General features: G+C 38.0%; 2 protein-coding genes and 1 pseudogene across 5 annotated transcripts; 1 reads left to right on the forward strand and 2 right to left on the reverse strand.

Moving 5' to 3' along the window:
- Nucleotides 1-78,396: 78,396 nt before the first annotated feature.
- On the reverse strand, nt 78,397-103,152 carry MRPL39 (mitochondrial ribosomal protein L39). 2 transcript variants are annotated; one of them, XM_043998865.1, is made up of 10 exons: nt 103,023-103,152; nt 102,238-102,444; nt 100,329-100,468; nt 95,970-96,069; nt 93,785-93,852; nt 91,977-92,089; nt 87,057-87,122; nt 82,549-82,702; nt 80,239-80,286; nt 78,397-78,491 (listed from the first exon to the last, which is right to left on the reverse strand). In XM_043998865.1, exons 1-10 carry the CDS (start codon nt 103,075-103,077, stop codon nt 78,444-78,446), a joined length of 999 nt encoding a protein of 332 aa, XP_043854800.1. In that variant the 5' UTR covers nt 103,078-103,152; the 3' UTR covers nt 78,397-78,443. The 2 variants fall into 2 exon arrangements, with proteins under 2 accessions (XP_043854800.1, XP_043854801.1); XM_043998866.1 differs by lacking the exon at nt 87,057-87,122.
- Nucleotides 103,153-115,789: 12,637 nt separating this feature from the next.
- On the forward strand, nt 115,790-241,965 carry JAM2 (junctional adhesion molecule 2). Of its 3 annotated transcripts, none has more exons than XM_043996972.1 (10): nt 115,790-116,291; nt 142,339-142,404; nt 189,664-189,768; nt 196,652-196,804; nt 197,585-197,787; nt 205,845-205,944; nt 222,615-222,722; nt 224,666-224,681; nt 225,776-225,818; nt 238,783-241,965. In XM_043996972.1, the coding sequence occupies exons 1-10, from the start codon at nt 116,225-116,227 to the stop codon at nt 238,813-238,815; spliced, it is 894 nt and encodes a 297-aa protein (XP_043852907.1). In that variant the 5' UTR covers nt 115,790-116,224; the 3' UTR covers nt 238,816-241,965. The 3 variants fall into 3 exon arrangements, with proteins under 3 accessions (XP_043852907.1, XP_043852908.1, XP_043852906.1); XM_043996971.1 differs by having other exon boundaries at nt 115,795-116,291; nt 189,661-189,768; nt 238,783-241,964; XM_043996973.1 differs by lacking the exons at nt 222,615-222,722; nt 224,666-224,681; nt 225,776-225,818; nt 238,783-241,965 and adding an exon at nt 218,040-218,134 and having other exon boundaries at nt 115,792-116,291; nt 189,661-189,768.
- LOC122746049 lies at nt 207,911-208,835 on the reverse strand (annotated as a pseudogene).
- Nucleotides 241,966-243,793: the final 1,828 nt, after the last annotated feature.

A 243,793-nucleotide genomic window follows, 5' to 3' on the forward strand; every position in this document is an offset into this window, starting at 1 on the left:
TCATAGATCATTGTATTTCTGAGACTAGCTAAGTCATTCACAGTTGATCATCATACAATATCACTGCTACTGTGGAATATGTTCTGGTTCTGTTCACTTTGCTTTGCATCAATTCATGTAAGTCTTTCCAGGTTTTTCTGAAAGCATCCTGTTTGTCATTTCTTACAGCACAATAAGTATTCTATCACAATCATATGCCACGACTTGTTCAGACATTCCCCAATTGATAGGTATCCCCTCAAATATCAATTATTTGACACTACAAAAAAGCTGCTATAAATATTGTTGTAAATAGAGGCCCTTTTCCTTTTTTTAATCTCTTTGAGATATAGACCTATCAGTGCTGTTTCTGGGTCAAAGGATATGCACTGTTTTGTCATTTGGGCATAGTTCCAAATTGTTCTCCAGAATGGTTGGATCAGTTCACAACTCCCCTAAGAGTGTATTAGTGTCCCAATTTTCCCACATCCCCTCTAGCATTTGTCATTTTCCTTCTCTGTCATATTAGGTAATATGATAGGTCTGAAGTGGTAAATCAGAGGTGTTTTAATTTGCATTTCTCTAATCAATAGTGATTTTGAGCATTTTGTCATATGACTATAGATAGCTTTGATTTCTTTTTCTGAAAATTGCCTATTCCTATCCTTTGACCATTTATCTACTGTGGAATGACCTTAGGAGATATAATCTTAACCAACAAGAGATAAAGACAATTAGAAAAAAAAGAGATAATTTTGATTATTATTTGAAATTGGAAAGCTTCTTCATAGATAACATTAATGTATCTAGGATAAGAAGGAAAGTGGTGGAATGGAAAAATTGTATTAAATTTCTCTGATAAGGGTTTGATATCCAAGATACATAAACAATTAAAAAACATATAGCTAATAGCCATTCCCCAATAGATAAATGTCCAAAGGATATGAACAAATAGTTCTTTAAAAAGAACTACAAAAGATTCACAATCGGGGAAGCTAAGTGGCAAAGTGGATAGAGCACCGGCCCTGGATTCAGGAGGACCTGAGTTCAAATCCAGCCTCAGACACTTAACACTTACTAGCTGTGTGACCCTGGGCAAGTCACTTAACCCCAATTGTCCCGTAAAAAATTAAAAAAATAAAAAAATAAAAAGATTTGCAATCACATGAAAAAATGCTTCAAATCATTAGTAAAGGGAAAGATGAAAATCAAAACAACATGGAGGTTTCAGCTCACTTCCTAAAAATTGGCAAAAATGACTTTTTTTTAATTGCAATAATCAAGGTTGCAGGAATTGTGAAAATATAGGAACACTAACACATTTTTGTTGGAGCTTTGAAATGGTATGACAATTTGGGGAAATGATTTGGAATTATGCAAATAAAATTAGTAAACTGTCTGTTTACTTTGAACCAAATACTCAAGTATTGGGTTTAACACCCCAAGAAAGGCATAAATAAGAAAAAAGTTCCCATACACATCAAAATATTTATAGTAGCATGTTTTATGATAGCTTTTAGCTATATTAGCTATATATATTATATATATTAGCTATATATTAGAAACAATGCAAGTAATCATCAATTGGGGAATAACTAAACAAATTGTGGTACATGAATGCAATGTACTATTACTGTGCTGCAAGAAACATGTGTGATGAATACAGAAAAACATGGAAAGATCTATATAAATTGATGCAATGTATAGTAAGCAGAGCCAAGAAAAAAATACACAGTAATTATAGCTATGTAAATGGACAGAATGACACAACAAAAAATCAGAAGTAAATATAACAAAATTATAAAGGTCAAACAGTACTAGTATGTAGAGAGATATGAGAAGACACCCCTAACCTATCCTTTTGTAAATGTGGGAGGTCCATGGGTATTACATATCATACATGTTTTTGGATTTTTTCAATGTGTCAATAAGTTGTGTCAACTTTTTTTCCATCAATAAAAAAATACTTTTAGTCATATTGGATGGCTCTCTGAGAGTGGGAGGGATACATGGGATACTATAGTGGCATAAGAAATAGAAAATATCAATAAAAATGTATTTAAAAAATAAAAATAGAAAATCAACTTAAATTTTAGCATAGGAGAAAGAGCATTGGACTAGTCAGTTCTAACCTCTCCCTACTGCCATCTAAATCTGGGTTTCACTTTAACTTTCTTAGCCAGTTTACTCACCTGTAAAATGAGAAGGTTGAACTAGATAATCTCTAGATAAGTTTTATTCTTGGTTTTTACTTCATACTAAGGTATAACTGATAAAATCAGTTCCTAAAAACAGTTTTCAATTGGAGATCGGAGACTGGGGGGAAAGAAGCATTGAGTCCTTGAAAAGGGGGTTAAGGAGTTTTCTACAAGAGATTGTAAGGAATTGAGGATGGACATCCTGAGAATGGAAGCTTTTTCTGAGCATAAAGTATGTTATATTGTCTATTTTATCATAGAAACAAAGGAAAGAGTTTCTTAGGGCCTATTTTCTAATGTTTATCAATGTCTCTTGTCAAAACATATGTAGTCAACACACTCTCCACAGGAAAGATTGTACCAGAGTGTAAAGATGAACTATGAGTCACAAGCAATGACCTTGGTGATTGTTTTTTTAATCTGTAAGAAATGTAATCATAATGTACTTTGCTTCTTCCACAGTATCAAATAGTTACTATTTGTCAGATGATTGATTAGAGGAATTTTCCACTGAAGCAGACAGTAGAGCCCTTCATAAAAATCTAAAAACCTAGTTGACTAGAAAATCAACAAATGCATATATCCCAAACCACCAAACTAATCCTCTTAAAGCATAGTTCTGATTGCCCCTCCCTTGCTTTCCATGACTACCTCATGAAAACACCTATAGAATAATGTCTAAGCTATGTAGCCTGGCATTCAAAGTATCCTTGATGTCATTTGACACCACTTTATAAATCTGAAAGGTGATGTGGATGGAAAGAGTATTATTATGGAATCAGGAAAGATTTGGGTTCAAATCCCACCTCCGAAACTTAATTGTGTAAGAGTAGGCAAGTAAGTCACTTGCCTACTCTTCTTTGCAAAATGACGATTGTTGCAAAATTTAAAAGGGCTAATGTAGGCGAAAGAATTTGCGAACTTTAAAGTACCATGTAAATGTCAGTAAATATACCATGACTACTTTCTGATTAATACATGTTTGATGAAATTAAATTATTAGAAAAAAAGATGAAATATTTAGAAATGATAAAAATATGATGACAAAAAAGAGAGAAAGGTAGTGAGATGTAGTAGATAGTTAGAATCAGAAAGGCTTGAGTTGAAGTTTCATTTCTGACACATATTGGCTGTGTGACCCAGGCAAAGTAACTTACCCTCTCTGCTCAGTGACGCCATAAACTCAACCTCTGAGCCTTTGAGCTGCAGAGATGGTGCTGATCTTCATTAGCTCTTCACCAGGAGCTCCTTACATATATGAAATTACAAGTCTGCTTTAAAAAAAAATAAAAGAAATGTCTATTCACTCCACCAATGATCATGTGTTACAGTAGTCAGAGGTTCCAGATTAAAATCTCAACTCTGCTGTACACTTGTGTCACCTTGGACAATGAAGGAAGGAAGAAAAGAAACAAGCATTTATTAAGGGTTTAGCATAGGACCTGGCATACAGTTGGCACTAGGAAATGCTAGCTTTTATTACCATTATTGTTTCATTTTATCCTTACTACAACCCTGAGAAGTAGGTGCTATTATTTCCATTGAACAGTTGAGGAAACTGAGGCAGGTAGTGATTAAATGACTCACCCATGGTCACATAGCCAGTAAATGTCTGACTCCCACCACACCTGAGCCACCTGCCCAGGGAAAAGCCAGACCTCCCCTGCTTCCTTCACTACAACCTAATGAGGTAGGTGGTATAATTATTATTGTAATTTTACAGATGAGGAAACTGGGGCTTAGTGAGCCAACTTGTCCTAAGGTAATAAAGTATTTGAGCCAAAATATAAACCAAGGTTTCTTGGCTCCAAGCCTAATTATTTCAGTTATATCATATTTCATAGATGAGCTTAATATTTAGGTTCAGGACATGAAGCGCAATGGAGCATTTGTTGAACAAAACACTACACTGAATAAAATAATTTTTGATAGTGTGTACAAGATATCTTGGAGAGAGGAGAAAGCAGGAGATAAGAATGATGCCAAAGAGCCTATTTGAGTAGTTCAAACATGTAAGTGTCTAAGGCTTGGAATGGATAAAAATAAGAAAAAGAAACTAATAAGTTAAAATTTCACAAATACAGAAAAAGATAGCAAATAAGAGGGCAGGTTTGAGGATAAATGTAAAAGAGCCATTGCAAATAGGTTTCCACTAAAATCGATTAAGCTAAAATAACTAAAATAACTGAAGAAACATAGTACTATGTTTATAGAGGAAGAAGGGCGAAATCTAATTTCAAAACATATATACATATATACATGTGTATGTATATATATACATGTGTGTATGTATACATATATTTACACACATACACATATCTTAAATAAGTGGGGGGAAATATAAACCTAACTTTCATAACTTCAAATGCAAATGTATTCTTAAAATCTAATAAAATGAAAAAACGAAAGATTGGACAAGAAAATAAAACCCCACAATCTGATACATACAAGAAACGCAATCAAAAACCAAAACATATAGAGAATAAAAATCAGGACCTGGAAAAAATTACTATATATTAGATGAATCCCAGAAATGCATCCTTTGTAGACCATAATGCAACAAAAATAGTAATCAGTTCATGGAGCAGAAACAAAAGACAGATCCAAATTTAGACTTAACAATGAACTCTTTTTTTTTTTTTTAGTGAGGCAATTGGGGTTAAGTGACTTGCCCAGGGTCACACAGCTAGTAAGTGTTAAGCGTCTAAGGCTGGATTTGAACTCAGGTACTCCTGACTCCAGGGCCAGTGCTCTATCCACTGAACCACCTAGCTGCCCCTTAAATTTTATTTATTTATTTATTTTAGTAAGGCAATTGGGGTTAAGTGACTTGCCCAGGGTCACACAGCCAGTAAGTGTTAAGTGTCTGAGGCCGGATTTGAACTCAGGTCCTCCTGACTCCAGGGCCGGTATTCTATCCACTGCGCCAACAATGAACTCTTAAATAATGAGCGAATCAAAAAAAAATCATAGAAACAATTGACAATGAAACAACAAACCAAAATTTCTGGGGGAAATTATATCCCTACAAACATAATGCAAACATGAAATAAGGATTAATGAGCTGAATATGCTTTTAAATATTAGAAAGTCAGCAAATAAACAAACTTCAAATAAGTACAAAAGAGGAGACAGTAAAAATTATAAGATAAACTGTAAAAAATAACTAGAAAAATTATCAAATTGAAAGCTAGTTCTTAAAAAGACTATCAGAATTGGGGCAGCTAGGTGGCATAGTGGATTGAGCACCAGCCCTGGAGTCAGGAGGAACTGAGTTCAAATGTGACCTCAGACACCTGACACTTACTAGCTGTGTGACCCTGGGCAAGCCACTTAACCCCAATTGCCTCACTAAATAAACAAACAAATAAATAAATAGATAGATAGATAGATAGATAGATAGATAGATAGATAGATAGATAGATAGATAGATAGATAGATAGATAGATGGATGGATGGATAGATAAATGGATAAATGAATGAATGAATGAATGGATGAATGGATGGATGAATAGATGGATGGATAGATAGATAGATAGATAGATAGATAGATAGATAGATAGATAGATAGATAGATAGATAGATAGATAGATAGATGGATGGATGGATGGATGGATGGATGGATGGATGGATGGATGGATGGATGGATAGATAGATAAATCAATCAATAAATAAATCAATCAATCAATTTTTAAAAGACTATCAAAATTGGGGCAGCTAGGTGACGCAGTGGATAGAGCACCAGCCCTGGAGTCAGGAGGACCTGAGTTCAAATCTGGCCTCAGACACTTACTACTTACTAGCTGTGTGACCCTGGGCAAGTCACTTAACCCCAATTGCCTCACCCCAAAAAATAAAATTAAATTAAAAAAAAGACTATCAAAATTGATAAACCTTTAGCCAATTTTTTTAAAAAGATGAGGGGAAGAAAGCTGTTGTGAATAGGTTTGCCTTAAAATAAATTAAGCTAAAATAACTGAATAAATATAGTACTATGTTTACAACTAAAAGCATGGGGGCTTCAAGAATTTGCTTCAACAGTTTTTCTTTCTACAAATTCAGGAGACAATTAAAAGGAAAAACAAAAGAAATTTTAAACTGCAACAGCCACTACAAAGGACAGAAAGTGCTGAGGCATTTGATAATTCTACCTACAAGAACCTTCCACATCATAACTACAAAACTTACACCTTCTTATATTTTAACTTTGATCTTTTGAAACTTAAGTTGCTACATTTTCTTCTCCAAAAATAAAGTCAATTCAACAGTTAAAAAAAAAAAGAATCAGGGGGCAACTAGGTGGCACAGTGGATAATGCACTGGCCCTGGATTCAGGAGGACCTGAGTTCAAATCCGGCCTCAGACACTTGACACTTACTAGCTGTGTGACCCTGGGTAAGTCACTTAACCCTCATTGTCCCGCCAAAAAAACAAAAAAGAATCATCAGCACCAACACTATACAAATTACCATCAAAAATTTTTAAAGGAAAGTACCCTACCATATTCCTTTTATGAGACAAATACCATCCCAATACCTAAACCAGAGAAGAAAATACAAAACTAATATCAAGTAATATTGATTCAAAAATAAAATCCTGTGAAACAGACTTCAGCAATTCATCTAAGAAATCATTCATTATGAGCAAGTTTGGCTTATGCCAGGGATGTAAATATGGTTTAAGCATGAGCGAAATATTGATATAAGTAAGCATATTAAAAACAAGAACATCTAAAACTACATGATAATCTCAGTAGATTTAGAAGAAAACAAAAATTTGACAAAGTATGACTCAGGGGGCAGTCAGGTGGTACAGTGGATAAAGCACCAGCCCTGAATTCAATAGGACCTGAGTTCAAATCTAGCCTCAGATTTTAGTTGAATAATGAGGTCAGAAGCCAAACAGCAGAGAATTAGGAATTGAGTGAAAGTAAAGGAAATGGGGGCATCTAGGTGATGTGGTGAATAAAACACCAGTCCTGGATTCAGGAGGACTTGAGTTCAAATCCGGCCTCAGACACTTGACACTTACTAGCTATGTGACTCTGGGCAAGTCACTAAATCTTCATTGCCCCCACAAAAACAAACAAACAAAATATATATATATATATATGGAGAGAGAGAGAGAGAGAGAGAAAGTAAAGGAAGTAGAGGCATATAGATGATTTTCTTTGGGAGTTTAGCCACAAAAGGTAAGAGGAGACATATGGAATGGATGGGTCAAGTGAAGACTTTTTGAGGATAGAAGAGACATAGACATGTTTGTAGGCAGTACAAAGGGAACGATTTAAGATAAATGAAAGAGTGGGAATTATAAAGTGGGCTATCTGTTGGAGAAGATGGAATGGAATGGATCACTTGGCCTTGTAGAGGGGTGAACTTTGACAAGGAGAAGGATCATCTCTTCATAGGAGATAGGGGTGAAAAAGGAGGTAGTGGCAGAAGGCATTTGAATGACATGTTAGGAGGAGGAAGGGAGAAAAAGCTCCCAGGGAATGGATTTTCTTTTTTTAGTAAAATATTAGTCAGGGGCAGCTAGGTGGCACAGTAGATAAAGCACTGGCCTTGGATTCAGGAGAACCTAAGTTCAAATCCAGCCTCAGCCACTTGACACTTGCTAGCTATGTGACCCTGGGCAAGTCATTTAACCCTCATGGCCCTGCCAATATATATCTATTTCATTTGGTGATATGCATATATATACACATATACATACATACACATACATACATATACATATCTACATACATATAATGAGTCAAGGTTCTCAGCTGAGAGAGTAGGAAGAAGAGGAGCTGTGGGACATTTGAGGAGGAATGAACAAATTTAGAAAATAAACCGTCATAGGTGGGTCAGTGAGTTAATTAAGGGAGGAGGACACAGGTGGAGATGTAGGCAATCAATAAAAATGTTTTTAAAAAAAGAAACTCAAGAAATATTTTATTAGAATGAATGCTGTCCCTAAGAACAATGATGAAAAGAACTTACTTGCCTGTACTTGTGCTTTTTCCCACAATGTTCCAATCACAACTCAAAAATTTTATCCCACTCACCTTACCTTTAACAGTCTCCCAACTTTGTACTTCCTTGCTGTAGCATTAATCTTTTATCTGCACCACCCTGAATTTATTCCTTGTCTACTCAACCTAATTAAAGTGATAAATTAACAAGCTAAACTTCACTTCAGGAGAGAAAAGGGCTCTAAGACATGTTTGAGCATACATGGTCTTATTCTCTTCTTGTTTACGCAAGCGTCACACCCCCATCTTGGCTTGCCCAACTGGTACTGACAGGTTATGGCCCCAGAGAAGTGACATAACTAACTCAGGTTATATCATTAACTCTGTGATTTACTACGCCTGACAATGAAGGTCACAAATCCCCAGGGATATGCTTCCCCAGGAAGAATTAGCCAGTCAGTAGACTCAGCAGTTAGAAACCAGTATTTGTTCAAATGGAATTGCAAGAAGAGTCATTACAAAGCACTTCCCCCCAAAACAGTAGACCACACTTTCCCACAAAGACACACGGATTCTTAAAGGTTTGCCTATAGGAAATATATGTGGCCAATACACAGAAGAGTAAGGTGCTGTTCACTTGAAGATGGGTGACAGGAACTGAGCTGGGTAAGAGAAAAGGCTAGCTTCCCCCCTCTCCCCATTTTAGGTCCTGTGCCCCTGAGAAACAGATTGGGGGGTTGGTTTTGTTTCCCTTTTTCATTTCTAAGTTCAAGCAGTGGAATCTCCATCAGATACATACTCAAGTCATGGAGACCTTGGAGGCTAGGATTCCAGGGTGGATGTTTCAGCTGGCATAGTGAGACAGCCCTCAGAGGCTAGGATGCCTGGGACTCGAACTCGGGGGGCTGGGGAGGGGTGTGGCCTTGGAACTTGATAGAACTGTGCTATATAGGAACTGCTATATAGCTGTGGACCTAATCCCCTTCCCTTCCCAAGACGCTGAGATGGTGGGGGGAGGGGGGGTGGAATTGATGCTTCTCCCAGGTGTTTGGGAGGGGATGGGTTTGTCTGTTCTTGCTATTCCTTTGAAGTAAATAGGTCTTTGTAAAAATCTAACTTCATTGTTAAATCGTTAAATGGAACTGGGTTTCTAGGGACCCCTAAAATCAAGGAAACACAATTGGTTGGGACTGGAGCCAATAGCAGGGAACCCCTGTAAGGGTACTGGAGAACCCTGGGGGAGGGGTAAAATGTACCATAAGCTAAGGAAGGTAACTGCATGGCCCAGAACTCAGGCAAAGGCAATCCTTACCGACCTCAGTGCCCCGTCCTTTTGGACAATTGTCTTAATGCAGCCTGATGTGAAGTGAGGTTCAAAATCCCAAAGAGCAATACAGGGAAGCACAGAAATACAAGAAGGAAGAACCAGCAGAGGAAAAAGTCAAGCAAGCTAGCTTTATTGAGAGGAAATATAGTAAGACAGGATGACGGAAACAGGTCAGCTGGAAGCTCCAGTTAGAATTTACCAAAACTGGTAAAGTCCAGTGGGTTTTTGTAGGATTTCTATGAGTCAAGAAGGACCAGACATGGGGGGGGGGGAGGGAGCAAAGTGATTCATGCTGGGGGTGGGGGTAGGAAGAGAGACATCTGGGGATTGGGTTCCGCAGTAGCTGGAAAAGAGGTATTACTGTAGGCCTTGTTTTTGCAGGGCAACACAGGGGATCTGAGCTTCTCTGGAAACTTCTTCATTTAGTAAGGCAGCAAAGCTACAGAAGTCCTTACAGAGTCAGCCCCCTCATCTTCAAATAGAAACGCATCTGGTTAGCAGGGCAGGGTGTGATGAATTGCCTGGTGATCTGACATCCACTAAATTGGAAGAATGCCAACCCCAAGAAGCCACATCAACACAGAGATCCCCGGGGGAACCCTGGTGGACATTGATCCTATCATACCAGGTTCTAGTCCTTTTTATGTGTTCTTGGGGAAGTCACGTTGCATACCTAGTCCTCAGTTTTCTCATCTGTAAAGTGAGAGTGCAAGAGCAGATGATCCTTAACTTCTTTTCCAGGACTGAAAAAGTTCTATGATTATATGCCTGAGAGGGGGGACATGCGGGGCTCTATTTCCAGCTCTGCTGCCCCTAACTCATAGTGTAACTTTAGGCACATGATTTAGCTTCTCCTTGTAAGTAAAATGGCAAGAATGACTCATGGAATATCTACCTTATTGACAAGCATTTATTAAGCATCTATTATGTTCCAAAAACTATGCTGGGGGCTCACATTACAATGACTCATATTTACATTATATTGTCCCTACAAAAACAATATAAGGCAGGTAGTATTAATGTCATTATCCCCATTTTATAGATGAGGACACAGGCTCAGAGAAGTTAGGTAACTCGTTCAATGTCACACAATTAATGTATCTGAGCCTAGGTTCCAAATCTTCTGATTTCAAGTATAGTGCTTTTTTTATACTACTCCATTCAGTTCTTTTCTATTAGAAGCTAGAGTTATTGTGAAGATAAAAATATACAGATTGCTAATGATAACCTTTTGCACTGAGGAGTAGTGTCACACAGGTAGACTATATTAAGACTGTATTAAGTTATCATTCCCACTTTAGCTACGTCTAACTTTCCAATCTACTATTCGTTAGAAATAAAAATGACTTGGCAAGTTTCAGAACAACTTTATTTGCAGTACTACCCTATTTGGAAGTATGCCTGACCAAGCACCTCAAGCTCTTTTTACAAAGCAAGAACTTGATTATATTTATTACTTTTGACTATAAATTACCATCTTCAAACATTTCTAAAAGATAACCTGGAGGATGAGCATGATTCCTACTATAATAGCTATATGAGATTCAGGGTGACTCATTTTTCAGACCACAAATAGAGCATTAAAAAAAATCTTTGACAATTCTCTGTAATAACCCATAGGATGCTATTATGGGTTGAATGAACATTATTAATTAATGCTTCAGCAAAGGGGAAACATATATATGCATATTATATATATATACATATGCATATATGTATGTGTATATATATGGTCTTGCAAGCACATAGTTTTAAAGGAGAATTTTTATTTAAATAAGAATATGAAAATTTATCCAGAATACCTCCTATGAGTTGAAAATTTCATCCTAAATAAGAAACCAGGAGCTACATACACAAAAACACTAAATTTTTTTATCAGCACTTCTTCTGGGGGCAGCTAGGTGGCACAGTGGATAAAGCACCAGCCCTGGATTCAGGATGACCTGAGTTCAAATTTGGCCTCAGACACTTGACACTTACTAGCTGTGTGACCCTGGGCAAGTCACTTAATCCTCATTGCCCCGCAAAAAACAAAAAAACAAAAAAAAACCCACCACTTCTTCTAAAAACTCCATTTCTGTGTTCTGAAAAAAAAATTGGAAGGGTAATCTAACTGAACTGAAGAGAAGAAAGGGGAAGCAGAGGAAAAAAGAGAGGAATGGCAAGAAGAAAGGCAAGGCAAGGAAGAAGGGAGGGGAAGAAAGGGAAGGGAAGGGAAGGAAAAAGGAGAAAGGCCAAGAAAGACAAGGCAAAGAGAGAAGGAAGGAAAGACAAGGCAAAAAAAGAGAGAGGGAGGGAGGAAAATTGGCTAGCTGCAAAACAACTTCATAACTGACAGAAAGTCTACCTACATACTGCTACTCTCAAGTGTAAATGGTTATCATCTATAATAACTTGTTTCTAAAGCAATTCATAAGTTTGGTTCAGGTACATTGTCTCTTTAAGATTCTTTTCATACGTAGCAGTTAATGATGAAAAGGGCAGCAAAAAGTATTTTGTACAAAAGAAGATATTTATTATAATTGTTTAAAATGTAAGATATTAGGGGCAGCTAGGTGGCGCAGTGGATAGAGCACTGGCCCTGGAGTCAGGAGGACCTGAGTTCAAATCTGGCCTCAGACACTTAACACTTACTAGCTGTGTGACCCTGAGCAAGTCACTTAACCCCAATTGCCTCACTAAAAATAAAAAATAAATAAAATGTAAGATATTGCCACAGTTGTGGATAGACATCTTAATATTTAATATGAATAGAAAAAAACATTGTTTTGATATCAAAACACTTAAAAAAGTTTTTAATGGTCTTCAGATGGGATTGATTTGGTTAGCCTTGAAGAGAAAATGATCTGTGGTATAGATTTGAGGACTTGGAGCTCTTTGTCAATGATATAAAGTGATGCCTCCCTTGTGTAGAAAAATGTTAAATTTATACGTAGGCAGAGTAATATTTATTTTATTAAAAATTAGAGAAATATGATTGTAAAGAAAAATTTCAAGAACACCAAAGAAATAGAATTCCACGTTAGACACTTCAGACACCTTCAGATTACCTCATATAATTCGCTATGACTAAAAAAGTGTGAAGTTATATAATCATTTGGAAAGTGAGGTATGTTTAAGAAACATAGAATAGGAGAAATCTGGGGACTCATAACTTTTTAAGTTAAAACATATCATTGAGAGTCAAGAGGTTCTCGGTTAAAGCTATTGAAGGCTTAGCAGCAGCAACTAGAAAAAAAGAGGAACCTTTGAAAAAGAGTAGACACAGGAGGAGGAACTGAAAAGTTTCTCTGAATAAGCTATGGCAGTAAGAAAGGATAGGCTGAGAGAAGACCAGCTGAGCAATTCTTGATTGATCAAAGAAAAATTCTACCTCATTTGCCAAGAGCTCCAGGGATGGCTATCACATTCAGCATCATCTAGAGTCGGAGAGAGGTAAAGTTTTTAATAAGGGCTTGTTACTCTATGATACCACCTCTTTCTTGAGAAGGAAAAGCAGAGGGGGATTTCAACTGTTTCATTTGGAGAGGGGGGCAGTGAGACAATTGGGGTTAAGTGACTTGCTCAGGATCACACAGCTAGTAAGTGTCAAGGGTCTGAGGCCAGATTTGAACTCAGGTCCTCCTGAATCCAGGGCCGGTGCTCTAGCCACTATGCCGCCTAGCTGCCCCTGTTTCATTTTTTCTTTTTTTGGTAATAGCAGATATGTGTGAGCTTGGTTCTGATTGGATAGTACACCATCTAGGTGAATGAATAACTGGCTAGTCTGATTTGTGAAGCCCAAAGATAGGCAGTTTGATGACCTTCGCAGTTCTCTAATTTAAAAAGAACAATTATTTACAAGGTTATTGTGGAGTCACTGTAGTCCTGTCTGACTCTTCCTGACCTCATTTGGAGTTCTCTTAGCAAAGATATTGGAGTGGTTTTCCATTTCCTTCTCCAGTTCTTTTTATAGATGAGGAAACTGAGGCAAATAGGGTTAGATGACTTGTCCATAGTGACATAACTAGTAAGTGTCTGAGGCCACATTTGAACTCAAGTCTTCCTGACTCCAGGACCAGCACTCTATCCACTGTGCCACTTAGATGCCCTTTTAATACTGTAGTAGTATCTATATTGTTTCTTTTGTCTTATTCTTAAGTAAATGGTTGTGTTTAGGGACTATAAGTGCTCAAGAGCTAGAGAGGTAAAAAGGAAAAATGCATTGCCCCTCAGTGAGGTGACAGCCAGGATTGAGAGAATTTTAATGTAACTGTGTGGTGAATAATCATTTGGTAACTTAAACCTGCTGGTAGGAGAGCTGTCTGGGTGAGTGATCCAAATTCAGAAAGAAACTGAATCTCTTATGGGGTTAGTTTGAAAACCAATCAGATGAAACCCTGTGTGACATGTGGACATCCACATCAAGTAATGAGACCATGCTATTTTCTGGGAAGGAAAGAAGGAAGGAAACTGTAACTCTATTATGCACAATTTGATATTCTTTTAAAATATGTAATAAAGTTATCATGTATATTTCTTTTTTCTTTATTTCTTCACTCCCCACCCCCACCTCCTGCTGCCCTAGAGATGGCTACCATTAGACACAAGTGTGTGTGTGTGTGTGTGTGTGTTGTGTGTGTAAAATCATTCTATACATACTTATTTATCAGTTCTTTCTCTGGATACTTACAGCATCTTCCTTCATAGGTCCTTTGTAGTGAATTTGGGTATTTATAATAATCAAAATGACTTAGTTACTCAAAGTTGTTCTTAAAACAATATTGCTGGGAGTAGCTAGATGGCACAGTGGATAGAGCACCAGCCCTGGATTCAGGAGGACCTGAGTTCAAATCCGACCTCAGACACTTGACACTTACTAGCTGTGTGACCCTGGGCAAGTCACTTAACCCCAATTGCCTCACCAAAAAACAAAACAAAACAAAAAAACAATCAATATTGCTATTACTGTATACATTGTTTTTTTGGTTCCGTTCATTTTGCTCTTCATTATTTCCTGCAAGTCTTTCCATGCTTTTCTAAGATCATCAAGCTTATCATTTCTTATAGCATAGTAGTATTCCATCATATTCATATAACACAACTTGTTCAGTCATTCCCCAGTTGATGGATATCCCTGCAATTGCCAATTCTTTGCCACCACAAAGAGAACTGCTATAAATATTTTGGTTGAGTCTAGTATCTTTATACCACCAAGTTATCTTTCAAGGATGTCTAGTTTGCCATCCAAAAATTCTGGGCCTCTATCTTGCGGATGAATACTTCTTAGTCATAGGGAAGGAGAGGGTCATTGCTAATTCCTCATTACCAAACTTCCAACCAAGCATAGTGTTCCCTGTGTCTCAGTTATACAACCAATCATGTTGTCCTGAGTGCCATTATGTCTGTCACTACCCTGTTCTGTTCTTTGTTCTGTTCACTCCAGAACCTATAAAATAAAATTGTCCCCCTCATTCAGATTCTCAGCTTATTGAGGAAGCTGAGACCCTATTTAGTGGTACATTCACACTTTACCAATAAATCGATCATGATCAGAACTTTGTGCTTCAGTTTATTTTTAACTGAAGGAGAAAAGGAGGGAGGAAGAGAAAGAAGGGAGGGAAGGAGAGGGAGGGAAGGAAGAAAGAAAGAAAGAAAGAAAGAAAGAAAGAAAGAAAGAAAGTAGGGAGAAATGGAAGGAAGGAAGGAAGGAGAGACAGGAGAGACAGAAGGGAAGGAAGGAAGGAAGGAAGGAAAAGAGAAGGAAGAAAAAGAAATTGGTAAAACAAAAGAAAGTGGATGTGTCTACCAATATGCTAACAAAGTGAGTGTAAACAAGCTGAGAAGAGTGAGCTAAAGACCTTTCCCCATCCCCGTGGGAATTTTGCCAAAGAAGTTCTAATTTTTCCAGCAGTTTTTGTCAAATAGTATGTCCTTATTTGAGTAGCTAAGGTTTTTGTGTTTATCAAATTCTAGAATATTCAATTCATTCAATATATTTTGTCTACCTGTTCCACTGGATTAATATCTCTAGTTCTTAAACAGTACCAAATTATTTAAATAATAACTCTTCTGTAGTATAGTTTGAAATCTGGCACTACTAGTTTTCTTTTCATAATTTCTCTTGAGATTCTTGACCTTTTTCTCCTCCAAATCTGTTCTTTCAAAGGTCACCAGTGATCTCTTAGTTGCTAAATTCAATAGCCTTTTTGCAGTTTATTTTTCTTCATCTTTCAACACTGTTAACCACCCACTGTTCCTGAACAATCTCTCTTTCCTTGTCTTTGATGACACTGTTCTCACCTTGTTCTCCTCCCACCTATCTGATGACTCTTCTTTGCTGTTTCTTTATTATTTCATCCTCCTCCTACTCCTTAAATATAGGTCTTATTTTCACTTTGCTCTACACTTCCTTCCTTTGATGATCTTGCCTAATGAGCTACTTACACTGGTTAAATTATCACCTCTATGCAGATGATTGCCAAATATCTCTATATATCCTTAATCTCTCCCCTGAATACAAAGAACACATTTCCAACTCCTTGTTATGCATGTCCATCTAGACTGGTGTCTCAAATTCAACAAGTCCAAAACTAAAGTCAATATCTTTACCCCTAAACTGACTCCTCCACTTAACTTTCCCATTCCTCTGAAAGACATCACCACCTTCACAGAATTTGAGAGTTAAAGGGAACCTATTGGTCTTACAATTCAACCCATACACCAGAGGAATCCTCACTATAATATATCTGATAAATGGTCATATAACTTTGGCTTAGAGACTTGTAAAGTGAGGGAACTCACCACCTTTCAAGGTAAACTTTTGAACAGCTCTAATTGTTGAATAGTTTTCTTTTCCTGACATCATGTTTAAGCAAAATAATAAAATCTAGTTTTTTTTCTTACCTCTATAATTTCTACATTGTGATAGATCAATTTCAGCAGCAGTTACCTACCATATTAACTCAAGGAGAAGAAATTTTCCCCATAACAGTAGAAATAGACACTTTTTGTATAGACCCTAGTTGGTTGGCCTTATGTACTGAATGAATCATGGGAAGACTTTCCACCCAATACAGTTTTCTCATTTGAGATAAGAACAATGCCAAGTTATCCCCAGACCCCAAATCCCATGTAGCTCCACATAGCTTGAAAAGTTCAATGTAGACCAGATTTCTATTCAAAATGAAAGCCAGTTTTCTTTCTCTTTGGTCTTTCTTTTGCTTGGTGTGAGTAGGGAGAGGCTGAAAAGAGTGTGGCTGAAAGGGAGAAATGACTCAGTGTTGTCAGTTTTAAAGACCCAGGCAACCAATCAAAGAAGGACACCCCACCCACATTGTAGGGAATGCAATGAGCTTCATGTCAAGCAAAAAAGCATGCTCAAAAAGCCCCTCAAGGGCACCCCCATACTAAAACTGGACATGCCCAGCAGCCCAGGCTACATACAATAATAAACTAAGTCTGGACCCCATAAAGTAACTTGCTTACATGAAAAAAAATGTTATAATACTAAACAGAGACATTAACTCTGATGTGTTTCACTCTAAGATGTCTGTACTTCTTGGGTCTTACCTCATCCTCTCCCCACACCAAAATTATGACTGGACCAAAGGTAGACCAATGTATGCCTGTAAAAATAGGTCATGTAGATGTGGAAATACCCAAGAGAGGAAATATAACTGTGAAGACCATACCCAAAACAGTTGGGAACACAGATTGGATAGCCCCAAGAGGTGAGAAAACGTATAATCTGTGTGCAAAAGTTCAAATGAAGGCAACATTCTCAGATGGAACTGGCTATCGCAAACATGGCTCAAATATTTCTGTGGCTGATGACAGAGCTTATTGGTTTGTAGTATATAGTACAAGCCAAAGCCAAAAGCCAAGCCTTTGCATAAGGAAGTGGCTAATTTTCTTTGCCTGTTTCGCATTACATAATGTCTTTTGGGTAAATGCTTCTTTTATGATTTGTAGCAACATTGCATCAGCACAGCACACTGACTTGATGAGTGAATGAATGAATGAAAAAGCACTAATAGATGCTTTAATAAGCAGTTACTATGTACAAAGCAATGTGTTTTGATATGGGAGGGACAAGGGAAGTAGATTGTTGGAGTGGTTTCTGTTTAAACATCAGGGGACTTTATTATCCTATAGCACAAAAAATGTGTGATCTTCATCTTCAAGGTCACTTGTATTTGGTACAAACCATATCTAATGAACTAGAAAGGGAAGGGAGAAAAGAAAAGGGAAGAAGATTTTTAAATTTTAGAACTGGTATCCCAGTGGCTTTGGTAAGCTGTTCTAATACAAACCTTTGAGGTTTACCCTACTGACATCTGGGAGAAAGCAGAGGGATTCAGAAATCATAAGGTCATAGATTCATAGACTTAAAACTAAAAGGGAATTGAAAACCTATCTCATTCAACCTCTTCATTTTATAAATGAGGAGATTGAGGCCCAGAGAGTTTAAGTAAGTTAGCCAAGGTCACACAGGTAGCAAGTGGAAGAGCCAGTCTTTGAATCCAAGTCTTCTAACCTTAAATCCAGCTTTCTTCCTACTACACATTACCTCCAGAATACAATATCACAATAATAGTGCTCTCTCAAATTACCCCACAATTTGATCTTAAGGTGATATAATGATTTAGTCACTGAAAAATTACACTAGACATTGGTAGTGTTACTAGTGTATAAGAGCCAACAAAACCATAAAATGTATGTTTCCCACACTGCCTGAATACAACCTACTTGAAATGTGGAAGGTCCACAGGATTCATCATGACCAGTTGACAATACTTCTCAAGTAAACATTAATTTTTTTTTAAAAGGAGTACACTTGGGCTATAAAATTGTGCATATCCTTTGATCCAGCAATATCACTACTAGGTTTATATCATAAAAACATCAAAGGAAAAGGAAAAGAACCTATATGTACAAAAATATTTATAGCAGCTCTTTTTGTGTTGGCAAAGAATTAGAAATTGAGGGATGGCTAAACAAATTGTGGTATATAATTAATATGGAATTCTATTGTGACAAAGGGGCTGGTTTCAGAAAAACTTGGGCAGACCTATATAAACTAATGCAGAGTGAAGTGAGCAGAACCAGGAAATCAGTGTATGCATTAATAGCAATATTATAATGGTGATCAACTATGAAAAACAGTTACTCTGAGCAATACAATGATACAAGACAATTCTGAAGGAGTCGTGATGAAAAAGATTATCTGCTTCCAGAGAGAGAGCTAATGAACTGTGAGTACAAATTGAAATATAATTTCTTCACTTTATTTTTCTTGCTTTCTTACAACATGGCTAATATGGAAATATGTTTAGCATGATTTCACATGTATAATTGATATCATACCATTTGCCTTCTCAATGGAGAAGGGAGAAACTAAAGGAAGGAAGAGACTTTGGAACTCCAAAAATTTTTAATGTTAAAAATAGGGAATGAAATGTTTAAAATATAAAAATAAAAAGAAGTGAACTCCTACATCTCATATCACCCACGGAAAATCGGTGACATTATTTTAGGAGGGATAATAGCTAGAACTAGCAAATATGGTGAATACCTCTGACAAATTCTCACAAACATTGAAAATTTCTTAATTCTTCAGGTTATGGGAATCATTGATCACGGGCTTAAGGACCAACACACAGTGAACAATGCTGAATATAACACTGGATAAATCAAATGGTCTAGAGGAAGCCAGGATATCCTAAAATATGTATTACCAAAGGCTATAATTATGGCAGCTGCTTTTATACGAGGAGTATAATAAACGTAAAGGCATGCTCCAAGGTGCCTCAGGGAGAGAATAGTTATGCATATGCTTTGAGATATAGCTATTAATGCTCCAAAAGTACACGTAATGCAACAGCATTACACATAGTACCAAATTTAAGTTTACTATAAACTACCACACTCTGGTCCAAGATGCACATATTTCCCCAATTGTCCAGAGACCAATAGTGTCTATTCACTTTTTTTTTTTTTTTGGTGAGGCAATTGGGGTTAAATGACTTGCCCAGGATCACACAGCTAGTAATTGTTAAATGTCTGAAGCCAGATTTGAACTCAGGTCCTCCTGAATCCAGGGCCAGTGCTCTATCCACTGCACTACCTAGCTGCCCTGTCTATTCACTTCAAAGGGTTCTGACTTCTACAACCACACAGATGACTGTGTAGCATGTGAGTAGGGTGGGTCTGACAAAACTTGAATTATTTACACAAGCCATATACTTATCACCATGACCTAAGCCATCCCAGGTGAGACCACTGGTAGATTCAGGAAACTCTACCATATAATCTCTGTAATTTTTTTAACCACATTGAGTCCTCTGGAACACCTATACCCTAACATTGTTTCCAGTCTAGGGGGGATGCCACCAGATGGCAGTAGTTACCAAGCTTTACGCTGAGAGTGTTCCCTTCATTAATGTCACCTATGAAATATCCTGTATTAACTTGCCTATTTTGCAGGGAATGTCCCTTTAAATAGCTAGAACAACTTCTGACTGGGCAGAGTGAAATTACCAGCCAGCTTCAGAATCCAGCTCGCACTACAGTCTGAGTGAGTTACTGATAGCAACCCAACACAGAGAGCTCCTATAAATCACCCAAGAATACCATTTGACTATATATCACTAGTGAGACATTTTCAAAAGAATGTTCCTTAAGGCCATTCCTATCCTGTATCTTATGTTACATGCTGCTGCTTTTCCCCTTATTTGTGTGTTTTTACTATTTGAATATTATCTTTATAGATACATAGCTTCTTGGGTTTTAGCTTCTACAGTCAAATAATGGCAATACATCAAGTATAATAATAGTCATATAATAATATAGTATAATGTATGTAATAGTATGACAATATAGTATAATATATATAATAGTATAATAATGATGGTAATAATGGTAAGAACATCTTGGCCTATTTGTAACAATTGGAACAATGCCACCTGCTGGAGACTTATTGTAGGAAAGCCCCTCCATGAGGAGAAGGCCTCTGAGGGCAAGACCATGAGGCTTTTCTTCGGCGTCAAGAAGTGACATTTGCTTGTGGGAAGAAGAGGAGGCGAGGCTGGCGCTGTCACTCTCTCTTTTGTCAGGACTCTGGTGGAGAGTGGAGCTAGGAATGCTCTCTCCCTTTAACAGATAGATGAATCTAGGCCTTTCTCTCTCTCTTCACCAAATTCGTATTCTCCTTAGTAAATGCTTAAAAGTCTAACTCTTGCTAAAGCTTATAATTTATTGGTGACCACTCATTAGATATTTTAGACAGACTAGCTAGAATTTTAGCCCCTTACACATTAATCCTGCAATACCCATCATTCTCACTCCACAGACCATAAGCTATACATATTGGCACAGCCCTAGAAGCTGCATGTGAATGATCCTGAAAGCCATCTCTATATATAGTTCCTTTGGCCTGCCCAAAATGTTATGCAGATAAATGAACACCAGGAATCATTCTAGCTTCCCCAGTTGCTCATCCACTGGAAACATGTACTTCATTAAATTCAGGGTGTTGAAATACCATGGATTGTTAAAACAAACAAAAATAAACAACAACAACGAAAACCACCTAGACCATCAAGATCATGGAACAAGTTGGGAGAGGCCTAAATCCTCAGCCAAATGGGTAAGGTTGAGCCAATTTCCCTTTTGCCTTTGTAATAGGTCAGGAATTAGTCTTTTTTTTTTAATTTAAACATTTATTTTTTATTTTCCACTTACATGTAAGGGTAGTTTTCAACATTCATTTTCATAAGATTTAGAGTTCTAAATTTTTCTCCCTCCCTCCTCCCTTTCCCACCCCCTCCACAAGATCGCAATCAGGTTATATATGTACAATCCACAAGTGTTATTTTTTATCAGTTCTTTCTATAGGGGTGCATAGTAAGCTTCCTCATTAGTTCCTTGGGATTGTCTTGGATCAGTGCACTGCTGAGAGCAGTTAAGTCATTCACAATTACTCACCGAACAACACTGCTGCCACTATGCACAATGTCCTCCCAGCTCTGCTCACTTCACTATACATTGATGTTCATTAGTCTTTTTAGGTTTTTCAGGGATCATCCTGTTTGTCATTTCCTGTAGCATAAGTCCATTCCACTACAATCATATAACACAGCTTTTTCCATCATTCCTCAATTGATGGACATTCCCTTGATTCTCAATTCTTAGCCTCCACCAAGAGTTGCTATAAATATTTTTTGTACAATTTCCCCCCTTTTCTCTTTTTCATGATTACTATTGTTAACTGTTTCCCTTCCATCCTATTCCCTTCCCCATGATATTTATTCTTTATTATTATCCATCTTCTTTCATCCTATCACTCTTCAAAAGGGATTTGCTTCTGTCTGTCCCCTCCCCCACTCTGCCATTCCTTCTTTTGCCCCTCTTTATCCCCTTCCCTTCCTATTTTCCTGCAGGGTTAAAGAGATTACTCCAGCCAATTGAGTGTGTACATTATTCCCTCCTTGAGCCAATTCTAATGAGATCGAGGTCTTTGAGCCAATTTTGATGAGTGTTAGGCTCATTTACTGCCCAGATTAAATAGATTACTCTACCCAGTTGGGTGTGTCTATTAGTTCCTCCTGATGAGTTTAAGATCTTTGAGCCTTTTCTGATGAGTGTAAAATTCATCTACTGCCCTGCTCCTCTTCCATCTCTTCCCCCACTCCATAAGCCTTTTCCTGTTACTTTCATGTAGGATTTCGCTTCTGCCCTTCCCCTTCCCCCAATGAATTCCCTTCACCCCTCAATTTAACCCTAAAGATGTTATCATCTAGCTAAGTGTCACAGTGGACAAATCATCACCCCTGGACCCAGGGGGATCCCAGTCAAAACCCGGCCTCAGACACAAGACAGTCGCCCACTGTACGATCCCAGGTATGTCCCCCACCTCCAATTTTTTTTTTATGATTCTCTAGGGTCTTGTATTTGAAAGTCAAATTTGCCATTCAGTTCAGGTCTTTTCATCACAAATATCTGAAAGTCTTCTTTCTCATTAAAGTCCCATTTTTTCCACTGAAAGATAATGCTGAGTTCTGCTGGGTGGGTGATTCTTGGTTGTAATCCCATTTCCTTTGCCCTTTGGAATATCATATTCCATGCCCTCTGATCCTTTAATGTAGAAGCTGCTAGATCTTGTGCTATCCTGACTGGGGCTCCACAGTACTTGAATTCTTTCTTTTTGACAGCTTGCAATATTTTCTCCTTGACCTGAGAGCTCTGGAATTTGGCTATAATCTTCCTAGGAGTTTTCTTTTGGGGATCTCTTTCTGGAGGTGATCGGTGGATTCTTTCAATTTCTATTTTAGCTTCTTCTTCTAGAATTTCAGGGCAATTTTCCCTGAGAATATCTTGGAAGATGGTGTCTAAGCTCTTTCCTTGATCATGGCTTTCAGGTAGACCAATAATTTTCAAATGATCTCTCCTGGACCTATTTTCCAGGTTGGCAGTTTTCCCCAGAAGATATTTCACATTGCCCTCTATTTTTTTATTCATTTGGATTTGCTTTATTGTGTCTTGGTTTCTCATAAAGTCACTGGCTTCCATTTGTTCAATCCTAATTCTTAGGCAATTATTTTCATCAGCGAGCTTTTGTACCTCCTTTTCCATTTGACTTTTCAAGCTGTTGACTTTTTCTCATGTCTTTCCTGCATCACCCTTATTTCTCTTTCTATTTTTTCCTATACTTCTCTAATTTTATGTTCAAAGTCCTTTTTGAGTACCTGTATGGCCTGAGACCAATTCGTATTTTTCTTGGAAGCTTTAGATATAGGGGCCCTGATGTTGACATCTTCCTCTGAGGGTGCCCCTTGGTCTTCCTTGTTATTGAAGAAATTTTCTATGGTCCTTACCTTTTTCTGTCGGCTCATCTTGCTTTTCTTTTACTAGACTTTTAGCTCCTTAAAGTGGGGCACCATTTCCAGGCTGCAGTATCCCAAGCTTAAGAAGTCCCAGGTAAGGGGCAGCTAGGTGGCGCAGTGGATAGAGCACCGGCCCTGGAGTCAGGAGTACCCGAGTTCAAATCCGACCTCAGACATCCGACACTTACCAGCTGTGTGACCCTGGGCAAGTCACTTAATCCCAATTGCCTCACCAAAAAAAAAAAGTCCCAGGTGGTATGATTTAAGGAGAATCAGGTTCTTCACTCACCCGGCCTGTTCCCTGGTCTGTAGATGACCCCAGACCAACTTGCCAATCAACCTCCTGTGAGGTTGATGAGCCTGTGCCCCTCCCCCACCTGGGCCACTGTTACTGGAGCCTACCTCCTGGTTCTCAGCAGGGGTGTAAAATCCAAGTTCTGCCTTAGCACCAGCATAGACCCCTGTAGTCTCTCCCCTGCCCAGGGCTCAGCCCACTCACCAGACTGTGAGCTTAGTTCCAGACAACACTGGCGCTTTAGCTGATTCAGAGCCTCTGGGGATCTGCTTCTCTGGTGAGGCCTTCCTGGGACTGGATCTGTGTCAGGGTGACTGTGGGGTTGGGCCCGACTCCTGTCTCAGCACAGCAGCTCCCTCCTTCTGACCTTACAAGCCATTCTTGGTTAGAAGATGATTTCAGCACATTCTTCTGTGAGTTTTGCTGCCCCGGGCATTTTCCTATGACCTTATTTGGAATGTTTTGGAGCGATCGTGTCATGAGTTCGGGAGCTCACTGCCTTTACTCCTCCATCTTGGCTCCGCCCCCGAAGTATGTCAGAAATTAGTCTTTAGAATATGTCCAATATACACTGCCTGGTTAAAATCTAACTAGAGGCTTAGTGAGACTAGTTCCAGGCATGAATAAGAGAAAGGCTTCCCTTGCTACCCATTTAGAACACATGTAGTACTACATCAGGACATCCAAAATGTTCAAGCAGACCATCTCTTACTCCTTCTCATGGCATATTCTAAATGAGAAGAAAGAATTGCTATGAGTCCCAATGTAAAAGGGAGGGTGTGGCAGTAGCAGTAGTAACTGTGACTGCTTTATCTCCCCACATAGCTTTCATACAACTATGAACACCTTCCTCTCTTCCTTTTGTCTCTTGTGTTTATACTTTCCTGATCTTCAGTGCATCAGTATACAGAGATGGAATGGACCAAACAACAACACAACCTCATGAGCTTCAAAAGGTTTGAAGCCATAAAAGGTTCAGCAATTGGAGTCAGTAGCAGAGACTTTCTTTCAGTTGCCAAAGCAGCGGTTCAGTGAGGAGCCAGCCCCAGGGAGCAATCGTCTTCCAGCAGTGAATCTGCAGGAAGAAGAAGCAGAGACATTGTGTCCTACAAGTGAGGGAATGATTCATCCATTGGCTATACCACACACAGGAGTAAACTTGGTAGAGACTCCTCAAAAAGAGTAAGGGAATAAAGGCCTCCTAAACACAGGAAGTATGTCACTGCCAAATTGGAGGGAGGGAAAAAGACGGTTGTGCACCAACCATTTTATTTTATCTATTTATATATATATATATATATATATATATATATATATATATATATATATATATATATATATATATATATATATATATATATATATATATATATATATATATATTTTTTGCAGGACAATGAGGGTTAAGTGACTTGCCTGGGATCACACAGCTAGTAAATGTGAAGTGTCTGAATATGGATTTGAACTCAGGTTTTCCTGAATCCGAGGCCAGTGCTTTATCCACTGTGCCACCTAGCTGCCCTGCACCAACCACTTTAAATCTGAACCCACTCTCCTCAGAGACCAAGTAGGGGAGACTATACCCAAATTAGGGGAGAGGGGATGTTTTTGTACTTTGCTGTTCCTTCTCAGTAAATATCCCTTTGTAAAAGCTAATTGATATCAACTGGCTAATTGATACTAAGGAACACATTAGATGGGGGGTTGTAAGTCATAATATTTTCCCAATTCCTCAGGGTCACCTGCCTAGAATTTGAAGTGAGAAGTAAAAAGCCCTCTTGGAACTCACCCTGTGTGTGAGAGTGGGAGTTGGGTAGATGAGCCCATAGGGGATGTTAAACACAGGGGCTTCATCTGAGATAGATATTTAACCCTTCACATTTTCAGGAACCCAGTGGAAAAATTCTCCAACTGTACTTCTCATTGGATATCCTAGTTTTCAAAAATTAGACAAAGATTAGCATCTTCCCCTGGTGTTTAATTGAATATAATTGCACAGTAGTCAAGTCTCCAGTATGTTCTCTTATAGTCAAATCATTGTTACAGTGAAAACTTTTGCCTATTTGAACAGTTATGCACCAATATCGTATTACTGTACTCTATGAGTACTACAGCTCAGTGACATATTGGATGGCTAGGGCCTAAAGACAGGAAGACCTGAGTTCAAATCTGGACTCATAATCCTACTAATTATGTGACCCTGGTTAAGTCACTCAATCTCCCTCTGCCTCAGTTTCCTCAACTATAAATTGGGAAAACAATAAGATCTACCTCCCAAAGTCATGAGGATCAAATGAAATAATATTTGTCAAGCGATCAGAACAATGCTTAATAAAGTGCTTAATAAAAGCTTATTCCCTTCTCTTTTCCCATTTTAACAAGTATGGATTTTGAATCCCTCATTTTTTTTCTTTTTGTTTTTGAATAGACCTAAATTGCTTATGACCTTCAGATCCATAGCAGAAGATTTTCCTGCTGATCTAGAAATGTCAAGTAATAATTCCAGGGGCTTAATCATGATTTGGGGGGGGTCCCATACATGTTCAGAGATTACCTAATCCTGTTTTCTTTCTTTTTAAATTTGAGCTTACTTAATCTATTATTGGATGAGTTTTGAATGTCATTTGGATTGCCTTTGCAGATCTGAGGATCCATTAGGGAAACTTTGGTACCCTTGTTATATAAAGACTCAGAGGAATTTAGCTTGAATCTCTTATCTATGGTACAGGGACCCCTGAAGAAGTTTTATCCAGATCCTAGTTGGATAACCCTGTATTTTAAGAGAAACATGGAAGGGTTTTTACCCAAGGTGGTTTGGTTTCTCAAATAAGGATGAGAACTGACTTTCAGTCAACCCAAATCCCTAATCATTGTATAGAGAACCTCACATACTCAGCTTTGTAGGGACCAGGCATTTCCTGTGAGAAGGGAGGCTTGATTTTCTTTTTCCTTTGCTTTGCTTTTAGATTGTGGAAGCCCTTTGCAAGCAACCAAACAAGCGATAACCTATGAGAACTTTACAAAATGATATCTGCTTATTAAGTTGTATCACAACCTGTTAGAAATATAGAAGAATACTAATTTCTGGGTTTATATATGAACCATTCTTGAGATTCTCTAGTACAAAGCTCAGAAAAAAAATGTTTCAACCTTCCCAAAGAAGCTAATTAATCAATTTGGGAAGGAATGAAGTACCTTGAGCCATTAGATAAAATCACATGGTGAAATATATTGGAGTTTGTTGAAAGAACTATACACCCCTTTGAGCCTATGCAAGTATCAGGAAATTTCTACAAAGTAGAGGAGATGTACCCTCATACATAAAGGAGTACCACATTCTTCCTTCCCCATATCTTTCTGTCCTCATAGAAACTGGAACAGTGACAAATAATACATTCAGCAGGAATCTATGAGAAGAACGACCAGATACCCTGAGGAAAAAGAAGCTTCAGGGAGCATAACCTCTTCAGGACAGAGAGAAATGAAGCTTCAGGATTGGGGGGGGTGGGGCGGGTTGCATCTGACTCTAGTCTCAGCACAAAAGCACAAAAGTACACATTCCTCAGTAAGTCTGCATGACTGGAAGTCAAATAAGGTGAGTAGCCAAACTGAAAGGAAAAGAAATTAAGTAGCATGCTATATGATAACTGCTCTCTCAGTTGGAAATTCGGGTTCCAAAGATTTGGTTTTGATAGCTTCTTCAATCATCAGCAGCCTGGGGGCAGCTTGGTGGTGCAGTGGATAAAGCACCGGCCCTGGATTCAGAAGGAACTGAGTTCAAATCTGGCCTCAGACACTTGACATTTACTAGCTGTATGACCTTGTGCAAGTCACTTAACCCTCATTGTCCCACAAAAAAAAAGAAAAGAAAAAGAAAGATGCAACTGAAAACAGTTGTAGGGGACTTCTGCATCCTATAACCAATAAAAAGAGGACTAGACATCAGTAGCCAGGGCATTTGAGTGGACTAATAGTATATAGTCTGTCCTTATAGGATAGTTAGTCTGAAAAGTCCCTAGGTGCTTTCTGGGTGCAGTGCAGGTCATGTGCAGTGTTGGGTGTAATATTTGAGAGATCTTCTGCAGCTAAAGACTGCTGCATGAAGTGATGGGGGAGGGGCCTCCAACCTAAACTGGGTGGAGGAAGTTGAGTCACATCTTATTAATCAGTCTACTACAGAATGGAAAAATTCAATCAAGGTTAGTGTATTTAGTCAGGAGCAGAACTGGGGTGGAGAGGAACTTGATAAGGGACATTTTAACATTATGAAAAGCAGAATGGGAGAAATACTTTTGGTCAGAAGGGTCATCCCTAAACATAAAATTCTGAGACCTAATCCTGAAATGCCTTTTGGAGAAAAATAATCCTAGGGTTAGCAAGATAAATAAGCCTATATTGCTTTGCTAGACTTATTTTCAGAGAAAATAGCTTTGATACCATATACAATTCCTAAACAATTCTTAGCCTAAATATCACATTATTCTTATTAATTTTTATAAATATGAAAACAAATTCATTTTCTAGAAAACAGACCTATACCTAATTATGGAATTTCTTTTTTTTTTTAGATGGTAGTTTATTCTTTTCTTTTCTTTTGTGGGGCCATGGGGGTTAAGTGACTTGCCCAGGGTCACACAGCTAGTAAGTGTAAAGTGTCTAAGGCTGGATTTGAACTCAGGTACTCCTGAATCCAGGGCCAGTGCTTTATCCACTGTGCCACCTAGCTGCCCCCTATGGAATTTCTTAAGAGAAAATTTGCTTATAAAATTTATAACACTTCATCCTAGCATATTCTTTTTCTGGGTCTGCAGCAAGCAAAAAAAATGCAAAAATATTTCAAAGTTAAGGAATGTAAATGAAAGAGTTTGGATCTAAAATCAGGTAAGGAATTTTTTTTACATACAATACCTTTGGCAATGTAAACGTGGTTTATTCATAAAAATCAATTTGACATTTTTAGAATTGTTTAATTCAATAGGATATGTTCTTTACATATTTTGAACTTTCAAAAAGACAAATACAAGCATATTTTGAACTTTTTAAAAGACAAATTCAAAAAGCCTGAGCTAATATCCCTAGACAAAAAAAATATAATTCTAGAACCAAAAGTCAGGTGGGTAAGTTCAATAATTTGGGGGTTCTAGATTTATAAGGAATTTTTTTTTTTACAATTTTCTTGGAGATTGACCCTTTTGAAACATGACATCAAACATTAGTTGTTCTCTGGTGTGTAAATAATTGGTCACTGAGACAGTTTCATTTTCACTTTTTCAGAATGACAGTATAAAAGAGAAGTGAAAGTCTGAATAATAATATAAATGAGAATCACGATGAAATGGTAATTTTTACTTCAAGAAGCCACAGGGTATTTCCAAGCTGATGTCATTCGTAGAAAGAATGTCATCTGTTGATATGAGGTCAAGAAAATTTACCCTAAATCAAATGGGAAATTTAGAGTGCATATGGGTTATTCCCAGCTAATGAAGTTTAGTTTTATAAACCAAAGCATATTACAAAAATTAATCTGGATGTCAGATAGTTCTCTTGATATTAATTTTAGCAGATACTAAAACCACATTCCTGGATTATGTTTCTTAATTCTTTTCACCAAGGGTGACATTATACATAGTATGGTGTTAAACTTTAGGCTAACTTCATATGAAGAAATGTTAGAGAATCATGTAGAGTTGTTTTATTTAAAATATTCTAATACAGGGGAAATATGTATTTTCATGTAGCCATTTTTCACTTTTCACCTTTGGAAATAACATTTTATGACAAAAATTGAAATGTATGGTCAAAATTCCAACTGGCTATATTAAGTCTCCCCCAAATCCATTCTATTTTTGCCTTTGAGTTTTTCCATGTTGGGGGGGGGCGGTCCTTTTTATATTTCCTTCTAAAAATGTAATAGAATTTTTATCCTATACTTGTTATTTTAGGTCCCTGTCCCCAAACACTTTAAGAACTCAAGGAAAATCCTAGAGCCATATAAACAAATGTTGACATAAGAAACAAATATGTCTTTAAAGATGCTTTCTCTGGGAGCTAGGAATTACCTTATAAGTTGCTGTTGCCTAACCCCTTCATTTGGCCAGGGAAATTAAGTGATTTGGGCAAGTGCCCAGGCTGATCTTTTAACTCCACATCACCTTCTTATTCATTTTACTTTTTGTTGTTGTTGTTGTTGTTTTATTCAGTTTCCCATAACTCTACCCTCTTCTCAACGGGTTAAGTAAACACAATCCATGATACATAACCAGTAAATGGTTCTACCAATGCAAATGCAATGACTAAGTTAGATTTGCCTAGCCTTCTTGACCTAGCCTCTCATTTTTTCTCTTTTCTGGGCCAACTAACACCTAGTAAGCTCAAAGTTATTTTCTCCCTTTATTCCATAAATCCTGGTATTTAGTTAGTATTTATTATAAGGTAGAAGAAAGGTCAACACAAATCCATACTCTGAGTCTTCTCCTTACTGTATCATTTCCTAACTGATCAGTGACTCCAGTCTCTAAGGTGCTATTGCAAGTTAGGAACTTGTTTGTGAACTTGACTTATTGATTGGTGATTAACTGAAAAAACATTTTATTGATCCATCAGAAGTGTCTGATAGCTCCCAAGACCTAAGCAGAACAGGCTGGAATTAAAGAAGAAATGTAGAGATGACATACAACATCTCTTTGACTACATAGAATGGTAAAGATTTTCCAATCCAATTTTTCTCCTCTGTTCTCTCTCTTCTCTCTCTTCCCTTTTCTTCTCTCTCTTCTCTTCTCTTCCCCCATATTCATCCTTTCTAAGGTTGATCCCTCTATTTGTATACTTGATCTGATCTCTTCCCACCTCCTTTGAACATCGTACCATCAAAGAGCCTTTCTTTCAGTCAACAAGCCACAGCATTTATTAAATTATATTTATTCTGTGCTAAGAGCTGAGAATGTAAATTCAAGCCCCCATCATCCCTCCCTCCCCCCAATAAAGTCCTTGTCCTAAAGGAACTCACTATAATGAAAAACAACACATAAAAAGGAGCTGAAAAACAGAAGGGAGCATAGCAGCAAAATCTGAGGGTCATGGTAGAAAAGTCCAGAGAATGAATCAAAACTGATCTGGACTCTACCTCAAAATGGAAGCTCTAGAAAGAATGGTACTGCTCTCTCCTGATTTTCTTCCTATCTATTGGACCTCTCTACTCAGTCTCCTTTGCTGGATCTCCATTCGGGTCACTCCTGTTAACCCCAGGTGTCCCCCAAAGCTCTATCCTGTACCCTCTTCTTTTCTCCTACATTATTTCACTTGGTGATCCCATCAGTTCCCATGGATTAAGCTATCCCCTCTGTGCAGATGATTCTCAGATTTATTTGTCCCACCCTAACTTCCCTCCTGACTTCCAGTTTCATAACTCCAAATGTCTATTGAACAGCTCAAATTGGATATCTAAGGGATATCTTAGACCGAATATATCCCAAACTAAATTCATTATCTTTCACCAAAACCTTCCCTCCCCTCTTCATCATTTCTCTGTCACTTTATGTGGTACCATCATCTTCTCAGTTAATGAAGCTCACAATCTAGGTATCATCCTAAACTCCTTCCTCTCTATCATCCCCCATAACTAATCCATTCCTAACTCTTGTTGTTCCTACCTTCATATCTTTCCTATATCCCTCTTTTCACCACTGCCACTACCCTGGTGCAGACCCTCATTGCCTCATGCCTACCCCTCTGCAATAGCTTGCTAGTGTGGTCTCCCTGCACCAAGTCTCTTTCCCACTACAATCCATCCTCCACTCAGTTTTCAAATTGATCTTCTTAAGATATAAATTTCACCATGTGACAACACTGCCCACCCAATTCAATCAACCTAGTTAAAACAATCAACAGCTTCTGTAGAATTGCAGGATGTAAAATAAACGCACACAAATTATTAGAATTTCTATGTATTACCAACAAAATTCAGCAGGAAAAGATAGAAAGAGAAATTCTATTTGAAATAACTACAGATAGTATAAAATAAATGGGAGTCTACCTACCAAGACACTCACAGGAACTATATAAACACAATTACAAGATAAAGACAGATCTAAATTATTGGAGAAATAATAATTGCTCATGGGTGGGCAGAACCATTATAATAAAAATTATAAACTATCTAAATTAATTTACTGATTCAGTGCCATGCCAATCAAACGACCAAAGAATTACTTTATAGACCTAAAAATAAATAACAAAATTCATCTGGAGGAACAAAAGGTGAAGAATGTCAAAGCAATCAATGAAAAAAAAAAACCAAGAAGGAAGGTGGCCAACAGTACCATATCTCAAAGTATACTAAAAAGCTGTTATTATCAGAACAATTTGGTACTGGATAAGAAACAGTATTGATCAGCGTACCAGATTAGGTATACAATACACAGAAGCAAATGAGCACATTAACCTAGTATTTGATATGCCCAAAGATCTAAGCTATTGGGGCATGAATTCACTTATTGACAAAAAAAAAAAAATTCTGGGAAAATTGGAAAGCAATCTGGTAGAAACTGGACATAGACCAGTATTTCACACCATATACCAAGGATAAGCCCAAAGTGGATATATGACTTAGACATAAAGGGTAATATCATAAGCAAATTAGTGGAATATGAAATAACCTGTCAAATCTATACATGAGGGAAGGGTTCTTGACCAAACAAGTGATAGAGAGGTTCACAGGAGGTAAAAGAGATAATTTTGATCACATCAAATTTAGAAGTTTTTGCACAACAAAATAACTGCCTCTAAAAGCAATAAGGTGGGGGAAATCATTATAGCAATTTCCTCTGAGTCAAGTTTGCAAGAATAAGAGCAATTCTCCAATTGATAGTCAAAGAATGTGAAAAGCTGGTCTTCAATAGAAGAAATCTAAAGCTATCCATAGCCATGTTTTTATATAAAAAAAAGCTCTAAATCATTAATAGAGATATTCCAATTAAAACAAATCTGAGGTGCCACTTCATATTCATCAAATAACCTAAGATGACAGAAAACTATCAGGCGGCTAATAGAACAGTCCATATAGGATGATACAGGCTTGAAATAGTGTAGTGGCCATGTACATCTGGAAAAGGGGAAGTATGAGAGACATATTGTGGAGGGAGAATTGAGACGACTTGACAGCTGATTGAATATGGGCAATGAGTGAGAGGAAAAAGTCAAGGATTACTCTTAAATTGAAAACCTGCAAGAATGGTGATGCCCTAACATATGGAATATAATCTGATACAGGCATAAGGGGCAGCACGCACAAAGGCATGGATACAAGAGATGTTGGGATGAAATCAGAGTACACAATAGGAAGTATCATGCAGCAAAGAACTGGAAAATAAATTCAATGCAAAAATTATTGGGATTATTAGATAAGAGAAGGCTGAAAAGGCTAATTTAATCAATTAATCAGTTGACAAAATGTTTAAAGCACCTTCTGAACAAAGGACATGGACATATCGGTTCTCAAAATTATAGTATTCTGTCAATTACAGTACTCTGAATGATGTTTCTGTCCTGATTGAGGCTGTGTGACCCATCATTTACTGGAAAAAGATAGCCTTCTGGCTGACACAAAACTCAAGGTCAAACCATGCTGGCATCTAAATGAGGTTCCGCAGTTCATATCAAGAAAAAGAAGTAATAGTTCTGTGGAAAGAATGTTGAATCTGGGGTCAAAGAACCTGAATTTCAAACCCGGATCTACTTCTTACAACTTGTGTGATCTTGGATTTCATTTAGCCTCTCTGGACCTTAGTTTTCTTGCCTGTAAAATGAAGAAGTTGAATCAGGTGATTTCTAAAATCCCCTGCAGTTCTTAATCTAGAAAATTCAGAGATGAAAATTTGACTGGAATTTAAGGGTACAAGGCCCATGTTGTATCAGTTTACATTAGGAGGAGCATCATCAGGAGTGGAGTCCACAGTGTCATGGAGGGAATTTTTGTTTTGTTTTGTGATAGCTAGTGAAAATTGAATTGTGTAAGTCCACAGGATATTTGTCTCACCAAAATATGCTAAGACTCAGATATTTCTGACAGCTTTACTGAAGAGAATAAGAGCAAGTGGAACTAAATTGCAAACCAGATTTTCTCTGCTGGCTGGAGACACGTAAGACTGGGAAAGAAATTGAGAGCAATTGAGAGATACAAGTAGATTCTGAAGAGAAATTTGAGGTATAAAATAATGTGAGCAGTAAAAAAAATCAGAATTAATTGGGATCTGAAAATAGTAACTCAACATTAACAACTTAATAAAATCAGCAGTAAGTCTGCTAGCTTATTCTTCTCTGGGAGAAAGATTCGAAGTAGAGGATAGGATTTGAAAGAGTAATTCTATTCAAATTAACTATCATAATATTAGTGTTGGTGAATGATATTAAGAAAGGTCATCTATTGGGAAAAGACAATGGAAAGGTAAATTCTCCTTCATTTCTCTGGCCAAAAGATGTTAAAAAGCATGACTCTGACAAACTACTATGCCATTTACAAAGGCAGTACAAGTGTGAGAATGTGATTTCAGCCACAGGTTTCCAAGTTATAACAACCACTGAAAGGAAGAAAAAGTAAGCTGGGAAGGGCGGGGGGAGTCCTCTGATGCTTTCCTTTTAAAAATGTTTTAAACAAAAATGTTTAATGTCTGAAAATTCTTTGGAAACAAGAGTCAACCCCAGGAACTAATTTTAGTAGCAACTTTAATGAAGTCCAAAAAAACCTATTTTCAATCCTCTTCTTCCCACAGGATAATGAAAACCTGGTTTATGGAATTATTATTCCCAAAGTTATTGAAAGTACTGTCATCAATATGGGGTGCCACATTTCAGAAAAGACTTTGATAAACTGGAAATCCATTAATCAATCAGCAAGCATACAGAAGACATCCAGGCTAGTAAAGAGCCTTTACATAACAACAAAAAAAAAACAGGAGCAAATCAAGAAATCAGGGGTGTTTTTCCTGGAGAATCAAAGGAGGGATATAATAATTCACTTGAAGGGTGGTTATGTGGAAAAGGGATTAGATATTCTATATAAGCCCAAGAGGACAAGACTCAGACCAATAAGTAAATGTTTCCAAGAGACTAATGTAGACTTGATATAAGAAAAAAAAAACCTCACTAACAAATAGAGCTATGTCAAAGTAGAAAAGGCTACCACAGCAAGTAGGGAGTCTTCCCGCAATCATTGAGCAAAAGCTGGATGGCTAACACCTTCTATGTAACGGTGCACGAAGGATTCTCATTCAGTAATGGTCTGGACTAGACGGTCTCTGAATTTCTAACTCTGATTTTCCTGATGATCTTATATGTAAACAGTGAGTTCAACAATAAGTAATATGCCTACCACTATATTAACTGAGAAGCAGCAATGGGCTAGAAGGCCAACATTGAAGCCAGGAAAGTTGAAGTTTAAGTCCTGCCTTAAACAAATACTGGATGTGGGACAAATTCTCAGTGCTCTAAAGCAATCTGGTACTAACTAGCAAAGGGAGCTTCCTCATCTAGAAATTCCTCAAATCAGCAAAATTGTAGGACTAATCTTTTTTTTTTTTTTTTTGGTGAGGCAATTGGGGTTTAAGTGACTTGCCTAGGGTCACACAGCTAGTAACTGTTAAGTGTCTGAGGCTGAATTTGAACTCAGGTCCTCCTGAATCCAGGGCTGGTGCTCTATCCACTGCGCCACCTAGCTGCCCTGTGTATGTCTAGTCTTTATGTGGATTAATCTAGGCAATCCTGATGTGAACTGGAGAAAACTGGTTTGACCGGTAGTGTGGTCCTAGTCCCCTTGGATGTATGTATGCCAAGGGTGGTGAAATCAGAGACTGGACTTTGCTCACTCCCCACTTTTTGCTGGATAGACACAGACAGAGGTCAATTCTCTTCATCCCTGGTCCTCATTCCTCACTTCTTATTAGGCAATTTTTAAAAGACCTTCATTTCACTTAGTACCAATTATACTATTATCTTCCCCTATGGAGAATTCTCCTATTCTATATGATTATCTTTCCCCATGGGAACAAGGTGTTCTATTAGTGTCAGCCAGCTTTGTCTAAAATTCCATAGACGTTTGAGCCCTAAAGGGCTCCAGAAGCCATCCCACTGTGCACTGCCCTTGGCCAGAGGAAATGGGGGCTTAACACTGAAACTATTCCCTGTTGACATGTGTCCTCCTCCTTCCTTGAGAATAGTATTGGGGGGGGGGGCAGTTAGGTGGCACAGTGGATAGAGCACCGGCCCTGGATTCAGGAGGACCTGAGTTCAAATCTGGTCTCAGACACTTGATGCTTACTAGCTGTGTGACCCTGAACAAGTCACTTAACCCCAATTGTCTCACACACACACAAAAAGGAATAGTAATAAAGTTTTGTTAATTACTACCCATATGGCTCTGTTGCTCTTCATCTAAATTCTGTTTTACCATATCCCACCCCCAGCAGCTAGATGAAGACTGTAGTTAGTCAGCTTTCTGGAGGGAGGAAACCTTGGGGTGGGGTGGGGTGGGGGAGAGGGAGAAGTGAAGCAGGATATGGGAATCTTCACCAAGGAGTGGGGTACCTAGGTGTTGAGGAGTTGAGGGTGTATCTTGGATCCCTATGAGTAATTTGAGTGATCAATTGTTTAGGAAAAAGAAATGAACCCCTTAGGAAAGGAAATTTTCCCCTGTGGCTGCTGTTCTTGAGTCATGTCCAAGTCTTCATGACCCTATATGGGGTTTTCTTACCAAAGATACTGGAGTGGTTTGCCATTCCCTTCTCCAATTTATTTTAGAGACAAGGAAACTGAGGCAAACAAGGTTAAATGATTTGCACAGGATCCCACAACTATTAAGTGCCCGAGGTCAGATCTGAACTCAGGAATATGAATCTTCCTGCCTACGGATTCTGTAATCTCCACTGCAACACTTAGCTGTCCCTCACTGGGCAGCCAGTAAACTTAGATTACAAGGGTATCAGTGGTTGAGAGGGTCTCGGGACCACTTGGGATTCCTAGCTATATGGGTTGGGAGTTGAGGAGTCTATGCCTTGGCTTCCCCTCAAGTGAAGAACTAATGCTAATTGTTGGGAAATCAGGAAGAAGGAAAGACCTCGTTTCCCACTCCCACTCCCTCTCCCCAAACTCCCCTTTGTTTGGCAGTCTAGAAATAGGCAGAAATAATGTGACAAACCAGAAGATAATGATGAAGAGGATTCAAGGAAGGGGAAGCAAATCACCTTTAGAACAGATTGCAGTAGAATCCCCAAATGCTTCTGAAGAGGAGGAGGAGAAGCTAGCTTAGGTTTGTGTTCTGCTAAATTGAAAACTTCCAACCCCCAATCTTGTCATTTCCCCCCTTCTTCCAAGGTAGGGGAAGAAGGTACTCTATAAATCCACCTTCTATCCTGACCTCATCCCCTTAAAATCAAGCAAAAAAAGAAAGGAAGAGGAGCTTGGTTCCTGAGCTGGCTATATGCCCAAGTGACTATCTAATAGCCAAATAAGGGAACAAGATTTTTTTTAGTTTTCTTGATACTGGAACAAAAAATGACTGTAGTACCAGGATGCCCACATGCAAGAGGCAAGGGGATTCCCCTCCAAAGCTGCAGCTCAGGTCCCACCTTGTGGGGAACACAAGTGACTGTCAGAACTGTAGTGGTTCTGTTCCAGATTATCAAATATACTGTAACAGCAACTCCCACTAAAGAGAGTCAAACAAATTGGAAAGTCAAGTCTAATCCACCATGGGGATTCCCCTACAGGCCTACATAGCAGCCAAACTGAAAAGCTTATGGCAGTACAGTACAGTAGGTGTGTAGGGAGACAGCTTGTACCAGCTTGGGAGCTGATTGTTAAGTTTTCTGTGTGATTATTTATTTACACCTTGGAAACAAGCAAATGCTACAAATCAGGTTTGATTTCTTGTTTTGTTGATTGTCGACTTAATAAAGTGTTGGAGAAAATGTTATAATGCAGATAAAACTTAGAAGTGTGTCATATACAGCAACACTGTTTGATGAAGAATTGTGAATGACTTGACTATTCTCAACAATATAATGATCCAAGACAATCCCAGAGAACTATTGATGAAATGTACTATCCACTTGCAAAGAAAGAACTGATATTGATGGAACAGACTGAAGCATGCTATTTTCCACTTTCTTTTGTTTTTTCTTTTAATCAAGTTTTCTGGTACAAAATGACAAATATAGGGGCAGCTAGGTGGTGCAGTGGATAGAGCACCAACCCTCTAGTTAGGAGTACCTGAGTTCAAATCCGGTCTCAGACACTTAACACTTACTAGCTGTGTGACCCTCAGCAAGTCACTTAACCCCAATTGCCTCACTAAAAAAAAAAATGACAAATATGGTAATGTTTTATATAATCAAACATGTATAACCCATATCTGATTGCATATCACCTCAGGAAGAGGGGAGGGGAGGAAGAGAAGGAGGGATAAAAATTGGAACCCAAAACTATAAATAAAAATGTTTATTACATTAAAAAAAGAAGTGTTCATGATGAAAAGACCTGAACTGAATGGCAAATTTGACTTTCAAATACAAGACCCTAGAGAACCATAAAAAATTGGAGTTGGAGACATACCTAGGGTGGGTGACTGTCTTGTGTCTGAGGCGAGTTTTGGCTGGGATCCCCCTGGGTCCAGGGTGGATGCTTTGTCCACTGTGTCACTTAACTGACCCATGATAACATCTTTAGGGTTACATTGAGGGGTGAGGGGAATGCACTGGGGGAGGGGGGAAGGGCAGAGGTGAGATCCTACATGAAAGAAACAGGAAAAGGCTTATAGAGTGGGAGAAGATATGGGGGAGGAGCAGGGCAGTAAATGAATTTTACATTCATCAGAAAAGGCTAAAAGACCTTAAACTCATCAGAGTTGCCTCTAGGAGGGATTAACACACACACCCAACTGGAGTAATCTATTTAATCAGGTCAGTAAATGAACCTAACACTCCTCAGAATTGGCTCAAAAAGGGAATAACATACACACTCAATTGGGTGGAGTAATCTCTCTAACCCAGTAGGAAAATCGGAGGGGAAGGGGATAAAGAGAGAAGGGCAAAAGAAGGAAGGGCAGAGTAGGGGAGGGGACAGACAGAAGCAAATCCCTTTTGAAGAGGGATAGGATGAAAGAAGATGGATAATAGAATAAATATCATGGGGAAGGGAATAGGATGGAAAGGAAACAGTTAACAATAGTAATCATGAAAAAGAGAAAAGGGGGAAAATTGTACAAAAAATATTTATAGCAAATCTTTGTGGTGGCTAAAAATTGAGAACCAAGGGAATGTTTATCAATTGAGGAATGATGGAAGAGGCTGTGGTATATGATTGTGGTGGAATGGTCTTGTGCTATAGGAAATGACAAACAGGATGATCCCAGAAAAACCTGGAAAGACTCATGAATTGATATATAGTGAAGTGAACAGAACTGGGAGGACATTGTGCACAGTGACAGCAGTATTGTTCAGTGAGGAATGGTAAATGACTTAACTACTCTCAGCAATGCAATGATCCAAGACAATCCCAAAGGACTAATGACAAAGCTTACTATCCACCCCCATAGAAAGAACTGATAAAAAGAGCACTTGTGGATTGTACATATATAACTTGGTTGCTGTCTTGTGGAGGGGGGAGGAAAGGGAGGGAGGGAGGGAGAAAAATTTGGAACTCTAAATCTTATGAAAATGAATGTTGAAAACTACCCTTACATGTAACTGGAAAAAATAAAATAAATGTTTGTTGCAAAGTGGGAAAAAAAAGTGCGTCATATATATTTTTTGGGGGGAAAGCCAGTTGTTAGACATTTCCCAGTAGGCCCTTGTCTATTCATGACTCTTATAACCTCCTAGAAGGTTGTCCTTCCCTGAGGAATCCAAATGGAATGATATGGCTGATAAAGCCTGCACCTGACAAATACTTTCAGAAGCACAATGGAGCTATGCCTGAACCAGTCAAGGAAAGGAATAAACTGTGCCAGACTGAGCCTAACTGAGAGAACACTACCTTACCCAAAAAGGAATCAGAGAAGTGAGGGTAAGAGTACTTTCTACCAACTCCACTGCCACATGGAAAAGGGACCACTGGGGAAGATTCTCTGAAAAGGAGGCAGTTATGACTGGCTAGATCTTGGCAAGTGGATTATGTAGGCCCACTTCCATGATCCCAGGACTTATAGTCACAAAAAGTGTAAGAAAGGTGGGAAGAACAATCTAACAGAAATCAGCAGGTGGTGATAACTAGTTCCCAGCTAAGATAGTGGTCTGGGGTACTGGAGAAACATTCTAGCACCTGTCTGCCAAACACTCCACCCATAAGCTAGTGAGACAGCAACCAGATCCAAAAGAAAAGATACTGGGAAAGAGAACCCTAGACCCTGGCCTGCATCTCTGCTTTATTTTCACAGCACCAGACATTCTCAACACCACCCTGCCCCACCCCTGGGACTCCTCCCTCCCTCTGATTGGAGAGGGGGGAGGATGGACATCAAAGAGCTCCTCCCAGATCCTTCACTATTTAAGGATGGCACCCAGGGAATTCTTATCATTGCCCACCTGGCTACTTTCCTGGACTTTCATCATTTCCAGAAACATAATTTTGCAAGATAAAATCAACCCATAAACTCACATTTCCCAAGAACTTGCTGTCCCTGGGGGTCTCTCCCTCCCTCTTTCCCTCTGGTTGGAAAGGGTAAAAAGTGCATGTCTGGGAGCTCCTCCCTGGTCCTCCTCCATTTAAAGGTGACACCCAGGGAATCCTCATCTTCATTTCCAACCCCAGCTGCATGGCTTCATTAAGGCCCCTTTGCTACCAACCTCTCCTACCTCCTCTGATTTTTCAGCCTCTTTTTATGTGCTGTTTCCTCCATTATATTGTGAACTCCTTGAGAGCAGGGACTGTCAGATGTCTTTCTTTGCATCCCCAGCACTTAGCACAGTGCCTAGCATACATCAGGTGATTAATAAATGCTGACTGACTCTGACATTGGATGGGAACTGATGGATAATATTTGTAACTACCTCCAAGGGTTGTTGTGAGAATCAAATGAGATAATGCATATTAAGTATTTTATATTTCTTATCTTGACCTAGAAAGTATTGATATGTTGGAAATATATCATTATTCTTTTATTCTAGATTTTCAAGGGTCTAGGGAAAAACTTTGTAGGATAGCCCCTTACTGAAGCTCAACAATATTCTGTGGTTTCCTGAGTTCTATAAAACTTCTCTGAACTTCTCTTAAATAGTACTTTCCTAATCAAAGACCAGTTGTACTAGTTGTCACAGCCCATTTGAAGCAGGATGAAACATAGGAGGCTCTCAAAGGATATTGGTCATAGTATCTTTATTTTAGTGAATATCAAAGCTATGAGAGGAGACTGAACTGACTTTAATCTTCAAATCCAAGGCCTTCACAACATATCCTCTGATTTCTTTACAGTATTTGCAACTGTGGACTCTTCTTGATACTTTCTAATCCCTTGTCTTAAACACCTCACTGTCCTAGTTTTTTAACTGCTTTCTCTCTTCTCAGTGCCTTAAAATAGATATTCCCCAAAGTTTTACTCTTAGCTGACTTTTAGGATACACTGGTAGAATAGAGCCCTTGTCTTGAAGTTCAAATATTTTTTATTTATTTTATTTTTAATTTATGAAATTAAATGAGCTTTTCCATAACAGTAGAATTTTTTAAAAGATGATTGCACATGAAACTGCAAATCTATTATATACAACTTGCTATTCCTTTTAAATATATGATAAAGTTATTATGTAATTCATTTTCCCTTCTTTTTCTTCCCTCTCCACCCCCTACCCCCATGCTAGAGATGGCTACCATATGACACAAATATGTGTGTATATGCATACATACATACATATATAATATATATACAATCATTCTATACATACTTCTAATTAGCAATTCTTTCTCTGGATGCAGATAGCATCTTCCTTCATAGGTCTTTTGTAGTTAATTTGGGTATTTATAATAGTCAAAATGACTGTACTGCTCAGTTGTTCTTATAACAATAGTGTTGTTACTGTATACAATATTCTCTTGGTTCTGCTCATTTTGCTCTTCATTATTTCAACCAAGTCTACCCATGTTTTTTTTTTAAATCAATAAGCTGGGGCAGCTAGGTGGCGCAGTGGATAGAGCACCGGCCCTGGATTCAGGAGTACCTGAGTTCAAATCCGGTCTCAGACACTTAACACTTACTAGCTGTGTGACCCTGGGCAAATCACTTGACCCCAATTGCCTCACCAAAAAAAAAAAAAATCCTTAAAATCAATGAGCTCATCATTTCTTTTAGCGTAGTAGTATTCCATCACAATCATATGATATACCACAGCTTGTTCAGACACTAGCTACATGATAATGGATACATCACTTGATTTCTTATAATCTCAGTTATCCAAACCCAAAAAGGTCTAAAGGAATATATCTATCTCATATATAGATTGAGTTGATAATATTTTATCTACCTTGTTATAAGGAAAGCACTTTGTAAACTTAATTGTCTATATGAATGTGAGTTAGTATTATTCTCTCTCTTGGCAATCTGATTAACTTCCAAAGCCTCAGTTATTACTTCCATATTGATGACTCTTAAATCTATATGTCTAGCCTTGGTGATTCTCCATATTTCCATATCCACATCTTCCACATCCACATGTGTGTGCATGTATGTATATATGTATATGTGTATATATCACAGGCATCTCTAATTCAACATTTCAGGAACAAAGATTATCTGTAGCACCCCCAAAAAGTCTCCCCACCATTTCTCATTTTTGCCTCACCATTTTTGTCAGTTGTACCAATTACACAGTCTCCCATGGTCTAGGTCATAGTGTTACTTCAACTCTTTTTCTTTCTCCCTCACCTCATAGGATCATAAGCTTGAGAGATGAAAAAGAATTGTGAGATCAGCTATGTGAATGCTCCCATTTTGCAGGTCAAGAAACAGAAGCCTAAAGAAAAGTGACTTACACAAGGTCATAGAGATAGTAAGAAGCAGAGTAACCCAGGTCCTTTGATTCCAAATTTGATACTTTTTTAACTGTTTTGAGCAGAGATGGTACGAGACTAAGTCTATGCATAAAGCATAGTCTAGCATTGGTGTGAAGGATGGATCGAAAGTGACAGGAAGAGTGGAAAAAAAGTTGTCAGATTATTATCTAGTTGTTAGTCTCATTCTACAAAGATAGAATAAGACTAACAACTAGATAATATTCTATTCTATGACCTATTCTATGGTTATCTGTGGATTTTGCACAATAAATTTATTCTTTCTTGGATCTAGTTGTTCAGGTCCATCCAATAACTTTCTCCAACCTTGTTTTATATCTCTCTATTGCTGGCCACATACAGGCGGGAATAAAGGTTTATATTAACTTGGTAATGATATTGGGAATAGAAAATAGGATAGAAATGGCATCATGAAGATATAATCAAAACTGGACTTGATAACTAATTAGACAGCATGGTGCAGTGGAAAAAAATACCAAATATACAATCAAAGGTTGCTCTGCTTCTTTCTTATCTTTATGACCAGAGTATTGAAGTGGACTAGCATCTCTGGTATAAGGGATTGTTGATCCCTTTTCAGAGATGCTCATCCACCTCTGGCATCCACCTGATTCACCCGACTCTCACCTGTGCCTCCAAGAAGCTGGAGCACACATAGCAGCCCACACCACAGTAAACTGTCTCAGCAGAGAGGCTAAACCAAGGTGAGGGTAACTGACATGCCTCAAACCCTTTGTTGAAGTAGGGAGACATCTATCCCAAGCATGTGAAGACTTTCCCCAGGGGAATGGGCAGATGAGAACGATTTGTTCCAATAGCCATCAAAGTGGCTGAAACAGGCGATGTGGAGCGCTTATAGCTTGGTCAGGCGTTGAAGATGGTCATCCACTGCATCCCAAGTCATGGTTAGTCATCTTGACTTTTGTCTGGCCACTGGACTTCAATGACTCAGGAAGAGAAAGTGAGACTGATTACTTTGAGCAACTCTGCCTAACTTAAATTCAATTCACATGCAATCACCTGTGATACCATCGGTGCTCTTCAAAAATGAAGGACAGGGCAGCTAGGTGGCACAGTGGATAGAGCACCGGCCCTGGATTCAGGAGTACCTGAGTTCAAATCCAGCCTCAGGCACTTAACACTTACTAGCTGTGTGACCCTGGGCAAGTCACTTAACCCCAATTGCCTCACTAAAAAAAAAAAAAATGAAGGACAAATATGACCTTGTATCATTCACTTTTCTCCAAGTTTCTGTTTCTTGGTGTTAGGGGCAAACATACCTGGACTGGATTACATTTGCTAAGGTTCTCCTATTGGTTTTTCTAACTGGATATCCCCTATCTCAATGAAATCACCAGTCCAATTCAATCAATCTATCAATCAATCAATAAATCAGTTAATCCGGGCAGCTAGGTGGCACAGTGGATTTATCGCTGAATCTTGGATTCAGTCCTAGATTGATTAACTGATTTATTTATTTTTCTTTTTTTTTAGTGAGGCAATTGGGGTTAAGTGACTTGCCCAGGGTCACACAGCTAGTAAGTGTTAAGTGTCTAAGGTCGGATTTGAACTCAGGTACTCCTGACTCCAGGGCCAGTGCTCTATCCACTGAGCCACCTAGCCGCCCCCTAAAGTTGTGTTAAGATCAACACTCACTAGCTGGGCAAGTCACTTAATCCCCATTGCCTCACTAAAAAAAAAGAAAAATAAATAAATCAGTTAATCAATCTAGGACTGAATCCAAGATTCAGCGATAAATCCAAAGTTGTAATCATACTGGTACACCTTGAGACACAGTCTCATTTGCCTTTCCTGACCTTGTTATAGTCTGGGGAGGAAAAAGAGGGGAAGTCTTTGTGCTGCCTAAAATCATGGAATTTCCAGGCAAAATGATGCCTTACAGATAACCTAGTCCAACTCTGTCAGTTTACAAGAAAGGAAACTAAGACCAGAGAGAGATTTGTTCAATATTCACTTTGCAAGGTAGCGTCCTAACACCCTGGCAGTCTTTGTACGTTTTAGGTAGGAGGTGATTCTTTCAGCTATTAGCATTCTGTTCAGTAATCCTGAAGTGATTTCTCCTCTCTACTCATGCAGATTCATACCATCTACAGCCACCTTGTTCACTAAAGGTCCCCACGCCAGACCTAAAGGAGCTTCATTCCTATAGCCCAGGTGTTATACGGTAGAGTTTTTCAGGAACGTGGCTGCCTTCTCAGCTCATAACAAAGCCCACTTCCCCTGTAGCTGAGTTGAATGCTTCACTAACTTATCTGAGTCTGAAATACATTTGCCTGTATGTCCTTTTAATTAAAAGACAAAAGTGAGAAAGGAGGCCTCTTATCCACATAGAGCAGGAAAGTACAGAGTGTTCATTAAAGAAAAGAGAAAATGTGTATTTGGAAAGAGGGGGAAACACCAGTTCCCAAGACCCTGGGCTTTTTCTACATTTCCTTTAAAAAATATTTCCCCCTCCCCCCCAAGCTTTGTTACGAGAAAAACAGACAGGAAGGGGGAAAAGCAGTGGGGTTCACAGAAAAGGCGAACCGTTGGTTATGAGTCACCTTCAGCTGGCTTATAAAAAGGGCCTTAAATTAGTTGGAACTGGCTTCCCGAGCCCAGCGTGGGTTGCCATGCTGCTGGCTAGAGAGATTGACCTGCTCGCAGCAGTGACGACGGGTAATTGCTGTCCCTTTGATTTACTTTTAGGTTTCTTCAGAACACACACACACACACACACACACACACACACACACCACGCGTGCATGTGAGCCAAACAGAGGAAGTCTGTGGCCTCTCTAAGAAGCACTAGGTTTTTGCCCGACTCGTTGAGAAGGAAGAAACCTTGCTTGGTGAAGCAGGTAGGTTTTTTAATCTTTCTTTCCCTCTTTCTTTCTTTCTTTCTTTTTTTCTCTTCTTTCCTCTTTCCCATTAGTGAAAATATGCAATACAGAAAAGAAAGATAAAGACTGAGGAAGAGGGGATTGGTTGGACATGAACTTAAAGGTTCAAGTAGGGATTTAGTGGCCCTGAAATGTATAGAGATGTGGAGAGCTATCTCCCTGATTGCCCTCCAAGTGGCTGTTTATGAATCCAGTCCCAAAGAGAAAGGACTCTTGTATTTCAGCCCCTATACTAGGGCCAGACCCTCCTCTTCCAACAGCAATTCCCCCCACTTGCACTGTCAGGCAGACTCAAAGTGGAGTCGACAACCTAAACTTGAAGTCCATGTGGTAAAAGTGTTAAGTACGTCTCCTCTCCAGGTGAAACAAAGAGGGAAGGAATCATTTTAAACACACGTCTGCTGCTGCCTCCTCCCTTCATGTGTGTATGGAACATTGCAGATATTGTCAGATTGTCTGTGTATTGATTAGTTTTACTGAACTAATTATTTTCCTTTTAAAATGTGTTGGGAGAGAGGAATGTCCTGAAAAATGCAGAGACAGAAAAAATATAAAAATTAATTTTTTAAAAAGTCCTCTACTGGAAGCAGTACTTTAAGAAAGGCAAAGTTGTATAGAAAATTGTTTTGGGAGGTTTCTTGATGAGGGAGAGAGGAGGGAAGGATGGGTGTTAAAGACCATGTATATTAAGGGGCTTTGCTTTAGCTGAATTTATACGGGGTGGTCCAAAAGTCACGATGTTTTAATAACTTTTTGAAAAATTTTTTCTTTATTTTTTGCCGTTTATGAGATTTGATTTTTAATATATAATGTAAGTTCATTTCCTAAATATCCTGTATGTGATGCTATGGTTTTATGTAATGAAAAGCAAAAAATAAAGGAGTTCTTAAATATCAAAAGCCCTTCGTGACTTTTGGCCCACCCTGATTTAACTTATTAAGGATAGAATACATGGAAAAACTTATGCACAAGCAAAAACACCAGATTCTGGTTGTTATCTTTATGGACGATGAAGCTGCACCGCTTAGTGAAAAAAGGGGATATTCTCAGAGTCAGAAAGTCCTAGGTTCAAGGTATGTCTTTGCCACATGCTAGCTGTATGACCCTAAGCAAGTTACTTCATTTCTTAGTGTTCCAAGCAACTCTATGACCAGAAGTTGCTAATACACTGCTGGTAGAGATTTCTCCATTGGATTTAACCAATTCCAGTGAAATCACAGCTATAGTCCAAAGCCAAATTAGTCCAGACAAATAAGAGAACTTTACAAATATAGTTTGGAGACAAGTGGACTCAATGTGGATTCCTTAAAAAATAAAGCAATGTGAGGCCCTAGAAATGACACCGAATTTGGTTCCAGGTGACTTGGGTGCAAATGTAAGCCTGCTGTTCACTCGCTACATTTGTGACTTTGGGCAAGATTTAACTTCCCTGGGTCTCAGTTTCAATTGTTAAAAAAAAGTCTCACCTCTTTAATAAATTATCAACTGGACGATCTGAAAGAACTTTAAAAGTTTTAGCATATTAGAGCTAGAGAAGACTTAGAGATTATCCATTGTGACCTCCCTCCCCATTTAACTAATGAAGAGCCTGAAGCACAGAAAGTAAAAAATATGAACACGTGCATTTGAGTATCAGATTTGATGTTTATTATGTATTGATACTTCATGTAAACATAATGTAATGGAAAGCGCACTATAAGTTCAATTCCTGTCATCAGTACCCATGGGGCTTTAATCTTGAGCAAATCACATAAAATTCTCTGAACCCCTATTTCCATATCTGTAAAATAAACATACCTACCTTGCTTATAATAAACAAATGAGAATACATATGAAAACTCTTTGAAAACTATTAAATGCTATACATATGTAAGGTAGATAAATGCAGTAATTTGTATATTTTAGGATTGACCAGGAACAAACTTTAACTTATAATTTAGAGATGATCTAGTAAAGCCTCATTTTACAGAGGTCCAAAATAGTGAGTAATTTCTCCGGTATCACATAGCTGGGTTGTAACAGGTCTCCCAAATTCCAGAACCTAACCCTCTTTGAAATGTTCTAATATGTTTTAGGGATGCTAACAACTTGGTAAATATTACCCCTGAATGATATAATTATTGTCTAGTATCAAATAAAAAATTGTGGGGTGGTTATACTTTTGAGTTTGTTAGACAATTATTTAAAAATCAAATACTAATAACATACATTTATATAGCAATTCAATGTTTGCAAAATGCATTTCTTACAAGAATCCTATAAGAAAGTTAGCTTAAATATTACAAAGAGGAGATTTGGGGGGGTGGGGTCAGAAAGATTATACAACTAATATCAGGAGCTACATCTTGAACTTAAGTATTCTGTCCTAACTAATATTCTTTGCATCACCACTACATTGCCTCTCCACTGACTCAGTTTCATGTACCCTTTAAATATCACATGCCATTTGTATCAATCAAATTAATAAGCATTTATTAAACTCCTACTATGTGCCAGGAGATAAAGATCAAATGACAAAAATAAAAATCCCTAGTCTTAATAAGCTTACAATCTAGTAAGAGGAGACAGCATGTGCATATAGGTAGATACAAGATCATTTAGGGGTGAGGGATGAGTAGCTGAGTGAGGAAGAGGGTCAAAAAAAAGTTTCATATAGAAGGTGATGTTTAAGCAGAACCTTGATGTAAGCTAGGTATATTCTAGGAGGAGGAATTAAGGTAGGAGTATATTTCATGCATTGAAGATAGCTAGTACAAAAGATGAGAAAGAGTATCATGTGTGAGGAACAAATAGTAGGAAGGAGAGTTTGGCTGGAGGGGAATTATGTAGATAGGATGAAGCCAAGATGTAAAGAGCTTTAAATGCCAAACATATTGTATGATATGTGTGTGTGTGTCTGTGTGTGTGTGTTCACTAAGACCTCAAAACTTTGAATAATCATAAACCTGATTCAAACAACTTATCTGTGTGAACATTACCAAATTTACCTTTTTATCAAGTAAACCATCTGAAGTATGGTGGGGCACAGGGCATGGCAGATAATACTACAACAAACCAACTGATGTTGGGGTCAGAGGGGTCCAAAGTGGCAGGGAAAATAAAGGATGAGGACTGAGAAAAAGTCATTGGATTTAACAGGTAAAAAAGCATCGGTAACTTTGGAGATAGAGGTTTCAGTCAAGTGCTGTGGTCATTACAAAGGATGAAAAAGTAAGTAGGAGGTTAGGAATTGGGCAGCTACAGACAACCTTTGCTCAGGCTATGGCTATGAAAGGGAGAGGAGACATAGGATGGTAGCTTAAAAGAATGATAGGGTTATATGAAAGGGGCTTTGTCTGGTTTTTGTTTATGTGTATATGTATGTGTATCTTTTCATATAATATATGTATGAATATATACACGTATGTCTATATAGTATTTGCTTACTTATGTACATGTTGTATTCATTCTAGGGATGGACTGCCATTTTGTCTTTGTACCTCAGGTGTCTAGTTTGTTCATTTGAATTTAATTGCATAGACAGCCATAATTTAAGGTATATAATTCTAATTGTTATAATATATTGTAGTGATTAGAATGTATTATAACTTTCACTATTTTACTTTTCTACACATAAATACAAAAAAATTTTAAGTGCTCTCATCAGTATCCTAAAAAGAAAATGATAGAATAAAAATATCTATAATCTCAAACCATCATTTTGCAGATGAGGACACAAAGGTCCTGAAAATAAAGTGACTTGCCCCAGATGACACATGTCAAATTAATGGAAAGGCCAGGAATAGGACCTCAGTGTTCTGATTCCTAGTTTAGGGCTTTTCCTATTATAGTTCAATCACTGGTCCACACAAAAAATCATATTTTAACATTTATAAGGTTACAAGGTGGAGTTCTTTTTTATTTTTATTTTGTTTTCATTTCTTTTTAAAATTCTATTTCGTTTAATTTTCAATTCCAAATTCTCTCCCTCCCTTCTCCCTCTTAGCCATTTCCAAAAGACAAAAAAAAAAAAAGGAAAAGGAATTTTTTTTAAAAAAAGAAAGAAAATATGCTTAAATCTGCACTCCAAATCCATCAACTCTATTTGAAGGTAGATAGTTTAGGATCATGAGTTCTCTGGAATTGTGGTTGGTCATTGTGTTGATCATAGTTACTAAGTCTTTCAAAGTTAGTTATCTTTACAATGGTGTTCTTATTATATAAATTGTTCTCCTGCTCCTTCTCACTTCACTTTGCATCAGTTCATTTGTCTCCTTAGGTTTTCCTGAATAATAGTAGCTATAATAGCTAACATGTTTGTAGTGCTTAGTATGTGCTAGGCACTGCTTAAGTGCTTTAGGATTATTACTTCATTTGATCCTCACAACAACCCTGAGAGGTAGGTGCTATTACTATCCCCCTTATACAGATAAGGAAACTGAGGCAGAGGTTGACTTACCCTGAATCACACAGCTAGTAAGTGCCTGACGTTAGATTTGAATGCACATCTTCTTGATTGTAGACCTGGTACTCTCTCCACCGAGCAAAAATCTCCCTCGTTTCTTACAGCACAATAGAATTCCATCACATTCATGTACCATAACTTACTTGTTCAGCCATTCCCCAGTTCATGTCTCCCTCTCAGTTTCTAATTCTATGCCACCATAAAAGTTGCTATAAATATTTTTGTACATATGTATCCTTTTCCTTTTTCTTATATCACCAGGTCAAAGGATCACAGTAGGTAGATCACAGTTTAATAGCCTTTTGGTCATAGATCCAATATGCTTTCCAGAGTGGTGAGACCAATTTGCAATTTCACCATCAGTACATTAAAGCAATGGTGTCAAAGAGAAACAGGGGCTGCTGATCCATACATAAGGTTCTTTGCAGACAGCATAAAGATTTAGTTTTGCGGGTTTTTTAAAATAATGTTTCATTGTATCTTTATTATTTTGTCAAATATTTCTCAACTATATTTTATTTTGGTTTGGACTGCACTTGGGAATGTTATGGGGCCAGCTATTTGCTACGTCTGTTTTCCCATGTGAGCTTTTCTTTTTTAAAAGTGCTCTTGCCTCATCTTGGGATAAGGATGTCCCTGCACGAAGGGAATTGGACTCTTCAAATCCATCCCAAAATAGCACAAATTCTGGTAGATCCCACTAAGCTGGCAAAACTTCAGGTACTGTTGTTGAATCTAACCAACTTAAGAGAGGCTTATCACCAAGATGGCTCTGGAGCAATTAACTTTTTTTAGATGTAGCAACTAAGCAAGTTAGAAGGGTTGTGATTTATATTAGGAAGATCTGGGTTTAAGTCCTACTTCTGATCATAACAGAAGAGTTGAACCCCATGGAACATGCACTGGACACTTTCAGCAAAACATATACTTAACTGTGAAGAACTTGTCAATTCGGGATGACACAGTAAACCTGATGTTATGGCTTCCCTATTCCAGGGAGCCTGAAGGAATAGGAACGAGTAGGAAACAGTATTTCCAAGCTGTATCAGATTATAATAGGATCATAATTTGAGAGATGGAAGGGACCTTAGAGGCCATTTAGTCCATTCCTTTAATTCTATAAATAGGATAAGGATAAACAGGATAAGGAAACTGAGGCTCAGAAGAATTAAATGACCGTCCAAGTCACACAGAACAGTGTCATAGTCAAGATTTAAATCCAGGTCCTACTACTCCAATTCCAGTAATCTTTCCATTGTATCATTCAATAGCTCTGTGAGCATAAGCAAGTCATTTAACATCTCTGCACCTCAGTTTACTAATTTGTAAAATGAGTATAATGCTGTTAAGATCATTTATTAAAGTGTTTTGCAGGGCAGCTAAGTGGTGCAGTGGATAAAACACTGGCCCTGGATTCAGGAGGACCTGAATTCAAATCCAGCCTCAGACACTTGATACTTACTAGCTGTGTGACCCTGGGCAAGTCACTTAACCCTCATTGCCCTGCCCCCCCAAAAAAGTATCAGTATTTTTCTTTAATTGTATAGTATACATATTTTATTTAATAAAGTGCTACATATTTTAAAGAAGTCTAGTTATCTATAGTTTTATAATGTCTTTTAAATATTAATGTTACTGTTCCCTCCCCCAAAGGTACATTTGTCATAAAATTAGTTCATCTTATGTTTTAGCAATCATAAGAAGATAGATTATTTCTTGATTACCCAAAGCCATATTTGTAGGCTGAAAAAAGTGAGTGCTTTGGACCAGTAACTGTGTTTTCTTAAGCCATTTACCAACTGCCAGAAAGATAATGAACTTAAGATACAGAAAGAGGCATTATTTGCAGACATGGACAATATGGGTATTTGTTTTACCAGACTATAGAAGTATGTATTTAGGGCTTTATTTTGGGGGGAGGAAAAAATTAAAAACAAAGAATAAGAGGTTCTCTGAAAAAAAGGAAGGGAAGGGAAGGAAGGAAGGAAGGAAGGAAGGAAGGAAGGAAGGAAGGAAGGAAGGAAGGAAGGAAGGAAGGAAGGAAGGAAGGAAGGAAGGAAGGAAGGAAGGAAGGAAGGAAGGAAGGAAAGCTTCTCTTAAGAAAATTTTACTATAAATAGTTTCTTCAGTTTTCAAATACTAAACAAGCAAGTTCTACACACAAAGGATTGGAAAATAATTCAAGAGTCAAGGAGATGTAAAAGAGTGGAAGATGTAACCAGTCAATCATCACATTAAAACAAGTAAGTAGTGACAGCTCTGGGGAATAAGCTATTATTCAGGTTTAACTTATATGGAATTCCAGTGAAGAAATAAATTGAAAGGAAAAAACTTTAAACCACATACAAAAATATCACTAGATAACCTTTAAGATCCCCTCCACAGAGAAATTCTATCTGGTAAATCATATATAGTATATTTTAAAAGAATTACCTAACTCCTACACACAATTTAAAATACATCACCAGAAGTGCTACTCCTATATGATGAAAAATTTAAAGAAATCACATTACAGAGAAATATTGATATGGTAATACTATTCATCCTCTTCATCTGATAAGATTTCCACACAAGGTTGCAAAGAACTGGCTTGGCACTTTCTCTAAAATATATTCAAATGGATTTATGATCTCAATGATTTGGGAGTTAATTCCAATGATGTAAATCTCAACCCATTCATACCTGTCCATTACATGACTCTTGTTTCTTGTTTATGGTGTCCCAGAGTTTGCCCTAGGTATGTGGGTGAGGGGGAAATCTCCTCAACAGGCTGGAGGTTTTCCATGCTTTCTCCTAACATGAAGAAGGGACCAGTAGAGCACACTGGCTACCTACCTGTCATCATTTCATTCTTGCCACATGACTAGCCTATCTTTGCCTCCTGTCATACAGTTCCTTGGTGATGTCCTTTATTCTTGGTCTTCAGAGTTCCTTGTTGATTACTTATGCTTGGCATTCTAATTCTAGAAAACTATGGAAGTAGGGGAGTAGGGGAGAACAGATGTGTGATTTCATTACAATGGGGTACTCCCAGTGTGGAAACTCCCTCCATTGCTTCAGATCAGCAACTCGATTGAAATTTCCAATCTCAGAGAGATGCCTGAGATGCTTAGTGATTTGCCCACAGAGGTCAAACTCTCCCAGACTTTAGGTCCTATGGATAACTTCTATCTATTATACTATGTTGCATCACAATGATAGAAATAAGAGGATAAAAAAATCTAGAATGTATTCAATGACCTATTATTACTCAATAGAATAATTTACCTTCTATTGAGAAACTAGATCAGCAGTTACAGAGATGTAACAGAGGGAAGATACATTTGACTTTTTATCAAATGGCATTTTATATTGTAGACCTACAAAAATGTTCAAAGGACTGAAGATGTTAGAAACTTAAAATTGTTATACTTTTCTAATTATGTTTTGTTCTAGGTATATTTATTTTATTTGATAATACAATACAATCTAACAAGCGCTGAGGTGCCTACAATGTGTAAGGCACTGTGTTAAGCACTGAGGATAAAAGGAAAAACTAAAAGTTCTTGTTTGTAGGGGCTCCAATTGTTTACAATTCTATAACAATCCCTCTTTTAGCTTCATTGACTATATCCCCCATTCCATCCACATGGTGGTATTATCAGTCCATTGCTATCATTTCCACCATTTCTTTCATGTCCAGTAACATACAGCTACATGATTGGCATTTTGTCATTTCTTCTGCCCATGTTGTCTACAATTGACATATTTACAGATATCTTCATTACTTTTGAACATACTGTAAAAAAAACAGAGTAAAAAGTGAATACATGTAGCATGCAGATAGTAGCCATGACCTGTTAAACATACAAAATTCCACTTGATCTATTTTTAAATACTTCAAAGATTAAGTAATTGTATCCTAGCAGCTATTATCACCACCACTGATGCAGCACTTAGGCACTGATGGCAATCCTTCTGTAATCAAGCAATCAACAAGCACTAGTAAGCACTATATCCTGGGCACTATGCAAGATGTTGGGAATATAAATAATGAAGGAGTCCCTACTCTGAAGCAGCTTGCATTCTAATGGGGGAAATAAGTACATACTTGAGTATATGTAGAATAAGAATAGAAATTATAATTATAATTAAGATAAAATACAAGGTAAATAGGGAAGAAGGGCCCTAGAAGTCGGGGGGGGGGGGGGGGGGGGGGGTACAGGAAAGAATAAAAGAAAGACTTTACATAAAAACACAAGCTATTCCTTGACAAGAATGGGGGATTCTGTGCAACAGAAATGAGAAGGGAGGAGTACATTGCATAGGCACAGAGGCAGAAGATGAAGTGTTATATGTGACAAACAGAGAGAAAGCCAGTTTGTCTAGAACACATAGCGGAAGAGAGGAAGTAATGGGCAATGAAACAGGAAAGACAGATTTGGGCAAAGTTACAAAGAGCTTCAAATGCTAAACAGGATTTTGTGCTTTAGTCTAGGGGAAATAGGGAATCACGAGAGTTGATTGAGTCAGGGAGTCATATGGTCAGATGTGCTTAAGGAAGATCAATTTGGCATCTGTGTGGAAAATGAATTGTTGTAGAAAGAGACATAAAGCAGGTATAAAAATTAAAGAGCCTTACAGTAACTAAATTGAGAGGTGATGAGGACCTGAACTAAGGTGGTAGCTTTATGAGTAGAAAGAAGCAAGATATGTGAGATGTTGTGGGAGTAGAAATAGCAAGTTCTGGCAAATATTTGCATGTCTGGGATGAGAGAGATGGAGGAGTTAAGAATGAGCTCAAAATTATAGCTGAGTCTGCAAAAATGGTGGTCCCTTCCACAGAAATAGGAAAGCTTAGAAGAAAGGAGGATTTGGTGAAAAATATGAGTTCTGTTTTGGCCCATTGAGTTAGAAATAGATGTTTTAAAAATAGAGAAATCTAGTTTGAAATGTCCAATAGGCAATAGGCAAAATTGGGCAGATATTGGGGCAGGATATAATGACCAGCTTAATAGTTGGACTTTGAGAGTTGTTGTGACCAAAAAATTCATCAGACTGAGTCCAATCTGGTTATAGGCCTCTGAACTTAACTAGGTTGGCTTTTGGACAAAAAAAAAAACTAGGCACAATCCATCACTCAGCCTATACTCAGTCTTTCCAGCTTAGTAGTTTGTGCTCCAATGTCATGGCTCTCTTGAAACTCAGGACCAGCAATAGACCAGGAGGTGACAAGTTGGGATTTTGATAGAGTTTAAAAACACTATCTTGGTAAATTAATTAACATTTTCCATGAAATGTTTATCATCTACCAAGAAGACTAGACTTTTTTTTTTCCAATTTCATACTGTGGAAAAATGTTTGAAAAAAATGCTAATTCCTTAGAATTTTAAGAATTCAAGATGCCTGTAAAGAAAATCTTCCTGGTCTTTCTGAAGGTCAATCAATAAACATGTGTTAAGCACCTACTCTGTGCCAGGTACTGTGTTAAGCCATAGGGATACAAAAAAGAGACAAAAGACAGTCTGGGAGAGACAACATGCAAATAAATACACACCAAACAAGCTAAATACAGGATAAACAGGAAACAATTAACAGACCAAAGGCACTGAAATTAAAAGGAATTAGGGAAGATTTCCTGAAGAAGGCAGTTTAGTCAAAATATAAAGGAAGAGGTGCAGCTAGGTGGTGCAGTGGATAAAGCACTGGCCCTGGATTCAGGAGGACCTGAGTTCAAATCCGACCTCAGACACTTGACACTTACTAACTGTGTGACTCTGGGCAAGTCACTTAACCCCAATCGCCTCACCCCCCCAAAAAAAAAAGAATATAAAGGAAGCAGGGGAAACTAGAGAAAGGACAGCATTGCAGACATGGGGAACAGTCAGAGAGAATGCCCAGAGCCAAGAGATGTTGTGTCACAGTTGTGCAATAGCGAGGGGGCCAGGGTCACTGGATTGAAGTGCATTTATTAGGGAATAAGGTGTAAGGTGACTGGAAAGGTAGGAGCGGGGTATATTATGAAGGGTTTTCAATGCCAAACAGAGCATTTGTTCCTGGAGGCAATAGGAAGCCACTGGAGTTTACTGAATGGGAAAAGTTGGGGGAGGGAGGAAAGGAGACATAATCAGACCTGTGTTTTAGGAAAATCATTTTGTAGTTGAATGGAGGATGGATTGGAGTAGGGAGGAAGGAGGCAGGCAGACTCACCAGGATGACTTCTAGGTTGCGAGACTGAGGAACTGAAAGGTTTTTATTGCTCTATACAAGTAATAGGGAAAGTAGGAGTTGGGGAGGGTTTAGAGGGAAAGATGAGTTCGTCTTGGACATATTGAGTTTCAGATTTTAATGTACATATACTTCGAGATATCCGAAAGGTAGGTGGATAAATATTAGCAAAAGACATTTCTGTTGAGGGCAGCTTGGTGGTGCAGTGGACAAAGCACCAGCCCTGGATTCAGGAGAACCTGGGTTCAAATCCAGCCTCAGACAATTGACACTTACTAATTGTGTGACTTGCCCAGGCAAGTCACTTAACCCTCATTGCCCCACAAAAAAAAAAAAAAGATAAAAAAATTTTAAAAAGACATTTATGTGAAACTTTTTGGTCCTAAAATAGCTTTGGTGTTTGAACTAAAAAGTAATGAATGCTGTCAAAATAATTAATAGAGTTTACAAATGTCAATTATAAATGCAAAAAGGTGTAAACAACCTTCTCATCTATGTATATAATATGTAATAAAATTCTGAAAATGAGTTAATCACTTAAATTACTTATCTTTTTTATTCTAAGTACTTTAACAAATTCATCTCAGATAACCAAAAGACTAAAAAGTATCATTGAAAATAATATATTTTCCTTGGTTTGGAAATTTCCAAACCAAGATAGTTTCTGCCCTGTCAAAATCTACAAAATATAAAAATCCCCCCAGTAAATTCATTTCTTTAGTAGTGAATCACATTTCCATCTAGCTAGTTTCATTATGAAGTGAAAGAAAGAAAATTTCCCTCTTTTTGCTAAATGAGTCATATACTAAAATGACATTCTAACTTCTAGGTTTTACTATAGTAGCACTGAAACCTGAGCTTGTGAAAGCAATGTCACTCAGCATAAAAGGGTATCCTCTGACTCCCTGACAGGAAGTATCAAACATCTTTTTAAAAATAATTCCTTCAGAAAGACACTAATTTATAAGCCAAATGAAACTAGGTTTGGACAGGACTCAATTCAACAAATTTAACAAACATTTATTAAGTACCTATATTATCTGCTAGAGTCTGGTATTTTCTTTATATAGATGAGCACCATTGAAGAAGAATGGCTGTCCTCAAGATGGTAAAATAAGTACCCCCATTTACTAAATTATATTTCCAGGGAACTGTAAGGATGAAAATAAATTAAATTTACTATACAAATGAAATCTGACCAGAATTTTACCTTTGCAAAACATAGTAATTCAAAGTCTTTAGATTTTTTTTTACTTTTATTTACCAACCCTTAAATAGGATTAAAGAAAGAAAAAGATATATTTTGTTGGAACATCATTGAAAATGCTCTTACGATTTTGCTATTTGGAGGAGTTTATCAGCAATGACTTTCAACAACATAATCACTAAGTATTATAAATGATCATATGAATTAATGGTATCAAATTGGTCTATAAACTTAACTCTATAATACTAAAGTGTTAAAACTATGGTATAAATGACAATTTAGCTAGCTTTTAAGCAATGTATTGACCAGAAAAATGTTTTCCTTTTTTAAAAATAAAAATTTTGCATTAAGACCTTTGCTAAATTCAATTCTTCCATCTTCATAACCACATATCTATATACCACCATTTTTTTTTCTTTTTTACAGGAGGTACAAACATCAAGAAAGAAAAAAAAATCAGTGATTTGAATTTCTTATTCTTCATACTGAAAATTAGCTGTAGGTTTATATGTTGTTAATGCTAATCGTGATAGGGGTTTTTCTTTTTTATTTCTGACTGACTCCTACATGTTAGCATTAACAGTATATGACCTATTACCAACATTCACATGAAACAAGTTCCCACTGTGGAAGGATGATAGAAGAATATGAGTCACCCTACCAGAGAAACACAACTAATGTAATGTTTGTATTTGTATTTTTAACCATAGTTTGTTCACTGAGATATGCTAGTTTGAAGTTACTTTGCAAAATTGTCATTTTTTAAGTATTTAATCATGATTATCAGGATGTTATATTTTTATCAATAAGAAAAATAGAATAAAGTAAAAATCAAGGTTTCTGTATCATTTATAATAATATAATAACCTCTAATAATTTTTAGTGGATACTATTACAATTTAGCTAAAAGATGGATAATTAAAACCTGTAAATTTACCTTTCATTTAAGGACTTAGAAGTGCTAATTGCCTCCAGGTCAAGCATGGACAGATACCTGGTTCTAAGTATGTGTTATGACTTTTCTGCCAACATTTTTTAAAAGTTCAAAATTTTGTTTTCCCCCTTTATTTCCTAACTTTATATTCTAATTTTTTAAAAATCGAAAGTGACAATCTTTCAGTTGGTCAACCAGATCTAAAAGACCAGAGAATGTTAAAGTTAAATATTTAGTATAATTATTTCAGGTTAAATAAGAGGTACCTTTAAAGGCACAAAGACAGAGCCAGAGGTAATGAGTAAATGAGCTAGGTAATGAGTGAAAGTAATGAGCAAAAAAAAAAAAAAAAGCTTTCCAAATTAATCATCTAGTTGTAGGCCATTAGATCTGGTCCCACTATAACCCCTTTGCCTCTCATTCTAGCCCCTTTGTTTTAAACTAGCTTTTAAAAGAATATGGGGGGGGGCAGTTAAGTGGTGCAGTGGTTAAAGCACCAGCCCTGGATTCAGGAGGACCTGAGTTCAATTCCGGCCTCAGACACTTGACATTTACTAGCTGTGTGACCTTGGGCAAGTCACTTAACCCTCATTGCCCTGCCCCCAAAAAAGAAGAAGTAGTTGTGAGTGGTCCCTACATATTCTTAAGACTGTTAGAAAGAAAGCTACTTACTCTTCCTCAATAAGGGCCCAGATAGGTATATTTATTGAGCTATGTTAACTTTGAGGAATAAAAACTGCTCACACATGTTATTCACAGGTTAGGAGCTTTTTTTCTTTTCCCAATGCCTGTTAACAGTGCAAGAGAAAGCCATGTCCTCTCCCTTCTTGTCCACAGCAAAAGAAAAAACAAAAATAAAAACAAAACAAAGCCTGAAAATCCCCATGAATACATAATTTGTTTTGTTGAAGAGAGGTTTTACTTTGTTTTCTATTAAACTAATATAAAGCCAAAACATGAGGAAAGAAAATGTAATGACTTATACTGAGAGACATTTTTTAATAGTTGTTACTGGAAGATAAATATATTCCCAGTCAAACACTGCAACAATTTTCTTGTCTACCTCTTGTATGCTTTCTCATTTGTATGAATTTTACTAAGGAAACCCTTATATTGACTACAGATGTACATACACACACACTATTTATTACTATTGTTTTCTAATGTTTTAACAGGAATAAGTGGTCTATCTCATCAAAAGCCTTTTCTGAATCTCAATATCATCACATGATTTTTGTTGTTCTTGTTATTAATATAGTCAATTGTTTATACTTTTCCTAATATTAAAGCAGTCCTGCATTTCTGGTATAAATTCAACCTATTTGTGGTATATGGTATGTTCCTGTACTCTTCTTGCTAATATTTTATTTAAAATTTGGGGGGGGGGCGCCTAGGTGGTGCAGTGGATAGAACACTGGCCCTGGATTCAGGAGGACCTGAGTTCAAATCTGGCCTCAGACACTTGACACTTACTAGCTGTGTGACCTTGGGCAAGTCACGTAACCCCAATTGCCTCACCCCCCCCAAAAAAAAATTCGCATCAATATTCATTAGGGATATTGTTTTATGGTTTTCTTTCTCTATCTTGACTCTCCCTGGTTTAGGTATCAAGACCATATTTGTATCATAGAAGAAAAGCATTAGACTTCTTGTCTTTTTTTAAAAACAGTTTATTTAATATTGGAATTAATTGTTCTGTAAATATTTATTAGAATTTGCTTATAAATTATTCTGTTACTGGGGTTTCCTCTTTAGGAGTTCATTTATTGCTTGTTTTATTTCCTTTTCTAAACTAGAGCTATTTATGGACTCTATTTTCTATTCTGTTAAGCTGGAAAATTTACATTTTTGTTATATTCATCCATTTTATTTAGATTGTCAATTTTATTGGCATAAATTAGGTGAAATAGCTCCTAATAATTTTTCTTATTCTACCTTCATTGGTTGAAAATTCACCTTTTTTATTTTTTATACTGGTAATTTGGTTTTCTTTTTTTTAATCAAATGAGGTAATGGTTTATCTTTGTAAAAACAAAACAAAACAAAAAAGGACCATAACTCCTAGTTTTATTTGTTAATTCAATGAGGTTTTTTGCTTTCAATTTTGTTCATCTCTCCTTTGATTTTCAGGATTCTTAATTTGTTGTTTTAATAGGTGGTTTTTAATTTGTTGGTTTCCTAAGTTTTTTCAGTTGTATGTCTAATGCATTGATCAGTTCTTTCTCTCTTTTATTAATTAAAAAAGGTTTGGAGATGTAAAATTTCTCCTAAGTACTCCTCTGGCTACTACCCACAAATTTGTGTATGTTTTATCATTGTTGTCATTATGTTAATAAAATTATTAATTGCTTCTATGATTTGTTTGTTGATCCTTCCATTCTTTAGTATGAAGTTATTTGGTTTCCAATTAATTTTTAATCTTTATTTCAAAGGTCTTTTCTTGAATGTGTTAAAGGCTAAAATTCTAGCTAAACTGTCTAAAATATCTAATGAGTGGTTGCCAATAAATTATAAGCTTTAGCAAGAGTTAGACTTTTAAGCATTTATTAAGGAGAATAAGAATTTGGTAAAGAGAGAAAGGCCTACATTCATCTATCTATTAAACAGAGAGCGCATTTCTAGCTCCTTTCTCCACCTGAGTCCTCAGGAAAGAGCCCCTGTCAGAGCGCCAGGCTCCCCCCTTCTTCCTCCCACAAGCAGATATCACTTCCTGACACCAAAGAAAAGACTCCTGGTCTTGCCCTCAAAGACCTTCCCTTCATGGCGGAGCTTTTCTACAGTAAGTCTCCAGCAGGTGGTGTCATTCCAATCGTTACAAATGTAATTTTCTTACATTATAGTCAGTAAAAGTTGATTTAATATTTCTACTTTTCTACATTTATTTATGCAATTTAAAAGCTATAACATATAGTCAATTTTTGTGAAGTTGCCATGCACAGCTGAGATATAAATATATTCTTTTCTATTCCTAGTCAATATTCTCCCAAGGTCCATCATATCTAACTTTAATAAAATTCTATTCATCTCCTTAACTTCTTTTGTTTTTATTTAAATTTGTCTAAGTCTGAAGGGGGTAAATCGAGGTTCCCCCACTATTATACTTTCACTATCTAATTCTACCACCCTCCTCACTTAATCTACCTTTCCTCTCACTCTTCTTTCCTTTAACCCCTTTCTCTCTGTTTTCCCTGTTGGGTGAAATGCATTTCTGTACCCAGTTGTGTTTACATATATTCTTCCCTCCTTTGAGTAGTTCAGATGAGATGAAGGTTCAAGTGCTGCCAGCTGCCCCTCACACTCTCCTCCTAATTGTATAGACTTCTCGTGAACTCATGGACTCTGTTTATGTGAGATAATTTTATCCATTTTTTCTCTCCCTTTCCCCCCCTTCCTCACTCTATTCTTTTTCATGATCATTAAAACTTAAGTCTTGGGGGCAGCTAGGTGGCACAGTGGATAAAGCACCGACCCTGGATTCAGGAGTACCTGAGTTCAAATCCGGCCTTACTAGCTGTGTGACCCTGGGCAAGTCACTTAACCCCCATTGCCCCGCAAAAAAAGAACCAAAACAAAACAAAAGAAACCAAAACAAAAAAACCTTAAGTCTTTCCCAGGCCCTCTGTCTAGTCTCCCTTTATAACCTCTGAAGTCGATAGAGTTTTGAGGGATATATTTATCATCTCCCCATATAAGAATATAAACAGATTAACCTTACTTAGTCACTTATTCTTATTTGTTCGTGTTTATCAAAGCCTCTGTTTGTATGTCAAATTTTCTACTTAGCTCTGGTCTTTTCATCAGGAATACTTGAATGTTCTTAGGAACTGGTACAAGCTGACTCCAGAGTGTTCCTGGTAGTATTCCTCTCCACAATATCTCCTCTTTGATGGTTATGGGATCTGAGTTGAAATGAGATCTGATGGTTTGGAGCACAGGGCAATTCCCAAGGCTTTGGGGCTCAAGGTCCTGTGTTGTCTCTATCAGGGTCTGAGGGGAGATAGTGGTCAACATGGTTTGACTTGCTGGGCACATGCTGCCTCCTTTCTCTTCTTCGGGGTGCCCCAATATGTAGTCATTTTTTGTAGAGGTGCCATGTACAGCCAACATACATGTGTGTGTGTGTGTGTGTGTGTGTGTGTGTGTGTGTATAAATTTACCCTGTTAAAAACTGTCCAGGAGGGGACAACTAGGTGGCTCAGTGGATAGAACACCCTTAATATTTAAAGTCATTTGAAGCTTATTTTGGTAAATGATTTGACATGTTAGTCTATACTTAAATTTCTGTGAATTTGCCTTCCAGTTTTTCCCAGTTTTTGTTGAATTCTGATTTTGTTGTTGTTGAATCTACTCTGTTCTAGGCCTAGCATTCTAAGCTATCTAATTATCCTAACTAAGATCCTCTACTTTATCAAACACTTAACTACTAGTTTTATTTTCTTTTGTATATTGTGTTTATAATCTGCTCCTGTTTTGACATGTCTATTTCTTTGGTAGTTTGGTATGGCATTGAAAAAAAGTAAATTAATCTAAGTAGCATTATCATTTTTATTATATTGGTTCAATCCACCTGTGAGTGCTTATTTTCACCTAAACTGCTTTCTCCAAAGTTACTAATGAGCTCTTATTTGCCAAATACAATGGACTTTTCTCAATCCCCATTCTCTTTGACCTCTTTGTAGCCTTTGACACCGTTTATCGCTCTCTCTTCCTTGATAATCTCTTTAGGTTTTCAGAACACCACTTTCTCTTGGTTCTACCTATTTAACCTCCTTTTCTGTCTTCTTTGATGGATCCTCATCCAAATAATACCCTCTAACCAAATCATGGGCCTCATCTCTTCTTCCTCTATATTACTTAATTTGGCAATCTCATCAACTCCTGCAGATTTAATTACCGTCTGTATGCTGATGACTCTCAAATCTACCATTCCTGCCCGTCTCTCTGCTTACCTCCAATCTTTCCTCTCCAATTGCCTTTCATACATCTTAAATTGGATGTGCAGTAGACATCTGAAACTCAGTATGTACAAAGCAGAACTTACTATCTTTCCCCTAAAACCTTCCTCGCTTTCCTATTACTATAGAGGGCAACAGCATCCTCTAGTTCCTCGGGCTCACAACCTAGAAGTCATCCTGGATTCCTATCTCTCACTCCCGTGCCCTCATCACCTCATGGCTAGAATACTTCCAGGGCTTGCTTGTGGGTCTGCCTGCTTCTTCTTTCCCTACTCCAATACAACCTTCATTCAGCCACTAAAGTGATTTTCCTAAAATGAAGGTATGATCATGTCACTCCAGTGGCTTCCTATTGCCTCCAGTAGCAAATACAAAATTCTGTGTTTGGCATTCAAAACCCTTCTTAACCTACCCCCCCTCCTATTTAACCTGTATATAACTTGTTTGTTCCTATTTGTTTGCTTATTGTCTTATCCATTCAATTATGAGCTCCTTGAGGTCAGGGATGATCTTTTGCCTCTTTTTGTATTCCCAGAACTTTAGCACAGTGCCTGGCATTTATTGACTGATACAAATTATATATTATAATAGACAGCTAGATGGCTCATTAGATAGAATGCTGGGCTTAAAGTCAGGAAGATCTAAATTCAAATCCGGCCTTAGACACTTATTAGCTGTGACTTTGGGCAAGTCACTTAATCTCTATTTGCCTTAATCCGCTAGGGAAGGAAATGGCAAACTACTTCAGTATGTTTGCCAAGAAAACCCCATGAACGGTATGGTTCATGGGGTCACAAATTGTCAGACATGACTGAACAACAATAATTACATATTACACATTATATTATTGTCATATAATCTAGGTATTTTATTTACATAATATGCTGGTTCTTGGATACACCTATCCAAGAGCCAGCGTGCGCGCGCGCGCACACACACACACACACACACACACACACACACACACACGATACGCAAGAGCCAACATATATAAAAACATATATATAAAATAACATTTTCTCTATAATTTATAAAATATATAACAAAGAACCAGCATATTATAGAAATTACATATATATTCTATATATTTATATATATATATATACTTGTTCTTGGTTACATATTATATAATATTGTATATTTTATTCTATTATATGTAATATAAGATAGTTACCATTTATGCTATTATACATCAATTATATTAATATTATATTTTATTGTATAGTCAGATATGATGTTTATATAAGTATATTTATATATACTGGCTCTTGGATTTATACACACACACACACACACACATACATATGTGTGTGTGTGTGTGTGTGTATATAAATTTACCCTGTTAAAAACTGTCCAGGAGGGGACAACTAGGTGGCTCAGTGGATAGAACACCGGCCCTGGATTCAGGAGGACCTGAGTTCAAATCTGGCTTCAGACACTTAACACTTACTAGCTGTGTGACCCTGGGCAAGTCACTTAACCCTCATTGCCCCACAAAAACAAAAACTGTCCATTTATTCGTTTTCCATTGTTGTGGGTTTGTTTGGGTTTTTTTACAGAAATGGTGGTCTGTTAAAAGCTTTATTTGTATCTGATATATTTTTGTTGTTCTTTTTATACACGATATATATATGTATATACACACACACATATACATATATATAAAATCCTGGTCATAGTATATAATCTTTGAAATTACTATAGCCTTTTGCTAATATTTTATTTAAAATGTTTTTATCAATGTTCATTAGGGATATTGATGTATCTAGTTTATTCTTTTCTCTCCTTGTTTTAGGTATCAATATATTTGTATCATAAGAGGAATTTTATAGGGTCTCTTCCTATTTTTGCAAACATTTTGTGTAATATTGGAATTACTTGTGCTTTGAATACATTCCACTTGTAAAGCCACCTGATTTCTTTTTAAGTTCATTTTTGGGGTAGCTAGGTGGTACAGTGGATAGAGCACCAGCCCTGGATTCAGGAGGATCTGAGTTCAAATCCAGCCTCAAACACTTAACACTAGCTGTGTGACCCTGGGCAAATCACTTAACCCTCATTGCCCCACCCCACCTCCAAAAATACATTTTGGCTTAAAAAAAATTTAATTCTCTATTTATTCTATTAATTTGAGCATTTTCTTTTTATTTCATTTGTCAGTTTTATTGGAATACAGTTGAAGAAAGTAGTTTCTAATAATATCCTTTATTTCTTCATTTGTTGTGAATTGTTTTATTTTTGACACTGATTATTTGTTCAAATGCTAACTTTTAAAATCAAATATTAAATCATGGTCTAACAACTTCATTGTGCCTTGGGTATCCCTTGAATCATAATAGCTCTTATCTTTTTTCATTTACTCATTCTTCCAGTCAAAATTACCACATTGAGACTTTGTATTAGGGTGAGACTCTGTGTGCACATCTGGAAGAGCTGTCATAACCTTGCATCACGCTGGCTTGGCTTATTTACCTGGGGATCCACCACGATGTTCTTCCCTCACTCAGTGATTTGCTCTTCACAGGGCATAGGAGTGAGTTGGCCAGCACTCTGCATACTTTCAATGGGCCACAGTACCCAGATCTAAGGCATGCTCTGATCACTGCCCTTCAGGGCTTTCCAGCTGCAGACTCGTCTCTGGTTGGTGCTTTTGTGGACCATAGTTGGCCCCTGTCAATTCAGAGCACTGGGGACTGAGTGCTCATTCCAGTCCACATAGGTAGGAGATCCTATGTTGTTTGCTGGGCCTGTGATAGGCTCTATATGACTTGTGCCGCTGGCCTAGCCATTCCTGGCCTGGGGCTAAGCCCTCAATATATACTATGGATGATCCTGTCCCTCTGCCACTTCACAACCCTGGGGGTTTAGTCCATGATCTCATCCCCAATGGGAGGCCCCTTTGCTACTACCCCAGGACTGAGCATAATCCCAGCCCAGCCATGTACTGGTTACTGCCCTGTTCATTTGTCTGTGTATCAGATTTGTGATCTTGGGCAGTGTTAAGGGCTAAAATTCTAGCTAGTCTGTCTAAAATATCTAATGAGTGGTCGCCAATAAATTATAAGCTTTAGCAAGAGTTAGACTTTTAAGCATTTATTAAGGAGAATAAGAATTTGGTAAAGAGAGAAGAAAAGGGCCTAGATTTCTATCTATTAAAGGGAGAGAGCATTTCTAGCTCTACTCTCCACCAGCGTCCTCAGGAAAGAGCGCGAGACCGAGCGCCAGTCTCTTCCTTCCTCCTCCCACTAGTCCGTGTCACTTCCTGATGCCAAAGAAAAGACTCCTGGTCTTGCCCTCAAAGACCTTCGCTTCATGGGCAGAACTCTTCTACAGTAAGTCTCCAGCAGGTGGCTTTATTCCAATCGTTACAGTCCCCCCTGTTGTTCCTCAAGAAACAAAATGTTTCCTTGATGGAACAGTAAAAAGAATATAATAACTATTGCTAACTAATAATATGTGAACAACAATATAGAAAAGGAAGAGAGGAAAGTTTTGTCCAGAGGGGTGATTTTTGTCCTCATGAACTGACGCTTTGACATTGGTCTTGCAAAGGGAGGGCCTCTGCAGAGAATACATATTACAGATGGTGTATATTATAACAGAAAAAGAAAAGAGAAAAAAACAAAACAAAACTGTTCATTTAAAGTCTCTGAAAGTCTTTTCTCAGATGTCCTCTAGGTGTAGTCATGGAATGGAAGTCTTTTCAGGGGTTGATGTGTGGATACTGGTAATCAGCCAGGAAATTTCCTACAAAATTGAGCTTAACACAACTTTAAAATAGCTTTGTCAATAATCAAATCAAACAATGAAAGTTCTCAAAAACATGTCTAAGGGAATACAGAATCTTAGTTGTTAACACGTGAAACATACAATAAAACAAAAATTGAACCATTCTTTAAAATTATATTATTATTATAGTCCCCCCTTATGGAGAGTAATTGAGAAGACAATTGCTGCGATATTAATTTTTTTAAATAATTTTTATCTTTGTTTCATCACTTTTTGCATCATCTGCCTAATTATCCTCATGCCATTATGAGAAATTAGAAAATCTAATATAATTGGTAACAGGTGTCAAGGCCAAATTCAACACTGTTATTTATCATGACACCTGAGATAATTATGGGGGTTACCATAAAAGAACAGAGAAATGATGGGATATGAGCATTCCCACACTTGAGCAATATGTACTGTCCATGCAGCATGCCAGGCTTAAAATAGGTGGATGGAATATATGTCCATGCCACCGAACATATTGGAGGAAACTGAGTCAGACTTAATCAGATGCATGGGATTGAGATGTCCATGGCATCAGGCATATAGGAGGGAGCATAGAAGCCAGGTGTAGAAGTGAGATGGGTGGGATGAATACTTCTAGCCATCTGTACAATATTGTGGGGAAAAATAAAATAAAATATTAAACCAAGAGAATGCAACCTCAACATTAGTCAAAAGCCATTCCCTCGGCCATACCTTGACTTCATGCATGTCTCCCCTCATGTGACAGTTCAGTGTCTGCTCTTGCATGTATTCCTCTTGTGATTGGATGGCATCTTGGCCAACTGGCATCTGATAACTCAGAATAAAGGCAATTAGTGTCTTAAATGATAAGTTCCCATAATCCAAGTCTCATATGGATTTAAAAATTGAGGATAATAAATGATTGCAAAAAATGTGAATACATCTTGACTTGACTTGACACAATATATATTTATGCAACAATTTCAAATAATACCCCTTTTTTTACTTAGTATACAATCACTTTTGTGAAAAATCAGAACATATTTAAATATAAGTTAAAGCACAACAGAATCTCAGAGAAAACTTTTTTTTTGAAAAAAGAAAACTTACAAATGTTCCCCTCTTTTTTTTTTTTTTTTGGAATATGCTTATCAAAAATAATACTTCTAGAATCAATTTACACTTGCCATGGCAACCAATTTGCCAGGGAAATGCTTTAAAGAGTTTGATCAAATAATCAGTTGAGAAAAAATAACAAAAACAAACAACTCAGAATATGGGAGCACAATACTCCTAGAATTAACATTGTATTATGAAATCAAAACCATCTTGTAATGTTTCAAAATTAGAGAGATGAATAAATAGAAAAAAATACACATGGAACAATAAAAGACAATGAAATTCAAACTAGGGAAATCTAAATGAATGTGAACTTAATATTAATAAGAGTATTATAAAATATAAACTTGATCACATGACTATAAAAAGCTTTTACAAATATTCTCCTTGTTTTAGAAACTAAGTATAAGACACAATCTCAAAAGCATGAAAATAAACCCATACCATTAATTTCAAAATGTATATGTAATAGCATAGAAATCCTATGTAACCTCTGAACTGACATTAATACTCTGAGTGAATTCAGAACACTTTTGATTCCGGTATCTAAAATCCCCAATACTCATATCAATACCTTGCTGCTTACTTCTACATTTCTGTAAAATATATATCCTTCCATGGCAAAAGAAGCAGTCTTGAACTATGTTGATGATTGTCATTCTTATTCAGCTTAAGTTTTTCTTCTTTAACCCCTCTATATTGTCTGTCAGTCTTTTCACCATACAAATGCTTTATAAGATTACTAATTAAAGACAAAAGCAGGTTAGCAAAATTATGAACAAAACGAGCATATCTGGAATTTAAAGGGTTTTCTAAGATTGTCTCAGAAGCACAGCCAGGCTGGGGAAGGGCTGAGCCTGAAGCTGCAAATGTAGTTAGAGAAAGTTGTGCATGAGCATTAGATCTCTGGACTTCCCAGGCAGGGGAAGCAATGGGCTTGGCCATGGGAGGAGTAAAGGGTGGGGTCTGGAGAGGAGGGGAGGGACCAGCACAATTTGAATCAGACTTGATTTTGAACTCAGGCCCTACCCCCACTCCTAGGGGATAAAAAGCTTCTAGAGGTTGGGTCATTGCCTCTAGGCATGCAAAATTAGAGAATCTCTCAGCATTAGAATTTGAAAAAAATACCGGAGTGCAAGGGTTCTCTGAAAAAGCATGGCTGGGAGAGGGGGCGATATTTATATTCCCTTATGTAAGTACCTTGCTGGCTCCTCCAACAAAAATAAAAAGAAAAATAGAAAATCCACAAAAACAAAGCATTAACATGATCTTATCCCCCATTTGTCTGGTTAAACAGACTAAAATCAAAAATAGGGTAATTAAGGAGTTTAAAAGGTCCATTTGAAATAATTTAAAGGGAAAACACTGGGCAATTCAGCAGTACTTCGGATTTAAAGGGTTAGGGTAGGGGAAATTTCTTACCCAACCGAAAGCTCAGAAGTGAGGTTCAGCTTTCCTCTTCGTGGTCAGCCATCTGTTAAGGGCTAAAATTCTAGCTAGTCTGTCTAAAATATCTAATGAGTGGTCGCCAATAAATTATAAGCTTTAGCAAGAGTTAGACTTTTAAGCATTTATTAAGGAGAATAAGAATTTGGTAAAGAGAGAAGAAAAGGGCCTAGATTTCTATCTATTAAAGGGAGAGAGCATTTCTAGCTCTACTCTCCACCAGCGTCCTCAGGAAAGAGCGCGAGACCGAGCGCCAGTCTCTTCCTTCCTCCTCCCACTAGTCCGCGTCACTTCCTGATGCCAAAGAAAAGACTCCTGGTCTTGCCCTCAAAGACCTTCGCTTCATGGGCAGAACTCTTCTACAGTAAGTCTCCAGCAGGTGGCGTTATTCCAATCGTTACAGCAGGAAGGTGCCCACACCACTATGGTTTCTCTTTCAGCTTCCCTATGGCTGCTTCGAGTTGCATTCACCTTTAGCATTTTGTTTAAGTAGGTGTCTGAGGGACTGTGCTGTAGTAACTCCTCCTGCACCATCCTGGCTGATCTCCTGTGTATACTCCATTGCCACTAATGAACTCTTGACAGAATTGGTCCAGCCAATCTATAAAGCAATTTGGAACTATGCACCAAAAGTCACTAAACTGTGCATACCCTTTGACCCCTCAGGGATAATTCAATTAACCTGTGACAGATCTAGTGTTTCTCTGATACAGCTTTTTTCCTCCTATTCACAACATAGGAAGGCTCCCTAAAAGACAAAGTTGCCCAGGAAGAGCTGAATGGCCTAAGAAATTAATTTAGCTTCCTTCCCCATCCCTCTCCCCAGCCACCTCTTAGACAACATGAGACAGGGCTAGAATAAAGCTTCCCATGGGACTTAATTGACCCTGCCTTCCCTAATGCACCATCTTGGTCATCTAAGGGCATTAAGTTCTAAGAGGGTACTACTGGTAATAGAGCCATACCTCTGACATGCCTTATGTGATTTGGATACAATGGAATATTATAAGTCACAAGAAATAACAAAATGAATGGTTTCAGAGGAAACTGGAAACATCTCCATGAAATAATGCAATGAAGTGAGCAGAATCAATACAATTTATACAATGACAAAAGCATTATATAGAAAAACAGCTTTGAAAGACTTGATAATTGTTTAACATAATGACAAATTACAATGGCATAAGGCACAAAGAGAAATCTACTTACCTCCTGACAGAGTGGTGGTGATACAGAAGGATCTATCCATTTTTAGATATAGTAAATGAGGGAATTTGCCTTACTTGCCTATGCTTGTTACGAGGGTTTTATTTTTCTATTTTGTTATTGTTATTCAATTGGAGAAGGGGAACAAGAGGGAAAGAAATAAATGCATATTAATTGGAAAAAAACTAAAACTAGATTAGAGAAAGAAAATTTCCACTGTCACAAATTTCTGCATATAAGGGAGGGAGGGCTCCTCTCCAGCTCTCTTTATTATTTATAAGCAGCTGATAGGACAGAACTTCAAAGAGACTAATATATGGTAGAAGCTTTAGAGAGAAAGCCACAGGCTGCATTTAAGCTATTATTCCAGAGAGAAAAAGAAACCAATTGGAATTCCCTCCAGTAACTGCCCAGCACCAAATCCTCACCACTGGTGGGCCATGAGCCATGTGGCATATGGAAGATATCCCGGTGCTGTTCCTGGTGGGGATCCAGGTCCTCCTGATGGAGGTACAGGTTGGAATGGTGTGAGGCCAAGACCGGTCTTCTTGGACCCAGTTGCTTGGAAATGCAGCCCACAGTGGGTGGTAAACTCCATCTAAAGCTAAATACTGGTACTAGATTGAAGGTCTACAAGTGACAAGAGAAAGCTGAAAGGGAACTGTGAAGAGTCAAGATGCTGTGAAGCAAGTGACAGGTAAGTGGATCGAGTTCCTTCTCCCTACCCCATTCTACCCTGAAAGAAATTAGGGGTGGGCTGTCTCTCTGATTCTATGACTTTTACAGAAGAGGAGAAAGATGATTATTTTCCATTTGGGCTGAACAGACCAAAGGGGAAAAAACCATTCTATCCAGATAAACAATCCCAAAATACAAACACCCTTGTCTGTCAATAAGCACTTATTAAACACCACTGCCCACTGCTAAGCAGCGGGGATACAAAGGCAAAGGTCAGTCACTGCCCTCAAGAAGCTCGCAATCTAATGGTGGAGACAGTAAGTAAACAAATATATACCATCAAGCTATATACTGGACAAATAGGAAAAAAATTAAGGAGGGAAGGCATTAAGAATTAAGAGGGAAGAAGAAAGGCTTCTTGTAGAAGATGAGATAATTAAATCCAGAGGAGCTGATGAGATTACCAAGTCTGGTAAAGAGTAGGGAGAGGCCTGCAAGACATAGTTGGAGCACTGTATCCTGATGAGGATGCAGCAAAGGAGACTGAGGAGAGGGCTGATAGAGAACGGTGTCTGGAAAAATCTAGAGGAAAAAAGAGCATCGAGGAGAAAAGAATGATCAATACTATCCAAAACTGCAGAGAGGTCAAGAATGAGGACTGTGAAAAGGCCATTAGATTTGAAAAATGAAGATCATTAGTGACTTTGGAGAGAGCAGTTTTGGTGGAATAATGATTGGAAAACAGATTGTAAGGGACATTGACTGTAAACAACCTTCTCAAGAATTTTTGTCACAAAAGGTCACAAAGCCTAACCAAGCTTACTTATAAGAGGATAAATAAGGTCTATTAAGGATTTTTTAAGGACATCACTATTGATGCTACTAACAACCTAAGTGGGACATGCATTTTATGGTTTCTAAGAATCTCACTTCCTTATCCAGCTCCAGAACTAGCTCAATTTTGTAAAACAGCTTGGTAGGCTATGAAAAGAGGTAGTTCAGACTTGAAAGTGGGTTTAAACAAGCTAATCAACCACACAACTGCTTTCTCTTCTTCTAAATAAGAGATTTTTAAACTATTTTTTGTCAAAGACCCCTCTGATAGTCTGATGAAACCTACGTGCCCCTCCTAAGAATGTTTTTTCCTAATGGAAATAAAGGCTAAATTTCAGTTGGTCAGTCACTTCGGTTGTGTCCAACTCTTCATGATCCTATTCTGGGGAGGGAGGTATACATGTCTGCCTCTGGCTACTCAATAAAATAGGACAAACATTTCAAAGACCTACAGTAGCAAGAAGAAACAATATAGATAACTGCATCTTTTCTAGTCTGCTTCTGCTGGCTAAATACACCAAGTCTTATCCCATAAATGTGGTAAAAGTCTAGCATTAAGCAAAGTGAAACGAAGTTTTTGGAATTCAAGAAGGTAAAAGTGCAACAGGTACATCTCATATTTATACCTTGAGTCTCAATATCAAAAATAAATTGTAACAGCAGTTTGTCACTATTGATAGTGAGATCTGAAAACTACTTCTGGAAATTTTTTAGAATTTATTAAGATGGCGGAGGAAAGGCAGTGAGCTCCCGAACTTATGACACGATCACTCCAAAAAACATCCAAATAACGCCATAGGAAAATACCTGGAGCAGCAAAACTCACAGAAAAATGTGCTGAAATCATCTTCTAACCAAGAACAGCTTGGAAGGTCAGAAGCAGGGAGCTGCTGTGCTGATACAGGAGTCAAGCCCAACCCCACAGTCACCCTGACACAGATCCAGTCCCAGGAAGGCCTCACCAGAGAAGCAGATCCCCAGAGGCTCTGAATCAGCTGAAGCACCAGTGTCTTCTGGAGCTAAGCTCACAGTCTGGTGAGTGGGCTGAGCCCTGGGCAGGGGGGAGACTACAGGGGTCTATGCTGGTGCTAAGACAGAACTTGGATTTTACACCCCTGCTGAGAACCAGGAGGTAGGCTCCAGTAGCAGTGGCCCAGGTCAGGGAGGGGCACAGACTCGTTGGAGCTAACAACCACAACACACAAAGCTGGTTGATTAGCAAGTTGGTCTGGGGTCATCTAGGACCAGGAAACAGGCCAGGTGAGTGAAGAACCTGATTCTCCTTAAATCATACCACCTGGGACTTCTTAAGCTTGGGATACTGCAGCCTGGAAACAGTGCCCCACTTTAAGGAGCTAAAAATCAAGTAAAAGAAAGGCAAGATGAGCAGACAGAGAAAGGGAAGGACCATAGAAAGTTTCTTCAGTAACAACGAAGACCAAGGGGCACCCTCAGAGGAAGATGTCAACATCAGGGCCCCTACATCTAAAGCTTCCAAGAAAAATACAAATTGGTCTCAGGCCATAGAGGTGCTCAAAAAGGACTTTGAAGATAAAGTTAGAGAGATAGAGGAAAAAATGGAAAGAGAAATGAGAGTCATGCAGGAAAGACATGAGAAAAATGTCAACATGTGAGATTCAAAATTGGATACTAGAGCATTAACCTCCCCTTTTTAACCTTCCCTTCTTTATCTCCCAGACTAGTAAATGGAAGAAGCCTCTGGTCTCTAGTTAGAGCTTTTATTGTTTGGAAAATACAAGGTGACGTTGATTAGAGGGATAGGAAAGTAGAAATACAAAACAAATAGTCTTAAGTCTAAGCTTAGTCTATATTCCGTATAAAACTCACTAAAAACCCAAGGCCACCTTTGAGGGGGAGAGCCATGTCAAGCATGTGCTGCTAGGGCGAGCCGGGCTGAGTCCAACCTCCGTCAGTGTCTCTGTGTGCAGCGCCAGTCATCGGACCAGGAGAGCAGGCAAAAGACCTCACTTCCGTTCTCTCCTTGCCTTTTAAGCTCGCACCCCAGAAGTGGAGTGCCTAACAGGCATAGGTGGAGTACACAGCACGGTCTCCTCCCCAAAAGGGTGGTCCCTCAAAAACTGGCGTCTTTCTGTCACTAACCGACTGTTAAAAACTTTTTACCACAAACAGCTTGGAAAGTCAAATTGGCCAAATGGAAAAGGTTTTGGTTTTTTTTGGTGAGGCTCTCTGATGAAATTAATTGCCTAAGAATTAGGATTGAACAAATGGAAGCCAGTGACTTTATGAGAAACCAAGACACAATAAAGCAAATCCAAATGAATAAAATAGAGGGCAATGTGAAATATCTTCTGGGGAAAACTGCCAACCTGGAAAATAGCTCCAGGAGAGATCATTTGAAAATTATTGGTTCTACCTGAAAACCATGATCAAGGAAAGAGCTTAGATACCATCTTCCAAGATATTCTCAGGGAAAATTGCCCTGAAATTCTAGAAGAAGAAGCTAAAATAGACATTGAAAGAATCCACCAATCACCTCCAGAAAGAGATCCTAAAAGGAAAACTCCTAGGAATATTATAGCCAAGTTCCAGAGCTCTCAAGTCAAGGAGAAAATATTGCAAGCTGCCAAAAAGAAAGAATTCAAGTACTGTGGAGCCCCAGTCAGGATAGCACAAGATCTAGCAGCTTCTACATTCTAGGACCAGAGGGCATGGAATATGATATTCCAAAGGGCAAAGGAAATGGGATTACAACCAAGAATCAGCTACCCAGCAAAACTCAGCATTATCTTTCAGCAGAAAAAATGGGACTTTAATGAAAAAGAAAACTTTCGGATATTTGTGATGAAAAGACCTGAACTGAATGGCAAATGTGACTTTCAAATAGAATATATTAAGAAAATAATTTGTAAGCATAAAAAGGAAGCAGGGATTACTAAAAGCCAACACAACTTAATCAAGAACAGGCCATGCAGACTAACTTCATTTCCTTTTTCCCCTACTAAGTAAGTAACAATTATAGATCAGGAAAATGTTATCAAAATAGTATGGAGTTCAGTAAATGTGGCCTAGTTGACTAGAACTAGTGACCTAGAAGACGGTAGTTAGGTGAGAATGGAAATGGTAGAATGACTAGACCCAAAGAATGCCAACCTGGAGATAGGTATCTAGTAATGAACTCCAGGGTCCTGTCCTTGTCCCTATGCTATTTAACATGCTTAACAGCAACATGGATGAAGTCATAGATTTTTCTGTCAAATGTGAAAAAAACACAAAGCTTCTTCAAATCCAGAAAGATTTTGACAATCAATAATGACAAATAAATTATTACATCTAAGTAGGTTGAAATATAATAGGGGAAAAAATAAGCTAAACAAGTTTACAATTACATAATTACACAACAGTTTTTTGTTTTTTCAGAAAAAGGTCTGAGGAGGCTAGTGAACATACAAACTCAATATGAGTCAACAATGTTACATGGTAGTCCATCAAGCAAAAGAGGTACAGAACACAAAAATATGTCTCCTGATTAGGTAACATCTGGAATAATAATATGCCACATTCTTAAAAAGACATAGACAAGGAGAAGGGTAATCAACACAGTGAGAGAAGAGAACTGAAAAACAAAGATAGTTGTAAGGTACTGGAAATGTTTATTAGCCTGCAGATAATCTAATGAAACTATGATAGACTTCTTCAATTATTTTAAGGGTATTCATGGGGAATAGAGATTACATTTTTGCTCTTTGGTGTAAGAATGCTAACCCTGGATCAAAGAGTTGAAGTTGCAAGGAGTATATTTTTATTTGATATAAGACAAAACATCCTAACAGTTAGAACTACTCAAAAATAGAATGGACAGCTCCAAAAGGTAATGGGTACTTCCCTCATTAGAGGTTTTTTTTGTGTGTGTGAGGCAATTGGTGTTAAGTGACTTATTCAGGATCACACAGCTAGTAAGTGTTAAGTGTTTGAGGCCAGATTTGAACTCAGGTCATCCTGAATCCAGGGCCGGTGCTCTATCCACTGCACCACCTAGCTGCCCCTCATTAGAGGTTTTTTAACAGAGACTGAACAACCTTTTCAACTCTGGGTTGCAATAAATGGCCTCTCAGGCCTCTTCCTGCTCTTATATTGTTAACAGCTCTCCACACACACACACACACACACACACATACACACACACGTGTATAACATATCATATACATATGTACACATGGATATACATTAAAATGTTTCATTGATACTCAAAAATCAGGGCTACTAATATTGATTAAAAATCAACTAATTGGGGGCAGCTAGGTGGTGCAGTGGATAGAGCACCGGCCCTGGATTCAGGAGGACCTGAGTTCAAATCCAGCCTCAGACACTTAACACTTACTAGCTGTGTGACCTGGGCAAGTCACTTAACCCCAACTGCCTCACCAAAAAAAAAAAAAAAAATATATATATATATATATATATATATATATATATATATATATATATATATATATCAACTAATTGGGGCAGCTAGGTGGCACAATGGATAGAGCACCAGTCCTGGATTCTGGAGGACCTGAGTTCAAACCCAGCCTCAGACACTTAACAATTATTAGCTGTGTGACCTTGGGCAAGTCACTTAACCCTAACTGCCTCACCAAAAAAGAAAAAAAAAAACAATCTGGTACTGCATAAAAATCAACTAATTACTTTGTTCATCATTGCCTCATGACTAACTCATTCCTCACCATTGGTAAGAAAACCTAACAAAAATAAATTCATTTAGATGTTTTTAGACAAAAGGCAAACATTTTAAAATGTTAATTAGTAGAAATTTCCCTTCAAAATCTAAGATTAAATTTGATGTTTTAAATATGGGCTCATCACCAGCTTGACGAATTTTTATTTATTTATTTTGGCCATAGCAACTCTTAGGGATTGTCATTTGTATCTGTGAAGGGGATACCCACATTGATGAAAGCATGCATCCATGAAGTGAAAGAGAATTTTAAGATGAACTTCCAAATGAAATGAAAATGTTATACTATATGTTTCAACTTTTCATCAAGCCATTAGCTATCATCACTATTATGAAGTTAGAATTAAACTATTCCCTTTTTTTTCTCAAAAAGTTCTTGATTTGACAATAAAATATACATTTGATAAACAACCAAACAAGGCATTTTTTAAATACTGTTAACACTAAGAAACAAAAAATATATTAAAAAGTTAATAAAAATGGCAATGTCTTCAAGAGAAAATTCTAATCTGGAAAGAAATACAAAAATTAGTAGAAAAAAATGAACACATTTAAATAGGATTTATATATAATACCAGAAATCTACTCAGCTGAGGGTAGAAACTTGACTAAAATATATTAATAAAAGGTATTCATGTACATTCTTATCATATAGTTACTGTTGGTATATTTATATTTCATAAATCAATGAAGATAGGCAGACCATTTATTTTCTTGATATTTTTTCAGCCTGTATTAGACCTATTGCAACAGAATCACTGATTTAGAACTTGAAGAGACCCTAAAGGCCAGTGAATGCAGAGGTTCTTAACCTTTCTTTGTGTCACAAACACATGGCAATTTGTGAAGGCTCTGGATCCCTTCTCATAATGATGTTTATGCTTGACATTACAAAGGAAACCAACTAAACTAAAAAAAGTCATCAAAATACTTTTTCAAAAACAAGTTCACGGGGCAGCTAGGTGGTGCAGTGGATAGAGCACTGGCCCTAGATTCAGGAGGACCTGAGTTCAAATCTGGCCTCAGACCCTTAACACTTACTAGCTGTGTGACCCTGGGCAAGTCACTTAAGCCCAACTGCCTCACTAAAAAAACAAAAAAACAAAACAAAACAAAACAAGTTCATGGGCTCATTTAAGAACACCATATAAAGTACAACTGTTAACTATACAAATGAGAAAACTGAGGTTCAAATAAAATCATGTAGCCAAGGCTACATAGATATTAAGTAGCAGAGCCTAACACCATATCCAGCACTCTTTCCACTGTTCTACAATACAGAATTCAGTTTCAGCATTTTCATCTTTGCAAACACAAACAAACGTCAAAATATTTTAAAATTTTAATTTATTGTCCAGGTTTTTAAAATTCAGGAATGATCAAACAGCTGCATTTTCCATTGTTCCTTTATTTTCATCTTCTGTTACCTATGAAATATTAAGGCAATTAATTTACAGAAGCTTACATATTTATAACCTAAATCATTCTCAAAATTTAATTAAATACATTTTACTGTATTCACTTGAAATAAATAGCAAGTCAACTAGTTATCTGCTTCTGCAGACATAAGGAAATGATCACTACTAATCCTACCAAAATCAGTTGTTTACCAAGAATATTTAAGATATAAGTGACCAAGATCAAGAAGTACTTATAATGTTACTAAAATAATCATTCCTTGAATTCTACTCTTTATTCTCTAGAAATACTAGGATTCGCTACCATTCTCTTTCTTATTTTTAACCTTCCACCTCTAACTCTATCTTGAGTACTCAGAATTACTCTTTATATTTGTTCCTTCTCTATTTTCTTCATCTAAAACCATTACTGACATCTGCTTAAAAAGGACATTAAATAAGCTATACTTTCATATTAAATTCCTCCCCCTCCCCCTGTGAATGCGAGAGAATAATTATTAATTAAAATTATTAGTTATATGCTATCACATATAAACAAGTATGAATTTTATGGATAATAATGAACTTGGGCTAATTTTCCAAAATTGGGAATAACTTTTAGTAATATCATTAAGTATTAAGGCAGCTGGGTGGCACAGTGGATAGAGTGTAAGTCCTAAAGTCAGGAAAATGCATCTTCCTGAATTCAAATCCTGCCTCAGACATTTACTAGCTGTGTGACCCTGGGCAAGTCATTTAACCCTGTTTGCCTCAGTTTCCTAATCCATAAAATGATCTGGAAAAGAAAATGGCAAATCACTCAAGTATCTTTGCCCAGAAAACCCCAAATAGGAACATGAAGAGTTGGACATGACTCAAAATGTCTTTATCTACTATGTAACAAGTACAAACCAGATAAGAGAAATAAAAGACATAAGTCTCTAAAACAGCTACTGAATTAAAAGTATAATCAAACACTAAATTAGGGGATTTTTAAGGAATATGTAAAGAAGAAGGGAGAAGACATTTAAGAAAGGGTGCAGTATGAAAAAAAACCATGAAGGTAAGAACTAAAGTGGTATTGATATGGGATTTAAACTAAATTGGCCTTATGGAAGTATCAGAAAGATCTAACTGAAAAAACAGAGTAAAGGCAAACTATGGAGGTCTAAGTTCATAGTCTTCTCATGTAAGAACCTTTGATATGACAGAAAAACTGAAAATATTGGGCAAACAGTGCATTAGAACTTGAAAAGTATAGTTAATACTTGTGAAATACAAGTGGTTAAAAGCTTGTGATAAAATGAGAAGACTTCAATTTTGACAAATGATTATAGTTGACATTGGATGAGTGTAAACAACTTATGGATACTGACCCAAATTAGAGCTCTTAAAATATATATGTTTGATATGTCAATTGTTTATTTTCCCAGTTTGGGGAAATATCTAAAAAACTGTAATACTAAGAACATTCACTTCTTAAGTTAACAAAGAAAATATCAAATATATCACGAATTATGAAATATTTTAACCAAAAGTATCTCTTTAATTGGAAGTATCTTCTCAAGTTCTCTATCCTTTCCAAGAAATAATAAAGACTACCAAAAGATAATTCCAAAAAGCCTTTTCTTCTGCCATAAAATTCTTGAATATGTAATAAAGTACAACATTTTTGGATATCAGGAAAATGAGTATTTCTACTGGCTTGCCTTTGAAATTATAACCAATTTCCATAAAGGAAGACATCTAGTTAATTGCAACATATGCTATTACTTACTATTTTCCGAGACCTTTCCAATAGCTTGTGCCATATACTATGATGTGCCTAGAAAACAAAATATTCAATGAATTATAACCATAGAGAAACAAAGTTGATGATAATAATTAATAGTTAGCATTTATAATGTACTTCAAGATTTCCAAAGTGCTTTATATGTTGGTTTTCTCCCCCTATTCAATCACTTCCTTTATTATCCTACATGAGTTAATGTTGACTTTAAGTCAGGATGATCTGAGTTCAAGTCTTGACTCAGACACACATGAGCTATGTGACCCTGGGCAAGTCACTTAATTTTTCTGTGCCTCAGTCTCCTCATCTGTAAAACAGGGATAGTAAACTCTACCTCACAGAGTTATTGAAAGGATCAAATAGCTATCAAAAGAGCTGCAAAGTTTTTGGAATTGTGCCCAAAGGGAAATAAAGCTGTGCATACCCTTTGACCCAGCAATTCCACTTTTAGGGCTTTTTCCCAAAGAAATCATGGAAAGGGGAAAGGGACCCACATGTACAAAAATATTTATAGCTGCTCTTTATGTGGTAGCAAGGAATTGGAAGTTGAGGGGGTGCCCATCAATTGGGGAATGGCTGGACAAGTTGTGGTATATGAATACAATGGAATACTATTGTGCTGTAAGAAATGATGAGCAGGAGGAGTTCAGAGAAACCTGGAGGGTCTTACATGAGCTGATGATGAGTGAGATGAGCAGAACCAGAAGAACATTGTACACAGTATCATCAACATTGAGTGTTGACCTACTGTGATGGACTATATTCTTCTCACCAATGCAATGGTACAGAAGAGTTCCAGGGAACTCATGATAGAAGAGGATCTCCAAATCCAAGAAAAAAAAAAAAGAACTGTGGAGTATAGATGCTGATTGAACCATACTATTTCTTTTGTTTTGGGTGCTGCTGGTTTTTTTTTTTTCTATTTTGAGGTTTTGCATCACTGCTCTGATTTTTGCTCTTATAACAGGATTAATGCAGAAATAGGATTAATGTTATTATGTATATATATGTGTGTGTGTGTGTGTGTAGATATATAGATATCTATATGTATATGTATATAGATATATAGATATAAAGATATAACCTATATCAGATTACCTGCTGTCTAGGGGAGGGGGGAGGGAGGGGAAGGAGGGAGAAAAATCTGAAATTGTAAAGCTTGTATAAACAAAAGTTGAGAACTATCTTTACATGTAATGGAAAAAATAAAATACCTTATATGTAAAAAAAAAAAGCTTCAAAGTACTAAAAACCGTATTTTAAAATAACCCAAATCACTAATAAGAGAAATGCAAATCAAACAACCCTGAGATTTCACCTCATACCCTGCAAACTGACAAAGATGATAAAAAAATGGCAATAGACAATGTTGGAGAAGTTGTGGCTAGATAGACACACTGATACATTGTTGGTGAAGCTGGAAAATGGTACAACCTTTTGGGAAAGCAATTTGGAATTATGCAAATAAAGTGACTAAAATGTCCATACCCTTTGAACCAGAGAATCCATTACTAGGCATATATCCCAAGGAAGTCATCAATAAGAAAAAAGTCCCCATATACTCCAAAGTATTTATAGCAACACTTTTTGTGATAGCTTAGAATTGGAAACAAAATAGATGCCCATCAACTGAAGAATGGCTAAACAAATTGTGGTACACAAGTGTCATGAATTATTACTCTACTTTAAGACATGATGCTCATGATGAATACAGAGAAGTACAGAAAGTCTAACTGAACTGATGCAGAGTAAAGTAAGCAACGTAGAAAACAGCAGAACACAACAACATTGTTAGAAGGCACAATGAACACACCAAAAAAATCAAAAGTACACATAACAAAATTATAAAGACCAAGTGTAATTTGAATGAAGAGATGATTAGACACCCACTACCCCCAAACTACCAGTTCATGGAAGTAGGAGAGTCAAAGGCATTACACACTACTGCATGTGTTTTTGGACTTTTTCAATATTATCAATCAGTTATGCTGATTTTTGTTTTTCCTCTCTAAAAACAATACTATTTCCCAAATGAAATAAAAAGGGAAAGAGGGAATACAAACTATAGTGTTGTATGAAACAATAAATATCAATAAAAGCATTTATTTCTTAAAATGTCAGTTGGCAAAGGTCAATTTTATTAAGCATTTGTGTTCAGGCTTAGAAGCAGACTTTATAACTACTTTAAGGCTATCCAATACAATGAAGATGACTTTATATTTCCATTCAACTAAATGAGAATAAGTTTAGAAAGCAATCTTAACTAATAATAAAGAAAGTTATACTTTAAGTACTTACTCTTAAGTGAACTGGTAAAGAAAGACCCTGGAATCTTCGTAAATGATCAAGCTGCACATTTTGAAGATTATGAACTGCTGAAACTTCATACTGGAAGCAAATACTTGTCCTTGAAATGAGGGGACCCTCACTAACATCCACGAAGTCACCAAATCTCATTTGATTAAAAAAGAAATAGGGAACATAATAAATGACTTTTTAATATCACTTTTAAAAAGTTACAGAAAATCAGATTGCTTCTTTTCCACAGTCATATATCCATGTTCAGATGGGACCATCACTATATATCCATTGGAAAACCCAGGACTCTAAAACTGTACAGAGCAAAAGAAAGGTGAAACAGAAGGGAAGCAACCCAAAGATTCCGATGCCTACATGTGCCAATCTGCTTTTGGGGTGGTCTATAGATGAAAACAAATGACCTACATATGTTTTCCTTAAAAGTGTTAAAGAAAGGAAAAAATTGTGGGTTCTTAGGAAGACATTTAGAATCAAGTCAACAAGCATTTATTAAGTACCTACCATGTGCCAGGCACTGCGCTAAGCACTGGGGATACAAAGAAAGGCAAAAATCAGTCCATGACCTCAAGGAGCTCACAATTTCACAGGGGGAGACAACATGAAAACAACGATGTACAAAGAAGATACATCTACAGGATCGGCTGGAGATAATCACAGAGGGGAGATACTAACATTACGGAGGACTAGGAAACACTTCTTGCAGAAATGGAGATCTTAGCTGAGACTTGAAGGAGTCAGGTAGAGATGAGTAGGGAGAAAATTGCAGGAATGGGGGTGAGCCGGTGAAAATGCACAAAGCTGAGAAATGAAATACCTTGTGGGAGGAATAGGACGGAGGTCAAAGTGAATGAAGAATGTGTGATTCTAAGGTTTAATATGTAATTGAATGGATGACCCATCAAGTTAGTCTGCCAATGCAAATATCTTAAATATATAATGGACACAAATATATAATGGAATAGTGCATTCAACCCAGAATTAAACAGGATGAAAAATGCCTTTAAGAATTTGTATGGGGGCAGCTAGGTGGCGCAGTGGATAGAGCACCAGCCCTGGAGTCAGGAGTACCTGGGTTCAAATCCGGTCTCAGACACTTAACACTTACTAGCTGTGTGACCCTGGGCAAGTCACTTAACCCCAATTGCCTCACTTTATTTAAAAAAAAAAAAAAGAATTTGTATGGATGGTAGAACCAAGATAGCAAAATAGAGGCAGAAACCTAGAAGAATTTTTCCAACATCTTTCTCCAGACAACTTTAAAATAATACCTCGAATCCAATTTTGGAGTGGCAGAGTCAACGAAAGGTCAGGGGTAAGACATTTTTTGCAGCTTAAGACAACTAAAAAGGTCAGGAGGAAAGGTCTGTGACACCAGGGTAAGGGCCAGCACCAACCAAGTAAGTGCAGTATAGCAGTAGCGGTGGGCCTTAGAAGTGGCTATGACAGCAGCGGTAACAATTTTGGGAGTTCTCAGCCCAAAGACAGTATGTATGGTACTCAGACACCTGGTCAAAAAAGATTACAAGGGACCTTTTCCTGGCGGTGGGTACAGCTAATGTTAATTGGCAACCCTACTAGCCATATGCAATTCTAGGTCAGAGTTTCAAGGCAGAGAAGAGTGTCTGCAGTCAGTAACAAGGGAATAGGGGCTCTGGTCACAGTTCCAAGAAAGAAGGGGGCACTAGTGCTTGCAGCTACAGAGGAACAAGGGACCTGGTCACAGTTTCAGGGCCAAAAAAAGAGCGCTAGGATTCGTATCTACAGGAGAGCAGGAGCCCTTCTTGGATAAAGAACAAAGTATAGACCAGTGACCACACCTCTTTCCAAATCACACAACTTTGGAAGTACCAAACACATGCAGAACCCCAAAATTAGCTCTGAAAACAGTAACATATAAAAACCTGAAGCTTGGGACAAGGTCTACCTACCCCTAGGTGATTAGAGAAATAAAGCTGGAAACATGAACAAACAATTTAAAAAAGAAAGAACTTGACCATAAAAAAGTACTATGATGGCAGGGAAGACCTAGATATAACTTAGAAGACAGTACCATGAAAACATCTACAAGAAACACCTCAAAATAAAATGTTAACTGGACCCAAAGCCAGCAAGAATTCCTAGGAGAGTTAAAGAAAGAGATAAGAGTGATAAATAAAAAATTGGGAAAAGAAATTTGAGTAATACAAGAAAATTATGAAAATAGAATTAACAGCTTGATAAGAGGCACAACACACACACACACACAAAAACCATGAAAATAATGCCTTAAAAAACAGAATTGGCCTAATAGTAAAATAGACACAAAAATTCATTGAAGAAAAGAACTCCTTAAAAAGCAGAATTGGCTAAATGGGAAAAAAAAAAAAAGGGTACAAAAACTTACCGAAGAAAATCATTCCTTAAAAATTAGAACTGGACAACTAGAAGCTAATGAATCCATGAGACATCAAGAAACAATAAAAGAAACTGAAAAGAATGAAAAACTAGAGGAAAATGTGGAAACAGAACTCATCTTGAAAACAGATCAAGGAGAGGTAACAAGAATTATTGGAAAGAACCTAGACATCATATTTTCAAAAATTATCATGAACGACTGTTCCTCTGTCTTAGAGATCTTGAGTGTAAAACAAAAATTGAAAGAATCCACCGTCACCTCCTAAAAGAAATGAAAACTTCCCAGGATATTATAGCCAAATTCCAGAGCTACCAAGTCAAGCAGAAAATACTGCAAGCAGTCAGAAAGAAATAATTCAAATATCGTGGAGTCACAGTCAGGATTACACAATATTCAGCAATTTTCAAAATAAAGGATCAGAGGGCATAGAATATGATATACCAGAAGGCAAAGAAGCTACCAAGAATAATCTACCTAGCAAAACCGAGTATAATCTTTCAGGGGGGAAAATGGGCATTTAATGAAATACTGGACTTTTAAGAATTCTTGATGAAAAGAGCAGAGCTAAATAGATAATCTGACATTCAAACACAAAATTCAAGAGAAACATAAATAAGTAAAGATGAAAGAGAAATTATAAGGGACTCAAAAAAGTTAAACTGTTTACATTCCTATAGGGGAAGATGATTCATGTAACTCCAAAGAACTTCCATTATTAGGGCAATTAGGAGGAGTCTACACAGGCAGAAGTGGCAGTTAGGCGGCATAGTGGATAGAGTGCTGAGCCTGAAGTCAGGAAGACTCATCTTCTTGATATCAAATCTGGCCTCAGCCACTAGCTATATGACCCTGGGCAAGTCACTTAACCGTTTGCCTCAGTTTCTCATCTGTAAAATGAGCTGGAGAAAGGAAAGGCAAACCACTCCAGTTATCTCTGCCCAGAAAACCCAAAATGAGGTTATGAAGAGTCAGATACAACTAAAACAACTGAACAAAAAACAGATAAGAGGGCATCGGTGTGAGTAGATTATGTTGGGATGATCTTTTAAAAAAAAGAATGAAAGGATGAGAAAAAAGCATGCACTGGGGGAATAGGCAAGGGAGAGGAAGAATAGAGGAAATTTCACATAAAAGAGTTATGTAAGAAGAGCTTTTACAGTGGGGGGAGATAAATGCTTGAATCTAACTCTCATCAGAAGTAATTCAAAGAGGGAAAAATATGAAGAGATATAAATACAGATGAATATGTACAGATATCTCTATCTATCTGTCTATCCATCTAGCTGTGTATAATCTATCTTACCCAAAAAGGAAATAGGAAGAGAAGAAAATAAGGGAGAGAAGTGGGGAATGATAAAAGGGAGAGCAGATTAAGGGAGGCAGCGGTTAAGAAGCAAAACAGACTTTTGAGGAACAGGATAAAAAGAGAGTGAGGAAGATAAACAGAAGAAAATGAGATGGAAGGAAATACACAGTTAGTAATGATAACTGTGAATGTAAATGAGATGAGCTCACCCATTAAAAATTGGAAACCAGTAATGTATGGTTTAAAAGGGACACACTTGAAACAGAAAGAAACACAGCATTAACGGGCTAGAGCAGAATCTAATATGCAAAAATAAACTTAATTAAAAGAGATGAGGGAAACTATAATATGCTAAAAGGTACCAGAGAAAATGAAGTGATATCAAAAGTTTTTACAAGTTTCTCTGATAAATACCTCCTCTCTCAAGTATATAAGGAACTGAATCAAATTTATAAAATAAGAACCATTTCCCAATTGATAAATGGTCATGGGATATGAGCAGCTTTTAGAAGAGAAATCAAAGCGACCTATAGTCATTTGAAAAAATGCTCTAAATCACTAATGAAACTGAGATTTAGAAGTCATAAGAACCACCATCTGAGTAAGGAATGAAGTTACATTAGATTCTGAAAGCAATGAAAATCTTTCAAACACATAAAGCATCCATTTCATGAACAAAGTAACTAAAAATATAAAACTAAAGTGCATAGTTACCTATTTCAGTAGTATCTTCAACAAACCTTAGTTTTTCTAAGGGCTGTTTTTTTTTAATTAGGTTTTAATTACCTGTATAGTTTTACTATTCTCTCTGGATTCTCTGATGCTTTCTCTTCTATAAACTGCATTTTGTACCTTAACAGAGATGAAGGGGAGAAAGAATTATAGAGATGTTATTTTTTCACTCACATTAGTGAAAACACTTAAGGAAACACAAATTTTCCCCACAACTACTATTCCACTGCACTTTGTACCCTTCTTATGGTACTTCGTTTGTATTATTTTGCATTAGTTCAAAAGATGGCAAATATGCAATATGGAAAAGTAAAACTTCCAATTTCAGAAACAATATCGACTAGAATTAGGATCAATTTATATGGTGGGAATACCAACAACTATGTTCTTAATAACTTGGCCTCAACAATCATAGTAAACCACCAGCAGTTTAGAGATACTGTTCCCAACCTGGCAAAAAGACCAACTCACAGGAAAAGGGAAAAAAAGAGAGTAAAACTATAACTACATTTAATAATAATTAGACATAATAATAATTAGGTCTAAAATGGATTTAATAAAATGTGTTTGATTCTTTACAATAATAATGTGAAGTACCAAAATGCAATCAGATATTTACATGAGTTAATAAATGATGCCTGTGTCACAATCTGAGGTTAGTCTAACTTATGGTACAGTGTACAAGCTTCCTATTTGACTTTTAGATTTGGAAAGATAAAAGGAACTCAGATCACTACAGCCATAGAACGAATCCTAAGAGATTGGGTCAATTTTGAACAGAAGCCATGGAGTCTGCATCTATTCTAAGAAAGCCCTGAAAGTTGAGCTGAATCTCAGAGTTTAGGAAAAATCCTGATTTGGTTGTGAAACTTTCTAATCTTCTGGGAATTCCCCCAAGCAAGGGATACCTCACATATAACCCAGTTCATTTCTGGACCCTATATAACTAAACTAATGGCATTAAGAAAAAATTTACCTGAACATTCACATTAGTACAATATATCCTGGTGTTTGACTTCATCAAGCAATTAACACATTATCAAGTTACAACTACCTTTAAAAATTAAGAATCCCATACATCAAATATCTTGTTAACTTTTACATATAAATGTAAGTTTTCATGTCCATTTTTAAATATATTATGAATAACTCACATGTAATGAAACATTTAACTAATAATTTAATGATACTCTATCATATTATTTATAGATTATAACTGTTTTCAAGTATTTCCTGCCTTTTCTTATAGAATGCTTCTGTGTATCAGTAAAAAAAGTTTAAATAATTTAAGTGAAAGAAATTTAAAAGCTTTATCTGCCAACGATAACTTAAAATAACTAAACATCCATGTTTTTCATAGATTAAATTCAACTCTCAATCCTTCTAGCTATAGAATAGCTCATTTGATTTTAAAGAATGACATAGGCTACAGATAATACAATGGTACCTGGCATTTTGCTTTATTTAGGGAGTATGGCCTATCTGCTTCCAGAAAAAAATTTTATATGGATTACAAAATAAAATAAAATTGAGAATAAAAAGTAAAAAGTGAACAAAACCTACTAAAAGGAAAAAAGTAATAGATGCTATTAGGAAACACATATAAACCTAGTTACTGCAGCTGAGAAATAAATAAGCTTGCAGTTTTTTGGCAATAAAGGTACAAATTGGGTAGTAGCAGTTAAAGTGTTTCAATAGATAGAGCATTGGGCCTGGATTCTGGAAGACCTGAATTCAAATCTGACCTTAGAATTTAAGTAACCCTAGGTAAATCACTGAGCCTCTGCTTGCCTCAGTTTCCTCAACGATAAAATGAGGAGAATAATGACATCTGACTCCCAAGGATGTTGTGAGGACCAAATAAGTTAATATTTGTAAAGCACTTAGCACAGTACCTGGCATACACTGGACACTTAATAAATGCCTGTTCCTTCCTTCTGTCATTGTGATAAAAAGAATTTCTCTTCAGTAAGTGAATTCCCTATTGATAGATAAAAATTTACTTTACATAGTGATGAACACAAAGACACAAATGTATCTTAAGATGTTAATAAATAAACTTAGTCAAATTCAAGATTAGAGGACAACAATGTCAATGTACAAGGTAAAAATGGTATGATCATGGGATAATGGATTTAGAGTTGGAAAGGAACTCAAGTTATCTAATCAAATGCCCTCATATTATTGATGATGAAACTGAGGTAAAGACAGATTGAGTCAATTTCCCCACTTATCAATGACTCACCTCCCAAATCATGTTCATTCTCAATAACAGAAATTCCCATCACAGGTGCCAACAGAAGTTATAGCTTACAAAGAAGCTAATCCAATTCAAGTTTCCATTCACTGACTATACCTTCTTACATTTTCCCCTGAAAACTAAAGCCTCCAGAGAACTATGCCTTTCCCCTCCCCTCCCCTGCACTTTAAATATTGTCCAAAGGAGTTGTACATAATTCCCTACCTCTCCTGATTTCCATTGTACACCAAAGCAACACTCCTGGATGCTACCACAACCCCTATCCACCAAAGTCCCATCCCTAGACTTCCAAGGAAGAATGGCATATTTCTTCATATTTTTTTAATGTTTAAAAGTACCTACCTCATAAAACTCATAAGGAAATTGACTTTGAGAGCAAAGTACTTTACCCGGGACCAAAGAGTTATTACATATCAGAGAAAGGACGAAACCTAAGATTTATAGGAGCCAAATGATTCCCCTGCTCAACTGAACTTCTTATGCCCCTCGGATTACCCATCTAACCTATGATGCCCTTAACCTGTCCCCAACTGGAAAACTGGTCCTCTTAACCTATCTCAGGGCAAGAGGCTTACCCTTCTAATCAAGTTTTATCGTTACAGCCCTGACTGCCAAGGTCAAATGTCCTACTTCCTAGAAGTCAGGGAAGGAGTCTTGCACGTGGAAGGTGAAACTGCCACCACCAAATCACTACCAAAATTATTGACAAGTTATCCAAGGGATCCCTTTTCTTCCAGATAAAGTTAAATTCACAAAAGTTATAGTTTTAATCCTGAGTTCCCGGATGAAGGTGAGAGAAAGTCCTCATCTATCTCCTGTGAAACAATGGACAGCTCCTCAATGAGAAGCCTCCAGTGGAAAAGAAACTTGATATTCTTTCCCAAAAAGGGCACCCAGGGAGGAAGAAGTTGTGACTGACAGGCCAGGGAACAGTGAGGGCTGGGGGTACAGAGAAAATCAACACTGATACTGGGACTGACCATATGCAAAAAGATAATGACCTTTTTACTAACTACAGATGACTCTAACTCCTGACAAAGACTTGTTAATGTGCCAGAAGTGTCACTTTGATGTTCCTGGTACTAATCCTGCATATCATCACGGCTCCTTTACTTGGTATCATCTGCTATACATATCAGATGACTGAGATCTGAGCCAAGGTGCTTCTGAAGTAGGGAAGCCATGGATTTCTTCTCCTCAGATATTAAGCTAGATCTTCTTCCTAAAAGGTAAGGAAGCTGTCCCTAAGATTTGACTGGCCTATGGGGTTAAGACTTAAACTACCTGTTGCTGCAATTTCCTAGTCGACTTAAGCCACACTTATGTGGCTTCCTGTTCACCTAAAGGCAAAAATATCTACATTCAGACTTGGTGGATGTCTAAAAGCAACACAAGTTACTGTTCCCTGCCCTGCTGACCAGATGCATTTCCATAGCATGGTGAGTAAGACCATGTATACCTGAGCTGAATGCTGTACCACTGTTAAATATCCCTCGTGTGCTATAGCTAATGACCCTTGAGTATTTCACTTAATTCCAACTTTGGACCTAAATTACCAGAGTTAGCCCCAGCCACCCCAAGATAGTTTCCAGTACTGTCCTCCTAGGAACGTTCATTTAAATGTATCCCCAGAGGATACCACCAGTCTAATTTGGCTAAAACCCAAAGTACACAGAGAGAAATACTGAGTTTTTCATAAAAACAAATGTTATAGCTAATCAATCAACATGCATTTTAAAACACCTACTGTGTACTAGGCATTGTGCTAGGCAATGAGGATATAAAAGCAAAAATGAAATAGTTGCTGCTCTCAGGGAGTTTAAATTCTATTGATATGTGTGTTGTATCTAAATATATATATATACATACAAAGTAAACAAGAGGCATTTTTGGATGGGGAAAAGGGGAATGAAGACACTAATAGGTGGCAGGATCTAAAAAAGAACTCATGTGAGAAATGGCATTTGAGCTGAGTTTTGAAAGGGGCTAGACATTCTAAGAAGTGGAAGTGAGGAGGGTTGTATTCCAGGCATTGCCATGAGTTATCAAGAGGCTTGCCAAGGCACAAGAGGTGAGAAGGTAATGCTAATTGCAGTTTATGTTGCTCGTCTTTTGTTCTTATTATATTTTGGGACAAGTTGAGATTAGTCTTGGAAGAATCAGATCTTTGAAAGAGGAGAACAGGAAGGGGTGGTTGTTTGTTTGTTTTTCAGAAAGGCCTGGAAAGACTTACATGAACTGATCTATAGTGAAGTGAGCAGAACCAGGAGAACTTGTGCAGTGACAAAGACCTGTGAATGGCTTAACTACTCTCAGCAATACAATGATCCAAGACAATCCCAAAGGACTAATGATGAAGCATACTATCTACCTCTAAAGAAAGAACTGATATGGACTGAACAAAGACTGAAGCATGCTGTTTTTCACTTTAATTTTTTTTATTTTATTCAAGTTTTCTTATACAAAATTACTAACATGGTAGTGTTTTACATAAATGCATATGTATAACCTATATCTGATTGCTTACTACCTCATGAAGGGGAAAGGGGAGGGAGGGAAGGAGGGATAGAACTTGGAACTCAAAACTTTAAATATAAATGTTTATTATCAAAAATTAAAAATAATAAAAAGGCTTTTAAAGAATAAGATTTCATTCACATAATAATTCTGGATCATTTAAAATTATTTTGGAATTTTCTAAAATTTGTACTTACTTGTTATGTTGAAAGATTTCTAAGGCCAATTTCGCTTCAACATCCAAAGTTTCGAATGGAAGATCTCTACTAATTAAGGCATGAGCATCCTTTGTGAAAGAATGCAGGTTTTCCTTTAAAATTAAAGTATCAACATTCAGCAATATTTCACAACACAAGATTTCAAAATCATTACATGAAATCTCTGTACACTCTTCTAACATATATGTCCTATATCCACAGACAATTCCTTGGAACACTATATTTCTACTCTATACAAATCTTGTATAGTAAAAACTTAAAATCATTTGGACTAGTTAATGAGAAAACCATTCTGAATTACTGAAAAGTTAGAATTATGGAATATTTATAAAGAATATAAATAGAACTATGATCTCCTTAAACATATGTAACAAAATTAGTCTAAAATATTGTCCATACTAATCCTTAAGGAATTTATCTCAGTAGGTAATAATTTATAATTATTCTGTCAGAGAAATAAATGCTTCTAAATCACAAGAAAAAAAATTGCTCTTAATCATTCTTCCAATAATCTTATTTAAAGTATTTATGCCATTTTAAAAAATTGATAAAAACACAACTTAATCCAGTCCTAGCATGAATTACAGAAAAATCCCATTTTTAAAAAATGCCTTTCTGTTGGTTTAAAGAATGGGAACAGATCATTGGTGAAGATTTCCTGCTCTCTCAGCAGGGGGCCACTAGTAATAATGTTCTCACAATGTGTACACGCCACTGATGGAAATCTGTATTGTTTTTCTGTGTATCCTAATTCATTAATAAAAGGAAAAGGATAGAATACCATTGTGTTTAATAATCTTTTATTAAAAATTATTTTCCATCAAAATGTTTTCTTTTCAAAGATACAAAAATTGAGAAGACTTTGTTACTTGGATCTAGACTATCAAGAGAAATGATGAAAAGAGGAAGGGACAAAGGTCTGGTATTGGTTAAAAATATAAAGGTAAATCAATGGAACAGATTAGACAAGGAAAAATTAAAAAACAATGGAACTCAAAAAGTATTGCCTGTTGCACACATTTTAAGACTTTTTATGTATTACTCTGTTACCTGGCTAATGATATCTGTCAGTTCACCTTTAGACTACCTAAAATAGATAACTCAGGTCCTTACCAGCTCACTGTAGAATTCTACGATCTATTGAAAGCTGACCTTTCTCCCAACATATACTGCCCTTCTTTCAGGCTTATTTCTCTCTGCTCAGCCATATCAAATTGCTGCCCAAGTCTTGGTATAGTATAAGCATCAAATTATGAAGACTCAAGAGTGGCTTGGGGAAAAAAGGCAACTATGCTAACAGCCCAAGTCCTCCAATTCTAACCTGATATCCAAGAGGCAACTCCCCTGACTAGTCTGGGTTCACCTAGACTAATCACTTAGTAACTTAGTTACTAGTAACAAGTTAGCACTGAAGATCACTTAGGGAATAGAAAAAAGACTCCTGTGATAAAGGGTCACTAAAAAGGTGAGATTATAGAATCATAGGACAAATCAGGAGAGCATCCTTCAGTTCAATCAGGTCATTTTTGTGATACAGAAATTGATCCAGAAAAAGAAAGTGATTTGCCTAAGGCCACACAGCTAGCTGCTAGAAGAGCAAAAATCCCTCTTACATATTTACTAGTGCAAATTCTCCATACCTACACATATTTAAAATATACAACATGTATTTTAAACGTCTCAAAATGTGTGATTAAAAATACTATCAAACTCCCCAACTGTCTCTGACTTTCTAGGAGACAAAACAGTTCCACAAAAGAATTCTTCCCAAAGTAAAAGGCACTTACAGGTGTTGGAATCCATTCATCAAGTCTTTTGTCCAAAATGACATCATAGCAGAAGGCTCCAGCAATCACTACACATCCAAACAATGAAAATGCATGTTAACTTTGGTAAGAAAATAGTCAGTTTGAAACAGACGAATATTTCAGTCTATAAAATATAATCAGCGATCTCACCCAAAACTAAAAATCAAAAGAACTGCCACCATAGTTGTTTGCCTAATTTAAAAGGAAGTGCTATGTACCAAGTCATCTCTCACAAAACTTGATTTCCCCTTCATCCCTTGCAAATCATCAATGCATTTGTCTACATCCCTTAAGTATCATTCCAAAGCCCATCATAATGTGGAAGTGATCTTTAGTTCTTGGAAGCATGCAAGCTCTGTAACATCCTATCAGTGTGGGAAGGTTATAAAAGTGGAGATTTTTGTGATGGATTGTCAGTCGGTCATCTATGGACCCAGCCAGCTAAACTGTAGAGACTCATCCCCAGCATGGCCACAGGGCAATAACTTTTCAGCCAAACTCTCAAAGAGTATTTGCTATTTGTGTCAAAAGGGAGAGGATCCACACAGATGAAATAACAGACTTAAGTAATACTGTACATATATTCAGAAAATGACAGTACTATAAAAGTATGAAATGAACATCTGGTCTATACAAGTTGATTCTAAAAGGGCAGACTTACAAATACATCACTTAATGAGATTTTTTTCACATAAAATAATGTGCTGGAGTGGTAGCATAGCAAAAATATATATATAAATGTATATATATATATATATATAAAACTTGAAGTCAGGAAGAACTGGGGGTTAAGTCCTATCTCTGACTCAGACTTGCAGTGTGACCACAGTTAAGATCCTTAATCCTCACTGTGCTAAGCAATTCTTGAAAAGCCTAAGTTGAAATTAAGTAGCTGCAATTAGTGAAGGGGTTTTCTAATATAGTTATTCCCTACACATAAAATAGCATGTGCAAACAAAAAAGCGGGTGAAAGGGAGGATAGGCTGACTCCATCAGGAAAGTAATACAAACAGGAGCTGTTGGTTACAACAGTCAAAAAAATCTCATATAAAACAGAATATTACAAATAGTTTTCAAGCAGTTACTATAATAAAATGGTTTAGGACAATGACTTTAGTTGACCTATAAGATCTAGTAAGGATTTCTTTTTCTGGGAAATAAACATCTCCACCACCAAATAACTTAGCCAAAGTTGCAAATAAAGAAAATGTGTTCTCCCACTGAAATTGCAAAGAAAAAAATGGTATTTCTGACACTCCTAAATTTCAGACACAGTTATCACTACAGAAGTATAATACACCCTGTACTTTTCCCTACATGCCTTCTGATGACCCCATTTCCTCCATTCCTATGCCCAGCTAAAACATCATAAATTTATTGTTCTTGGCCAATGTGGGATTGTTTTGCTTGACTATACGTGTTTGTAGTTTTGTTTTTCTTGCTTTCTCGATGGGGGGAGAGATGGGAGGGAGAGAATGAGGACCTGAAAATAGAATTTTAAGTCAGCTGTTTTCAATTTCAATCCATTTTAAATCCTATGAATTTCATTCTCTTGAAACATTATCTTCCATCCACTCCTTCATATTGAATTATTGCCCTTTTGAAGATTGCTTTCTTTTACACCTCATGTGAATGAATTTACTCAGATTTCTTTTTCTTTTTCTTGGGGGGGGGGTGGGGGGGGGGGCGAGGCAATGAGGGTTAAGTGACTTGCCCAGGGTCACACAGCTAGTAAGTGTCGTGTCTGAGGCCAGATTTGAACTCAGGTCCTCCTGAATCCAGGGCCGGTGCTCGCTGCCCCCACAGATTTCTTAATGGAAGAAATGTACATAGCATATCAAGTTTGTAAAAATGCTTTACCTACTTTATCTCAGCTGATCCTCACAACCCACCTGTGAAGCAAGAACTACTTATATTATCCCAATTTAAAGAAAAGAAAACTGAGGCTCAGAGAAGTTAAGTGATCTGCCCATGGTAATCGCTATTGTCAAAGGTGGGATCTCCACCTCAGGCATTCTGATTCCCCATTCAGCACTCTTTTCACTATTTATTAGACCATGCCATCATTCATGGAGACTGAACACTCCACATCCCTGGAAAGAGGCATCCAAATACTACATAGTTTTTCTCAATTCTAATTTAGTTATTACAATGTTTACATTACCTGGAATTTCTGGAACTCGGACTAAAGTAACTGTGTATTCATCTTTGAATGCCCTTTCTATCACACAGCCCATTATCATGGCACAAGAACGCCAATAGGCCTAGAATAAAGTAAACATAAATATGTTACAACCAAATAGTCCAATGTCACATCAAGCCAACAAGTCTTTGTACTAAGCATCTGCTGTGTTCCAGGCACTGCGCTGAGTAGTAGGAACATAAAGCCACAAAACAGTCTGCTCTCAAGGAATTCTCAGGACAATGGGGGAGACAACATGCAAACAACTATGTACATAGAAGGCATAAATAGACACAATTGGAGATGATGAACAGAGGGACGGAACTAGCACTAAAGGAGATTGGGAAAGCCTTCTTGAAGGAAATCAGGGAAGCGAGGAGGCAGAGATGAGAAGAGAGAGAATTTCAGGCATGAGGCACTTCCAGTGAAAATTTTCAGTTGAAAAATGGAGTATCTGATTAGAGGAACAGCAAGAAGGCCAGCATGACCAGAACACAGAATGCGCAGAGGAGAGTACGGTATAAAGACTAGGAGATGAGAAAGGAATAGGATATGAAGGGATTTAAACACCAAATAATTATACAATGGTCAAAGAATCTGTATAATGTCAGCATCCATTTAGGAAAAATCTCAAATGTTTGCCAGTTTCTATCATGTAACAATAGCTTCTTCAAATTACCACTATAAGTTACAAAACTCTAAAAGCTAAAATTCTATCTTTATACATACAATAAGAAAGTCATATAAAACTAGAAAGAATCAACATTACAGCAGTTAAAAGTTTTGTTGGGCCTGCCACCAAAAAAAAGGCTATCAACCATCCTGTTGTCGGTCACTAATTTTAACTCTAAAATAAGGTTACCTAGGTAATGAGTTGTTCCAAGAAGCTAAGTGAAAAAAAAAAAAAATATGGTTTTCCCCAGTAGACTTTGAGGGCAAGACCTGATTTCATTTTTGTATCCCTAATGCCCAATACAAGACCTGGAACATAGTAGGCACTTACTGAATTACAGTGAATTTTAGAAATTTATAGCCTGGCTCGTTTTAACACCAAATAAATATTACCACCATGAACATAAGAGTAAAATTCCTTTCCTAAGAAGAAAAATTCTAATTTACTTCCAAACAATCCTTAACACAATAAAAGTGATTCCCTCAAATTTAGAGCAAGGCCATTCCACAAATTGCTTTCATTTTAATGTAACTTTTTTTTTTTTTGGTTGAGGCAATGAGGGTTAAGTGACTTGCCCAGGGTCACATAGCTAGTGTCAAGTGTCTGAGGCCAAATTTGAACTCAGGTCCTCCTGAATCCAAGGCCGGTGCTTTATCCACTGCACCACCTAGCTGCCCCCCAATATAAGATTCTTTATCACAGATATGCCTCTGACCAGTTTTCTCCAAGTTCAACCATCAAATGTTACAAAGAGAATATCAAGTATGCAAACTCCATCTTGCTTCTAAGCCTAATTTATATATTATAAAAAAATATTTAATATACCAAATGGCCTCTACCTTCCTTTGAATATGAACTTATCCCATAGGCCACTTCCCTTGTGGGTAATAGTATTTATTCTGAAAATGTTTCATTTTTGTCTGGATGTCCCACTCCTATCTCAAATGATCTTTAAATGAGTTTATCATACTTTGCCCTCAATCTGCTCCTTCCTTTAATTTCACTATTCTATCTGTGGCACAGCTATTGACCCTATCTCCTGTTCATAAAGTTGGTTTATCTCACTCTTCCCTCTCTTTCACCACCTATCACCACCCAATTACCACAGCCTATCAATTTCACCTCCATACCATCTCCTGCATTTTCACTGCCACCACCTTAGTACTGGTCTCCATTATCATCTACCTAAATTATTGTAATAATTTGTTGTTGTTGCCACCTCCACTCCACCCTTCATAATGTTGCCAGAATGATTTTTCTTGCAGTTAGATCTGGTCACTCTACTGAAAAAAGTTTCGCATCTTTTGTTTGGCACTGAAGACCCTCCACAATCTCGCACCAACTCATATATTCATATACAAGCGTATTCACATATATGCATACACAAGACAAAAACAGGAAGGCATAAGCACTTAAGGGACCCAGGAAAAGTCTGAAGGTAGGATTTAAGTTGTATTGCAGAGAAACCAAGAGACAGAAGTGGAGGTGGAAAGTATTCTGGGCATGGAACAGTGAACACCAGGGCATAAAGATGGAAGCTACAGTCTCATGTGTGAGAAAAGAAAGTAAGCCAGTATGGCAGGACAATAAAATATATAGAAGGAAGTGATATGTAAGATTAGAAAGATGGAAAGAGCTTTAAGTGCCAAACAGAGGAGTATAAATTGATTATTAAGGTCATAGGGAACCACAGAGGTTTGACCATAGGAAGCAACAGGTCAAACCTGAACTTGAGGAATCCCTAGAATGTTCCTCCTTTCCCCTGTGTGCCTGCTAAGTTCCTACCCAACTTAAATACTACCTCTCTAAGTAACAATATCCTTAAGTCCTTTCACACATCACTGTCTTGCAGGTCTCTAATGCAATTACCATCTAATAAATACTTATCTACATTTGTCTTATCCCCCAGCTGGATATCCATGATATCAAGGCTGACCTAAACTTCATCTCTGCCCTGGTACTGAGCACAGTGCTCAGCACACACCATTTCAAGTGTGTTGGGAGTGAAGTAAAACGTCAGAATGTCGTCTACGTAACCCACCAGGGCACTAAGACCTGGTCAAAGACCATGGGCCATAAAAAGACAAACAAACTGAAATCTAGCTATCATATTTGAAGAATGTCTTTAATGTAACTCATTCTCCTACCCATGTGGAAACTGACATTATGAACATTTTATTAAGTATTGAAAAACCTAGTACAATAAAATCTTATAGATATCTAACCAAATTTTTGTATTACACAAGTTCAGACCCTTAGAACTTCCAACACAGACAATTATAACTGTCATTTAACCATTCTTACTACCTCTCATTAACTCCCTTTTCTAATCTACCTTTCAAACAGTTGCCAAACTCATCCTCCTAAGGAATAGCTCAGTGCTTAATTAAGCACCTACTATGTGCAAGAAAGGAGTAATAAATAGAAATGGATTGCCTCTGACAGAGGAAGACTTTGGTTCAAGTTTTACCTCTGACATATTGTGTGACCCTAGCCAAGTTACTTAACCTATCAAGGCCCCAGACAACTAAGACGGCAAATTGCAAATCAGTTAATGAACTGCCTAGGGAATTTCCTACACCAATGAAACAGATCTAGGGAAACAACTTTTGTAAGACACTGTTAGATACTAAGGAAATACAAAGACAGAAATCAAACAGTCTCTGACCTCAAGGAACTTATATTCTGACAAAATGTAACAGGTACAGAGATATATAAATAAAAAGAAAACACAAAATGCCACAAAGTAATTTTAAAAGCAGAAAGTGTTAACAACTGGAGCTAATGAATTAAAGAAACAACTTTTCTATGAGATGGCACCTCAGCTATGTCCAGAAAGAAGCTAAGGATTCCCAGAGGCAGAGATGAAAAGGCAGAGAATTTCAGATATGGGGAATGCAAATGGACTGAGTCAGAAAACTCAGGTCTGACCATGTAACACTAATGCTCAAAAACATATCAAACAGAATAAAATTTGCTCCTTAACTCAAGTCAACAAATCAATAAGCACTGGGGCAGCTAGGTGACACAGTGGATAAAGCACCAGCCCTGGATTCAGGAGTACCTGAGTTCAGATCCAGCCTCAGACACTTGACACTTACTAGCTGTGTGACCCCAGGCAAGTCACTTAACCCTCCTTGCCCCACCAAAAAAAAAAAAAAAAAGCATTTACCAAGTGCAGTTAGGGCCCTCCACAATTGGCCCCAACTCCCCCTTTCCAGACTTACTCTACATTATTACCCTTCACAAATTTATATTCTGGGCAAATGGACTACTACCTATTTCCTCCAATTCAATCTTCCGACTCTAGGCATAAATGTAGTTCACTCTCTTTATCTAAAATGAACTCCTTCTTCATCTTTGTTTTTCCAAATAATTTTTAAAGTTAAACTCAGATGCCACATCCACAAATTTTCCCCTACTCCCTTCACCTGAATGTAATCTTTCTCTTTAAATTTTCTTACTAATGCACCTTTGTCCTTTTCATACACTCTGTCATACTGTCCAGATATCTATGTAGATGCCATATGCCCACAGTCATGAGTACAGATTCCCTAATTTTTCATCTTTATACCCAAAGTGCCCTCCATATAGTGGACACTACTTAAATGTTTGTTGAATTGCAGTTGTAATGAAAATGATAACACTGAATTCAGAAATAACATTACCTTATTCACTTCCTCAGGATCTTCATCTTTAAAAGTAAGAAACTTAATTTCACATGACTTGGTCAAAGGCTTATTCATGTCCCAGGGCTGCCCATCCACAAGAGCCAAAATGGATTTCCTGCAATACCATTCACTTAAATCTAAAAAGTTAAATTAAATACACAATACATCTAAGTCCAACTAAAATTAGAGAAAAGATTTACATTTTAAAATGTTACATCATTAGACATATTAGCGATCTTTTTAAAAGTTAACATATTACAAAATATAAGTCTTCCAAAATACAACTAAAATCAATATACTTAAAGTATTGTTTATCATACACAAAATTAAATAGGTCATTTACAATCATAACATACCTAGCTTGTGTAGATTAAAGGACCCACAAAAAAAACAAAATAAGAATGGCATGGGGCCATGGCAGAAAACATCTGTTCCCCTCCCAAATAATTAAAATATTGTTAATATGACTGGTTGTGTTTGACAAGAAATTAGTTTCTATCTCCTGCAAGTTTTTCAAGGGCTACATCTATGTATAAAAAGTTAGGAAGAACACAAGTCTTTATAGGCACACAATTTAGAATTATATTTCTTACATGAATGAAGCTTATTACAAAAGAAACCTGGCAATGAGCTTGGATGGATCAAGTCTACCACCACTACTACAAAAACAATCAAAACAAAAGCTATGTTGATACTAGCTAGTAGCACTGTCATCATATACGAAGGACAGTGCTATAGTATAACCGTTCCGCTTCAAAGATCAAAGCAGTAGAAGAGTATAAGGATATGCCCCAGCACAAACTGATGACTAGATTATTAAATACTAATCTTATTAGTGGTGCTCCTGGTTTTCTGAAAAAGAAAAGAATGCAACTAGCCATAAGGTTAGATAATCAGTGTACATACTCTTGTTTAAATTAAGTTCTATTTTTGTGTTTTCAGGATTAAGATTTTTCACTACCATTACCTGTAAAAATACAGCACACATACTGATCCAAAGTTGGTATATTTCTACTTGCCCTTACCAGTAAGACTGTTATGTCATAAGAAATGATCAAAGGGCCAGTTTCAAAACTTGTACTAACTGATGCAGAATGAAGTGTGAAGAAAAAGAACAATTTATGCCATAATAACAATGTAAAAACAAACAACTTTGAAAGCCTTAAGAACTCCGAAGAACACAATAAGCAATCCTGATTCTAGAATGATGAAGCATCCAATCCACCTCCTGACAGAGAAGTGATACAGAGTACAGATTGCAACAGACATTCTTTTTGGTTGTAACAACTGTTAATTTTTTCTTTACTGTGCATATGTGGCAAGTCTTTTTTCTCTCTCTCTTTTTTTTTTAAGGGGGAGGAAGAGGGTAAGAAAACTGTTCATCAAACAATTTTTTGTTCATTAAAAAAACTAATTAAAATATTATATGAGGGCTACTAGGAGATGTCATAAACATATTCATTGTTAACAGATGTTTTTGCTTAACTGTTTTTCTTTTTAGATGGAAGGATTCAATTTCAGGGAGCAAAATGAAAAAGCTCAATTAAATTTTTCCTTAAAGAACATGTGTAGAGGCTGGTTTTTAAAGCATGATTATGACCAGAAAATAGAGTAGTTTCTGCTCTTCCTGGGTCAGAAGCAGCAAAGGCAAGTGGCCCCATTGTATGGGCTACTTGATTTCAGAAAACACATCGGTCTTTGTGCTCCAACAGAAAAAATTCCTGTTCTTCTAAAAAGCTGGATAAAACAATATCCCATCATTGATAAGCTCACAAGAAACTGCTTCAGGAGAGTTGAGAAGGCTACCTAATAGAAAATTATATAAGGCTGGGAGGAAGACGCATATGTATAATTCCTATAAAACGAGCAAGTGGAATTACTGATTGAAACTGACTTATTTACTTACGCATCGCACAATTATAAGGAGTTGAAAGATTTTTATTCATCAAAAATATGGCACCAGGGTCTGATTTTCCAACATGTTTAACTTCAATCTTCTCGGTTCGAGGATTGAGTGACAACTGTCTCTTTTTCTCTCTCTCGAAGAGTTCATTTCGCATCTTAGTTGCCTCAGTGGCTAACAGTTGAACCGAAGGAGCCGTGGCTATAAACTCTGGCAAACAATTAAAATGCAAAGTTAAGAAACTTCTTCTAAACCAACTTCCCCCTTAAGCTGCAAGCTGAGACGGGGATCCAACAGCACTTTAAAATACATTCTCAAAAGGTGGCCACGGCTACAAGATACTATAAGTATATTCTGTAAAAATAGCTAAAATGAGAGGCCTGTATATTCACGTAGAATTTACAAAGCAGTTTCTTCATAAGTCTGTGATATGGTGAGGGGATTATTAACCCTGTTTTCCGGAAGAGGAAACAAACCCAGATTTCAGGTGACTCGTCCAAGGTCATACGCTGGTGTCTGAGGCTAGTTCTTTCAGGAATCAAACTTAAGGCAACTCAATAAACATTTACCCCGGCTCTAAATGAGGCTGTCCTTTACCGGGAATGCCCGTGGATCTCCCCGCCGGGACGGTGCGCAGGTGACCACCTCGCTCCCTAAGCCCAGTATGTATGGCGCCAAGGCCCCTTCCACAAGCACCAGCTCCCGAGCCGCCCCCAGGGCCGAGACCCTGCCTCCTGCTTCTCCCTCTTTCAATTTCTCCCCTCCAAAAACAAACTCAAGACACTCACTCGTACCACTCCATGGTAAACGCAGGCGCCCCACCGCACGGCTCGCCATCATCATTAAGAAAAAACAAATGGGTAGTGTGTACTTCCGCTCCTCCTCCCCAGAAACATTCGCTGCTCACTTAGGTTCCGGGCGGCTTTCGGCTCGCAGGGATTGGCGCTTCTTGGCCAGCAGAGGGCGAGCGCCGCCCTTTGGCGTTCTCTGACCACGCCCAGAGTTCTGATGCAAATTTCCCCAACTTTGCGAATAACTCTTGGAAAGAGCAGCAAAGGCTAAACTGCATGCTCCGTCCCCCTCTCCGAGTGGGAGGTGCTAAATTCCCAAAAGTTGCGTATGCGCCGGAGCCAGCTCGAAAATTGTTAATTTTTCAGTGTGAGCATTTACACCTTGGAAATGCTACAAATCCAGATTAATTTGTTGTTTTGTCTAGACTTAAGAAAGTGATGGAGAAAATGCTAATGAGGCAAATTAAACTTGAAAGTGTGCATGTACTGTGTATATATTTTTTTAATGTATAAGGTATTTTATTTTTTCCGTTACATGTAAAGATAGTTCTCAACTTTTGTTTATACAAGCTTTACAATTTCAGATTTTTCTCCCTCCCTCCCCTCCCTCCCCCCTCCCCCAGACAGCAGGCAATCTGATATAGGTTATATCTATATATCTCTATACATATACATATAGATATAGATATATACACACACACATATATGTACTGTGTATATTTTGAGAGGCGGTGGTTAAACATTTATCAGCACTCCACAGTAGATGAAAGTCTTCCCAGGCCCCTATGGGAGAGGGAATTTTCTGGGAATCTCCCTGAGTGGCCCCGCTGTACTTATGAAAAGATGTCTGGAAGCCTCACTGACAGACATTCATTCCACCCTTTAATTCAGTTAAAGACCTTTTTTTAATTAAGCACATTGGAAAAAGCTCTGTATTTGAAACGAGATGACCTGAATTCCATCTGTGTGACTAGTAAATCATTTAATAACTCTAAGCTTCAGTTTCTTCACCTATAGAATGAGGGAGTTGGATGACTTTAGTTGACCTATAAGATCTAGTAAGGATTTCTTTTTCCTTTTATTAGGCTCTTTGGGTCATTTGTCTTCAACTTTGAGTTAACTGAATGTCTTCTGTTCATATGAACTCCACCTGACCAAAACCTAACTCATGGAATAATAATGTTAAGGGAACCTTGTTTGACATTCGTCCATGAAAGCCAGTTTGAGTTCTCCAATGTGATTTAGTTATTTGTTATTTTCCCTAGCTAACTATAAGGAAGGATTTCCCTGACATCAGTTTTCTGGATTCTCTTGGTCACATGTATCTATCAAATATATTGTGAACCCTCTAAATGCAGTTTAATCTATGACTTGACTTAGTTTATCTACAGAATCCTTTTAGCTAGATTTGTTTCCTTAGACAATGAATGAGATTATGACTTTGCTTAAATACATTTTTCAACTTTATGTCATTGAAGAAAGTGTGAGATTATGAATCTGTCTTTTCTTTAACTGTTATGACCTAAGAGAAATGTACTAGATTGCAATATTCTTTTATTAAGAATTATTTCTCTGTCACTGACATAATTTTATCTATGTAAGGAAAGAAAGAGGCCCACATGTAGGCAAGGAGACAAAGTGTGGTGGGACCTATCTTGTGTGTGGCTTGAAGAGAAGCAAAAGAGACATCTCTAGCCTCTTTCCCTCACCCCTTCTCCAATGGAGACTTTCATTCCTGCCCAGAAAAGAAGCAAGAGTTTGCCGCCATAGGCCACTCTGTTCTCCTCAGAGATTGGAAAGTACTGAACAGAAGTATATCTATTTCTTCCCTTAAATATGGATCATATAGGGGATATGATCAGATTCCATCTAATTTTTTATCACTTCATCATTTGGGGGAGAAAAGGGACCCCCAAGTTCTATATCCAAGATTTGACCCCTTCTCCATCGAATTAATACCAGTTCTGCTATGAACACACATAGCAAATAGCAAAGAAATCCATTTATCCAAACCAGTAACAAAACAGAAATTAGAGGAGATATGCATATAATATATACCAGACAATACAAAAATGAAGGTGCTCTCCCATGACGTGTAAGATAATTAAGCTCAACCAAGAAAGACTGATCTTGATCTCACCCAAGAAGAAGCTCCCTAAAGTCTCTAAAGTTCATTCTTAAAGAGGATTTTGACATCAGGGTGATATCATGACTTGCAGTGAATTGGATTTAAGTGAGGGAGGACTGTGCAAGGTCACCAACCTCACTCTCTTCTCCTGAGCCATCTGGGTCCAGTGGTAAGATATGTTATCAGGACAGCTACAGATGGCTCAGGATGTTTTTAATGCAATTGGGTGATTAAGTGACTTAGCCTGGGTCACACAGCTAGTAAGTGTCTGAGGTCAGATTTGAACTTAGATACTCCCAACTTCAGGGCCAGTGCTCTACCCACTGCACCACTTGGCTGCCCTAAGACTCTAGAGTAGCCAGCTGGGGATAAAGACATGATGACTACCTGCTCCTCTCATGTCTTCCCAGAGTCTTTTCTTTCAGCAGCCTGAAGTGGGCCTCTTCCATCTTCTCTCTGGAGGCTGGAAGCCCACTTGACAAGAGGCTCAAAAAAGACTCTCACCCAGTTCCCCAAAGAAGGGAAACTGGCTGAGAAAAAAGTGCTCTCCTCTCACCAACTCCATCTCATCCCTCAAGCAAAGACAGGCCTTCCTTCATCTCCACCAATAAGGAGAGAGTCTCCTATTAATGGACTTTGGGACAGGGGTTACATCTGTAAAAGGACTTGTTAGACTCCTAATCTTCATTCAGCATTATTTTTATTGTGTGAGATCTGTTCATTATGCTTAAAGCATGACAAAAACTAGGTTTTTACTTCTCTAATTTCTGCACTGTGGTAGATATATTTTGGTAGCAGTTATCTACCACATGAACTCAAAAAGGAAATAAAAGGTTTCTTCCAGATGTAAATTTGTGGTCCTATGATTCTTCTACCAAAATCACAGAATATGTTTGTATCTGTAGGTGACATAAATTGTTGTTGTTCTTGCTGTTGTTCTGTCATTTCAGTCATGCCTAATTTTCTGTGACCCCATTTTAGGGTTTTCTTGGCAAATTTACTGAAATGATTTGCCATTTCCTTCTCCAGTTCATCTTATTTTTTTTTTTTTTTTAGTGAGGCAATTGGGGTTAAGTGGCTTGCCCAGGGTCACACAGCTAGTAAGTTTTAAGTGTCTGAGGCCGGATTTGAACCCAGGTACTCCTGACTCTAGGGCCGGTGCTCTATCCACTGTGCCACCTAGCTGCTCTCCAGTTCATTTTAAAGATGAGGAACTAAGGCAAACAGGGTTAAGTGACTTGCTTAGGGTCACAAAGCTAGTAAGTCTGAGGCTGAATCTGAACTCATGAAGATGAGTCTACCTGACTCCAGGCTTGGCACTCTATCTACTATGCCACCTGGCACAAAGACAAAAGCAACAGTCCTTGCCCTCCAAAAAGCTGACATTATATTGGGAAAATAACATATACACAGATAAGTAAATTATCTCCACAGACAAAGTACAATGGAAATTGGAAAATTATCAGCTTGATTTATTTTTAAAGTACATTTTTTCAATTAATAAACTTTTTTTTCCTTCCCTCCTCTAGAAAAGATTATAAAACCTTTGTAACAAAGAAGAATTTTCAAGAAAAACAAATTCCCACATGTTCAGTTACTCCTCAATTGATGTGCGCCCCCTTAATTTCAGTTCTTTGATACTATGAAAAGAACTGTTATACATATGTTTGTACATAAAAAAAACCTTTTATCAATCTCTTTGGAGTACAGATGAAGTTTATGCACAAGTTAGTAATTTTTAGGTATAGTCCCATTACTTTCCAAAATGTGTCTAACAATTCACAGTTCCACCTATAGTGCATCAATGTATCTGTTTCCTAGCTCCTCCAACATTTGTGATATTTTTTGTCAATTTTGCCAAGCTTGAATTCCTTCCCTTGAAAACTCTATAGATATCGATCATTTAGCAATTAAATTTTAATCAGTTCCATATATGTTTTAAATGAGCCCCATATCAGAAGAACTTGATGCAGTTTTTCCCATTTACCTGCTTTCCTTCTGATTTTAGCTGCATTGGTTTTGTTTGTGCAAAAAATGTTTTAGGGGCAGCTAGGTGGCACAATGGATAGAGCACCAGCCCTGGAGTCAGGAGGACCTGAGTTCAAATCTGGATTCAGACGTTTGACATTTACTAGTTGTGTGACCCTGGGCAAGTCACTTAACCCCAATTGCCTCACAAAAACAAACAAACAAAAAGTTTTCATTTTATTTCATCAAAATTGTCTATTTTGTCTTCAGTAATTCTCTCTGTCCCTTCTTTGATCATAAACTGTTTACCTATCCATAAGTCTGAAAGGTAATTTCTTCCTCATTCCTCTAATTTATTTATGATATTACCTGTTGTACCAAAATCATATACACATTTGGAGATTTTCTTGGTATACAGAGTAAAGTATTCTTCTACAATGACTTCCTGGCAGAATACTTCAGTTTTTATTGAATAATGAGTTCTTTCTCCATTAGCTAGATCTTTAAGTTTATCAAACACTGGGTGACTGTGTGCATTTCCTTCTGTATATTGTGAACCTAATCTATTCTACTGTTGAATTTCTCTATTTCTCAACCAGTGATGATTGAGATGATTTGATGATTATTGTTTTGTGGTACAATTTGAGGTCTGGTACTACTAGCCCCCTTCTTTCCCACCTTTTTCACTCATTCCCATGATATCATTGACCTTTTGTACCTCAGGAAGAATTTTGGGGGGGGGGGTTCCAACTCTTTCAAATAATTTTTTGGTAGTTGGATTGATATGACACTAAATATGTAAATTAATTTAGGTAGTAGTATCAATTTTGTCATTTTGGATCAATCTGCCAATTGTTTATTGTTATAGTTACCATTTCCAGCAGTATATGAAATAAAATCTTGCTTCACTCCTGATCTGATTGGAAGAAGACTCTAGTTTGTCCTCATTACGTATAATGCTAGCTCTTGATTTTAAATATATACATATATGTATTTGTCTATGTGTATATATATGCACACATGCATATACACATACATGTACACATATGTGTGTGCATATACCATTTACCACATTGAGTTAAGGTACTTTTATTCCTGTGTTTTGTAGTATTTTCTTTTTAACAAAAATGGGCCTTACATTTATTTTTAAAAATCTGCATTGATTATCATAATCATAGGTTTTTATTATTCTTGTTATTAATATGATCAATTATTTTTATAGTTTTCCCAATGTTAAATCAATTCTGACTTAGTAAAAGCCCAAACTGGTTCTAATGTATAATCTTTAAGATATGTTGCTATAGCCTCTTTGCTAATGTTTTTTTGTTTTTGTTTTTGTTTTGGGGTTTTTTTTGCAGGGCATTGAGGGTTAAGTAACTTGCCCAGGGTCACACAGCTAGTAAGTGTCAAGTGTCTTAGGCCAGATTTGAACTCAGGTCCTCCTGAATCCAGGGCCAGTGCTTTATCCACCATGCCACCTAGCTGCTCCCTTGCTAATGTTTTATTTAAATTTTTTGCTCTACTGTTCTTTGGGGATGTTGGTCTATATTTTCTATCTCTGTTTTGACTCTCCCTGATACTAGCACAAAGACTGCATTTGTATCAAAGAAGAAATTTGGTATCATCTCTTCTTTCCCTATTTTTACAAATAGTTTATGGAGAACTAGAACTCATTGTTTTTAAATATTTTATAGAATTCACTTGTAAATCTACCTGGTTCTGGAGTTTCTTTCTTTGCAACTTCATTTATGATTTCTTCAATTTTTCCCCCTTAGATTAGGTTGTTTAAACTCCCTATTTCTTATACTGTTACAAAGATTTTATAATCTTTTTTCCCCTGGTAGAGGAGAAAGGGGGAAAAGTTTATTCATTGAAAAAATGTATATTTTTAAAAATCAAGCTGATAATCAAACTGACAAAATAAGCATTTTCAAGAAAAAATTCCATATTGGACATGTCTAAATGTATTGTATTCATTGATAGCATAAATTGTTCTCCTGGTTCTACTGAATTCACTTGATCAGTTCATGCAAGTTTTCCCAGGTTTCTCTAAAACAATACCTTTCTTCATTTTTTATTATAGTATTAGAAACACTATTCTATGCCTTTACAATCATGTAATTGTGCATAGTAGGTTCTGATCATTCTTTTTATTTCTTTTGATTTTGTTGTGACTTTACCATTTCATTTATTGTTTTTCTGATTTGACTTTCTGCTCTCTTCTTTTTATTCAGATGGCTAACAGTTTATAAATTTTATTAGTCTCTTTAAAGAACTGGATCTCGGTTTTACTGATAAGTTCTATAGGATTTTTTGGGTTTTTAGTTAAAAATCTATTTTACCTCTAATGTTAAATTTCCTGTTTTGTATTTATTTTAGATTTATTTATTTGTTGGCCTTCTAATTTTTTAAAATGCCTGTTCAGTACATCAGTTCCCTCTTTTTCTTCTTCATTAATGTATGTATCATGCTGCTATCTTGGGCAGAGCCTGCTTCTGGCTTTTGGCTTTCCATGGGACTGGGATAAGAGATGGAGTTCAATTCTCTTTCAAACCTGTGGGTCATGGTTAGGCTTGTGATTCCCCACTAGAATATTGTGGTTGGCCTGAATGATCACATTAGCAAGGATTAGGATTTTCTGTTATTAGTTCATTCGTTTGTAACCTTGTTATGGTCTTGGTGTCTTAGACCTTGGAGATAGCTAAAGTTGTTTTATCTCTTGTGCATAATGTCATTTTGGAGAGGTCATGAGAATGCAGAACATGTGTAATCCTCCTTCTTGTTGGTTATTTGACCCAGCCAGAAGTTTTTTAAAAAATTAAATAGTTCTTTTTGCTATTCACATGCAAATAAAAGGAAAAAGGACCCTTATGTACAAAAAAATTTATAGCAACTCTTTTATGGTAGCAAAGAATTAGAAACTATGGGGATGCCCATCAAATGGGGAATGACTGAACAATTTATGTTATATTAATATAATAGTATACTGTTGTTGTAAGAAATAATGAAGGGAGGGTGGAACCAAGATGGCAGAGGAAAGGCTGTAACTCTCAGAGATCCTGACCAATCTGTCCACATACCTTAAAAAAAAAATGCCATAAGAAAATTCTTGGAGCAGCAGAACCCACAGAGGAACAGAGAGAGATCATTTTCCAGTCAAAGATGGTTTAAAAAGGGTGGCAGGGAAGGTCTGCTGTACTGGGGTGAGAGAGGGGCTCAGAACATGACACAGATCCAGCCCCAGGCAGTCCGCACCTTCAGAGACCCGGAATCATCAGCATCAGCGGCTACTTCTGAAACTTGGCTCACAGACTGGTGAGGGGGTCCAGTGGTTGCCTGGGGGGAAATAGTGGGGGTCTCTGCAGGGGCAGAGGCAGAGTATTGCTATGTTGTTCAGGAAGCCTACTAGAGTGGCAGCAGCCCAGTGGGGGAGGGGCATAGGCACACCAAGCTTTCAACCACAGGGAATCAGATTTCAATCAGATTTCTGCTTCCAGGTTAAAGAGCAAGGGAGGGGGGAGGCAGCTAGGTGGCACAATGGATAAAGCACTGGCCCTGGATTCAGGAGGACCTGAGTTCAAATCCAACTTCAGACACTTGACACTCACTGTGTGACCCTGGGCAAGTCACTTAACCCCCATTGCCTCACAAAAAAAAAATAATAATAAAGAGCAAGCAGGCCCATGGTTACTTACAGGCCAGGTGGGGTGAGAATGAGCCTCTCCTTAAATCATACCACCTGAGATCCCCTGAAGCTTGGGACAATGTGCCCTGGAAGCAGTGCTCCACTTTAAGAAGGAGTTAAAAGCCAAGAAATAGGCTAGGATAATGAGCAGGCAGAAAAAGATTTGGACAATCAAAAGTTTCTTTGGTGACAAGGTAGATCAAAATACACCCTCAGAAGAAGATAACAAAATCAAAGCTCCTACATCCAAAGCTTCCAAAAAAAAATATGAATTGGTCTCAGGCCATGGAAGCACTCAAAAGGGACTTTGAAGATAAAGAGAAGTAGAGGAAAAAAGAGAAAGAGAAATGACAGTAATGCAGGAGGGTCATGAAAAAAAAGTCAACAGCTTGAAAAGCCAAATTGGCCAAATGGGAAATGAGGTATGAAAACTCTCTGAAAAAAAAAAAATCACTGCTTAAGAATTAGGATAGAGCAAATAGAAGCTAATGACTTTATGAGAAATCAAGACACAATAAAGCAAATTCAAATGAATAAAAAAATTGAGGGCAATATGAAATATCTCTTTGGAAAAACAGCTGACATGGAAAATAGACCTAGGACAGATAATTTGAAAATCATTGAACTACCTGAAAACCATGATCCAAAGAAAGAAAGAAATAATGAAGGGGGCACCTAGGTGGCGCAGTGGATAAAGCACCAGCTCTGGATTCAGGATGACCTGAGTTCAAATTCAGCCTCAGACACTTGACACTTACTAGCTGTGTAACCCTGGGCAAGTCATTTAACCCTCATTGCCCCCCACCCCCAAAAAAGGCATTGTTTCAGAAAAGCCTGGGAAGACTTATATGAACTGATGCATAATGAAATGAGTAAAATCAGGAGAACACTCTACATAGGAACAACATTGTAAAGATAATCAACTGTGAAAAACTTAGCAACTGATCAATACAATGACCCACTACAACTCCAATAAGCTTTTGCATCTCCTTTTCTATTTGGCCAATTCTACTTTTTAAGGAGTAGTTTTCTTCAGTGAGTTTTTATACTTTTTTTTTCCATTTTTTGTACTTCCTTTACCAAGCTATTGGCTTTTTTTCATGATTCTCTTGGAACACTCATTTTTTCCCAATTTTTCCTCTACCTTCCTTATTTGCTTTTTAAAATCCTTTTTGAGATCTTCTAGGAGTTCTCTTTGGACCTAAGACCACTTCACATTTTTCTTTGAAGCTTCACATGTAGGTGTTTTGACATTGTTGTACTCTTCTGAGTTTGTGTTTTGGTCTTTCCTATCACAATTGTAACTTTCCATGGTAGGGTTCTTTTGTTTGTTTGTTTGTTGCTCATTTTTCCAGCCTATTTTGTGACTTTTAACTTTATGTTAAAATTGAGTTCTGCTCCTGAAGTGGAGAGAGGACTGTCCCAAGCTTCTTGTGCAGGAGCCATGGGGCATAGGTATGGGGGGGGCGGGGGGAAGGAAGGGGAATAGGCCTTGCTGTTAGCCTGTTCCAGGGGCACAGTGTCTTGCTGTTGGCTTGCCTGGACACCTCCCATGCCAGACTGTGCTCCTCTTTTTACCCCAATGAGACAGACTTTTTCTTCCAATCTTCTAAGTTCTATTACCCTGGAAAATTGTTTCTCCCCCATCCTTTTGTTGGTTCTACCATTCCAAAATTTGTTTTAAAGCATATTTTATAGTTGTTTGGAGGCAAATTTGGGAGAATTAGGTGAGTTCCTGCCTTACTCAGCCATCTTGCCTAGGCCCTAACATGATACCTCAATTCAATTCTCCACCACAACTCCAAAGGATTTATGAAGTAAAATGCTGTCCAATTCCAGATAGAGAATTGATGGACTAAGGAAGATTGAAGCATAATTTTCCCTTCATTTTTCTTGCCCCCCTCTTTTTTCAGAACATAGCTAATGCAGAAATTTTAAAAAACAACAATGATCCAAGACAATCCCAAAGGACTAATGATAAAGGATACTATCTACTCCCAAAGAAAGAATTGATATTGAGTGAAAACAGATTGAAGCATGCTATTTTTTGCATTCTTTCATTTTTCTTTTATTCACGTTTTCTTATATTAAATGACTAAAATGGCAATGTTTTACATAATTGCACATGTACAACCTATATCTGATCACTTATCACCTCAGGGAGGGAAGAGGGAAGGAAGGGAAGGAGCGGTAGAATTTGGAACTCAAAACTTTAAAGTAAAATGTTTATTATTATTATTATTTAAATAACAACAATTAACACCAATACTATATAATCTCCAAAAATTCTAAATAAAATTCTGGAGAAAAAATTACCGTGATTCATCAAGAATATGTGACATTAATATTAAAGATCTTAACAAAATAATTAGAACAGAAGCAGATCATAAACCATTCACAAGATATGTATTCTCAAATAGAAAAGTGTCCAAAGGGTATAAACAGCACTTCTCAAAAGAATTGTAAACTATTAACAAACAACAATATGAAAGAATGCTCCAAGTCAATAATAATAAGAAAAATGAAAATCAAAAGAACTCTGAGATTTCACCTTATACTCTGCAAATTGCCAAAAATAACAAAAGATGAAAACAATCAATGCAGGAAGTTTTGTACAAATATAGAAACACTAGTTCTTCATGGTGAAACTATCAATTAGCACAAGCCTTTTAGTTTGTTTGTTTTTGCAGGGCAATGAGGGTTAAGTGACTTGCCCAGGGTCACACAGCTAGTAAGTGTCAAGTGTCTGAGTCTGGATTTGAACTCAGGTCCTCCTGAATCCAGGGCCAGTGCTTTGTCCACTGTGCCACCTAGCTGCCCCCAGCACAAGCCTTTTAGAAAGCAGTTCATAATTAGAATTTGACCCAGAGATTCCTCTCCCAGGCCAGAAGACCAGGATTCAAATTCTACCTCTTAGGCTTTCTATATATTATGTTGAATCACTGCTCAGTTGTTCAATTTCCCTTCCATAACAACACATATGTATACATATATAAACAGTTTATTCTCTTATTAATTAAATCAAAGTATAAAACAAGGTTAAATACTGTTTAGAACTGACAGAGGAAAAAGTGGATGAGAAATGACCTGGTGGCAGCAATATCAAAAGGGGAATCTAAAGGGAATATAGTTGTAACAGAAAGAACCTACATCTGGTACTCACAAACAGGCTTGCTACTTAATACCTAAGTGATCTTTGGCAAGTCTTTAGGTCTCAGTTTCCTTGTCTGTTAAATGAAAGCACTGAACTAAAATGACCAACTTTGAATCTTAGCAAAAAGTGTTCCCATTAACCTTTCAAGAAATCCTAACCTTGAAGATCTTTGTGCTTCACCAGACTGCACTTAACCAGAAAAAATGATTTTATGACAGTTTTTGTATTTTATTTCTTAGTTCAACATTTTCCTTCTGCTTTCTTTATTCCTCATGCCCCTCTTTCATTGCTTTTTTCATCAATTGCTTCTCATTAATATGCACTGAGCTTCTCACACACATTTAACAAAACATCGGGAAGTCTTGTATTTCATGGCTAAGGGCCTGTTGCCCAGTGAACTGGTTGAATTTTGCTATGTCAGCTACTTAATCTATTCTACTTTTACGAAAGTAAAAGTTTTCAACCATGCTTCTGCCCTTCAACCACATCCCCCATTTAAACAATTGCAACTTTCTTTCCAAGAACCTTGAAAATAATATATCTTATTAGAGAATGGCTGAACAAATTGTGCCAAATGAATGTAATGTACTATGATTGTACCAATCACAGAGAAATATGAAGCATACAAAGAAATACAGGAAAACATGGAATGATGCACAACGAAGAAAGAAAAATGTAACATTATATACACACTTACTCTAAATAAAATAACAGCAACAAAATCTGGAGAGAAATTTTTTAAAAGGGACATGGAAATAAGAAGTATGGTTCTATTAAAATTAATGTAGACTGAAAAACAAACTAAATGGAATAACACATTTTAATATGAAATCGTTTGTTTTGTTCTTGTTTGCATATTTGAATATGTGGTCGTCATGTTTATAATTGACCCCCCAAATAGGAAGCAAATTAGAGAGAAAATATTACCTTTTCAGGCTCTATCATCCTAAAAACTTATCCTCTCATATGTTAGTTGTTTCTATAGGAAAAAACTAGATCAATAGTACACAGTGTGGATCTGTATATATTATAAAACAAACAATTACATCTGGAAAAGGTTCCCTTTTAAAAATACAGTGCCAAGACAAATCTTTAACAAAAGGCAACAGTATTAATGTTTATGTGTTAAATGACATAAAACCGCAGATACTTAAGCGGAATAGGATAAATACTTGACAATGTATGTACAAAGATTAGTTTTGCACATAAATAGTGTCAAACATTGAAGGAGTCGGATTAACCAAAGATCCGAGGCTCAGACTGCTTCTAGAGGAAACCAACCCCATAGAATCTGGAAAGTGGGAATGTTGCTGCGTGAGAAATAATCGTACTAATGGGGCGGGGGGGGGGGGGGTTCTGCATTCCCTAATTCATTGCCTTATTTTTCTGTATTGGAACGAACAAAGAATCACCTTGGACAAGACATGAGATTTCTTCGGTATAGGGAACTCCCTCATTCAATGGAGGCTGGAAGTTCATAAGATTAGAAAATTGCTAGAGCATGGAGATGAAGCAGATCTTTGGTCAGTGTCACACAGCCCGTAGATGTAGGTGTCAGATGGTGGTGCTTGAATACAGGTTTTCCTGCCTCAGAGGCCCTCTCTATACAGTACGTGAAAGCTGCTTCACATGTCTTCTGACACTAGAACAAAAAGGAAAAAGGGGGTGGGGGACCGCGGGAATCCGCGCAGCTACACCGACATTTCCCCCAAACTTCTCTCCGGGCTGGATTCTAAAGTGGAAAATTTTATCTACTGTCAAAAAGAAAGGTTGGAACTGAGGAAATTCCTTTCCTCTGCGAACAGCCTCCTTGTCCTGTCTCTGCGACTTCTCCACCCCCGGGGACAGCTGACTGCACTTACAATGCCTGACACCAAGCCAGACAGCCAAGTGCTCCAGGTCTTTTCCTTGCAGTTACTCGAATCCGTCTAGTTCGTTTATTACTTGGGGACTGACTGCAGGCGTCTTCTCCCACCCCCATCAGCACCTCCCCTGCCCACTCAGACTATAAGTGTGGTTCAGAAAAGAAAGGAAAGCTGTCCCACAGACCAAGGGCTACAGGAAAGAACCCGCCTCTTGTAATTTACTTTTTTAAAAAGAACAAAAACAAAAAAAAAGCTACGAGAGCTAAAGTCTTCCCCCACACCCTTCTCCTCCCCCTTTCCCTTCCTTCCCCTCCTCCTCCATCTTCTTTGAGCTGCTGAGATTCTCCTACGTCCAGCCTCTACGCTGATCCGGAGGAGAAAAGAGCTGTTCTCTGGAAGATGGCGAGAAGGAGCCGCCACCGCTTTCTCCTCCTGCTGCTGAGCTACCTGGGGGTAGCCCTGGGCTGTAAGTTGTATAGGTTAACCCTGCTTTTCTCCTATAGTACGGACACCACTCCAAATATCTTTCTGCTGTTAGACTTTGCTCTGCATCAGCAGCTCTCCAATGCTCTCAGTCTATGGTACCCTCAGGGCAGAATGAGGAAGCTCTGCGGGTCTGAGTCCCTTTGGAGTGGAGCATCTGGTTTTCTAGTAGGCAAGCCAGAAACTGGTTGTTTGTAGGATGGAGTGAAGGTGAAATGTGAAGAATTTGTTTCTGGTTTTATTTTATTTTTAAATTTACTGGAAAAATCTATTTTTCAATTTGTAGTTAGAGAGAGCTAGCATATCTCTTCTTATCTTCTTTCTGGTTAAGTTGTACTTGTTTAGATTGGAGAGGAAGGAAATAGGCTAGAGTTTAAAACTGGCCACTTGATAAGTCTTAATAATACCAGGAGATGTTGGAAGTAAGAGCTTCTGGAAAAGTAATGGGAAAATTTTTTTCACACATGTGGAGAGGTAGTATGTCCTTTCTTACATATATAGAGATTATATATGTATATATTTTACATACATATACATACATATATACATACACACACACATTTTTATATATATATGACAACTCCTCATTTTATAGAAAAAGAAACCGAGGCCCAGTTGTTAACTAATTTGCCCAAGGTCAGAAGTGACAGAGGTGGTGTTTGAACCCCTGTTCACCACTCCAAATCTCAGGGGTTTTTCTAGCTTTATAGCATTGCTACTTGACAATGATCTCTTTTGCCCAGTTTTCCCTGGTACTAAAAAAGAAAACGAACTAATACATTGGCTACATCATTTCTTACCTGTGGTCTACCATCTTTTCTGTTGAGAGGAGAAACATATGCTTCACATCCAGGGCTCTGAAGTCAATATGGGACTCTGTACTGATCAGTTCTGATGTCTTTCCATGTTGTTTTCCTTTGCTTTATTGTGTTCATTGTGTTAAAAAAAGGGTTGTATTTATTTTTCCTGGTATTTGGGACTGGGATTTTGAAGTGAAAGAAATCTTTGAGATCCCAAGACTGTACAAATAGGAAACAGTTCACTAACTCTTTCCTCTCTATCACCTGTCCCAACTGTCAAGAAAACCTGCAGGGCACTTGTCAATTAGTCATTAAATAAGTACTTATTATTAAGCACTAAATAACACTAAATAAAGAGACTGTCAAGCACTGTGCTAAACATTGAAGATAGGAAGAAAAATCAAAAGCTGTCCTTGCTTTGAAGAGACAATATATACATAAATCATAGCTACACGGATAAACACAGAATAGATGGAGGGGCAGGCTAAGTAGGAGCTAATGGATCAGCAAAGGCCTCCTACAGGAGGTGGCTGATGAGTCTAGTGTTAAAGGAAGCCCAAGGATCCACAGGACAGAGCAAAGGAGGAAAAGCATGACAGACGTGGGGAACAGCCAGTGTAAAGATATAGAGAAAGGAAGGGTGTCCTATGTGAGCACCAAGTAAGAAGGCCAGTGTGGCTGGACCATAGAGTATGTGGAGGGGAGTAGTCAGTCAGTCAATAAACTTTTATTGAGTGCTTCCCATTCGCCCGGCACAGTACTTAGCCCTGAGGGGTATATATAGAAACAAAGATTGTACCTGCCTTTAATCTAATTGGGGAAGACTATGCACAGATAGAAGCTGAAAAGAGGTTAGTGTTGTTAGTTAAGGGCATGACCTCTCTGTCTCTATTCTCCTTCCTCTTTTTCTAGGAGGTCCCTAGACTCCTTCCTCTTTCTCTAGCGGTGGAGGATATAAAACAAAACAAGTTTGGAGCACAAAGTCTTCTTGGAAACATTGAGAATAGTTCTTGAGGATTTTAGTCCAGGGGGAAGGTCCCAGTTTCATGTGACTTCCTTTCTCTGAATAGCTTAAAAAATAAAATAAAATAAAATGCAGATTACAAATATAATTGATAAGATGCTTTGGGTCCCCCAGCCATTCTGTTGATTGTCTAAACAGGATGGTGATCTCCCAGTTGATTTTAGCTCAGTCGAATATCCACAGGTTTTGCTTCTCTCTATCTCAAACTTTCTATAGCAAAACCCAAACTTCAGATGTCACTAAAATTATCTTTATTGAGCCATTTTTAGAAAATGTAAATGCGGGGCAGCTAGGTGGTGCAGTGGATAAAGCACTGGCCCTGGATTCAAGAGGACCTGAGTTCAAATGTGACCTCAGACACTTGACACTTACTAGCTGTGACCCTGAGCAAGCCACTCAACCCTCATTGCCCTGCAAAAAAAAAAAAAAAAAAGTCAGGTAGTTGGACTAAGTGATTTCCAAGGTCCCTTCGATTCCCCATCCTGTAATTCCGTGAAAGTTTATGTGACTTTATTCAACCTATTTGTCTTCTTTCAATATTCCCCCTCCCCTAGGTTTGCCTTCCTTCAGCATTATGAAAACAATTTCCCATGTCTTATCATTTCTTTATGTTGCCATCCTTAGAGGGTTGTGGGTTCATGGTGCCTACTATTATTCATTGTTGCTACTTTCTCTGTTTTTCTATGTGTCGTTTGGTTTGGTTTTAACTGCCTACTGATATGAACACAGAATTCCATTTTGTGGAATGACAGGTCAGTGAATGAGTCATGAATACTCTCTCATTGTTAAGAAATTATCATGTTTTGTATAATTATTCTCCCCCTTCCTACATACACTATTTTCATAGGCTTTCGTGGATATTTTTGTTTGTTTATTTGGTTTTTTTAGGGCAATGGGGGTTAAATGACTTGCCCAGGGTCACACAGTAAGTATCAAGTGTCTGAGGCCGGATTTGAACTCAGGTCCTCCTGAATCCAGGGCCAGTGCTTTATCCACTGCACCACCTAGCTGCCCCTGTGTGGATATTTTTAATTGATAAATTTTGTTTTTACATAGCATACATACTCTGACAGATTTGTAGGATCATAGATTTAGAGCTGGAAGGGACCTTAGAGTCAACCCCCTCATTTTACAAATGAGGAAACTGAGATTCAGAGAGCTAAGTGACTTACCCAAGGTCACACAACTAATTATTTGAGGTGGTATTTAATTACACTCAGGTGCCCACCCCATGCATCCTAACACTTAAGGACCTCCCAAGTCCCCCAACCCCAAGAAACAGAGTATAATCCTTGATAAATGTATTTTTATAGAGATCACGGGATTTAGAGCCTAGAAGGGACATTGAAGATCATCTAGTAAAAAAAAAAATCACATCCTCAGTTTATAAATAATAATAGTTATTATGTAGCCTGTTGGTAAGGACATACTCTCACATAAAACAGAGTAATAAAATTTAAGGTCTGACTACCCTTGTTTGTAGGTTACCTATCTTTACCCAGCCACTTGGCTAATTGCTATATATTAGGAGTATGATTGAAGAGTTTTCTAATAATTAATAAATTTGTATCATCTTTATTATTCATTAGCTCAAGCCCCCATCTCACATAAATATTAACTATTTAATAAACAGGAGAAAAACAACCTATTATCTATTTTATTTCTCTATAATTATATATATATTGAAAGTACATAATGAATCAACAAAAGTAACAATTAAGAAGAGATATATGTAACTACTTTTAATATTTTGGGTATGTATAAGTTCATAGTCAAAGACACCTCAAATCCTCAGTATAATAAGAGATTTCTCCTCTTCACATATCTGGAAACTTAGCCACATGCCATTCAGTTTATTCCAGATAGTGATTAACATTTCAAGATTCTTCTTCATATTTCTTTTCAAGATAAAAGTAAAATTCAGTCTCTTAGGAAATAAGCTAGATTAGTTTTTTCTCTTTGTAATTTCTTCAGTAATTACAAGAATCAGTCTTTCAAAAATCCACTTGCCTCACAAACTTTTCAAAGAATGTTCTTTATGAGGTTTTGTTATAACATCACTTACAACAGTTTTGAAAAGGAAGAAGTTTCACATAGTCTTATCAATCTGCCTTCACAAATTTCTCATGGATCATCACAGATTACAGATAAGAAACACAACTCCGTGACGCCATAGAGAGAAGCATTTTATAGTCAAACTTTTCTCAAATGAATTCCAGGTTGCCACTACAAACTCCTTTTTTCCCAACAATCTGTTTTGTTTCAGTGCTCTTTGTTTTAGTTTTTTTGTTTTTGTTTTTGTTTTTTTGGTGAGGTAATTGGGGTTAAGTGACTTGCCCAGGGTCACACAGCTAGTAAGTGTCAAACGTCTGAAGCCAGATTTGAACTCAGGTCCTTCTGAATCCAGGGCTGGTGCTCTATCCACTGCGCCACCTAGCTGCCCCCTGCTTCAGTGCTCTTAAAGAAAATTCACAGTGAAACTGAAAGAGGTGAAGTGACTTGCCTAGGGTCAGACAGCTAGCAAGTGGGACCTGAATTCTGGTCTCCCTAACTCCCAAGTCCAGTGATTTATCAACTCTGACATGCTTCCGGGTCATCTTGCTCTCCTAGTCCCAGTGATGCTGAATCTCAGGCTGCTTAAGAGTAAACATCCCCTGACCCTCAACTCCCCAGTTCATGCTTTTCAGCCACATCCACCTCAAAATTACTCCAGTTACTAGCTGTGTGACCCTGGGAAAGTCACTTAAACTCTCATTGCCCTACAAAAAAAAAAGAAAAGGAAAGGAAAGAAAAGAAAAAAATTACTCCAGAGTCCAATTTTGATTCTGCAACCATTAATTCTATTGTACTCTCTGAGTCTGCATTCCATAATCAATAAACTTCCCTTCATTTTAGATGTTTTCTCTTCTTTTCGTCTTCTGGAACTTGGAAGTTCTGGCTCCCCTCAGATAATGTTGCATCCATGGCCATCCTTTCCAGTTTTGGTTGCAACTTCTTTCTTAGCTCTCAAAACAATGATCCTGGAGAGAAAGTTAGAATTCTCCTTGCTCCCCATTACCACTTCCAGACTCTTCCTCTGTCACTCAGCAACCTCTCCTCCTTTGAGGTTCATTCTTTCAAAATGTATCACCTAATCCACATCCTGGCGGCTTCTATCTATTCACTCCCTGGACATTCCAGCTAGTTTCTCAGTAAGTTCAGCACCTGGCTCACAGTCTTCCTTTCTACCCTAGGTCCTTCCCTTCTCTGCCTCTTTCATCTAGACTCATTCCCCAGCAGTTAGCTAACATTAATAAAATAGCTTACAGTGATACAGTACTTCGAGGTTTGCAAAGTGCTTAATGCATATTATTTCATTCAATCCTTACGACACCTCTATGACCCTATGAATCTATGGCTATAAGAAAATATAAGTATACTTATCCATGTTCCTTGAAGCCTAACAGCTTCACCAGCCTCTCATTTAATTCTAGGAGTACTGAAATCCCAAATTCATATGCCTGTTTTGTATATAGTTCCATTCTCCCTATTTTGTCCTAACATTTCTGGTCCCTGATTTAGCACCTGCAGATTGAACCTTTCATTCCTCTAGAAGAAGAGACATTTTCTCCCTTATTCTTTCTATTTATAAGCTGTAAATAACATAAATAGCTAAGCATCTGTTTATAAATTGTAAATAGCATAAAAAGCCAAGCATTTCTAAGGAGAAGTGGGATTTATAATAAGAAAATGAAATCTTAATTGAAAGCAACAGATAAAGAACAGAGAAGCTTGCCCATCTGGCTACCTGAAAGGGGTAATAGGGCTTTGCCACAGGATTTGAAGGGATGCTTGATCTGTTCCTTGGGCCAGTTCTCTCTTTCCTAACTTGTACATCTTGGCCTTGGGTCCCCCCACCTCTTAGGACATATTTCAGCATTTAGCCTTCCTTCAAGTTCTGCTCTCTGGTCTTCACCTCCTGCTTTTTCAGTTACCAGTACTTCTTTTCAAAGAGATGAGTTGGGCAAATATTGAAGTCCATTCCTGAAAACTTCATTGTCCTAAAGACAGGCTACTTCTCACAGACCAGTTCCCCTACAGATGCCCTTGATCTTCACCTCCCATCTTCTCCAGCAGATTGCTCCAGTTGTCATCACCCTTTTCTCTCTAATCTTCAGCGTTTCCTTATTTACTGGTTAAACCACCATCTTTACTAGCTATCACCATCTATCTCTTCTCCCTTTATCAGCCAAAGTCCTTTAAGAAATTGTCAAACAAAAAGAAAGAAAAAAGAAAAGAAATGAAATTGTCTCCACTGGTTGGTTCCATTTGCTCTTAGAATAAGAGAATTTGAGAGTTGGAAGGGACCATCTAGACCAGGACTTACTAAACTTTTTCGACTCAAGACCCCTTTTTGTGACACCTTTTCACCTGAGAAATTTTACTCAATCCCAGGCATATACGGATATAAAATAGCTATACAAAAACTTTTACTGTTGCCAAATTTTTCACAATCCCCACATGCAGTTACATGACCCCAAATGGGGTCTCAACCCACAATTTAAGAAGCTAGGATCTAGTCTATATATGTATAATCAGCAGAGGGCCCTGGGAGTTACAGTTTGATCAGGAAATCAGTTTGATTTCCCTTCTAAAAGAGGAGGAAGAACATCTTAGACCTTCCCTACTTCCACCTGCAAGGCTTAACTTTATGACTTCCTTTCCTCCTAACTATATCCTTTGCTTTCCCTTATTTTCCAAGGAGACCAGGGAAGCAGAAGTGGTTATTTCCCATGGAGACTAATTTATTTGAAGCTTTTGGAGATATCAAACTATTACAATTATTAACAAAATGATTATAGTTCAAGTTTCCAGTGAAATAGTATAGTATATTCCCTAACAACTTTTGTAAAAATCCTGTGTGTATTCTAACAGCTAAAGTCCCTCTCCCCCTTCCGCACTACACATTTGCTCTATTACCAAGACATTCACACTGGCTACAATTAAAAGTAAATTCTCTGTATCTGGAGGCAAAAATCATTAAAGTGTAAGAAGCTATTAATCAAATTTTAAAAGTCCAGAAAGACACTTAGCAATGCCTTCTAGGCAACCATTGCCAGAAATATGTTAGCAGCCTCAGGAGCAGATTGTTCTGATCCTTGTTGACAAAGTATCAGATCTATGAGAACCCCCAAATAGCCCCAGAAATGTTGACACAAGCAGTGGAAGAGAAATTAGATGTACAACGTTATTGCCAAAAAGTTTAAGCTTTCATTCTTCTGCAAAATTACTAGAATGCCATTGTAAATGCAAAGAAGCCTCTTGGAATTCAATAATTTGACAGCCCTGCTAAGGAAAGAGATAAGTGAATTCCATGAAAAAAACACTATGCTGTTCCTCTAGATCAAAGCTTCTTAAACTGTGGTTCACAACCAATGTTGGGTTGCAAAAAGTTTGTCAATAGTAAAAGGTTAAGTATACCTATTTTATATACCTATATACCTAGGGTCAAGTAAAAATTTCTCAGGTGAAGAGGGGTCACAAGTAGAAAAAGTTTAAGAAGCCCTGCTCTAGCTACTTTCACTGAAGGACAGAAATAAGATGATAGAGATATTACTTTCAGTAAATGGACTTAAAAGTGTCAAGAAACTAACAATAGGGGGCAGCTAGGTGGTGCAGTGGATAAAGCACTGGCCCTGAATTCAGGAGGACCCGAGTTCAAAGCCAGCCTCAGACACTTGACACTTACTAGCTGTGTGACCCTGGGCAAGTCACTTAACCCCCATTGCCCCGCAAAAAAAAAAAAAAGAAAGAAAGAAACTAACAATAAAATAAACCTCAGGACCTGAAAAGACTAAAAAACAGCAAACACAACAATCAGAAATCAAGTATAACTGGTTTGACCAAGTATGACCAAATAGTAATTAAATAATCCTTAAGCCTATGATCTAAAATCTTCAGAAGAATGGCATAAATGTAGAGTTTTCAGGAAAACAATTGTCTTCAATGGTGAAACTTCTTTCTGGAAAGGACTACAGTTTAAAGCTTCATCCTATAATACCTAAACAGTTAGCTTTAAACAAATAATTCCAGCAGATCTATTCAGATATTTCTGATGTAAAACATTCCATAAGTAAGTTATTTATGAAGTCTGAAAACACAGTTCTGGGTACCAAGTGGTCTGATATAGGTAAAAGGAAACTAAATGTTAATCCTCCCAAAGCAATGAAATAGAATTTTAAAAAGTCCTAAATAAATCTGTTTGCTATCAATAAAATAAAAATAAAGTTTAAAAAGTAAAAAGTAAATTTTTAAAATTTAAGTTAAAAAGAAAGAGAAGCCAATCTTTTGTCAAGCAGAAGTAAAGCAGAAAGGAAAACAGAGTGAAGAAATTCATCAGGTCTCAGCAGCATCTTGGGTAAGGTATTATTAGGGTTCTTTCCAAGAAGATTCTTCTATAGTGGATCGGTGAGTAAGGAGAAAGGCCACAGCATTTCACACTTATACTTAGTTCCCCAAAATAATATTCTAGTTTCCCTGCTCCTGGAGTCCTGTTTTATAGATAGAACCTTCAAAACTTCCTCAGCTTTGGGAACTTCCTTCTCTAGTACAGAGCTTATCATGGTTCAGTCTCTTCATTTTAGGAAAAAACAAGGATAACAACCAGAAACACATGCAATTGTTGATCCAATGCAAAGCTATACAGTCCTGGGGCAGCTAGGTGGCACAGTGGATAAAGCACTGGCCCTGGATTCAGGAAGACCTGAGTTCATATCCAGCCTCAGACACTTGACACTAGCTGTGTGACCCTGGGCAAAGTCACTTAACCCCGATTGCTTCACCAAAAAAAAAAAAAAAAAAAGATAGATCACCTTGTCCTCATCCCTGACCTACACAGCACTCACCACTTCTTGGCCATCTCTATGCCATGTTGTTATATGTATCCATTACTGCGCTCCATTCCATCTCTCCTCCTCTCATTAACCCCCTTTCCAATTCTATTTTTTAGAACTGCAATCAAACAACACTATTCCTGGAAAGGCCATACCAATAATTTGCCCTACGTCTCCAATCACTATTACCTTCAATTTCCCTGTCCAAAACACTCCTCCTTTGCCACCACTTCCATATGTTTTATCTTCCTTTATTAGATTGTAAAATCCTTACATGAAAAGAGGGATAAGGGAATAAATGAAAAGCATTTAGGCATGTAGTATTTGGGATACAAATACAAGCAAGCAAGACAATACTTTCTCTCAATGAGCTTGCATTTTAAAAGGGAAGACGATAGGCATAGAGTAGCAGGGGACAGGGAAAAGTGTTTTGGATAGACAAGTCAAAGGGAATGGTGATTACAATCATAGATTGACATGTCCTTGCTAGGGAAAAGAGTGTGGTATTGATTACTGTTCTCAGAACAAGAGTTGGAAGAAGGGCATAGTACACACATATAGGCATGGCATGAAGATGATAGGAAGTGGAGGAGTGGGCCCAGTACCAGGATGAAATTAGATAAATACCAATTAGAGCCTAGGGTCACAGATGTGGGAATCACAGAATCATAGAATTTGAGAGTTGAAAAGGATCTCAGTGGTTATCAAGTCCACTAGTTAAATATAAGGAATCCCTAATATACCCTATTTGACAAGTGGTTATCTAGCCTCTACTTGGAGGTCTTCAAGTAGGGGAGCCCACCACTTCTTTTTTTTTTTTTTTGAGAGGCAATGGGGGTTAAGTAACTTGCCCAGGGTCACACAGCTAGTAAGTGTTAAGTGTCTGAGGCTGGCTTTGAACTCGGGTCCTCCTGAATCCAGGGCTGGTGCTTTATCCACTGCACCACCTAGCTGCCCCCCCACACCCCCACCACTTCTTGAAGAAGCCACTTTGGGACAGATTGAATCATTAGGAAGATTTGCCTGAACAGGCCTCTTTATAATTTCCTCCCATTGCTCTTGTTCTCCCTCTGGAGAGAGAAGTATAAGCCTAGCCCCTTCTATACATGGCAGCCCTTCAAATAACTGAGGACAGCAGACATGTAACCCATGAAATCTTCTCTTCTCCAGGATAAACATGCCTAGTTCCTTCAGCTTCATGTGATACGGATTCAAGTCTTTACCATCCTACTTAGCCTCCTCTAGACACTCTCCGGCTTATCAAAGTCCTTAAACCGTGGTGCCCAAACCTAAAAACAGTAGTCTCCCATTCCTGGAAGTTGTACTCTCACTCTCTCTCTCTCACTTTTGGACATGCTGAGTTTGAGGTGTATACAGACCACACAGTTTGAGATGTCCAGTCAAGCAGTAATAGACTGGATGAAGGTAAGGAGGGAGGTTAGAGCTGGTGTCATCCACAAATCGGATAAGCATCCCATCTTTGTGTTAATACATGTCATTGATAAAAATGTTACACAGCACAAGGCCAAACACAAATCCTTGGTGTACTCCTGTGTATCTAATTGTTACAGTCATGTCTAACTCTTTGTGATCTCTTTCTGCAGTTTTCTTGGCAGAGATACCGGAGTGGTTTGCCATTTCCTTCTCCAGCTCATTTTACAGATGAGGAAACTGAGTTAAATAGGGTTAAGTGATTTGCCCAGGGTGACCCAGCTAGTAATTAGTGCCCAAAAACAGATCTGAACTCAGTGTGCAATTTTAAAAAGTTTGAGAGACATAATTTCTGGGTAATTTACTCATTAATTATGCCAGCATGTTTATTAATAAAAGGATGATCATTTGGCTGTCTCTGTCTTAGACCAAAGACGATCATGGTGGCCAGTTCATGGCTTCTATGCTTTTTTAGAAGAGGAGTGTTTCTAAGGGTGGCAATCAACTCTGATGGTTTAATAATGAAAGGTGGACTTTACAAAAAGAAGTGAGCTCACTCCAATTAGGGGCTGAGAGTGACATTATGTCCCTCTTGAACAAAGACTATCCCTATTCCCAGACCACCCCCAGCCTTGGGCAATCTAGACAAAGAATCTATATCCCCCACCCAAGCCTGAGCTAGCTGGGTGGAGTAGAAATACCCAGAAAGAAGAGAATATTAATCCAATCTTCCATCAACCCTGTCCTTGAGAGATTGAACAAGGAAATAGGACAGGGAAAAAAAAAGCTTTTATATCTGCAGTTTTAATAATTGGCTATTAATATGAGAGAGAAATAATCATCTCTTTAATGAGGGATATGAGTCTTCCTGAGTCCAGGCCTGGCTTTCTATCCACTGAGCCACCTAGCTGACCTAATGACATATTGACAAGGAACCATTTGCAACAACTCTTTTTTAGTCCAGACATCCACTTCTGAATCCATCTGATTGTATCATTGGCTGATCCACATCTCTCCATCTTCTCCACAAAAATAGAATGTGATACTTTATTAAAAGCTTTCCTAAAATCTAGGTAATTTTTATTCTTGGCAGTCTCTTCATCTACTACTTTAGTAATTCTGCCAAAAAAGAAAAGGAGGTTAGTCTAGCGTGACCCATTCTGGATGAAGTCATGCCAACTCTTTGTAATCACCCCTTCCTTTTCTAGATATTTGTCAAACATTTTTAAAAATTATCTGTTTTAGAATTTTCCCAGGAATCGAGGTGAAGCTGGCAAGCCTATAGTTTGTAGACCTTAGTGCCTTGATTTTTAAAAATCCAGATCAAAACAAAATAAGAATTCAGTATGGCAATTTTTTTTTCTCTGCTGATAGTTGTCTTCCCATTCTTGGCAGGCAAATTTCTTATCCTTTCTTTGATCCTCCTTTTCCTCCCCAAATAGCTAAAAATCCTTTTATTGTTCTTAGCTTCTCTCACTAGGCTAAATGTATTCTGAGCTTTAGCATTCCTGACACTATTTTTAAAGGGGACTATACCATGCTTTTATCTTAATGTTCTTTTACCTAGTTTCACTTCCATTTTCAAAAATTTTTAATTAGTTGATGAATTCCCTTTACATCCACATTGGTCTCTTCAGATAAACCATGTTTTTCTTTCCCACTGGAATTCTTTCACTTGTTTCTTTAAAATTTCCATTCTTGAGCCTCCTGAGATGACTTTTCCTGTAGCATTTTACCCCGTGAGAATATCTTTCCTCTGAACTCTATAATATGTTTTCTCAAAATCTAGATGAGGCTGGAGCCGAAGATGGAAAGGCATAGAGATTCCTGGGAGGTGGCTATCCACTGACGGTAGAGACTCTCTTACTTATAGTCGTATCAGGGAAGCTAGGTGGCACAGTGGATAGAACACCAGCCCTGGATTCAGGAGGACCTGAGTTCAAATCCAGCCTCAGACACTTAAAACTTACTAGCTGTGTGACCCTGGGCAAGTCACTTAACCCCGATTGCCTCACCAAAAAAAAATAAATAAACCAACTTAAAGTTGTATCCCCAGTGTTTCATACAGTTTCACGTCTGTATATAGTAAGTACTTTTTAGTAGTTCCTTCCTATCTAAACCTAAACTAGTTGAAGGGCTAGGCTGGTGTTGGAGGCTCAACTTTAATGCCAGTGCCCTGTTAGTTCAGGTTCCATGTTGGAATAAAATGAGGTACTGTGAGGAGTAAAATTAAATGTGTGGAAGCCTATTTCTGTCCCAAGTCTAGGGAAAACTAGCTACAGTTTACTTATAAATTAGAAGCTTTAGCACCAGTTTAGGCATTAAATATTTATTAAAGTATATTAGAGGTTAGCAAAGAGAGAACACGTGTCTCTGAAAGAATTGGAAAGCCTAGCTGAGATCTAAGAGAGAAAGAAGAGAAAAAAGCTGCTTTTACCCATGAGTCCCAGGCCACCAAGAAGAAGCTCCTGTTCCTGTTAGAGTGGAAGCTCTCTGTGGTCCAGAAGACTGGCAGTCTCTACACACTGCTCCAAGCTAATTGGCTGGGAGCATTCAAGTCCATTGACTGACATGACTTGAAGGTGGCCCATGAATAGAACATGCTGAAGTCAGAGTTCAGATCCTCTGGTGGAAACAAGGCTTTGTGAGGTAACTTCCTGACACTGGGCTGACCTTAAGTCAAGGTCAACCAGGCCCTCTCAGTAGGGGTACCCCTGGTAATAATTTTCTCACAGTACTTGCAAGTCATTGAGAATTTTTAAAAGGAGTTTTACTTTGCCCTTACAGCAAAAATATGCAAGAAGGATACAGTGTTGGCACTTAGCTTCTGTAGACATGGCTTTCCTTCATTTCCATCTGGAAACACATCAGAATTTGGTGACTTTAGTGGTCTTAGACACCCATCAAATCCAAGAGTTACAGAGTCCACTTAGATAGGACTTTTTATGCTCCTAGATTACCAAGCAGCTTTCTCCAATTGTCTAGCTAGAAGTGTTATACTTTCTGGGGTGACTAGGCGTCACATTGGCTAAAATACTAGGCAGAAAATGTTTTGCCTCTGAGTTCAACCCTCTTCCATTATTTGTATTTTCATTATACTTCACAAAATACAGTTCTCAGACTTTTTTCACTTGAAATACCTGTGTCTTAGCCATTGTCTATGATAAGTAGGCTTTGCGTGAATGGCAGGAGGTCTCTTTGGCTTACAATCTACTGAGATGTATTTGTCATGTCAATTTGGCCATCAGGGAGTCCAGCTAACTCACTAATTGGCAAAAAAATGATTGCAATAAATTGTGTTCATGGGGCTCCCTCCAATCTCTAGGGCTATTCTGTTAACAGGCAAGTTATCCAATATCTCTACAACGAATATACGTAGGCTTCCATTAGTTTAATAATTTGTGCATTCTATGAACACAGATTTGTCAGTGAATTATTGTTAGTTAATCCATAATTAAAACTTTGCTTCATAGACCTAGTCTCAGAATTTCTCAGTTTTAGCCCAATTAAAAACTCAGAATTACAGCTTATGAAAGGGGTAACAAGTCTGTTGCTTAAGTGTCTATTTGCAAATGCAACTGGTTTCATGTAACCATTATTACTCTCTTGGTACACAACTGCTCTTAAGGCCATCAAATTGTGAGTTTATTGTAAGGGCCAAATTGTAATTGGGGAGTGTTAGTTAGGTGGCTTGCTGCAATATTGGGGCAAGGAAGGAGATTAACAGCCTCTTTCAAAAACAAAACAGGGTTTATTAACAAGAACTAACTTAAAAACACAAGTAAGATTAGTTGAATTAAGGGAAAGGAAAACAAAAGGAATGGGGGAAGGAAAACAATACAACCTGAATCACACCACTGCTGGCTACATCCTGTCCCTTTCCAGCTTCAATGCCAGAATGGTGACACTCCTCCCTTCTCCTTACCAGCAACACCCTCCCCCCCAGCTCCCAGGAAACAGGACAGACAGACACACAGCCCCAAGCTAATTGGCTGGCAGCCCTGATTGATAGATTAACAAGCTGCTCTACAACTGCCAGCCCTCCTTCAGCTTCCAGACTCCGGAGGTCACCTGACTGCCTTCACCCAGCTCCCAGTCATGGTGGGGCTGCCCTCATTATAATTTGGCCAGGCCCATGCAGGCGTGTGGGTACGCACTGGAGCAAGGTCAGGGCACATGGGGTTTCTAATTTTAGGCAAAGATGGGGTCATAGAAACCTCAAATCACAATTAATTCTTTATATTGTACAGGACAAAAGGTTTGAATGGGTCAGTGATAATCTACAAGCTTTGAAAACTTGTTTATAACTATCTAGCAGTTTTGGTTTCCAGAAGGCTTTGTTGGCTTTAAGACATATTTGATGGTTTTAAGACCATATTTCTTGTTCTTCTGCTTTTCTGCTTCTTCAATCATTTTTGCTCATATAAAGTCATTCAGTGGCTTGGCAATAGCAGCATTGTTTGTAATAATTATTGCCAAAACCTAGAAAAGTCCTTAGATCTCAAGAATTCTTTTGATGCTGCCAATGAGAATTGTCTTCTCTGGGTCAATGTATATAAATTGTTGCAATAAACATGAACCATATACTTGACAGAGGCTCTACAGAACCTGCAATTGTGAATTGAAGGTTTTAGACTATTCTGGTCTATACAATCTTTCATTAATCTTTCCTCATGTTCTTTTTTGTTTTTGTTTTTTTTTAGTGAGGCAATTGGGGTTAAGTGACTTGCCCAGGGTCACACAGCTAGTAAGTGTTAAGTGTCTGAGGCCAGATTTGAACTCAGGTACTCCTGACTCCAGGGCCGGTGCTCTATCCACTGCGCCACCTAGCTGCCCCCTCATGTTCTTTTTCTGTTCTTCTCAAAGACAACAATGTTATCAGTGAACACCAAAACTTGCAAGTAGTTCATGTCCCCAGCTACTTTTTCCATTAGCTCTTGGAATGTAGGTAAGAAAGAAGGGGATTTTAAGTGAAAACCAATGCTTATTTATTAGTCTCAAAATCCTTGAGCTTTGAGAGACTACAACTATCTATTGCTTCCAGTTCCTTGGCCATCAAATAAGAAAGCATGGGTGATTAAAGCTGAAGATTACTTTCAAGTTATTTTAACTCAGCTGTTTAAAAATATTGCAAGGGCAACAATATTGTGTTAAGGAATTATTGATTTTAAATAATGCCTAAGGTCATTCAATGACATTTGGCTCATTGTGTCATCATGGAAATTTGCCAAGATGAAGATAAAGCTATTTGCACTACCAGCTTACATATGAAGACTAAAAGGAAGAGGAAACAGCTCAGTCTATGATGCTAAAATATTTTTGTTTGTTTTTGTTTTGGGAGGCAATTGGGGTTAAGTGACTTGCCCAGGGTCACAGAGCTAGTATTAAGTGTCTGAGGCCAGATTTGAACTCAGGTCCTCCTGAATCCAGGGCTGGTGCTCTATCCACTGCACCACCTAGCTGCCCCTGATGCTCAAATATTTTAAACAACAATTATACTGTTTCATAATATCAGCAGCATAGATTTATCTTTAAGTACAATATTGTGTAATTTTTAAAACTTTGCTGTAACTATTATATTACTAACTTGAATCCAAAATACCCCTTTTCTCATCATTTGTGGTTATATTACATTAAATAACAGATTTTTTTTAAAACCTTATTTAAGGTTCTTTTTTCATTGGGCTGGAACCAATTACCATATTTTACATGTGACTGCAACTTCAGATGGTGCTAATTCAAATAATATGCAAAATTAACATTAAAAAAAATCCAAAAATCTTCTTTAAAAGTAGTCAATGGGGGGGGCAGCTAGGTGGTGCAGTGGATAAAGCACTGGCCTTGGATTCAGGAGGACCTGAGTTCAAATCCAGCCTCAGACACTTTACACTTACTAGCTGTGTGACCCTAGGAAAGTCACTTAACCCTAATTGCCTCACCAAAAAAAAAAAAAAGTAGCCAATGATGGTCTAAATTCAATTTTAAACTCAAACTGTAAAAGAAAACAAATAGAAAAAAGAAAATTCAGAAGAAATCAAAATTCTAATTATTCAGAGAATGATTATTTTTTAAAAACCAAGAATAAAAATTATAAATGGTATTGAAAACTCCCAAGCAAAGAGGGTGGAAAATGGTATTAGGATGAAGTTCCCACTTCTAACCAGCAGATGGTGGTGAGGAGGGAAGAGTTTGCCTAATAGGAAAGTTCAACACCCTTTAGAAAGGAGCAAGAAGAAAATCTCCTAAACCAGGTCAGGTCTAGGACCTTTGGACCTTACTTTCATTCCGGCCACACCCTTCTCTTCTCTTTCCTGTCTCCGATGAATGGGAGGGGTATGCATTGTCCAAGTCTTTGTTCAAAACTTCTAGGGGATGTCAGATAAGCTCTTAGTTTTTACCCCAGGGTAATTCTCAGGATCAACCTTTATTCTTTCCTCTGTTCTTTTAGAGAGTTTTAAAAAATACAAACTATTAATACTGGTTACTTTAAAAATGAGAATACCTGGATCTCCCAGTTAAAGAGGGAATTCTCTAACAAACCTTTTGCCGGGAATAAAGAAGAGTTACAAAAATCCTATGTAGATTTATACATCTGAAGACGTCTCTATCTCCTCCCCTTTTTACTGATTCGATAGACAATACACTCAGACCATAACCTGTAAATGGGGAAAAAATTCACTCAAGTAAAATTTCAGCTAGTAAATTTAAAAGAACAGGAAGATGCTTAAGAGTAAACAATGTTGGGGGCAGCTAGGTGGCACAGTGGATAAAGCACTGGCCTTGCATTCAGGAGGACCTGAGTCCAAATCCAGACTCAGACCCTTGACACTTGCTAGCTGTGTGACCCTGGGCAAGTCACTTAACCCTCATTGCCCCACCAAAAAACAAAAGAGTAAACAATTTATGTTTGCCAGGCAGGGATAAAATAGGAAAAGAGAATGAAGAAATTCACCAGGTCTCAGAAGCTTTTTGCGGGGTAGACACAATCAGGGTTTTTACCTAGTAGATTCTTCCAAAAGCAGATCACTGAGCAAGGAAAGGCTATAGATAAGCTGTCCAAGCTTATGGTCAGTTCCCAGATATAACATCTTCCACATGCTGTTCTGGCTCCTCTGCTTCTGTGACTGAGTCTGCTCCCGTTTCCCTGGTTACCTTACAAAATTTTCCAAACTCTGGGAATTTCCTCCACCAGCCTGCATCTTGTAATGTTTCCTCCATCTTTTGAAGGATGAAATCATCACGAAGGCAAGTCAGGCAGTTATATAATATAGTCTATAGTGTTGAGCTTGGGCTTTATAAGATCTCTGTTCAAATTCTGCCTCAGACACTTAATAGTTGTGTGAATCTGAGTGGGGGTGGGGTGGGGGTAGGGAAGGTTCTTAGGTATTGTCAGTAAAGAATTACACTCTCACACACAGTCCAAGTAGAATTCAAGTGTTAAAGTGATCTTTTATTTGGTGCTAGAGAAAGTGAGAGTGGGAAGTCAAAGACTTCACTCACTCTTACTGGCAACCCCCTATGATCCCCACCCCCAGGGAGGAAGAAGGACTTAGAAACATCCTCCTCCCAGAACAGAAGGAAAGCAAAAGCTTCTATAGATAGATGGGATGTCCAACTTGATGTGGACAGGAAATTTGGGGTCAAATTGATTGTGAGTTGTCCCAAAAGAATTACAAGACTCAGTGACTCAGTTTCCCAAGTTTTATTGCAATACTGTGGGTGATCACAGGGAGAGAACCAGAAAAGTGGAAAGGTATCTCTCAATGAAAGAAAAGACAGTTATATTTATAGTATAGATAAACTAATTATCAGGCTCATTATAATAATCTCCACCTTGGGAAGGTACAAGGGAGGACCTGTCCTACTCATTATAGTATTCTCCATCTGGGGTGTTACAAGGGAGGGCTTATCCTAATTTGGAGTTCCTGTGGGTCCTAAGCCAACCTCTGAGGTGGGTATCTTTTTCAATGGAGGTGTGTTTTGGGGGTTTACATGTCATAAGGTGAATCTGGGGACAAAACTGGCCTTTTCTGTGCATGTCTCTTTCTGATTCCAATGGCTAGTTTCAAAATATAATCATTTTTCATTAGAATTTCTATAGGTTGTCTTTCCTTTATTGTTATTTTGACCTGACCCCCTCTGGTCCGTTATGGATGTTGATCACTATGGGTACGAGAACCTAATGTAAGTTATCCATTAACTGGGATCTGACTCCCTTTTGGAGCTAAAATCTGAATTAGAGCTTGGGTCTTGGGTTTTTCTATTAACCCCTTTTTGCCTCCTACATCAAACTGAGAATGGAAAGTTCCTTTTTGGGGTGGGGTGGGGAGGGGAAAGCCTAGATGCTTGTCATATTTCTGAGAGTCCAGGGGGATTTTTTTTTTAAATGATGGTCGCAACTTTTAGGGTTATCTGTGGCTCCTAGCTCCTGTCTGGTAGTAGCCATGCCTAATTGACTTTCCTGCTATAAAATTTTGTCTCCCCTTACTTCTTAGGTGTCTGTCCTTTCACCTAGTTGGTCAATCTAAACTTTAAGAGTCTCTTGATTCCTCCATATGTCTGTCCTGTTATCTGGTCATCTTTGGTTTTGCTTCTCACAAGAGAAATTTCTGATTTATCCTAAGCCCCCATGTCATGGGCAAGCCCATGAATATGGTGCCTAAGTTAAGCAGGCTGCTTTAGTGTTTTGTAAAGCACTTTATCTAAACAATCCTGTGAGGTAGATACTATTATTACCCCTATTTTATAGATTAAGAAACTGAGGCTGAGAGAAGCTGGTTTGTTTAGTGTCAGACAAAATTCCAGACATCAAATCCAACACACAATCTGCAATGCTACTGTCAAACCCCCTATTTATTGTGAATAAGATGTGTCCTTTGCTGTAGTTGTTGTTATTGTTGTATACTACCAAAGCTATATATTCAAGTCCTGAATCTCATTCCATCAAGTCTCAACCCTAACCCTAAGAGGGTTTTTGGGGTTTTTTGGTTTGTTTTTTTTGGTTTTTGGTGAGGCAATTGGGGTTAAGTGACTTGTCCAGGGTCACATAGCTAGTAAGTATCAAGTGTCTGAGACCAGATTTGAACTCAGGTTCTCCTGACTCCAGGGCCAGTGCTCTATCTACTGTGCCACTTAGCTGCTCCCACTCCCCCAAGAGGATTTTTGAATCCTATATTAGGATAGTTAACTTTTTCCTTATTAAACTGTAAACAGTGATTAGCATAGTGCTTGGCACATAGGTATATAATAAATATTTATTGAATAACTGACCTAATCCATTATGGATATTTTCTTCATTCTCTTATAAACATGTAAAGTACTGGGTCATGGTATTGGATTTCTTTCAGATTTTATCTACTTTGAATCACTGGATGTGTCATTGCCATTTTTCTTCCTATCTTCTAAATACTCTCTTTGACCCACTGCTGATACATAGACAATTTTCTCTCTCCCCTTCTTTTCCAGTTTAAAGCCTTTTGATAATATTTGTAAGATTTCATGCAAATATGTTTTTATCACCCCTCTTTGGTCAATAGCTCATCATTCTTAAACTTTAAAACATAACCCAGAAACCCAAATCTCATTCCAAACCACCATCTTTTGTTTTTTAAATAAAAGTTTTTATTATTTTCCAGTTACATGTAAGGATAATCTTCAACATTTGTTTTCATAGGATTTTTAATTCCAAATTTTTCTCTTACCTTCCCTTCCCTTCCTCCTCCCCAAGATAGAAAGCAATCTGATATAGGTTATATATGCCAACAACCACCTTCTTAAGCAGCACCTACATCTGCTTTTCTTCTAAAGACCTTACCTTAAAATTGGGCAATAGTTATGAAAACAATACCTATGTCCTTGAATTTTTCAATTCCTTACCAAGATTTCATAATCTTTGGCAATATTTTACATGTTTCTACTGCATTTAGTAAATTACCATTTATAAAGAACTTAAAAAATGCCAGGCACTATGCTAAGTTCTGAGGATACAAAGAAAGGCAAAAATAATACTTGCTTTAAAGGAGTTCACAGTCTAATGGAGGAGACAACATGCAAATAATTATGCACAAACAAAACATAAAGGGTACATTTGGGAAATATCATTTGTGCCTATGCAAATCTCCATAAATAGGTAATAGTAACTCGTCCTTTTGGCAAATCTTGGGAGGTCTTTCTGTAATGTTTTAGGAAGAGAGAAGACCTCTCTATTGATACTATCCATCAACAGCTGTCACTATTCCTGAGCAGAGTGTCACCAACTACCACTATTTTTATCTTTTTCCTCTGCTCATTAGTGACTGATTTCTTACCTGATAGCACCTTCTCAAATGCAGTCTCTGCCCTTCTTCACAATTTTAATTCTCGCTGTTTCTTTAGAGAAAAACTCCATTATTCCAAGATCTTGTGTCTAGGACTGGGTGAAATAGAGCAGATTCAGGAAGGAGGCAGGGTTTCTTGCAGAATTGTGGTTCAACAGATGATTCTGAGTAAATTCCTACTTACTTTATTCCCTAGGCTTAGAGAATCAGTATAATCACCAAGAAAGACAGAGCTGAAAGAGGTGACAGATGTTACAAACGATAGAGATTGGACTTCTGTCTCAGAAGATATGAGATTAGACTCAAGTTTCTATTCACTCTTTTTGAATAAGATCAAATTAATGGCTAACAGCACCTCTTTGTGATGAAAAAAAAAAGTAAAGGAAAGATGAGAAGTCTTGTGAAGTAACACTGTGTCCATTGTTGTTCTTGACTTTTCAAGAGTCACCTTGCCAATAAATAAAAATTTTTGCAGGATTATTACATTTCGTAATAAAATCAATCTTAAAATAGACTTTTTTGGGGGTGGGGCAATGGGGGTTAAGTGACTTGCCCAGGGTCACACAGCTAGCAAGTGTCAAGGGTCTGGGGTGGGATTTGAACTCAGGTCCTCCTGAATCCAAGGCTGGTGCTTTATCCACTGCACTACCTAGCTGCCCCTTAAAATAGATTAAGAAAATCAACCTACTTTTTGGTACTAATATTAATGGTAAGTAGTCATTTAAGAAATTATTTAACAAAATAGGTGAAGGGTTTTGTTTGCATAAAAGTTAAGAACTGCTAACCTCAGTGAACTAGGTTACATGAAAATAAGATGTGAGTTTTGTATGTGGAATATCATAGAACAATAGATCTAGAGCTTGAAGGGTCATCTGAGGTCATCTAGTTCAACCCCTCTTTTTTTTTTACTAATTCTAAAACTGGGGGTTCAGTGACCTGCTCAAAGTCACATAGGTAGTAAGCATCAGAGGTAAAATCTGACTACAGGGAGTAGGTAGGTGGCGCAGTGGATAAAGCACTGGCTTTGGATTCAGGAGTATCTGAGTTAAAATCTGACCTCAGAGACTTGACACTTACTAGCTGTGTGACCCTGGGCAAGTCACTTAACCCTCGTTGCCCTCCAAAAAAAAAATCTGACTACAGGGTCAAAATTTTTTTCGCTCACATTTTGCTTGTGTATATTGAGATCATTATTTGTATATAAAGTCTGAATATATCATAGATTCTTTTAATTTTTTCTTTCCTGCATGATTAAAGATCTCTCAATAACAAAATCATAAAGCTTTACTGTATATATGACTATATATTCAGTGAATCTGTGGTCTTATCGATATGAATATTCTGGTCAATGGTGGAGATCACAACCTATTCAACTTTCTCATCTTCTGTGATTATTGTTCACATCTTCCCATATATCCTTAAGATGAGGTTCACCCACAGAGGATAAGAAGAATCCACAGAGGATTATAGGGGCTTCCTCTGGGTTTGGTAGCATTTCATTAACTAGTACAACATATGAGCTGCCTATCAATTGTACATACCTCCTCTTCTAATCATACATCTCCTTGATAGAATATTTTAGTTTTTTTAGTTTGTTTTAGTTTGGGTTTTTTTTGGCAAGGCAATTGGGGTTAAGTGACTTGCCCAGGGTCACACAGCTAGTAAGTATCAAGTGTCTGAGGCCGAATTTGAACTCAGGTCCTCCTGACTCCAGGGCAGGTGCTTTTTTTTTTTTTTTGGTTGTTTTTGGTGAGGCAGCTGGGGTTAAGTGACTTGCCCAGAGTCACACAGCTAGTGTCAAGGGTCTGAGGCCAAATTTGAACTCAAGTCCTCCTGACTCCAGGGCTGGTGCTCTATCCACTGCACCACCTAGCTGCCCCGGGAATAATTCTTAATTGTCCTTCAGGAGGCTCTCAGTTTTTATTCTTTAGACTGAAATTTTGTAGCCATATACTATCACCAGAATAATATTGGTACTAAAGAGATGGGTTTTGGTTTCAGAGAGAAGCTGGGGTTTGTTATGTGTGTGTGTGTGTGTGGTTGTGTGTATTTATACACACACACACATATATTGCCCAATTTCCCAAAAATAATCCAAGTCATTCTTTCCCATGTAATCAGTTGTTAATATAGAAATATGTACTAATGGGCAAACTCAATGGTCTGTACATGCTCCTTCGAAGGGAACAGTTTCAGTTGAATGATATGGTTAGCAGTCAGTAGAAAGTTCAGATGATAGTAAGAGGAAAGGAAATAATCACTGATTGTACATGGCCATCTTCAAGCTGAGTCACAAAGGGGAGAATAGTTATGGGATGAAACTAGGAAGGCTGGACATATCAAGTAAAGGTTTTTTGATGATGAGAGAGATATAGGCAGTAGACAGGGGAGGGTAGAAGACAAATTAGATAGTGAGGACAGTATGTTGGAAAAGACAGGAATGAAATAAGATCACTTGTATATGTAAAGGGGTTAGCTTTGACATGGAGAAGGGCCATCTCTTCATTGTGGGGACCAATTTTTAATTGGGGAGTGTTAGCTAAGCAGCTTGCCGCAATATTGGGGCAAGGAAGGAGACCGGCAGCCTCCCTCAAAACAACCAAGATTTATTTTAACAAGAATGAACTTAAAAAAAAAAAAAACACAAACAGGATCAGTAGGATCAAGGGAAAGGAAATAAAAATGGGGAAAGGGAAATTATAATACCTGAAAAATACCACCGCCCAGGCATCAGCTGAAAATACGCAGCAGAATGCCTGTCGCTTTCCAGCTTCCACCTAGAATGCCCAATTCTCCTCCCCAAACCTAGAAACACCCTACACAGCCCCAGCTAATGGGATGGCTGCTCTGACAGTCACATGACTGCCCTCACTAGGCTTCCAATCATTATAATTTTGCCAGGCCCATGTAGGCTGACGTGAGGTGCCAGAGCCCTGGCAACGGCTACAACCAGTGGGTGGAGCACTTTGCGGTTTGTGGAGGGGGAGGTGGAATAGGGATGTTTGTAGGCAGTTGTTTATCCTTCATTCTCCAAAAGGATCATGACATTGGGGTGATATCATGACTTGTATTGAATTGGATTTAAGTGAGAGAAGGTTGTGCAAAGTCACCAACCTTACTCTCTCCTCTAGCACCATCTGGGTCCAGTGGCAAGACATACATTAAGACTACTGGAGATTGCCCTGGATGTTTTTAAGGCAATACGGATTAAATGACTTGCCCAGGGGCACACAGCTAATAGGTGAGATTTTAACTCAGGTCCTCCTGACTGCAGGGCCAGTACTCTATCCATGGCAGCACCTAGCTGCCCCTATTTGTAGGGAGTAGGGAAGCAGTCACTAGAAAGGGAGAGATTGAAGATTAGTCAGAGAATGTGGGATGGAATGGGATCACTGAGCCAAGCTCTGAACTTAATTTTGGCAGGGCAATGAGAGTTAAGTGACTTGCCCAGGGTCACACAGCTGGTAAGTGTCAAGTGTCTGAGGCTAGATTTGAACTCAGGTCCTCCTGAATACAGGGCCAGTGCTTTATCCACTGCACCACCTAGCTGCCCCAAATGGAGATAGTTTTATTTGCTCTTTTCTTATGCCTTGAGTTTTTGGTTTTTTTTTTTCTTTTTATATTGCAATCGCCAGCATTTCTTGAGAAGAAGAGCCAGCTCTTCATGTAAGAGAAGGATAAATGAGATAGTAGTGGAAGGCATCTGAGTGATAAGAGATGAGGTGGTGTGGAAAAGATGGAGTGCTTGTTGAATGGCCTTAATTTTTTCAGTGAAATATGAGGCAAGGTTCTCAAATGAAAGGGGTGAAAGAAGAAGAGCCATGGCAAGTTTGAGAAGGAAAGAAAAGGTTTAGAAAAGCTTGATGAGTGAGGTTTAAAAGAGTGACCTTGCAGCAGTGAGGGCCTAGTGGAAATTATGTAATAAAAGTTTGTAGAGGATCCAGTCAGCACATTTTCACAATTTTTTCTTTGTTCAGCAGCACAAGAGTAGGAGTAAAGGCAGCAGATGGTGGGAATAGTCTAAGGCTGAGGCTTTGCAAGGCAAGATAATCTATAGGATAAAGAGGCAAGAAATTTGAGAGAGATGAACAGTGGAAAGTTGACCTGGTTTCCAAGACGGGAAAAGGAAGAGATCCCTGGGCAGGGATGATTACTTGGCAAAGAACTTCAGGAAGAAATTGCAAAGCACTGAGGATAAAGACTAGATGGAGGGAGAGGTGAAATAATAAGGGCTTTTTATTTGTTTGTTTTTATCACATAAGGGACACTTGTTGGTCATGGCAAGATCAAAAGTATGAATATCTCCATGTATCCAGCAAGTTTGGGGTGGAGAAGTAGATCATGGAAAATGAATAAATTAAAGATCTGGGAGTATAGCGTGTTGGAGGAAGTATTAGTTACACTGAAGTCCCTTGGTGAAGGCAATAGATGGTGAGAAGAGAAAGAGGGAGCCAAGCACTGAACTAACTGAAAAAAGGAGAATGTCGGGCAGCTAGGTGGTACAGTGAATAAAGCACCAGCCCTGGATTCAGGAGAATCTGGGTTCAAATCTGGCCTCAGACACTGGATACTTACTAGCTGTGTGACCCTGGGCAAGTCACTTAACTCTCAATGCCCCACAAAAAGAAAGAAAGAAAGAAAAAAAGAACCAGAAAGAAAGTAGAAACATATCAGTTAGGGAATAGCTAAACAAGTTGTGGCACATGAATGTAATGTAATGAAATCAATATGCTGTATGAATCACGAAAATGATGACTACAAAAAAGCATGACTGATATGAACTGATGGCAAAGTAAACAGATGGACTAAATAATCATTGACTAAAATATTGACAATATTGACTAAAATAATAATGACAAAACAATTAAAACTAAATGCTATGTAATTTAAGTGACCATACTTGGCCTCTAACACCTAGCCCCAATTCTTTGCAAAGGGGGAGGAGAGATTATTGGCATGAGGTACTGCTTATAGCAGACTTATCAATATGTTGCTTAGATTTGCTGAATTGTTGTTTGTTTGGTTTTTTTTGTTTTGTTTTTTTTTACAGGGCAATGGGGTTAGGTGACTTGCCCAGGGTCACACAGCTAGTAAGTGTTAAGTGTCTGAGGCCAGATTTGAACTCAGGAACTCCTGAATCCAGGGCCGGTGCTTTATCCACTGTGCCACCTAGCCGCCCCTGAATTGGTTTTTTTTAAATAAATTTTTGCATCTTTATTTCTTCATTATAAGGGATAACTTTGGGGAGGGGGATTCACTGGGAAATATAGCTGATGTAAAAACAATATTAATAGAGTTTTATTTAAAATACAAAAAAAATAGCAACTATCTAGATCTGGTTAGATTTATTGAAATCTAATTAAAACAACCCAGCCCCTGGGTGGGAATTTTAAGCTTATCCATAGCCTAATCTCTGGAGATGTTGTGGAAGGGTGCAACAGCACCAATAGTAGGTTGAAAATTGGCTGGAATGAAAGAATTTTGTCTTGAAGGCTAGTTATAGCAAGGTTTCACCTAAGTCTATCTCCAGGGAAAGAAATGAAATTTTATGTAATTTGAATGAATTCTTTCTGGTTTGTCCTTTCAGATCACAATGCATATGGATTCTCTACCCCAAGAAACAATCAAGTTGTTACAGCAATAGAGTTTCAAGGTATTTTAATTAAATGACTGTTATTTTATTATCAAATGAGAATGATCCTTATCGTATTCTTTCCTTTCCTAAATCAAACTAGTTTTTGGTGGTTTAAAAAATTCTTTACTGCCTATGCAGCTTTGAATGAGTAGTGACTTCAAGGAGGTATGTAGAAGCTTGTGGGGGGGGTGGGGTTCCTATGATTCAATTGCAACACAAGGGACCTAAAAATCCTGATTTTGCATATAATTGATAACTGTTGCAAAGTAAGTTGATAGTTTATGGATAGGATAGTGTTCTCTTAGATGCAAAGTTCCACCTCTCTGAAAACGATAATCTAATTTGGCTCAGTGGACATTTTTTTGCAATGGATATATTGCTTAAATCATTGGAAAGACCTGGTGAAAAGGGTAGCCACACATTGTATGGGGAAATCTTTGATCTATCCATGTCTTCTGTGTGATGACTTAGTGTATTTTCTGTAAATTCAACAAACTTTCATATAAATATTAAGTCATGAGAAGGAAAAAATATCATGGGGTTGGTGATAGTGAGAATAATACCTAAATAAACTTTTTTAAGGTTAAGGGATCTCAGAAGACAAGAGAGACTTCAAGTCATAAAATCTTGCAGATGTGTTGTTCTTGTTTGTCCTTCATTCTGGAAGAGGACCATGACATCGAGAGGTGATGTCATGACTTGCGGTGAATTGGATTTAAGTGAGGGAGGGCTGTGCAAGATCACCAAGCTCATTCTCTCCTCCAGAGCCATCTGGGTCCAGTGGGAAAATATTCATCACGATGACTAGAGATGGCCCAAGATCCATTGGGACATCTTGGCCTTTTTAAGCTAAGGTCTTTCCCAGGTTTTGGTAGTAAATAAATAAACAAAGACACAAATAGAGGAGAGACAGAGACAGAGACAGAGAAGAAGAAGAAGGAAGGAAGGAGGGAAAGAAGGAAGAAAAATCTGGGAGGGAAAGGCAGCTGGGAAGTACCTTAGGGATCATTTAGTCAAACTCTTTTTTTAAACATAAGAAAACTGAAACCTTGGGAAACTAACTTTAGTTGAGTTCAATTATACTGAAAGAATGTGGATTTTGATAGCTGAGGTATGAATTTGTGAGGCTTGGGGAACTTAAAAGAAAGGCAAACCTAGGTGAGGTGCCAAAGATGGAAGACTTAATATAGATACCATCATGAAAACACTAGGAATTTTCAAAGAGCAATATGATATCAATTATACATTTGAAATCATGCAAAACATGTTTCCATGTTAGTCATATTTGAAAAAAGGCTCTCAAAAAAAAAATCTCAAAAAAAAAAAAAAGAAAAAAGGCAAGAAAAATAAAGAAAGTGAGAAAATATACTTCAATTTGCATTCAAGTTTCATCAGTTCTCTCTCTGGAATTTGGATAGCATTTCTTTCATTATGAGTCCTTTAGAATTGTCATGGATCACTGTATTGATCACACAAGTCTTTCCTAGCTGATCATCATAACAACATTGCTGTTACTGTGTACAATGGTCTCCTAGTTCCCTTTACTTCACTTTGCATCAGCTTACATAAGTCTTTCCAGACTTTTTTTTAACCCATATCCCTTTTTCATTTCATATAGCACTATAGTATTACATCATAATTATATACCACAATTTGTTCAGCCATTCCCCAATTAATGGGCATTCCCTAAGTTTCCAATTCTTTGCCACCACAAAAAGAGCTGCTATAAATATGTTTGTACATATAGGTCCTTTTTCTTCTCTTTTTTTTTTCAGGGAGGAAAGTGACTTGCCCAGGGTCACACAGTTAGTAAGTTTCTGAGGTCAGATTTGAACTTGGGTTCTCCTGACTTCAGGGTTGGCACTCCATCCACTGTGCCACCTAGCTATCCCTCCTTTTCCTTTTTCTTTGATGTCTTTAGGGTACAAGCCTAGTAGTAGTATTACTAGTGAAAGGGTATGCACAGTTTTATAGCCTTTTGGGAATAGTTCCCAATTGTTCTCCAGAATGATTGGATCAGTTCACAACTCCATCAATAGTTCATTAGTGTACCCATTCTTCCCTTGTCCCCTTTAGCATTTGTTATTTCTAACAAGTAAGAGATGGTACCTCAGAGATGTTTTAATTTGCATTATTCTTATCAATAGTGATTCATAGTATTTTTTGTATCACTATAGAGAGCTTTGATTTCGTCTTCTAAAAACAGCTAATGATATCCTTTCATCACTTATCAATTGCAGAAGGGTTCTTATTTTTATAAATTTAACTCAGTTCTATACTTGGTATATATTTGAGAAATGAGGTCTTTATCAGAGAAACTTGTGAAAATTTTTGATATTATTTCATTTTTTATGGTACCTTTTAGCAAAATGCACTTCCCCAGATTCTCTTTTATTTAGGTCTATTTTTGCTTTTAGAGGAAGCTAGGTGGTGTAGTGAACAGAGTGCTGGGCTTGGAGGCAGGAAGACTCATCTTTGTGAATTCAAATCTGGCTGCAGACACTAGCTGTGTGATCTTGCCCAAATCATTTAGTCTGGTTTGTCTCAGTTCCTCATCTGTAAAATGAGCCAGAAAAGGAAATGGTAAACCACTCTAGCATCTTTGCCAAGAAAACCCAAAAGAAGTCATGAAGAGTCAGACATAACTGAACAGCATTTTTACTTTTGCTTTGTCAAAGATCATGATTGCTACCCCTGCCATTTTTGCTTCAGCTGAAGCATATCAAATTCTACTCCAGCTCTTTATTTTAATTTTGTATGTGTCTTTATGTTTCAAGTCTGTCCCTTGTAAATAACACATTGTTGAATTCTCGTTTCTAATTCATTCTGCTCTGTTTCTATTTTATGGGTGAGCTCATCCCATTCACATTCACTGTTATGATTACTATGTTTTCCCCTCCATCCCATTATTTACTCTATCTCTCTCTCTCTCTCTCTCTCTCTCTCTCTCTCTCTCTCTCTCTCTCTCTCCTCTTCTCTTTTCTTTCTCTCCTGTACTCAAAAATCTATTTTATTTCTAACCACTTTTTCCCTTAATCTTCCCCTGGGTACTTCCCATCCAACCCCCACCCCACCCCCCCTCTTATTTCTTTCCTCCCCTACTTCCCTGTTGGGGAATTTCTTTTTTTTTTAAATTTTTTTTAAAGTGAGGCAATTGGGGTTAAGTGACTTGCCCAGGGTCACACAGCTAGTAAGTGTTAAGTGTCTGAGGCCGGATTTGAACTCAGGTACTCCTGACTCCAGGGCTGGTGTTCTATCCACTGTGCCACCTAGCTGCCCTATTCAGTAATTTCTATTTCTATGTACAGCTGAATGTGTGTGTGTATGCATGTATGTGTATATATTTGAGTGTGTATTTCCCTTCTTTGAACCAATTCCAGTGAGAGTAAAGTTCAAGCATTGCCTGCTACCACCACTGCCCATTTCCCTTTCCATTGTAACAGTTCTTTCTTACGTGAGAAATCTTCCCCATTGTACCTCTCCCTTCCCCCTCTTCCCAGTGCAAAGCTTTTTCTTTCCATTTCATTTATTTTAATGATCATTCCAACATAATCAACTCACACCCATGCCCTCTATCTGTGTAAACTCCTCTTTACTGCCACAATAATGGTAAAGTTCTTAGGAGTTACCTGTATCATCTTCCCATTTAGAAATGTAAACAGTTTAATTCCATTGAGTCTCTTATGATTATTCTTTCATGTTTACCTTTTTATGGTTCTCTTGAGTCTTTGGTTTGAATGTCAAATTTTCTATTCAGCTATGTTCTTTTCATTAGGAATGCTTGAAAGTCCTCCATTTCATTAAATATCTATTTTCCACCTTGAAGGATTATGCTCAGCTTTGCTGAGTAAGTAATTCTTGGTTGCGATTCTAGCTCCTTTGACTTCCAGAATATCATATTCCAATCCTTCCACTCACTCAACATTGAAGCTGCTAAATCTTGTTTGATCATGGCTATGATTCCATGATATTTAATTTGTTTCTTTCTGGCTTCTTGAAGTATTTTCTCTTTGATTTGGGAGCTCTGGAATTTGGCTATAATATTCCTGGGAGTTTTCATTTTCGGATCTCTTTTAGGAGGTGATTGGTGGATTTCAATTTCTATTTTATCCTGTGATTCTAAGATATTTGTGCAATTTTCCTGTTTAATGTCTTGAAATATGATGCCTAGGCTCCTTCTTTGATCATAGCTTTCAGGTTGTCCAGTAATTTTTAAGTTCTCTCTCCTTGATCTATTTCCCAGGTCAGTTGTTTTTTCTTTGAGACATTCTACATTTTCTTCTATTTTTTTTATTCTTTTGACTCTGTTTTATTGTTTTTTGGTGTTTCATGGAATGATTAGCTTCTACTTGTCCAATTCTAACATTTAAAAATTATTTTATTTTCTTCAAGTTGCCAATTCTGCTTTTTAAGGTATTCTTTTCTTCAGTGAATTTTTTTTCTGATAAAAGTATTTTATTTTTTTCCAGTTACATGTAAAGATAGTTCTCAACTTTTATTTATACAAGCTTTACAATTTCAGATTTTTCTCCCTCCCTCCCCCCTCCCCTAGACAGCAGGTAATCTGATATAGGTTATATATATATATATATAAAATAACATTAAACATTTTTCTGCATTAGTCATGTTATAAGAGAAAAAGCAGAGCAATGTGGAAAAACGTCAAAATAGAAAAACAACAGCACCAAAAACAAAAGGAACAGTATGGTTCAATCAGCATCCATACTCCACAGTTCTTTTTTTTTTTTCCTGGATTTGGAGATCTTCTTCCATCATGAGTCCCCCGGAACTCTTCTGTACCATTGCATTGGTGAGAAGAATCTAGTCCATCACAGTAGATCAACACACAATGTTGATGATACTGTGTACAATATTCTTCTGGTTCTGCTCATGTCACTCATCATCAGCCCATGCAAGACGCTCCAGATTTCTCTGAACTCTTCCTGCTTATCGTTTCTTACAGCATAATAGTATTCCATTGTATTCATATACCACAACTTGTCCAGCCATTCCCCAATTGATGGGCATCCCCTCAACTTCCAATTCCTTGCCACCACATAAGGAGCAGCTATAAATATTTTTGTACATGTGGGTCCTTTTCCCTTTTCCATGATCTCTTTGGGAAAAAGACCCAAAAGTGGTATTGCTAGGTCAAAGGGTATGCACAGTTTTATCGCCCTTTGGGCATAATTCCAAGTTGCTCTCCAGAATGGTTGGATCAGTTCACAGCTCCACCAACAATGCATTAGTGTCCCAATTTTTCCACAGTTTCTCCAACATTTATTATTTTCCTTTTTTGTCATTTTAGCCAATCTGATAGGTGTCAAGTGGTATCTCAGAGTTGTTTTTTTGTTTGTTTGTTTGTTTGTTTGGGGTTTTGGGGTTTTTTTGTGGGGCAATTGGGGTTAAGTGACTTGCCCAGGGTTACACAGCTAGTAAGTGTTAAGTGTCTGAGGCCCGATTTGAACTCAGGTCCTCCTGAATCCAGGGCCAATGCTCTATCCACTGTGCCACCTAGCTGCCCCTCTCAGAGTTGTTTTAATTTACATCTCTCTAATCAATAGTGATTTAGAGCATTTTTTCACATGGGAATAGATAGCTTTGATTTCTTCATCAGAAAACTGCCTGTTCGTATCCTTTGACCATTTCTCAATTGGGGAATGACTTGGATTCTTATAAATTTGATTTAGTTCCCTATATATTTTAGAAATGAGGCCTTTATCAGAAGTAGTGGCCATAAAAATTGTTTCCCAGCTTTCTGCATCCCTTCTAATTTTGGATGCATTGCTTCTGTCTGTACAAAACCTTTTTAATTTAATGTAATAAAAATCATCCATTTTGCATTTCATAATATTCTCTTGTTTGGTCATAAACTGCTTTCCTTTCCAAAGATCTGAAAGGTATACTATTCCTTTCTCTTCTAATTTACCTATGGTATCACCTCTTATGTCTAAATTATGTATCCATTTTGACCTTATTTTAGTATAAGGTGTAAGATGTTGGTCTATGCCTAATTTCTGCCATACTATCTTCCAGTTTTTCCAGCAGTTTTTGTCAAATACTGCATTCCTATCCCAGAAGCTGGAGTCTTTGGATTTATCAAACACTACGTTACTAGTGCCATTTACTACTGTGTTTCCTGTGCCTAGCCTATTCCATTGATCCTCCACTCTATTTCTTAGCCAGTACCAGATAGTTTTGATGACTGCCACTTTATAGTAAAGCTTCAGGTTTGATACAGCTAACTCACCTTCCTGTGCATTTTTTTTAATTTCCCTTGATATTCTTGACTTTTTGTTTTTCCAGATGAATTTTATTATTTTTTCTAGCTCTATAAAATAATTTTTAGGTAGTCTGATTGGTATTGTGATGTTTAAAATCTAAATTGTGGTCGCCTTAAATTAGAAGCTTTAGCACCAGTCCTTGGGCATTAAACATTTATTAAAGCATACAGATATTCCCATGGAGTTCAGAAAGTTAAGAAAAAAGCCTATTTAGCCTAGAGTTCCAGCCTGGTCTGGTCTGGTTCTTCCTCAAGTCCTCTGCCACAAGCCTGCTTCAGTCATGAACTCTCTCCAGCAAACTGATTGTGGAAGCTTTTTATAGGTCTGGAACAGAGTCAGTCCTTACACACTGCTTCAAGCTGATTGGTTGGCATCATCCAAATCCATTGGTGCTGAAGGTGTTCTCAAGGTGTGATTACAATCCAGTTAACTTGAAGTAGGCTAATCAGCAGTTAATCACTCTCACTTGATTCAATCAGTCTAGATTAATCTCCAGGTGGGTTTTTGAGTATCTGCTAAATCTCATTATTTCATCACAGTATGGAACTGAATAAGTAAATTAATTTAGGTAGAATTGTCATTTTTACTATATTAGCTCTGCCTATCCATGAGCAATTTATATCTTTCCAATTATTTAGATCTGATTTGATTTGTGTGAAGAGTGTTTGGTAATTGTGTTCATAGAGTTCCTGGGTTTGTCTTGGCAAGTAGACTCCCAAGTATTTTATATTATCTACCATCTTCAGTGAATTTTTATGCCTCTTTTACTATTAGGTCAATTCTTTTTTAAGGAGTTATTTTCATCAGTATTTTTGGTGCATCTTTTACCAATCTCTTAATTCTCTTTTCATAAACAACAAAGAATGATTAAGATTTTGACAGGTTAGAACAACAATCAAAATCTAATATAAATAAATTCAATTTGGATAAATGTAAAGTATTATACCTGAGTTCAGGAAATCAAAAGTCCAAAATAAGCTTAGACAGAGCCAAGATGGTGGAATAGCATGAATACAGCAAATTCCCTCTCACATAAGGTTTCTAAACAGATCTAGAAAACCTACTACACTGAATCCTGATGGGAAAATTTAAGAAAAAGTCATGACTTTTACAACCTAGGTCACCACACAGACACAGAGATGTTTGTGGACACTGGGACTGTATGGTGCGAAGGCCATCCCAAACAGCATTCCAGTGCCCAGGGACTGAAAGAGGATTGCAGTTGTGCACCAAGACCTGATAAGGTCCCAGACCCATAACAAGGCACCTCAAATTCATGTAAGATGTGGTAACAGGTAGGTTTGTAGCAGGTTACTGATTTAAAATGGACTGTGGGCGATCATTTATAATTCCAGTGTACCTGGACTGAAGTTCTAATTAAAAAGTATAAAGAGTGGTTGCAAGGGGCAGCTAGGTGGCACAGTGGATAGAGCACCAGCCCTGGAGTCAGGAGTACCTGAGTTCAAATCGGACCTCAGACACTTAATACTTACTAGCTGTGTGACACTGGGCAAGTCACTTAACCCCAATTGCCTCACTAAAAAAAAAAAAAAAAGAGAGTGGTTGCAAGCATGTATACTGAAGAAGGAAACAACAGCTTTGTGTTTCTAACCCCTAGAAAGAAATTACAGCATTTATACTAGTCTAAAGCCTGCAGAAAAATAACCAGGGCAGGAATAGTAAGCCAAAGGGAAATGTACAGTTCTGGCACTTTCAAATAGCAGAACTTTCCAGTTGACTATTAAGGGCCAAGTCCACCAACAATCTACTCAAACTCGAAAGGAGGCAAGATAATTGGTGTGTTGCACACACCCAAACCCAGTTCAGGAACTTACAAAACCCAGACCAGGGAGGCCAGCAGAGTTGTCCTGGATCAGACCACTTTGGTAGTACTAAAAGGTTACAGATCTCTATTCTAGGTTTTCCCTGAGAAGGGCACAACACTCAATACCCCAAGAAAGCAACAGCAGTACAAACCAATACCTTTCCTCCAGGAGTGTGCAGAGTGGGACTCAGAAAATACAAATAACATCAAGTTTGAAGTAAGGACGTAGGCTGGAAGAATGAGCACCAAAAAAGAAAGGATCCCACCAAAAAGAGCTATGTTATGTTATGGGTCTTGTGTACTTTTTATTCTGTTGGTCAAATTTTTTAAAATATTTAAGCAATATCAAATTGTTTTAATACTTGCTTCTTTCTAGTATACTTTATGATTTAATACTCATAGGCTCCCTTCCTTTACATCTTTTTTCATTATTTCCCTTGAGAATTTCCACCATATGTTTCCCCAGAAGATATTTTTTTTAATTCTAGAAAGAAATCCTTTGGTGGTTGATTGGTATGGCAGCACAACTGTAAATTAACTTAGCTATTCTTGCAATTTTTATCATATTGGCATTGCTTAACCATTATTTTTTAATTATGTTCACATAATCTCTCTATGTGTCTTGGCACATAGACTACTGGATAGTTTATAAATCTTGTAGTTATTTTGAATGGGAGTTTTCTTTCTGTTTCTTCTGATTGGGTTTAAACTTTTTAAATTCTGTACTTAACAAACACCAAATAAAATAGGTATTTCCACATACAAAGTAGGACAAAATAAGAGTATTGTATGTGAAACTACAAATGTCTATTACGAAGATATTGCTTTTTTTTAAAAGTATATTATTGCGGGGCAGCTAGGTGGCACAGTGGATAGAGCACCAGCCCTGGATTCAGGAGGACCTGAGTTCAAATCCGGCCTCAGACACTTAACACTTACTAGCTGTGTGACCCTGGGCAAGTCACTTAACCCCAATTGCCTCACCCCCTCCCCCCAAAAATTTAAAAAATAAATAAATAAAATAAAGTATATAATCAATTTAACATGCAAATTTCAATGCTGTCCTGCTTGTTTGTGATTCTTTCTGGACTTCTTTCAGTTCTCTTGATTTAAAAAAAAAGATATAATTCCTTTGTTAGTGTTTGTTTTATTAGGACTAATCCCTCTCTTAATATATATTTTCTCTAATTCCTCTCTCTTTTCTTCTTCCTTCCTATTTCACTGTGGAGTGAAATGTATTTCTGTACCCAATTGTATGTGTGTGTGTGTGTGTATTCTTCCTTCTTCCTTTGATCAATTCATTCAAATCAGATTAAAGTGAGGTACTAATGTCTTTCAAAGTTTTGTTCATTGAATAGCCATAAGGCCAGTGTCACTGAATCAAAGATGCAGTGGGGAGTAAAGTGTAAGAATGCTAAAAAGGTAGAAGGCTAAGTTATAAAGGGCTATGAATGCCAAACAGAGCATTTTGTATTTGTTCCTAGAAGCAATAGGAAGCCGTTGGAATATATTGAGTAGGAGGGTGACATGATCAGACTTACACTTTAGGAAAATTGCATTAGTGGATGAATGAATGATGTATTGGAGTGGGAAGAGACCTGAGGAATGCAGAGCCACCAGCCGGCTATTGCACTAATATGTGAGGTAATGAGTGGTGGCAATGTAAGAGGAGAGAAGGGAGACTATTCCAGAGATGTTGAAAAAGTGAAATTGTCAGATGTTGGAAATAGATTGGACATGGGGGTGGGGATGAGGGTGGGAGAAAATAAGGAGTCCAGGACGATTCTCAGTTTGCAAGACTGAGAGACTGAGAGGATGGTGTTGCTCTCTCTATTAATAATGAATGTTCCGTCTTGGACATATTGAGTTTAAGATGTTTATTGAACATCCAATTCGAGATGTATGAAAGGCAACTAAAGATGCAAGATTGGAAGTCAGCACAGAGATTGGGGAGGAAAGGTATGATGATGTGCAGCCAATGAAAAGAGACTGTTCCCAACCATGTGGTAGAACAATGCAAAATGTCTACAGCCACACCAGTCATCCTTGCTTGCCAGAAGCAATCCCTGACATCCTCTCTCATTTGGGTGCCTCCATCTTAGATGATTTGAGCATGCACCAAATATATAAATGTATGTGTATAACTATCCATATATGTGTGTGTGTGTGTATTTTTGTATGTGTATATAAAGGTATATCTACATATTCACACAAATATATGCATACATGGATAGATAAATGATAAAAGATGCTAGATATATGGGAAATGGAGTGCTACCAACTAGTGGAAGCAAGAAAAGTTTCCAATAGGAGGTAGCATATAAACTAAGCTAGATACAACATCTGGCTTGGAGTTCTACCCTCCACAGTCCCCATAGCTCAAGCTTCAGGGTTTGGTATTCCACTCTCTATGCCTAGGACTGAAAAGGATAAACAAAAGGTACTAAAAGCCCAAGTCCAGTTCTCAGTCACATAGCCAGGAAGAAAAGGAAATTGTTCCTGAGGTCCTTAAATGGTTTACCACATGCTGTCACTCATTGACTGAACAAATCCTTCACCCCAGAGATTCATACGACATTCACTCACAGATCCTAAGAAATGAAAGAAATTAAAATTAAAACAACTTTTAGATACAATCGAACTCACCTCCCATAAAAATGCTAAAAATAATTTAAAGTGTAAAGCTCAAAACTGTGGAAAAACAGATATAATTGAGATAGATACTGTCCACTTTAAGAAGGAGTTAGAAGCCAAAAAATAGGCTAGGATAATGAGCAGGTGGAACAAGATACAGACAATCAAATGTTTCTTTGGTGACAAGGTAGATCAAAATACACCCTCAGAAGAAGATAACAAAGTCAAAGCTCCTACGTCCAAAGCTTCCAAGAAAAATATAAATTGGTCTCAAGCCATAGAAGTGCTCAAAAAGGACTTTGAAGGTAAAGTAAGAGAGATAGAAGGAAAAGTAAGAGAGGTAGAGGAAAAAATAGAAAGAGAAATCAGAGTGATGCAGTAGGGTAATGAAAAAAAAAGTCAACAGCTTGAAAAGCCAAATTGACCAAATGGAAAAGGAGGTACAAAAGCTCTCTGAAGAAAATCATTGCTTAAGAATTAGGATAGAGCAAATAGAAGCTAATGACTTTATGAGAAATCAAGACACAATAAAGCAAATCCAAATGAATAAAAAAAAAATAGAGGGCAATGTGAAATATCTCCTTGGAAAAACAACTGACCTGGAAAATAGATCCAAGAGAGATAATTTGAAAATTATTGAACTAATATCATCTTCCAAGAAATTGTCGGGAAAAATTGCCCTGATATTCTAAAAGCAGAATCTAAAATAGAAATTGAAAGAATCCATTGATCACCTCCTGAAAGAGATCCCAAAAGGAAAACTTCCAAGGATATTATAGCCAAATTCCAGAGCTCCCAGGTCAAGGAGAAAATATTGCATGCAGCCAAAAAGAAACAATTCAAATACTGTGGAGCTACAGTGAGGATAACACAAGATCTAGCAGCTTTTACATCAAAGGATCAGAAGGCATGGAATATGATATTCTGGAGGGCAAAGGAACTGGGATTACAACCAATATAATGTTTCTGGGGGAAAATGGGACTTCAATGAAAAAGAGGACTCTCAGACATTCATGATGAAAAGACCTGAATGGAATAGAAAATTTAGCTTTCAAATACAAGACCCTAGAGAAGCATAAAAAGGTAAACAGGAAAAAGAAATCACGAGGGATGAGATAGATACTGTCCATCATGGTCAGCTCATTTTGAAAAGAACTGAGGGGCCTGGAAGACTTGGACACATGTAGTGGTGCTCTAGAAAAGACCTAATTGTTGATTTTTGGTGTGACTATTTATACCTCAGAAATCACAATTGCTACAAATGAATTTGTATGATTTATTGTTTTGTTGGTTGTCTAGACTTTAAAAACTGATAATAATGGAGATTAATATTAAGTGTGTGTGTTTGTGTGTGTGCACATGCACATGTGTTGTATGTACTACCTCATAGCTATCAGATTAGCTAAAATGACAGGAGAAAAAATGATAAATGTTAGAGGGAATATGGAAAAATCAGGACACTAATGTTCTGTTGGTGGAGTTATGAACTGGTACAATCATTTTGGAGAACAGTTTGGGATTATACCCAAAGGGCTATATTCTTGTGCATACCCTTTGACCTAGAAATACCATTACTAGGTCTGTACCCCAAATAAATCAAAGAAAAAGGAAAAGGACCTATCTGTACAAAAATATAGCTGCTCTTTTTGTGGTGGCAAAGAACTGGAAACTGAGGGGATGCCGATCAATTGGGGAATGGCTGAACTAGTTGTGGTTGATGATTATGATGGAATATATTATCTTCTAAGAAATGACAAGGGGATGGGTTAAAAAAAAACTGAGATTTATTATATAAGCTGATTAAAAGTAGAGTAGAACTAGAAAATTGTATACAGTAACAATAATATTATTACAATGATTAACTATGAAAAACAGCTCTCTGATCAGTACAATGATCCACAACAATTCCTAAGGACTTGTGATGAAAATGCTATCCACCTCCAGAGAGAGAAATATTGAACTCTGAGTGCAAATTAAAGCATATTTTTCACACCTTTATTTTTCTTGTTTTGTTTTTTTAACCACATGGCTAATGTGAAAGAAAGTTTTGCATGACTTCATATGTTAAAAAAATATGTGCATACATTTTTTCCCCTTGGAGACCCAGTTTTTAAAAATTTACCAGCTCACCTCTGTATTGCTCCGTAAACATTTGCTTGAGCTCAGAAAGAGTGCAGTAAATCGCTCAGGAAATAAAGTCATTATGAGCTTAGATGCTTGTTAAATTTAGATTAATAATAATAGAAACAATACATAATAATGATTAACATGTATATAGTACTCTAAAAGGTTTGCAAAATGCTTTACATCCATTATCTCATTTGACTCTCACCATACTCCTGATCACAGCTCATAACTGAGCCTACCACTCCAGGGAAAGGGAAGTATACGCAGAATCCAAGAAAGGAGAAGAAAAATCATAATGGAAACTGTCAAAAGCAGAACAACCAGGCTCAGACTGTGGAGTCCCCACAGAACTTTCAGAAAGGGCAAGTGGCCCAGGAAGACTTGATTATGGTGTCGTGCTGTCTATATTACCTATGATGCCCTCCAGGAGGAAATTAGTCAGAATAAGACCCATCCAGGTCCATATTGCAGTCTACTTTTCCAAGGAGTTGTTGGGCTATGCCCACACCCACTGCACCCACTCTGGAGATGTCTTTGGGATCTATAGCCTCAAAATCACTCAGCAGTCTCTTGAGGTTCCTGAGACTGGGGCAGCTTTCTTTAGCTACCCAGCCACTGATCATGCCACCAGGCTCAAGCATTTTTACTCATCATCCAGTGGACCACAAGAAGGGAGAAGTCCAAACTTCTTTCCTCTTGAATCTTAAGTAATCTGAAGAGCTATAGGAATTGGCATTCAAGAATTTGCCAAACTGAAATCCTGCCTGAAAACAAGAGCTTTGGGGAAAAAAATGGAGTCAACAGAAGACAATGCCTAACTTTCTTCAAGAGTGGTTTCTAGAAGCTCCAGCAGAATCTTCTCTAGTTAATGCTCATTCTCCCCTTCATAAGGTATGACACAGTTTCCCAAGGTCTCCTCACTAAACCAACAGATTACTTCCAACTAGGGGCCCTATTTCCCAAGAAGCAAGACAAAAAACATTGCCTGCTTGGATACTCATCAATCATAGTGGGTAAGGGATAGGGGCTCCCACCCCTAGAATTGATCGGGCCCTTTCTGACCAAAAGCCCTTCTGAGTGAACCTAAGGGATCTGAATTTTAAAGGCTGGCCAAGGGAGACCTCAAGTGTATACCTATAGAGCTAGCCCTTTTCCACTAGTTCCTGCAAATGCCCCACAAAAAATAAAGCAAGAGAGAAGGCTCCCAGCCCTGGAGAATGAGCTTCAGAGAATAGTTGGGTTCCTTCTTTCCCTTGTTTTGACCCAGATGTAACTACTTTCCCTTTGACCTGTAGGCTAGTTCCTGTTTTAACATTTGAGGATATTGTGTATTGTGCTGATAGAAGTCAGTTTGGGGGGGAAGTTGGGATTTTTTTGGCCTTGTTTTCAAAAGAACGTTGGGTTGTTGGTGGTGATTTGGTTTTTTGGTGTGTGTGTGTGTGTGTGTGTGTGTGTGTGTGTGTGTGTGTGTGTGTGTGTGTGTGTGTGTGTGAAAGGGCTTTGTTTTGTTTTACAGGAAATTTTATGTGTGTTTTTTTAAACACCAGTGGTTGAAATACCTATATCTTTTAGCCTAACTTTCTATGCAAACATTCCAATAAACAACATTGTTTAATGAAAACAAAATTATAGACCCATTCATTCTTTATAGATAGGCTTGGGAAATAGTGAAGTGTTTTTGGAGCACAATCTGGAAGTACACTGTTGAAGTCACAAAAATCACATCCTTTTATCTAACAATCCTATTTGGAGGTATTTACTCAAAAAGGTGCAGGGATGATATATGTTCACAGATATTTAGCACATGATGAGACCTGAGGAAATCCAGCCTCAGACACTTATTAGCTATGTAACCTTGGGCTCATCACTTAACTTCTGTTTGCCTCAGTTTCTTTATTTGTAAAATGGGGATAATAATAGCATCTACTTCCTAGGGTTATTGTGAGGCTCAAATGAAATAATATTTTTTTAAAAAAAGGAAGAACATTTTAAAGTGCTGAGTACAGTGCCTGGCACATAGAGGGGCTATATAAATACTAACTTTGATTACTATTATAGTCATCACCATTATGATTGTTATTAATATTAAATCATTGTGATAATTTGAAATAGCTGAGGCTACTCATTTATTGGGACATACAGTATATTGTATATTAGTATGAAGAAATTCTATAATGCAATTAAGATTGATAAGTATGAGGAATATAAAGAATCATGACCAATTTATATGAAAGGGTGCTGTGAAAAAAAAGCAGAACTAGAAAAAGAAAATATATTGACCCTGTACATGAGAGAAAAATGGACAGATGAATGAATTTTTTAAATGCCAAGAAAATATGAATGTTGAAATGTATGCATTTAAATAAACAGTGATAGAATATGTTTGATTTTGTTCACATGAAGCTTTTCATTAAAAATTAATTGAAAACAAAGAACACAAGAGTAGATCTCCACATAATACTATTATTTTAGCGTTACATTTTATATTTAAGATCATGTAGAAAAAAGATGAAGAGTTAGAAGTTACAAATTGCACGTGTGTTTAATTGTTGGAAGGAAATTTAGTTGAAATCCAGAGTTCAGGAAGACAACACCCACTCTTTCTTGTTGAATAGTACGGAACTCCAAGTTTCCTCAGATAAATCCCCTAGCACGCATTAATTAGTCTTTGCAACATAGTTGTGATACCTTTGTAACAGGATGTATTTTTGTAGTGTTTATATTAGAATAACATCTCTTAGATTGGGTTTTTCTAATTTCTTTTCCTTTCTTTATCTCTGCCTCTCCCTTCCCTGTCCTTCCAATTCTCTTTTATATGAAGTATATTCTTTTAAAAAAGTTTTTTCAGTTCTAATTTCTCCTTCCCTCTACCCCCTCCCCCACCCACTGAGAGGAAAAGAAATATGACACCCATTATCCATTTGAAGTCATACAAAACATAGTTTCACATTAGCCATGTTGGGGGGAAAAGCAAGAGGAATAAATGTTTCAGTTTTCATCTGGAGGTGGATGGCATTGATATGAAATATATTCTAAGAAATTTAAAATGCAGTACAACAAGGGGCAGCTAGGTGGCGCAGTGGATAGAGCACTGGCCCTGAAGTCAGGAGTACCTGAGTTCAAATCCAGCCTCAGACACTTAACACTTACTAGCTGTGTGACCCTGGGCAAGTCACTTAACCCCAATTGCCTCACTTAAAAAAAAAAAAAGAAAGAAAAAAAAAAGAAAATGCAGTACAACAAAAATGTATGAAATGACTTTTACATGCAAGGCACTGAGAGGTAGTATGGAGCAGTGGAAAGATTTATAGTCAAAGTTGGCTCACTTCTACAGACATTTTTGTTGTTCAGTAATTTTCAGTCCTGTCCTCCTCTTCACGACTTTATTTGGGGTTTGCTTGGCAAAGATACTGGAGTAGTTTGCAATTTCCTTCTCCAGCTCATTTTATAGATAAAGAAACTGAGGCAAACATGGTTAAGTGACTTGCCCAGGGTCACACAGCTAGTAAATGTCTGAAGCCAGATTTGAACCCATGAAGAGGAGTCCTTCCTGACTCCAGGCCTCACCACCCAGCTGCCAATTCTACAGGCACAATTAAAAAGTTAGTCCTGGCCCAAGTACCAATCATCAAACTGAGAAACTGTATCTAATGTAGCGGTTTGTGTATTTGTGTTCCAGAAGGACTCAGGATAAATTTCTCTTATTCATTTATTTTTATGTATTCCATATGGTTCATTTTTCATTTAAAGTTAGATTTACATTAAACTATTTAGAGATATATCCATGATATGAAGCAGTGATGGAACACTTGTAAACATGATCAGAGTGCAGCTGACACTACTGAGGAGCTTCAATTAAGTGGAGTTTTGCCACAATCAATAAAAGAATATTTCATACTTACAGGCAACCTCCACCTTCCATAGTGGATCTCCCAAATAAGTCTACCCTAGAATCAATGTGCTCTGCCCATTTCCATCCTCTAAAGAAAACAAAAAATAAACCGCTCTTCACAAGTCCCCACAGATATGATTACTTTTGCTAGGCAGTCAGAGGACACAGTTCAAAACAAAGGCATATAATGAAATAACACACTAAGAAAAGCAGCTCTCCCCAAAAATTCCTGCTAACAATCTGAAGCACCCTTTCTGATAAATCTTTATACCATCAGTTGGAAGAATGAATACAAATAGAAACCATATGTAATTGGGCCAGACATATAGGAAACACGTGTGGACAAGACATACATGGAGAGTACTTCACCTGTCACCAATGTCTTCTAGAGATATCAAACTATTCCCACAGAGCCTCCTGGGTTTGTGTGTTCCAACTTTGCTGGATTTTACATGAACTTTGCATGTAGCCTCTGCTAGGCAATGACTTCTGCATGTCTTACAATGGCTGCTTGGAATTTTTCTTCTGGTCCTTTGATAACTGTTAGTTGTTAGCAACTGCAACAGGTACACTGGGTGCCAGGTTATGGACTTACCTCTACTTCTAGCTTCTGGCTTCAGCTGGAGTTCTTTTTTTGTTTTTGTTTTTGTTTGTTTGTTTGGGTTTGGTTTTGTTTTGTTTTGCGGGACAATGAGTGTTAAGTGATTTGCCTAGGGTCACACAGCTAGTGTGTCAAGTGTCTGAGGTCAAATTTGAACTCAGGTCCTCCTGAATCCAGGGCCAGTGCTTTATCCACTGTACCACCTAGCTGCCCTTCAGCTGGAGTTCTTAGCTGAGATCTTAACTCTTCTCCATAAGAGACAAAGCCAAGATGATAGAGTAGCAGGAAAAAATACAGTGAACTCCTCCCACCCACCCCAAAAAACAACCCTCCCCGCCAAACTCTCCAAACATGTATAAATCACCAGAGTGAATCCTGATGGGAAATCTAAGAAAAAGTCATGGTAAGTCAGCCCAGGTCAACATAGGGAGACAAGAGGGGTCTATGGACAACAGAGAATTGTTCGTCCATGAAGAACATTCTTCAAAGAGCATGCAAAGAGTACTCTAAGACTTAGCTTCTTAAACTGTGGACCATGACCCCATACGAGGTCACATAACTGAATGGGGGGGGGGTGTCAAAAAAATTTGCCAATGGTGAAAGGTTATGTATATACCTATATACTCAGGGTTGCACAAAAACTTCTTGAGCAAAAAGAGGTCTCGAGTGGAAAAATTTTAAGAAGCCCTGCTCTAGGACACAGGGAATGGCATGAGGGGCAGGGTGCAAGAACAGGTGCCACTTGACAGCATTGTCACTTAATACTCAATCCTAGATCACAGATCCAGTACAGACTGAGAAAGGAATCTGCATTCAGAGATCATGTTTTAGGGGTAAGGAATGATTTTAGGCCCTACTCTATGTACAGAGCAAGGAGACAGTACAGAAGCAGACAACAGTGAAATAGTTCAGACTGCAATAAGCAGAGGAACTCTCCCCTCTAGTCCAGTCTGAAGCCTGCAGAAGTATAACCAGGGCAGGAATCCCAAACAAAGTGGAAACTTGAAGTGTTTTTACTCTAAATCACCAGAGCTTTCCAACTGACTGATGGGGCTGAGTGCAGCAACATTCCACTGTGGCTCAGATCCAAACCCAGGTCAAGGACTTGCAGAGCTTAGACCAAGAGAGCTGTAATCAGGCTTTGCCACAGATCAGACCACTTGGGAGCACTAATAGCTTGCAGTTCCCCAGCCTGTCCCTGAGATCCTGGAATACCTCAAGAAAGCAGCCTAGGAACGGTCCATACCTCCCCCACCAAAGTAGCATAGGACTGAGACCAAACATCAAATCTAAAGTCAGGAATTAGATTGGAAGCTTGAGCAAACAAAAAAAGAACCCATAAAGGGCTGTTATGCTGGCAAGAAAACTCAAGACACAAACCAGAAGAGAATAACTCCAAAAAGTCATTGGGAGTAGGGGAGGGGGATGAAAGCTTAGGCAAAATTTTAATCTGAATTCCTAGAAGAGGTGAAGCAAGAGGGTTTTCTTTTTAAATTTAAATGTTTTTCTAAGTGAAATATGAATGCTAGAGGGAAAAAATAGAAAAGGAATGAAACCTGTGGAAGAAATAATTAAAAGAGGAATTAACAGCTTAGTATAAGAGGTATAAGACCTTGCTCAAGTAACTGAGCTTGTGAAAATTAAAATGACCCAAATAGAAGCCAATAACTTCATGAGGCAATAAGAAATATCAAAGTTGAAAGACCGAAAACTTAGAGACAAAGGTAAGGTATCTTAAAACAAAAACAACTGATATGGAAAACAAATCAAGGAGAAAAATATAAGAATCATTGGAGTACCTGAAAAACATGCCCTGTTCCCCCCAAAAGAGTTTATACAGTCTATTTCGAGAAGTCTTAAAAGAAAACTGCCCAGACCTAAGAGAACCAGAGGGAAAAATGGAAATAGAAAATGTTATGCACCTAGGGGACCCAGCTAAACCAAAGGGCAGATACACCTAAAGAGACCCATTGGATGTGGCTGCTGCCTTTGTGGCACAAGGGGGACAGAGATGGCTCAAGAGATCAGAACTGCCTCTTGCCTAACTTCCCCCAGCCACCACCAGTGGGGGATGGTCCTACCCTAATAAGGGAACTTTCCACAGTCATAAGGTCACCCCATCAGACCACCATCAGTCCTCTATAAAAGTATCTGCCTGTCTCTTGCTCAAGGAGATAGGTATCTCAGAGAACCACACCTCTGTGCCATGCCTTCTCCCCATGAGAAGTCTAAGAACTTCTTTCTTGGTTTCCTTTCCCTAGCACCTAAATAAAATATTAGTTCATTATAATTGGATTTGTGTACAAGAAGGTGTAATTCTTTAAAGAAGAATTCCTAAGAACCCCCACCCCAACCCCCACCAATTTCCCCCATAACAAAAGAATTTGCTGATCACCTCCTGAAAGAAATTCCCAAATACAAACTCCAAGGAACATTATAGTCAAAATTCTGAGCTTCTAGGACAGGAAAAATACTATAAGCAGTCAAAAAGAAAGAATTCAAGTACCAAGGAGTCACAAACGGGCTCATACATGATTTAGAATCTACCACAAAAAAATAGCAGAGAGCTTAGAATAAGTTATTTCAGAAGGCAGAGACTTATAACAGAGAATAACTTACCCAGAAAAAATTAGCATAATCTTAGAGGGGAAAAAATAGATCAAGGACTTCCAAGTATTCCTGATAAAAAAACCAGAGTTACATAGAAATTTCAAATTCAAACACAAGAATTAAACACAAAAACACATAATAACAATAATAAAGAACAAAACAAGAATAGAGTGCTTACATTTATGGAGAAATGATACGTGTATCCTTTGGGTGTGTTATGGGGAAATAGAGTGGGGATTTGGAATAGGAGTAGGGGTTTGGGTTTGGGATAGGGGTTGGGGTCCTTAGGAATTCCTCTTTAAAGAATTACACCTTCTTGCACACAAATCCAATTAGAATAAAATGATAGTTTATTTAGGGGCTAGGGAAGGGAAACCAAGAGAGAAATTCTTGGATTTCTTCTCATGGGGAGAAGGCATGTCACAGAGGCATGGTTCTCTGAGATACCTATCTCCTAGAGCAGGAGACAGGCAGATACTTTTATAGAGGACTGATGTGGGTGATCATCTGACTGTGGAAAGTTCCCTTATTGGGGGAGGACTATCCCCCACTGGTGGTGGCTGGGGGGGGGGGGTGAGGGATGGCTACGGATCTCTGAAGAGAATTTCTGGGGTACTCTAGCTAAGCCCATAACATTTTGGGCCCTATCATCATCAGGGCATAGTTCTATTATAGCTTGATAATATTGAAAGAAGACGAGAAAGAGTGGGGAAGAGGAATACATGGAGGGTGTGGGAGGGAAAGTAAGGTTAGGGGAAATTATCTCACCTAGTTGGAGTGGGCAAGTAGAAATATAAATTCAAACAAGGAGAAATAGGTACAGTGCAGTGGCTGACACTTGAACCTCACTCTCATCTGAATTGGCCAAAGGAAGGAAGAATACACACACACACACACACACACACACACACACACACACACACACACACACACGGAAAAACATTTTGCTCAATAGGAAAATAGGACAGAAAGGGGAGAAAAAGAGCAGAATAACTTAAAGGATGAGGAAGATAGGTTCAGGGAGGCATTAGGCCTAATCAAAACAAATTCTAAATAAAGGTATTTTTTAAATTATAGATTATATTGAAGTGGCAAAGAACGGGAATCTGAGCAGGCTCAGATTAGGGAATGGATAAACAGGTTGTGGTATGCAAATTTAATGGAGTACTGTTGTGCTTTAAGAGATAATAAAGGGACTGTTTCAGAGAAAACTGAGGGAAAAACTGGGACCAATGTAAAATAAAGTGAAATGAACCAGAAGAACAATTTGTACAATGCAAACAATATTGTAGAGACAAACATCTTTGAAAGACTTGGGAACTTTGATCAGTGTAATGACCAACCACAATTCCAGAGGACCAATAGCAAATCATGCCACCCACCTCTTGACAGAGAAGTAAAAGCCTCAGAGTACAGAATGGGACATATTTATGTCTATATGTATGTGTATGTACATATGTGTGTATGGTTTTTTCTTTTTCCTTTAAACATGTCCAACTTGTTTTGCTTGACTCTGCATGCTTGTCATAGGGATTTTGTTTTGTTTTTTTCATTCTCAGGTGAGGGAGGGGTAGATAGGAAAGAGAAAAGGTAAATTTTTGCTGTTTCAAAAAGATTTAATTTTTTAAAAAAAGAAAAGCAGAAACATTTTACAGTCATCAGACCAGGAAAAAAACTTTCAGTGACTTTTCCTCCTTTCCTTGCTGGAGATCATTGTCATTGCCACCACCACCACCACCACCACCATCATCAATAATAGCTAGAATTTATATAACACTAAGTATTGCAAAATGTTTTACATATTTTATCTCATTTGATCTTCATCTCAGCTCTGTAAGATAGGTGCTTTTATTATGCCCATTTTGCAGACAATGAAACTAATGCTGAGAGAGGTTAAGTTATGTCTATCTGGGTATCCCCTCAATGTTCAATTCTTAGCTACCACAAAAAGAGCTTTTTAAAAATCTCTTTGGGACACAAACCCAGTAGTGGTATTGCTGGATGAAAGGGTATGCACCACTTTATAGACCTTTGTATATAGTTCCAAATTATAGCAGATATTCTTTTTTTTTTTTGGCAGGGCAATGAGGGTTAAGTGACTTGCCCAGGGTCACACAGCTAGTAAGTGTCAAGTGTCTGAGGCTGGATATGAACTCAGGTCCTCCTGAATCCAGGGCTGGTGTTTTACCCACTGTGCCACTCAGCCCCATAGCAGATATTCTTTTTGTTTTTTAATTTAATTAATTAATTAATTAATTTTAGTTTTCAACATTTGTTTAGATAAGATTTCCAATTGCAAATGTTTCTCTCTCCCCCCCTCCCCTAGACAGCAGGTAATCTGATATAGGTTTATATATATATATATATATATATATATAATAACATTAAACATATTATTGCATTAGTCATGTTATATGAGAAGAATCAGAGTAAAAAAGAAAAACAACAGCACCAAAAACAAAAGAAATAGTATGGTCCAATCAGCATCCATATTCCACAGTTCCTTTTTTTTCTTTTTTTCTGGATTTGGAGAGCCTTTTCCATCATGAGTCCTTTGGACTCATGCTCTACCCACTGCGCCACCTAGCTGCCCCAAGCAGATATTCTTAAGAGAAAACCTGGAATCCTTGTATAATGTACAGAGCATATTCTTTGCCACCACAAAAGGAGCTACTATAAGTATGTAAAGGGCCTTTTCCTTTTTCTTTGATCTCTTTCAAGTATAGATTTAGTAGCAGAATTCCCGGTTTAAAGGGTATACACAGTTTAATGTCTTTTGAGGCATTGTTCCAAACTGATTTCCAGAATGGTTGAACTCATTCACAGCTCCATCAATAGTACATTAGTATACCTGTTTTCCCACAGCCCCTCCAGCACTTCTCATTTTGCTCTTTCATCACCTTAACTAATTTGATGGGTGTGAGGTGGTCCTCAGTTATTTTAATTTGCATTTCTCTAATTATTAGTGATTTAGAACATTTTAATATGCCCATTGATAGCTATGATTTCTTCCTCTGAAGATTGCATCTTCATAGCCCTTGATCATATATCAATTGGGGAATGGCTCTTTTTCTTATAAATTTGACTCAGTTCACCATATATCTTAGAAATTAGACCTTTATCAGAAAAATGTGATGCAATGATCCCTTTTCCATCACCCCCCCCCCACGGCTCCCCCCCCCAGGTTTTCTGCTTCTTTTCTAATTTTAGCTGCATTGGTTTTAGTGCAAAATCTTTTTAATTTTATCAAATCAAAATTATCCATTGTATCTCCTGGAAGATTATCTCTTGTTTGATCATGAACTCTCTCCCTATCCACAGATCTGAAAGAGAATTTCTTCCATGTTTCTCTAATTTGCTTATGATAAGACCCTTTAAGTATAAACCATTTAGCCATTTTAAGACTATATTTGGTATATGGTGCAAGAAGTTTATGCCTGGTTTCTGCCAGATTATTTTCTTATTCCCTACCCATTCCATTTTTCTTTTGAGGTCATCTGAACATCACAGAATCACACTTAAGGCCCTACATCTATTTAGACATACTCTTAATTTTTCTCTCCTCCCCAACTTCTGCCCTCACAGTAGGGGACTTCAACATATATGAATCTCCTTTAAACAGCCTAAGTATTCAGTTCCTTGGCCTACTTACTTACTGCTCCCCCACTCCATCTCAGCCACACACAAAAATGGACATACTCTTAATGTTGCCATCAAAAAAAAAAAAAGAAAGAAAGAAAAAAAAAGGGGGCAGCTAGGTGGCGCAGTGGATAGAGCACTGGCCCTGGAGTCAGGAGTACCTGAGTTCAAATCCAGCCTCAGACACTTAACACTTACTAGCTGTGTGACCTTGGGCAAGTCACTTAACCCCAATTGCCTCACTAAAAAAAAAAAAGAAAGAAAGAAAGAATCTTGCCATCAAACACAAGTGTGCCATCTTCATGTTTAAGTGTTCCAAAATCTCCTTATCTGTTCTTAATCAATAGGCTTTTTACTTCTTCCTCTGCTTTCTCTTATAAAAACCTACTCTTAGGGGCAGCTAGGTGGTGCAGTGGATAAAGCACTGGCCCTGGATTCAGGAGGACCTGAGTTCAAATCCAGCCTCAGACACTTGACACTTACTAGCTGTGTGACCCTGAGCAAGTCACTTAACCCCTGTTGCTCCGCAAAAAAAAAAACAAAAAAAGTAAACAAAACCTACTCTTCATTCACATCTGACCTCCAATCCTTGGCTCTTCAATTCTTTCACAGGCTATCTCCCCTGTATTAGCCAGCTCTCTCCTCTTTTCCCCATCCTGACCCATTGGTGAACCAATTCAACTCTGTATTTTCCTTCTCTATTGAATCCCTACCCCCCTTATCATTTAGCCAAATACACTCTCCCAAGCCTCAGCCTTCGATGACTCCCACCATTCACCACCTTTGTTCCTACACATACATGGGGGCTGCTAGGTGGTACACTGGCCCCGGAGTCAAGAGGATCTGAATTAAAATCTCACCTCAGACAGTAACTAGCTGTGTGACCCTGGGCAAGTCACTTAACCCCAATTGCCTTTCACATCCAGGGCCATCTCCAGTTGTCATGATGAATATCTAGCCACTGGCTCTGGAGGAGAAAATGAGACTGGTGACCTTGCACAGTGCACCATCATTTAAACCCGATTCAGGGCAAGTCATGGCATTACCCCAATGTCATGCTCCTCAAAACAACAGTCCTACACATATACTACTGAACAAAGGTGAAGAAAATCATACAACTGTTCTGATTGGGTCCACTATGAATTTATGTTACACAGCCTCAACTGTCTACTCATTGTTTCTAAGAAGTTCTTCTATACTTGCCTTTTCAACTCACTATCCCACTAAATAAACTGACTCTTCCAAATCTTTTCATCTCTTCTCAGATTTACCATGGCTTTCCCCTCCCTCCATCCTCTCAGCTAAAACATTGCCTCATATTTTAGAGGAAAAAAATGAAGCCATTTACCATGGACACATGTCTCTTTCTGTTTCCCACAACTAGTTTCAAAATATCTTCATTTTTAAAAAAAATTTCTACTCTTAAGTTTCTATAGCCTGTCATTTTTTCATTGTTATAGTCTCAGTTCTTCATGGCCTCTCCCCCTCTGTTCCTATTATGGGTTCTGATTACTGTGGGTAAGAGAATCTAGCATCCTGACTTGTAAGTTATCCATTAACTGGGGTCCGAATCCCTCTTAGAGCTCTGAATTATCTGAATTAGAGCTTGGATCTTAAGTTTTTCTGTTAACCCCTTTTTTGCCTACTACATCATTCCCCCCTTTTCATATACCCCAGGAAAAAGGACAAAGATCATCTCTTCTGTTACTGCTTCCTGCTGAGTGGGGGCAAAGTAGGGGCACACGGGGGTCTATGAATGGAGGGAGATCTAGGAGCCTAAGTGAAAGGCCTTCCTGGCATACCCTAGGAGTTGTATAGAGGCTATTTGAGATGACACAAATGAAGTGATAAGATTACAAATACAGGGACCACAACACAAAACACAAATGATTAACAAACAGATCAAGGGAGAACAGGGACCCTAATACAGAATAAATCTAAAAGTTCCATGAAAAACTGGACGAAGTAAGCAGTTGTGAACAGTTTCAGCCATCCAGGTAATCTCTGTATGGCAGCTCAACCTTTAAGAGGTGTTCTGAACCATATAGACTCTGCCTCAGTCCAAGACCACGTTTGCCAGAGAGTTTGAGCACTCTTCCAATTCTTGTAACCCTAATGCAGTAGAATTAGAAACTTATTCAATTACCAAAGTTAAATTTGTAAGCATAGCTTCATGTTCAAGATAACCAATAAAAGGAATAGTAAAGGCAGCAGTTTTCCAGATCCACCAAAGAAAATTATCCCAGGTTCCTCTTCTGACTCTAGTATAAGAAGAGGCAGTGGCATTCTTACTCTGGAATCCAAATAACCTAAAGTATACATATGGGCTTAAGCAGTTGGTAGTTAACACTAAAGATTTATAATCTCCTCCTTGTTATAGGAAGGGGAGATACCTTTAGGGCACAATAGGGTGCAAGGGAACCAGGGCTAGGGTGGACAGGTGAATGGACTTGGCAATTTATCTAGCAGCAAGGTCTGCCCTGGGATTCCCTTGTGCTATGTAGTTAGTAGCTTGGTGCCCTTGGCAGTACATAACAGAGATCTGACTGGACAGATTTATGATAAAACCTGAAATGCATTACTATGTTTCCTAGTTGCCATCCTCCCTCTCATCTGCAATGGGGAGGAATTTCACTTTCTTCTAAACCAAAAAGATACCTAGTTAATTTAACCTTATCATAATACCATGTAAACATTAGCAGGCAGATGACAAACCTGAATATTAATATACCTTGTTGTTTGGCATATAAAGTGACCACACATTTAAACTGAAAAAAGTAAGATCTTACATACTTGAATTATGCTAATTTCTTCTACTGGCTACTACTTATTCTGATTATAGAAATCTGCTATAAAAGAAAAAGCAGGGACATGATTATAAGGCCAAGATAAAACATCCTTAGCTCTGTTTGATTTCAGGTAAAAGTTACAAGTGACCACCAGTCATACAGTAATAGCCAAATTCAGGGATAGCCAGGTGGGAAAACATTTCCTATTCAGTAGGAATTCAATGAGCCAAAAGGAGCCCACCTCAGAGTGAGCCTGAAATTGTCCTCTCACTTTTTCCCAGATATCTCCACCTGTAAGCAACACATTCCCTCTTGTGGCATTCATTTGTGGCATTCTCTCCAGTATTTGGGTTACTGGCTTAACCATCCAAACAATTATACCTGAATTCAAAACAATATTATAAACTACTGTCCCAAAATATTTTATCTTAAATAGCAAACAAACTTCTACTCTCATGAAATTACAATGAGCAAAAAAGATTTACCAGGACACACACACACACACACACACACATACATGTTGCTTGGTTTTTCCTTCCTTCTTCTCAGGTTTAAACTTTATCCTTGTGTAAAGAGCTATCATTAGAAATTACTTCTATACAATAAGCAACCTTATAAATCCTCAGCAAAACCATTCCTTGTAACAAGCTCTTTTCTGGCAAGTTTACAAATTTAAAAAAAAAGTCTAGAAGGTCTTTTTCTGTGTAATGATTTACCAGCTTCCAATGCTTTCCTCTGTCTTAGAGGAAACAACTAATGTAACACACATACACCAATTTAAAAGTAACTTTAAAACATTCCACTTCAAACTTAGGGAATCATCCTGGACTCTTCATTATCTCCCACCCACTGCATCCAATCTTTTACCAAGGCCTGATTATTTCATCTTTGCCACATTTCTCAAATACAACCCTTTCTTTCCTCTGACATTGCTACTACTCTTATGCAGGCACACATCACCTTATGCCTAGATATTAAAATTGCCTGTTAGTGAGTCAGCCTGCCTCAATCATTTCCTAGATCCATTCTATCCTCCTTTCAGCCACCAATGATTTTCCTAAAGCAAAGGTCCAACCATGTCATCCCCAATTCAATAACTCCAATGTTTCTTTATCACCTTCAGGATCAAATACAAAATCTTCTGTTTGACATTCAAAGCCCTTCAGAACCTAGCCCTCTCCCACCCTTTCCAGTCTTCTTACACTTTACTCTTGTCTATATATTCTTCAACCCAATGACACTGGCCTCCTCACTGTTCCACAAAAAAGACACTCTAATTCTCATTTCCAGACATTTTCTCTGGCTGTTCCCTATGTCTGTAATGTACCCCCTCTTCATGTCTACCTACTAGCTTATTAAAAAAAAAATTTATATTTCCTTAAAGTCCCAACTAAAATCCATTTTTTAACAGGCAGTCTTTCTCAATCCCTCTTAATTCTAGTGCCTTCCCTCTGTTAAATATTTCTTACTTGTCTTCTATACGATTTGTTTGTATATATTTGTTTGTTGTCTCTCTCATTAAATTGTGAGCTCCTTGAGGAGAGAGATTGTCTTTTGCATCTTTTTGTATCTCCAACAGTGTGTGACACATAATAAACAGAAAAAATGTTTAATGATTGATTGTTACTCCTGAGGATGATAAAGTTCTGAGGGGCTACATGTAACCTCTTTTATATAAGAATGTTACCAGTTTAATCTTATTTAGTCCTTTATGATTTTTCACAGGTGACCTGTGGATTCTTTTGATTTCTACTTTGCCCTCCAGTTCTAAGATATCTGGACAGTTTTATAATTTTTTGAAATATGGTTTCTAAGCCATTTTTTTGTTGATGGCTTTCAGACAGTCCAGTGACTCTTAAATTATCTCTCTTTGATTTTCTAGGTCAGTTGTTTTTCCTATGAGATATTTCACATTTTTTCTATTTATTCAGGCTTTTCATTTGGTTTAGTATTATTATTTTTTCAATGTGTAACACAAGCTGAACTCCCACCTCCACAAGGGGGAATGTTGGGGGGGGATATTTTCATATCTATTTTAGTCACATTTGATCTTTATAATTTTGTGGGGATTTTTTTGGTGTATTATTCTTTTTTCCCCCTTTTTTATTTTAGTGAGGCAATTGGGGTTAAGTGACTTGCCCAGGGTCACACAGCTAGCAAGTGTTAAGCATCTGAGGCTGGATTTAAACTCAGGTACTCCTGACTCCAGGGCCGGTGCTCTATCCTGGTGTATTATTCCTAACATTTACTTTGTTGTAGTTACTGTGTATATTGTTTTATTGGCTATGCTTACTTTATTCTCTGTCATTTCATAGAGATATTTCCATGCTTCTATGTATTCACCACATACATCATTTCTTACAGCACAGTAATATTTCATAACATTCACGTACCATAATTTGTTTAGCCATTGCCCAAATGATGGGCATCTACTTTGTTTCCAATATGTAGTATGACAAAAAGTGCTGCTATAAATATTTTGAAGCATCTGGAGACTTTTTTCTTATCAATGGCTTCCTTGGGATACAGGCTCAGTAATGGAGTCTCTGATTAAAAGGGTATGGACATTTTAGTCATTTTATTTGCATGATTCCAAATTACTTTTCAAAATAGTTGTACCATTTCAGGGCTTCATGAACAATGTATTTGTATACCTATTTTTCCACAACCCCTCCAACATTGATTATTGTCATTTTCTATCATTTAAAAAAAATTTTTTTTTTTGGTGAGGCAATTGGGGTTAAGTGACTTGCCCAGGGTCACACAGCTAGTAAGTGTTAAGTGTCTGAGGCTGGACCCAAACTCAGGTCCTCCTGACTCCAGGGCCAGTGCTCTATCCACTGCGCCACCTAGCTGCCCCCCAAAATTTTATTTTTTTGTGGGACAATGAGGGTTAAGTGACTTGCCCAGGGTCACACCGCTAGTAAGTGTCATGTGTCTGAAGCCAGATTTGAACTCAGGTCCTCCTGAATCCAGGGCTGGTACTTTATCCATTGTGCCACCTAGCTATCCTCTGTCATTTTTGACATTTTACAGTGTGTGAGGTGAAACCTCAGGGCTATTTTGATTTGTATTTCTCTTATTAGTAGTAATTTAGAACATTTTTTTAATATGGTTGTGAATACCTTGCAGTTCTTCTTTTGAGAACTATTCCTTCATATATTTTGACCATTTATCTTTTGAGAACTGGCTAGATAGATATAGATATTATGAGAATTGGAATGACACTCCCTGCTGGGAGGGACATTGTGAGCTCTGGCCTGAAAAGAAACCATGTGACTTTGGCATCTGGAAGTGATGTCTGCTGCCCATGGGTCCTGTCAATCAGTGTTACCAGCCAATTAGCTTGGAGCTCTGTGTGTGTGTGTGTGTGTGTGTGTGTGTGTGTGTGTGTGTGTGTGTGTGTGTGTGGACAGCCCTGTTTCTGGTTTCACAGGAGGCTTCTGGGAGAAGCCGCTTAGGAGCCAGGTCCCTTCATTTCCAGACTTTGGTGTGGTGGGGGACTTCACATGGGCTGCTAGGAAAGGAAGGATTTTTCTCTCTGGCTATACCAAATAGATCTAAACTAGGATTTCCTGTGCTATAAGGAATCTGTTCTCAATCTCTCTTCACTAACTTCTAATGTGCTTTAATAAATACTTAAAAAGCTAAACTCTTGCTAAAGCTTCTAATTTAAGGTGACCACTCATTAGATTTTAGACATCACAGCTAGAATTTTAGGCCTTTACAATATATTAAAAAATCTCTCTCTCTCTCTCTCTCATATGTGTGTGATACAAAATCCTTATAAGATATATTTAACACAAAACATTTTTCTTATTCAATTGCTTTCCTTCTTATCCTAGAAGCATTTATGTTGTCTGTGTGGAAGCATTTCAGTTTCAAGTTCCCTCTACTGCAATGTGAGGAAATGGGGATTGGTCTCCTCTCAATAAGCATATAATAGTCACCATTCAAATTACACTCCTCCAGACCTGTTTGAGGGAAAAGGTCTCCTCCCTGCCCCCCCCCCAACAAAATCACATGGTTCAGTAAAAGCCTGAGCTGGTTGGAATTAGGTCCACTCCTGAGCTCTATCCATATAAGGGAGGAATTGAAGAATTGTCCCTGCATCACCTCTCCCACTGGCTAAGAAATACTGCTTTCCGATTAGCTAGTTTCTGCATGTAGATTGTAACCCTTGAGTAATCAGACTAATGATGAAAAAGGTGTGTGGGGGGGTCCATTTGTATTAGGGACTAGGGGACAAAATGGGCCTGTGAGCCTCCATTTTTGGTCACCCACTGTGATAAGATTATTGTAATTTGGCTGACTGATTGGGATGAGTCACACCTGGCCTGCCCTGAGTGATATGTGCTGCTGAAGTCAACAGGAGAAACCACAGGCAGTTTTGAAGGACCTCCCCTTTTGGGGGAGGAAGAGTAAATGCTCACTGAGGGGAGCTCAGTCTCTTTCAGAGTGACTTTCTTTCTGGTGGTGCAAGCAGCAGGAGCAAAAGAGTCCTACAGGCCCTGGCTGCAAAGATGGTTTTCCATTGAAGCTATAGACCCCAGGTGGTGAGTTAACATATGAGCCCTGCTCTTTTGAATTAGCTGAACTGGAAGTGAGTTTGGGGATTGTACAGACTCAGGTTAGAGTTAGGAGGATTATCCATATTTCTTTTTCCCTATTCCCTTGTCTTTGATTTTATTAATTTCACCTTTGCTGTTTATTTCATTCCCATTAATAAAACCTGATTTGTTTGTGGAAAAGAGGCTGTTAGGCTCCTTTCTTATTGGCCTGGGAGAAATATCTAAAAAGGCAGTTAGGAGGGGAGGGAGCTTTGAACCTAGAGGTCCCTAATTATTTCTGGGACCCCAATATTATGGTGAGCCACTCAACTCTCCATATATTAAATTTGGCCCTCACACCACCAGCTGCACACTAGGTGGGCCATTCTCACAAGAATGACAATAAATGAGCCTTTGACACATCACCACTGCTGAGTTGGAGTCATTTTCCCTCACATGCAATAAACACAGTATTATGTTCCTCCAGTAACTCTAATTTTTTTTCTTTTCTTCTTTTTTTCTTTTGTTGGATGAGGCAATGAGAGTTAAGTGACTTGCCCAGGGTCACACAGCTAGTAAGTGTCAAGTGTCTGAGGCCAGATTTGAACTCAGGTCCTCCTGAATCCAGGGCTGGTGCTTTATCCACTGAGCCACCTAGCTGCCCCCTCTAATTTTTTTAAGGTGTCCATATTCCTACTGTCTCTCTTTTCCTCTCCCCGATCCTATCTTCTCATCTGATAACCCTTGTTAAAGAATGCTAAGGGGTCCCCTGAACTTGGGTTTTTTTAATTGCCCTATTTTCCAGAAATGCTAGACCCAGAGTATGTAAGAGGCTCTGAATATGTTATGGATAAAGTAGCCCCCTAAACCCCATGACATAATTTATTATTTGCACCCTCAAGCTGGCCTCCTTGTGTGTCCTTGGGAGACAAGACAAATGAAACTGCTCATGCAGCTGGGAGCCTTGTATTTAAAGCAGACCATCCTGTCTTCATTGGTCTAGCAGTTCCAATAGGAAAAGAATGCCACTTTTGTCATTGCCTTGCTCCTCCCCTTTGGTTTTGTCCTTTTTCCACCTTTACTGCAATTTTCCCCTTCCCATGCCACTCTCCTTTCAGAGATTTCTATTTTCTCTTCCTCCCTTTGTTGTACTGCCATGAATATACAAACTTCTGTATGGATTGCAAACTCTTCACTGGCTTTGGGCTCCACATGCATGTTCATTTCTCTTGTAATAAATCCAGTTGCAATGCAGTGTCTCATGGATTTGTGATATTGTTATTGGTTAATATTCTTTCCCTTTAGTGTTTTTTTTTAGTTCCTTTTTCTCTCCTGCTTTTATCTGGTTATATATTTCTTCCCTCTCTTCCTCTCAACCTAAGAGATTTCCTCTTCTTTTCTTTCCCTAAAGCTAATCCTGTTCATTAGTGGTTAAATTTCCTTTTTGGAGCCCCTTTTCAAAAAGTATTTCTCTCACTCTTTTCGTTATCCATCTTCTGTTAATATGAATATATGGATCACCTGGATTTGATGGAGGTGCCTTATTATCCAAAAGTATTTTTTATGAAACTCTGGGTTAATAGGAGCAAAATGCCCTTCAACTGAACTCCAAACTGAACCCAGATAGCTGGCAGATTAGTCCCTACCATGTGACTTTTTTCCACAGGATAGTAAGTCCCTATCTTATGAGGAAATCTGGGCATCCTCATCCTTGCCAAACCCTTTTTTTTTGGAAAACTGTAATCTTATCATGATGCTTCAGTATTTCCTCCATACTTGTTATAAATGAAATTGTTAAACTACCTTTGCTTTGGGTTGATTTGTATCATGCTAATGAAGTTAACCTATAACCAGTGAGCAAAGAAACCTTAAATACCCTTAGGAAGAGGGAGTCCCTGAGCTCCTTTATTAGGAGAGGGACTCCACATGATCATGTTTCTTTCTTTTTGGGACAAAAATAAATTGGTAATGTTGAGGGTGCAGAGCACCCCAGAACTTCTCTGGGGCACATCAAGGAATCTTCTCCTTGAGAAACTAAACCAGAGGACAGATACACCCAGCTTCCAGACCTCCACCCTTCATTCTGATCTCCCTTACCCCTGGGGAAATAACTTTGGGTGTGCCTATGGCCTTTGTGTCCTGAAGAGAGATCCATAGCCACTCCTCACCCAATTCCCCCAGCTACCAGCAGTGCGGGATGGTCATCCCTCACTAAAGGAACTTTCCACAGGCAGATGGTCACTCCCATCAGTCTCCTATAAAGGTACCTACCAGCCTCCTGCTCGAGGAGATTGGTACCTCAGAGCCACATGCTTTGTTTCATACCTATCTCCTTATGAGAAGTCCAAGGATTTCTTTCGTGGTTTCCCTTTCCCCTCCCCCTCCCTTCCCTTGCCCCTAAATAAACTACCATCTTATTCTAACTGCTTTTGTGTGCAAGAGGGTGTGATTCTTTTTTGTTTGTTTGTTTTGGTTTGGGTTTTTGTGGGGCAATGGGGGTTAAGTGACTTGCCCAGGGTCACACAGCTAGTATGTGTCAAGCGTCTGAGGCCGGATTTGAACTCAGGTATTCCTGAATCCAGGGCCAGTGCTTTATCCATTGAGCCACCTAGCTGCCCCTGAGGGTGTAATTCTTTAAAGAGGAATTCCTAAGAACCCCAACCCCTAACAGCAACCCCATACCCCATTTTCCCCCATAACAGTATTATGTTCTTCCTGTCTGTCTCTGATCTGGTTTATACTGTAGGAGACTTTATGTTCTCTGATCTGGTTTTGTCCTGTAGGAGACATGTATCTCTCTTTTATTTTTTTGTGTAGGAGATATTATAAAATTAATTCCTGTGGTCTGTTTATTATCATTTTAATAGGAGACAGGCAGATAAAAACCTATATTTAATTTTCTATATTTCTCTTTCTGGTTACTTTAAAGCCTTATTCTCTGACTCATGACCCCTATAATGGTCTCATTCTTTTCTCTGTATTCTTTGTACAATCAAAGCTTCCAAGGTATTTATTCAACCTAGAATCTACCTACCTTCTAGGTATTTTCTGTCACTGACTTGTAGGGCTTATCCCATAATTCTCCTTTTCCATTATGCCTCATTTCCAGAACAATATATTTATTATAGGTGTCAGAGAGTACACTGCCCCATAGTATGCCCCCCACCCCATGACCCTGATTCTGCAGCCTCTCACTGATCTTGTTAACCTTTTTTTCTACATTTGCTTGTACATCTCCTCTCTGTATCTATGCTCTCCTTCAGATTCCAGTTGCCCCCAGGGTTTTAAACTCCACCTGTCATCCTAGGGCAAGCAGACTTTTGTTTTGTTTTTGTTTTTTTGCAGGGCAATGAGGGTTAAGTGGCTTGCCCTGGGTCACACAGCTAGTAAGTGTCAAGTGTCTGAGGCCGGATTTGAACTCAGGTCCTCCTGAAATCAAGGCCAGTGTTCTATCCACTGTGCCACCTAGCTGCTCCCCCACCCCACCCCAGGCAGACTTTTAAAGCACCAAATGCTACAGGCCTCAAACAGTGTAAAGGTTCCCATCTCACTTCACTGACCATCTAGCTTAATCCATATTTTTTTTCAAAAAGCTGGGACAATTTACTTTTCGTCCTGCACAGCTTTTATTTTTGATCTCTTAAAATACTGCTCTGGAAAATTAGGCTTTAAAAAAGCCCATTGTTTTAAATGGAGCCTTTTAATCCAAATCCCTCTGGCTTTCATTGAATGGCCAATAATAGCCCCAACTCAAGCCCCAGTGGTTCATTGTTTAGGTTTTGATGGCTTATAATAATCCTAAATAGCAATTGTTTGCTGTTCTAGCCAGAAGCTGGAGGGTCTTTCCCCTCCCTGATTGATATCTTTGTGCTGCTAAATTCAGCCTTCTTTTGTCTCAACTCTTACCTAGCCTTTAGTCACTGAATGTGTGTGGCCTGAGACAAACTGAGACCTGGGAAAGACCTTAATTTGGAAAGGCCAAATATGGAAAGGCTTCAACCACTGCATTCTGAGCCATTGCCAATCATCTTAATCTTTGTCTTGCCACTGGATTTCAATGACTTTGGAGGAGAGAGTAAGACCTAGGACTTGGTGCAGCTCTACCTCGATTATATTAAATTCACACACAAGTCAAGACATCACTCTCTTGACATCATTGGTTCTCTTTGAGAACAAAGGATGAACAACAACAACAACAACAACAACAAGGAGCATTCAGCAGTGGAGTCCCCTTCTTTTCACCCTATAGGCTCTTTTTCTAGTATACAGAGGCCACCTTCCCTTCATAGTTTGACCCTGGCATATCACTCAGTCCTCTTTATTCCCATTTCCATCCCTGCCTTATGTACTTTCCCATGTTGTAATTGTATGGGATAGGTGGACTTGAGTCAGTTTAGATTCGGAGGATAGGGTCTGGAAAGTACCCAAACCCCAGTCCCTGTTATAGTCAGATCATTTTGCTCATGCTTAATTCCATTGCTTATATCAGAAATCATGTATTTTGCCTTACTGAACCTGATGTACCCTGGTACTCCTTTCCCCACCTTTGCCTACATTCTAAACCCCCAGTTCTTGTTATGGGTTAGTTATGCCTTTTCTATGACCAGACAGGAAAGATGTCTCCTGTTAGTACATGTTATGGGGGAAATGGGGTACGGGGTTTGGGTTAGGGGTTGGGGTTCTTAGGAATTCCTCTTTAAAGAATTACACCCTCTTGCACAAAAAAGCAGCTAGAATAAAATGGTAGTTTATTTAAGGGCAAGGGAAGGGAAGGGGGGGAAGGGAAACCATGAAAGAAATCCTTGGACTTCTCATGGGGAGATAGGCACAAACCACGTGGCTCTGAGGTACCAATCTCCTTAAGCAGGAGACTGGCAGGTACTTTTATAGAGGACGGATGGTGGGAGGGGTGACCATTTCACTGTGGAAAGTTCCTTTAGTGAGGGAGGACCATCCCGCACTGCTGGTAGCTGGGGGAATTGGGTGAGGAGTGGCTATGGATCTCTCTTCAGGACACAAAGGCCACAGGCACACCCAAATTTATCTCCCCAGGGGTAAGGGAGATCAGAATGAAGGGTGGAGTTTCCAAAGCTAGCTCAGTCCAATTTGGTTCCACTTATCTCTCTAGGCCTATCTGTTCTCTGGTTTAGTTTCTCAAGGAGAAGATTCCTTGATGTGCCCCAGAGAACTTCTGGGGTGCTCTGCACCCATGATATTTACCCACTTCTTTATATATAAGGAAAGGGGACAAAGATTCTTCTAAAACTGCTTCATGCTGACTGGGGGTTGAAGAAATCACGGCGCAAGGGAGGGGGAGGGGAGAGAAGTGGAGAAGGCCTGGAATGCACGGAGCTGTGAGGGGCCCAGGGAGGCAACACATAGGCATAATGGGTATCTGCCATGAATCCTTGAGCCTAGATGGAACAAACTTCATGTGGCGTCCCCCACTTCCATGTCCCAGTTTACTGCAGCTGCCAGAATCTCAGCCAGCCAGAATTCTGCTGGTAGCAGATGTGGTGATGGCTGCTGCTATTATAGAAGCTTGGTCTATGGAGCGGGCACAAGCCATCTTTTCTCTCTCTTTGGCTACTGCAAGGTCCCTGTTATTAAAAATCTTAAAAGCAATATCAAGGAGTTGTGAGGATGGGATCTGGGGACCCCAGTCTAACTTCTGGAGTTCTCTCCTAATATCAGGAGCAGACTGGCTGATAAAATGAATATTGAGGACAGTAATTCCTACATCACTTTGGGGGTCTAGGTTGGTATATTTCTTCAGGAAGTCTGCTAAGTGGCTCATGAAGACAGCAGGATTTTCATCAGACCCCTGTGTTATCTTCCTCACCTTTCCGTAATTGACTTGTTTCTTGACCCCCCTTCTCATTCCCTCAACCAGGCAGGTGACCATGTGATTTCTACGAGCCCTGTCTTCCCTGTTATCATAGTTCCATCTTAGTTCTACAGCTGGGACAGCTGTAAATCCAGGGACCCCAACCCAATTTCCAACCTGCTAGTGTTCATCCCCAACTTGTACCGCCAGGTCCCAAATCTGTTTTTTCTTGTCAGGGGTACAACAGCTGGCAAGAATAATTTGCAAATCAGTCCAGGAAAGGTCAAACTCCAGTGTCACAGACTTAAAACCATCTATGAACTTTGTGGCGTTCTCTGAGTAACTCCCCAATTTCTCTTTAATCTGAGATAACCTGCTTATGGAAAAAGGAACATGCCTTAATGTTGTGCCCTTCCCAATGGGAAATTCCCTTAATGGAAGCAGGGAAGCAGTGGGAGACACTGGTAAGGACCTTGGTAGGGACCTGGGTGAAGCCGGTTGGGGAGATAGCTCAGGTGGAAGCCAAGACAGAGGATTGGGCGGAGGGCCCAGTGGGGGAGGGGTGACAGTCTTTGGCTGTGGAGTAGGTGGGGGAGGGGAAACAGTCTTTGGCTGCAGCATGGGTGGAGATGGGGAAAAGGAGATGGGCATAGTATGTAACTACAGATTAGGTAAAGCAGATGGGATCCTCTGCTGAGTGGAAAAAACAGGAGAAATGGGAATGTATTGGAGTTCCCCCAGATTGTAAATGGGGTAGAGCAGGATAGAAGGATACTGACATCCACTCCCAGTGTGGCCGGAGCTTGGCTGTGGAGGGCACAGGGAATTGGTTCTGAGATCAGCCGGTGGGCAAGGAGAGGTCTCAGTCATAGAGTGATATGACAGTGGTTGACCCATAGGTACGGAAGCAGATGGGGAAGAAGGAGTGAAATGAGAAACAGGTAGGGAATGAGTTTGAGGAGCAGGGGGGCTGGGGACTCAGAGGAGGTGCCCAAAAGGTTAGCTAATTTCTTGGACTTGCAGTGATTCTCAATCGGCAAGGGGACCTCATCCTTTCCTTTTGACTTCTGGCTTAAAGTCATAAAATCTGGTATATATGGAATCTCTGTCCATCTCCCCTCATGCTTGCAAAACTTGTCCAATTGCAAAATGGTATTATAATTAAGGGTGCCATGTACAGGCCAGTTTCCTTCAGTTCCTAGTGAATAATGTGGCCATAAATTGTTGCAAAAATGTATCATGCATCTTTTTCTCAAATTTTTAAGTTCTAGTTTAGTCCAATCTCTTAGGATGCACCCTAGAGGTGAATTTTTCAGAACGCTCCCTTTCTGTCCCATAAATACTGTCTAAGGAGAATGATCTGAATGTGGTTCAGACGTGAGGTTAGCTTTCTCAAGGGAGAGAAATGCAGCTGCCTGTCTCATGGAAGAGCAGAGCGCTGGCAAGGGATAGACACACAAGGATAAAAGTTCTTACCCAGAAACATGGAGGGTCCGAGCTTGGTTCCGACATCTAGGAGTCCCAGGCTGCCCTCTGCTGTCGTGCAGAAGCCGACTGTCTCTACCTCTCTGTGACTCAAATGGGAGGTTGAGTCCAGTGGGAGAGGGAGAAGAGAAACCCAGAAGAGAGGGTCCTACCTCCAGGTTTTGTGTGCCAAGTATAGTCCAGACATCTGGCTGAGCTTTCGGTGAGGGAGGGAGACCCAGGCTGTCCTCTGCTGTCGTGCAAAAGCTGATTCTCTCTCTGCCTCTCTGTGACTCAAACGGGAGGTTGAGTCAGGTGGGAGAGGGAAAAAAAGAAACCCAGAAGGGAGGTTCCCAACCCGCAGTTTTGTGTGCTAAGAGGAAAGAGGAAATTCCCGTGTCCCTTCAAGCATTCGGGCACCAAAATGTTATGGGGGAAATGGGGTATGGGTTTAGGTTAGGGGTTCTTAGGAATTCCTCCTTAAAGAATTACACCCTCTTGCACAAAAAAGCAGTTTGAATAAGATGGTAGTTTATTTAGGGGCAAGGGAAGGGAAGGGGGGGAAGGAAAACCATGAAAGAAATCCTTGGACTTCTCATGGGGAGATAGACACAAAGCACGTGGCTCTGAGGTACCAATCTCCTCGAGCAGGAGACTGGCAGGTACTTTTATAGAGGACTGATGGTGGGAGGGGTGACCATTTCACTGTGGAAAGTTCCTTTAGTGAGGGAGGACCATCCTGCACTGCTGGTAACTGGGGGAATTGGGTGAGGAGTGGAAGACCATCCCCCACTGGTAGTGACTAGAGGAATTGGGTGAGGGGTGGCTATGGATCTCTCTTCATCACACAAAGGCTGCAGCCACACCTAAATTTATCTCCCCAGGGGTAAGGGAGATCAGAATGAAGGGTGGAGATTCCAAAGCTAGCTCAGTCCAATTTGGTTCCACTTATCTCTCTAGGCCTATCTGTCCTCTGGTTTAGTTTCTCAAGGAGAAGATTCCTTGATGTGCCCCAGAGAACTTCTGGGGTGCTCTGTACCTCATGACATACAGATACTCCCAGATCTTGCCTCTCCTTTTTGCATTCCTAAGTCCTAACTCCCCCTGGTACCAGCTCCTGGTACCATCACTCCCTTCTTCCCCCTTGCCCCTCCTTACCTGGGTGGAATGGTTTGGAGTGGTTTCACCCCTCCCTCCCATAGTTTCACCCTGTTCCCCCTTCCCTTGGTTTGACTTTTTCCCCCTCCCCTTTCCCACTTGTTCCTGGAGCATGTATCTATACCTTGATCACAAGCTAAACATGAACTCTGGGTGAGACAGGATTGGATGTTAGATTGTGAGCTCACCCTGTGCATGAGGGGACCACCCCCTCAAAATCTCTATAAAAACCCAAAGCATGATCCCATTGCTGCAGACCTCATCTCTGGCATGAGTTCACCTGTTTTCATGAGAATGTAATAAATCTGCCTCTGCTTGACTTGGTGGTCTCCTCGAATTATTTGGGTAAACTGAGGCAATTTTGTCCCAAACAATAATGTAGTCACACACACACACACACACACACACACACACACACACACACACAGAGCATTGATTCATCTGTAGGCCAGTAATCACTAGGTTCTATCCATAATACCCTGTGTCTTTTTATGCATTGTTACTTGCACCAGATTTCTGCCTTCTCTCCTTGCATACATATAGAAAGAAGTGGGGGGGGGTGTATGGGGAGCAGGGCACCTCATGTGCATGCAGCTAGGTGGCTCAGTGGATAAAGCACCTGGATTCAGGAGGACCTGATTTCAAATCTGGCCTCAAACACTTGACATTTATTATCTATGTGACTCTGGGCAAGTCACTTAACCCTCATTGCCCCACAAAAAAAGAAAGAAAAAAAAAGAGAAAGAAGTCTCTTATTGTTCCCTGTTGGCACTCTTGTTATTATTGTCTTTGACTGATACATTTATTCACTCATACTGCATGACATGGGGGTTGGGAAACTGGCCAACTATCTATAAGGATGGACACACCTAAGAAGTAGGGGGAGATTAAATTTTATAGCAAGAGAGTCAGTTAGGTGTGGCTACTACCTGATCTGGAAGACAGAGATAACTCCAGAGGTCAGGATTAGCATTCCAAGAGAAAATGCCCCCCCCACACACACACACACTTTCAGGAGGCTTTCTCTTCCCCCAAAGGGAACATTGTCAGGTGGTGGTCACCCGATTTACAATCTATAAAAGCTTTTGCCTTTCTTCTGTTCAAAGAGAAATGAGTCTCAGAGAATCATGGTTCTTGTGGGAAAATATGGGCCCCTCTCAAAAGCTGATTGAAGGTGTCTGGGGAACAATTAATGTCTGGGAGGTGAATTTCAGCTGGGAGAAGGCTCACATGAGGGAGGAGTTTAGAAGGCTGCCCCTTTGACTATACTGCATTCTGATTGGCTAGTGTTTGGTGTCAGTGTCTTAGAGAGCAGATTGTAACTGAGGAAGAAGGGAGGGGCCAGCTGGGTTAAGAAATAAAAGGGCTCCCAAGTCCCACACTAGCTGCCATTTCCATTAGGGACCTGGCCCATTCTCGTTCAAATGTAAATAAAGACCTTTGATATTTCTCCAACATTGAGTCCCAGAAATTTTTAAATGGGGTTTCTCATATCTCTGAACCATTTTCTCCCCTCAAGGGAAGCTTTTGACTTCCTTCTTGGTCTCTTTCTCTAGTGCCCAAATAAAAGACTATTTTATTCTAATTGAATTGTGTGTGAGAGGATGTAATTTTTTAAAGAGGAATATCTGGAGACTGCCAGGGCAGAGCCAAGATGACAGAGGAAAGGCAGAGAGTTCCCGAACTCGTGACACGATCACTCCAAAAAACATCCAAATAATGCCACAGGAAAATGCCCAGAGCAGCAAAACTCACAGAAGAATGTGCTGAAATCATCTTCTAACCAAGAATGGCTTGGAAGGTCAGAAGGAGGGAGATGCTGTGCTAATACAGGAGTTGGGCCCAACCCCACAATCACCCTGACACAGATCCAGTCCCAGGAAGACCTCACCAGAAAAGCAGACCCCCAGAGCTTCTGAATCAGCTGAAGCACCAGTGTTGTCTCGAACTAAGATCACAGTCTGGTGAGTGGACTGAGCCCTGGGCAGGGGGAAGACTACAGGGGTCTATGCTGGTGCTAAGACAGAACTTGGATTTTACACCCCTGCTGAGAACCAGGAGGTAGGCTCCAGTAACAGTGGCCCAGGTGGGGGAGGGGCACAGGCTCATTGGAGCTGACAACCACAACACACAAAGCTGGTTGATTAGCAAGTTGGTCTGGGGTCATCTAAGGACCAGGGAACAGGCCAGGCAAGTGAAGAACCTGATTCTCCTTAAATCATACCACCTGGAACTTCTTAAGCTTGGGATACTGCAGCCTAGAAACAGTGACCCACGTGAAGGAGCTAAAAAAGTCTAGTAAAAGAAAGGCAAGATGAGCCAACAGAGAAAGGTAAGAACCATAGAAAGTTTCTTCAGTAACAAGGAAGAATGAGGTGCCACCCTCAGAGGAAGATGTCAACATCAGGGTCCCTATATCTAAAGCTTCTAAGAAAAATATGAATTGGTCTCAGGCCATAGAGGTGCTCAAAAAGGACTTTGAAGATAAAGTTAGAGAGGTAGAGGAAAAAATTGAAAGAGAATAAGGGTGGTGGTGCAGGAAAGTCATGAGAAAAAAGTCAACAGCTTGAAAAGTCAAATTAGCCAAATGGAAAAGGAGGTACAAAAGCTCTCTGATGAAAATAATTGCCTAAGAATGAGGATTGAACAAATGGAAGCCAGTGACTTTATGAGAAACCAAGACACAATAAAGAAAATCCAAATGAATAAAAAAATAGAGGGCAATGTGAAATATCTTCTGGGAAAAACTGCTGACCTGGAAAATAGGTCTAGGAGAGATCATTTGAAAATTATTGGTCTACCTGAAAACCATGATCAAGGAAAGAGCTTAGATACCATCTTCCAAGATATTCTCAGGGAAAATTGCCCTGAAATTCTAGAAGAAGAAACTAAAATAGAAATTGAAAGAATCCAACAATCACCTCCAGAAAGAGATCCTAAAAGGAAAACTCCTAGGAATTTTATAGCCAAGTTCCAGAGCTCTCAGGTCAAGGAGAAAATATTGCAAGCTGCCAAAAAGAAAGAATTCAAGTACTGTGGAGCCCCAGTTAGGATAGCACAAGATCTGGCAGCTTCTACATTCTAGGACCAGAGGGCATGGAATATGATATTCCAAAGGGCAAAGGAAATGGGATTGCAACCAAAAATCACCTACCCAGCAAAACTCAGCATAATCTTTCAGCGGAAAAAAATGGGAGCTTAATGAAAAAGAAGACTTTCAGATATTTGTGATGAAAAGACCTGAAGTGAATGGCAAATTTGGCTTTCAAATACAAGACCCTAGAGAACCATAAAAAATTGGAGCTGGGGGACATACCTGGGGTCATACAGTGGGTGACTGTCTTGTGTCTGAGGCTGGGTTTTGGCTGGGATCCTCCTGGGTCCAGGGGTGATGCTTTGTCCACTGTGTCACTTATCTAGGTGATGACATCTTTAGGGTTAAATTGAGGGGTGAAGAATTCACTGGGGGAGGGCGAAGGGCAGAGGTAAAATCCTACATGAAAGAAACAGGAAAAGGCTTATGGAGTGGGGGAAGAGATGGGAGAGGAGCAGGGCAGTAAATTAATTTTACACTCATCAGAATTGGCTCAAAGACCTCAATCTCATTAGAATTGGCTCAAGGAGGGAATAATGTACACACTCAGTTGGATGGAGTAATCTCTCTAACCCTGCAGGAAAATAGGAGGGGAAGGGGATAAAGAGAGAGGGGCAAAAGAAGGAAGGGTAGAGTGGGGGAGGGGACAGACAGAAAAAAATCCCTTTTGAAGAGTGATAGGATGAAAGAAGATGGATAATAGAATAAATATCATGGGGAAGGGAATAGGATGGAAGGGAAACAGTTAACAATAGTAATCATGAAAAAGAGAAAAGGGGGAAAAATTGTACAAAACATATTTATAGTAACTCTTGGTGGAGGCTAAGAATTGGGAATCAAGGGAATGTCCATCAATTGAGGAATGATGGAAAAAGCTGTGTTATATGATTGTTGTGGAATGGTCTTGCGTTACAGGAAATGACAAACAGGATGATACCTGAAAAACCTGGAAAGTCTAATGAACATCAATGTATAGTGAAGTGAGCAGAGCTGGGAGGACATTGTGCACAGTGATAGCAGTATTGTTCAATGAGCAATTGTAAATAACTTGACTACTCTCTGCAATGCAATGATCCAAGACAATCCCAAGGAACTAATGAGGAAGCTTACTCTCCACCCCCATAGAAAGAACTGATAAAAAGAACACTTGTGGAATGTACATATATAACCTGGTTGCGAACTTGTGGAGGGGGGAGGAAAGGGAGGGAGAAAAATTTGGAACTCTAAATCTTATGAAAATGAATGTTGTAAACTACCCTTACATGTAACTGGAAAATAAAATAAATGTTTTTTGCTGAAACAAAGAGGAATATCTAAGGACCCCCTACCACCCATTTCCCTGTGACACTGCATTTCTGTTGTTTGGTGTGTTCAAGAGACAAATAATCACTTCAGCTCTGGTTTTCTTTTTAAAAGTTTACTTTTTATTTTGATTTTCTTGAAGGTTCATATTTTGTTTTATATGGTTAAACTCAGATTTGCAGGATAGGTCGTCTTGTACTCCATCCTAAGCTCCAATGCTCACTAGAACACATTATTACATTCCCTCCTTTTTCTAGTGGGTACAGAATAGTCTTGCCGTATTCAAATTTACTTTCCTTTAAATTTTTTTTTTTTGCGGGGCAATGGGGGTTAAGTGACTTGCCCAGGGTCACACAACTAGTAAGTGTCAAGTGTCTGAGGCCGGATTTGAACTCAGGTACTCCTGAATCCAGGGCCGGTGCTTTATCCACTGCGCCACCAAGCCGCCCCCACTTTCCTTTAAATTTGAAGGTTTTTCTCCTGATGGCTTGTAGAACTTCTGATGTCTGAATTGAATCATTAATTTAACCACTATGTCTTGAGTTTTTTTCTAAAGGTAATCTGTGAATTCTTCCAATAAGGAATTTTATTTTCTATCTTTAGAAGTTCTGGGCAGTTTTCTTCTATTATTTCCTTCTTTATGGCATTAAGATTTTTTTTTTATCCTGTTGTGTTCTTCTGGGAGACCTATGATCCTTAGGTGGTCTCTGCACATCCTTTCTTCAAGTTCAATATATTTTGATTGCATAGTGACCAAATTTCTTTAAATGTTGTTAGGTTTTGTTTCTCTTCTTCTAGGTTGTCATTCATTTCTATATATTTGCATTCCCATTTTATTGTTCTCTCTATTGTTCCTTTGGTGAGGTTTGTCATTACAAATTCCAGTTTTCCTATTCTGTTCATTACTCTTGCTGTGTGTGATACAAATAATGCTCTCATAATTCTAATTTCTGTTTTAAAGCATTTAGGAATAGTGTATTATGGTTTCATGTTCTCCAACTATGCAGGATTCTCTGTCTTAGCAAGTATTGAATAATTTTCCTTAATTTTTCAGTATTTTTTGATAAATGCCTCAACTTATTAGTCGATCTGGAGGCCATATTTCCTTCTATTTTTACTGGTTTCCCTGTTTATTTATACGTTTCTATTCAAAGTCTTTCAGTTTTCTTCTTGAAATCTTTAGTACTTTGTCTTTTTTCTTCATTTCCCTTATCACTCACTTCCTGACTCCCTCCCTTCTAATTGTGTTTTCCCTGGGAACTGTATCTCAAAGCAACTCATTAGCCTTTTCCCAGTCTGGGTAATTCACAGGTCACCATCTAGGTCTCTGACCCAGGTGAGTTTTAAATTGTCAGAACTGGCCCCAGCCAGTTACTATGCTCTTTCCTTCTGGTTTAGTGGAGTGCTGTACAGGCCCCCACATGCATGGTGTATTCTCCTGGTTTCCTATCCTACTCTCTCAGTTCCTCAGTTCTCTGGCCCAGCAGTGGCAGTTCAGAATCTATTTTCCCTGGTACTGCCAGTTCAGAACTTTGCAGTGTTGGTGCCTCCAGCCACACCCCCTCCCACCCCAAACAGGCTTTTGCTCCTTAAGGGCTGTTGTCAGGCTGACTATCAAGGCCTAAGCATACTTCTGCAGCTTTAAGCTAGTGTTTCCAAAGTAGTAGAAACAGTGGGGGTTCTAGGGTACAGGGGGGTTTGATGTAATCTTTTGTTGTATCCTTGTGTCTGGTCTGCTCGTATAGCCTTATAATCAGGAGCATGAGATCTGAGAGAGGAGCACTGAGTGAGTTGAGGGTCAATGAGTTTGATCTGATCAAGTTTTATTTTTTGTTTGTTTTGTTGGGTTTCTTTAAACCTTCTTTTGGATTCTGAGAGTCCTAGACCATGGAGACAGCTGAAGTTGCTTTAACTCTGGTGCATCATTTCTGCTTTGGAGCAGTTTGAGAGGCCATGGAAATTGGAGAAAATATCTAGTCTATCATCTTGTTGCTCATGTGACCTGTAGTCCAGTGATTCTCAAGTTTTTTCTACTTGAACTGATTTCCAGATTAGCTGATTTAAATATATATATATATTCTTCAATTTTTTCCATTATTTTTATTTTGTTTAAATATTTCTTGCTGCTTCATCGTCATTGATTTCTGTTTGGCCTATGATAAATTTTTAAGGAGTCTATCCCTTTGGTAAAGTTTTCCACTTCCTATTTTAAAGTATTTATTCTCTTCCAGTTCTTTCCTCCAAAGGTTTAATTTCATTTTTTAAAAATTAATAAAGTATTTTATTTTTTTCCCATTACATGTAAAGATAGTTCTCAACTTTTGTTTATACAAGTTTTCCAATTTCAGATTTTTCTCCCTCCCTCCCCCCAATTTCATTTTTTAAAACAATTTCTTGCTTAATTTCTTCTAGATATCCATGTAATCTTCATGGAAAATCCATATTTTGCTTAGAGTCTTTTCTTGGGTATCTCTGTATCTCTGGTTTGTTTCCTCTGTTCATATCTTTAGCCTTAGCTCTTGAATTGGAGCTTTGTACTAGTGCCATGATCAGTAGATCCTCTTATGCATTTCAGCACTTCTAGGTCTTCTCTTAGGTCATTGGACTCCTATACTGATCTCTACCTCTACACTCCATCTTAAGAATGTTGGTAGGTTTAGGTCCCCTTGTATTTTTGTGGTTTAGCATTCTGATTCTTCAGGACTCTCTATGACACCTTAGGGTAAATTGAAAGGTGCCTCAGAGACCCAGGGCCTGGAGTGTTACTATCTGAGTAATCGTCAAACTGGTCTCTGCTGTTTCAAATCACCTTAAAGGGCCACATTATTATTTTACAACCATTCTGGGGGTTTTTTGTGAGAGTCTTCTTTTTTTGCTTCTTAACACAAAGCATTGCATGCAATAGGTAGCTCTGATCATGCTGAGAGATTTCTGTCTTGTTTGCATAGGTTTTTTTCTGGCAGATTGACTCTTCTATTGCCTGTAGCTTTTGGATGATGGCTACATTTGATAAAGTCATTGTAGTTTCTCATTGTATTTCTTGTTCATGATTAGGTCTAGTGCTATTTTTAGATTTGTTTGTATTTTCTTCTGTAGTAAATGTACAGAAGATTGGTTTTCTACTTCTGTTCAAGCAGCCATCTTAGTTGGAAGTCCTTTTTAGCTATTTGTTAATAGGAAACACACCAGTTGGGGCTCAATGACTGGAGTAGCCACTTATATCATTGTCCATAAAATCCAGAGTAGTAACTTCCTCTGAGGACCCAATCTAGAAGTCAAGTGCAAACTGGGAGTACAGAGTACAAAGGGAGTGTTTACCTATTAGTAAGAAGGGTAGAATCTACCACAGAGATATTAAGAAAATACTGACTGAATCCAGCCTCAGACACTTGACACTAGCTGTGTAACCCTGGGCAAGTCACTTAACCCTGAAAAAACAAACAAGCAAGAAAATACTGACTGTATCTCCTTTTCCTAGAAGCAATTTTATCCTGTAAGTACCAAAAGAAAACATCTCCTTCAAGATTGGAATGGAAGAAACTTGGACCCAGTGTTTCCTTTGTTTATTATCAGCAAGCTTTTCAAGGTAAGAAGTTATAGACTTGTGGGTCATTGGGAAGGGAAATGATGAAACACTGTATATAGTGCATAATTTTCCATTTGACAAATAAAAAAGGGCACAAATGGTTTTCCAAAACATGTGAGAGAAATTTCAATTAGGCTTTGAAAGTAATGGTCTTAAACATATGATGTGTAGAAATAAAACGAATCATTTGTGTCCCTAAATCACTCATTCTTATTTTAGTCCATAACTCTACAAAACAAAACAAAATAAAACAAAACAAAAAACTCTTCCAGCTGGTTTACTAGCTCTGTGATCCACTAAGAGAAGGTAATAGAATATAATTTTTCAGTAGGGAAATAGGGTCTTTCAGCAATAATGATATCACTTCTGTTCCTTATGTATTATGAATTCTGTTGCTTTAGTGGTAATGCCCAAAGTTTAAAATCAGTGTGTATGTATATAGATATATAGATATGCTTATATAGCTATAGCTATATCTATCTATCCATCCATCTATTTATCAATTGGGATAATAAATGAACCTATATCCTAAGATTGCAGTGAGGATTTAATGAAATAATATATGAAAAGTGCTTGGGAAACCTTGAAATGCTATAAAAATGCTAGCTGTTATTGATAGGGAAGACCAAGCAGAGATTATATTCTGCTGCTCCACTTTTAAAACAAAACCTCCAGATACTATGTCTAGGCAGGACAAAGTCACTTCAAATTTTCACTTTGGGACCATTCTTGAAGTTCTTTAAGAACATAGGGTTGGGGGCAGCTAGGTGGCGCAGTAAATAAAGCACTGGCCTTGGATTCAGGAGGACCTGAGTTCAAATCCAGCCTCAAACACTTGACACTTAACTAGCTGTGTGACCCTGGGCAAGTCACTTAACCCTCATTGCCCCACCAAAAAAAAAAAAAAAAGAACATAGGGTCGAAGAGGTGGGACTGCTGTGGAGGTGCGCAGGTGTTGGTGCAGGCGCAACATTGGCAGAGCAGAGTCAGGGGGTTCTGCAGCTTGCTAAGATCTTGAAAATCACAAGATCCCTCTTCAGAGCCATAAAGATGGAGGAGACAAGAAGTGCCTTGCTTATTCCATCATCCAGTTTCTGCATGACCAGCTGCATCATGGAGGCCTCTCTCTTGATGCCCAGGAGAGTTTAGAAGTTGCAATCCAGGGCCTGGAGACAGTTTTTGGAGTGACTGTTGAAGACTGAGATCTAGCTATATAACAAACTGTGCCTGAAATATTTGAAGCTGCTGCAGGAAAAAAGACATGTCCTACATCCATAGGAATTCTGAGCCCATCTCCCCCTCTGATGGAGATACAGCTGAAGCCAAGATACTAAAAACAGAAGGAAATGAACAAATGAAAATAGAAAATTTTGAAGCAGCAGTCTCTTTTTATGGAAAATCAATTGAATTCAATCCAGCCAATGCAGTGTATTTTTGTAATAGAGCTGCTGCCTACAGCAAACTTGGAAATTATGCAGCTCCTGTGAGAGACTGTGAAAGAGCCATTGGCATAGACCCCAACTACAGCAAAGCCTATGGCAGAATGGGCTTAGCACACTCGAGCTTGAAGAAGAACACAGAGGCTGTCGTCTACTATAAGAAGGCCCTGGAGTTGGACCCCAACAATGACATGTGCAAATCAAACCTCAAGAGAGCTGAACAGAAAGTGAAGGAAACATCCAGCCCAACGGGAGCTACTGGAGGCTTTGACTTGGTTGGCTTGCTGAATTGTCCAGGCTTCATGAGTATGGCATCAAACCTCCACTCACCATGATCAGATAAAGTTTGGTAAAGGCATGAGGTGGGGAGAAGAGAGGACAAGAAGGGGAGTGGGGAGCTAGCTCTATGTGTGGGGCAGGGTCTCAGCCTTGCATCAGATAACTGAAGGAGAGGTTCCATAGTTAGAAAGGACAGCCGTCCCCCCCTATTGCTTCCAGGGAGCCTTTTGGTGGGGATAGATGAGTTTTGGGTGTTCTAGATGACCAGAAGGAAACAATGATGATCACCTGGAATCCATCCTTACCCACAATGTTTTTAACTCTTCAGTTTTAACTGTGGTGAAGACTGTAACGTGTGGGGAATAAATATACATTGTGACCTTTTTAAAAAATAGTATTAAAAAAAGAAAATAGGGACAGCTAGGTGGCACAGTGGATAAAGCACCCTGGATTCAGGAGGACCTGAGTTCAAATCCGGCCTCAGACACTTGACACTTACTAGCTGTGTGACCCTGGGCAAGTCACTTAACCCCAATTGCCTCACTAAAAAAAAAAGAACATAGGGTCACTCATATGACATAATGAAGCATTCAGGAGTACCTTTAATGGGGGGTAATTTATATAAAATATTCATAAAAATGAAAGATGGTGGAGTAAGAAGAAGCAATGCAGCCTATCTCCCCACTAACTCTTTTCCATAACAATCTAGAAAGTATACCAGCTTGAATTCTGATCAGGAAAACAACAACAACAAAAAAGTCACAATGAGTCTTTTTTCCAGCTCAGAGCTCCTTAGGGAGGTGAGACAGAGAAGTCTGAGGATACTGAGAAAAAGTCTGGTCAAGAGTGCATGTGGAGGGGGAGGCTAGGTGGCACAGTGGATAAAACACCGGCCCTGGATTCAGTAGTACCTGAGTTCAAATCCAGCCTTAGACACTTGACACTTACTAGCTGTGTGACCCTGGGCAAGTCACTTAACCCTCACTGACCTGTGGGGGAAAAAAAACCACAAAAAACAAGAGTGCATGTGGAGCATTTCAGACCTCTGTAACTGCAAGATGGTCAAGAAAGGGCACCAGAGCCAAAAGAGATCACAGACAATTCCCAGGTTAGAGATCCAGAGGCTGTAATTAACATGGGCCCTAGCTATATACTGAGCAAGGAACAAATTCTAGAAATGTAACTGTGTGGCTCTGATCCCAGGAATAGAGTTGTGAATTCTAGGCTTTATACCAACATGTAAGCCTGCAGTAAAAGAACCAGGGCATCAGTCCCAGACCAAAGAGGAGTCTGCAGTTCAGTCTTACTGAAACAGGCCAGTAGTGATAGAGTCCAAGAGTGGTCTATTGAAACTTTCGATCAGGGACTATCAGAAAGACAAAAGTGGGTCAGGAACTTGCAGAATTCAAACCAGGAGAACAGTGAACAGACCTCAGATGAGATCACAACAAATCTGGGAGCACTGAAAACCTGTAGGCCCTCAGCCTGAGCAGAAGGACATGAGTACAGAAGCTCATGCCAGATATACTCTCCCCCAGAAGAGTGCAGAGTCAGTGCTTAAATAAAGTCAAAAGTCAAAAAATAAGCAAACACAATAAGCACAATAAGAATCCCACCATAAAGAGCTATTATGACTACAGAGAAGCTCAAGATTCAAATACTGAACAGAATAAATAAAAAATATCTAGAAGCAAAGCCTCAAAGAAAAACGAAGCTTGAACACAAGTCCAAATCCAATATCAAGTGTTAGAAAAGTTTAAAAAAAGAATAGAAATATCTTAAAAGGAACCTTTAAAAAAGATTATAAAAATCAAATGTGAAAATGAAGTAGAAGAAGAAAAAATGGGAAAAGAAGTGAAATCTAAAGAAGAAAAAGAGAACAGCATGGGAAAAGAGGCACAAAACACTAATGAAAATTTGAATGGGGGGCAAAATGGTAGAATAAAGAACAGGATCCTTCTGAACTTGCTAAACACTCCCCTCTAAACAACTTTAAAATTATGCTCCAAATCAAATTTTGGAATAAAAGAGCTAACAAAAGATCAGAGAGGGACAGCTAGGTGGCTCAGTGGATAGAGCACTGGCCCTGGAGTCAGGAGTACCTGAGTTCAAATCAGGCCTCAGACACTTAACAGTAGCTGTGTGACTGTGGGCAAGTCACTTAACCCCAATTGCCTCACTAAAAAAAAAAAAAAAAAGATCAGAGAGAGACATTTTTCCAGCCTAAGACCATAGAGGAGGGCCAGAGGAGAGATCTGTAACACCAGGATGGGCACAGGCTGGAAGCAAGACGGTACCCCTGGTGGGTCTTGGAGGTGGCCGTGATAGCAAAAGCAGTAACAGCAGCGGTTTTGGGAGATCTCAGACCAGAGACAGTGAGGGAGTTGGACAACTAGTCAGAAAAAGATTACAGGGGACACTATGCTGACAATAGAAGCAATTGGCACTAATTGGCAACTATATTTCCTATAAGCAGTTCTGGGTTTCAGTTCAGGGAACCTCATCACAGTTCAAGGACCAAAAGGAGCACTAGTATTTGCAGCTATAGGAGGGCAGGGGCCATTCCTGGGTAAAGATCACAGCTCAAACAACGAGAGCACTGACCACAACTTTCCCAGAATCATACCACCTTGGAAGCACCAAAAACTTGCATATCCCCAGAACTAGCTCTGAGAACAGCAGCATAAAAAAGCTTGAAGCTTGGAAAGGGCCACCCACCCCCCAGGTGAGCAGAGATCAACTTTAACATAAAGTTCAAAGGCAGGAAATAAACTGGAAGAATGAACAGACAACAACAACAAAAAAATTTGACCATAAAAACTACTATGGTGGCAGAGAAGACCAAGACATAAACTTAGAAGACAACAATGTGAAAAGAGCACAACCAAAGCCTCAAAGACAAAGCTAATTGGACCCAAGGCCAGCAAGAATTTCTGGAAGACTTAAAGAAATAAACAATCGTTGTAGAGGGAAAATTGGAAAAAGAAATGAAAGTGATGCAAAAAAATTGTGAAAAGAGAATAAAGAGCTTGGTAAAAGAGGCACCAAAAATATTGAAGAAAATAACTCCTTAAAAAGCAGAATTGGGCAACTGGAAGCTGATGACTCCATGAGACATCAAAAAACAATAAAACAGGGGCAGCTAGGTGGCACAGTGGATAGAGCACCGGCCCTGGATTCAGGAGGACCTGAGTTCAAATTTGGCCTAAGACACTTGACATTTACTAGCTGTGTGACACTGGGCAAGTCACTTAACCTCGATTGCCTCACCAAAAAAAAAAAAAGAAAAGAAAAGAAAAGAAAAAAAGAAACAATAAAACAAAGTCAAAAGAATGAAAAAATAGGGGGGGTGGGAAATGTGAAACAACTCATTGTTAGTAACAACTGACCTGGAAAATAGATTGAGGAGAGATCATTTTAAAATTATTGGACTAAAAAAGGGCCTAGACATTCTATTTCTTTTTTTTCCTTTCTTTCTTTCTTTTTTTTTTTGGGGGGGGTGGGTAATGGGGGTTAAGTGACTTGCCCAGGGTCACACAGCTAGTAAGTGTCAAGTGTCTGAGGCCGGATTTGAACTCAGGTACTCCTGAATCCAGGGCCAGTGCTTTATCCACTGTGCCACCTAGCTGCCCCTTTAATAAAGCCTTAAAAACCTAAAATAAAAGTTAAGTTAAGTAAAGAAATAGCTATCAATTTTATGGCTTGGCACAGAAATCCTTAATCTAGGGTCCATGAACTTGTCTATATGTATTTTTTTTCTAACATTTTGATAATTTATAAAATCACAATACTGTAAAGAAAATAAATTTTTAAAAGACTTTGTAACTCTGATTAATATAATGATTGATCACAGTTCTAAAAGACTCATGATGAAATATTCTATCCACCACCTGACAAAGAACTGATGGATTCAGAGTGCAAATTATAACATATCTCCTCTCTTCTTCTCTCCTCTCCTTTCTTTTCCTTTCCTTTCTTCTCTTCTGTGTCAAGATAATGGAATGTGGTAGATAAGGGGATTTAGCAGACACTCAAAGGCCCACCTAGAGATTAATCTAAACTGATTGAATTAAGTGAGAGTGATTGACTGCTGATTAGCCTATTTCTGTTAACTAGATTGTAAGCACATCTGGCTAGCTCTTAAGAAGGTATTGTTCTCAGAAGCTAAAATCTTTGAACTTAACTCAAGATCACCTTCAAGTCCTGTGAACCAATGGATTTGAATGACACTAGCCAATCAGCTTGAAGAACCTCCCATTTCTGGGAGGAGAACACGAAGTAGGAAGTGATGCTGCCTGAGGGTGGATTTCCTCTTTTGGTTCAAGACATTGGTTTGGTGGGAGGACTTCAAGTGGGAGGTTTAGGAAGCTTAGGAGTTCCATGCTATAAGAAATCTGTTCTTGGGGCAGCTAGATGACACAGTGGATAGAGCACCCACTCTGAAGTCAAGAGGACTTAAGTTCAAATCCGGCCTCAGACACTTAACACTTAGTTGTAAGTGACCCTGGGCAAGTCACTTAACCCCAATTGCTTCACTAAAAAAAAAAAAAAAGAAAAAAAGAAATCTGCTCTCAATCTTTCTCTTTCTTTACTATCATATATCTTTTAATAAACCCTTAAAAACCTAAACTCATTTATCAGTGATTTTAGCCAGTTTCCCCAAAAAACTGGGGAGACAGATTAGAACCCACATTTAGAATTTTAAAATACACACTTCTCTCCTCTTTTTTTTTTTTGGACATATCCAATAGGGAATTTGCTTTATAAAACTATATGTTTTATGGGTTTTGTTTTTCTTGTTTTTCTCAGTGGGTGGAGGAGGGGGAGGAGAGAAGGAAAGAATTTGGAAATAGAAATAAAATTGAATTTTTTTTTTTGGTGAGGCAATTGGGGTTAAGTGACTTGCCCAGGGTCACACAGCTAGTAAGTGTTAAGTGTCTGAGGTCGCATTTGAACTCAGGTCCTCCTGAATCCAGGGCCGGTGCTCTATCCACTGCACCACCTAGCTGCCCCATAAAATTGAATTTCAAAAGATTCATTAAAATATTTAGCTTTTCTTATCCTATTATATTAAAATTATATATGTACATATAATGATGGTATATTTGTTATTTAATTTTAAGTATTTTGTGTTTTTATGAAATTTTATTTCTTTTTGTTTAAAGGTGATTTTAAGGATAGAGCTGAGATGCTCAATTTCAGCATCAGAATTAAAAATGTGACTAGAAATGATGCTGGACAGTATCGCTGTGAAGTTAGTGTACCATCTGACCAAGGTCAAAACCTTGAAGAGGATATTATTACTCTGGAAGTATTAGGTAAAGAATGAATTTTTTTTTCATCTAGTGGTTTTTTAATATAGGAGTGTCTCCTGTGAATTATCTTTAAATTTTTTTAAGTATGTCTTTTCTTTATCCTCCATACCTATGTAAAATATTACAGAAGGTAAAATAACAGTAAGTTAAGAAATAGCTATCAATTTTAAGGCTTGGCACAGAAATTCTTAATCTAGGGTCCATGAACTTGTCTATATGTGTATTTTTTCTAACATTTTGATAATTTTTTTTCAATTTAATTGGTTTCCTTGCATTTTATGCACTTAAATACATTATTTTGAGAAGGGCTCAACATAGGCTTAATTAGACTGCCAAAAGAGTCTATGATGCAAATAAGGCTAAGAACTCTTGGTTAAAGGCCCAGAAAGATACTGTGTCCTAGACCACACAAGAGTTTGTGACAGAGCTGGGATTAGTGCTTAGCCTTTCTGATTCAGTCCTGTACTTTTTCTATCATTTGGCTTCTACACATTGGGTTAAATAAACTCATCTCTTCCAACAACATGGCACAAAAATAAGGCAAAAAGTGATGTAGGATAATAATAACAATAGCAACTCATACGTATGTTCTCATATATGTGGTCTTTATAGTTTACAAAGTATAAAACACTACATAAGCATGAGTACAAAACTATTAAATGGAGGGAGACCTCTTGAAAAACAAAACAAAAAAAATGTATTACAGATACATATATTTTTGCCTGGCAATCAAAATTTGCACTTACCTTATAAAATCAATAACATATGTCATCTGTTGTTTAGTGGCACCTGGTGTTCCATTATGTGAAGTCCCCAGCTCAGCTCTGAGTGGAACCGTAGTGGAACTGAAATGTCAAGATAAAGAAGGTTTTCCAGCTCCTGAGTATACTTGGTTCAAGAACGGTGTTCATTTACTAGAAAATCCCAAAGGTGGCCACAAAATCGCCAACATCTCTTACACAATGAATAGGAAAACTGGAACTCTGGTAAGATTATTTTGTTGACATAAATTAGTAAAATGATTATAAGAGTACAAACCTATTAATTATTATGTACTAGCCATTTTCATAACTTAGGGGACACAAGGAGTCAGGAAGACAGGATAACTATGTGGTCATAAACAAGTCACTTAACTCCTTTTTGCACTGAGGAAACTTTCTTAAGACTTAGCTGCAGGGGGCAGCTAGGTGGCACAGTGGATAAAGCACTGGCCTTGGATTCAGGACAACCTGAGTTCAAATCTGGCCTCACACACTTGACACTTACTAGCTGTGTGACCCTGGGCAAGTCACTTAGCCCTCATTGCCCCACCAAAACAAAAACAAACAAACAAAGACTTAGCTGCAGAGGTATTGCCAACTTGCCTTAATGGAGAAATTTTCCTTATATTTTTTTTGGGGGGGGCAGGCAATGAGGGTTAAGTGACTTACCCAGGGTCATACAGCTAGTGTCAAGTGTCTGAGGCCAGATTTGAACTCAGGTCCTCCTGAATCCAGGGCCAGTGCTTTATCCACTGTGCCACCTAGCTGCCCCAGTGGAGAAATTTTCATACCAGGAGTTTCCTACCCAGTTTCACAGGTCCCACCCCGCGCTTGTCCTCATCACACACTTTCAAAAAAAGAAAAAAAAGAACCTTAAAATTGTTAGGGCTAAAATTATGGAGGAAAAAAAAAGAGTCTGTTGTCTGGATTGCTGCTACTGATAGCAGTAGGTTCAGTAGGGAAAATGCAACAGAAGCTTGGTACCCAAATGAGATAGACCCAAATGAGCAAGAATGATGAGGAAGCCTGCTGTGGTAGAGAAAAAGACAGGTATGGAAAGCTAAACATAGAATAGGTCAGGGCAGGGGACACAAATTCTTATGGCGAGATGGGTGACAAGCTGCTTATGCTGTTCTATTCCCTATCTGCAAAAATACAGAAAGCATTGACTCTCTTATTAGTCACCAGGCAAATACCTACCTGAATATCCTCAAAGATATTCTGATCATTCACTGCCCAAGCAATAAATGTCACAAACTACTTACCTTTTTGTCATATCTATGCTAGTAATCTCCTGTACAAATAATTCACCTGTCTATAATATATGACTATTCTGCTTTTGAAGTATATGTGGGAGTTGATCATCATAAGAATAAAGTTTATGGGAATCTCTAGGTGATATAAAAGTAAACAAGATACTTGAAAAAAATGTGTTAGCAAACTTTTTCCATTTCCACAATTGTGACATTTTCTGACTAGTAGGAAGGAATATTGGACTTAAAGTTCACTTTTTAAATTAAATATTAATTTTTAAATGTCTGCATTCTACAGAATACAAAAATTTCTTAACATCATTATTTTAAAACGCAAAAGCAAAAATGTTAAACCCTGTTTAAAAATTCAGCATTTCTTTTCATAAAATGTATATTTCTCATTAGAAACTACATTTTGTATCATTAATCTGTTAAAAGCTAAAGTGTACTAAAGAGAAGCTCCTTATTGAGACCTTGACCTCATCACTTTTAAGAGTTAGCAGGGGCAGTCAGCAGGTCCAACAGTTCCTATGCTGATATTTGTGGGAGAGGAAAACACTGCTGTCACACCTTTCTATATTTACTTTTCCAATTTGTTTTTTCTCAAAGCAGGTGATAGAACACAAAAGCATTTAAATATATTTTCCATGGATAGCTTCTGTCCTTGAAAAATCTTATGATGCCAAAGGAATGACCCAAAGATAAATTCATTATATAATTAAATAATAGGCAACAGCTACATGGCATAGTAGATAGAGCACAGGGACTGGAGTCAGGAAGACCTGAGTTCAAATCCAACCTCAGACACTTACTAGCTTTGTGATCATGAGCAACTTACTTAACCCTGTTTTCCTCAGTTTCTTCATCTATAAATGAGCCGGAGAAGGAAACATATTTAGGAATGAATACCATTTTGTTGTTTCATTCTAATTTATGTTGTGAGAGAAATTATTATTAATAACCAATTATGGGAGACATCCAGGTTTTTTCCCTGTCCTATTTCCCTTGTCCTGGACTTTTCTTTTTAAAAATTTTATTTAAATTTTTTTTCCAATTACATGTAAAGATTTTTTTTAGTTCTAAATTTTTCTCCCACCCTCCTGAGGCCAGCAAACAGTTTGAAAAAGGTTATACATTATAATCATGTTAAACATATTTCTACATTAGTCATGTTGTAAGAGAAGGATCAGAAAAAAGAAAAAAAACATAAGAAAGAATAAACAAGAATAATAAAAAAGCAATAACAAAAGTGAAAATAGTATGCTTTAGTCTGCATTCAGACTCCACAGTTCTTTTTCTGAATGTGGAGGGCATTTTCCACCATAAGTCTTTTGGCATTGTCTTGTATTACTGAGAAGAGTTAAGTCTATGTCATGGTTGATCATCTCACAATGTTGTTGATACTATGTACAATGTTCTCTTGGTTCTGTTCATTTCACTCAGCATCAATTCATGTAAGTCTTTCCAGGTTTTTCTGAAATCCATCTGCTTATCATTTCTTAAAGCACAATAGTATTCCATTACATTCATATACCACAACTTGTTTAACCATTCCCTAATTGATGGGCATCCCCTGAATTTCCAATTCTTTGCTACCACAAAGAGAGAATCTATAAATATTTTTGTACATATGGGTCATTTTCCCTTTTTTGTGTGATTTCTTTATCACTCAGTGACCTTAATTATAACTTTTGATTCATCCAGCCTGGCATGTTGTATGATGTACTCTGCATATTAGTTAAGGGAGTTCCAGAAAAACATGTACTTCTGCTTCACTGACTACACTAAAGTCTTTGTGTGGATCTCAACAAAATATGGAGAGTCCTCAAAGAGATTAGAGCACCAGATCATCTTACTAGTCTCCTGAGGAGCTTGTTTGAGGGTTAAGAAATAAGAGTTAGAACTGAACATGGAAGACCTATCCTGGGCTTTTGAAGGACTTTACTGATCAAGAATTTACGCCACCTAGACCATCTTATCTAAGTGAATTCCTGCCCATTGTGTTCGGACATCTTTTGTTTTTGGAGGGGAAATGAGGGTTAAGTGACTTGCCCAGGGTCACACAGCTAGTAAGTGTCAAGTGTCTGAGGTCAAATTTGAACTCAGGTCCTCCCGAATCCAGGGTCAGTGCTATATCCACTTCATCACCTAGCTGCCCCCGGCCCATTGTGTTCTAAGGTTTGTGTGGAAATAAATTATTTTATTAAATTGCCCAAGGCTAGAGGTGATTTGGAAGTAAATGGCATGATCAAAGTCAGGTTCCCCCAGCCCCTCATTAGAATAGGTCCACCTCTCATTATAATATTCATTCTCTCTCTTGTTAATAATTAATCAGAGTTGGGGGCGGCTAGGTGGTGCAGTGGATAAAGCACCGGCCCTGGATTCAGGAGTACCTGAGTTCAAATCCGGCCTCAGACACTTGACACTTACTAGCTGTGTGACCCTGGGCAAGTCACTTAACCCCCATTGCCCCGCAAAAAAAAAATAATAATAATCAGAGTTAATTGTCACCCTCATGAACATCCACTCTTCCAAGGGTATATAAATAGTGTTGAGTGAGTTCCATGAGGGGTCTTTGGCATTCAGTAGTGTCACTGACCCCTTTTATTAGGAATATGCTAGCAGTATTAATAAAATGATTAATTACCCAGAAACTATGTGTCTCAAACTTCTTCAACATCAACATCACAATTGTTAATTATGAAAGGCAGTGAGTTTGTGGAGACTATTCTGGAAGTAGGCCACCTATTTTCAGAAAGGGAACAACAGTCTTATGGGCTTGAAATAAGCCAAGACTACCCTTTTCTGTTTTCCTTTTTTTTTTTTTTTTGCCATTAAGAAATAAATAAGAGAAAGAAGCACATGGTAGTAGTGGAAGTGAAAAAAGAGGTAGCAGGCCAAATATTTTAAGGTACTTAGGAATAAAAGAGAAAAATGAAACATCCCTCCCCTCAAGGGGCTTACATAGAAAATGGGGGGGGGGGGGAAGGGAAGACTAAATCTCCCCTCCTCCACCTCAGTTGAGATAATCACAAGATTTGATCACAATGAAGTTTTAAAGAATTAACAAGATGTTAATAGCTTATTATCTTTTTACAAAGTATAAACAATTTCTCTGAGTCAGAAGAAAACAACTGTCATTGGACAGCAAAAAAAAAAATAGTAGGTTATGAAGGGCTTCAAATGTCAGAGAAATTTATATTTGATCCTATAGGCAACAGAGAGCCATTGAGCAGGGAAGTGATATGCTTTGGAAAAACACTTTGAGAAGAAATCAAGTATCAGATCTATGGCTAGGTTCATGACTAAACAAGAAATAGGTTCACAGGAGACTTAAAATTGCAAAATTTAAAAAGTTCTTGCATAAATGAAGCTAATGCAGCTAAAATTAGAAGAGAAACAAGAAATATGAGGGAAACTCTTTAGCAAGTTTCTCTGAATAAAGGTCTCATTTCTTTTTTTTCTTTTTTTTTTTTTTTTTAGTGAGGCAATTGGGGCTAAGTGACTTGCCCAGGGTCACACAGCTAGTAAGTGTTAAGTGTCTGAGGCCGGATTTGAACTCAGGTACTCCTGACTCCAGGGCCGGCACTCTATTCACTGTGCCATCTAGCTGCCCCCAAAGATCTCATTTCTTTAAAAAAAATTTTTTTTACATTCTGTTTTAAATTTTGAGTTCCAAATTCTCTCCCTCCTTCCAGCCACTCCCCCCATCCACTAAGAAGTCAGGCAACATGATACCCATTATACATGTGAAATCATGCAAAAACATCTATCCATATTAGCCATGTTACAAAAAAGAAAAAAAGTAAGAATATTATATTTCAATTTGTACTCAGAGTTCATCATTTCTCTCTCTGAAGGTGAATAGCATTTTTCATCATGAGTCCTTCAGAAATGTCTTAGATCATTGTATTGATCAGAATAGCTAATTCTTTCACAGTCAATGTTCATTATAATATTGCTATTACTGTGTACAATGATCTCCTGTTTCTGCTCACTTCACTTTGTTCATTTAGGTCTTTCCAGGTTTTTCTGAAATGCTGACACTCATCATTTCTTAGAGTACAATAGTGTTCCGTTATAATCAGATACCACAACTTGTTTGGTCTTTCCTCAACTGATGGGCATCCCCTCCATTTCCAATTCTGTCACCACAAAAAGAGGAGCTATAAATATTTTTGTACATTTAGGTGCTTTTCCTTTTTCTTTGATCTCTTTGGCATACAGACTAAGTAGTGATAGTGCTGGGTTAAAGGGTATGCATAGTTTTATAATCCTTTGGTTCTAATTCCAAATTGTTTTCCAGAATGGTTGGACCAGTTTACAGCTTCACCAATAGTTCTTTAGTGTACCTATTTTTGCATATCCCTCCCAGCGTTTGTCCTTTCCAGTAAGTGTGAGGTGACACCTCAGAGTTGTTTTAATTTGCATTTCTCTAATATATAGTGATTTAGAGTATTTTTTCATATGACTATAGATAACTTTGATTTCTTCTTCTGAAAACTGCCTCTTCATACCCCTTGACAATTTATAAACTGAAGAATAGCCTTTATTTGTATTAATTTGATTTAGTTCCCTACATATTTGAGAAATGAGGCCTTTATCAGAGAAACCTGCTATATTTCTTATATTACTTCACTTTCTAGGGTACTTTTTAGTAAAATGTGGTTTCTCTGCTTTGTCTCTTTTACCTAGGTCTATTTTTGGTTTTGCTTTGTCTGAGATCATGATTGCTACCCCCCTACCCTTTTTACTTCAGCTTACTACTTATAATAGATACTGATTTTGCCCCTTTTTTGAACTCTATGTGTGTCTTTGTGTTTTAAGTATACCTCTTGCAAACAGTATATTGTTGTATTCTGGTTTTTAATCAATTCTTCTATCTGCTTCTCTTTTATGAGTGAGTTTATCCTATTTACATTCAGTTATGATCATTAACTATATATTTCCCTCCATCCTATTTTCTTGTTTGTCCTTCTTTCTCTCTTTTTTTACTCCATTCCAAGAATCTGTTTTGCTTCTTACCACTGCCTCCTTTAATTCACCCTTCCTTTTATCATTTCCCTTTTATCCTATCTCCTTCCCCTCCTACTTCCCTATTGGGTGAGATAGATTTCTATATCCAGCTGAATGTGTATATCTAGTCTTCCCTCTTTGTTGTTTTTTTGTTTTGTTTTGTTTTTGTTGGTGGAATTGTGAACTGATCCAATCATTCTGGAAAGTAATTTGGAACTATAACCAAAAGCTATTAAACTGTGCATACCCTTTGACCCAGTAATACAACTGCTAGATCTATACCCTTAAAGATATCAAAGAAAGAGGAAAGGGACCCATGTATACAAACATATTAATAGCAGCACCTTATGTGGTAGCAAGGAGTTACCCATCAGTTGGGGTATGACTGATCAAGCTATCATATATAAAGGTGATGGATCACTATTGTGTTATATGAAATGATCAAGGGGTTGGTTTCAGAGAAACCTCATAAGTTTGTATAAACTGATACAAAGTGAAGTGAGCAGAACCAGGAGAATAATTTATAGAATTTACAACCAATATTGTAAAGACAAACCTCTTTGAAGACTTTATAACTCTGATAAACACAATAACAGACCACAGTTCCAAAGAACTTATGATGAACAATTCTATTAAACACCAGTTAGAGAGCTGGTGGACTCAGAATGCATATTGAAGCATATTTTCTTTTCTTTCTGGGGAGTGACTAATGTGGAAATTTGTTTTGTTTAACTAGACATAATTAGACTGAGTTTTGTTTTCTTGCTTTCTCTGTGTGAGAGGGAGGGGGAAGAGAGAATTCAGAACTGAAAATGTAAAGTTAAATTTAATAAAAATAAGAAAAGAAGGAAAGAAAAGAAAAAGAAGGAAATAATTTTTACCAGCTTTGTCAAGAGATTGCAATGGGGAAATAATGTTGTCAGGCAGACCAAGTAGAAATTTATTGTAGTAGTCTAATCGAGATGATGAGGGCTAGACTAAATTAGAGCAATGGCTAGCTATATTACTTGAGAGAAGACAACACATGTTAGAGATGTTTTGGAGGGTATCATGGGGGGCATGAGGAGAGAACCAAAGACTTAATCTGTGTGGGGAATGAGAAAGTGAATTAATTAGGGAGAAGCAAAAGTACTGCTTTACTGTGATATGGACCCCATTGAGATTAAACAACAAGATATCAACCCGTTTCCTTTTTGCCTTCCTCTGTTTTGGTCAACAACATTTCCCAAGGAGTTGTCTTTTGAGAAAACTGTATAAAAATCTTTACTCAAAATCTTTCTCTGTTTATTTCTCAATTGCTCTTCTTCTCTCTTTTCAGGGTTGTTTCATTATCATTAGAATAAATAATAAAAACACTGAATTAGATTTGTCTAGTGCTTAAAAAACTTCCTGACAGAAAATTTGGCACTAATTTAATTAACTCTAATGTTATAATGGCTTAATTTTTTTCTTTGGAAAGTGCACAAACTCACTGTCAGATCACAGAGAACCTAATTAATAACCAGGGATTCCTTGGATACTTGAGAAATCTGAATTTGTTCATACACCTTGTACTCAAAACTTTATAAAACATACATTGAGGGGCAGCTAGGTGGCACGGTGGATAGAGCACCAGCCCTGGATTCAGGAGTACCTGAGTTCAAATCCAGCCTCAGACACTTAACACTTACTAGCTGTGTGAAGCTGGGCAAGTCACTTAACCCCAATTGCCTCACTGAATCAAAAACAAACATACATTGACAATTTATCCAATATCACTAACAGAAAATTTGCAGACATCCTATAGCTGATAGCTTATTGACTTGCTCTGTGAAGTTAAAGAATTTTTACTTATTCTGTGAAATTCTGGATAAGTTTTAAACTGGAAATGATAGCACAAAATGCCATATCATTTTCATATAGAAAAATATATTCTATATAATGGATCAGACAACTCAAAAAGTTGTTGTACAGTATGATCTACTTAATAAATTCACTACCTAATGAAAATTACTTTTTTTCTTTCATAAATAGCAATTTAACAGTGTTTCAAAACTTGACACTGGAGAGTATTTTTGTGAAGCCCGCAATTCAGTTGGATATCACAAATGTCCTGGGAAGCAAATGCAAGTCGGTAAGAAAAAAAAATTAGCCTATGGGACTAATAGATATATTTCTATGTTGCTGTGGGTTGGATTGCTGAAGGATTTGGCATAGATTGAATGAGCAGATAGTGGAACTGATATTTAGGCAGAAATGACTTTAGAGTTGCTGAGATTAAAGTTATACTCTTTCAATTATCTAAAAAAATCAGCATAGAAAATAGTAATAACTCATAACTTATTTTTTCTTTATCTTTTTTCCCTTTTATTGTTCACTTAAGCCCCTATGATTTGTAAGATGCAGGGTCTTTTTTTTTTTTAAGTATTTCAAGCAAATTTAGCAAGTGCTGAAAAAATTTCCCTTTCTTCTCTTCCTCTCCAGTTTAAATAACTCAGAAAAGATAGTGTGTTTACCCTAAAGTATGTATGGTGATTGGTAAGGCTGAGGAGTAGGAAAAACTTGATATACTAGTTATCTAGTGAAATGCTAGTTATCTAGTCCAGACCCTCATTTTATATATGATGTAACTAAGAGCCAGAGAAATTAAGCGACCTTCTCAAGGATAAACAGGTGGTAAGTGGCAGTGCTAGGATTCAAACTCAGGTCCTCTGAATCCAGGACTCTTTCCACTGTACCATGTTGTCTCAGGAGGTTTTTGCCCTCATCTTGTACAGGAGAAAGAGTACAAAAAAAGGGGCAATGAGGGTTAAGTGACTTGCCCAGGATCACACAGCTAGTAAGTGTCAAGTGTCTGAGTCCAGATTTGAACTCAGGTCCTCCTGACTCCAGAGCCAGTGATTTATCCACTGTGCCACCTAGCTGCCCCCCTCTATTTCCTCTTTAAAGCTAAAATAACAATATCCATAGTCTCTCTGTGGGAAGAGCTGATATATTACACTTGTATGGTTTATGAGATGAAGGAAGTCTTAACAATAGTGATGACTGTGACAGATTTATGTTATCTAATCTCTTTTTGTTTTTAAAAACCATTCATAGGTCCACTTACATCAACTTAATCTATGTTCATAATAATTACAATTATATTGTTCATGAAAATTTTATCAGGTATTAAACAAAGCTAGATATCATTCAAGTTATTTCCCTGTAAACTATTTTTTACAGCACATGTATGTTAGGTAAATATTTTTAAATCACAAAAACAATCTAAATACATGAGAGATTTTTTTTTGTTTTATTGCTGTGCTTAATATACAATGATTTTATGAATAAGAAATAATTTATTTTTACTGCATCTTTACTTATACATTTGTTCTTACATTATCATTAGGTCTTTAAATACAAACATAATGAATAAAGCAAAAGATAATGAAAATAAACAGCAGGTAACTTTACAAATAATAGAATATGAACTATTTTTGCCTTTCTCCAGAGTAAATTGTTTATGATTGAAGTTGCAAAAGTGTTCCTTAAAACTTTGTCTTAAGAAAACTTTTGCAACTGCAGTCATAAAGGTAGACACATTGAGATTGTATATTCCACAAATACTCATGGTATGATATGTAATATCTATAAGACATCTATTTCTACTACAGTCATGAATTCTCCAACCCCAAAATAACCACAGCAACTACACCTGTGCCTGGAACTAATTATCCCTTTAACCTACCCCAACTACCACTACCACCAATATAAGCCAATATATTGGCAGTTTTCTTTGATTAGATGCAGAAGCTGTTTTAACACTGGCCTTGTGAAATCACACTGTATTAAAAATACTATGCCAAACATGAAAAATGTGTATACAAATGTGTATACAAATTCCATATTGGCCACCTCCAGTGAAAATAGATAACTCCCCAAATATTGCTCCCCTAAACATAAAACATAATTAAACATAAACATAGTCTACTCCCCTAATATTAAACATAAAAACCATATGGGAAATATAAGAATCCTAATAGAAGTAACATAAATCTGTCATAAGAAAAAACTATTTGCATGACAACATGGATGACAAATGGTCTACTGTGTAAATTTTAGAATGAGGCAGAAAGAATTTGGAAAGCTGCTGTATTTTCCCCTGCTTTAGCTTCCTTTCCTTGGGTGTCCAAAGTCCATAATATCAAGTTGTCTCTTTGTAATTGCATTATTAGTCTATCTTTGCATGCTTCTTCACTCAATAGATCAAATTCAGCAATAGCTTCATCAAAAAATGTCTTTGAGGGGCAGCTTGGTGGCACGGTTGATAAAGCGCTGGTCTTGGATTCAGGAGGACCTGAGTTCAAGTCCAGCCTCAGACACTTGACATTTACTAGCTGTGTGACCTTGGGCAAGTCACTTTACCCTCATTGACCCACAAAAATTAAAATAAATCAAAAAGATGTCATTGAAAGGGATCAAGCATTCTCCAGAGAATTTAGGATCTCAAAGTAGAAAACACTGAAAAATACAGGTGGGGCACCCAATCTCATAGGAAATGTTGGTTGTATCTCCTTTTTGCTGATTTCAGATGCTTCTTGATATGCTTGTTGTGGTTGATCCACATTTGCTTTCTCATCATCACCAGCAGCAATCTCAACCAAACCATGGCAGTAGTCTCCTGGCATTTTCAAATAGAAACCTTTGCATTCTGTTTGTGAAGCATTAGGAATCACAAACTTTTCTAACAGAATATATTATTACAGATATCTTAGTTTTGTCTCAATTTTCTCTTGCTATTTTGGGTCATTTGCTGTTTTTTCTCAATAACCTTTTATCTTTTGCTCAATGTTGAAATGACTCTTCAAGATGACCTCCAGGGTCATAGCATTTTTGTAAGCGAATGGAGAGAAGATCCCTCTCTTCATTGCATAATTTAGCTCCTTGCTCAGTTACAGATTTCATACAGATTGCGACGGCGTTGTGTTTCTTAGCCCGCCTAGCCAATTTGGCCTTCTGTATCAGTTCGTTTTTGTCCACAATTTAGTAGTATTCTGTGCTCAGGACAGGAGTTCCTCCATCTCTGAGGGGAAGCAGTGGCCTGTATTATCTGATCTCAGTTGTACGGTCATAGATGCAAGACTGTATTGAAAGTTGGCACAAGCCTTATTTTGACCAAGACAAGGAAAAAATTCCCTTCCGCTCAGGCATAGGCATTGGACCCAGGAGTCCTGGTCCTGGCTCTGGTCAGTGCCTCATGGATGAACACAATGGGAGGAAAATTCTTTTTCAATGAGGCATCTCAACTAAAGGGCTTTCTCCAAGATGCAATGTAAGCAAAGGCCCTCTCAATATCTGACCTTGGCCAGATCTCAGTGGCCTTACACCAATCTCAGTGGCCTTACACCAATAAAAAAGGCAGGGATTATCTCTTATTCATACACAGCGAAAAGCAACGTGAAGGGGCTTGGGAGAGCAGTTCAACAAGCCAGGTGGTAAGTTTCCACAGCAAATTAAAATTGCATTACAAATAAGAGTTACAAGGTGGACCCAGGTTACAAAATGAAATTTAAGAAACATCAAGGGATCACACGGTAATGCATATTTCCACTACAAAGACAATCCATCTACTTTTTCTTAATTGATTCTCTAATTCCTCACAGTGGCTATTTTAAATCTTTTCCTCTCCCCAAGTCTCCCACAATGTCCCCTCTCCCATCCTCTCAGCTTATCACCTTTTCTATTTATATTCTCATTTGGTGACCTGATCAAGTTCCAGGGTTCTGTTTATACTTTAGTTGGTGACCTCATTATCTCTATGCAGATAACTCCTAAACAGGGGTGTGCTGGCAAATATTTAATAATGTCTCTCAAAAAAAAAGCACTCATTATACACTTTGAAGTTTAATCTGATGTATTAACATTTTCTCCATCACTTTCTTTAATATAGACAGTCCACAAAAAAATAAATCAAGCTCTGATTTGTACTGTTTTGCTGATTTCCAAAGTATAAATACACATATTGAAAATTTTAAAATTGGTTCCAGTCCACCTCTGCTCCTAAACACATAGGCAGCCCTAGTCTCTTACCTAAACTCCAGTTTCATATCATCAATTCCCCATTGGATATTTTGAATTAGGTGTCCTGTAGGAATCTCAAACTATATATATACAAAACCAAATTCATTTTTTCCTCTAAAATCTACCCCTCTCCTGAACTTTGCTATTGTTTTCACAGACACCACAATCCTAACCTACTTTGCCCAACAATATGCCTATAAAACTGACAATCTAAATGAAATGAATGAATATTTACAAAACTATAAATTCTCCACATTAACAGAACAAGAAAAAGAATTCTTAAATAACTCTATCTTAGAAAAAGAAATTGAACAAGCCATAAGTGAACTCCCAAGGGGAAAAAAAGCCCAATATCAGATGGCTATATAAGTGAATTCAACCAATGATTTAAAGGAAAATGAATTCTAATACTATATAAACTGTTGAAAAAATAGGTAAAGAAGGGGTCCTACCAAATTCATTCTAAGGCACAAATAACCCCTTGATATCTAAACCAGGGAGAGTCCAAACAAAGAAAAAAAAAACTATAAACCAATTTCCTTAATGAATTTTGATACAAAAATTTTAAACAAAATATTATCAAGGAACTACAGTAGTATATTTCAAAGATCATACACTATAACAAGGCTAGATTTTACAAGACAGCAGCAATGGTTCAATATGAGGGAAACAATAAACAAAATTGACAAAATTAATAACAAAAAGCTTCTCATATAAGAATGTAAGCAGTTTAACTTTGTCCCTTATAATTGTTTGCTTTTTATTTACCTTTTGATGCTTCACCTGACTTTTGTGTTTATATGTCAGATATTCTGTTCACCTCTGGTCTTTTCATCAGGACTGCTTCGATGTCTATTTCACTAAAGTTCTCTCCCCACCCCACCCCCTGGATTTTATTCATTTTTGCTGGATAGTTCTTTGTCTTAAGCCTAGCTTCCTTGCCTTCTAGAATAGCACATTCCAAGCTCTCTGGTTCTTTAAAATTTGTTGTTATTGTTGTCCAGTAGTTTTCAGTCATGTCTAACTATTTGTGACCCCATTTGGAGTTTTCTTGGCAAAGATACTGGACTGGTTTGCCATTTCCTTCTCCATTTCATTTTACAGATAAGGAAACTGAGGCAAATGGAGTTAAGTGACTTACCTAGGGTCACACAGCTAGTAATTGTCTGAGGCTAGATTTGAACTCAGCAAAAGTCTTCCTGACTGCAGGTCTGGCACTCTATCCACTGTGCTTCCTAACTGCCCTTTTTAAGTGATTTCTTAAAATGGTGGCTTCTAAATCTTAGGTGATCCTGACTGTGACTCCTCAGTGCTTGAATTCTTTCTTTATGGATGTTTGAAGTATTTCTTCCTCGACCTAGAACTTTTAAATTTTTCCTATAATAAATATTTCTGATAACTTATATTTGTGGATTTATTTCAGGAAGTAATTGATGAATTCTTTCAGTTTCTACTCTGCTCTTCAGTTCTAAGATATCTGGGAAGTTTTCTTTTATGATTTCTTAAAATATGATGTCTCAGGTATTTTTGTTGTTGTTGATGATGACTTTCAGGCAGTCCATTGATTCCTAAATTATCTCTCCTTGATTTGCTTTCCAGATGAGTTGTTTTTCCTTTATCATATTTCACTTTTGACTTTGTTTTATTATTTCTTGATGTCACATGGAGTCATTAGCTTCCATTTGTCCAATTCTAATTTTTAAGAAGCTATCTTGTTAAGAAAGGTGGGTTTTTTTTGGGGGGGGGGGTTTACATCTTTTTCCAATCTATTAATTCCTTTGCCATATTTTCCCTCCCTAACTCTTACTTCTTTTCCCAGTTTTCCCTCTAATTTTCACTTGCTTTTTTAAAGTAGTGGTAGCTCTTTTGAGACTCTCGTTTTAACCCTTCTAGGAATTCTTTTCAGACTTGTATCCAAGCTGCATTTTCTTTGAAGCTTTGTCTGTAGATGTTTTTAGCCACTTTCCTCTATGTTTGACCTTTACTGTGTCCATAATAGCTCTTTAAGGTGGAATTCACTCCTCACATACTCCTAACGATGCAAGAGAAATTCTGGAAACCATACTGACTGAATCCACTACAAATTTATGTTTCATAATCCCAACTGGAGCACTGATTGCAGCAAGCAGCCCATTTACATCTCCTTTATTTATTTACTCTCCCACTCAACACAGTAGCTCCTCCAAACATTTTCACCTTCCTCAAACCTTCTATGGTACCCTCCCTTTCTCAGCTGAGGACCTTGCCTCATATTTCACTGAATAAACTGAGGTTATTCCACAAGAGCTCTCTCTTCTCCCCTCTTCCTCATACATCACTCAGATGCCTTCCACTACTCCTTTAGCTTTCTTTCACATGAAGACATGGCTCTTCTCCTTGTCAAGCCCAACCCCTCTGATGCACAAGTGATCCCAATTTATTGTATCTTCTCTAGCAGATTGCCCTCTACATAATCCCTACTCTCTCATTAATCTTCAATTTCTCCCTGTCTACTGGCTGCTTCCTACTTCCTATAAATATGCCTATCTCTCCCCAATCCTCAAAAAAAAAAAAAAAGCCTCACTTGAACCCTCCTTTGGCTAGGTATCATTCTATATCCCTCCCCCTTTTCATGGCTAAACTCCTTGAGAAGGCCATCTCCAATCAGTGTCCTTACTTCTTTTCCTCCACTCTGTTCTCAAATCTCTGTAAGTTTCACTTCTGACCTTCTTGTTCAACTGAAAATGCTCTCTCCAAAGTTACCAATAATCTTTGAAACCAGCTCTAATGGTGTTTCTCAGTCCTCTAGTATTTATCTGTAGGTTTTTGTGACACTGTTTTATTTCTCCTCCTACCCATCTAACTGTTCCTTCCCAGCTGGATCTTCATCCAGTTAGTATATGATAACTATGGGTTACTTGAAAGGGATCTTTTCTTGGTCCTCTTTTCTTCTCCCTTTATACTATTTTTCTTGGTGTTATTATCATCTTCAGTAGATTAAAATGTCATCTCTATGCAGATGATTCTCAGATCTATTTATCCAGCCCTAACACCTCTCCTGACCTTCAGTCTCATATCTTCACCTGTTTATTGGACATCTAGAATTGGATGTCCTGTAGACATCTTAAATTTAATTTGTCTAAAATTGAACTCATAGTTTTTATTCCCAAACCCTCCCCTCTTCCCAACTTTCCAATTACTTCAAGGCTACCAACATCATCCCAGTCACCTAGGCTCAAAACCCAAGTGTCAACTTCAACTTGTCACTTGCTCCTACCCGCCTACTGACATTTATTATGTTATCCTATTGTTTCTATCTTTGTGTCATCTTTCTTATACATCCCCAATCTCCTCTGACACTATCACCACCCTGGGGAAGCCTTCATCACTTCATGCCTAGACTACTCCAATAGCATGCTGGTTGTTCACTCTACCTCTCCCTACTCCAGTCATCTTTCATTTATCTATCAAACTGATCTGCCTTAAAGTCTGACCATCTCCATATCCAATTAATTTATCAAATATATCCTCTGGGGGGGTGGGGCAGCTAGGTGGCACAGTGGATTAAAGCACTGGCCCTGGATTCAGGAGGACCTGAGTTTAAATCCGGCCTCAGACACTTGACACTTTCTGGCTGTGTGACATATATATATATCCTCTGTTTAGCTTTTAAAGACCTCATAACTGGTCCCTTCCACTCTATACAGCCCTCTTATACCTTACTCCTTTTTTGTATTCTCTGATCTATTGACACTGGTCTCCTTGCTGTTCTTCCCAGATAACTTTTCATCTCCTGATTTTATGAATTCTCATTAGTTGTCTCTCATGACTAAAACTTTCTTCCTCCTTATCTTTGTCTTCTAGCTTCTCTGACTTCATCAAGTCTCAGCTAAAGTCCCATCTTCTGCAAGAAGCCTTTCCCAGTCCCCCTTAATTTTAGTGCTTTCTCTCTGTGTCTATCTCCATTCTATCTTGTATATATCCTTTTTCTACTGTGATATTTAAAATCTAAATTGTGGTTGCCTTAAATTAGAAGCTTCAGCACCAGTCTTTGGGCATTTAACATTCATTAAAGCATAGAAGTATTCACAAGGAGTTCAGAAGAAAAAAAAAAAGTCCTACCTAGCCTAGAGTTCCAGCCTGGTTGGGTTCTTCCTGAAGTCCTCCTCCACGAGCCTGCTTTAATCAGGAACTCTCTCCGGCAAGCTGATTGTGGAAGCTTTTTATAGGTCTGGAACAGAGTCGGTCCTTACACACTGCTTCAAGCTGATTGGTTGGCATCATCCAAATCCATTGGTTCTGAAGGTGTTCTCAAGGTGTGATTACAATCCAGTTAACTTGAAGTAAGCTAATCAGTAGTTAATCACTCTCACTTGATTCAATCAGTCCAGATTAATCTCCAGGTGGGTGTTTGAGTATCTGCTAAATCTCATTATTTCATCACATTACATAATGGTTTACCACAGGGGGCAGCTAGGTGGCTCAGTGGATAAAGCATTGGCCCTGGATTCAGGAGGACCTGAGTTCAAATTTGACCTCAGACACTTGACACTTACTAACTGTGTGACCCTGGGCAAGGTCATTTAACCCTCATTGCCCTGCAAAAAAACCCTAACAACCCCCCCAAAAAACACCAAAAACATGACGGTTTGCCATGTTCTCCTCATTAATCTGTGAACTCCTTGAGAGCAGGGATTACTTTTTGCTTTTTTTTGTACCCCCAGTGCTTAGCACTGTGACAGGCACTTAATAGACGTTAATAAACAATTCTTGACTTGACTTGATCTGACTTGCTACTAGCAATATTGTATGAACTTTTGGATTAAACCCCATTTCCGCCAGACTGTTTTCCAGTTTTCCCAATAGTTTATATTAGATAGCAAGTTCTTTGCCAATAACTGGAGTATTGGGGTTTATTGAACACTAGGACACTATTGAATGTTATATAGCTAATCTATTCCATTGATTGATCCCATTATTTTTTTTAACCAGTACCAAATCATTTAAATGATTATTGCTTTGTAGTATATTTTTAAATCTGTAGCTGATATGCCACCTTTCCCACTTTTTTCATTATTTCTCGAGTTAATGAAGAGTGCTATTCATGTCATGATAGAAAGGTGATAGATGCACAGTTACCAAATAAGACACACATTTTTGGATATGGCTAATGTGGAAATTTGTTTTGTTTAATTATGCTTATTTGATGTGAGGAGTCTTTTTCTTCTTTTTGGTAGAATAAGGAAGGGAAAGAAAACAACTGCTCACAGAGTCAATACACCTCTCTTCTCTCCCCCCCCCCACTTATGGAACCCCATTTGACAGCAACAATATGTGTCTCCTCAAACAAGCTGACAGTGATTGCCAAATGTGAAGAACCTAGACTAGTGGGTGAGCCTTTTTATGGCCTTAAATGACCAGGAATCCCTGCTAACATAGCCAGAGGCTACCAGGAAGCTGCATGAAGGTTGGTGCAGGGCCCAACCCTTGATGGTTTTAGGAGAAACTATCCTAATCCATGTTCCCTCAAGGAGAGGAAAATCCTCTCTTACACATTGAACTCGTAGTTTTTCTTCCAAAACCCTCCCCTCTTCCTATGGTATCAAGGTCTTAAGATGCTTTTAGAGGACTTTCCACAATGTAGATATTTTAGAGATTTTAACTGGGCACCCCCCCTGGAATTGGCAATACCAAAGGGAAAAAGAAAAAAAGTTACCAGATTCCCTGAAGCAGTTATCATAAAGAAAACGAAAGGAAGAAAAGAAAAAAGTGAAAAAAACCAAAAGCCATAAGTCCTAGGTTTTTCCTGCCCTCCTCTCTTTAGAAGGACTGAGTCAGATCTTTACAATCCGATCATGTGGTGGGTGACACCATATCTTTGCAGTTTACAATGAGTCTCCTGATATAAGGTGGTGATGATGAGCCAGAACAGCACCAAGAACATTAAGGCTAGAACACAGATGATGATACTTCCAGCACAGTCAACAACTCATCATCATCCATAAGGGTTATCTGCAATTGTATGACCAAGAGGTCATAAGACTTGGATGTAAGCTGTCCTGAGATCTAAGTTGATACCAAGAATCTTCCAATACCACCACCCACTCAGTATTTCCTGGCCCACCCAACCAAAACCTCTTTCCCCCCAAGAGTCCTATAAGGGGATAATACCAAATCTTTGCCCTTTTAGCAGCTTTTGCTGAACCACTACTCTCGTCTTCCGTAGAGTCTGGGTAAGAGCGATCCCTCAACTTCATCCACAGACTCAGAATTGCCATCAATTTGGCTAAGGGATCTCCTTTCTTCCATGAAAATTTGCATTCCCCATAGCTGTGCAGAGACAGTTTCATCTGCCCCATGTCACTAGAAAACAGGGCACTGTTCTCATGGTTCCCCAATCCCTCTATAAAAAGGAGTTATCCATACCATCTCAGAGGAAAATAAACCTGCCAAATGAGGGTGACCCAAGCTATTTCCCCAAGGAGCATAATTGAGCAAAAGTATCTGTCTCATCCTTTGTTTTTTTTATTTTTTATTTTTTTTGGTGAGGCGATTGGGGTTAAGTGACTTGCCCAGGGTCACACAGCTAGTAAGTGTCTGAGGCCAGATTTGAACTCAGGTACTCCTGAATCCAGGACTGGTGCTTATCCACTTTGCCATCTAGCTGCCCCTTGTCTCATCCTTTGTTGAGAAGAGGGGAAGGAATCATATGGTCCTACATCCACCACAAGATGGCATCAGAGTTCCTTGGTCCAGATTGGCAATGGAAACCCTCCTCCATAACTTTCTGCTATTCTTATAAGGGCATCGACCTGCTCATTCACTTCAGCCAAGAGTGTAAAATATCTCTAATGGGCACCGATATGCTCCACAAACCAATATATATATAGTGGGAAGCATCAGCAAAATCCCTCTGTTGGTTCTGACCCCAAAGGGAAGAGTCTCTGATTGCCCAATCTTGTTCTTTCCAGCCTCTTGACCTCTCTCCCATACCAACAGACACTACTCCAGAATCAGTGTAGATAAAAATCTTATCTGTTGCAGTGTAAACTGTTAAGCAATGAAAAGTGCAAAATATCCTTAAGTCCAATATAGCTTCTAACTTTTCCATGATAGAATGGTGGAAGTGGAGCCCCCCATCTCCCCACTTCTGTATCTCAAAACCCATCTTCTATTCTAGTCTCCCCGAATATGCCTTCCTCATACACCTGCTATTTTTTCATATTTAAATATTTTCTTGATTTCTGTTTTGGGCCTTTTTCACTAAAGCCAACCTATCTATATGTTTTTGTTCCCAGCTACCCAGCCTCACCTTATTAAACAGATTGCCCCCATAATTATCCTCTTAATTTCTAATCTTTAGTGTTTTCTTTCAGCATTTTTGTTCTTGCTGCTTACAAACATGCCCATGTATCCTCCATGTTTAAAATTACCCTCCTAAGGTCTCACCCTCATGCCAAGTTTCATCCCATATTTCTCTTTCATGGCCAAAATCCTAGAGAAAATTACTCATACTTTTTGCCTTCACTTCCTCTCATTCACCTTCTCTGCATTCTGGTTTCTGACTTCATCGCTCAATTGAAACTCCATCTCCAAAGTTACCAATGGTCTCCAAACACCAAATCAAGTGCCCTTTTCTCCATCTTCCTCATTGACCTCCTTGTAGCCTTTGACACTATTGAATGTCATCTTATCTCAATTACTTTGTTCTCTAGTTTTCATGATTCAGCTTTATCTTTTCTTCTCCTACCTATCCAAGCTCTTTTTCATTCATCATATTCAATCAAGACATATTTTGTTTCTACATCACTTACATTTGTCTTTTTCTCTCAATTAATGCAGTCACTGCCCTAGTGTAGGCCCCAAGTCACCCTTTGAATGGACTATTATAACAACCTCTTATTTGATGTCCTTGACTCAGTTCTCTCCCCTCTCCAATCCATCCTCCACACAGCTTCCAAAGTGATTTTCCTAAAGCACAGCCCTGACCATGTCACTCCTCTACTCAGCAAATTCAAACGACTCCCAATTGCCTTTGGGATCATATATAAAGCTACCCTGAAGCCCATCCTACCTTTCCAGGTTTATTTTATGTTACTCCCCTTCATGTTCTCCATGATTTAACCAAACTACTATTCTTGCTGTTCCTAATACAAGACGCTATCTCTCATCTCTCTGTCTTTTCAGAGCTTTTAACTTATAACCTGTAGGAACCCTTTCCCCACTTCTTTGATTCCCTGGATTCCAACTCATGTATCACCTTCCCCATAAGACCTGGATTGATGGGGGCAGCTAGGTGGTGCAGTGGATAAAGCACCAGCCCTGGATTCAGGAGGACCTGAGTTCAAATGTGGCCTCAGACACTTGACACTTACTAGCTGTGTGACCCTGGGCAAGTAACCCTCATTGCCCCACACGGAAAAAAAAAAAAAAAGACTAATGATGCCAAGACTTGGATTGATCCCACAGCTCCTAGTGTCTTTCCTCAAATGTATGTATTACATTGATATATTTATTTTGCATATGTTTTTAATGTATTTATATAATTGAAGCTCAGGTTACATTTACATGTTTTCTCTCCTAATAAGAATATAAATTCCTTGAAGGCAGGGACTGTTTTCTTTTTTTGTCTTTTTTATCCTCAGTGTCTATCAAAGTCCCTACTAAATGCATAATAAATACTTGTTGACTGATGGACCTGTGATATCGTTTACTTCCATGACTCATAATCGTTATGTGAAGAGTTTGAAATATTGTTCATGGGCAGCTAGGTGACTGAGTGGATAAAGCACCAGCCCTGGATTCAGGAGGACCTGAGTTCAAATGGGGTCTCAGACACTTGACACTTACTAGCTGTGTGACCCTGGGCAAGTCACTTAACCCTCAAAAAAAAAAAAAAACCATTGTTCTCTCTGAGAAAAATGACCCAAAAAACCATATAAAAGATCTTCTAGCCAACAGCATTATTACTAAGACTCATATTCCTTATGCATTTCCCATAATAGTATCAAAGAAAACTGAGAAAATTAGTACTTGTGGAATTAGTACATGTGTGGATTATGATAGCTCTTTAAAATGTGTCATCTTTGAATAAATGAACTGAAGTGGGTCAATACACCATAGCATATGATTAGGATGTTCTGGATTGATTCCTGGCCTGTCATTAGTTCTCTGTATTAGACTGTCACAATGAATTCTATCAAAGACATATGGTAAAGGAAGATAAAATAACCTTCTAGTTAGTTACCTTCTAGTCTAGTAGGGTGCTATGAATTTGAACACGTGTTACAAGGGGTTTTTACTTTTAATTTCTTTTTTCTTTTTTTTAAAGTTTCTGAATTTAAGAAATAAAATAAGCATTTCCATAAACATAGTAGAATAGGAGAAAAATATGATTGCACATTAAACTGCAAATCTATGATATACAACTTGCTATTCCTTTAAAAATTCCTTTAAAATTCCTTTCTCCCCTTTTTCTTCCCTCCCCCACCCCACCCTAGTGATAGCTACCATTAGATGCACACACATACATACATATATATTATATATATAAAGTCATTCTAAGCATACTTCTATTTATATTTTTTTCTGGATGCAGATAGTGTCTTCCTCCATAGGTCCTTTGTAGTTAATTTGGGTGATTATAATAGTCAAAATGACTTAGTTGCTCAAAATTCTTAAAATAATATTGTTATTACTGTATACAATGTTCTCTTGGTTCTGCTCATTTCGCTCTTCTTTTTCTTATTTTTAATCGTTCATGGAGAAAATGGTAAGTAATATGGTCTATTTACAGTTGCAGAACTACTTAAATGGCCTTATTGTGTTTGGAAAGACATTCAGAAAACATGAAAAAATACTAAGGGTATTGATGTAATGTAATGTTTTTCATCAATAAGCAGCATTATTTTTGGGGGGGGGGCAGTGAGGGTTAAGTGACTTGGTCAGGGTCACACTGCTAGTAAGTGTCAAGTGTCTGAGACCAGATTTGAACTCAGGTACTCCTGAATTCAGGACCAGTACTTTATCCACTGTGCCACCTAGCTGCCCCTATAAGCAGCATTATTATAGGGAATTTGTTAAAAATGTGAACCACATACTATTTCAAAGGTGATTATTGACCCTGAAAGATAGAAGTACTTACTACCTCCACTCATTGATGATGTTATAATGAACTAAACGTATTTCTGGAATTTGGAAGTCAGTTGTAAAAAAAATCTGTCATGATTACAAAGTCTTTTAATAATCTCACCCATGTACATTTTACTGAAAGGAATCATATTGCCTTTCTAAGCTGAAAATAAAGCAATAGTATTCAGGAGAAAGATTGTAAAATGGATACACAATAGTCAGAGCTTTAATCATTAATCCTTAATGAGGTGTAAAGGGGTTTGCAATTACTAGGTGCTAAGAGGTATTATCAAACTTCTCAATGACTTGTAAAGGAGTCTATCCACACCTTCCATAGGAAGTCCCAAATAAAAGTTCAAAGTGATTTTATTAATGGGGATGTTTGCACCTTAATAAATTAATCTGGCTCCATTGATCAACCCAAGGAGGAAATGATAGTGAGACAGCTAATTTGCCCAACAGCATACAGGCATCTAATGACAGCCAGGACTAGAAATCTCATCCTGTATTCCATTGCTCTTTCCATTACAACCAGCGGCATAACCTGAATATGATGTCTTTATCTTCATCATCTCAGAGTATGTTCTCTTATGTACTTCAAATGAGATAATGAGCATAGGGTATTTTGTAAACTGGAAAGCACTGTATAAATATAAGCAGTGATCATGACTGATCCTCATAACAGCTCTGAGGCAGACAGACAGACAGGCATGTAAGAATGCCTCCAACATGGAATGGTTAAATGACTTGCTCATGTTTTCTTGGCACATTTTGCCTCTTTTTTACTCCAACTATAGTGTGTTTTACTAGAACTATCCAAATAATTCATTACATGATCTCTGTTGCATCTGGTTGTGAAGGCTGACAGAATAATAGCAATCCAATGACTATTTGCTACAAGCAGGAGAGTGAACCAGTAAACTACCTTTATAAGAACATTGCAAGTTTCAGCAATAGCTACATTTCATCTTCCCTCATGCAGCCTTCTAAGGTGCTTGAAGACCTCAAGTCTTCAGATTCAGCTTCTATTCTTTGAGAAGTAGTGTGCTGCAGTGGGAAGAGAGCTGACTGTGAAAAAACCTGATTGCAATTTCTGCTTCTGACACTTATTAGTGGGGTGACCTTAGGCAAGTCAGTTAACCTCAGTTCATTTATAAAAAGATCATACTGTATTCTCTACTTTCATAGGATTATTATGAATAAGAAAAGTTGTTGTTCAGTCGTATCCAACTATTTGTGACCTGGTAGACCAACCGTCCATGAGGTTTTCTTAGCAAAGATACTGGAGTGGTTTGTTGTTTTCCTTTTCTAATTTTATCCAAGCAGGGGATAAGTGACTTGCCCAGGGTCAATTTGAACTCTGGTCTTTCTGAGTTCAGGCCCAGTGTTCTATTCACTGTGCCACCTAGCTCCCCACCTCAACCACCAACACATTCCCTGCATCATAAAATATAAGCTATTAATATTCTCAGAAGTTTACTGGAGGGAGTAGGCACTCTACTGGCAAAAATAGGAATGGGAACAGGAAACCTGAGATTTTAAAATTTGGCTAAATTGCTGAAACTTTCTGTACTTAAGGTTAATCAATCAATCACCAACCATTTTTTATGCTTTTTCTATTTTCTAAGACCTAGAGATAATTAGAGAGGCGAAAAAATAAAAAAAACAATTCCTGGCTTGAGTTCTCATTTTGCAATTTTTTTCTTGCTTTGTTTTTTTAAACAGCCACCTAGTAGAAGGCAATATGGCAAAGTATAGAGACGGTTTCAAAGCTAGGAAGACGTCTGGGTTCAAGTCCATCTCTGATACATCCTGGCTGTTTAACTCCCAAGCAAGTCAACTTCTCAGTTCCTTAAGTAGTACTCTAAGACTATAAGGTCCAGAGAAGGTGATATTGATACAGACTCACCTGAAAATTCCTTATACCAATTAAATCAAAGGTCTTGTCCCTATTCCTATCTTTCTTTTTTTTTTTTTTGCAGGGCAATGGGGGTTAAGTGACTTGCCCAGGGTCACACAGCTAGTAAGTGTCAAGTGTTTGAGACCAGATTTGAACTCGGGTACTCCTGAATCCAGGGTTGGTGCTTTATCCACTGCACCACCTAGCTGCCCCCTCCCTATTCCTATCTTAAAGATATATAATATTATTAAGAAGGGGTGGGTAACATTTTAACACTAAATATGCCTTATCACTTTAATATTTCTATATTCCATTGAAAAATCTATATCAATAAATACATTTCAAATGTATATAAGAAGTAGTAGAAAATTCTCTAAATATTTCCTCCAAATCATTTATTTAATATGGACATAAATTTACACTAAAATACTAGAAGACATATTATGGTTTTTAAAAGCTGGGATTTAAGAGATTTTTCTCATTGAAATGAAGGGAAGTTATCTTAAGCTAATAGGTATTACAACCAAGTCAAATGGAAAATAGTCTAGACTTTAATCTTTATCACAAGTTTTATTGGTTAAAACCCATGAAAATATTTTTGTAATATTTCTCAAATAATTTGGAGTGAATGTATAGAAATGAAAAAGTTGAGCTGAAATAGTTTTATAGTCATGAGTGTAGATTTCGTCTATTTTATATTGAATTTATGTGGATTTTATTTTTCATTCTAGATGACCTCAATATAAATGGTATCTTAGGAGCTGTAGTAACTGTGGCCTTATTGATTTTACTTTGCGGCCTTGGAGCTTGCTATGCTCAGAAAAAAGGTTACTTTGCAAGTAAGTAAAATTCTATGGTTATACATTTAAATGAGATGCTGTTTCTTCTACAAAATCATTATAGCTTCTGAATACATTTATCTTCTGTAATAGAAATTTTAATTAGGGTAACATGGGCATACAATGATGAAATGAGGCAAATAATGAGGGATAAGTTTGAAAGATATAGATTTGTATGTGGGTGATAAGATGTGATATATTTACAAGAATGTTACTTTGAGGATAAGAATTGTTTTCATTGACATTAAAATCCATTTCTGGTCAAAATACCTTATTTGGGAATGTAGCAAAGCATTTAATATTATATTTTGAAAAGCAGTGTGCACAATAGCAGAAGAAAACCAGTCAACATCAAAAGACACCAAAAATTGCACTAATGCAACCCTAAAACTGTTGGTAATTTTTCTTTAACTTTGGAGCCATAGAGCTCCAAATACCTGTTGGGTAGCATAGTATGAACAAATACTTCTCAGGGGATTGGAGTGTATGAAGTACAAAATATGCTTATCTATATAAGTTTACTTATTGAGTGTAAAGTTGCTATCTGTACAGTGGCTAAGATTCTAGCTATACCGTCTAAAAATCTAATGAGTGGTCACCAATAAATTGGAAACTTTAGCAAGAGTGTAGACTTTTTAAGCATTTATTAAGGAGCATAAGAATTTGGTGAAGAGAGAGAGAAAGAGGCCTAGATTTAGCTATCTATCTCAGGGAGCCAGCGTCTCCTGCTCCACTCCCCCCTGAGGTCCTGGCGAGAAAGAGAGAGAGAGAGAGAGAGAGAGAGAGAGAGAGAGAGAGCCTCACCCCTTCTTCATCCCACAAGCCTCCTGTGCAAACATCCCATCCACACACGCACACACAGCTCCAAGCTAACTGGCTGATAGCTTTGATAGACAGTACCCACGAGCAAACGTCACTTCCTGACGCCAAGGAACTGATTTTCCAAGCCACATGGCTTGCCCTCAGATGCCTTCTGCTCATGGGGGAGCTTTCCTACAGTAACTCTCCAGCAGGTGGCATCACTCCAATTGTCACATAAGAGATAGTATGGAAGTTAGATCAAAGGCATTTAGAAACCTAGTACAATATGACAAGCACCACTATTACCTCCTAATTATGCACCTTCCTTTAAGATTGTCTATACCAGGAGGAAAATTGTTTTTGAAGAATTTCAAAAGAGTTTTTGGGAGTTGATTTTTGCAAGACACCCTGCTGAATTTCTTTCTGTCTGAAAAGAGGTGCCATGGATATTTTGGGGGTTTGCAGGGTAAATAGTAGAATTGCTATTGTACAATGAACTTTTGCTTTCTGGGAATTGAGGCTTTAAAAATGTTTTAAACATAAAATAAACCTAAATTTAAACGGACTCTGATCATAATAACATATTGAGATGTGCAAAGGAATATTATTCCAATTCAGTGTTTTAAGGAGCCATACCATAATTAAATTGATTTGTAAAGTATCCAGAAGCATACAGATGTATCCTAATGAAAGTGATCTGACTCCACCTGCTGGGTATTAGTGAAAGTATATGTCAAAAAAATTGGTATTTCTATATTTATCTTTTGTAGTCTTTAGCCCTAAGCCAAAGGACACCAGTCTTGAAATTCCTAAAGAGGACTTGGTACTAAACAAGAAAGATGGGACAGTGATTCATATAAGGTCTACCATGATTGATAACTAACTGAATTCATTGGAAAGCTGACATACTTATGAAATCACTCATTATTTGCAGTGAGCAAGAGTTCCTTTTCCAACCATTAGGGAATTTCTTCAAGAATATCCATTTTCTTAATATTCCACTTTCAAAATAAAATGCCAAGAGTTGAAGAGGATAAAAAGGTACACTATATTTTAAAAGAGAGCTCATGTTTTGTTTCATAATAATCTGTATCATTCTGTATTTTCAATTGCATTAATGATGTATACTTATTTTTTTGTAGAAGAAAACTCCTTTCAGTAAGTATGAGTCTTTTAAGTTTGGGGCTTTCTTTTTCCTAGAAAATCTTTTTTCAGAGTATTAGAGTATAAAAAGTATGAAATTGTGGTCATTTGTATAAAGCGACTTCCCTTGGGAGTTAGCATAAAAATTAGACTAATGGATCTAGAAATCTAGGTGCTTAATGCTTACAGCGCTGGTACAATTATGCCCAAGTCATTCCTCTGTATATGGTCAGTCAATGGGACCTATAGACACAGCTAACAGACAGCTTGTTGTTGGACTTTAAATCATTCAACAAGCTTTTATTAAATATTTACCATATATAAGATACTGACATGGGCTGTAGATATATAGACAAAACAAAAAACAATAGTCATCCTCAAGGAACTGATATTCTACTGGAATATTTGTATATTTTAATAACACTTTATTTTTTTAATCTTCAATGCAGTTTTTATTCTAATTATGATACTGTATTTAAGTTTTTAATGACATTATATTGAATGTACATTCCAACTATCTTGACCTAAAATTTGGCCTCTGGGTCCAGAAACATGCATTTTTGTATAAATTTCATTTTGTGAAATGGTGAAAAATTAAATGAATATACTTATATGTACTTTTTAAACTGTCACCATTGTTTCATAATATCAAGTACTTGGGTATCAATAATACTGGCTTAGGTCTTCAGTGCTTGTGAATAAAAATACACCCATACTGTTGTTTCATTGTAATGCCACTGTTTTTAGAAATGTCATTAGGGGCAGCTAGATGGCGCAGTGGATAGAGTACTGGCCCTGGAGTCAGGAGTACCTGAGTTCAAATCCGGCCTCAGACACTTAACACTTACTAGCTGTGTGACCCTGGGCAAGTCACTTAACCCCAATTGCCTCACTTAAAAAAAACAAAAACAAAAACAACAAAAAAAAAAGAAATGTCATTAAATTAAAATCAAGGCTGATTTTTTTCTGTTTAACCAAAATAACTTGAGCATAACTATTAACCCCTATTAACCAAGAAATGATGTGTACTGCAGTACACTAGTTTGAAACTTCACAATCAAGAAGATGTAATCTAATTAATAATGTGCCTTCCATGTCTCCCTAAATAGGAAGAACAATTCAAACTCTAAAGCTGCTAAAATGAATGAATGTGTAAGTACTCTTCCAAACATATTTTTAGATAGAAATATTTTAGAGCGATGGGGAGGGCTATAAAAGAACTAGATAATTTTTATTTTCTTCTATTAACTTTACCAAATACCAATCACCCACTTCACTTCTTTCCTAAGATAAAGGCTTAGGGTTGTGTGTGAGGTTTTTTTTTGGGGGGGGGGGAATCTGCTGTTGTTTTTTGTTTTTTGTTTGTTTTTGATTTTTTTGTTTTGAAAGGCTTAGGTTTTTTAATGTAAAAGTATCTTTGATAATATATCAATTACATAGTTTTGCAGAGTACGAAAAACTGACCAAACCATTTGATGTAATTTCTGCATATGCTTACCTCTATAAGAAAGAGAAGACAAAAGAGTGAATTAACTCTCTATGGTATGTACAATATGCTGAACTATTGTTCTCCAATTCCAAAGAGAACTGAGAGGAAATGGACTCAAGTTAGTAAGTGGTCAGTTTTATAAAATTATAAAATCATAGAATCAGAAATGATTTGGGAGCGATCATGTCATGAGTTCTGAGAACTTACTCCAGAAGTGATCTCAAAGACCATCTAATCCAACCTGTACCCTCCAATAACATTACTTTCAGCTTTCATGTCATGATTTCCAATAATGGTGAATGTACTATCTTGCCATACAACCTTTTCTACTTTTGGATGGTTCTAATAGTTCAGGAGTATTGTCGTTATTTTATTTGGATTTTTTTTTCTATCACTGAATCTTAGAGTCTGAAGGGAATAGAGAAGCCATCCAACCCATACCTAAGTAAAAATTCTCTTGACAATATACCTAACAAGTGGTCATTTAACTCTCAAGAAGCTTTAATGGCTCCTTACTGCCTCTAGGATAATATAAAAACTTGTTACTTTGGCAGTTATAGCTATTTGCAAACAGGCCCCAGACTGGTTGCATCACAGATGGTATGTTCCAGTGAAATAAGCCTATTTTTCATTCCTGTGTTGAAGGGACATTCCAAATTCCTTCTCAGTGCCCTGGCACAGGTGGTGCTCCAATACCCAGAATGCCTTCCCTCCTCACCTCTGCTTCTTGGAAACCATCCATCTCTTCAAAACTTATCCTCTGAGTCCCCCAACTGTTAGTCTTTTCCTCTACACCCAAGGAATACATGGCAAGGAGGAAGGTTTAAGGAGACTGTAAAGGTAGGAGGAAAGGGTTGAAGTTATGAAGAACTTTGAGTGCCAAAATATTTTGTATTTGGTGCTGAAAGGAATAGTAAGTCACTGGAGTATATTGAGTATGGGGGCAACATGGTTGGACCTACACTTTAGGAAGATCCATTTGTTGGCTGATTGAAGGATGGATTGCAGTGAGAAGAGATTTAAGGCAGACAGACCCATCGGCAGGTTATTTCAATAGTCCAAGGATGACGATAGCTTGTACCTTGATTATGACTATTAAGAGAGAATAGAAGGGATTTTATTCAAGATGTATTGCAAAGGTCGAATCAAGGCCTTACCAACAGATTGGTTATAGGGGATAAGTGATAATGAGGAGTCATGGATGACACCTAAATTGAGAGCCTGGGATACTGGGAGGATGGTAATGCCCTCAACATGGGGAGAAGGTGTTATGGGGGAAAATGGGTATAGGTTTGGGGTAGGGGTTCAGGTTCTTAGGAATTCCTCTTTAAAGAATTACACCCTCTTGCACACAAAAGCAGTTATAATAAGATGGTAGTTTATTTAGGGGCAAGGGAAGGGAAGGAGTGGGGGGAGGGAAACCATGAAAGAAATCCTTGGACTTCTCATGGGGAGAGAGGTATGGAACAAAGCACGTGGCTCTGAGGTACCAATCTCCTCAAGCAGGAGGCTGGCAGGTGCTTTTATAGGGGACTGATGGGGGTGACCATCTGCCTGTGGAAAGTTCCTTTAGTGAAGGAGGACCATCCTCCACTGATGGTGGCTAGAGGAATTGGGTGTGGAGTGGCTGCCGATCTCTCAAGCCATCTCCTCAGAACACAAAAGAAGCAGCCACACCTAATCTTATCTCCCCATGGGTAAGGGAGACCAGAATGAAGGATGGAGGTCCCAAAGCTAGCCCTGTCTGATCTGGTTCCACTTATCTCTCTAGTCATATCTGGCCTCTGGTTTAGTTTCTCAAGGAGAAGATTCCTTGATGTGCCCCAGAGAACTTCTGGGGTATTCTGGGCCCACAACAAAGGGTTTAGGGGACAATACAATGAGTTCAGTTTTTGACATTCTGAGCTTGAGATGTCTACTGGATATCTAGTTTGAGGTGCTTAAAAGACAGTTGAAGGGGGCGGCTAGATAGCACAGTGGATAGAGCACTGGCCCTGGATTCAGGAGTACCTGAGTTCAAATCTGGCCTCGGACGCTTGACACTTACTAGCTGTGTGACCTTGGATAAGTCACTTAACCCCCATTGCCCTGCAAAAAAACAAAAACAAAAAAAGGGGAAAAAAAAGAAAAAAAATAGTTTAAAAAAAAACAGTTGAAGATGTAAAATGGGAGGTCAGCAAGAAGATTAGTACAGGATAGGTAGATTTCAGAATCATTGGAATAGAGATGATAATTAAATCCATGGAAGCTAATGAGATGACCAAGTGAAATAGTATAGAAGAGAAAAGAAAAGGGCTCAGGACAGAACCTTGTGGGATGTGTACCTTTAGAAGGCAGGACCTGGATGACGATCCAGCAAAGGAGACTGAAAAGGAATGCTCTGATAGGAGGTAAGCCAAGTAAAAGGGGAACCAGGAGAGAGTGGTATTCTGAAAACCTAGGGAGAAGAAAGTATCAAGGGGGCAGCTAGGTGGCACAGTGGATAAAGCACCAGCCCTGGATTCAGGAGAACCTGAATTCAAATTTGGCCTCAGACACTTGACACTTACTAGCTGTGTGGCCATGGCCAAGTCACTTAATCCTCATTGCCCCACCAAAAAACAAACAAACAAAAAGAGGAAAAGGTAGAAGACGTCAAGCATAGTGTGCAAAAGACAAGAATCTCACATTTCCATCTAGCAGAAGTCCATGACTGCATGGATTCCCAAATCCCCATCCAGTAGATGTCTGGAGAGACCAAGTTCAGTGGAATGATGAGGTCAGAAGCCAGATTGTAGAGGGCTAAGAAAAAAGTGAGAGAAAACCTGGGAATACCTATATAAACTTAAGCAAAGTAAAGTGATCAGAATCAAGAAAAAAATCTATAATGTTTACAATATTTAATAATATTGTAAAGACAATCAACTTTGAAAGACCTAATAACTGATCAGCACAAAGACCTACCATAATTCCAAAGGTCTCATGATGAAATATGCTATTCACTTCCAGATAGAAAACTCATGGACAGATTCAGACATAGTTTTTCTCTTTCTCGCATTTTTTTTTCCTTTTGGTGGTGTAGAGAGGGAACGTGGCTAATGTGGAAATTCGTTTTGCATGACTTGTTTGTAATAGGTTTTGTTTTTCTTGCCTTCTCACTGGATGGGGAAGGCAGGAAAGGAAGAGAGAAAAATTGGAACTGAAAAAAAAGTAAAGCTTCTGTGTTCTAAAAATAAATAAATAAAATTTTTAGGGATAAAAAAAGAAGAGAGTGAGAGGAGAGAAAGTAGAGGTATGTATTATAGACTCCCTCTTCAAGCAATTTGGCTACAAAGAGTATAAGAAATATAGGATGATAACTTGTAGGGATGGAAATATCAAATGAAGGTTTGGTTTGTTGTTGTTGTTTTTCAAGACAGCAGAGACCTGGGTGTGTCTGCAGACAAGGAGAATAAAGATAAGTGAGAGAGTATGGCTACAGAGGGGGCATTCTATTGGAGGAGATGGAAAGGAATGGGATCACTTGGGCAGATAGATGAGTTTGCCTTGATAAGAAGTGGCCCACTTCTTTGTGTGGGACAGGGGTGAAGGAGGAGATAGTGGTAGAGACACCTAAGTGATATGAGATGAAGAAGAGGTTAGAAGAGGAAAATCATGGTAATTGTCTTCAATTTTTTCTTTAAATGTGAAGCAAGGTTCTCAGCTGAGAAGGTGGCTGGAGGAGGAGCCATGGGAAGTTTGAAGAGGGATGAAAAGATTTGGAAGAACTATTGTGGAAGCTGAGATAGTGAATTGATAAGGGACGTGTGGAAAGATTGCCCAACAGCTGTGAGGGCCCAATTGAGGTTATATAATATGAATTTGTTTTGGACCCAATCAGAATGATTCTGTGTGGGGTCCAATTTTTAATTGGGGAGTGTTAGCTAAGTGGCTCACCACAATATTGGGGTAAGGAAGGAGACAGACAACCTCCCTCAAAGCAGAGCAGGATCGGGGCAGCTAGGTGGCGCAGTGGATAGAGCACCAGTCCTGGAGTCAGGAAGTCCTGAGTTCAAATCCGGCCTCAGACACTTGACACATACTAGCTGTGTGACCCTGGGCAAGTCACTTAATCCCAATTGCCTCATCCTCCCCCCAAAAAAAGAACAAAAACAAAACCAAAAAAAACAGAGCAGGATTTATTTAACAAGAACGAACTTAAAAAAACACAAACAGGATCAGTAGGATTAAGGGAAAGGATATAAAATGGGGAAAGGGAAATTATACAACCTAAAGAACACCACCGCCCAGGAATCAGCTGAGAACATACAGCAGCATCCTGTCACTTTCCAGCTTCAAGCTAGAATGGCGAAAAAACCTTCCTTCTTCCCAGCAGACCCCAGGCTGACCACACACAGCCCCCAGCCAATTGACTGGCCACTCTGACAGTCACATGACTGCCCTCACTGGGCTTCCAATCATTACAATTTTGCCAGGCCCATGTAGGTGTCAATGACATGAGGTGCCAGCACCATGGCCACGGCTACAACCAGTGGATGGAGCACCATGCCATTTGCGAAGCCCCCAGAGGCCAGTGCGCACACCGAGGTGTTTTTTTTTAAATTCTAGCCAAAATATGGAGTTATAAAAACCTCAAATAACAATTCTTTACATGTGATTTTCTCCATCTTTGTTCATCTTCACATAGAAAGTCTAATTTCTCTCTCATGTAACAACCCTTCATATATTTAAAGATGAATATTCTATTTTTCTCACAAGTATTTTCTGCAGGCTAAAGATACCCAGTTCCTTCAACCAGTCTACAAACGGTGTGAACTGAAGGTCATATACCTTCTTGATTGAACAATCTTCAGTTTATCACTATCCTTCCTAAAATGTAGTGACCGGAACAAAATACTATTCCATATTTGATCTCATCAGGAAGAATATAGCAGGACTATTACTGTCCCAGCCCAGGACACCAAGCATCTCTCAAAGTAGTTCAAGATTCTCTTAGTTTTCTTCAATTTAATTCAACCAATATGTTGCTTCCTCAGTAAATTTGTTTGGGGTTTTTTGGTTTTTGGTTTTTGGTTTTGTTTTTTTTGGTTTTTTGGTCAGGCAATGAGGGTCAAGTGGCTTGCCCAGGGTCACACAACTAGTAAGGGTCAAGTGTCTGAGGCCAGATTTGAACCCAGGTCCTCCTGAATCCAGGGTCAGCGCTTTATCCACTGTGCCACCTAGCTGCCCCTCTTCGCCAGTAAATTTTAAGGTCCTCGAGGACAAGGACAGTTTCATTTTTGTCTTTGTATTCTCAGCACCTAGCACAGTGTTCTTCACCATTTGAATGTTTTCAGGACTTTTACTGAAAATTTCTCCTTGGATAGATAGAATTAAGGGGAAAAGCAAAAGAAGAAAGGTTATAGCCATACCCCCTCAAACCCTAAGAGTTACCATAAAAAAAATGTGAAGGAGGACAAAAGAAATCCTAGGCTTTTCCTTCTCCTTTCTGAAGGACCAAGTCTTAAACCTCAAAAATCTGGTATGAGTAGCAGATCGTTGCCATTCACCATGCATTTCCTGATGCAAGGTGGTGACAATGAGTTGATGATTTGGAGCAGTACCAAAAATATCAGGGATACAGAAGATAGCACCATCAATACAATCATGAATGCTTCTCCTGATGTAAGGCAGTGATGATGAACAAGAGCACCAGGAACCTCAGGGCCACAGGACAATTCTCTGTTAACCATCAGGGTTATCTTTTGTAAACTGGCTAAGAGGTCATAAGCTTCTTGCATGAAATCTGCCTGGAGATATAAGTTGTTACCAAAGCTCATCCTATATCATCACCTACTCAGTTTTGCAGGGCCCATCAAACCAAAACTTCTTCCCTAAGAGTCACATTGGGGGATAATACCAAATTTTTGCCACTTTAAAGGCTTCTGTAGGGGTGTCTGCCCTCTTCTTCCACAGGGGCAAAATTTGGACTCTAGGAACTGAGACTTACCATCAACTCAATTAAGGAATCCCTTTTTGTCCAGCTAAGTATACATTCACTATAGTCATATAGACAGTTTTATTTTTTCCCAAACTATTGGAAAACAAAGTGACTACCAACAATACCACTCCTTGTCCTCCAAGCCTTTTATGGGAAGGAGCAGTTGAAACCATTCCCAATTGAGTGGGGCCTGAAATATTTGTCCAGGAACTTGAAGCTAAGGTAACTCCGTGCTGGGGAAAGAATAAAGAAGGGACAGAAAGGTTGGCTTAGAATTACATTCAAAAGTAATCCGTTCTTATCAGGTAAGTCTTCCTGGAAAGTGGATCCCAAGAACCAGTAGATGGGAGAGCCCTTTCCCTTCCTAGGATCCCAATGATTTATCACAGACATGGCTTCTGGAAGGTTGGACCCCTGACCTGGGCAATCAGGTGCAATATGATGAAGGACCAAGCCATTTGCCAGTTGGGGACAAGTTGAAAGTTGCTTGGATTAGGTAGATGTTTTGAGTGGCACAAAGTGGAATTGGAAGCCAGATTGTAAGGGGATGAGTAGTAAATAGGATTTGAAGAAGAAGAGGAAAAGAGAATTGAAAGCTTTTTCTAGACTATGGTAATGAGGAGAGATGTAGTATGCTAGCTTGAAGAGATGTCATAGTCAAGTGAAGGGTGTTTGGTTTTTTTTAAGTATGGGGGATCTGGGCATGTGTATAGGCAACTAGGCAGCATTGAAGAAGCTAGTGAGTAAGAGACTAAAGATTAGAAAGTTATTTAACTGTTAATTCTTATTAAATTTGCAGTCCACTGAAACTACTAGATCTTTTTAAGGACAAATGGCTACCTAGTAGTTCTTTCTCCATATTCCACTTGTGAAGTTCAATTTTTGAATTCATATATAAGGTTTACATTTATATCCATTAAATTTCAACTTATTAGATTCACTCATAGAGGAAGTGTGGCTTAATGAATAAGTGCCAAGCTTGGAATCAGGAAGACCTGGATTTATCTTCAGTTTGTGACACTCACTGTGACCTTGAGCAATCCCCTTAACCTGTATGTACCTTAAAGAAGTGTTGGTGGAACAAGTCTTGACACCAGAAGTATCCTACATTGATTGAAATCACATATCCTTCAGATATATTTGAATCCAACATTCTTCCCTGTTGACATCTTTCTGAGTCTTGTTATCTAGTGTGTCAATTATCACCCCCCAGCTTTTTACCTTTAGCAAATTTGATAAGTCATCTATGCCTTTTTCCAAGCTATTAAGCCAACATCTGCTTCTTTGTTTTTGTTTGTGGGGCAATGAGGGTTAAGTGACTTGCCCAAGGTCACACAGCTAATAAGTGTCAAGTGTCTGAGGCTGGACTTGAACTCAGGTCCTCCTGATTCCAGGGCCGGTGCTTTATCTACTGCATCACCTAGCTGCTCCCTCAACATCTGCTTCTGCAACATGTCACACAATATACATATATAGGATAATTTGGAAAAGTGCTTAAAAATAGAATAGCCTAAGATAGTATTCTCTACTCTATTTCTATCCAATAACTTCAAAGGTTAATGTTAGGATAGTAACTGTCCTTGGTTTTTATCACTGTATCTTCTTGACCTTCATTGAAGTAAATCTTACAAGCCTTCACTGAAGAACAGGAAGAGTAGTCCTTCAAGAAGTTTAATGGACATTCCAAAAGTATTCTATTCAACTTAACCACTAAACATTGATATCATAAAAACTTATGAAGCTATTATCATTAGACTGCGAACTCCTTGAGAGCAGGGACCATTTTTTTCTAACTTTCTTTGTATCCCCAGAGTTTAGCATAGTACCTGACACATAGTAGGTGTTAATAAATGCTAGTTAACTAACAGATTGATCTCCCCAACTATTATCTCCCTTGTATTTACTTTGTATCCATTTTGTTCATACTGATGTATATATATGTTGTTTCCTCCAATAGAAGGGAACCTCCTTGAGAATAAGAACTGGGGGGTTTTTTGGTTTGTTTTTACATCCATAACTACTTAACACACTTTCTGGCACATAGTAGTCACTTAATTGGTGTTCCTAAGTTCACACAGTAAAATAGTGCAAAAATAAAGTAGTGGCGGTGTTAGAAAACCACATACCCTGGCCTTTAGCCATTGACCTTCATGAAGTCATTAGCCTCCACCAAATGAACACTTGTTTCCTTACATACTATATGATTCCTTAAGGACTCACCTTTAGTTAGTCAAATTACTTGCAAAGATACAAAATTATTGAAAGTTGTATTTCTGAAAAAAAGTTGAAATCAGCAGTTTGGCATACTCAACAGGGACATTAGACTATTTTAGAGCTCATTTTCAAACACTACAATTATTCAAGGAATATATTTCTTCCTTTTATAGCATACTATTGTGTTTTTGAACTTTGTTTTTTATTTCTATAGGTGCACAGGCAAGAAGTTTTCTAGTACATCCAAACCATTTTCTGAGAAATTTAATTGTTTTCTAGATATTCCAGCTTTTTATCCTTCAGAATTAGTTTCAGTTAAATATCCCAGTAGTATTTCATTATTTTATCAATCATGCTTTTACAGCTATCCTTCGGATCTATATATACATAGCCCAAATATTGAAACGTTTATACTAGATAATATGCTTTTCTATTTGTTGGGCTTATAATTTTTTTGTAAATGATATCTTTTATATTTATATTATGCTTATTTCTGAATATATCTCTTCTCTCCCCACTAAAACCCAGTGGGCCAGGCCTCATAGCAAATTTCCATTTGTTGTTAAAGCAGCTTAATATCTTGATTTTTAGAATCCAGTAGGATTTTTATACCTTACAAAATTTGCATCTAATTTTCATCACTAATTTCCAAGGTCATAACAATAATGAATTTAGTAGGACCCATTTGGACCTTAATAAAACACATCTCAGGGTAAGAATTTATCATTAAGAAAACATCCTTATATATTCTTCACCAGCTCCACAATTTTAGGCAGCCAAAAGCCATGCTTCACTTCTACTTCCAGACCATCTTTTCAACAATATCAACAACCTGACCTGAGACCATGTCCTGGTAGTTTTAAACCTTACATCTCTTGAACTCTCTTCTGGAACAACTGTGGTCAGATCAACTATGACACTGCTTCCAGAACTGTTGTTTCCATATAGCCCCACTCATTATTTCTATAATCTTCTGGGCCAAAACACCATCCTAGGTCACCACTTGCTTATTTCTAATGTCTTCCCTATTAGAATGTAACCTCTTTGAGGGTAGGGATTATATGTGTTTTTATAGTTGTATCCCCAGAAGTTATCACAGTGCCCGGCACACAGACATAAATAAATGTTTTTTAATTCCAAGGTGAGTATCTATTCACAGTACTGACTGTCTTTCCCTAATAGACATAAGTTAGTCAAAAAAGTCCCAAATGTAACCAGGGCTTTTTTAAAAAATGATTATTCAACTTAACAATCAATAAATATTAATTGCCTACAATGTGTAAAGTACTGGAGAGACAATGACAAAAATGAAATAGTCCTAAAGATAAAACAAATACACAGATATATATAAGGGAAGGGGAAGGTAATAAACATTTATATAGCATGTATTACTTGCAAGCACTGTGTGAATATTATCTCATTTGATCCTCATAACAACACTTTGAGGTAGGTACCGTTATTATTCTCACTTTACAGTTTAGGAAAATGAGCCAAATAGAGAATAATTTACTTGTCCAGGGTCACACAGCTAATAAGAGTGTGAGGTTCCATTTGAACTCAGTTCTTCCTGTCTCCAGGTCTTGCTGTCTATCCATTGTACCACCTAGCTGCCTCAAGGTATATAAAGTATATACAAAAGAATTTCAAGAGAGATTGAACTAATAGTTTAACTGGAATAGTGTGTATTACACTAGACAGGACAAAAGGAGCATTAAATGCTAACCTGACGGGGAAGCTAGGTGGCGCAGTGGATAGAGCACCAGCCCTGGAGTCAGGAGTACCTGAGTTCAAATCTGGCCTCAGACACTTAACACTTACTAGCTGTGTGACCCTGGGCAAGTCACTTAACCCCAATTGCCTCACTAAAAAAAAAAAAATATGCTAACCTGATGAATTTGTATTTTTTCTGAGAGGTAATAGAGAGACATTGAGGATTTTTCAGCAGAGGAGCAATATTGGGCAGATCTACAATTTTATCAATTTGAAAGCAGTATGAAGGATTAATTGAAGAAGGAAGAAATTAGAAGTAGGAAAACTAAATAAGAGACTGTAGCAACAGATAAGGAGAGAGGTAATAAGGGTTTCAAGTAGGATAGAAGTTGTATGAGTGGAAAGAGGATGCAAAAGGCATTATGGAAGTTGAATCGATAAGATCTGGCAACTAATTGGATATGGGGCTAAGTGAAAGGGAATCAAGAATCATTACTATAATGGGGACCTGGGTGACTAACAGAATGGTGATGCCCTCAATAGAAATAGGGAATTTGGAGGAAGTATCATGAGATCTGTTTTGAACATGGGGAGTTTGAAATGCCTTTGGGACAGGTGGAGATGTCTAGCAGGCTGCTGGTAATATAAGACGGTAGTTTGAGAGAAAGATTAGGGGGCTAGATTTGTAATTTGGAAGTCATTAGCATACAGATGATATTTGAATTCATGGAAGCTGATGAAATCAACTTAAAAGAAAGAATAGAAAGAATAAGATCTTGAAGAATAAAATTATATTATTCTGCCATTTACTAAACTAGCAAAGTAAACTTTTTCAACCTGTAGCCCAGAAGCTCAGTAAGGACTATTGTAAGTTCAGAAATGTACTTCTTAGAGCACAAAGTACCAAGAAAAAGCAAATGTCATAATTGGAGGGAGACAGGAGTGTAAGGTTGCAGAAGGGTTTTCTTTTTTCCCTTTGTTTTCCTTCAGATAGAGTGTTCCAGTGTGGAGCTTATTAGGAATTCCAAGCCAATTCCAAGTTGATACAGTAATCCCCAAGAGGTTGGGATAAACAAGGACATAGCTCTAAGGGACTTCTCTACAGGATTCTGATGTTATGACGAAGAGTATCTTCAGAGGATACTAAGATCATAGCTTTAAAGCTGGAAGGCACCAAAGAATCCTCATTTTATACTCATTTTACAGAAGAGGAAACTAAAAACTAGGGAGGTTCAAGTAACTTTCCTAAGGTCATACAGATAGTATGCTGCTGAGAAGGTATTTGAACCAGAGCCTCTGGCTCCAGAGCCAGTCCTTTTCCCAGCATACCATCTTGGGGTAACCAGAATGAGTGAGACTCCTTGCCACAAGTTGGAATTACATGATAAATTTAACAATGAAATTTATGAAATTTCCATTTGTAAATATAAATTCCTTTATTTCATTTAATAAATTCAATAGTACAAGTGCAGAAAGGAGACACCAGACAAAAACTCATGTAGATAAAGATTTAGGAATTTTAGTTGACTGCAAATTCAGCATGACATAGCTGACAGAAAAGTTAATGAGATCTCAGGGTATGGTAATAGTACTAGATTGTTTTAAAAAAAAAAAAAACAAGTATAGTTTCTATAATAAGGGAGGTAATAATTCCACTTATCTGAGATGTTTAGATTGTTTGTCATTCAGTTTGGGTATAACATTTTAAAGACCATTGTTAAAAAAGAATGCATACAGGGGAGAGTGGCCAGAAAGGGGAAGGGATTTGAAAACATGCGGAACATATGAAGATTGTTTAGTCTGGAGAAAACCTGAGGTACTTATCAGGGGGAACATGCTAACTACCTTCAAATATGTGGAGAATTGGCATGTTGAAGAAGGGTCATCAAAATCTTTCCATAGACGTTATCATGTATTAGATATAGGGTTGTGCTGTGTGGCCTGAATGAAGGATAACCCATATATTTGGGACAGACTAACAATTACTTTATGCAGCCTGATAAGACAAAAGAAGGGAGGCAGATATGAAGGATTACTAAAGTATACTATTCCCATACTACTATTTGCAAGTCTCTTCCACTCAACAGTTTGAGAATTTCTTGACTCATGAATACTTTTTGTTTTTCTTTAATTAAAATGTGAAAAATGCAACACTAGAATATGTTTTAGTTGAATGATATTATTTTGTAATAATAATAATAACTAGCATTTACATAGCACTTTAAGGTTTGCAAAGTGCTTCACAAATATAATCTCCTTGGGGCAGCTAGGTGGCACAGTGGATAAAGCACTGATCCTGGATTCAGGAGGACCTGAGTTCAAATCTGGCCTCAGACACTTGACACTAGCTGTGTGACCATGGGCAAGTCACTTAACCCTCATTGCCCAGCAAAAAAAGCCAAAAAATCCTCACACAAATATAATCTCATTTATCCTCTCAACAATTCTGGGAATTAGGTGTTATCCTTATCCTCATTTTATAGATGAGGAAACTGAGTCTGGCAGAGGTTAATGACTTGCCCTAAAATCCTACAGCTATTAAGTGTCTGAGACTAGATTTGAATTTGTATCTTCTTGACTTGATTTCCAACACTCTATGCGCTGCACCACCTAGTTGTCTTTTTTGGCCTTTTTTTACTTTAAAAAGAAAGATACAAATTTATAAACAAGTTATTTGCATAGATAGTAACTATATATTTGCTAAATTAAGTGATATAATTAAACTTGCTTTTTTCTACCCTTAGGATTTCAAGCACACAAAGTCCTTTGTAATTTAGAAGACTTCTTACTTTGAGATATACCTAAACCACTGTTTGTAAAAACAAATTATTAAAAACGATATTAAAAACTGTGCTTTGTCTTACATTTAACAAAAGCTACATAATGAAATCAGAAAGATAATTTTTGGTAAAATTTTATTGTGACCGCTATAGTATTTGAAATACAACATTTTAAAGAAATAGTCTTAAGCACTTCATGTAATGAATTTTTTGTTGTTGTTTGGAGTTCTTGTGCCTTACTTGTAAGTTACCAGTATCACAATGTCCTTGTATGTATGTATTTTTGAATTTCTTTCTACTATTTCTGTCCTATTTGGCAGCTTAGGTATCTTCTCACAGCTACTGCTATTTCTGAAAGAAAACATTTAAATAGCTTACACTGAAATCCAAACTGTCCTTACTGCACAAGAAAATGCCAGCCTAATATACCTTCTTTGTAGGCACTCAGATGGGGGTAGTTCAGAACACACTTTGAAATAAAGGGTTTATTTGAACATATAACTACCAAAATCCTGTTTTTCTATCCCAAGACAAACCTTGTTCACCTATATGAGGGAATTCATATAGAAGTATATTTGCATAAATTCCATACATTTTGTTTTTGTTTCTCTACTTCATAACAAAAAAGAAAAGCAAGGAAATTCAGGAAAGCAAGAGTGGATGTTGTGTACGATACCCTTTACGTGTCTTGAAGCCAGAAAGACAATTGTTAAGATATATCTGCTTTCAATCACAATTCTAGCACTTAACAATTGACTGACTCTGGGTAAGTCTTTGTGATCCTCAGTTTTCCTATCTCTCAGTATGGGGATAATAATATCTGTATCATTTACTTCATAGGGTTGTTGTTGTAAAGATCAAATGAGATGATATTTGTAAGGTACTTTACAAAACTTAAAGTGTTATATGTGTCAGCTATAACAATGATGACAATGACAATAACAATTCCTCTTCTTTCTCTTCCTTTTAATACATTCAAAGGTTAGAAACTTTGAACTAGGCAAGGAAGGCAGTTATCTAGGGCAAAATTTGTTTCAAGCAATACTTTTATTATTACTGTTTTAAAATGCACATGTTCATAGTGCCAAAGCATTCTATTCTTCATGGCAAATTTATTTTGAGAAGTCATATGGTATAGTGAAGAATAGCAGTGTTTCCCAACCTATGGGTTAAAAAGCCCACAAGAGGGGTAGCTAGGTGGCACAGTGGATAAGGCACTGGCCCTGGATTCAGGAGGACCTGAGTTCAAATACAGCCTCAGACATGTGACACTTACTAGCTGTGTGACCCTGGGCAAGTCACTTAACCCTCATTGCCCCCCCCCAAAAGCCCACAAGAGTAGCAGAGTTATTATAAGGGATCCATCTCATTTAAATGACTTGTTATAATTAATAAGCAAACATATCTTCTGTTGGCTGAATAAATGGCAAATATATATATATATATTTTAAAAGATTCTTACTGATATATTTTGTTTTTGCATCACCTATATTTCCTCATGTATCCCTCCTCCCACACATAACCAACCTTTATAACAATTTTTCTAAGAGGAAGATGAAAAAATGTCATCAAAACCAATCAATGCATAAAAAAGTTTCACACTTTCTACCCACAATTCTGTAAAAGAGCTGGGGCACAGTATCCCCTCTTATCTCTTCTTTGTGGTCAGCCTTGTTTTTAATAATTTCACAACATTCAGTTTTGATTATGTTGTGATTCTTATTGTTTCCATCATTATAATCATTGCTTATACTGTTTTCCAGGCTCTGCTTTCTTCACTTTACATCAATCCATATGTCTTTCCATGTTTCTTTTAGTCATCATTTTGTCATTCCATAATATTCTATAACATGTATAGCCATTCCTCGATCAATGGGCAATTACTTTGTTTCAAATCTTTGTGATAAAAAAAATGCTACTATAGATATTTTATTGTATATGAAATCTTTATTTTTTTTTTGAACAATGGCCTCCTTTTGGTAGATGCCTAGCAATGGAATTTCTAGGTTAAAGAACATGGATACTTTGGTCACTTTTTGGGGGCATAATTCCAAATTGTTTTCCAGAATGGGTGTGTTATTACACAGTTCCACCAGCATTGCATTGCCTGTCTTTCCCCAACCATATTGACCATTCCTATCTTTTATCATCTTTGATATTTTGCTGGGTGTGAGATAAAACCTAAGGGTTATTTTGATGTGCATTGCTCTTACTATTAGTGATTTGAAACATTCTTTCATGTGGTTGTTAATTGTTTGCAATTCTTCTTTAGACAATTGTTTCTTCATATCCTTTGACCATTTTCTCTATTGAGAAATGAGTTTTGGACATGTATTCTTATTATGTGATACAAATTTTTTCCCCATTGATCGCTTTCCTTTTTAACCTAGATGTATTAATTTTTTCTATGTAAAAGATTTACAATTTTATGTAATTATAATAGCCTCTTTTACCTTTTGTAATTATCTTTATCCTCTATTTGATTAAGAATTCACCCCCAAAGTCATGAAAAGTAAATGTTTCTTTTCCAAAATTTTTAGGGTGCTATCATTAATTTTCAGATCACACAACTAATTTGAATTTGTTGTGGAATAGGACATTAGATGTTGGTCTAAACCTAATTTCTGCCAAATAGCTTGCTAATTTTCCCAGCAGTTCTTATTGTATAAGGAATCGCTTCCTAAGTAATGTATGTTTTCAGGTTTATTGAACCCTGTATTACTGAGTTCAATGGTTTCTTATTCTTCTTCATCCAGCCTTTCCTATCAATTTATTTTCCATTTTAAAACTACTACCAAATGTATTTGATGATTACTACTTGATTGATAGTTTAAGCACTGGGAGTGCTAGTCTTCCTTCATTCTTACCTTTTCCATCATTTCTCTTTATACTATAGGCCTTTTGTTCCTCCAGATGAATTTTATTAATTTGTCTAGCTCTAGAAAGGACCCTCTTGGAAATTTGACTGGTGGAACACTCAATTTGGAAATTAGCTTTATTAGCATTATGATTTTTCTTCTGTTGCCATAATCTAGCTATGACCACTGGATATTCCTCTAGGTATTTAATTTCTTTATTTCTTTAAATAACATTTAAAAAATGAATCTATGTAGGTATTGGGTGTGCTTTGTTAGACTGATTCCCAAATATATTTTTTGGGGGGTGGGGCAGGGCAATGGGGGTTAAATGACTTGCCCAGGGTCACATTGCTAGTAAGTGTCAAGTTTCTAAGGCCAGATTTGAACTCGGGTCCTCCTGAATCCAGGGCCTGTGCTTTATCTACTGTGCCACCTAGCTGCCCCCTGATTCCCAAATATCTTATGTATTGTGTATTTATTTTTGTACTGATTCTCTGATTTACTCTCCAAAGGTCAAGTCTGACTACATATTTCTCTTAGGGTTCTAGGGATAACCCTGAGGAAGAGGGCAAGGCAAGAAGCATTTGTATCTTATCTAATGTTTTTGCCTCAAGGTCCCTGTTCTGGTGTTTTCCTAGCATTGTTAGCTGCCAGAGATTAAGGTCCTAGTTTCATTTAGTCAAATCAGGAATGGTGCTAAGTGCTGAGGATACCAAAAGAGGCAAGACAGTCACTACCCTCAAGGAACTCACATTCTAATGGGAAAGACAACAAGCAAATATATATAAATAAGCTATATACAGGATAAATAGGAAATAACTAAGAGAGGGAAGCCACTAGAATTAAGAAAGCTTCCTTTATGAGATGGGATTTTAGTTGACACTTAAGGGAAGCCAGTAGGCAGACATGAAGAGGGATAGCATTAAAGGCATGGGGGACAGCTAGAGAAAATGTCAGGAGCCAAGGAATGGAGTATCTTGTTCATGGAACAGAAGGGGGTCAGTGACAATGGATCAAAGAGTATGTGGTAGATGTAAGAAGATTGGAAAGTTAAGAGGAAACTAGGTTATGAAGGGCTTTGAACACCAAACAGGATTTTATATTTGATCCTGAAGCAAAAGGGAGCTACTAGAGTTTAACCAATTAACATCAATTAGCTTTTACAATGGGATATTTATTGCAAATATATAACAAAAATAGAAATTACAAACATTTTCACAAAATCTTGGGGGCATATTACCCCATATACTACCTTGAACCTTGAAGAGAGTAGTCTCATACTTAATGCAGTTCATACATAGCATTCATCTCACAAAGTTTACTTCCAAATATAGCATAACAACTGTTTGTTACTGCTGCATGAACCCAGATAGGTCACTCAGTACTTGGTTCTACATTGTCTGGATTCTAGCAACTCCCAGCTTGAAGCCCAGCTCTTGGACTTTTGGTGGCTGGCTCTCCTGACCTTAGGAATGTCATAAGGTCATAGTTATTTTCAATTCTATTCATCTAAAAACAGGAAAAAATAGACATCATTAACATTATCATCATATAGCTAGCATTTAGATATTTCCTTAAAGTTTTCAAGGCACTCATCTCATTTAATCCTCACAGCAACCCTGGGTGGTAGATACTATTATTATCCCCATTTTACAGATGAGAAAACTAAGACTAAGAGATTAAGTGATTTACTCAGAATCAGAGAGTCAGGATTCAAACCTAAGTCTTCTTCACTCCAAGTCCAGTGCTCTATCAATGAACTACCCATCTGCTTTGCCAAAAGTAACAGAAGCAACAGCAAGGCCATGTTCTTTCAGCTTCATGCTGATTCCAGAGGAGAGGAGTCCACAGTCCCTCCCCAACTTGGAGGACAACAGCTTGTTTTCCTTCTCAGATTCTAGCCAGGTAGGAAAGAAACAGAACTAGAGAATCATCCTTTCTAGCTGCTGCTTTTTAATGTCCCTTAGTTCCAGTTCTATAGCCAATCAAAAAGGCTCCTCTTTACTACTTAAATTAATGGTTCAGAATGGTTCAGTTACAGAATACCTGCCAATGCCAAAAGTCTGCATGGGGATCATATCAACCAAGAATGTTCTATATGCTCATAGGTCCTAATG

The sequence above is a fragment of the Dromiciops gliroides genome, chromosome 3, assembly GCF_019393635.1.
Source record: "Dromiciops gliroides isolate mDroGli1 chromosome 3, mDroGli1.pri, whole genome shotgun sequence".
In the NCBI taxonomy this organism is placed as follows: Eukaryota; Metazoa; Chordata; class Mammalia; order Microbiotheria; family Microbiotheriidae; genus Dromiciops; species Dromiciops gliroides.

Excerpts from the sequence above, each read along its gene's own strand:
- MRPL39 (XM_043998865.1), bottom strand. The coding sequence starts at position 103,077 with ATGATGATGGCGAGCCGTGCGGTGGGGCGCCTGCGTTTACCATGGAGT. Across the intron at positions 96,070-100,328 it reads ATCCTGAGGAAGTGAATAAG|GCCTATTGGCGTTCTTGTGC; the intron begins GTAATGTTATTT and ends ACTTTATTCTAG. Across the intron at positions 92,090-93,784 it reads ATGAATGGATTCCAACACCT|GAAAACCTGCATTCTTTCAC; the intron begins GTAAGTGCCTTT and ends TTAATTTTAAAG.
- JAM2 (XM_043996971.1), top strand. The coding sequence starts at position 116,225 with ATGGCGAGAAGGAGCCGCCACCGCTTTCTCCTCCTGCTGCTGAGCTAC. Across the intron at positions 189,769-196,651 it reads TTATCAGCAAGCTTTTCAAG|GTGATTTTAAGGATAGAGCT; the intron begins GTAAGAAGTTAT and ends TTTTGTTTAAAG. Across the intron at positions 196,805-197,584 it reads TATTACTCTGGAAGTATTAG|TGGCACCTGGTGTTCCATTA; the intron begins GTAAAGAATGAA and ends TCTGTTGTTTAG.